At 46.4% G+C, this 235177-nt stretch overlaps 2 protein-coding genes and 1 pseudogene across 2 annotated transcripts; all 3 read left to right on the forward strand.

Annotated features, from left to right (window-relative positions):
- The first annotated feature begins 38017 nt into the window (after positions 1–38017).
- krt97 (keratin 97) lies at positions 38018–44200 on the forward strand. The gene is made up of 8 exons (XM_056280774.1): positions 38018–38497; positions 39074–39156; positions 39518–39674; positions 40817–40981; positions 41202–41327; positions 42086–42306; positions 42615–42664; positions 43536–44200. Exons 1-8 carry the CDS (start codon positions 38126–38128, stop codon positions 43640–43642), a joined length of 1281 nt encoding a protein of 426 aa, XP_056136749.1. The 5' UTR covers positions 38018–38125; the 3' UTR covers positions 43643–44200.
- Positions 44201–56036: 11836 nt separating this feature from the next.
- rims1b (regulating synaptic membrane exocytosis 1b) lies at positions 56037–211243 on the forward strand. The gene is made up of 34 exons (XM_056280117.1): positions 56037–56465; positions 98093–98306; positions 104036–104047; positions 122002–122303; positions 131494–132398; positions 147358–147398; positions 147756–147866; positions 148468–148567; positions 151694–151817; positions 151917–151973; positions 161440–161486; positions 161958–162070; positions 162222–162352; positions 163132–163303; positions 180029–180182; positions 183100–183253; positions 186425–186541; positions 188026–188088; positions 188490–188567; positions 189929–190048; positions 192104–192218; positions 193245–193297; positions 193791–193855; positions 194268–194418; positions 195320–195426; positions 196513–196616; positions 196862–197022; positions 197340–197495; positions 200929–201143; positions 206251–206395; positions 206726–206838; positions 210067–210168; positions 210443–210582; positions 210773–211243. The coding sequence occupies exons 1-34, from the start codon at positions 56299–56301 to the stop codon at positions 210989–210991; spliced, it is 5028 nt and encodes a 1675-aa protein (XP_056136092.1). The 5' UTR covers positions 56037–56298; the 3' UTR covers positions 210992–211243.
- Positions 211244–218595: 7352 nt separating this feature from the next.
- The window catches only part of LOC130113054 (potassium voltage-gated channel subfamily KQT member 5-like), a 210272-nt pseudogene continuing 193690 nt past the window's right edge, over positions 218596–235177 (forward strand).

A 235177-nucleotide genomic window follows, 5' to 3' on the forward strand; every position in this document is an offset into this window, starting at 1 on the left:
TTGGCTAGTACTCGTTGCCTCCGTTGATTAGGTTGGTTAAGGTCAGGGTTAGGGTGGGGTTGGGGATAGGGTTAGCCAATCAAGAGCTAGAGTAGGGGCGGGTCTTCCCGGAATCCACGTGAACGCTCGCTTAACGAGTACTAGCCAATCAGAGGCCGAGTTCCCGGAAAACGGGTACGAAAAAAAGTCACGCATGCTGCGTACCACTGAGGTCGCCACTCGTGTACGTCATAAGCACTCGCCTGTAATTTAAAGTGACCACACCATAACTCTACAATGCTTGAGAACTAGGTGTGTGTAAATAAGGTTTAATATCCAGAACAAAGAAAACATTTGTGTTAGAAAGTAAAGAGGGTTTTGCATTTGAAACAACTGGAGTTAGGGAAAGTAGGTTTCATATTAAACATGTTGTGACTTAAGTTGATGTGAAATCTCATATGGAAATTGGTTTCAGAGGAAATAGTGATTGAGATGATGGAAAAGTAATTTCCTACAGCTGAAATAAATTGAGAAATAAGATAAAGACAGTTATTTGATGATATTTGATTTTATTGTAATTTCATTTATATTTTGAAAAGGTAAGACTTTTATGTTTACTGTATTTGATTGAGTTCCATATATTACTCATTTCATGAAGGAATATTCTTAGATCATTAAGATAACTGGGAGAAACCTACAAAAAAAACTAATCTTCAAAACATTATTATTTGTATATACATAAGTTAAAAAGAACTAGGCGCCCCTAAGGGAGAGTTTAGTTAATTTAAGGTTTCATGTCCATCACCGCAGCATGGAGGCGCTACATTAAGCTCATTTATCATCAGTAATGAACCTGAGAAAGAAGTTTATATCGTTTTTCAACTGTACTTTGCCTTAAAAAATCATTACAATTGTCTGGTAGTTTTCGCTCTCGCGAGGTGCACGTGATTCGCGGGTGGGAGGGGGGGCGCAGGCAGAACTCAGCACAACACCGTGGCTGAGACCGCCCTCCTCCATGCAGAGCACTAGTGACTGCGTTTACATGACGTAGCACGAGGGGTGATTGAAGCAGGGGACGTGTGTACAACTTAACCGGTCCACTGTGGAGTTTACAGGCACGTTACATGGTACCAGAAGTCGGATAATGGCTCAAGGGCTTCGTCGCATCGACCCCTTAACCTTCGACGACAATATTGCCGATAACTGGCGGAAATTTGACAGGGAATGGAGAATTTAATGCAACGCGGGGTTGTCGGATAAATCAAAGAAAGTGCAAGCCTTACACGCTCCTAAACCTCGTGTGTGGCATAGAACGTGACTCACCCTGGAATTAGTGATAAGTACCCGTATGCTCCATGAGCAGTTAGAAAAGAGCTCCAAGGAGTTAAAGAAAGAAGCGGATGTGTGCGCTGTTCAGAAAACTCGCTGTGGCAAACCGCAATGGACAACACGCCCCTGACCGCAGTAAATGTTATGCATTCAATAAACAATGCAATAATTATGGCAAACTCAATCATTTTGCTAAATGCTGCAGATCCACACCAGCATGGCCCATAGTTGGCGCCAAAGCTCCCAGTCAATACAGAAAAAGACAGCCAGATAGAGTGAACGAACTGGCCACACAACCAGACAGTACTTTGGATAATACTTTTCATTGTGACCCAGTTGATTCACCCACTCAGAAAGGAGAAATCTTCACAACGCTGAAACTGAAAAGAGGAAAGGGGCAACTGAAGGCAAAAGTGGACACTGGTGCCAAATGCAATGTGATGTCCAAACACATGTTGCATGCAGTTGACTGCGCAATCCCTGTGAATACAGATGAAAGAGTCAATCTTGTGGCCTATGGGGGTGAGACAATTAACACAGAGGGCACAGCAATATTACACTGTCTGCAGGGGCATTTCAAATTTCATGTGGTCAATAGGAATGTGAGACCATTGCTAGGACTACAAGACCGTGTTGCCATGGGACTCATACACCTTGGACCTGACATCCACACCCTACAACAAGAAGCACCAGAGGTATGGGAATACAAAGACCTGTTTGATAGCAACACTATAGGTACATTGCCAGTCATATATCACATGAGGGTAGACGACACTATTGCTTCTACAGTGTGTGCGCCTCGCAAGGTTCCAATAGCCATGAAAGAAACGTTTAAGGCAGAGCTTGATCAAATGACTGCACTTGGTGTCATAGTGCCAGAAAATGAAGCCACAGAAGGGGTGTCCGCCATGGTTGCAGCCAAGAAAAAAGATGGAACTGTGAGAATTTGCATCGGCCCAGTGCACCTGAACAAGGCCCTTCTCAGACCACGTCATCCCCTGAAATCTATTGAACAAATCATTGTAGACATGCCTGGTGCTAAAGTTTTCAGTATTCTGGATGCCAAATGCTGCGGTTTTTGGCAGATCCCTCTTGAAGCTTCCTCAAGGCTTACAACTTTCATGTCACCCTATGGCCGCTATAGGTTCCTGAGAATGCCATATGGCATCTGCACAGGCAGCGAGGTGTTCCAAAATGTGATGGAGCAACTGTTCGCTGGACAACCCTGTGAGATTGTAGTAGATGATATTTTAGTCCGGGGATGTACAATGCAAGAACATGATGATCATCTGAGACAGGTATTGAACAGAATTCGGGCCGTCAACTTGAAGCTCAATCCCGACAAATGCAAATTCAGAGTCCGCTGTGTTCACTATGTTGGCCACCTGCTAACTGCTGATGGTGTCAAGCAGGACAAAAAAGCCCTTCAGCAGTTCTTAGGTATGACAAATTATCTGTCAAAGTTTATCCCTCAATACAGTGAGGTTACTGGTCCCCTGAGACAACTGATACTCAAAGATGTGGAGTGGACTTGGCATGAAACCCATGATGCGGCATTCAACAAGCTGAAACAAGCAGTGACAAACCCACCAGTTCTACAGTTCTTTGACATATTGAAGCCAGTGGTCATATCAGTTGATGCATCGCAGCATGGTCTGGGTGTGGTGTGTCTCCAGCAAGGGAGGCCTGTGGCATTCGCATCACGTGCCCTCACACCCACTGAGTCAAGGTATGCACAGATTGAAAAAGAAATGTTGGCTCTCGTCTTTGCAACCAAGAAGTTCCATGACTTCATCTATGGACATCCTGTCACAGTTGAAACTGACCACCAGCCTTTAATAACAATTCTGAGGAAACCACTTCACACTGCGTCACCTCGCCTGCAGGGCACGATGTTGAAATTACATTGCTACAACCTGGATGTGATTTATAAATGCGGTAAAGAACTTTTTGTTGCTGATGCTTTATCACATGCACACCTACCGATAACTGAGCCTGCACTTACTGATGACCTGTTGGATGCCATGACAGTCCAAGTGCTCTCCTCACGTCGCAAAGATGAACTGAGAAATGCTGTGGAGAGGGATGTACTGTGTCAACAGCTCTCTGACATTATCCTGCACGGCTGGCCTAACACCTCAAGAGAATTACCCCACGCTCTGCATCCCTTCTTTTCAATGAAGGAAGAGTTGACTGTTGAAGATGGACTTCTGCTCTGTGGACAAAGACTAATAATACCCCCTGCACTGCAAAAGTTCTATGATGGACAGCTGCACCAAGGCCATCCCGGTATTGACGTCACCAAACACAGAGCTCGGGAGACCATGTACTGGCCCTCAATGTACACGGACATTGAGAGGGAGGTGTCTCGCTGTGCGGCCTGCAATGCTCTCACACCTCACCACACAAAGGAACCATTGCACCTTCATGAAATCCCAGACCTTCTATGGTCATTCACTGCAGCAGATATATTCGAATGGCGTGCCAAAATGCATTTAGTGGTTGTGGACTCTTACTCGGGGTGGTTGGAGCTGGACTACCTCCCTGATATGAAAAGCACCACAGTCATCACAAAGCTGAAGCAACACTTCGCAACACATCATGTTCCTCAAACCCTCATGACTGGAAATGGGATCCAATTCACTCGTAAGGACCTCTCAGACTTTGCACAGACATGGGACTTCAGACACGTGGAGTAGTCCTCATTTCCTGCAATCAAATGGCCTTGCTGAGCGTGCTGTACGATCCACTAAGCACCTCCTGGAAAAATGCTACCGTGATGGCACGGACATCCGAGCTGCTCTCCTCCACGCTTGCAACATTCCCCGTGATGGACTCCCCTCTCCTGCACAGCGCCTTCTGTCCAGGCGGACCAGAACTTTCATACCAGTGACCAAAGCCATGCTGCAGCCGGCTATCCACACTAATGTGAAAGCCGCTATCACAAAAAAAGAGGATGAGGGGGAAAGCATATCATGACCACAATGCCCGGCGCCTCCCTGCATTAAGTCCAGGTCAAATCGTCAGGGTGCAGACTGCAAGTGGTTTTGACAGGTTAGCAAAGAGTAGAGGGCCCAGCCCCTCAGCTTAACCGCTACTTAATAACATCTCAAGGAACCAACTACATCAGGAATCGGCGACACCTTCTCCAAGTTGATGAATCCGCACCGGCCATCTCTGAGGATGACCTGCCACAAATTCCCGCTTCAGCAGCACCTGATAGAGAAGCTGGCCGTGCTGACACTGCACCACTCATACTGTCCATTGCCACACCAGAAATCACCTCAAGTGATTCAGGTGGTAGACAACCTGTGGTGACTCGCTCAGAAATCACCTCAAGTGATTCAGGTGGTAGATCACCTGTGATGACTCACTCAGGAAGAGTCAGCCACCCCAACCAGCGTTATCGGGATTACATCACCACTTAGCCCCAGTGACTGATAAAACTAATGTGTGCACTGAGAAATATTGTTCTTCCAGTGATTGATTACTGAGTTTCCTTGTTAGTTATTCTGTACCTTATTAGTTACAAATGCCATCTCATCTTTTTCTAGCAGGTGAGTTTGGCAGGTTCCTGTTATGTGCTGTACCCCACTCATGCTGTTGTGTTCAGGGATCTGTGCCACTCAAGTTATGCAACATAGCGGTTGTTTGTGTTGCTGTAATGTATCTTGTGTTACATCTAGAAGAGTGGGAATGTAGAGTTATGGTGTGGTCACTTTAAAATACAGGCGAGTACTTATGACGTACACAAGTGGCGACCTCAGTGGTACGTAGCACGAGGGGTAATTGAGGCACTGGACGTGTGTACAACTTCACCGGTCCGCTGTGGAGTTTATAGGCACGTCACAAGCAACACTACATCACAATACGTACGTGTCAGAGGACACGTTTTTACGAGAGCGAACTACGTGTATATGGACACGTATTAGTTGCCACTGGGGCTGCAAGAAAAAGGGCGGACAGCGTCATGGCGGCAGCAGTCCTGCAACCAACAAAGTAGATGAATGCGGGAGGTGCGGCAAGACGCAGCACACCGATGAGTGGAAGTGTCCTGCAATGAACAGTAAGTGCAACAAGTGTCATAAAAAGGGACATTGGGAGCGTGTATGTCACTCTAAAGCGGTGAGAGAAGTCACTGAAGAGGTTAAACAGCTGTACTTTCTGGGAGAAGTTGGCAAAGACAGCAGTCAGGAACATCCGCTTCGCTTCGCATCGCTCCGCCATCTTTGTTCAATATTGCGTCATGGCCATGGTCATGACAGACCTAGTAGGCTACAGGGCGCCCCTAGCGGCACCTGTGAGATACGTGTCAATGAACACGTATAAGTGACTTGCAGAAGCGTGTCCATAGACACTAAAGAGGAGGCGACCGGTCTGTTACAAGCATACACTAATTCACAGAAAATACCCAATGGCAAATGCCAAACACACAGTCAATGTTCAACACATGTTACAAATGTCCTTAGCATGATATGAGTCCAAATTCAACTCTCTTTGGTCCCAGGAATTCTGATCGATCACTCAACACAAAAATGTATATACGCAAAAGTAAGTCGGCCCCTTTGGTCGAGCGGTTAGCGAGGTCGCCTCGTAGTGCAGTACACAATCCTGGTCGAATCCCGCAGCGGGCGGAAATATGCTCGGTTACAAATGTATCTGTGCCGGCAATAAACCCCTAATTAATGTGTTGCAGGCCTGTCACGCCGCTGGGGTGTGTTGCGGCCACAAACCCAACGAGCAGTTATCTCGTTGCAGCGAGACGGCCGCAGTTCCGTCACCTCGTTCAGTGCTACGGCGCTGGAAACCAGCGGACGCGTTGCTCCTCGTAAACGTCTGGTCTGTCCGTCGAGTTTCTTCCTTTCGCTTCAGCCAGAGGAACAGCGAACTCTCCGGTGTCCTAACTAATAATATATTTTGCAACGTCTAAGCGCGTACACGGTGGAAACCCGTTTAGCGTGCAACTATGACTACGCAACTCACGTAGATTAGCTATTGTAAACTACTAATGAGACACGTTAGTCCCTAGCTAACGGGTCTGCCCCTTTAGCCGAGCGGTTAGTGACGTCGCCTTGTGGTGCAGTACATCTCAGATCGAATCCCGCACCGGGCAAGAAAATAACCGGTTACATTGGTGGCAGCGGTGGGATCCGGAAGTGTGCAGATCCTCAGAAGTCTCTTCGGAGCGCGGGAATAACAAAGCGCGAGGGCGCGCTTCCGGGGAGGGCGACGACTAATAAAACACGTTAGTCCCTAGCAAACGGTTCTGCCCCATTAGCCGAGCGGTTAGTGATGTCGCTTTGTGGTGCAGTACACCTCGTGTCGAATCCCGCACCGGGCAAAAAAAATAAAATAACCGGTTACATTATTAGCTAGATTAGCTTTCTTCACCAGTAGACAGATAACTACTTCCCCCCCCTATTAATTCTTGGTTATACACTGTAATATCTCGGATAGTCACCTGTCTGATAACTAAAGAGAAGCTCTGCTGGGCTAAGTCCACTGGAAAGGGGAGTTGACCTGTATGCCAAGAGGGCTAGGTAGGGGTCTGGTGATTTCTGCAGGAGCCGCTTCGCTGTTTGAACTGCTCTCTCAGCTGCTCCGTTGCTTAGTCGATACCCAAACTAGAGTTATATTACAATTTAGATTTATCCTGCACAGCGAGATTGGGCTAGCCGGTCCGCGCATCTCCTTCCGTTGCAACAGGTTCTGTGTCATCTCATCTCATTGGTCAACGTAAACGTATCACCCCAATATGTTATGTTACAAGAGAGACACTCTGACACCGTGACTTTGGGTACACAAGACTGCCTTTATTAACTCCTTCGCGCCCCCTTTATCTGGGGGATGAGACCACTCCTACATCTCCCTTTCTGGAGGAACAACAACAAACTCTGTAGAGTAAACAAATAATTAAGATTCTAAAATGTCAAAAAACACACAATAATGCTGAGCTCAGTATCATGCAAATAGTACCCTGAATGAACATTCAACATGAGAACAGCACATCTTCTGTCTTTCCCCCCCTTTCTTTTTCTTTTTCTTTTCTTTTTTTTTTTTTAAACTGGGGAACAGTGTTTTAAACATGGAACAATGACACAACTTTTTTCCCCCCTTAAGAGTACAGGGTAGACTACCTGTAACTCTCTCCACATACCTGGGGAATTATTCTGGCCCCGTTCAATGTGTGTGGGTTTACTATGTACTAGTAAAGTCTTTGAGGTACGCCGGGGGGCACCTGGTTCTCTCAGGGTACCGTCGAGGGGGTGGTTGTTGGGGAGGCGCTGCATTATCAGTCTCAGCCAGTGGGGGATCCCCATGACTGGGGTCAGTGGACGGAGGGCCGGTGTTGGAGGTCAGTTGGGAGGACCAGTGTCTTGGTAGGCTTGAGTGAGGTGACGACGGTTTCTTCTGATTGTTTGGCCCTGGACACTGACATGGAAGGACCGTGGTGTGTCTGCATGCTGTTGTACCACACACCTTTCATGAGAGTCCTGTACCCAGATTGGGTCTCCTGGGTGCAAAGGACTGAGGGTCTCTGCATGGTGTCGGCGGTCAAAGTGTGCCTTTTGGTTGAGCTTGGACTGTCTGTCCTTTTGTACAAACTCAGACAGGACTGGCCACCTGGGGACCAACAGTGAGGGCAAAGTAGGGAGGGTTGTGCGCAGCTTTCTGCCTTGCAGAAGCTCTGCTGGGCTGAGTCCACTGGAAAGGGGAGTTGACCTGTATGCCAAGAGGGCTAGGTAGGGGTCTGGTGATTTCTGCAGGAGCTGCTTCGCTGTTTGAACTGCTCTCTCAGCTGCTCCGTTGCTTTGGGGGAACAGTAGGCTTGAGGTTGTGTGTGTGAAGCCCCAGGTGTCAGCAAACTGGGGCCCATTATCACCGATTACCTGGAGGGGAACTCCCAGACAAGAGAACCATGACTTCATTCGTTCTATCACTGAGCTTGATGTGGTTGAGGTCAGCTTAGCAATTTCTATGAACCTTGAAAAGTAGTCAAAGACCAACAGGTAGGTCGAGTTGCTGAGATGAAAGAGGTTAGCACCTAGTTTTCTCCATGGACCCTCTGGTGTTGGACCTGGGAGTAGAGGTTCTGGGGCCTGTCTTCTGAACCTGGCACAGGTGTCACCTTTCTCTACTTTCGCTCGTAACTGTTTGCTGAGACCAGGCCACCAGATAGATGACCTGGCTCTCTCTTTGGTTTTTGTTATGCCATGGTGGCCTTTGTGTAGCCTGTCCAGGATGCCCTCACGCATTGAAGAGGGGATGACTAGTCTGGTCCCCTTAAGCAGTAGTCCATGAGCCACATTGATGTCACTCGATGCTGCCCAGTATGGTTTCAGCGCATAGTCGTATCTGACCTCCCTTTAGCCAGCCAATTTGACAGTATTGCTTTACCTGGCATAGAAGCATGTCTGCCTCCTTTTCCTGTTGAAGCTGTTGAAGACGTTTCTCTGTTATGGGGAGAGTGGAGAGAACAGCACGCCTCGATGACCTGACCTGCTCCTCTGCCTGATCGGACAGGGGAGGAGTCTGAGGCACTGGCACCCTTGACAGTATGTCTGCGGTGGCTAGGTCCTTGCCTGGTACGTGGGCAATGGAGAACTTGAAGTGCGTCAGTCTCGTACGAAAGCGTTGGATTCTGGGTGAAAGTTCATCAAGCCGCTTTGAGCCAAGCAGTGCTAGCAATGGCTTGTGGTCTGTGTCCCCTTGAAATGTGAGCCCTATGAGGAAATCCCTAAAGCGTTCACAAGCCCAAGTAGTGGCGAGGGCCTCCTTTTCAACCTGTGCATAACGTCGTTCAGTATTGGAGAGGGATCTAGATGCATAAGCAATGGGATGCCAGTCCGCATTGTCCTTCTTCTGCAGCAAAACAGCCCCTAGGCCGTAGGATGAGGCATCCGCTGAGACTTTGGTGTCTGCTGTAGGGTCATAGAGGGCTAGTCTAGGGGGAGTTGGGAGTTCCCTTTTGATGTCACTGAATGCCTGACTTTGCTGGGGTCCCCAGCTCCATGCACTGTTTTTGTTCAGTAGCTCCCTGATGGGCCTGGATTCGTCAGCGAGGTGAGGGATGTATTTACCCAGGTGATTAACTAAGCCCATGAATCTCCTCACTTCACTTACGTTTGTGGGGGCAGGCAATTGTGTGACTGCTGTGACTTTTTCTGGGTCTGCCCGAACGCCATTTCCGTCGATGAGTTAGGAATTTCACCTGTTGTCTGGCAAACTCGCATTTCTGTGCGTTCAAGGTCAGCCCTGCTCGTGCAAGGCGTTCAAGGACAGAATACAGGCGTTGGTCATGTTCATCCCGAGTTGCTGCGTAGATCAGTATGTCGTCCATTTGGCAGATGACACCTTCCAGGCCATCAAGGAGCTGCGACTGGAAGTGTTTGGGAGCAGATGAGATGCCAAATGGTAGCCTCTTGAAGCAGTAGCGCCCGAAGGGTGTGATGAATGTGGTCAGTTTTTGTGAGGCTTCAGAAAACTCAACTGGCCAAAATCCTGCCTGGGCATCCAGTTTGGTGAAGACCTTGGCATCTCTGAACTGTCCCAATGTGTGTTCCACACAGGGTAGCACATGAAGATCCCGCCACACACTCTCATTTAAAGGACTCAAGTCCACACAGATCTGGACTGTGTCATGTGGCTTGGGCACCACTACCATCCCTGCACACCATTCTGTTGGTTCCTCAACACGGGCTATGATGCCAAGGTCAAGCATGCGCCCAAGTTCTGTTTTGACCTTCCCCAGCAGGGGGAGTGCTACTCGTCTGGGTGTAGTCAGTGCAAAGGGCTGGGCATCAGGCTTCAACTGGATGTGGTACTCACCCCTGCAGTTTCCCAATACCTTGAAAAAGGTTGGGAAAAGTCACCTTGACCCCCTGCTTTAGGTCAGAAGACACTGCGTGCACCCCAAGCTGTGTTGGTCTAATCACCAGTCCAAGTGCTGTGAGAGCTGGGCGACCTAGCAAAGGCGTTCAGAGGCCACGAACCACGTAGGTGTCCTGTTGAGTCGACTGTTCACCATGGAGCAGCATAGTCTGGACCTTCCCTCCCACATTGAGGGGTGTTTGGCTGGGGCCTTGAAGGACTTTATCTGTGTGCAACAGCGGGTTTGTTGAGAGCTGGTGGTATAGACTCTCCGGTATAACTGTGACGTCTGCCCCGGTGTCTATTTTGGACTGGACGTTTTGGTCGAACAGGCTGAACGTAGCTGTCCATGGTCTCACTGAGTCTGCTCCAACAGAGCCAAAAAATGCAATCTGAGTCTTATCTTCATCTAGGAGCTCTAACACTGTAGATTGTGATCTGCAGACTGTCGCGTAGTGACCCTTTCCTGACATTTCTTGCAGGATACATCTCTGGCTGGGCACATCCGTCTATTTTGGGGAGCCTTTCCACACCATGAACATGGTTTTGTCTCTTGGTTTGAGTTGCACCACATGTTTTCACTCTTTTGTGCGGGCCTGCTTGGTTCACTCTGATTATTTGGAAATGTTTTTTGTCATGTAAAACGCTGTGGTGGAGCCCTTGAGTATGCTATAGCCTCTACCATTTGTCCTGGATCATTGTCATCATCTAGCAGGGTTTGCTGTTTCTTTATTGTTTCTTTTTGAATGGCCAACATTTTTGCTTTGTCTAAAGTGAGCCCTGCATCCATCTGCGTTTTCTCTGACAAAGACCTGTCGCGGAGTCCGACAATTCTGCCCCTTATTAGCTGCTCACGTAGTTGTCCATGGTCACAGTGTGCACTGAGTTCATGTAATGCTATGATAAACTTGTCAACTGATTCTCCACTTTCTTGGATTCTTTTGTTGAATCTGGCTCTTTCAAAGATCACATTACCTTATGGAACAAAATGATCATTGAGCTGCCCTGTGACTGTGTCATAAACTTTCAGCTGGTCAGCCGTCAGATTTCTAGAAAGCACGATAGCCTCCGCCTCGGCGCCCATAAAGTACAGCAACGTATTCACTTGCCTGTCCTAAGGTTGCTTGTCTAAGCCTGATGCTTGTCTGAAGCGCTCAAAGCGGGTGAACCATTGCGACCATTCTTCTGGGTGAGTGAAATCAAATTGGGGAGGGGGATTTATTTGAAGCAGTGCTTGCGGTATTGGCTCTGCCATCGTCTTGCTTGTGTAAACTACTAATAAGACACGTTAGTCCCTAGCTAGTGAGTCTGACCCATTAGCCGAGCGGTTAGTGATGGCGCCTTGTGGTGCAGTACATCCTGTATCGAATCCCGCACCGGGCAACCAATGTAATCGGTTATTTTCTTGCCCGGTGCGGGATTCGATCTGAGGTGTACTGCACCACAAGGCGACATCACTAACCGCTCGGCTAAAGGGTCAGACTCGCTAGCTAGGGACTAACGTGTCTTATTAGTAGTTTACACTTGCTTGCTTCTCCGACGTGGGTTTTAATGCGAACGTTACGTTAGCTAGCCGTGACCTAGCTACTACGTTAGCTAGCCGTGACCTAGCTACTGCGTTAGCTTAGCTACCAACGTTACTTGGTTTAAACTAACAAAGTGGAGTTTTTTGCCGGCGAAACATTACCGAAGCCTGACCACTTCTTCCGGTTGCATCGAGACGTTTTGTTGTCGTCCACTTCTGACAACATGTTATGTTATAAAAGAGATACTGACACCGTGACTCTGGGTACACAAGACTGCCTTTTTAACTCCTTCGCGCCCCCTTTATCCGGGGGATGAGACCACTCCCGCACAATAAACGTACAGAAGGGGCGTCCGGGTAGCGTAGCGGTCTATTCCGTTGCCTACCAACACGGGGGTCGCCGGTTCGAATCCCCGTGTTACCTCCGGCTTGGTCGGGCATCCCTACAGACACAATCGGCCATGTCTGCGGGTGGGAGGCTGGATGTGGGTGTGCGTCCTGGTCGCTGCACTAGCGCCTCCTCTGGTCGGTCGGGTTGCCTGTTCGGGGGGAAAATAGCGTGATCCTCCCACGCGCTACGTCCCCCTGTCGAAACCCCTCACTGTCAGGTGAAAAGAAGCGGCTGGCGACTCCACTTGTATAGGAGGAGGCATGTGGTAGTCTGCAGCCCTCCCCAGATCGGCAGAGTGGGGTAATTGGCCGGGTACAGCTGGGGAGAAAAAGGGGAGGGGGGACGTATAGAAATCAAGATTCAACATTTCAAATGTCAACTCAAATACAGACTTTAGAAAACAAATTTATTTTGGCATGGTACATTTTTACAATACATTAGTATGCATTCTTAAGCAAGACGGAATACCTACACGTGAATGAGAGGGAGGGCAGTGGAATGGCGAGGATGCAAGGAGTAGAGGGGACGAAGGCCTAGGAGTGGCAAAGTGGACGGGTGTTTTGCTAATTTATTGTGTTTTAAGCCATGCAAGGTTTGCCGTCAAGCTAAGGAGGAATATAGCCCATTATGAAAAGAGAAAAGCTGAGGTGTGGAATATTTTTAGGAGTAGGATGGAAAGAAGTGTTAATATGTTGTATGGTTGTTAGAGAAGAAGAATTTGCTGATGGATTTGTAGAGGGGAGAACTTTTGTTGTGATTGGGGAACGAGGGAGGGTAATGTTGGATTTTGGTTAAACAGTGTGGTATATGTGTCAAAGCAAGAGAGGCAAGATTGAGATGGTTTGGACATGTGTGGAGGAGAGATGCTGGGTATATTGGGAGAAGGATGCTGAATATGGAGCTGCCAGGGAAGAGGAGAAGGGGAAGGCCAAAGAGGAGGTTTATGGATGTGGTGAGGGAAGACATGCAGGTGGCTGGTGTGACAGAGGAAGACGCAGAAGACAGGAAGAAACGGAAACGGATGATCCGCTGTGGTGACCTCTAACGGGAGCAGCCGAAAGTAGTAGTAGTAGTAGTAGTAGTAGTAGTGTGGTATATGTGTATTTTTTGTTTGATTTGGTGGTGGTGGTGGGGTGTCTGTAGGCTGGAAGCCATGCCAAGGCCTACAGGTTATCTCACTATTTCCTGTTTTGTCGACCTGTGTTGTAATCTTTGATTCTGTAGAGTTCAACGGGTTTGTGAAGTTTTACTTCCCTATTTGTTTGGTACATGTGTGTTGTATTTTGAATGTTTTTTTCTACAGAATAAAAGAGAGGAAAAAAACTGCATTTGGCCAGCAGCCACAACGAGTCAGTGATAATCCCTGTTATTACAGGGTTTGAGACTATCTCTCTTGATACTTTGACTAAGCTCGTGTTAGCTTCTAAACCAACTACTTGCCTACTTGACCCTTTACCAGCAAAACTTTTTAAAGACCTCTGCCCTTTCCTGGGACCTACAGTGCTAGACATTGTGAATTTATCACTTACTACTGGCACTGTTCCCAGCAGTTTTAAGACAGCTGTGGTTAAAACTACTTAAAAAACAACAACTGCACATCGATAAAGGGTCTCTTAATAACGATCGACCAGGCTCTAATCTTCCATTCTTTTTGAAAGTACTACAGAGAGTTGTGTATTTCGACCCATATAGAAGAAAAGCATCTATATGAACCTTTTCAATTGGCTTTCAGGCCCTGTCACTCCACTGAAACTGCTCTGACCAGAGTGGTTAAGGATCTTCTACTAGCTATGGACCCTGACTCCACTTCTGTGCTTCTACTACTGGACCTCAGTGCAGCCTTTGGCACCGTTGATCACTGTATACTATTAGACATGTTCCCAGATCCAGGCTTAAGTATAGGGGCGACAGAGACTTTGCAGTAGCTGCCCCGATCTCTGGAACAACTTACCAGTACACTTAAGATATGCTCAGACCCTAGAGACTTTTAAATCTTTGTTAAAGACCTACCTCTTCTCGCTGGCACTCAATTCCAGTTGAGCTTGACACCATGATTTTATCGTGCAAATATACTTTGACTCATGTTTTATTGTTTACATTTATATTGTAAACAAATTTTGTTTACATTTTTAAACAAATGTAAACAAAAATTTACATTTTACAATATAAAATGTAAATAATTTTGTTTACATTTCATATTGTAAGCAATTTTTTATATATATCAGAGAGTCCAAAACAATAAGCACATGTCTCCTGAGTGACTGAACACGTTTCAGCTTCAGATCTTTACAGTTCTGAAAACACTGGCGAATTTACCAAACCTCTGCAGTTAATTTTCCAACAGTTCATTGGAGGTAAACAGCGCAACACACGACACTTTGATTCTTGTAGAGGGAACCGATAATGAGGAGACAGCACTATAGATATCCCTGGTAACTACACCACTCCCAATCGTCTCACTGACATGACACTCCCTTAAAAACACTACCACAGCCTTGTTCATCCTGGAAGCAAACAGTAGACTGCCACGTCCAACTTGCTTTCCCGAAGGCCACAAAACCTTCCCCATAGTCATGCTGGGCTCCGGCGGGACTATCCAAATCCCAAGACGGATGGATGGAGGTGGCGTCTTGGAGAACGCCATTCCTCCTGAAAACCACCTGACAAAAACACTGAACATTCGGTAAAAAGTATTAAGAAATCTTACCTGATCATGCACATAGGACAGATGTTCTTCCCGTGTCTGCGGCGGGTTTTCTCCAGGTGCTCCGGTTTCCTCCACCATCAAAAACAAACACCCATGTTGGGGTTTATACTCCTGTCTGTGCCCCTGACCAATGCAATGGGAAAAGAAGTGGAGTTGGTCCCCAGGTGCAGCATGAAGGCAGCGGCCAACTGCTCCTAACTACACAGATCACAGCTAGGATGGGTTAATTTGCAGTAACTGAATTTCCCCAAGGGGATTAATAAAGGAAACTTAATTATTGATCAATACCAGTCAAACAGATTGCCATGCCAGTTTTTAAGCGGCATCTGTTGGTGAGAAGTGCGGGAGAAAGTCACGTACCTGAACCAAAAAGTAGTGCCATGCCAAAAGTCACTAGTCAATCTCGCTGTCACGCCAACCTTCATCCTGTTACCAGACAATAAACAAAAGAGTAGAAAGGAACTTCAGATGGCAGGCTAACTTCCTCATGTGGTTGGGGTTGGGGTTCTCGGCCATGTCAAAGCAAAAGAAAAAAGGTAAAAATAGAGGTGGGTTGAGAGAACAAAATGGGGGGTGGGGTGGGGTGGGGGGAGAGAGAGAGAGAGGCCGAGTAACACAGAAGTGGGAGAGGACAGGATTACAAAGTGGCAAGACAACGGAAGAGCTTGTCATACTAGCTGTGTGAACGTGAAAGCACAAAGCATGCCATGGTCCAACAGGACTTCCACAGCACTTGCCATCACGGTACGCCACCCATGCCAATTTAGAGCAATACCCTCGGGTGTTGCTGATGATTGCAGCAGCGACTAATAACAAATTCCAAAGAAAACAATCCCTGCCTGGGCGTTGAAGGAGGCCCTGGTGAGTAAGTGGAACTGATGATTTCTTCTGACCGTTTAAGGGGAATGTAGCCTAGCCTGTTCATAGCTGTCGTGCCACTTTCTCAAGCACCGCTGGCGTTGCACGACATATGTAGGAGTATTCAAACAGGGAATTAACAGTGGGGTACAAGTAAAGGCAAGCAGTGACTTGCTGGCCACAAGCCTGGGTTAGAGAGGTGGACACTTCAGTTAGCCCCCCACACCACCACCACCACCACGTTTAAAGTAAGACTACCCATAGATTATTTACCCTGGTTGTCCTGAATGTGATTACTGCCCTTGTATTTCAAACCGAAACATATCTCCAGAAACTTTGAAATAGATGCTGAAGCAAAGCAAGTCAACAAGGGCATGTAGGGCTCTCCTGTATGACCTCTTGTACCTGACATCAGTGATTTTGCATCTGGTCTTTGTAAGGGTGGGTGCTAAGGCGCTCTGATCGTTACTCACGTCAGCCTTCATAAATCTTTTTCCTCAGGCTGTTTCTTCCACCCCCCCCCTCTGTGGGCAAACAGCTGTTCAAAAACCACAACATAGCTTAGAACATTTTACAGCATGAGATCTTGCTTTTTTTATACGATATAATATATGACATCATTATGCGAACCCCTCGAGCTGTGGTTTGTTAAACATTATAATAAAATCCAAAAGATGCAAAAGGATTCCAGTAAGGGTCCGCACACGATCATATTGCCAGATACAGGCTAGGCTTACTAAGCTATAATTAAAATATAACTACAATATAATGACTTCTAAACTAGTAAACACATTTGAACATATAAACGTTTTGTAAAATTTTTGTAATTTGTACAATTTTATACACATATATAATTATATATTTGAAAAATGTATGAATATAAATATAATTTCATAAATATATATAATTTTATAAAATTGTATATATAATATAATTTTATATGTTTTTATAAGTGCTTAGTAAAGTGTATGGCAGAAAAGCAAATTCACAGTATGAATGTCTTTGTGTTGCTGTAAAGCCCACCGAGGCAAATTTGTAATTTGTTTTACTGGGCTACACGAATAAAATGGACTTGACTCGACTTGACTTTATTAGCTTAGATCTCATTCACACACGTCGACTACCCCGTAAACCTTCCCTCGAGCTGTGTGTCGGGCTCACGTGCGAATACGAGCTCGAGTAGATGTTCTATAAAAGCTGCGTCACAATAACAGCTACGGAAACGTCGCGTGAACGGAGGTTGCCAGATTGCCGTATTACTTTTACTGGAGTAAGTGCACCAACCACAAAGAATGAATCTGCAACTTTTACACCGCAGATGAAGCGTAAGATTTATTTATTTTTGACCCCCCCCACCCCACCCCCCGTCGCTGCTCCACCCCCTCTGCCCATCCGGGGAGGGCTGCGGGCTACCACATGTCTCCTCCGACACACGTGGAGTCGCCAGCCGCTTCTTTTCACCTGGCAGTGAGGAGTTTCCCCAGGGAGACGTACGTAGGACGTAGCGCGTGGGAGGATCACGCTATCCCCCCCCCCCCCCAGCAACAGGCGTCCCGACCGACCGGGGGAGGCGCTAGTGCAGCGACCAGGACACACACCCACATCCAGCTTCCCACGCGCCCGCAGGCACGCAGGGCCAAGCCGAGGGCAACATGGGAGTTTTAAACCAGCAAGAAAGAGCGTATTTAAAGATGTCCAAGAAATGAGAGCGCCCCCCCCCCTCAGTTCGTGCAGAGGATGACGTCGAGAGTCAGCTGTGTGGTAGAGTTATAATGGAAAGCCGAGAATGCCGAAATAATACCGAACGACTATCAAATAAATAAATAAATAAATAAATAAATAAATAATGTCCGTAGTGCACGATATAAAGACTTCCTGGGACGGCGAGAGTGTCGTGTGTGAGTAAACACACTATCTGGGACTCTTACAGAAAGTGTTGGTGTTAACAGCGAAAACCACCGCCGGTGGAGGAAAAATCATTCCGACGGTGTTGCAGAATGTCTTCGAATAGCTGCGGTTGCTCTGACAGAAAAGTATACCAGCGACAAGTATCAACAACCCTATAATCATCCACCCAACCCAAATCCGGCTAATTGCTGTGCCTCCTATAACAATGGTTAGGTGAACTGGTTCCGATAGTTGATGACGAATTGATGGATGGATGGATGGATGGGTGGATGGCTAATCAAATGGAAAACTTCACCCGCTTCCATGATAGACGCCGAGAGCTGGGAAGATCCTCGCTCCCGTCGAACTGCTGCGGAGAACACGTAAAGGGCAAATTCACCAATCTTCCCCCTTTCCGCTCTGTTTCGCTGGGGCAGGGAAAGCACACGTGGCCAACACCTGCGGTTGCTCCTCGGCCTGTCTGCGTCTCCGGGGCGACGGTGAAACCGGGGTTTTTGTCTGGCGCCGAGTGATTATGGTGACGTCATTTTACTATAATCCTCCCATGACACGCCGTTCGACCAACGTCCTCATTTTCTAAACTGAGTTTGCAAGGGGCGTCCGGGTAGCGTGGTGGGCTGCTCCGTTGCCTACCAACACGGGGATCGCCGGTTCGAATCCCCGCGTCCCTACAGACACAATTGGCCGTGTCTGTGGGTAAGAGTGGGATAGTTGGCGATGTACAATTGGGGGAGGGAAAAAAAATTAAGCTGAGTTTCCAATGGTGGAAATGACGTCACACAACATTAGCGCAGAGGGGTTTTATGAATGGCGGTATGCCGCAATGCATTCTGGTACGTGTAGGCGCTGTGGGAAACACCCGGGACGACACCGAATTAATCATCTATATAGCAGCACACAGTGAGGACTTTGCTGCGTCAGTCCACTACATTACACATCAGCACTAATTGCACAAAGCCATGGGAGAAATATGGCTTCAATTAAACGTACACGTGCGAGCCCGTGGCTTCGTCAAGGTGTTGGAGACAACAGTTACGTAGGCACAACAATCAGTCACCCTAAAAAGGGATTTAGCAGAATATCTCCACATGATGGAGCCGAGAAAACGCACATGGTCATGTGGTCATGTGACTTGTAAACCAACCAAATGAAGGAAGCGCCGCAGGAGGTCAGGCTAACTGCAGATAGACCCACGCAGACCGGCAGCTCCGATAACACCGAGGCCGGTCTGGCTGGGAGAGCTGGCGCTGGATCGGCTGAGGGAGCCTGGTCTACTCTGCTGCATGCATCCTGTGGGCCCAGGGACCACGGCCCCGACCGGAGCTGGGCGCGAGGAGGAAACACCGAGGGCGCGGGACGCGGAAGCGGGGCAGGCTAAGCTAACTGCTAGCCCATGCAGACCGGCGGTTCCGACAGTCATCCTGGCTGGCTTTCGTTCTCCTGGACAGTGATAAATATATATATATATATATATATATATATATATATATATATATGTGTGTGTGTGTGTGTGTGTGTGTTAGTTTGGATATACTATGTGTTCTTGTAGTTTTTGTATATGTGTTTTTGTCTTTGTGTTGCACGAAAAAAATAATTCTCCTTCATTTTTTCTTAAAAGGTCAACTTTGCCACCTCGTTGAGTAGTGTTTCCCACTCGTACCAGTAAACGCACATAAAGCCCCACTAATAAACACGGTTATGGCCAAACCTGTTCATCGTACTGCCATCGTACCGTCAACAAAACTGTTTGGGTCAGGTTTGATTTTTCACTTCACCATCTTATTGTGTTGTTAATGTTGCAAGTGTCAAAAATCCACATTGACTTAAACTAAGCAAATTGTGAAAAGATTAAAAAAAATGCTTAAAAAGAAATGTATACTTTCTGGAAGTGCTGGAAATGTGAACTACAGCCCGAAGGAAAGTAATGATACACACATCAGGTAAGTTCAAGGCTATCAGAACATCTATTCCTACTACTATTACTACAACTACTACTAGTACTACTACTACTTTCGGCTGCTCCCGTTAGGGGTCGCCACTGCGGATCATCCATTTCCATCTCTTCCTGTCCTCCGCATCTTCCTCTGTCACACCAGCCACCTGCATGTCCTCCCTCACCACATCCATAAACCTCCTCTTTGGCCTTCGTCTTTCCCTCTCCCCTATCAGAACTAGGCTCAGGCTGCCGTATCAGAGCTCAGGCTGTCAGAACATCATCAGTTAAAAAGGGGGGATAGCACCTACACACTTACTGTAGGTCACAAAAGTTTAATAGGACGACGTTTTGACCCCACATAGGTCTTTGACCCAATGAAGATCCGTGTGGGATCGACATGTCCTATTAAACCTTTGTGACTTACAGTAGGTGTGCTGGCTTTACCCCCCCCCCCATTTTTTTCATCAGTTTGAACTAAGCTGACAAAAACATCATTCAATTCTGAATAATAATTAATAATTAACAGATACAACGGTGTGTATCCTCCACGTCATAGAGAACCTGCAAACTATTATCCAAGGTCATAGTCTGCTTTGACACGGTGTTTTGTGAAGGACCTCGGGGCATACCTGTTTTTCACAGAAAACAATTACACTAGGAGTGCCACACTTGGCTGTCATTCACTGCTGTGCAGAATAAGGATGGGCACATACTTCAAGCACTCAGACGAGTCAGGGCAACTCAGATCACTGACAAGGCTGCTGGAGGGGCTGCTACAAAGGTAGCTGATAGGGGACAAATAGAGTTACTTACTTAACTCATGCACTTTGCCTCTGGTGAGACATAAAGGCTGATGCACCCTTTTGTGCCAGTACATGAAAGTGTTCTGGCAAAGGGATACAGACAAGGGGCTTCAGAGGGACTGTGGCTTGGCTTGCAGAGGGGCACACCTCACCAGCGCTAGAAACACACCTATGCACACATCAATATTAATGTAATGCACACTCTCCAACATTTGTAGGTGTGTAAGGATAAGAGGCCCTTTTCACAAACGCCCATAAAAAGTCGGTGCTCGCACTGTAGCTCAACCTAAACATCACCCACCCACTACAAAATAGTCCAATCATCTTTAAACTTGAATTTCTTCTGGTGCAAGAGTCTCACTATCTGCCCTTGAGGTGCCCTGCCCTTTGGTTGTGTCCGTGAAGGATCATGAGATCTTAGCATGTCCCGTTTGTCATTACATAGTTCAAAAGGTTGCTCACCAAAGCCCCAAATGGACTTTTGATATGCCCTTCAGCAAAACCCGCATCGAAGCAGACCCAAAAACTCTTAACTCCTACACCCCCCCCCCCAGCAATTTCAGATAAAACAGATTTATGTACAGTTCCTTATCTGTTAAAGTGAGGATTTAGGTTGTAGGCATGCCACTGGAGAAGGCTTTTCAAGCAGCTTGCCTCCACAGCATTGAACAACTACAATACTATTGTAACCGGTTATTTTCTTGCCCGGTGCGGGATTCGATACGGGGTGTACTGCACCACCAGGCGACATCACTAACCGCTCGGCTAACGTGTCTTATTAGTAGTTTACAGTCGTCACCCTCCCCGCAAGCGCGCCCTCGCGCTTTGTTATTCCCGCGCTCCGAAGAGACTTCTGAGGATCTGCACACTTCCGGATCCCACCGCTGCCACCAATGTAACCGGTTATTTTCTTGCCCGGGGCGGGATTCGATACGAGGTGTACTGCACCACAAGGCGACGTCACTAACCGCTCGGCTAAAGGGTCAGACCGTTAGCTAGGGACTAACGTGTCTTATTAGTAGTTTACACTATCTTTAAACAATTTAAACTTCAGAGTGACATGGTCGAACTTGAACAGCAGAACTGAAAAAGTGAAAATATGACTTGAAAAACAAAAAGGAAAACACTTATTGCTACTCTAACAAACGTAACAAGGCCTAACGTGAAACTTAAAAAAAGAACTGAAAATAACAATTTAAACAGTGGCAAACATCGACCGGGACTTTAAAAAACTAGTAGGACGACCATGGCGGTCATTTTGACCGTTTTGATTTTAAACGGATAATGACTGTGGAGAAAAAAAAAAGATACAGACCTGCCACACCCTGAATGCTCATAAAACTGCATGTATATGCATTAAAATTAGTTTTAGATCAATTGCACAAAAAAGTTACGATAAGATCTACCTACAACGATCCTGAGCGGTGAAAATTAACGCGCGTAATTTATGCGTCATTGTGTGCGTCATGTCACGTGTGTTGTTCGTGTCATTTCCTTCGCAATTTTCAGATCTTTTTTGAACATTTCACATTTTGTTACGTTTTTTTTTTATAAATATATTTCTAGTTTTTCCCCTTATCCCACCTGATTAACCCAATGGCATATGGCCGGAACTCTTGTCGAATAACTCCCCTGGCTCACGTTTCCACAGGAAGGAGATAGTCGTAACACCAGCTTCCTTCAAACTCGTGTCAGCTGCTCTCGCTAGTTTACACGCTGAAGCCTCGCATGGATTGCATCACCTTCAGGTCGCGAAGGAGGCGTAGGGAGAATACTTTCAGTTGTTTGGCTGCAGGCGCCCGGATGGGCCAGAGGGGTCGCTGGAGAACGACGAGTCCCCCAACACTACACCGATCTACACCCACTATCCCTCGGGTAAGGGTGGCCTAATGAACGCCTTACCCCGTGGACGCTCTGGCCGTGACCGGTTACGGCGAGTCTGGGATACGAACCTCCCAGCCACGTGACGAGCGGTCGCTCGGCCACCGGAGCGGCTTGTTACATTTCTTAGATTAGCGATATGTGTTTTCCGTTTTGTTTTTTGGGTAATATTTTCACTTTTTCAATTTTGCTATTCAAGTTCAACTATACGTAATTGTCTAAAATAGTATTATAGGGGTCCGCGGTGGTGGTGTAGCGGTCTAAGCATCGGCTTGGTGTCGATGCAGTTGCCCACTGGGAACCGGGGTTCGCGCCCCGGTCTCGTCAGATCCGACTATGGCCGGACTCGATGAAGCAGCGATAATTGGCAGCGCTGTGTCTTCGGGAGGGGGCGGAGTCGGCTTGTGTTCGTCATATGAATGCGTCTCTGGGTGTGTCGGAAAAAGCAGTGGTTCGGCCTGGAGTCGCCTTGTCACGAAAGTGGCCGGCCGGAGAGATGCAGTTGGCGAACGCATAGGGATCGATTGGGAGGAAAAAGGGAAAATTCAGAAATAAATGTAAGAAAAAAATAGTGTTATAGTTGTTATAATGTTAATTTTGGTGTCAGCCGTTTCCTAACAGACATACCAACATATGCAATGCATTAATATCTCAATTGGGTATTGATTTTGACAGAATATAGAGTTTAAAAAACCTGGCGGTCATTTTGACCGCCCATGGTCGTTTTAGGTAGGAGTGAAATCCGGGCTGTTCTAGTGTTAAGACCTCCAGGCAGGCAACACTCTTCTGACCCATGACATGATGCTATACAGACAGTATGGACCCCGGCCCTGCAACAGGCAGTACAAAGTCCTCCAGTGTAGCAGACGTGGTAAGATGAAGAACCCGTTCATCCCCGTCAATCATACCACTCAGTCCAAACAGCAGACCAAGAGGGCCCACGTGAGCAGGGACTCAGGTGCATAGTATATAAGCATTTTTGGTACGGTAAATGAGTACAGTATATATGGGTCTAATGTAAAGGGGGCTGATGACAAAATGATGTCATTTGTTAAAAGTTGCAATGTGCTGAGACATGTATTCAGTTATGTATATCAAAGCATTTGTGTAGTGTTTGAAATGGAAACAAAGCAAACTTCAGAGGAATCTGAAAATAACCTTCTATCATATCATATGTTAGGCTTTAAGCAAAAACCAAGCCATATTTTCTTATCAAAGACTTTATATATATACAAAATTGCAACTGAAACATATATGTTTAATTTGCAAATTCAAAACAAAAAACCAAACGGATGTTCAAGTTTTTGAAGATAAATTCTGAGTATCGCAAAAGTTGTTATACTTTCTTGAGGTGGAAAGGTTAGAATGGCAAGACATGCGATAAAGAGTGAAGGAAAGGTGATTAACAGATAAACGACGACAAGGCACACGATCAAAGGCTTTTCTTTAGACGTTATAATCCCTCTGCCCCTTTCATCTCCTCATCTTCATCTTTGAACGGCGTGGAACGCGACCAAGCTAAACCTGGCATACATTTACAATGACAAGTCCTCCAACGGCACGTAACGTTAAGCACTGAAGAGTCTCTATTTTACTCCCTGCTAGCTGCTGCTGACCAGTGATGAAGTCTCATCCCACTCCCTGTGCAGGGAGACTGGTTATTCATACGACACTTAATGGCAAGACTCACTGATAAACATTTTCCCCCATCAACTTTTCAGAGTTTTTTCTGAAAATTTGCACAGTATTAGGATGGAGATGGAGGAACCGAATCACTACCACTGTTCTGCGGCGCTCCCTGTGTTCCTGCCTCGCTGTGGGGATTAATATCCCGTCATTAATAATCTGACCTGGGATTTTATGACAATAAAATGACATAATAAAACCTAAAATACAATTCCGGGTGGCCAGTCGTTAACAAAGACTCCGTATCTAATAGCGCTGAATCAAAAGCTACTCCTGGTCAGCTACAGTGTGTGAAGGAGGGGAAGGCGCTCCTATGATTTATTCTGATGGTGTCTGGGGGCATTTGGGTTAATGTGACAGCCCATCTGTCAATCTGACATCATCCCTTCTAGCCATGTGATCATTACAAAGCTTTACAGAGCATTAAGCGGCTTTTTGTAGTACATCTTGCCTTTGAAGTCGAGTTTGTTTGAAGAGTAAGTAGTACTATTTATTTAGCCTGTCTCACAGTTGACATAGAGGTGGTGTCTATGTATAAAGGATATAAAGGGGTGTAGATGTACAGGACAGTGATGGATGTGTCCATGTATAAAGGATATAAAGGGGTTTACATGGACATGCCTTCCCCCTCTCCTTCTCCTTCACTGTTGGGTGAAGGAGAAGGAGAGGGGAAGGCATGTCCAGAGGCAGTGGGAGAGGAGGAAGGGTAGGAGTGTGGAGGTGAGAGCTGGAACCTTGAATGTTGGCACTATGACTGGTAAAGGGAGAGAGCTGAGTGATATGGTGGAAAGAAGAAAGGTAAGTATAAGAGACCGGGTGGAAGGGGAGTAAGGCCAGGTGCACCGGAGGTGGGTTCAAGCTCTTCTACCACGGTGCGGGTGGGAGGAGAAATGGGGTAGGGGTAATTCTGAAGGAAGAGCAGGTCAAGAGTGTGCTGGAGGCGAAGAGAGTGTCGGAAAGAGTGATGAGTATGAAGCTGGAAATCGAAGGTGTAGTGATAAATGCTATCAGCGCATATGCCCCACAAGTTGGGTGTGAGATGGAAGAGAAAGAAGAATTCTGGAGTGAGTTGGATGAAGTGGTGGAGAGGGCACCCAAGGAGGAGAGAGTGGTGATTGGAGCGGACTTCAATGGGCATGTTGGTGAAGGAAACAGGTGATGAGGAGGTAATGGGTAGGTTTGGTGTCTAGGAGAGCAATGTGGAAGGACAGATGGTGGTGGATTTTGTGAAAAGGATGGAAATGGCTGTGGTGAATACATATTTCAAGAAGCGGGAGGAACACAGGGTGACGTACAAGAGTGGATGAAAGTGCACACAGGTGGACTATATCTTATGTAGAAGGCGTGATCTGAAAGGGATTGGAGACTGCAAGGTGGTGACAGGGGAGAACATAGCTAGGCAGCATCGGATGGTGGTCTGTAGGATGACTTTGGAGACCAAGAAGAGCAGTGATTCGGCCTGGATTTGCCTTGTCACGAAAGTGGCGAGTAGGAGCAAGATGGAATACATATGTGTGAATGAGAGGGAGGACAGTGGAATGGTGATGATGCAAGTAGAGGCGATGAAGGTGTATGAGTTTAAATACTTACGGTCAACTGTACAAAGTAACGGGGAGCGCAGAAGAGAGGTGAAGAAGAGAGTGCAGGCAGGGTGGAGTGGGTGGAGAAGCGTGTCAGGAGTGGTTTGAGACAGAAAGGTACCAGCAAGAGTTAAAGGGAAGGTTTACAAGATGGTAGTGAGACCAGCTATGTTGTATGGTTTGGAGACAGTGGCCCTGACGAAAAGACAGGAGGTGGAGCTGGAGGTGGCAGAGTTGAAGATGCTAAGATTTTCATTGGGATTGGCGAAGAAGGACAGGATTAGGAACGAGTATATTAGAGGGACAGCTCAGGTTGGACGGTTTGGAGACAAAGCTAGAGAGACAAGATTGAGATGGTTTGGACATGTGTGGAGGAGAGATGCTGGGTATATTGGGAGAAGGATACTGAATATGGAGCTGCCGGGGCACAGAAAAAGAGGAAGGCCAAAGAGGAGGTTTATGGATGTGGTGAGGGAGGACATGCAGGTGGCTGGTGTGACAGAGGAAGATGCAGAGGACAGGAAGAGATGGAGACGGATGATCCACTGTGGCGACCCCTAACGGGAGCAGCCGAAAGTAGTAGTAGTAGTAGTAGATGTAGAGGACAGTGATGGAGGTGTCCATGTATAAAGGATATAAAGGGGTGTAGATGTAGAGGACAGTGATGGAGCTGTCCATGTACAAACCCCAAATTCCAATGAAGTTGGGATGTTGTGTAAAACGTGAATAAAAACAGAATAGAATGATTTGCAAATCCTTTTCGACCTATATTCAATTGAATACACTACAAAGACAAGATATTTAATGTTCAAACTGATAAACTTTATTATTTTTTGCAAATATTCCCTCATTTTGAATTTGATGCCTGCAACACGTTCCAAGGAAGCTGGGACAGGGGCTACAAAAGACTGGGAAAGTTGAGGAATGCTCAAAAAGCCCCTGTTTGTAACATTCCACAGGTGAACAGGTTAATTGGAAACAGGCGAGTGTCATGATTGGGTATAAAAGGAGCATCCACGAAAGGCTCAGTCGTTCACAAGCAAGGATGGGGCAAGGTTCACCACTTTGTGAACAACTGCGTGAGCAAATAGTCCAACAGTTTAAGAACAACGTTTCTCAACGTACAATTGCAAGGAATTTGGGGATTTCATCATCTACAGTCCATAATATCATCACAAGATTCAGAGAATCCGGAGAAATCTCTGCACGTAAGCGGCAAGGCCGAAAACCAACAATGAATGCCCGTGACCTTCGACCCCTCAGGCGGCACTGCATTAAAAACCGACATCATCCTGTAAAGGATATTACCATGTGGGCTCAGGAACACTTGGGAAAACCATCGTCAGTTAACACAGTTCGTCGCTACATCTACAAGTGCAAGTTAAAACTCTACCATGCAAAGCCAAAGCCAGATATCAACACCACCCAGAAACGCCGCCGGCTTCTCTGGGCCCGAGCTCATCTGAGATGGACTGATGCAAAGTGGAAAAGTGTGCTGTGGTCTGACGAGTCCACATTTCAAATTGGTTATGGAAATCATGGACGTCGTGTCCTCTGGGCTGAAGAGGAAAAGGGCCATCCAGATTGTTATCAGCGCAAAGTTCAAAAGCCAGCATCTGTGATGGCATGGGGGGGGGCGTTAGTGCCCCATGGCATCATGGGTAACTTGCAGATCTGTGAAGGCACCATTAATGCTGAAAGGTACATGCAGGTTTCGGGGCAACATGTGCTGCCATCCAAGCGACGTCTTTTTCAGGGACGTCCCTGCTTATTTCAGCAAGACAATGCCAAGCCACATTCTGCACATGTTACACCAGCGTGGCTTCGCAGTAAAAGAGTGCGGGTACTAGACTGGCCTGCCTGCAGTCCAGACCTGTCTCCCATTGAAAATGTGTGGCGCATCATGAAGCGCAAAATACAACAACGGAGACCCCGGACTGCTGAGCGACTGAAGTCGTACATCAAGCAAGAATGGGAAAGAATTCCACCTACAAGCTTCAACAATTAGTGTCCTCAGTTCCCAAACGCTTATTGAGTGTTGTTAAAAGGAAAGGTGGTGTAACACAGTGGTGAACATGCCCCTGTCCCAGCTTTTTTGGAACGTGTTGCAGGCATCAAATTCAAAATGAGTGAATATTTGCAAAAAAACAACAAAGTTTATCGGTTTGAACATTAAATATCTTGTCTTTGTGGTGTATTCAATTGAATATAGGTCGAAAAGGATTTGCAAATCATTGTATTCTGTTTTTATTTACGTTTTACACAACGTCCCAACTTCATTGGAATTGGGGTTTGTATAAAGGATATAAAGAGGTGTAGATGTGGAGGACAGTGAAGGAGGTGTGGGTTAGACTGAAGGTGACTCAGTGATGAAGGAATACATCTTGTTCCAGCCGCTTGTTGGGCTACCCAGAGCTTAGATGGCTGCGGCGAGTCAAGACAACGCCACAAACAAAAGAACCCAGTTATTAGGATTAAAAAAAAGCATCCATGGGAATTGGATTCTATTAATCTATGACGATAACAATACGTAATTAAAACAGCCTTGGCCAAGAACCAGGTATGAATAATAAATCACTTCTTCCTTTCTTTTTGGTGTCCTTGATCATGCCAGATTGTATTATATTGCACCAGTTGCTGCCAATAGTCAGGTATAATTACATCAAAATAAATTTCTCTGAATTAATCAGCAAAACCATAGGACAGGTCTCAGCTCGGCACCTCTTATATAGTTTTAAGATGTGATAATCAAGCCTCCTAATTAGACACAGCTCAAGTTGTCCTATATATATTTTTTATGGCTAAATCACCGACACCCTCAATACACAAATAGATAGTTTCATTTGTACCAAGAAAGCTTGTAAATTGCATGGATTCAAACCCTGTCATGCCGTCTCTCCTCGTCCTCTGACATGGATGGTGTTGAGGGGGATGCATCTCCCTGCTGTGACAGAATCTGCTGCGTCCACTGGGCCCACGGCCCCTGCCCGGATCTGCGCCCGAGGAGGAAACACCGAGGGCGGTCTGACAGGACATGGAAGCGGGGCAGGCTAAGCTAACTGCTAGCCCATGCAGACCGGCGGGTCCGACAGTCATCCTGGCTGGCGTTGGTTCTCCTGGACAGTGACAAAAAAATGAAATGTTGGATATACGTATGTGTTTTTGCAGTTTTTGTAGATGTTTGTAGTTTGGATATGTGTTTTTGTGTTTGTGTTGTACTGTTGTGGGCTGGGGGAAATGACAAATAAATGTTCCTGATTGCTGATGATCTGAACAGGCCTTTTGTAAAAAAAAACCAAACTGAATTTGTCCGCGTAAAGACGTTTAAAGTCTTAAAAAGGATTAAATAACTGCAGAGGAAGTGCTAAGTGTTCTAAGGATTAAACTTTCATTTGAACGTAACAGCGCTTGTATTGGTTAGAAAACACACATTGGGCTGAATGGGCCAGCTGCTCCACTTACAACAGTGTTGTTTGTTGGTGGGTGTATTCATCTCTTCTGCACGAGTAACCGTTATACAGCCTTTCTCAAAAATCTGATCCGTCAAACATATATCAAGCTTGTATGTCTATCGCTGGAGAAAGCACATGGGCGGCACGGTGGCGCAGTGGTTAGCGCCGTCGCCTCACAGCAAGAACGTTCGAACCCCAGGGTTGTCCAACCTTGGGGGGGGGGTCATCCCAGGTCGTCCTCTGTGTGGAGTTTGCATGTTCCCCCCGTGTCTGCGTTGGGTTTTCTCCGGGTGCTCCGGTTTCCCTCACCATCAGAAAGACATGCATGTTAGGGTTAATACTCCTGTCGGTGTCCCTGACCGAGGCATGGCAAGACCAACTGGAGTTGGTCCTCGGGTGCTGCACGGTGGCTGCCAACTGCTCCTAGCTACACAGCTAGGATGGGTTAAATACATAGCATAATTTCCCTACGGGGATCAATAGAGTATATCAAAATCAAAACATCAAAAAGGCAGCAAGCCTGTTTGTGTCAGTGGAACATGGCAGAACCTCCAGGCTGCTGCTGTCATGAAGATGTGATCTACAAATGCATACAAACGGCTGCCAACATAAAAAAACTCAACAGCGTTCAGAATGCATTTCGTTCACTTCTTTACATTCACTGCAATGCTGTAAGCAGTAATTATCGTTAGAAAGCAAACCAGTCCAACAGAAGAACTGAAACAATGAAGATCAAACATGAAATGCGCTGTTCAGATGAGGAAAACAAGTTATAGGACCAGTTAGGTGAATGATTTACAGGTGGCAAAGCCTTCACTTGCTGTGGGAGACATCAGAACTCATATGCACACACAGCCAGAGGTTCTGAAGTCTTGACAGTATGTCCTGTCCTGATGAACAGGGCCGAACCATCAGAGAAGCACCATTAGGCCAGTACCTGAAAGCTTCATGGAACAGCAGTTCTGGGGTAGGAATAACTGAGCTGAGAGAACATCAGTGTTGTCTGGGCGATGTGAGGGACTCTTACCTGGTGTTGAGAGACGGTCACTTCTGGGATCCTTTTAAACCAAAGGCATGCTAACTGATAGGTGGTTGTGCCTCGCCCTGAATACGGTCCTCCCCTTGAGGAACGTGTCTTCTAGGTGGGCCCATGATGAAACTGATTACTTTCTACTGGTCTGGACAGACCACATATAGTAGGTCTTAAAAAGGTATGTGTTAGGGTTTGTGGAAGACCCCAAGCGCACGACACCAGACAGAGATGGGGTTAGCCGAAAACTGGCGTACTTTATTCCTTACGCGTACAAATAGTCAAACACAGGAAGGCAATGAGCGACAAGAAAAACGGAAAGTCCAAGGGGAAAAACTCGCGGGTAATCCAAAACGGGAACACGGCAGGATACTTCCACGGGGAAACTTTGCAAGGGAAAACATAAACCAAGGGCTGGGGTGAGTTCGGAGAGAAAAGGACCATGAGGGGAGAGTAGCCGCTACTGCGAGGAGGTTACAACACGAACTGACAACGGGCGCATGGGAGGCCACCAAACTTAAGCCCAGCCCTGACGGCTAAGCCCGGCCCTGATGAGCTGATTGGCTTCCGGCGTGAGTTGGGCGGGCCATGGCACGGGGTGGGCGAGCCGTAACAGTACCCCCCCCCCACGAGAGCCACCAGGCGACTTGCCCGGCTTGTCGGGATGGGAATGATGGAACTCAGTGAGCACCCCAGGGTCCAGGATGAGCTGGCGGGAGACCCAGCTACGTTCCTCCGGACTGTAGCCCTCCCAGTCCACCAAATACTTGAAGCCCCGTCCTCGGCGCCGGACGTCCAGCAGCCGGCGGACCTTCCACTGGGGGTGCCCATCCATGATCTCAGGGGGAGGCGGAGCCGGGACCGGAGGCATCAGAGGACGGTGGGAGACAGGCTTAACTCGAGACACATGAAACACGGGATGGGTCTTCAAGGAAGCCGGAAGTTTCAGACTCACCGCCGCGGGGCTGAGGACCTTCCTCATCTCAACTGACATACCGGGGGGTTCAGCTTCTTCGCGGTGGACTGAAGCGGGAGATCCTTCGAGGACAGCCACACCCTTTGGCCTGGTTGGTACGTAGGGCGCTGGGGACCGGCGTCGGTTGGCTCCCCGACTGGCGCGCTCAGCTGCCTGGAGCAGAGCAGCCCTGGTCACCTCCCAGACGTGACGACACCGGTTCAGATGGGCTTGCACGGAGGGAACTGCCACTTCCGACTCCTGCGCAGCAAAGAGAGGCGGCTGGTAGCCCAGGGACACCTCAAAAGGTGAGAGGCCGGTGGCAGAGCTGACCAGGGAGTTGATGGCATACTCGACCCAGGGGAGGAACCGGCTCCAGGAGCTGGGCTTCTTGGTGGCCACGCACCGGAGGGCAGACTCCACGCTCTGGTTCATCCTCTCCGTCTGTCCATTAGTCTGTGGGTGATAGCCAGAGCAGAGACTAACAGAGGCACCCAACCCCTTACAAAAGGCCCGCCATATTTGGGAGACGAACTGGGGCCCTCGGTCCGAGACAACGTTCAGGGGAAGGCCGTGGAGACGGAACACGTGGCTCGTCAGGAGGTCCGCCGTCTCAGAAGCCGATGGGAGTCTGGGGAGGGCCACCAGGTGCACTCCCTTACTGAAGCGGTCCACCACTGTCAGGATCACAGTGTTACCCTGGGAGGGAGGCAGTCCGGAGACAAAATCCAACGCCACATGGGACCAGGGCCGGCTTGGAGTTGGGAGGGGCTGCAGCAGTGCCTGGTGAGAGGCCTTGCTGCGAGCACAGACGGAGCAGGCCCATACGAAGTCGCTGACGTCGATCCTCATGGTGGGCCACCAGAAACGCCGAGCCAGAAAGGTGAGGGTGCGGTGGACACCTGGGTGGCAAGCAAACTGACTGGCATGGCCCTACTGGGGAACCTGGGGCCGGACTGTGTCCGGACGAATAGGCGGTGTGGAGGGACGTGGGAGCGCAACGCCTGCCTGACCACGGTCTCGATGCCCCAGGTAACCACGCCAACCACCCTGGCCTCAGGAAGGATGGGAGTCGGCTCCTCTGTAGCTGGCTCCCTCCTCGGGTGTTGTCGGGACAGGGAGTCTGCCGTCGTGTTGCGGGACCCGGGGCGATAAGTCAGCGTGAAGTCAAACCGACTGAGGAAGCTGGCCCACCGTGCCTGCCGACCATTGAGGCGCTTGGTTGCCCGGATGAACGTCAAGTTCTTATGATCCGTCGAGATGGTGAACGGCTGTTCCGCCCCCTCCAGCCAATGGCGCCACTCCTCCAGAGCAGCCACCACTGCCAGCAGCTCCCGGTTCCCGACATCGTAGTTCTCCTCGGCGGGGAGGAACCGGCGAGAGAAGAAGGCGCATGGGTGGACCTTCTGGTCAGACGCTGACCGCTGGGAGAGGACAGCCCCCAACCCGGTGTCTGAAGCGTCCACCTCTACGATGAACTGCCTCTTGGGGTCGGGGTGGAGCAGGACCGGGGCGCTGGTGAACCTCTCCTTGAGGGACTGGAACGCAGAGCGGGCAGCCGGGGACCAGATGAACGGCTGGGAGGGGGAGGTCAGCCTGGTGAGAGGTTCTGCCACGCGGCTGTAGTTCCGGATGAACCTCCGATAGAAGTTCGCAAACCCGAGGAAGCTCTGTAATTCCTTCTGTGATGTGGGATCGGGCCAGTCCACCACAGCCTGGATCTTGCGGGGGTCGGCCCGGGTCTGTCCCCTCTCAACGACGAAACCCAGGTAGTCAACGGAAGGGGAATGGAACCGGCACTTCTCTGCCTTGACGAAGAGCCGGTTCCGGAGGAGACGTTCGAGTGCCCGGCGGACATGCTGGACATGTTCCTCGAGGATCTTGGAGAAGATGAGGATGTCATCGAGGTAGACCACCACAAACTCATCGAGCATGTCGTGGAGAATGTCATTCATGAGAGCCTGAAATACCGCCGGGGTGTTGGTGAGGCCGAACGGCATGACCAGGTACTCATAATGACCCCGGGGCGTCTTAAAGGCTGTCTTCCACTCGTCCCCCTTCCGGATCCGGACCAGATGATAGGCACACCGGAGGTCCAGCTTAGTGAAGATTGTAGCCTGGGTGAGGGGCTCAAGGGTGGAACTCATGAGAGGAAGGGGGTACTTGTTTTTGACGGTTATCTCATTGAGTTGGCAATAGTCAATGCAGGGTCGGAGGCCCCCGTCCTTCTTCTTCACGAAAAAGAATCCAGCTGCCACCTGGGAGGACGAGGGCCGAATGAGCCCCGCTGCCAAGGACTTGGAGATGTACTCGTCCATCGCAGCCTTCTTGGGGATGGTCAGACTGTACAGATGACTGCTGGGGAGGGGTGCCCCAGAGTGGAGGTCGATAGCACAGTCATAAGGCCGATGAGGAGGAAGAGATTGGGCCCGGGTCTTGCTGAAAACCTCACCTAACTCATGGTACTCAGGGGGAACAGAGGTGAGGTCGGGAGGCGGGGCACTAGGGGCACGTCGGGGGGATGGGGCGGGAGCCGCCTGGAGACATTGGGCATGACAGGGTTAGGTGGTACCGGAGGCCCAGGCGATGTGTGGCTCATGCTGCACGAACCAGGGGCGCCCTAGGATCACAGGGACTAACGGGGACTGGATGATGTAGAACCCAAGTCTCTCCACTTGGTTACCTGCTATGGTGAGAGAGACAGGGTGGGTGCGTTGGGTGACGCTGGCCAGGCAGCGCTCGTCCAGCGCGAAGGCCTCCATGGGCTTCTCCAGCGTGTCTAGCGGGATGTTAGCCTGGGCAGCAAACTCTGAGTCCAGGAAACACTCATCAGCCCCCGAGTCGAGGAGTGCACCCACCGTGAGCCGCTGGTCAGCCCAGGCCAGGGTAACGCTAACTAGATGGTTCTGTGGGGCAGGACGGCGGGAACAGGAAAGGCGGCTCACTAGGATCTCCCGCGGCCCCAGTGAGCCTAGTCTTTTGGCCGAGTGAGGCAGCCGCTGATCAGATGTCCCTTCTGGCCACAGTAGAGGCATTGACCCGCCTTGAACCGGGCCTCCCGTTCGGCCGGACTAAGGCGCATATGCGCCCCAGCTGCATAGGTTCCTCCCCCGTCGTGGTCTGGGGCGCGGGGGGAGAAATGGCCACAGGGAAAGTGGGGCGAGCAGGAGTAGGGGTCCTGTTAGAAGTGCTGGACAACTGGGGAATGGACGGGGATCCACGCAGGGCTCGCTCGCGCCTCCTCTCCCGGAGGCGTCCGTCGATGCAGATGGCGAGCTTGATCAGGTCCTCGAGGGAGGTGGGCTCCTCCCGGGTGGCTAGCTGGTCCTTGACAGCCTCGCTGAGACCTCTCTGAAAGGTGACCCGAAGTGACTGGTCGTTCCAGCCGCTCTCAGCTGTGGCCAGCCTGAACTCCACCAAGTAGTCTGTGACACTGCCACTGCCCTGCTGGATACTGCTCAGCCGAGCACCAGGGTACTGGCCACCGACTGGATGGTGGAAAACCTTCCGTAGTTCCGCCTCAAAGGCCTCGTAGGTGAGGCAGAAACTGGCCTTCATGGACCAGGAAGCAGTGGCCCACTGAGCTGCTCGGCCTGTGAGCAGGTTGGTCACGTAAGTGACCCGGGCAGCATCAGACGTGAACATGCTGGGTTGGTGCAGGAAGACCAGCTCACACTGCATAATGAACATGGCACAGATCTCAAAGTCGCCATCAAACGGTCGTGGGCTGGAGAGGCAGGGCTCCCGGGGAACTGGGTTGAGCCCCACAGGGTTAACCAGGGGCAGCGGGCCCAGGGGGCGGGTTACCCACGACTCCAGGGGCAGGCTGGCCAGGCGGCTGGATGGTGAGAGCCGCCGTGATGGTTTGCAACTGCCACAGGATCTCTGCTTGTTGGCTCGCCAACGCCGCCTCCTGCCTCGTTAGATTACCCACACAGGCCTGGAGGGGCTGGACCCGAGTCTGAAGATCTCTCACAGCGGCGGAGGCCGCCTCTAGCTGCTGGGTGTGGGAGTTAGTCAGTTGGATCTGTCCGATGAGAGCCGCTTGAAGCGGGCTGGCCGGTACGCTCTCTGTGTCGGCTGGGGTCGTCATGGTCAGTTCGTACTGTTAGGGTTTGTGGAAGACCCCAAGCGCACGACACCAGGATACTTCCACGGGGAAACTTTGCAAGGAAAAACATAAACCAAGGGCTGGGGTGAGTTTGGAGAGAAAAGGACCGTGAGGGGAGAGTAGCCACTACTGCGGGGAGGTTACAACACGAACTGACAACGGGCGCGTGGGAGGCCAGTTGGACAATAAGGGAAGTATTTTTACTCTGAATCAATAGCTGAACCACCATAGAAATAACTTTATCTGAGTATTCTAACCCGAACACATTCCATCACTTGTAACCCAGGGTACAGATCTCTTCTTGTTACTTTCTATTAAGTGCAAAAAATACCTGCAAAAATGTCTGTTAACGTGTAACAGCTACTTACAAAGACGTGTAATGCTTGGGGTATCTTCATGCGTCATTCAGCTTCATGTTCATCAAAGTGTCCTCTGTGGTATGAGTAGGCTTTACCATGATAATGATCTGACACTTCTCTTTTTTCCCAAACTAGTGTAAGAAGTCAAGTCAAGTCGAGTCAAGACCGAGTTCATTTAAAGTGCGTTATCACACACGTTGAAAATCTTTTGCTCCAACGGTGGTTTTAACGTCTGACAGCTCCACGTTACGCGTCAGGTGGATCTGTGGAGTCAGTGGTACACCAGCCATGTGTCCATCAGGATGGCCTTCACCCTTCTATTGACTACGGGGCAACACTGACCCCTAACAGTGTTTAACAGCAGAGAAAACCCTCCAAATTATCTTTTTTCACCCTGAAATTTTATGACTTTTTCCTAGAGTGCCCCCGACATTAGAAAAAGTTAATCGTTGTTTTTGTTTATATTTCCACGAGAGCTGTACACCACTAGGGTACTAAGATTGTCTTAGGGTCATGTTTGACCCGGAACCCAGGTAGTCACAGCTGCCGGAGGACGACTGCCCGCGGGCCCCGGATCATCTTCCATAACATCACTGACGTGTCCTCATACCATGCCTTGGTGATATGGAACAAGATCCACCCTACCTGGATGTGGGATCAGCGGAAAAAGAGGAGGGTGTTCCCGGAGCAGCTGGGAAAGGCACCTGTAACCCCACCCCACACATCGAAAGAAGGGAGCACCTCCCCTCCGCACAGCAGCCTCTGCATGGTGAAAGCTGTTCAGGGGGCTGAATCTTGCCCTGATCCACCAGCTGCTGCCCCAACTGGGGCAGGTAAGAGGAAGAGATGTCAGTTCTGCCCCCCCCCCCAAAAAGGACTGTAAAACCAATAGTATATGCAGCAAATGTGCAAAATATATCTGCAAAGTCCATGAACACACAATTGTGTACTGTCCTACATGTGATAATTAGAGTTGATTTATTTATGCTCTATTTACTTTCTTCACATTTTTGGTTCACATCTATTTTATTTTGTTCTTATCTATTGTTGTTGTTTATAAACCTGTTCCCAAAAAAGTTCCAATGTTGTTACTGTTTCCGTTCAATAAAATGCATTCAAAACTACTTTCTGCACATCTCTGCTACTTTCTTAGACTATACAAGTGCTATCCCTTACTAAAAAGTTAAACTTTACACCTATGCAGTACCTTAAGCAATAATAATAATAATATAATTCATAATAGTAATAGTAATATAATAACAATTAATAATAATAGTCGTAGTAATAATAATATAAATGATAATAGTAATAGTAGTAGTAATAATAGTAATAATAAGAATTAATAAGAATAGTAATATACTAACAACATAATAGTAGTAGTAATAATAATATAAATAATAATAATAATAATAGTAATATAATAACAATAATGATAGTAGTAGTAGTAATAATATAAATAATAATAGTAATAGTAGTGGTAGTAGTAATAATAATAGTAATATAATAATAAATAATAGTAGTAGTAATAATAATATAAATAATAATAATAGTAATATAATAACAATAATGATAGTAGTAGTAATAATATAAATAATAATAGTAATAGTAGTAGTAATAATAGTAATAATAAGAATTAATAAGAATAGTAATATAATAACAACATAATAGTAGTAGTAATAATAATATAAATAATAATAATAGTAATATAATAACAATAATGATGGTAGTAGTAATAATATAAATAATAATAGTAATAGTAGTGGTAGTAGTAATAATAATAGTAATATAATAATAAATAATAGTAGTAGTAATAATAATATAAATAATAATAATAATAATAATAGTAATATAATAATAATGATAGTAGTAGTAATAATATAAATAATAATTGTAATAGTAGTAGTAATAATAATAGTAATATAATAATAGTAATATAATAGTAATAATATGAATAATAATAACAATAAACCTCTACGTTAGTAAAGAAAACAAGTATGACAGGGGTGTTGTAATAGAAACGAGAGGTGTCCACTGACTAAGTGCAGTCCTTCTGCACTGTGAAGAGGGGAAACCCAGAGGGTCACTAAGTGTGCGATGAACGATCGTTGTATGGTTTGTTTGTTCGTGCAAAACAGATTTGGGCTTCCAAATCAAATCAGGTTGCTTTAATGTAGAGGTTTAATGAGGGCGGCTCACAAATGACCTTTCAGACAAGGGCGGCGCACAGAATGTTTGGGCAACACAAGGGTTTTGACATAACAGCAGGTTCGTTTGTTGTGTTTCAACACAAAGTTGAAAAGAAAGGCAAGTTGTCCCCAAGACCTCTGACAGGTGAACTCTTCACGTTGAATTGGCCAACCACAACCTGGTCACGCGCTTCTTGGGAAGTGCCCGATGGAGCGAAGAGGAGGCTGACAAGACGTCCCCCGACGTGACTAACCGCGCTGGAGATATGCCGTGCCATCACACACACGCAGCAAAACTCATTAAACGCTGGAATGTCAACCGGCGCTCGATCACACGCACCACACCCCGCGAGGACACACCTGTGGGGGGGTGGGGGGTGGGGTGGGGTGGGTGGAGGAGGGATGCGATGTGTCTCTCCAGGTAACCGTGAACGACCGCTCCCACTCCCAGGCGCTATAAAAGATGCTCCTCGGCTCTGGTTCGGCACCGACGCGCACGCCTCCCACCTACCGCTGGTTGCTTCGACAGCTCGAACGCTCGTGAAGTCTCCTCGACACCCAAGACCACTCGATTCGCCATGAGCATCAACATGCGCTCCACCGGTGCGTCGCTGTCCTCCATGTCTCTGTCCTCCGGAGGCTACTCCAGGATGGGCGCGAAGCGCACCTCCAGCGTGTACGGCGGCGCCGGGGGGCAGAGGGTCCGGGTGTCCTACGCGTCGTCGGGCGCCGGCTTCGAGATGGACAACGGCTTTGGGGCGTCTCTCAACGACAAGGCCACCATGCAGAACCTCAACGACCGTCTGGCCTCCTACCTGGAGAAGGTGCGCTGCCTGGAGAGCGCCAACAGCAAGCTGGAGTTCCAGATCCGGGAGTGGTACGACAGGCAGAAGCCGACCGTCAGGGACTACAGCAAGTACGAGGCCGTCATCGCCGACCTGCGTAAAAAGGTGAGCCGTGCTCCAGCGTAGCTGGACTGCCTCCTAGAAAACCGTAGTACGTCTTGAAACTAAGTCCACGTTTCCGTGCAGCGCGAGCGGTTGACATGTGTCCGTTGCGCCTTTGGATGAACTTCCTGCGCGCCCGCGGAGCCTGGCAGTCCACCGCCGCGCTCTGCCGTCTGGAGACAAAGGTGCCTCCGGGATGTGAATTTGTAAAAAAAGAAAAACCTTTCGGAATGCGATGCGTGTAAACCTTCTGCATCGCGACACAAACACACGATGGCACGTTTCCTGCGTTTAGAGAAGAGACATATTTCAGAATTTAAACTTGACTCACTAAAAACCCGATTCCAGCTGCGGTCACAGTTTCTGCTTGCGTCGTATGACACCCAGCCCCCCTCTCTGCCGAACGAGCTGCCAGCAAGACACCTTTCTCCCGACGCGTTAAACACGAACGCTGTTTGTGGAACGCGAGTCCTCGTGACGTCATCGTGCATATTAGCCCATTTTCTCCGTAATGACTACTCACGATGTGCGACGCGGTGATGGAGAGCGGGCAGTGACGTGCGTTGTGTTGTGTTGCAGATCCACGCTGCCACGCTGGACAACGCCAGGATCATTCTGCAGATCGACAACGCCAAGCTGGCGGCGGAGGACTTCAAGGTCAAGTAAGTGGAGAGGTCACATTAAGTCACTGAGGAGCTGTATTGACCAAAACACCCATGAAAAAAAACCCCAACTCTCATTGTGAGTGGTGGTGGTGTTGGTGGGGGGGGGGGGGGCTAAAATGAATGTAGTTTATTGAGACAGACTCCCTACTCTCTAGCCAGACTAACTTGACTGACACAACAGAGGAGATTACGTCTAATGTTCACTTAGTAATGTGGACACTCTGCCAGAGATGTTTAATGATCGAGCGAGAGAGACAAGACCGGGGAAACTGGTTCAGGCCGTCTCTATGTATCCTTGCTCTTGTCTCGCCTGCAGTAAGCACGGTAACGTGAAGCGTGTCCTTGTCTTGCATGACAGATCCGAGAACGAGATGGCACTGCGCATGTCTGTGGAGGCAGACATTAACGGACTGCGGAAGGTTCTGGATGAGCAGACCATGAGCCGAGCTGACGCAGAAATGCAGATTGAGGGCCTGAAAGAGGAGCTGGTCTACCTCAAGAAGAACCACGAGGAGGTTAATGTTACCCCGAGCTGACTGTGCCCAACCGGCACCGCACCAACACGAACAATTTCACAAAATTACGTCCCCCCCCCCGGCCCATAGCAGAGCGATACCAAAGACAAACGCACGCATCCCAAATCTCCCCAAAACGACACCACCAAAAACATGTAAAAACAGAGAGAAGCCAAACAAACAAACAAACAAACAAAACACACAAACAGTTAACAACACAATCCACTCAGTGCAACACAGTCCAAAAAAATCCCTCTGTCCAGGAGAGCCAACACCAGCCCGGATGACTGTCGGACCCACCGGTCTGCATGGGCTAGCAGTTAGCTTAGCCTGCCCCTCTTCCGCGTCCTGTCAGACCGCCCTCGGTGTTCCCTCCTCGAGCTGAGCTCCAGGCAGGGCAAATCTGTAACCCCCCCCCCCCAAAAAAACCGATGTCCACCCTCTGAAACCCTCTGGTTAGCTTCTGGTTAGCTTCCAGGCCCAGACAGATTCTACCCTGGAAACACAACTTCCATCGGGATGACGCAGTCAGCATGTGTATTCCAGACAATGACGCAACGGCATTGAGCCGGTACATGTTTGTTTTTTCTTCCAGAGGGCAATGGCAGTTTTTACAAGATTACTTGATAGAGAATGTATTTGAGTCGTTTTCCAAGAGGTGTGTGCTAATTGTTTTCTTTCTTGCACCGAAAGCATGCCTTACCTAAATAAGAGAGCCCGCAGAACTTGTTTGGATTGTTTGCTGTGCCCAGGGGATGTAAACCTCCAAGGCTGCTTTGGCATAAACTCGAAGGCATTTGGTGTTGATACTAGATTCCCATAACACACCAGGAAGCACGAGAGCGAGGCCTAGTTGATAATAAGCAGTTCTTAGTTTTAGGATATAATTACTCACGGTGATGTTGATCAGGATCCCCGCAAAGGTCCGGTGCAATGAACAGGGTTGCAGCTGAACGACACCTCAGCGCGAGACAATGACACATCCAGGGCCTTCTTATTTACACACTTCAAACGCATCTGGAGATATCTGACACGCGTCCCGTATTTGGCTCCTCACCCGGTCGGTATGAGGTCGTCTTGACTGACTCCCAACTACCTTCGACTTCAGGTGACCTTTGACTCTGTCGGCTCCCCGTTTGCAGGATCTGGCGGCCTTGCGTGCTCAAGTGAACCAGGGCTCTGTGAATGTGGAGGTGGATGCAGCGCCCCAACAAGACCTGGCCGCCATCATGGTGGAGATCAGGTCCCAGTACGAGGGTATTACCGAGAAAAACCGCCGCGACACGGAGGCCTGGTACAAGGGCAAGGTGAGGACAGCGACATAACTGTTCTTTATTCTGACCAAGCTGATTACTTGACAGATGTTGGTTTGTGGTCAGTGGTCTTTTCTGAGTAACTCATTGTTCGAGAAATAGCTCAGCTCATGATTTGATGATAGTTATTTTTCTTAGTTAGCATTTGTTTTCATGGCTTACATTAATATACCCCATCCCCCCCCCACACACACACACACCATGACCCTTACAGTTTGATGAGCTGAACAAGGTGGTGGCAGTCAACACAGAGAGCCTTCAGAGCTCCCGCAGTGAGGTCACTGAGCTCAGTAGGACCTTCCAGGCCCTGCAGATCGAGCTGCAGTCCCAGCTCAGCCTGGTAAGTGATGATCCAACACACACACAGATGTACACACACATGAAGACACACTGACAAGCGCTACATAAGCTACGTTCGTGTAACACTTCCAATGAACAGTCCAGTTCCATACGCTCGCACCATGTATACTGCCGCCACTGCGGCGCGGTGGCCCAGTGGCTGGCACTGCTCCTCACAGCAAGAAGGTCCTGGGTTTGAACCCCAGGCCGTCCCAGGCCCTTTCTGTGTGGAGTTTGCATGTTCTCCCCCGTGTCTGCGTGGGTTTCCTGCGGGTGCTCCGGTTTCCTCCCGCAGTCAAAAGACATGCATGTAATACTCCTGCCTGTGCCCCTGAGCAAGGCAGTGGAAAGAAGAACCGGGGCTGCCCACTGCTCCTATGCAATAGGATGGCTCAAAAGCAGAGAACACACTCACTGTAACTGCACAATGGCTTTCATTTTTACTGCTCTTTCCTTTTTTTCGTGTATAAGACTTAACTTTGGCGAGCTTCAGCGATGATGTAATTCACCCGTAAGTTTGAGATCCACTTTGAAATCCACACTAGGCATTCACAACTTATTGTCTTCAGTGAACTGACAGGTAAAACACCAGCACAAAAAAACGTCGCCTTGAATACACCCTAATTACCTCTCAGCAAGCCTGTCAGTCATGACTACATCCTACCCCGGAGGCCACGTTTTACTCCTCCAGATTAGCGCCGGGAGGAGGACGGTCCGATAGAGAGGGCGCCATTAATTTCAGGCCTCCGCCGTTTGCAGAAAGACGCTCTGGAGGGGCAGCTGGGGGAGACGGAGAACCGCTACAGCCTCCAGCTGAACCAGCTGCAGGTCATGGTCAACAGCCTGGAGGCGGAGCTCTGCCAGGTGAAGGGGGACATCGGCAGGCAGGCCAGCGAGTACCAGGTGCTGCTGGACATCAAGGTCAGGCTGGAGATGGAGATCGCCGAGTACAGGAGACTGCTGGACGGAGAGGATGTGAGGTAATCCATACCGTGTGAGGGAACGCCAGTCGTTGAATCGGCTCGTGTCTCGCCCTCTTCGGAGCTCAAGTTTTTTTTTCCCTTTTAATCATTATTTCATTATTGTTATTAGGTTTCATGTCCTCTTTTCCTTTGGGTTATTGTAAGTTTCGATCCCTTGCTGAAACAAGCAGGGTCCGGACACCCCGAATCATGGAAGGACTCTAGATTCGTGTATTTTGTGATGTTTTGTTTTAACTTGTATTTATTTTGTCGCCGGGTTGGGGATTGAAATTAACTCTTAACTGTTTTTGCCCCCCCCCCCATAGCCGAACTGTTGTCATGGAAGCAAAAGCTGTCAAGGTGGTCGAGGTCAAACGTAAGTTTCCTGAATGCACTTTAATACACGCTGCCATATTTGGCTGAGAGCTGCTGCAGTACTCCTCCTGCACAAAACGACAAGACCAAGACTGTTTGCTCACGCCACGTGTGCACTGTGCAAGACAAACACCAGCGTCAGCCGAATGCTGTGTCCTGGGTCTCCTGGCTCCATATATGACGTTGTAGTCTGGAGGACCACATGTTCATAAGCATGCCAAGACACCCTGGTTACAGTTCAGACAAAAAAGACAAAAAAAGCAGGACTGAGAATTGAATAAATATGTTCTAGAAACTTGAAGTCTTGATTGGCGGTATTACATCATAGCGAATACTACTACTACTACTACTACTACTACTACTACTACTATTACTACTGCTACTACTACTACTGCTTTCAGCTGCTCCCGTTAGGGGTCACCACAGCGGATCATTTGTTTCCATCTCTTCCTGTCCTCTGTCACACCAGCCACCTGCATGTCTTCCCTCACCACATCCATAAACCTCCTCTTTGGCCTTCCTCTTCTCCTCTTCCCTGGCAGCTCCATATTCAGCATCCTTCTCCCAATATACCCAGCATCTCTCCTCCACACATGTCCAAACCATCTCCATCTTGCCTCTCTTGCTTTGTCTCCAAACCGTCCAACCTGAGCTGTCCCTCTAATATACTTGTCCCCAATCCTGTCCTTCTTCGTCACTCCCAGTGAAAATCTTAGCATCTTCAACTCTGCCACCGCCACCTCCGCCTCCTGTCTTTTGCTCAGTGCCACTGTCTCCAAACCATATAACACAGCTGGTCTCACAAGCCTAAATGAATCAAATATGAAATTAAAAAAAGAAAGTTCAGCTATTCATGTGTCTGTCGTCCACAGACGAGCCTGTTGTGACCAAGGTGGTGAGGACGGTAATCGAGGAGGTGGTTGATGGAAAAGTGGTTTCCCGCACAGAGGATGTGGACACGGAGGTCATCAACAGCTAAAGAGGCCGCTCCCTGCCAGACCTGGGTCCAATATAATCCCTAGATTGTTTTAAGCTCCTTTAAGTATCAGATGGAAGAGACTTACAAGATCCCCGCTCAGGTGGCGTGAGGGAGACATGTCAACATTGGATAAGCTGTCAAACACTTGGCTGTATTTGCCAAACTGTCGCAGCACTAATTTCCCATTGTTCTATGTGGCCAGTCCCACCCACGTGGCTCTAACATGTAGCAAAACTCAGAGGGGGTGAATAGACGTCCCATATGACCCAGGTGGAGCCACCCAATAGTTTATCCAAAAATCCTACGACCCCCCCAACTGACCAAGTCTGTCTCCAGCCAAACTAGGCGTGTTTGAGCTGTGTATTGCTTTATGCAAATACACGGCTTTCCCATGAAAATTAAGCCTTGAAAGAGTCAGAAGACATGAATGTTTGTCATCTTTGATCATTTATGGAGTTTTGCTTTTTAGTAGAACTATTCCAAATATTGTACAACGTTGACACTCCATCATAATTGGTTGTTTTGCTCGAAAATAAAAATAAAAGATTGAAGTACAAAGCTTTACTTTTTTCTTTTTATTATAGAACACAAAAAAGAAAACTTGTTTTTGTCCCATGTGAGATAAAAGAAAAAAAAGGGAAGAAAAATTACAGAAAACATACTTACATAAGCAAATTTAAACAAAAGAAGGACGTTTTGGGGACATATACAATTTCAGCTTCTCCCAAATTTCCTCAAATTTAGTTTCCTGAAGCCTCGTGGAGAAGGTGATTCTTCCCATCACAAAAATTTCATAAATTATGTCATAGCAGTCCTCTACAGATGGGGTGTCTGGGTCAAGCCATTTCTTTGTCATTGCTTTTCTAGCAGCTACACCCAATATTCCAAATAAGCAACTTGTATTAATGTTTGTGGGTGTTGCATGTAATACACCAAAGAGGCGTTCACCACAATTAAAAGTAATTTAGTCAATAATTATATATATATATATATGTATGTGTATAGTGTATATATATATATCCCTTCCTGCCACCCAGTGACTGCTGGGATAGGCTCCAGCCTCCCCGTGACCCTGACAGCAGGATAAGCAGTTTGGATAATATATATATATATATACAGTGGCTTGCAAAAGTATCCATACCCCTTGAACTTTTCCACATTTTGTCACGTTACGACCCCAAACATAAATATATTTTATTGGAATTTTATGTGAAAGACCAACACAAAGTGGCACACAATTGTGAAGTACAAAGAAAATTATACATGATTTTAAATTTTTTTTCAAATAAAAAACTGAAAAGTGCGGTGTGCAAAAGTATTCAGCCCTCTTTTCTCTGAGTGCAACCAATTGCCTTCAAAAGTTGCCTGATGATTGCTGAATGATCGAATGTTGACCTAATGACTAAATAGAGTCAACCTGTGTGTAATCTAATCTCAGTACAAATACAGCTGTTCTGTGACGGCCTCAGAGGTTTGTTAAGAGAATCTACTACTACTACTTTCTGCTGCTCCCGTTAGGGGTCGCCACAGCGGATCATCCGTTTCCATTTCTTCCTGTCTTCTGCGTCTTCCTCTGTCACACCAGCCACCTGCATGTCTTCCCTCACCACATCCATAAACCTCCTCTTTGGCCTTCCTCTTCTCCTCTTCCCTGGCAGCTCCATATTCAGCATCAGGTTTGTTAAGAGAATATTGGGGAGCAAACAGCATCATGAAGTCCAAGGAACACACCAGACAGGTCAGGGATAAAGTTTTGGAGAAGTTTAAAGCAGGGTTAGGCTATAAAAAGATTTCCCAAGCCTTTGAACATCTCACGGAGCACTGTTCAATCCATCATCCGGAAATGGAAAGAGTATGGCACAACTGCAAACCTACCAAGACACGGCCGTCCACCTAAACTTACAGGCCGAACAAGGAGAGCGCTGATCAGAGATGCAGCCAAGAGGCCCATGGTGACTCTGGAGGAACTGCAGAGATCCACAGCTCAGGTGGGGGAATCTGTCCACAGGACAACTATTGGTCGTGCACTGCACAAATCTGGCCTTTATGGAAGAGTGGCAAGAAGAAAGCCATTGTTAAAAGAAAACCATAAGACGTCCCGTTTGCAGTTTGCCAGAAGCCATGTGGGGGACACAGCAAACATGTGGAAGAAGGTGCTCTGGTCAGATGAGACCAAAATTGAACTTTTTGGCCTAAATGCAAAACGCTATGTGTGGTGGAAAACTAACACTGCACATCACTCTGAACACACCATCATCCCCACTGTCAGACATGGTGGTGGCAGCATCATGCTCTGGGGGTGCTTCTCTTCAGCAGGGACAGGGAAGATGGTCAGAGCTGATGGGAAGATGGATGGAGCCAAATACAGGGCAATCTTGGAAGAAAACCTGTTGGAGTCCGCAAAAGACTTGAGACTGAGGTGGAGGTTCACCTTCCAGCAGGACAACGACCCTAAACATAAAGCCAGGGCTACAATGGACTGGTTTAAAACAAAACATATTCATGTGTTAGAATGGCCCAGTCAAAGTCCAGACCTAAATCCAATTGAGAATCTGTGGCAAGATCTGAACACTGCCGTTCACAAACGCTCTCCATCTAATCTGACTGAGCTTGAGCTGTTTTGCAAAGAAGAATGGGCAAACATTTCAGTCTCTAGATGTGCAAAGCTGGTAGAGACATACCCCAAAAGACTTGCAGCTGTAGTTGCAGGAAAAGGCGGTTCCACAAAGTATTGACTCAGGGGGGCTGAATACTTTTGCACACCGCACTTTTCAGTTTTTTATTTGTAAAATTTTTTTTAAATCATGTATAATTTTCTTTGTACTTCACAATTGTGTGCCACTTTGTGTTGGTCTTTTACATAAAATTCCACCAAAATATATTTATGTTTGTGGTCGAAATGTGACAAAATGTGGAAAAGTTCAAGGGGTATGGATACTTTTGCAAGCCACTGTATATATATATATATATATATATATATATATATATATATATATATATATATATATATATATATATATATATATATATATATATATATATATGTAATTTTTGTTTGTTTGTTGATAGAACATAATTTTCCATTCCATTATCCTAACCCCTGGTTGCGGGGATGCTGGAGCCTATCCCAGCAATCATTGGGCAGCAGGCGGGGAGACACCCTGGACAGGTCACCAGGCCATCACACAGGGCCCACACACACATTCATACTACCTAGGGACAATTTAGTATGGCCGATTCACCTGACCTCCATGTCTTTGGACTGTGGGAGGAAACCGGAGCCCCCTGAGGAAACCCACACAGACACGGGGAGAACATGCAAACTCCACACAGAGGACGGCCCGGGACGACTCCCAAGGTTGGACTACCCTGGGACTCAAACCCAGGACCTTCTTGCTGTGAGGTGACCACGCTAACCACTGCGCCACCGTGCCGCCCAGAGCATAATGTATTATATTGTTGCGAATTCGGGGCCAGCTCGGGAGACCGTCACCACAGCTGGGACGCGAACCCGTGTCTCCCACTCCGCAAGCGACAACGTTAACCAGTCGACTATAGGGTCCGACCTGTTAGCCTAAGACCAACGTGTCTACTTATCCATGCACGTTACACTATGTAAATTACATTCTGTCTCCTTTACTATAAATATTTTTTCATATTCCTTAATTCAATATATTATGGGGGACAAGTAAATATTAACGTGTTGTCCAAGCTGTTTTTGCAAGAATTGGCCCAACAACCATACATACATACAGCATGTTTTACTTATGAGAGCAGTGCAGTGCATGCAGTGCAGAAAGTTGCAGACGTCACTGAACTGACCGAGTTGAATTCAATACCATTATTCCATCCTCAGTGTGTGTGTCTGTACACACATCGACAGATAGCTAGCAGGCTTCAAGAGCAAGTCGGAGGCTGGAGTAAAGTTGAATGCTCTTTACTGTGGTCGTCATTCTCATGAAAGGGTCATTTTGTAAAAAAGCAGTGCTTTCCAAGGCACAAACAGAGGAGTGAAAGGATAAGGTAGCTGGAGCTGCAGGCTGACCACATGTGATGAACAACTAAAGCATTTCCTGATCTGAATCTCTGAACTATGACCTGGCTGAGTCACATGACTAAAATAACCAGTGAAAACAATAACAGGGAGCTACTACGACGGCGACTACTACTACTACTACTACTACTATTACTACTTTCGAATGGTCCCATTAGGGGTCGCCACAGCAGATCATCCGTTTCCATCTCTTCCTGTCCTCTGCATCTTCCTCTGTCACACCAACCACCTGCATGTCTTCCCTCACCACATCCATAAACCTCCTCTTTGGCCTTCCTCCTTTCCTCTTCCCTGGCAGCTCCATATTCAGCATCCTTCTCCCAATATACCCAGCATCTCTCCTCCACACAAATCCAAGCCATCTCCATCTAACCTCTCTTGCTTTGTCGCCAAACCGTCCAACCTGAGCAGTCCCTCTAATATACTCATTCCTAATCCAGTTCTTCTTCATCACTCCCAATGAAAATCTTAGCATCTTCAACTCTGCCACCTCCAGCTCCGCTTCCTGTCTTTTCGTCAGTGCCACTGTCTCCAAACCATATAACATAGCTGGTCTCACAACCATCTTCCCTTATCTCTTGCTGGTACCCTTCTGTCGCAAATCAGTTTTGATACTCTTCTCCACCCACTCCATCCTGCTTGCCCTCTCTGCTTCACCTCTCCTGCACTCCCTGTTACTTTGAACAGTTGACCCCAAGTATTTAAACTCATACGCCTTCATCACATCTACTCCTTGCATCATCATCATTCCACTGCCCTCCCTCTCATTCACGCATGGGTATTCCATCTTGCTCCTACTGGCTTATCATCCCTCTTCTCTCCAGTGAACACCTCCACCTCTTCAGGCTCTCCTCAGCCTGCACCCTAATCTCGCTACAGATCAGTCGGTACCAGTAGACTTCTCCTCCACTTCTCAGACATCCTCTCACTTTCCAAGATTGTGTTAAACAATCTAACTCCACTGCCATCTCTCCTAAACATCTCCGTGCCTCCACAGGTATGTCATCAGGACCAACTGCCTTTCCACTCTTCATCCTCTCCATAGCTGCCCTCACTTCCTCCTTGCTAATCCACCGCACTTCCTGATTCACTATCCTCACATCATCCAACGTTTTCTCTCTTCATTTTCTTCATTCATCAGCCTCTCAAAGTATTCCTTCCACCTTCTCAACACACTCTCCTCACTTGTCAGCACATTCCCATCTCTATCCTTGATCGCCCTAACTTGCTGCACATCCTTCCCAGCTCGGTCCCTCTGTCTAGCCAATCTGTACAAGTCCTTTTCTCCTTCCTTAGTGTCTACCAGGGGTGGGAAATCTTATCCAGAAAGGGCCAGTGTGGGTGCAGGTCTTTGCTCCAACCAAGCAGTTACACACCTGTGTCTCCTAATCAAGTTCCTCAGCAAAGACTCTACTGGTTGATTAGTGGGATCAGGTGTGTAACTGCTTGGTTGGAACAAAAACCTGCACCCACACCGGCCCTTTCTGGATAAGATTGCCCACCTCTCATACAACTCACCATACGCCGTTTCCTTTGCCTTTGCCACCTCTCTCTCTTCACTTTATGCTGCATCTCCTTGTACTCCTGTCTACTTTCTCCATCTCTCTGACTATCCCACTTCTTCTTTGCCAACCTCTTCCTCTGTATACTTTGCTGTACTTCCTCATTCCACCACCAAGTCTCCTTGTCTTCCTTCCTCTGTCCTGATGACACACCATGTACCTTCCTAGCTGTCTCCCTCACTATTTCTGCAGTGGTTGCTCTTCAATACCAACAGTGCCTGTCTTAACTCCTCCCTGAAACCCACACAACAGCCTCCCCTCTTCAACTTCCACCATTTGATCCTTGGCTCTGCCTCCACCCTCTTCTTCTTCTTGGTCTCCAAAGACCACCATCTGATGCTGCCTAGCTACGTTCTCCCCTGTCATCACCTTGCAGTCTCCAATCCCTTTCAGACTGTACCTTCTGCATAAGACATAGTCCACCTGTGTGCACTTTCCTCCACTCTTACGTCAGACCCTGTGTTCCTCCCTCTTCTTGAAACATGTATTCACCACAACCATTTCCATCTTTTTTGCAAAATCCACCACCTGTCCTTCCACATTTCTCTCACTGACACCATATCTACCCATCACCTCTGGTCCCTTCACCAACATGCCCACTGAAGTCTGGTCCACTCACCACTCTCTCCTCCTTGGGTACACTCTCCACCACTTCATCCAACTCACTCCAGAATTCTTCTTTCTCGTCCATCTCACACCCTCTGAAAACCTCTACACTTTTTTAGAGGGTGGGGTTTTTGGTAGATAGGGCATTGTTTGTCAATGTATACCTACTTGCTACTTGAACTGTCTGACAGAGAAGCTGATTGATGTGATGCGACTTCAGTCTTGTGAGCAGAGATATGACTTTTGACATATTCTGATCTCCGTTCCACTCGTTCAGGCTTCGATGGACCCATAGAGAACCTGTAGGATCTGTGCGATGGAGCTGTAGGGGATGTCGACAGAGTGAAGCTCGGGTCGTTTCTTCGGCGTGATTCATCACATATGAAGTTTGTGAAGAATGCAAATGGAGGAAAAGAGACTTTGTGTTGCTCCTTGTACTACGAGCCTTGAACTAACAACTAACCACCTCTCTTGCAGACCCAGCGGCAACTTCTCAACAATAGGGTTGACACCCCTGGCAGTGTCCAGGTATGAGAGCCCAGGCAAGTAGCCCTCAGATTTAGCAGACTCTAACTCCCTCAGTAGGTCTCCCAGCTCCCTGAGTTTTAAGGGGTTCTTGTGATTGATTTTAGGAAAGTTCTCGATCCAAAGAGCACTGTCTCGATGACTCCAGGGGAGCCATAGCAGTCCTCTAGGCGTTCCCAGGCCATTGTCATGTCAGCAAACTGGCGTTTATTTCTCAGTTTGTTTTGTCCCGCTTGGAACACCAGGTGGGCGGAGCTTATTAACATAATGTCAGGTAAACAGCCAATCACCAAACAGAACACAAAGTTGACCCCAATGCTGTTGATACAAAGGCTAAATATTTGACTTCAGGGTCAATTTGTCTCCCACACACACACAGCCTATGTCAGGGCTGGCAACATGCATGGAACGGATCATTGTGACGTGCTCCGAGGACTGATTTCCTAACCACTGTGATAAGAGGTCAAGTTAAGTTTAGCCCTACAGTGGCATTGAGGAAAGAGGACTTCCATGCCCAATAATCTTCTGAGCTATCATTGAACTCGACGAGGCCAGAATTCACAAGCTCTCGACGTACCAAGTATCTTGCGATGTCACTCACACCAGTCCTGTCATCAGTATGGGGCTGCGATGACGCTCTGTTGAAGGAGGAAGAGCACGGCTCAGCAGAGGGGGCGTACGCCATCTCACGAGCACGCACTTGCAGCGTAAAGGAGCCGCAAGAAGAGTCCCTGCCACCCAGACGGCATCTCAGCGACTCACCCTGCCACATCCTGCTGTGCATGGGATGAGTTACCTGCCCTACGTGGCCTGGCATTTGAATTTTTATGTTTTTCGACCCTCGTCAGAAACTGGGGTGTGTTTTTATTTTTCTAATTGAACTGTGAACTGTGAATTCGAGGGAAGACCACCATCACAACTAAGACTGATTTATATTAGTGAGCGGAGACCTGGTGAGAAGATCCTGATGAACTGTGTGTAAAAAAAATTAAATAAATAAATTTCAGTTTTGTTCATTTTAGTGAAAGAGGGTTATTTTGTAAACCAGCTTTGTGTTGCCGAAAAACCGTCAAACTGTTTTGTTTTACTAAAACGGGTTTCACCTGTGGTAGGTTTATGGCTTATTGACTCTGTGTATACCTTTTGTGGAGTTGCTACTGCCCTGGAGTGGGGGCACCCCACCTGTCTAGCTAGGCACTGGGAGGGGGAGGGATGGTGCTAAGCTAAGGTTTATGTCAGGATCTCACTACACTTCAGGTAGTCACCATGCTGATAAGATAAACATCCTGAAGCCCACCTTGCCATACCTGTGTTGGCTCATATAGGATTAAAGGGCCAAGCAAAATAGGTAATACACACTTACTGTCGGTAGGTATTGGGGCTACTTGTACTAGGGGGCGCATACCTAGATCTGGCGTTCACGTCCGGGGCAGGCCTATACTAAACCCCTGCCTAGCGGGGCTCTTTCCCCACTACATAAAGCACACCGCCATTGGACTCTGGAGCAGTGGAAACCTGTACTCTGGAGTGATGAATGATGCTTCACTATCTGGAAGTCTCGTGGACCAATCTGGGTTGGCGGATGCCAGAAGAACGCTACCTGTCCGGGTGCATAGTGGCAACCGTAAAGTCTGGTGTAGGAGGAATAATGGTCTGGGGCTGTTTTCATGGTCTGGGCTAGGCCCATTAGTTCCAGTGAAGGGAAATCGCAATGCTATAGCATACAATGATATTCAAGAGAATTCTGTGCTTCCAATTTGTGGCAACAGTTTGGGGAAGGCCCTTTCCTACTTCAGCATGACAGTGCCCCTGTGCACAAAGCGAGGTCCATAAAGACGTGGTTGGCTGAGTTTGGTGTGGAAGAACTTGACTGGCCTACACAGAGCCCTGACCTCCACCCCATCCAACACCTTTGGGATGAACTGGAACGCCGACTGTGAGCCAGGCCCTCTCTCCATCATCAGTGCCCAACCTCACTAATGCTCTTGTGGCTGAATGGGAGTGAATCCCTGCAGCCATGGGTCAAAATCTAGTGGAAAGCCTCCCCAGAAGAGTGGAGACTGTTAGAGAAGTGGAGGATGGACCAACTCCATATTTATATACCCATGGATTTGGAATGAAGTGTTCAACGAGTACATATGGGTGTGATGACCAGGTGTCTACATACTGTCTATATAGTATCTATCTATCCATCTATCCATCCATCCATCTATCTATCTATCTATCTATCTATCTATCTATCTATCTATCTATCTATCTATCTATCTATCTATCTATCTATCTATCTATCTATCTATCTATCTATCTATCTATCTATCTATCTATCTATCTATCTATCTATCTATCTGACAGCTGGAGAAGCAGTTTTGTGACTTAAAGGTTTAGTATTTTAATAAGAGAGCTAGAAAATTAGAAAATCTCCATTTACTACCACTAATGACTCGTTCAGGAGAACGCTGAACCTCCAAGTATACCAGGGACAAGAAACGAGTGTGGACGTGTATCCCTTCTTCTCTGTTGTGTTTATACACCCAACAGGTCGGTATTTTAAAAAAAAAATAAAATCCCTCATAGCAAAGGCTGTCTGCCATCTGTGCTTGGCTTTTCGTCCGGTTCGTTTTCATTTTCAGGATAGCTTGCATTTTAGAGAACGTCAAATAATCTTAGTGTACTTATTTCTGCCCCTTCCTATTTCCGAGGGAGTGCGTTTCTCTGCTCGACTGTCACACAACCCGTGCCGTGTTGTCCTGCGGCCTCTAGATGGCGGTACATCCACAGTGACCAGAGTGGGCCCGCCCACACGGCGTGCACCTGCTAAGTCGTGACAACACAGCCACACTGGGAGCGGGACTCCTCTTCAGCAGCGGGGCCGCAAACTGGGCTGCGCGGACACATGAGACAAAACCACTGCGGTCCGGTTTACAGCGACGCGGAGCGGGTCTGTGACGTCATCACACCCCGGGCGTTGAAACGGGCGTTATTCTGATGGTGGAAAACCACGTGGTCGACAGATGTAAAGTGCAGGGCGTTTCAGAGCCACTTCTGAACCCTGCTGACATTATCCGACGGGTTTTCTTTTTGGTTTTTAGAAACTCTGTCAGAGACTCTGTATTTACACGCAGGCGAAACGTTGTTCCCGGCAAAACCTGAAATCCCCACACGTGGGAGTTTACTTGACGCGCAATAAAACTTGACTTGACATGATCTTTAACCATCTACTGAAACAAAAGCAACGTTTAAAAGGGAGGGTTCCGCTGTTTGTATGTAGGCTATAACAAAGTGTGTGTAGCGTTAAAATGTCGTCTTTTCTAAAGTGCACTTGTCGTCTTTCGGCACCAAAAACAATAAGTAGAATGGCTCTTGTGTCAAGCATTGATCCATATCATTATTATTATTTGTAAATATTGTATTAAGACCGCACTTAATGCTGTACACTGATTATGGGCGTTCCTAGAAGTCCTCCAACCCATACGACCACATAGGTCGTATACCCTCTAATACGACCCCCAGGAGCCCTCATGATGATGATGATGATGATGATGATGATTATTATTATGTAATGATTATGAAAACATGCATAAAATGCCCCATGAATTATGATATAAACTTCTTATTTTTCCTCTGTTGAACTGGCAAAAGCAACTTCCAAGTTTGGGATAAATATTCCAGACACGGACGTTGCAGTGCCGTCAGGGTCTGGGAGAGAGCGGAATACTTAACACGTAAACGCACACAAAGTAAAGTGAAATATGGCTGCCTCGCAGCAAGCGGGCATCATGCTGTGTATGCACAAATCGTTTGTTCACGACAGCCGGCGCTGCTGCTTCTCAGTCACGACCTAAGGGATGACAAAATTCTGCACCACGGGAAGGTGACGTCAGCGCAGCGCAGCCACCTCCTCCGTGACGTCACTGGACGGACGTGGCAGCCTTGGCGGTCTATTGCCATCTGCTGGATGGACTCGGCCCTCGCCGAACATTACGTCATCGGGAAGATGGGCCGGCCCGTGGGTCGGGCTCTGCATATATACACCGCTACCGAGAGCGAGGCAGAGCTGCTGACTGGCCGCCGGTGATGGACGGAAGGGTTTCGATCACACTGTAAAAGTCAGCCCACTCAGGTTTTGGCGACTTACAGCGAAGATTCGCTGACATTTTGTCACGTGTCAGATATCCTGGCGTGGTATCAAGTGGGGTACCATCATGTCCCAGCCCCCAGCCCAACAGCCCGCTCACCCACGTTCTCGGGTTGTCCAGCATTACAAACCCCAACTAACGGATCGTGGGTCGACGAGTAAGCGGCAGAGCTGTATTTGACAACCGCTTTTACAACAGCAAGCTCAAACAGCACCCCGGGCATTGTGGTGGAGGAACTAACAGCAGAAGGAAGACGAAGAAGGAGAAGAAGAAAAGAAAAACCCTGCTGTTCCGCTGTCCACGGTGCTGGACCCCTTTCTGTCACGATGTAGTCGTGATCACAGCAAGTCGAACCAGGACGCACCGTTTGCTGAGAGAAGCGTTTCATCCTCATGTGAGTGACCTCTCCAGTCTCACCTGACTGCAGGTGTCCCCGCCCTTATAAACAATACCGTGGCATAACGACCCAAACCAACGACCAGTTTCATGTGCAACCTGCCTTGATCATCAACCAGAGTTGCGGTGGCCATGCGTACTGTTCCCAGAGGGTCAGGAATATAGCTGTGATCACAGCATTGTAAGATGGCGACGGTGGATGCTGTATTGATTACGAGGGTGGGGATATACCTGCAGTCAGGTGAGACTGAAGAGGCCACGAGTGATGAGACGCTTCTCTCTCAGTAAAGATTCAACTTTCTGATTGCCTCTCCGCTTGGATTACTGAGCATGCGCCAAGACGTAATCGTGAGTCCACAAGTGTGGATGACACGAACCTGTGCAATAAAACATGCAGTACAATTTATGTCCCCGCTGAGACGTGAGGTTGTAGCTGTATCTGTGACCGTTTACTCTCACAAATCCAAGAGAAACCCTAACACACACGCGCGTTGTGTGTGTGTGAGAGAGAGAGACAGAGAGAGAGGGTGGGACAGAGAGAGAGAGCGAGAGCGAGAGAGACAGAGAGGGTGGGAGATAGAGAGAGCGAGGGAGAGAGCGGGTGAGACAGAGAGAGGGGGGAGAGGGAGAGAGAGAGACAGAGACAGAGGGTGGGAGAGAGTGAGAGAGAGAGTGAGGGAGAGAGAGAGAGGGAGAGAGAAAGAGAGAGGGTGGGAGAGAGAGATAGAGAGAGAGCGAGGGCGAGGGAGGGTGGGAGAGCGAGAGCGAGAGAGAGAGAGAGAGAGAGAGAGAGAGAGAGAGAGAGAGAGAGAGAGAGAGAGAGAGAGATAGAGAGAGAGAGGGTGGGAGCGCGAGAGAGAGTGAGCGAGAGAGAGAGAGAGAGAGAGAGAGAGAGAGAGAGAGAGAGAGAGAGAGAGAGAGAGAGAGAGAGAGAGAGAGAGAGAGAGAGAGAGAGAGAGAGAGGACCAAGGCGAACTCCGCCTATACCGCCCAAAATCGAGCTCGACTTCGGCGGCGGCGGCATCGCAGATCAGCCCCGCTGATCCCGGATCGGTCCAGCAGCTTGAGTGAACTCGTCGCGCGGGCATGGGCTCCCCGTAAAGCCGGTGGTGGAGGGGAGACGTGGGCAGGCGGGGGGTGGGGGGAGCGACACGAGTGGCGGAGAAGAGCCGAGGACAAACAAAAGCACAGCCGTGGGTGCCGAGAGCCATGAGCGGCTGGCGCTGCTCTGTAGAGCCGAGGCCGCTGCCGCTGCTGCCGCTGCCGCTGCCGCTGCTGCTCGCCCCGCCGGCGACGTGCTGAGGTGTGGCCCCAAACGCCCGCAGTTCTGTCCGCCGCAGCGACGCGCGCAGGAGGGCCGGCCTGCTAGGGGAAAACATGTCCGCCTCGGTGGGGCCCCAAGGCGGCCCTCGCCCACCCACCGTGCCGCCATCCATGCCGGATCTGCCGGACCTCAGCCACCTCACCGAAGAGGAAAGGAAAATCATCATGGCAGTGATGGTTCGGCAAAAGGAGGAAGAGGAGAAGGAAGAAGCGATGCTAAAGTAAGGGCAATCTTTCGTTTCCGCGGACCCATACATGCACATGCCACACTCCCCGATCCACGGGGAAAGACCGCCTGCACCACCGGCCACATTATCCAGCACCTTACCCAACACGCCTGTCTCTTGGCACCGTGGTTGTCCACATAATCACATCACGAACCAAACAACGACTCTTGGCACTGCCAGTCTCCCACCATTTTCCTAACCCCACTACACACGCCGGCGGCGCCCTCGCAGCCTGCACACTATATCTTAGAGTGTGTTCTACTCCGAGAACCTCGGCTGTCTTCCCCGCGCTATCCCCCCCAAAAAATACCCCCTCTCCACTGGTGCCGCCTGGTTTAGCAGCCGCGTTAAGGCGCGTTTCACGCGTTTCCAAGCGCGTTCGCTTCGCGAAGACGACGGGTTTTAGGGTCACGCTTCGCAATCCGTCCGTTTAAGACGGTCGTCCGGGGGGCGGGAAGAGGAGGGGGGGGTAAATCAGTAGAAGACCGAACAGTGACAGTCGTGCGTGATGAAGACTGGCACTGTGTGTGTGTGTGTGTGTGTGTGATGAAGACTGGCACTGTGCGTGTGTGATGAAGACTGGCACTGTGTAGCAAAACCAGCCGAGACCGCGTCAGAGGGGTTACAGGTGCAGCGCGGCTCGCGGCCGCGGAGACGGGGTGTGACGGTGGGGGGGGGGGATGCTGGGGCTGCTGGGGATGAATCATAGCGCGGATATAAGCATGCCGCCTCTCCAGCTCGCGCGCAGCACGGCACGGCACGGCACACCCGGAAACCAGGCTGCCCCTTCCCCCGGTTCCCAGCGCCGCCTTGTAACGTCAACACACCTGGCCACGGCGTCGCTCGTCGTTTACGTCGCGGGGTTGATAGCGGGGTTGGCCTGCGGCTCAACACGACGGACGTTACACACACAGTGGAACTGCGTGTGCGTGCGTGTGCGTGTGCGTGCGTGAGAGAGAGAGGCTGTGTGACGAGGGGATAATAATGACATTATAGCTCTAATGATGCTTGGCGGATAAAGTGGCAGGAGATGTTGGCGTGCGCGCCCGGTAGGATGGTGAGAGAGCGCTCTCGTTCCTCCGACCTCCGGCCACCGGGATGGGTGTGGTTGGAAATCTCACCGAATGATGTAGGCCAAGCGTTATAACTGGGCATTCGAAAGACACGTGTTATAACCACATGAAAAACAAAAACTATCAAAGAATCGATTTATTTCTGCCCCTTTCGAAGACAGCTAGCTGAGTGACTATTTCTTGCCCGAGAGCCAGTCTACTTCCGGTTGGCTCAGCGTGTAGTTGCCCCTGCTGCTTCTTTGCTTTTTCCATAAACTGTCGCCATTTCTTACGGAACATAAGTGGCTCCGTCGTAGTCTGGTTTCTCGAGGGGCTCAGCCGGATGACAGGAAGTAATGTATTTAATGTTCCACGAGGCCCCAGCAGCTCAAACTCTTCTCAGTAACGGCCTCATCATTTGGCCAGGCAGGGATGACATCTGCTGCCAGAGGCCCAGGAAACCGGGAGACCAGCTCCACGCTTGTTTCTAGTGGCCCTGCACGCCACAAATTGAGAAAGGGATATGCTGTTTCCCCAATTTCAGAAAACGAAATCAACCGCCTGCTCACGGTGTGAAAATCGCTTATGATTTCTATTTTGTGTTTGATGCTCTAAGAGAGAGAGAGAGAGAGAGAGAGAGAGAGAGAGAGAGAGAGAGAGAGAGAGAGAGAGAGAGTAGAATGTGTTTGTTTAAACGAAAATGAGTTCTGAATGGATTCTACTGACGCTTCCTTTTCATCCTCTGCGCTTTGCTTGCTAAACAGTGTAACGATCATGAATGCGTAGACTCGCTAGCCCTTGGCTAGCGGGTCGGACCCTTTAGTCGACTGGTTAACGTAGTCGCCGGTGGTCCAAGAGGTGAGCTAATTAGTTAAATCAGGTGGTGTAGTGCATGGTTGGAACAAATACCCGCAGACACTGCGGCCCTCGAGGCCTGGAGTTGGGCACCCCTGGGGTAGTGTAACGATCATGAATGTGCAGACTCGCTAGCCCTTAGCTGGCGGGTCGGATCCTTTACTTGACTGGTTAGCGCAGTCTCCCGTGGTGCGGGCAACTCGGGTTCGCGTCCCGGCTACGGCGGTTCCCGGTTGCACACCGAATTCGCTACAACAGAGAAGAAGAGTGGGTAAAACAGCAGTTTTACACTAACAGCCCATGTCCTTGTTCCTATTATCGCACTCCCCCCTCTCACTCCCCCCCTCTCTCCATATGTGTATACATATTAGAATAAGGATCATAGTTGAGGGCCTCTGATTTTTTTGTGTGTGCATTGTTTCTTTTAGGCATTTATCTGAAACTTTATCTGGATCGACCATTATTACCATTGAATACGCGTCTTCATGTAATTCTACTCGAATGCTGGCCTCTATTGTCAGCAATGTGAATGCGAACAACAAAATAAAAATAGCCCCATGGCTTGGCCCCTCCTCAAGACAGCAAGACGGGGAAATGTGAAATTGGAAAGCAGGAGCAGGTTTATCTGACCTGTTCACACCCCACCCTCAGTCTGCAGGGGTCTGCAATCTGCTGAGGGTGTGAGGAGCCAGGGGCTGTGACAGAACAACAAAGACTCTCCGCCAGCCAACCTGCCATGTTTCTGATGCAGGGAGCAATCACTGGCATTAACCCAAAGCGGTCATTTTGACCGTTTTGGATTTTCAGAGTTTAATAACTTTGTGAAAACTTTACATGTGCCCCCTCTTAGTCCATAGGGCCAGTGGCGCCCCCAGAAATGTTTCATAGGGGTGGCCAAATGGGGCCACTGAAAATCTTGGGGTGGCACACCAAAGCCAAAAGCCATGACGGAATTTCAGGAATTCTATGATGCTGTTGTAGTATACCGTATAGGCTAGCTGAAAACTGCCAATATGAGAGTCAAGGACTCGATGCTGAAATACTTTGGTTTCTTATTTTTTTACAGTTCACGTTACTAAATACCTGATGTGCATAGACTAATACCGGTACGTTCACAATGCTATCAGGGTTATCAAACAAAAGCTATTTTCAAATATCAGATGGGGAGTCCCTTTTTACCTGATTACAGCTGGATGTATGTATAGCCTACTTTGCGGTATGCGTTGTGTAGTATACTTGCCAAATAATGCACGTGGGCTCTTTAGGTATGACAGTAGGTTGTACATTTAGGCATCGTTCCTTGTGTTTTGGTGCGCTTGGGTAAACGCAGCTGTAGGATGAAGCAGCATTTAGCTTTAAGATATCAATAAGTTAATGAATTGGGGTAAGGTACATATTTATTGTTCTTACCATGTTGTTTTTCGATTTCTTAAAGATCACCTCCATGCTAGTAAGCTACCATACTGCAACTGGTTATTTTCTTGCCCGGTGCGGGATTCGATACGGTGTGTACTGCAACACAAGGCGACGTCACTAACCGCTCGGCTAAAGAGTCCGACTCGTAAGCTAGGGGCTAACGTATCTTATTAGTAGTTTACAATACCATAGATGAGGTAAATATCGATTGTCATATCTAAGCCGTTTTGAATGGTTTACTGAGCACTATTTGGGGGCAAATGTACACACCTTATTGAACATAGATCATTTTAGTACTTAAAATACGGGTGGACGGGATAATTGATTGGATAAGCTTTATTGCCTCACGGGAACATTGCGGGGTATATGCGAGCCACGGCGCATGTAGCGGACCCAAAGAGCACTTCCTATATGACGTAATGTATGGAGTCGATTCCATCGATTCTCATATTTTAAACCAGAGTCGGAGCCGATTCCAAAAACTTGAGAGTCGTGCACCCCTATAGCTAGCTAGGAACAGATGCTGCTCAGCTGCTGTCGGAGGCAGACTGAGCACGAGGGAGGGGGTTTGACGCGGTGACGGACGGTCGAAAGCGGCTGGCAGGCTGTGCATTTGCTATTTTCTTTGACATGAATTATTATGAAAAATATACATTATTGATTTAAATGAACAGCACCTATCGTAACATATCAGAAGCACGTTCTGCATAATCAGAAGCACATTTTGCATTTGTGGCTGGGGGGGGCAGTGGGGGGACCAGGGATAGTATCAGGGGCCACACCTTGGGGGCGCCACTGCATAGGGCTAGTGGTTGTGTCAGGAAGGGCATCCCACGTAAAATTTTGCCAAATCGTTATGCGGATTGGCAAGACCGCCGTCGGTGCTGTGCCCGCACAGGATACCGATGGAAACTATCAAATCCGCTATGGCGACCCCCTGGGAAACAGGAAAAAAGCTGAAAAAAAGAAGAAGAAGAAGAAGAAGAAGAAGAAGAAAAGAAGAAGCAGCAGCAGCAGCGGAAGAAGAAGAAGAAGAAGAAGGTTGCGGGGGGGGGGGGCAAACATACAAACCTGCCGCTCCACGAATGCTCCTAAAATTGCATATATTTGCATTAAAACGAGTTTTAGATCAATTGCACAAAAAAGTTATGATAAGATCTACCTAAAACGACCACGAGCGGTCAAAAAGACGGCTCGTAATTTGCCTGTCATCGCGTGCGTCATGCCACTATTTATGACGTGTGTTGGTCGCGTCATTTCCTTCGCGAAGTTCGTTGCTCTGTCCTAGAAACACACTAGCGTCCCCCAGCGGAGAGGAATAGTCTAAACTTGATTTCTGATTATTTCCAACATGTCTGGTTACAGACGCACCATGACTACCACCGAGGCACTGCAGTATTTACAGGCGTTGGACAGCGGCCATTTTGAATTGTTTGAAAAATAGTATTAAAGTTGTTAAAACATGTAATGCATTAATATCTCAACTGGGTATTTATCTTGACTGAATATAGGGTTTAAAAACTGTGGCGGTCATTTTGACGGCCCACGGTCGTTCCGGTAGTTTTTAAGTTCCAGTCGTTGTTTGGGACTGTTTCAATATTTATTTTCAGTTCTTTTGTTTACATTTCACGTTTTATAGGCCGTGTGACGTTTGTTAGATTAGCAATATGTGTTTTCCGTTTTGTTTTTCAGGTAGTATTTTCACTTTTTCAATTTTGCTGTTCAAGTTTAACCATATCTCTCTGGAGTTTAAATTGTTTGAAAAACAGGATTATAGCTGTTAAAATGTTAATTTTGGTGTCAGTTGTTTCCTAACAGACGTGCTAAGATGTGTATCGTATTAATATCTCAACTGGGTATTTACCTTGACAGACTATAGAGTTTAAAAACCGACGGTTATTTTGACCGCCCATGGTCGTTTTAGGTAGGAGTGAAATCCCGACAGGTGCCTCAGAAATGATGACATAGTCCACAATGCACCTTTGTAAATCCGTCATTAAGTTTGTAATCCAAACCAAGTTGCAACAAATAGTTTTAAACTAGGGCTTTACCAGTCAAATATGAGACATTATTTGCTTGTATAACCCAATCTAAAAATAAATAGATAAATAAATAAAAAGCACATGTGTGTGCTCCATAAGCATCAGCGTGCCACAGGTGCGTTGAGAAAATCCTTTAAATTCCCAAATCCTCAGGATTGTGTGAACATTTTGGATCTGTTTGCTTCACGGAGAATGAACACAGGGACGTTGTTGGATGGTGATGTCTGCAATGGATCAACTTTAGGGGTATTCACATTACAGCGCAAAGATGGCTTTACGCACTCCTCAACCATTGTACTCAGTGGAGAGACGTCTTTGGCTTTCCAGAATAAATTTAACCACATCTTTTACAGCCAGCTGCAGTATAGTGAGTACCTATATAGTAGTACTCACAACGGAACAGAAGCTGTGTCTGTGAGTGATTTATAGATAAACTATGAGATTGGATGGGTTGATGTGGGTTCAACCTGGGTCATATTAAAGTACTTAATATTCAGTTCCTCTGTGAGTTTTACTGTACGTCAGTGCCATGTGGGTGGAACTGACCACGTAGGGCATACCGGGGCGCTGGCTTCCACACTCCTCTCCTTGACACCATCACCTCCTCATCACCACTGTTCCCTTCACCAACGTGCCCATTGAAGTCCGCTCCAATCACCACTCTCTCCTCCTTGGGTACCCTCTCCACCACTTCGCCCAACTCACTCCAGAATCCTTCTTTCTCTTTCATCTCACACCCAACTTGCGGGGCATATGCGCTGATAACATTCATCAACACACCTTCGATTTCTGGCTTCACCTCCAACACACTCTTGACATACTCTTCCTTCAGAATGACCCCTACCCCATTTCTCCTCCCACCCGCACCATGGTGGAAGAGTTTGAACCCACTTCCGATGCTCTTGGCCTTACTCCCCTTCCACCTGGTCTCTTGCACACACACTATATCTACCTTCCCTCTCTCCATCATGTCAGCCAGCTCTCTCCCTTTACCAGTCATAGTGCCAACATTCAAAGTTCCGACTCTCGCCTCCACACTCCTACCCTTCCTCCTCTCTCGCTACCCCTGGACATGCCTTCCACCTCTCCCCCTCCTTCGCCCAACAGTAGCATGGTATCCACCGGCACCCTGCTGGCCAGCACCATTTATTCCTTCCACCATTACAACAACAACAAAAAACCCGCGCAGCGGAAGTGTGTCACTGTAAACCCGAACCTAGGAAACAGCTGCTGTAAACTAACGTTCCTACTAGCTCAATAAGGGGAATTATGTAGCCCCATAACCACTACAGTGTACTCCCGCTAGGTATGAGTGATCATTCCCCAATTAGTTTGATTAATCTTATTAGTATTATGAATCATTAGTATTATAATTTGTTTTATATATATCCACTCGCTCAAATCCAAGTCTTATATAGCTGTAAAAAGTAATTTTAGAAATGTTAATCCTGATCCTTCACTCTCAGAAATTGAGGGACACTTCTGTGCTCAAAGGTACATTACAGCAACAGAGGTACAACATTGTACTTTGAAGGATCAGATATGTATCTTCCCATCAGCCGAAAGGTACTTCAAAGACAACGAAGTGTCTCTACATGGGTGCATTATTGCACTTCAGTAAGGTACTGCTCCCAGCGACAACCATTTGTACCCACTTAGGTACACACTGGTACGTGTTTTTTACTTGACCTTCAAACGCAGTAACCTCTCTTATGCAGCATGGCTCAGGAGCGGGTCATCTAGTAATCGGAAGGTCGCTGGTTCGACTCCCTGCTCCTGCGCAGAGCATGGCAAAGTATCCTTGAGCAAGACACTGAACCCTTAGCTGCTCCTGATGAGCAGGTTGGCGCCTTGCATGGCAGTCTCCACCATCAGTGTATGAACGTGCGTGTGAATGGGTGAATGTGAGGCATCCACTGTAAAGCACTTTGAGTGGTCGGTAGACTAGAAAAGTGCTATGCAAATACAGTCCATTTACTGTTTACCATTTTACACAGTTGAAATACAAGATGCTTAAGCTGCCTTAAATCATTTTATGAGTACTTTTAATTTTGCAGTTAATAAACACGAACCTTTTAAAAAGTTAAAAATAAAGGATAGAGCCAGCCCCTTCTGAACTATCTAACCTACGTCACTTAAGGAACAAAGCCTGAGCCCAAGCTTGACATACTGGCTGGCATTTAGACAGCTGAAGAATCAATACACTTCCTAGATAAGAAAAGTCAAATCAATTTACTATCTGGATCTGATCTCTAACACAAGATCTGATCCAGGCAAATTTTGGAAATTAGTAAATTCTACTAAGAACAAGAATACAACTTCATTATTACTTACAGAGGCACCATCCTATCTGGGCAAAAGGAAAAATGTTCAGCTTCTAATGAGCATTTTGCTGCTGCTAGCCACCTCTTCGAAGAAGTATGCTCAGGGTCTACTAAGCAGGGCCTTCAAACCTTACTTCTTTCCCTCAGTTTGTTTTACATCGTTTTACCTCTTCTACAGTAGCTGAAGCTCTTAAAACGATCGGTGCCAAGAAAGCAACAGAAGATCTTTTAGACCTGTTTTTCTTCTTTCTTTTAATCTCTGCTCCTGATTGCTTAACTTGTGGTGGACACGTATTGGGGACAGAATTCAACCCAGGAACTAAGGGTTAAGTCATGGTTGCCCTGGCAGGTTAACGCAGGGTTAAGTTATGGTTGTCCAGCCAGTTTTCTGGTTATTCTTGCCACCTCCGCTCAGTCGAGCTGGGGTTTTGTTTGTCTCGCTGATTTACCGTGGATTAAAGAAAGTTGCCTACACGGCTAAAGTGTGAACCTACGGTCTTCTCCGTTACTTCGGCTCTACACTGGTGATCCCGACGTGATTTTCGGATAAGTTTTCTGAAACCACACACATTATGGCTACGAACGCCGTTGCAATTAAACTGCCGGAGTTTTGGGAGTCTTCCGCGGCTACATGGTTCGCGCAGGCTGAGGCACAGTTCGCGCTCAGAGACATAACAGCAGACGAGACCAGGTACTACTACGTATTGGCAGCGCTGGGGTGCGATACGGCTTCCAGGATAAGCGGTTTCATAACCAACCCACCGGCCGATGGTAAATACGCCGCACTTAAACATCTCCTCCTTGACACTTTTGAACTGTCTGCAACGGAGAGAGCACGTCGCCTCTTCGCAATTCAGGGCTTGGGAGATGGCAAACCATCGGAGCTAATGAGCAGGATGTTAAACCTACTGGGTCAAGAAAAGCCATGTTTCCTGTTTATGGAGCTGTTTCTGCGCAACATGCCGCCCCACGTCCAGACTGCGCTCGCTAACTCCACCATCACTGATCCCCGTGAGCTGGCAAAGGAGGCTGACCGATTCTTCGTCGCTACACAACGTTCCTCCCATGCCGGGGTGCTGGCTCCTACCTTCACTGGCCCCCCGCCGACATCGCGGGCGTGGCCCGACGGTGGCGCCACAGCATCAGACCGCTACAAGCCCTCTGGACTCTGTATGTACCACGCTCGATTTGGTGCGAAAGCTAAACGGTGCCGTTCCCCCTGCAACTACAGGCCGACGGGAAACGAGAGGGCCAACACTCAGTAGTGGCCATGAGTGTTGGCGATACGAGCAGGCTACTCTTCATCCTCGACACCATCTCCGGTCGGCGATTTCTTTGTGACACGGGCGCACAGAGAAGCGTGCTCCCTGCTACTGACGTCGACATCATGGGCGGGGAGCGGGGCCCCCAGTTGGCGACGGCTGACGGCAGCCCTATCCACACCTACGGCGTGCGGTCTGTAGAACTGTGTTTTGGTGGACAACGTTTCACGTGGGAGTTCGTCATGGCCAATGTAACGCTTCCCCTCCTCGGAGCTGATTTTTTGTGCGCTTACGGTTTACTAGTGGACATTCAGAACAGCCGTCTGGTCGATGCCTTAACCTTCTCCTCCTTCGCATGTACGCAGAGGGAAGCGGCCTATGCAGGTCTAGCCAACTCTCTCTCAGAGGCAGACAAGTTCACCCGCCTCCTCGCTGAGTTCCCTGACCTCACCCAGCCTACCTTCTCTGCACCCACCGCTAAGCATGGGGTGGAGCATCACATTGCTACGAAGGGGCCCCCGGTCTACGCCAGAGCCAGGCGTCTCGACCCCGCCAAACTCGCCATTGCCAAGTCTGAGTTCGAGCACCTGGAACGCATGGGGATCATCCGCCGCTCTGACAGCCCGTGGGCGTCCCCACTCCACATCGTCGCTAAGCCTGATGGAGGTTGGCGCCCATGCGGGGACTACCGCCGACTAAATGACGCCACCACGCCTGACCGCTATCCTGTCCCGCATATCCAGGACTTTTCTGCAAACCTGTCTGGCAAATGCGTCTTCTCAAAAGTCGACCTGGTCCGTGGTTATCATCAAGTTCCCGTGCACCCCTCAGACATCCCCAAGACAGCGGTGACAACCCCATTCGGCCTATTTGAATTCCTACGAATGCCATTTGGACTCAAAAACGCGGCCCAGTCCTTTCAGCGGCTGATGGATTCAGTGCTCCGTGGCCTTCCTTTCATCTTCGTCTATTTGGACGACATACTCATCGCCAGCGCCTCCGAGGAAGAACACCTGTCCCATCTTCATGCCCTCTTCACACGCCTCAGCCAGCATGGGCTGATTGTCAACCCGGCGAAGTGCCGGTTCGGGCTGACAGCCATGGATTTCCTCGGGCACCGCATCACTGGGGACGGGGCAGTCCCCCTGCCCTCAAAGGTGGAAGCGGTGGCGGCCTTTCCGCGCCCCCAAACAGCTCGTGCGCTCAGGGAGTTCATCGGGATGGTGACATTCTACCACCGCTTCATTCCTCGAGCCGCCTTTATCATCCGGCCACTGTACGAGGCGCTGAAAGGCATGTCCCCCAACCAGGCGGTCGACTGGACAGCAGAGCGGGACCGTGCGTTCACCGAGACTAAAGCTGCGCTCTCCCAGGCTACCCTGCTAGCGCATCCTTCACCTACAGCGCCTATTTCCATAACCACGGATGCATCGGACTATGCTGTTGGTGCGGTTCACGAACAGTGGGTGGGGGGGGCTTGGCAGCCTTTGGCCTTTTTCAGTCGCCAGCTTACACCCCGAGAGCGCAAGTATAGTACTTTTGACAGGGAACTCCTCGGTCTCTGGCTCGCCGTCCGGCATTTCCGTTTCCTGCTAGAGGGCCGCGAGTTTACTGCGTACGTGGACCACAAGCCCCTCACGTTTGCCATGTCCAAGACGGCCGAGCCATGGTCCGCTCGCCAGCAGCGACAACTCTCCTACATTTCGGAATTCACTACCGACATCCAGCACGTCGCTGGTAAGTCTAACCAGGTAGCTGACTGCCTGTCTAGGGCAGTGATTGGAGCGGTCCACCTAGGCCTTGACTATGCACAGATGGCTGCTGACCAGGCCACGGACCCGAGCATCCTCCGTCTCCGGGCCTCCGACACGGGGCTCCGCCTGCAGGACGTTCCTTTCAGCGACACAGGTGTCACCCTCCTGTGTGACGTCTCCACAGGACAGCCCAGGCCCATCGTCCCGCACAGCTGGAGACGCCCCGTATTTGAAGCTGTGCACGGCCTCTCTCATCCAGGCGGTAAGCCATCCGTGCGCCTGACCTCTGCTAAGTTTGTGTGGGAGGGACTTAAGAGAGACGTGAAAGCGTGGGCCGACTCGTGTGTTGCCTGTCAGCGGGCTAAGATACACCGCCACATTAAGGCGCCCCTGGAACGCTTCGCAGTGCCGGAGAGACGATTTGACCATGTCCACGTCGACCTGGTTGGTCCCCTACCCCCCTCCCATGGGTTCACCTACCTCTTCACTGTGGTGGACAGGACTACGCGCTGGCCTGAAGCTGTTCCCCTGGCATCCACGACGTCTGCTGATGTGGCCCGGGCTTTTATTGGGTCGTGGGTCTCACGTTTCGGTACGCCTTCCGACCTTTCATCTGACCGCGGGCCACAGTTTACCTCAGAGCTATGGAATGCTGTGGGTGAGGCTCTGGGCGTCAAGCTTCATCGCACTACCGCCTACCACCCTCAGGCGAACGGCCTATGTGAGCGCTTCCACCGGTCCATGAAGGCTGCGCTTCGGGCTACTCTCAAGGACTGCAACTGGGTTGACAAGCTCCCATGGGTCATGCTGGGCCTGCGGACCGCCCCGAAGGAAGACCTACAAGCCTCCTCTGCGGAGCTGGTGTACGGCACGCCGCTGCGAGTCCCAGGCGATTTCATGCCCAATGCAACGCGTCCCTGGTCAGCTGTGGACCAACGAGCCTCCTTGCTGGACGGGGTCAGAGCTTTCACACCCGTCCCTACCGCCCAACACGGCGCTCCGGTGTCCCAGGTGCCCCCAGGTCTGCAGTCAGCGGACTACGTGTTCATCCGTCACGACGCACACCGCCCCCCTCTGCAACCCCCTTATGACGGCCCCTTCCGCGTCCTGGAACGGGGAACTAAGCACCTGGTGGTGGATTTTGGGGGCACGGCCGAGCATGTTTCAGTGGACCGAGTTAAACCCGCACACCTGGACTTGACGCAGCCGTTGGAGTTAGCCCAACCTCCTCGTCGCGGTCGTCCCCCGGCTCCGCCTCCTCCCCCCGTGGAGGCCCGAGCTGCCTCGTCTGCTCCTCAGGCCGACCTCCACAGGCCCGCGTCAATGCCTCCCAGAGACACTCCGGCCCCTGTTATCCGGAGCCGCCGCGGACGGCCTGTCGTCCACCCGCGCCTGCCTGACTTCGATTACTAGGGCGAATTCTGGGGGGGCTCATGTGGTGGACACGTATTGGGGACAGAATTCAACCCAGGAACTAAGGGTTAAGTCATGGTTGCCCTGGCAGGTTAACGCAGGGTTAAGTTATGGTTGTCCAGCCAGTTTTCTGGTTATTCTTGCCACCTCCGCTCAGTCGAGCTGGGGTTTTGTTTGTCTCGCTGATTTACCGTGGATTAAAGAAAGTTGCCTACACGGCTAAAGTGTGAACCTACGGTCTTCTCCGTTACTTCGGCTCTACAAACTCATATTTTCAACCTAAGTATTTATACTAGACTCATCCCGCCCCATTCAAACATAAGATTTACCGTTAAAAATCTTGGTATCATCGTTGACCAGAATATGTCTTTTGATTACCATCAGAATCAGAAACAGAATCAGAAACACTTTATTTGTCGTTTCATTTCATGCACTTGCGCACATGAAATGAAACGAAACATCGTTTTCCCCAGCCCACAGCGGTGCAACACAAAGACAAAAACACATCCAAGAACTACAAGAACTACAAGAACACATATACCCAAACTAACATATATATAAGTCACTGTCGAGGAGAACGAACGTCAGCCAGGATGATTATCGGAACAGCTGGTCTGCATGGGCTAGCAGTTAGCTTAGCCTACCTGTCAGACCCCCTTCGGTGTTTCCTCTTCGGTTGCAGCTCCGGTCAGGGCCGTGGTCCCTGGGCCCACAGGACGCAGCATCAGCCGATCCAACGCCAGCTCTCCCAGCCAGACGCCTTCGAAAAACCTCCCCGCACTCCACACGATGGCACTAAAAACACAGTCAAGGCTAGGCGAGGTCGTCGCCAGATCGCTTTGGTGTTACCGGAACTGCCGGTCTGCATGGGCTAGCAGTTAGCTTAGCCTGCCCCGCTTCAGCGTCCTGTCAGACCGCCCTCTGTGTTTCCTCTTCGGGCACAGCTCCAGGCAGAGCCGTGGTCCCTGGGCCCATACGCAGAAGACCAAGCTCTCCCAGCCGATCCAGCGCCAGCTCTCCCGGCCATCAAACGAAGACAAACTTAGATGCGGACGTGGACAAAGACACTGCATGGACGGTACTGGGTGAGGCCACCGCAAACTTGAATTCGCGCCGCGATCTTCCCACACCAGTAATACTGGGTGAGGCCACTGCAAACGTGAATTTGCGCCGCCATCGTCCCTTCATGTTACTAAGCTTGTCTAATCCTGTTTTCTTCAGCTAAGAAATATTGCAAAAATCAGAAAAATTTGTCTTTTAAGGATATTGAAATATTAATTCACACATTCATTTTCTCCCGTCTAGATTACTGTAACTCTCCCTACTCTGGCCTCAACCAAGCTACTTTAAATCGTCTACAGTTGGTTCAGAATGCAGCTGCTAGACTACTAACTGGAACTAGCCGTCGGTCCTATATTACCCCTATTCTTGCATCCCTCCATTGGCTTCTCGTAAAATTCAGAATACAGGTAGTCCCCGGGTTACGAACGAGTACCGTTTTTGAGTCTGTTCTTATGTCGAATGTGTATGTAGTAGTAGTAGTAGTAGTAGTAGTAGTAGTGGTAGTCGTAGTAGTAGTCGTAGATGTGGTGGTGGTAGATGTGGTGGTGGTAGTAGTAATAATTTAGGGATGGGATTCTCAAAGCCTGTGTTGAGGGTCACATAAGAAAAAAATGCACTCTTGAAATAAAATAAGCCCAAAACCAACCATTTAATTATGGCACAAACTGACAAAATTAAGTGGCTGTTCATTCACTAATCAGTGAGAGACGTGAGAGCGATGGGATCAGGCAATCCTTCTCATGTGGGACCTGTATTCTGTTGTGGCAAGCCTGAGGCACTGGCCAAGGCGTGCACTGGGGAGTTTGTTTCTTTCCTGGTTCTTGATCGAGTTCATTGAAGAAAATAACGACTCACATTATGTACGTGGAGGGGGGAAATCGTGAGCAGGAGCATTGCAATAGCGCTCATGTTTTTGAATCGAGCTTGGGGAACCACGCTAATCTAAAAGTCTCTCAGCCCAGCGTCCTTGTGTTGTGCTTTGAGCAAATCAGATGTCCCCATCTCCAAGACCCCCATCCGAAGAGCTGCCTAATCTATGGAAGGCACCAGCCTTTTGGCCTCTGCAGTCCACTGGCCGATAGCTGAAACACAGAACGTCTGTGTCAGGAAGAGGAGGATGTCATCTGAGAGTTTAGTGGAGCTTTCAAATCGTTCCTTGAAGTTTTCTACCAGGCTCGTCGCGAAATCCTTCATCATTTCGTTCTTCTCGCAGTGCTCCCGCAGACATGGAAGCTGCAACTCTCTCCTGTGAAAGTCTCTCTCCAAAAGGTTCAGCTTTGACCGGAAAGCTTCAACCGCCTCACATGTCTGCAACAGTGTGGTTCTTGCCTTGTAATTGTGGATTAAGGTGATTTAGATGAGACATGATGTCACACAAAAAATAACATATGCCATCACCTTATTGTCACCTAAAAACCTCTGATATTCTTGGGCTTTTTTGCTCCGCAGTCCAGATAAAAATGACACAAGCTCATCGGGCAGGTCGCACGCCCTCTCCAACAGCCAGCGAACAGCATTATGCAGCAAAAGATCCTTGGGTTCCGCTGACATTTCCTCCAGCAATGCTCTGAAAAGGCGATGTTCCAGACTAGAACTCTCGCGAACGAAATTCACCAGTCCCGTCACAGGATCCATCGCCTCTTTCATTTCCCCACACTGATTTGTGAATAATGCACTGAAATGCTAAGAGCATAACAGCGGCAAGCCTGCTTACCAAACCCTTTTGTTGTCCCACCATTGATGGAGCCCCATCGGTGACAACGGACAAATGTTGCTCACATCCAAGCCATTCTTCTCAAAGAACTGTGTTAATTCATTAAAGATGATTTCCCCAGTTATGCGCCCAGGCAGAGGCAGCAAACAAAGTAGCTTTTCCCGAAAGGTCTTCCCATCAAACAATCTTGCAAACACAGACAGCTTTTCCATACGGGTTCAGTCACAGGACGAGTCTATGGCTAGTAATAATGGCTTCTGCTTTCTTCAAATCGGTGAGTAGACTGGGGGGGGGGGGGATCCTCCACTAAAAAGTTTCCTCTTCTTGTTGCCGTGTTAGCCGTCAATGGCACCTGCTTTAATAGCGCCACAACCGTTTTCCTGTTTTCCTCATCATGACTTAAAACTTCAACCAAATCAGTCGCCTACGTTTTGATCAGCCCCGCATCAGCGAATGGCTTCTTAGCTTTAGCAAGGGCCCATGAAACGTGCAGTGATGCAGCTGTTGCACTCTCGATGTACAGGGAGTAGAAATGGAGTTAGTCCCGTGGGCCAGATATTTGGCCCTCGCGGGCTGGACCTGGCTCGCGGGCCGCTTATTAGGTATCAGGTTTCAGGCCCTACAGCGTGCCCTTGTTAAGCTTAAACTTGTTTTAAATGCAGATAAAGTTTATGATTTTCTCGGGCTAAGGAGATTAACAGTGGTCTTCAGATCTGCACTTTAAATGGCGGACATGCTGAAAACGTTCCTCATTATAAATATTTAGGCATCTTGACTGATGACAAATTTACTTTTCAAACCCATATAGTCGCAAATTAAGGATGGAACTTGGTTTTTGTTTTTGTATAGGAACGGGTCCTGGTTCCCTTTGTATTGTAGGAAAAGGATTGTTGAAGTGACCTTTCTCTCTGTGTTGGATTATGGCGATGTTATTTATAGACATGCTCCTATCGCTAACCTTAAACATGTACGTCCAGGATATTTTAGAATGCGTTTATTTATAAACTGTCATGGTGTTGTCTATATGAATGTCCTTGCTATTTTACTATAATTGTATTATTATATTGCAAAGTAATTACATTATCATTATTTATTTTCTCATTTATTTTATGGGGAGGGGGGGGATTCCCCTCCATTTTCTCCCACAATTGTATCCGGTATTTTATTTTACATTATTTTATTTTCATTATTTTATTTTGTAATTAGGTCTCACTTGCAAACGAGGTTTTGATCTCAATGTGTCGTCCTGATTAAATAAAGTATTGTAGCGAATTCGGGGGACAACGCAGCCACAGGAACTGCCGCGGCCGGGAAGCGAACCCGTATTGCCCGCACCGCAGGAGACATCGCTAACCGCTCGACTAAAGGGTCAGACCCACCAGCCGGCGGCCAGCGTGTCTACTAATCCATGCACGTTACACTATTTATTTATATAAATGTATAGCTAGCTAGTGAGCAGGTAGCCTACTTGACCCTTTGGTGCTGCTTTGACCCCTGTGCGTTCGCCTCCTGCGTGCTATAACGCGTCATGGGAAGATGGAACAGCGCACAGGTTTCACAAAAGAGGCGTCATGCTAATCGAGGTGAGAAGTGTTTTAAACAACACACTCGCACTGTTGACCTTACCCACTCAGAAAGTGTGTTCAACAAACCCAGTTAGCGGACTGAATATTTGGTCTCAGCTTGGAGCATAATGTTGGCCAGACGTAAACCCTACTGTAGGTTAAGTACTGTGGGAAAAGACAGTAAATAAAAGATAACAGCATTTATCCGTTCATGTGCAAAGCACCCCGTGTCCAACAAGTCTGCTGCTCAAACACAGCGCGGTCAAATCTAGTTTACCTATGACCAGAGCAGCTGGTCCCGATAAGGTGATGCAGATAAAGGGTTTTAATTCCCTCTGCCGTGCTCGTGTGTGACAGTGTCCTCGTCTGTTGACCTGTCAGCAGTCCCGTTCTTCTAATCAGTCGCCCTGACTTCGCCTATGGGAAGACAGCACCTGTCTCCTCTTCTTGTTCCACCGATGCGCTTTTGGTACATGACTAATATGCAATGGACATAGTCCTCAGGGACCTTCCAAAGGGACTGCAGGTACTCACTAAACCGTCTTATCTAGATTTTAGTTTGAACAAACTGTTATTTGGTGTGAGGTGACCAGCTGCTGTAGACAACCTGATGCTCTTCTAAAACTCTGTGTGTGTGTGTGGGTGTGTGTGTGTGTGGGGGGGGGGGGTATGCGTGCATGCATGTGTGTGAGTGTGTTTGTTCTTGTGTTTCTATTCTGTGAGGACCAATCAGAGTGAGGACATTTTTTTGCAAAGTGAAGATATTTTGTCCGGTTTTCACTCCTTTAAGGGTCTATTTTAGGGTTAGCACTTGAGTTAAGGGTTAAGGTTAGAATTAGGATTATGTTAAAGTTAGGGTAAGGGTTAAGGTCAGGTCCTAGAATTACAAGAATATGTGTGTATGTGTGTGTGTGCGTGTGTGTGTGTAACTCACCCGTGTCACTTTGAAAGCTTCCCAAACCATACATAATTGGATATATTAGTCATAAAACCTCCCAAAATTTATCAGGAACTTGCAATCACTTGTACCATTGTTTTCCCTTAGACCTGTCCATCGTGTCAGACCACCAGTACATCTGCCCAGTCCTGTTTAATCAGTGTTAAGGTATAAGGTGTAAGGTATAAGGTGTAAGGTGTAATGTAAAAGGTGTAAGGTGTAAGGTAAAAGGTGTAAGGTATAAAGTATAAGGTATGAGGTGTAAGGTATAAGGTATAAGCTATAAAGTGTAAGGTATAAGGTGTAAGGTATAAGGTGGAAGGTGGAAGGTATAAGGAGTAAGGTGTAATGTAAAAGGTGTAAGGTGCAAGGTGTAAGGTCTAAGGTAAAAGGTGTAAGGTATAACGTATAAGGTGTAAGGTATAAGGTGTAAGGTATAAGGTATAAGCTATAAGGTGTAAGGTATAAGGTGTAAGGTTTAAGGTATAAAGTGTAAGATATAAGGTATAAGGTGTAAGTTAGAAGGTGTAGGGTAGAAGGTAGAAGCTATAAGGTGTAAGGTGTAAGGTATAAGGTATAATGTGTAAGGTATAAGGTATAAGGTGTAACTTATAAGCTATAAGGTATAAGGTATAAGGTGTAAGGTGTAAGGTATAAGGTTTAAGGTATAAGGTGTAAGATATAAGGTAGAAGCTATAAGGTATAAGGTATAAGGTGTAAGGTATACAGTTTAAGGTATAAGGTGTAAGGTATAAGGTGTAAGGTGTAAAATATAAGGTATAAGGTATATAGGGTATAAGGTTTAAGGTGTAAGGTAGAAGCTATAAGGTATAAGGTTTAAGGTGTAAAGTATAAGGTCTTACGTATAAGGTATAAGGTGTAACGTATAAGGTATAAGGTGTAAGGTCTAAGGTTTAAGGTATAAGGTGTAAGGTGTAAGGTATAAGGTAGAAGCTATAAGGTATAAGGTGTAAGGTATAAGGTGTAAGGTGTAAGGTATAAGGTGTAAGGTGTAATGTATAAGGTGTGAGGTAGAAGGTATACGGTATAAGCTATAAGATGTAAGGTGTAAGATGTAAGGTATAAGATATAAGGTGTAAGGTATGAGGTGTAAGGTAGAAGGTTTAAGGTATAAGGTGTGAGGTAGAAGGTAGAAGGTATAAGCTATAAGGTGTAAGGTGTAAGATGTAAGGCATAAGGCATAAGGTGTAAGGTGTAAGGTATAAGGTTTAAGGTATAAGGTGTAAGGTGTAAGGTAGAAGCTATAAGGTATAAGGTGTAAGGTTTAAGGTATAAGGTGTAAGGTTTAAGGTATAAGGTGTAAGGTATAAGGTAGAAGCTATAAGGTATAAGGTGTAAGGTATAAGGTGTAAGGTATAAGGTTTAAGGTATAAGGTGTAAGGTAGAAGGTAGAAGCTATAAGGTGTAAGGTAGAAGCTATAAGGTATAAGGTGTAAGGTGTAAAGTATAAGGTGTAAGGTAGAAGCTATAAGGTATAAGGTATAAGGTGTAAGGTATAAGGTGTAATGTATAAGGTAGAAGCTATAAGGTATAAGGTGTAAGGTATAAGGTGTAAGGTATAAGGTAGAAGCTATAAGGTGTAAGGTGTAAGGTTTAAGGTATAAGGTGTAAGTTATAAGGTGTAAGGTATAAGGTGTAAGGTATAAGGTAGAAGCTATAAGGTATAAGGTGTAAGGTATAAGGTTTAAGGTATAAGGTGTAAGGTATAAGGTAGAAGCTATAAGGTGTAAGGTAGAAGCTATAAGGTATAAGGTGTAAGGTGTAAGGTATAATGTATAAGGTGTAAGGTGTAAGGTATAAGGTTTAAGGTGTAAGGTGTAAGGTATAAGGTAGAAGCTATAAGGTATAAGGTGTAAGGTATAAGGTTTAAGGTATAAGGTGTAAGGTATAAGGGAGAAGCTATAAGGTATAAGGTGTAAGGTTTAAGGTAGAAGCTATAAGGTATAAGGTATAAGGTCTAAGGTATAAGGTATAAGGTGTAAGGTTTAAGGTATAAGGTGTAAGGTAGAAGGTGTAGGGTAGAAGGTAGAAGCTATAAGGTTTAAGGTATAAGGTGTAAGGTGTAAGGTATAAGGTGTAAGGTCTAAGGTTTAAGGTATAAGGTGTAAGGTGTAAGGTATAAGGTATAAGGTATAAGGTGTAAGGTATAAGGTGTAAGGTGTAAGGTATGAGGTATAAGGTGTAAGGTATGAGGTATAAGGTGTAAGGTAGAAGGTTTAAGGTATAAGGTGTGAGGTAGAAGGTATAAGGTATAAGCTATAAGGTGTAAGGTGTAAGATGTAAGGCATAAGGTATAAGGTGTAAGGTATGAGGTATAAGGTGTAAGGTATAAGGTATAAGGTGTAAGGTAAAATGTATAAGGTGTAAGGTGTAAGGTATAAGGTTTAATGTGTGAGGTGTAAGGTATAAGGAAGAAGGTGTAAGGTATAAGGTATAAGGTATAAAGTGTAAGGTATAAGGTATACAGAATAAGGTGGAAGGTGGAAGGCTGGCGTGGGCCCGGGCTTGTGCCTGTATAAAGTAAAACAACCCTCCGTGTGCTGGACAAAGCAGAGAAGAGAAAAGAAGGACCCAGAGCAAAGGATGAGGGCCAGAGAAAGGAGGATTTACGGGTTTTAAGGATTAGGGTATTGGAAACAGGGCTAGAAAAGGAGAGAAAGAACGAGTAGCGCCTCTGTGAGGGGCCCCCAGGAAGATACAAGTGCAAACACACACACACACACACACACACACACACACACACACACACACACACACACACACACACACACATACAAGCAGCTAATCTCTGTTTCACAGGGCTCCCTGAGGCCACGGGCTGCAAGGGGCATCTGCAGGCCAGCAATGCATCACCCTGCAGTGACGTGTCACATGTGGCCGTCACTGTACGGTCCATGTTCACATTTCTAAATCTGACTGTGAATCGTTTCAGCATTTGATAACCATGTCTTCACACGTCCGTTCTCGTATTCACAGCGTTTTGGTTGTTTACCGCCCACATTCAACTTGTGTTAGCTGTGTGTTGGTGCAATGACTCAGTTTCCCCACAGAAGATCATTGAACTTTCCTCGGATTCCAACTGGTGTGGTGGGCGAGAGCGAGCACCCCAAAAGCCTGCAGTCATTCTGTTGAGGAAATAGCCCTGGATGCTGTTTGTGACGCAGCAAAACCGCGGCAACAAGGCCTGCAAGTGTGCCTACAAACCCTGTAGTCACAGATACGAGAAAGACCCTTCGTTCTCTTCCGCTCCTCGCTCCCCACGAGGTTGCGCGGGGTCAGGGTGGGCTTGTTCTGGGCGCTCATACAGACAGGTGACCCGCAGGTGGACGTGGATGGTGCTGGAGGTCGACGGGTGACCCCTGGAAGAAGAGCAGCATGGGCAGTTAGAGCTTTCCTTGGCCGCTGTCACACAACTGTGGCATATGGGGCATCGGGACCGTTGGAACATTTTATGAGTTGAAAGTTAAGCAGGGGAACCCTGGTTAGGTGGCCTCTCACCGCTGACACATCAGAACGGATTGCAGAGAGGACCAGTGTGAAGAAGAAGAAGAAGAAGCATGGAAGCAAAGGTCCTGGGCGAGCATTGAAAGACAAGATTTAATAAACCAACCTGCTATTGAAGGCTAGCTAGCACTGTAATTTTTTTTGTCTTTTATTTCTCCCCCATTGTATCCGGCCAGTTACCCCACTCTTCCGAACCATCCTGGTCTCTGCTCCACCCCCTCTGCCAACCCGGGGAAGGCTGCAGACTACCACGTGCGAGGATCACGCTATCCCCCACCACACCGATCACAGGAGGAACTAGTGCAGCGACCAGGACACATACCCACATCCGGCTTCCCACCCACAGAGACGGTGTCTGTAGGGATGCTCGACCAAGCCGGAGGTAACACGGGGATTCGAACCCGCGATCTCCGTGTTGGCAAGCAACGGAATAGACCGCCACACCACCCGGACGCCGCTCTAGCACTGTAATTTTTATAGAGTAGGATCTTCTCAGCTACACCAGCTCCGTCTGGTCCAGAGAAAACAACCCATTCAAAACGTAAACAGTACAAAATATGTTTACAGTGTATTACAAGTATGCTCACAGTTCTTTATAAACTTGGACTTCGTAGACAGTGTTACATTAATTCATATTTTTTGAACAATGGGCCAGTAAAGTTGTTCCTTGAAAAGTGTCTTGATGCATGCGCAGTAATCCAGGTAGGAACATCAAAGAAGGTGGAATCAGTTTATGTTTATGTAAACATTGTATCCAGATGAACTGATTCCACCTTCTCCGATGTTCCCTGGAAAGTTATTCCATACATGACATTGTTTTGGGAAGTTATTTCCACATTTATGCAACTTTAGCTTTAGCTGATTAAAGCAAGTTGCGCACAGTTGCCAATTAAATCGCATAAAGTCCCTGAATCGTCTCTGAATGGAGTGGAGATAAACAGAACAGTGCAAGCTAAGAATTTCAAGGTTTCTGGGAGAAAAAATGCTAATGTTGAATTATGGATCAGGTCTGAAAATAGAACACACTTGGAAGCGGTTCCTGAAATATTTAAATATTCAGTTTGCTGGCTGCTGTTGATGTTCTGTTTCTTTTTTTAACCTGTCCCATGTTCTGCTCACTGTTGAATTCTGCTAATTATAAATATATTACAGTTTGACTGTGTGTGTGTGTTCGGGGAGGTGAATATGTATGTGTGCTGTATATGATCATGCATTACACAGAGGTTGCCACTGCAACATGCGGGTGATGGTGTTTCTGATACACACGGACATTCATTCACACACATATGCTTACACACACAGGGAAATGTGCTCCTTGTCAAAGTGACCTCCATTTTGCCTTTTCTAAGTTTACCGGCGAAATTATAAGCAACGCAGTATATTTCGGCCCCCCGCGGGATTCGAACCAGGATCGTGCTGCATCACGAGGCAACATCGCTAACCGCTCGACCAAAGGGGCCGACACCCTAATTGATTGGCCAGTGAGTCTTTTAGTAGTTTACATGTATAAAAGGCATACATTTATACGTAAATAAAGTAGCGACTTTATGTTAAAATACTGCATGGTGGGGCATAGCGTGGTGGTCTATTCCGTTGCCTACTTACACGGGAATCGCCGGTTCGAATCCCCGCGTTACCTCTGGCTTGGTCGGGCGTCCCTACAGACACAAATGGCCGTGTCTGCGGGTGGGAAGCCGGATGTGGGTACGTGTCCTGGTCGCTGCACTAGCGCCTCCTCTGGTCAGTCGGGGGTAACTGGGGGGAATAACGTGATCCTCCCACGCGCTACGTCCCCCTGGTGAAACTCCTCACCGTCAGGTGAAAAGAAGCGGCTGGCGACTCCACCTGTATCGGGAAAAGGCATGTGGTAGTCTGCAGCCCTCCCTGGATCGGCAAAGGGGGTGGAGCAGCTACCGGGACGGCTCGGAAAAGTGGGGTAATTGGCCAAGTACAACTGGGGAGAAAAGGCCCCCCCCCCCAAAAAGAAATACTGCAGAGTTTGTCTTCCGTTCCCGCAGAAAGCCTCTTTTATCTCCCAGAAATCTTGGAGTTGTTTTGTGAATCTCCGGGTGCCAATACACCAGACTCCACCTGTCTATATTAAGAGAGTGTTGAGCTGCAGCGTCACACTCTGCTCATCATTAAAACCACTCTGAGCCAGTCGAGTGTGTCTGCAGCACCTGGAAAAATGGATGGGAGCGCATACATTGGGGGGGGGGGTTGTGTGTTTATGAAAGTCTGCATAAGCTTGGATAGTGTGTACGTGTGTGTGTATATGTGTGTGTGTGTGTACACATCCATCATTTCAGTAGCACACCATTGTTCTTTGCCTTGCCTCGGGAAGAACTCGGCTGCTTGTCAATAAAAGCTGCATCTTCTGGTCTGCAGTTTCCTCCCTCAGTATTTATTCTGTTGTGACGGTGTGTTTCGGAAAACTTCCCTCACTATCTTTTATGTCACACTCTCGGTCCTACGCTGTTGTGTATGTGTTTGTGTGTACAGACGTGTCTGCTGTAAACTGTTTTTGCTTGCTGAAAAAGGCCTTGTGCCTTGTGCAGTCCCAGATAGCATCCGGATGTGGGCCACTTCAGGCAGTGATGCAGCACTGACGGCCTTCTTCTGGCCCTGACAAAATGGATGTGAGCCTGAAGTGGCCCACATGTACAATAGCAAATATGGTCCAAATATGCTAAATCAAATGTGGGCCTTTTTTTGGCAAGGATGCGGTGATCTCGGCAACATGTAATCTGGATGTGACCCTGCAGTGGCCCGTGTGGTAAATGGTGAATATGGCCCAAATGTCACGAAAAAAAAATTATGGGCCATCTTTGGCAAATATGTGGCACATGTGGCATTGCTATGGCTTGGTTCTGGCCCAGATCTGGCAAACAGGAGCAGACCGCCCATGTTGTTGTGTAGTTGGTTCAGTATCAGACATCAACACACGAAGCAGAGGAACAGGGGAGCATGTACTTTTCTTAGCAGCTTTTCATCAACACGTTTTCTTCTTCTACTCTTTCTACACATGCGTAACTCACAGTACCTGGAACATATAAACCATAGTAGTGCCACCTAGCGGTCTCCAACGTAAATAGCATTAACAGAACACAATGCATCACTATGTATGTATATGGACACAACATCTTCCCCTTTTGAACAAAGAATACTTCTAGTACCTTAGATTAGAACTGACAGTATTACACTCTGAATAATGTATGTAACCCAATAACATCATTCACTTTTTTACATTTTCTTTTTCCTCCCCACATTAGTCAGCAGTATTTTTTTTCCACTTTCCCATGACAAAGTCTTTGGTCCAGCTAGGTGGATTTCTAATCCCGGTAAACCTGAGCTGGTTATCAGAGTTAGAGTCAGGTGGTTTATCAGTCTCTGGTTTAGTACAGTCCATTGCTCTGTCAGAGTCAGTATCAGGGATCAACTCTGGCAGTGCAGATAAGCGTGAGGCATTCCAGATCCTTCCATCATCCAGCAAGTAAGTGTTTGGTCCTTTCTTTGTCACAACAGTCCTTGGTTTTGTGAACTCCAGTTCTCCTTTCTTTACTTTCCATGGCTTCCTAATCCGCACTTTGTCACCGGACTGGAAGTCAGTTGATTTAGCGTGTCTGTGAGCATCTGTGTATTCTTTTGTCTTCACTTGTTTTTGCTTCACTCTTTCACGCACAGTGTGTCCATCTTTTGGAGGTACAGGCATCTCCATCACCTGTAGCTTTGTTCTCATTCGTCGACTATGGAGCAGTTCTGAAGGGGATACTCCAGTCGTAGAATGAGGCGTTGCTCTGTAATCCATCAGGTAAATTCTCAGGAATGATTTCCAGGGTTCTCTTTAGATTGATGCGGTCTGTAGGCAGTCTCTAAGGCTTCTGTTGAATCTCTCAACTTCTCTATTGGCTCTTGGATAATAAACTGAAGATCTCAGGTGTCTGATTTCCCTCTTTTTGAGAAAGTCAGAGAACTCAAAGGAGAGGAATTGAGGTCCATTATCACTGACCAGTTCTTTTGGATTCCCTTTTCGATAGAAAACAGTGGTCAGGAACTTGATGACAGTAGCTGTGTCAGCACGGGGAGCAAAGGCTACTTCAAGCCATTTACTATAGTAGTCTACCAGTGTTATGGCATATCTGCAATCAGCAGGTGCTATCTCAAATGGACCTACGATGTCCACGGAAACCTTTTCCCAGGCAGCAGCTGGTAGGGGAACGGTTTGCAGTGGAGCATCATGGGTTACAGTCGACTTATCATTCTGTCTGCAGGTTGTACAGTTCTTAATCAATGTCTCTATCTGGGAGTCCATTTTGGGCCACCAATACAGTTCTCTGAGGCGTTGTTTAGTGCGCACAATGCCTTGGTGGGTTTCATGAGCGATATTAATGAGTCTTTTCTGCCATGTCTCAGGCACCAGCAACCGATGAGTACCTCTGACACTACAGTCATCCATGACTGCAAGCTCATGGCGGATCAGGACGAATGTCTGTAAGTCAGGCTCAGTTGGTTTTCGTGAGGGCCAGCCCTTCCGTATCTGTGCACGGAGCTTTGCGAGCACTGGGCAGGCACAGCACTCAGACTGGAAGTCATCCGCAGACACAGCACTCAGATCAGTGAGAATGGTTGCAACGGATTCCACATTCTCTGCACATGCAGTGTCTGTCTCGGGAAGTGGGAGTCTAGATAGACAGTCAGCGACATAGTTCAAAGATCCAGTTCTGTATTCAACATCATAATCAAATTCCATCAGGTGAGCAGACCATCTGGCTATCCGGAGACCAGCGCAGTTATTGCCTTTGGTAGTCAGGAGTGTTTTAAGTGCTTGATGATTGGTGCTTAACAGGAATTTCCTTCCCCAGAGCCATGTACGCCATTTCTCAGCAGACCAGATGCAGGCCAGCGCTTCCTTCTCGACAATGGAATATTTTCTCTCAGTGTCCGACAGACTGCGAGATGCAAAAGCAACAGTCTGTTCCTCACCAGTACTGTCCAGTTGAGTCAAGACGGCACCTAGCCCATAGTCTGAAGCGTCTGTAGAGACTATGGTAGGCTTGTTGGGGTCAAACAGCACTAGAGCAGGGCTATTCACGATCATCTTCTTGACTCGGTCAAATGCTGCTTGAGCTGCATCATTCCACTGGAATGAACTGTCCTTTCGCAGCAGAGCTCGCATAGGTTCAACAACAGTTGCGTAGTTGGGCACAAAATTGCTGTACCATGCACTCAGACCAAGAAATGAGCGCAGGGTTGCAGGATCAGTAGGGGGCGGGGCATTCAGGATAGCAGTGACATGAGAGTCATCTGGCTGCAGACCTTCTGTACTGATCTTTTGGTCAAGAAAGCTCAGAGTAGTTTGACGGAGCTGACATTTGTCAATATTAAGTTTCAGTCCCGCTTCATTGATTTTGCGCAGCACAGCACGGAGATTGGCTTCATGTTCCGCTTCTGAGGATCCGTAGATGATTACATCATCGAGGTAACATTGCACCCGTTTGAGGCCACTTAGGATCATTGTCATCATCTTCTGAAATGTAGCAGGGGCAGAACTCTGTCCATAAGGAACTCTGCAGTATTGGTACAGGCCTTCACGCGTAATGAAAGCGGTGAGCCCCCTGCTCTCTTCATGCAGCTTCAGTTGATGGTATGCAGATTTGAGATCCAGCGTAGAGAACATGACAGATCCACGCAGCTCAGACAGTATGTCCTCAATCAGTGGTAAGGGATGGCTGTCAACGACTACTGCTTTGTTAGGCTCCCTCAAATCGACGCGCATGCGTATGCCACCTGTCTTCTTCTTAGTGACTACAATTGGGGATAACCATTCAGATGCATCAACTTTCTCAATAATCCCATTTTCCTCCAGATTCTTGAGTTCATCGGAAACGGCATCACGGACTGAAAGTGGTAACCGTCGAAGCTTTTGTTGTACCAGCTTCACTTCTGGTCGTACCTTCACTTTGTGTACAAAGTCCTTTGCACAGCCAAACGCAGCTGGAGTCTCACTTTTCTGTTTGCTGGTAGTGGGCGGAGCTTCGGTTTGGTGGAGTGTCGCACAGACATTGGCAGTCTCAGGTATTAACTGTCCTCCTTTGATCTGTAGCTGGAGAGCAGTCATCAGGTCCATACCTAGTATAGGTGTCCCAGTTTTCACTATGTAAAAGTCTGTGGAGGCACTCTTGTCATTGTAAGTAATGTCAGCTTTAAGACATCCTAGCACATTCAACTTCTCTCTGGAATATGTAACAAGCTGCATTCTAGGTTCACGTAGCTTACTTGAACCAAAATATTCACTGTAAACATTCTCAGGCAGTATAGAAACACCAGACCCTGTATCAGCAAGTAACTCAACAGTGCATGCCTGTGCAGTAGTAGGTACAGTAATAGTAGCAGTACAAATTAGCTTAGCAGCTGTTTCAGTAGTAGAACTAACAGTTAAGACAGTTATATCAGGCACAGTCACTTCATTAACAGAGGATTTGCACACTCTAGAAAAATGTCCCATCTTACCACATGTTTTACATTTGCAGTCCTTCGCAGGGCAGGATTTATCGTTGGCTAGGTGGTCAGCTGAACCACAACGATAGCATGTGTGGGTTGCATCCGTTTTCTGAACGGTCTTGTACTTTGGCTTGCGCGCCTTCTTTTGCACTTGAACGGCGGCGACGTACTTTGTGTCACCATCAGCGATGACGTTTGCATCAGCTATAGCAGCTTCAGTACGCCTAGCTACTTCCAAAGCTCTGTCAAGTGTCAGGTCCTCCTCCATTAACAATCTCTCGCTTATACGAGGATTGTTTGTCTTCTTTACGATCTGATCACGCAGCATTTCACTTTCCATACTGCCAAATTTACATTTCTTCACGAGCTCGCGCAGCGCTGCCACATAGTGATCCGTTGACTCACCCACAGCTTGAGCTCGTTGCCTAAAGCGGTACCTCTCGGCGACAACGTTCAGTTTCGGGGTGAAATACGCCTCCAAAGCCTGCACAGATCCATCGTAGGTATCAGTCGTGAGCGGCAAGGTGCTGTAGATTCTTTGTCCCTCTGTTCCTAAGCAGTGAACTAGCAAGGCTCTCTTCCCCCAATAGCAAGCAGGTAGTTGTCGAAAAACTTTTTCCACGCAGCAAATGCGGTTTTCGGTTCACCTGGGCACTCCATGAATACGGCAGGAGGTTGCAGGGAGAGCAAAGCCATTTCTTCGCCACTACTACTCTCGTCGCCACTATGTTGTGTAGTTGGTTCAGTATCAGACATCAACACACGAAGCAGAGGAACAGGGGAGCATGTACTTTTCTTAGCAGTTTTTCCATCAACACGTTTTCTCTTCTACTCCTTCTACACATGCGTAGTTCACAGTACCTGGAACATATAAACCATAGTAGTGCCACCTAGCGGTCTCCAACGTAAATAGCATTAACGGAACACCGCATCACTATGTATGTATATGGACACAACACATGTGCCATCATTCCACACGGTATGTGGGTGTTGGGTGTGGGACGGGTCCGGGCCACAGCAATTTTGCTATCTGGGTTTGGTACGTCTGCATTCCCAGCAGATGTTGTGTGAAGCTCATCATCCACCAGAGTGACTGAGAATGACTTTTCACACAAGGAGGCAGGGGTCAGAAGTAGTGGTTAGCGGTCTAAGGCCAGGTGAACTCTGAGTGAATTGAGCGATAGAGCAGAGAGGAGAAACAGAAAGGAGGAGAGAGACAGGAAGCGTGGCTGTTCAGTGCTCCCGGTACTCACAAGCATGCAACTTTAATGAGGATGCATCCTGCTTGGACTGGCCAGGACCCTCTCCCTCCGTCCTGCTCTCTCCCATTTCATCTCTCCACCCTCCTCTCTCCTCCTCTGCCTCTGTCTTACTTTCATTCTATTTAGCCGCCTCGTCTGTGTGTCTATCGGTTGGTCATGAGTTAAAGTGAAGAACAGAACAGAGCAGATGAGGTTATTGGGAGAACACCAGCAGAACACTTAAATAACTGAAGAGGCCCTCAGAAGGTGCCATGGTGTCTTTGGCCGAGTGTACAAACAGGAAGTCCATTGTTCTGCCTTTGGTGTGTGTTTCTGTTATGGTAGGCTGGGATGTAATGATGTGTAGTCCATGCGATTGGGCTTAACCGTCCTCGTGTGTGTTTGTACTGTATGTGTGCATGTGTGTGTGCAGGAAGGACAGGAAATGAAGACTAGAAAAAGGGAGGAAGAGGAGGAGGAGGAGGAGGAGGAGGGGCAGTGGGGGAGGGCTACAGGCTAAAGCTGCTGGTTTGCCATGGAGGGGATTAGGGGTCGCCCATGATTACAGACCACCGGCTTATAGGTCACCCAGCAGGTTGTGTGAGGCTTGAGGTTTGTTGCTTCGTTATGTTTGCTTTCTTTTTGTTTGTGTCACTTCTGAGACAACAAAGTAGAAGATGTGAAGAGAAGTGAGGGGTGTGTGTTATTGCATGTGTGTGTGTATGTGCACGCCTTTGTTAGAGGTCTGGATTAGATCTTGCTGCTTCACTTTAGCTGTGGCAGATAGGGATAGGACCATTTTTATCAATTATCAGGTTTTGACAGAGAGGAATCCAATATACAGTATGAAAGATACTGGGGTGGGTGGGGAAGAGGAGACTAAAGGAAGAGGGAGAGACAGGGAGAGAGAGAGAGACAGACAGACAGACAGACGGACAGTCAGAGAGAGATGCACACAGAGACAGACAGACAGACAGAGAGATGCACAGAGAGAGAAAGACAGACAGACAGTCAGAGAGAGATGCACACAGAGACAGAGAGACAGACAGATACAGAGCGAGACAGACAGAGAGAGAGAGAGAGAGAGAGAGAGAGATGCAGAGAGACAGACAGACAGACAGACAGACAGACAGACAGACAGACAGACAGATACAGAGCGAGACAGACAGACAGACAGACAGACAGAAAAAGAGAGAGAGACGCACACAGACAGAGACTCAGAGAGAGACAGAGATAGACAGAGACAGACAGACAGACAGACAGACGGACAGTCAGATACAGAGCGAGACAGACAGACAGAGAGAGACAGACAGACAGACAGATACAGAGCAAGACAGACAGACAGTCAGACATGCATACATATATAGACACAAATACATACATACACACATACACACACACATACATACATACATACATACACAAACATACACACAAATACATACATACATACACACACATACATATATACATACACACACAAATACATACATACACACATACATACACACACACACACACACACACACACACACACACACACACACACACACACACACACACACACACCCCGAGGAGTCTAGGCCAAAAAAGCACCCTCTTTAGGAAATATGGGTGGAACTCAATAACGGTACTGCTAACGTGAGTGTGCAGAGTCTGTGGTCAGATGGGTCTGGAGAGAGTCACTGCTGGCTATGTGGCTGTCTCGTGACATCATGACAGGCTTACAAAAGTACAAAATAGTTGCTTAGATACACCAATCTGTTCTGCTCCTGGGGTACTCTCAAGGGTGGAATCCTTGAATTTCTCAGTCTCATTTTCTCGTTTCGCTTTCTTTGGCCCTTTATCTTTCCTGCCAGCCTGCCACCTCCAGTGATGTCTTTTTGATTATGATTATGATGTGAATATGCTTTATTTCAGTAGTTTTTTTTACATGCAACTAACGACAATGTCACAGATACAAATCACTACTGTTTTTGAATCCAAACTAGTTAGGACTTGCTTAATTTGCCTTAAGTTGACTCAGGCTGTGTATCCACCAGAGAGCTATAAAAAGCATCACCTGTATTTTTGTATTGTTTTTTATAGAAAGGCGGTGCTTTCAGGGCTCCCAACTCAATGCAGGGATCTGACCTCTTTTTGGGACATAGTGCTGTTAGCCCTGTACCTCCGTCTAGAGTTGAAACATGTTCAAATTTTGCTGAGGCACACAGCTCATAAGTGTTACTTCTACTTCCACCAATAATAATAATAATAATAATAATCTTTATTTATATCACACTTTTCTTTACAACGTTACAAAGTGCTTTACAAAAGAAATAAAACCAGACAAGGCAAAAATGAGAATATGACCAAAGGACATGAGCATAGACGAGGTAAAGACAATAAATGAACAAGACCAAATAAATAGGAATAAAAATAAAATTAGTATACATAAATAAAAACAAATATTGGACATTTCCAAAAGCTTTCACAAAGAGAAAAGTTTCAAGAAGTGGTTTAAAAGAAGCTAGAGATTTAGTGTGTCTGAGTTCAGTAGGAAGAGAATTCCATTGTGTGGGGGCTCTAACAGCAAAAGCCCGATACCCTTTGTGACAAACCAAGACCTGGGAATAACCAGCAGGGCTCCATCTGCGGATCTTAATGGCCGAGAGGGTGTATACCATGTCAATAAATCAGAGATGTATTTAGGAGCGAGACGATTTAAGGCCTTAAACGTGAGCAAAACATTTTTGTTTTAAAATCATTTCAAAATCTAACAGGGAGCCAGTGTAGAGAGGCAAACACAGCGGTGATGCGATCATGCCTCTTTGTCTTGGTTGAGCAACAGCACTTTGTATCAGCTGGAGACAGTGGAGGGAGCTGTGGCTGATACCCGAGTCAAGTGCATTGCAATAATCAAGCCAAGAATAGATAAAAGCATGTACAAATTTTTGTAGATCAGCAACTGATAAAAATGACCTAATTTTAGAGATTATCTTGAGCGTGGAAAAAACATGACTGAACAAAATTGTTGACCTGATTATCAAAACAGAGGTTAGCATCAAATATTACCCATAGATTCCTAGTAGCCTGCTTAATACCATTTGACAGACCACCAAGATTAGTACAAAAAGGCTGATGGAATTTGGGGGACTGAACAGAATTACCGCAGACTTATCATCATTAAATTTAAGAAAAATTTGGGACATCCAGGATTTAATGTCAGAGAGGCAAGTTGTGAGATTTGCTAGGGTGCTAGGATCTGTGGGTTTTAGTGGCATGTATAACTGTGTCATCAGCATAAAAATAGTAAAACACATCATGATTTTGAATGACCTGGCCAAGAGGCAGCATGTATATAGAAAACAGAAGGGGGCCAAGAACTGAGCCTTGAGGGACACCACAACTAAACTGAGCCATCAAGGAAGTAGAGTTACTCAGAACAAAAGAAAAGGTTCTGTTGGAGAGGTAAGAGCATAATAAACTAAGAGCCAAGCCCTTGATGCCTATGAAAGTCTCCAAGCGATGTAAGAGGATGCTGTGATCGACTGTGTCACAGGCATCTCTTCAGTCTAAAAGAACTAAAATAGAGCACTCACCCCTGTCTGCAGTCAGTTGTAGATCCTTAGTAATCTTAACAAGAGCTGTCTCAAATGAGGGGTGGGACCAGAGAGAAAAACCAAAGCAAGATTTACTTTGTCAAAGCAGGGTGGAAAAACCAAACCAAAACAAGTGAACGAAAATAAATTGGCAAATAGTACTGACAACAGAAAACTGCAATTAATTTGACATCTAATATTTACATTACCACAACATCAATAAAGAGAAAACAGGAAGAATATTTCTTTTGTTGTTAAACTGATTGAGTAGCAACTATAGAGCATCTTCCTCCAGCACTCAGTGCCATATTTACACCTTTTTTAACCAAAACTCGGGAGTGTGGGTCAGTTGTTCTGCTCACAGTCTGGACCACGTTCCTTTTAGTGAGACTGACCTGTATGAATGCTGTGGGGCTGGAGAAGGAGACTGATGGCAGACCTGACTCTCATTAACACAGGTGGGAATGTGATATGTTACATAATACTAAATTAATTTGTCGCTATATGTACTGGTGTCAACAGAGATATTCTCCGAAGATAATAAAGAGTGGGTAGTTTGGTTGCAAGTATCTTTTCAGGAATTACAGATGAGGTCTGATAAGTCATTAAATAAGTCATTAAATCTAGTGACAAAGCCACAAAGCTGGCAACAGTAGTCAGAAGCAGCTCATAGCTGGATAATGAATGGTGTGATCCATCTGAGGGGGACTTGCAGAGAACTGAGCAAGGCTTCAAATACAAAATGTTTACATTGTATTCAAAATTGTTAAATGTTTTCCACCATGTTTTATTTTTCATTTTTAATCCTCACAAACCTCACTGACCATGGTGCATCTTTAAAGGCCTGCTATCAGTTTTTTCCCTCTTTTTACCCTTCCTCTGTAGAGATGGACTACTTAACAGTGAATATGTGCACGAGTGAGAGAGCGAGTGAGTTACTTTCCAGCTCCATAAGTTGCTTTGCTTCTAAAAATGGAAAGAGACAGGAAATGTAAGGTAGCGAGAGTGCGGGAGAGAGGTGGTAATGCTCATGACTCACTCCCCTCCCCTCCCTCTCTCCATCATCCATTCCCTTCTCCATCATCCAGTCCTCTCTCCATTGTCCATTCCTCTCTCCATCATTCATTCCTCTCCTCATAGGGTATTCACAGAGTAGCTGCAGAAAGATCCTCTCCTCCTCCCTGCTGCTCTTTCGCTGGCAATCGTTTTCATCTTGGCTCTTCCTCTCCTTTTGTTCATCCTTTTATATTTCTACTTGTTCTCCCTGGCGTCCTCCTCCTCCTCCTCCCCATTAGTTGGACAGTTGTCACTCTATCTGGCATCTTCTTTTAAAATGGGGGACAGCTTTTGAGAGTGCATGTGCCCAGGCCTCGTCTGGCCCTTCGGTTTTACCCTCCTCTCTCGTCCCCGTGCACATATGCTCTTTTTCATTTTCACATTTCCCGTCAATTCGTCTTTTCTCCTCCTGACAACCCCCCCCCCCCACACACACACACACACTTCCTATGTCTCAGCATGTCTGCCATCCTCTCCAGTGTCTGCCTTCATCACAAGCATTTCCTGTAGAGCTTCACAACTCCACTTTATAGAATGCTGGGACTGCTGATCTGCCATGCTTGGCTTGTTCTGGGAACTGCTAAACCAACAAACGCATTGACCCCCCCCCCCAACACCCCACCTGCATATACACACACATGCACATACACATATACACAGGCCCACAAAAACACAGTCATTCAACCTCTTGTCCAGCACCAGTTACTGTAGCACAGAAGTAAGCAAGGTCACCTATGTTGTCTTTATTTGGCAAATATCTTTGTCCATACATTGCTCAAAAAGCACAATGTTGTGTGTTAACTTGTCTCTGTCTGGGTTTGTTTGCATTTTGCAATTAGTGTGTCTATGTATCTGTGATCACACACATGCGTATTAGCATGGATGCATACATTTGTCTGAAGGTCTGTAAATATGAGCGTGTTTGTTTGTCTCTATGCAGTACAGTGGGTATATGTAAGTCTGTGCGCTTGCATTTGAATAGGCAATTCTTACTTTTGGTGTGACACTTGGCAGTCCTGTATCTGGGTAGTTGGGTGTCTCTACCGGGCTGGTGGTTTCAAGTTGCATGGCACTGAACTAGAGAGAAGAAACAACCAGGTCACACCTCTTAAAAGCCTCTAGTCATTGTATGCCATAGTTAATATACATGCTTACCTGCTTGCATATGCATATTTAAACATTATATACAAATATAGCAGGTGTTTTCCCCCCAGAAACCATCAATGGTGTAGCTAAAAGTGCTCAACAAATGAGGAGTGAAATATTAATATTTCCTACATCTATCTTTATATATATATACACACACACACACACACACACACACACACACACACACATATATATATATATAAATATATATATATATATACATACAGGAAGAAAGAGCACGAGAAGCTAGGGAAATACCAAGGGCTGGGGGAAGAATTAGATCGGATGTGGAAGGTGAAGTCCACAATAGTCCCAGTGGTGGTCATAGGAGCACTAGTGGTTGTGACCCCCAAACTGGGAGAGTGGCTCCAGCAGATTCCAGGAACAACATCTGAGGTTTCTGTTCAAAAGAGTGCAGTCCTAGGAACAGCTAAAATACTGCGCAGAACCCTCAAACTCCCAGGCCTCGAGAGGGGGAGAACCCGGTAGGAATTTTGAAAGTGTATAAATCTCATCCCAGGAATATCACCGTTCCTTACTTCATTTTTCACTTTTAGAGAAATCCCACAGAAATAACTCTATGACAAAATAGAGTGTGATTGCTTCCAACAGTGATAAAATGCCACAGGGCGGATCTACAAACTGAGATATTTGTAGAAGTCAATGCTCTTATCAAACAAAAACATTAAGCAAATGTTTTCCAATCCTGAAGGAACTGAAACAACAGTCATTCGAACAACAGAACAGTTGTGTTTTAGGGACTATTTTTGGAAATGAACTGGGAACTGGAAAATGGAATTTTGTGTTTGGACCCGAGTGTCTGCACATCTTCTCTCAGCCGTTTCACTTGTCATACCCTCTGAACTGGTTTTGATAGGGTTAGTTATTTCTCCCTCACCACTGTGTGAGGCCTGCGTTAAAAGGGTGGAGCAATGGAGCGGAGATTGGCAGAAGATGGCTGCAGAGTGGAGGACTTACCAGTCTAAATATCTGACTTGTTCTATAAACTACTAGTCTCTGTGTCAATTTTAGGTACTCCTGGATACTCTCGATGTGCCCTGAATGCAGCTCTCTGGTTCAGTCCAAGACACTCTTTGACACTTGGCACTGATTAGAAGGTGTTCAGGCAATGGTGTCACGACACGCTTTGTATTGAAAAATCCTGTACTCTCTGTAACCTTAATTTGGCAAAGTGTTCATATCGCTCTGCAGCTACAAATCACCACATGCAGCAAGACGCTGGCTATGCATACACCAACATTAAATGTGCACTCCCAGACAGCATCCGGATGTAGGCCACTTCAGGCAATGATGTGGTACTGATGGCTTTCTGGCCCTGACAAAATGGATGTGAGCCTGAAGTGGCAATAATAGCAAATATGGCCCAAATATGCCAAATGAAATGTGGACCTTTTTTGGCAAAGATGCGGTGCTCTCGGCAACATGTAATCTGGATGTGACCCTGAAGTGGCCCGTGTGGTAAACGGTGAATGTGGCCCAAATATCACGAAACAAATATGGGCCACCTTTGGCAATTATGTGGCATATGCGGTATTGCTATGGCTTGGTTCTGGCCCAGATCTGGCAAACAGGAGCGGACCGCCCAAGTGCCATCATTCCACACGGTATGTGGGCCAGACAAAGTGTCAGGTGTGGGATGGGTCCGGGCCACAGCAATTTTGCTATCTGGGCTCCCTACCTACCAACACGGGGATCGCCGGTTCGAATCACCGTGTTACCTTCAGCTTGGTTGGGCATCCCTACAGGCACAATTGGCCATGTCTGTGGGTGGGAAGTTGGATGTGGGTAGTCTCCTGGTCGCTGCACTAGCGCCTCCTCTGGTCTGTTGGGGTGCCTGTTCGGGGGGTAGGGGGAACTGGGGTGGGGGGTTAGCGTGATCCTCCCACGTGCTACGCCCCCCTGGTGAAACTCCTCACTGTCAGGTGAAAAGAAGCGGCTGGCGACTCCACATGTATCGGAGTGGGCATGTGGGAGTCTGCAGCCCTCCCCCGGATCGAGAGAGGGGGTGGCGCAACGGCCAGGATGGCTCAGAAAATAGGGTAATTGGCCAAGTAAAATTGGGGAGAAAAAGGGGGGAAACTATTAAAAAAAAAGTGGAGTCCTGTGTGATTTTAACCGAACAATAGTTTTTATCCCTATTGTTTACTTTTCAAGTCCTGGTATGAATCAAAGTCCTTTCCCACATGCCATGCCAGCAGAGCAGCCCTGTTCATGGATGTGCTGTGGCATGGGAGAAGCAACATCAGGCCTGTGGGTTTTCAAACCCGCTCCGCGGGAGCCGTAGCGTGACAGGCAGCGTAGCGGCCAACACGGGTCGGTGAAGTGGAGATGCTGCACCGGTTTGCTGGTCACAGTCCACACCCTCCCTGCGAGAACTGAATGTAGAATGGCTGCCGTGCAGTGGTGCCATGTTCTCAGTGTGCTCGCAGTTGCACAGACGGACACGGGCGTGCAGCCATGCATGCATGCAGCCGTGCATGCATGAAGCCGTGCATGCAGCCAGAGGTGTGAGGTGACTCACAACAGCTACAGTATGTAGATTCTTGTGGTTTCTTATCAAGAGTTTTGGAGAGCCACTGCAACAGAAAACACACGAGTAGGCAACCCAATTAAGGTGGAGAATGAATTTAATTAGAGAGAGAATGATAAGGGACGGAGGGAGAGAGAGAGATGCTTTGAACAGTGTAGCATAAGAGTCTGGATTTGCGTCATCCAGGGACGTGATCAGGGGTGGGTATTTAGGAAAAAGGAAACAGCAGCGAGCAAGGTCACATAGCAATAGCTCTGACCTGTGTTGTATTAATGACTAATATGGACACCGTGTGTTTTAGGGTGAGGGTTCAACTAACTGCCGAGTCGGAAGCATCCCCAACAGCACGGGAACATGACAGAATCTGGTCTGTGATGCGTCAGCTGTAGTGCTCCACATGTACACACGGCTCCATAAAGTGCATGGTTACACACATTTTAGCTGCTTATGTGAGGAATAACTAATGTATGCTATAGATTAATCATAATAATAAGGTGTCACCTTTATCCCTCCAAGTATTTCAGTGATGTTTGTCTCTTTGAGAAACAACGTTATGTGGTGCTGATCTTTTTCACTTTAACCCTGACATGACTCCCAGTTTAAAAAGGACTAATTCACCCACACCATGATTCATGCCACGATAGACAGACAGACAGACAGACAGACAGACAGACAGACAGACAGACAGACAGACAGACAGACAGACAGACAGACAGACAGACAGACAGACAGATAGATAGATAGATAGATAGATAGATAGATAGATAGATAGATAGATAGATAGATGGACGAACAGATAGATAGACAGACAGACAGACAGACATATATATAGATAGATAGATAGATAGATATAGATAGATAGATAGATAGATATATCTATAGACAGACAGACAGACAGACAGACAGACAGATAGATAGATAGATAGATAGATAGATAGATAGATAGATAGATAGATAGATAGATAGATAGATAGATAGATAGATAGATAGATAGATAGATGGACGAACAGACAGACAGACAGACAGACAGACAGACAGATAGATAGATAGATAGATAGATAGATAGATAGATAGATAGATAGATAGATAGATAGATAGATAGATAGATAGATAGATAGATAGATAGATCTATAGACAGACAGACAGACAGACAGATAGATAGATAGATAGATAGATAGATAGATAGATAGATAGATAGATAGATAGATAGATAGATAGACGGACAGACAGACAGACAGACAGACAGACAGACAGACAGACAGACAGACAGACAGACAGATAGATAGATAGATAGATAGATAGATAGATAGATAGATAGACAGACAGATGCATGGACGGACGGACAAATAGATCGATTGATCGATAGACAGACAGACAGACAGACAGACAGACAGACAGATAGATAGATAGATAGACGAACAGACAGACAGACAGACAGACAGACAGACAGACAGACAGACAGACAGATAGATAGATAGATAGATAGATAGATAGATAGATAGATAGATAGATAGATAGATAGATAGATAGATAGATAGATAGATAGACGGTGGTGTCTTGTCTGTGTGGGCGCTCCAGTGTTGCCAACAGATACGCTGTAACTCCACAACACTAAGAGCGAGTGCACTGCCTGGTCACGGCGCTTGACGCCACTATATCACCATGACGACCAGCTGCGCACCCATCTGCTTCTGACAGCTGTTCCCATGGTGCCAGGGCCCGGCTAGCACTCCATACTCCCATTGGTCAGTCAGATTTCCTGTCAGAGGTCATGGGGTCGCCCCGTGTCAAGGCCACCACCAGATTTATAACACTGGTAGCAAGGTTGTGTCATGTCAGTTTTCCCGGCATTGCTGCTGGGTTTTAGGGAAGCTGTGTGGCGTGTTTTAAACTCCGGCATCCATCTGCTATCAACGGGTCTGACCCAAGTCAAAACCGTTGACCTTCTTGCAACTCATCCTTGCTTTGAATATCAGTCACACAAGTCTATTAAAAATGCAATCAACCATAAATATTTAATCGTTAAGTGCACAGAAATGATACACAGAAATAAATTGGGATGGACAAACTCTCCCCCTCGCCCGCATCATCAAGCACACATCCACAGACACACCGTGTATTGGTCGGGGCAACAGGGATCACACTCTGTCTCTGGGAAGTCATTCATTTTAAAAACAATCTCTGAATGGCTGCCAAACCCTTTATGTGTCCCTATATAGACCCGTAAGTGGAACACTGAAGCTTTTAAAGCTCAGCCCATCAGAAAATCTATCTTATCTATTCAAATTTGAGGCCTGTGTGAATCAGCCAAGTCGCTCCGAGTCAAGCACTGCCAAGTACATAATGGACGCCCACATCAGACGGCCAGCATTATGATATGAAGAAATGTTCTCATAGTGTAATTATTACATAATCATGGTTATAATCATTATGCTGTTTATTGGAGTGAAGCTGAGTGCGTCTTGATGTTCACCCCTAAGGTGATGGTAGAAAGTCACCAACCGTCTTCTAAGATGCCCCCGTTACTGCCTCGGCGTTTCAACTTTGCAAAATCACATGCCACACATCGGAATCAACTACACATCAGCCCCGAGAGGATGCAACGTCCTCGGAGAATTAAAAAAAAAAAAACTAAAATGCCCCTGCAATAGGTTTCCTTCGGCAATCTTGAAGGGGTAGAAATCTGTGGCAGACATGTTCCTTCCCTGCATCTATGCACCTCATATTGGGTTGTGGCACAAAGACATTGTTCCCGTTCCAGCTTTGTCTCGCTGTGTGATAACATCAGCTGATTGGCCAATATTCCTCCCAGTCCACCAGTCGCCTCCCTCTCCAGCTCTGCAGTGTGTGCACCGAGCTGGAGAGATAAAAAGTGGGGAGTGATAGAAACGTGGCGCCTCAAGAGGGATTCAGAGGGTGCCTGATGAAAGAATCTCATTAATGACTTCCCGTTGCTTGTTTTTTTTTGTTTTTTTTGTTTTTTTGGGTGAAGGCAGACATATTGAAATCTCTTTGAGAATAATTAATAGATCAATAAATCGCGGAATTTCCTGGAGCTCACATGGGTCGTGGTTGAGGAGCGTTATCTGATAGTTTCAACGAACCGATGAAAGGCTGCTGATGTCAGATCAGGAGTTGCGTCCCCTGTCTTTCTCCAACTCTTCTGAGGAGTACTGTAGAGGGAAGGACATGGCGGTGTTCAACAGACCCAGGTGAGGTGGCGTCATGAATCCAATTAACTTGTTCATATCCAGGGTGACTTAGCATGCCAGAGCAGGTAGTGGTATCCCGCATCCTTGCGCAAGGACACAACAGCAACACATGGCTTACGTTTTACTTCGCTAGCCAAAAACCAACCCTTTGCATGCTACACTTTTCCCCATGGAAGGAAACAGACAGATTTAATACTCATGCACAAATATTTCTGTATACATGCAAACATATGTAAGCACCACTGCACAACAGTGTCTTAGTGGACTCCACAGTCTGCTGATCAATTCCTTCCCGTTTAAGGAAGCTATTGTTTTCACTCAAAGGCCGAACATGACTTTACCGGAGTTTCTTCACTTCCATAAATAGCAGAAAAGCTGTGAATGAAGAACATCAGCCCCTTCTCTCACTTTCTCTCTCGCTCACCTCCTCTCCACATCGCTCTCTGTCCTCCCATCCCTCTCGGCGAGGTAATTAAAGCATCTGTCTGGATCACCTATATGAGAGACATGCTATATGCTAATGCTTCATTCGTTCCTCTGACAATGCTTTTGGGAGGGCACGGTGGGAATTTTCACACATTAGCAATTCGCATCCGGGTTATTTTCATCACAGGCATCCTGGGAAAGAGCGAGGAGAGTGAGCGCAGGGGCTGTGCGACAGAGGGTGAAGCCAAGCTGATGTTTCACTGAAGTTTGTGAAGGTTTTGCTGAAAGACACCTTTCAAGTGGCGTTATAATTGCAGTCTGTTTTGCCACAACTAAAATGTCCCCAACGCCTCAATGTCATTACACGGATTCTCGTTTCACAAGGATCGGGTGTGTGTGTGTCTGTGTAAGTAGGAGGAATCCTTGAATCCTTTTTTTTGAGTCTGAAAAAATTAATTCATAACACTAGACAGTAGCCACTAGAGTAGAGTTTATCGGAACACCACAACTGCCGTCCATGCAGTGTCTTTGTCCACGTCTAAGTTTTGTCTTCGTTTGATGGCTGGGAGAGTGGGCGCGGGATCGGCTGGGAGGGCTTTGTCTGCTTCGTCCGGGGACCACAGCCACAGCCTGGAGCTGTGCCCGAGGAGGAAACACCGAGGGCGGTCTGACAGGACGCGGAAGCGGGGCAGGCTAAGCTAACTGCTAGCCCATGCAGACTGGCGGTTCCGACAGTCATCCTGGCTGGCGTTTGTTCTCTTGCACAGTGATTATTTGTTTAGTTTGGATATGTGTGTTCTTGGATATGTGTTTTTGTCTTTGTGTTGCACTGCTGTGGGCTGGGGGAAACAGCATTTCGTTTCCCCCATTTTGACAAATAAAGTGTTCCTAATTCCTGATTAACGGTGTTCCTCTAACATTACCTTATCCACTCGTACTCGCCTCTCCTTTACGCTCATCTCTTCTCCTCTCTTCTCCTCCAGAACACTGCACCAGCAGTTTGAAAGCTACAAACAGGAGGTGCGTCGCATCGGGGCAGAGACACGGCGCCAGCAGGCCCAGCAGAAAGACGACGCACCCACCTGCGGGATCTGTCGCAAGACCAAGTTTGCTGACGGCTGTGGCCACCTCTGCTCCTACTGCCAGACCAAATTCTGCGCCCGCTGTGGGGGCCGCGTCTCCCTGCGCTCCAACAATGTGAGAAACCTGAGCTGGTCCTCCTCCTCTATTTATTCCTGGTCTCCCTGCTTCTGTCTGTGCATTTACGTCTGCTCCTTCATGCTTCCCGGTCACACTTTGGGGAGACCAAAGTGTATTGGAAGAAAGGCTTGGCACCACCATAGGCCTCCGAGGCTCATCTGATGCCCAGGGCTATAGTGTTGTGTCAATGGCCCAGACATTCCAGCTCATTTGATGGTTGAAGCACCCCAGTTATGGCATCATCTGTTGTCCTTGTATTTTGTCACTGCACCGCAGCCATCGAACCAAGCATGTCAAATCAGAAAAGCAACATGTCTAGACAGAGACAGGGAAAGTAATGATGCTTTTTCTTAAACAATGGGGGTAAGAAGAAAAGCAAGGCAGAGGGACAAGTTAATAAATAGATATGTTTGTCCTCTGGACAACCATCTTTCAAAATCTGGTTGCCACAGTGCACTCCTTGGTTGCCCAGATTTTGTGCTTTGCAGCTAGCTCTTACAAAGGGGTTACTATTACAGAATCTAATAGAATAGAAATATGATGTCAATTACTTACTTGAAACAATTATTTCTGAAGTGTTTTTTCTCATCATGGCACTGAACATAGTTAGGGTGCACTGCATCTTTCACCAAAGATTTGCTACTGTTTGGCAAATGCTTTCATTTTCTTTTCACTAACAAAGACCATGCCACTGAGAACCCAAGATTGATTGGTTTATTGAGCATGCAAGATTGAGGATGAGGGATTGATAAAGGGATGGCAAAGGAGTGGGATTAAGGGGGGGGGTCGAAGGGCGGGTGGTTTGAGGGGTGCAAAGGGCAGTCTGGTCAAGAAACCCAGGGAGCCGAGACTCTGGACGGGGGTGCTGGGTCTCGTGTAGAGGAGCCTTTGTACTCCATTATTTCCCCCTGTGGTTCCTGTGCTAAGGGAGAGAGCGAGAGAAAGGATGGCAAAAGAGAGACAAACTAGAGCATGGGGTTTTGGGTGGAGGTGTGTGAAAACTGAGACAAATGGGGAGAGGAAGGGGTTAGTTGCAGTAAGTAGGCACAGGTCTAAGCAGATGGTTAGATGGTTTGAAGTGTGGTCTTTGTTCACGTTTATCAAAACTCCATTTATATCCATGATGCGGCAGTGTATTCATCTTGACTTTGATCCTCACATGACCTTACTTAACACTGACAGGAGAACACAAGAATTTAGCTTGTACCCCAGACTTTACTCACACATATTCGGGAGAACAGGTTGGTTATCTTTGACAGCATTTGCTAAGTCAGAGAACTCCGGATGGCTCAAAATTGGCCGCTAACGCTAATTCCTGCACAGATTCATTTGTTTGTCACCTTGACAACTAATTTAGCTTAATCTGCTGCAGCACTGCGAGATTATGTTTGAAACACGAAAAGAGGGAATTACGGTCCATATCCTGGACTTGGTTTATGACTCCTGGTTTATAGTTGGATTGCATCACATACTAGCTGGCTTGACTTTGGAAGGAATATGTCTATCAAAACACAATGGAGACTGAAGGAGGCTAAAATTATTTCCACCTTTTCAAGGTAGAGCCAAACACAGTTCCCATATTGGTTTGCGACGAATAGTCTTTTGGTTTTTGTCCGCCATCATTCATTTTCAACTAGCAACAGTGCCTAAATCAAGGGAAAAATGTCTTGTTGTCCTTATTTCAAAAATTGGTTGTCCCATCCCTCCGGACAACCAATATTTCTAGTTCTGACACAGTTGGAAAGTGTTAACTAGTTTTACCAGACAACTGTGTGTGAGAGCGAGAGAGAGCGAGAGAGAGAGAGCGCAAGAGAGAGCAATGCGCCCTAGTCTGCAAAACCATGAGATCACCTATTCTGCTGCTGATAGTACATAAAATGAACAACTTATTGCAGCCTAATTCCCTTACCACCACACAATACATCAAAATGGGATCCATCCTTTAGTCCATAACGTGAATTCTATTTTAAGCTCAAACCCCCATTCCATCCAACACTTCTCTGGGCTCCATTCCAACCCAAGAAAGAGGCCCTCCTCCTGCTTATGTTACCTGACTATAGGCTCTCCACCCTTGGCCTGCTGGTGTCCAATCTGTTCCAGATCCGCCCAGCCCAGCTGGGTCTGAGCCCATGCTGAGTCTAGACGTAAAACAAATTAAAAGCTAGTGAGATTTTGAGATAGTCATAGCATCCCTATTGGTAAATCCATTAATGCGAATAATTCACTTTGCCAATCTGCTTTATCGAGACGGAAAATGCACCAAAACAGGTTTGAGTAATACGTGCTCAGAAAATGCAAGCCTGATGTCACTAAATATTAATTGTGGGTATGACGTTGGATGACTACATGTGAGAACTTGACAGACGGGGTCAAAGCTCATACACGAGTTAGTCCAATTACTGTATGGACCCTGCATGTCTGTGTGCATACCTTTGTGTTATAGTTGTGCGTCTGTGTAAATCTGTGTTTGTGTGTGCATGACTCTGTGTCTACGCATGTGTGTGTGTGTGTTTGTGACATTGTGTGTGCAGTGGAGTATTTGTCAGTATTTGTCTGTATGCATGTCTGTGACGGAGTTTGTGTGCAGCCTGTAGGAGAGATGTGTTTTGATTGCTCTTCCCAGAACAGCTCCCTTGGTCTCGAAGCTGCTCGTCTCTATTCTAGACCTCCAGCCAACCAAGCAGAATAACAGGGTTAGGAGAGTGTGAGTCTTGTGTCACCGCATAAAAAGCCTCTCCCACTTACTTCTGTCTGCCATTCCACCACAGCGATTCCCCGTACTTCACAACAGCAGAACACTGTTTGTCTTGGTCAGCAGTTTGGCTCTCAGTCATGCAGTAACATGATGATAACAACAATCTATGCCTGCCTGCCCCATTAAAACCCATGGCCAAGATCTTGTTCCTTCACAATATTCTGACAATGGATCTGACTATTATTCTGAAATAGCAGCAGATAGTGTAATTAGGGTGTACTTGTACTACATACTGTTACGCTCATCATACCACCAGGTTAACTTTGATGGAGATCCAACAAAATCTTGACACTTATGCACAATGTGAAACACACTTCTCTTCTAAGATTACTTAATGTGTGTGTGGAGAGATGGCTAGAAAGACCAAGGCTGCCATTTTGATGGTTTTGGATTTTCAAAGCTTAATAACTTTGCAAAAAAAAAAAAGAGATACAGACCTGCTGCTCCCCGAATGCTCCTAAAATTGCACATATTTGTATTAAAACAAGTTTTAGATCAATTGCACAAAAAAAAGTTACGGTAAGATCTATCTAAAACGACCACTGGCGGTCAAAAAGACGGGTCGTAATTTGTGCGTCATTTTGATTATTTCCAACATGTCTAGTTACAGACGCACCATGACGACCACCGAGGCGTTGCAGCATTTACAGGCGTTGGACGGCGGCCATTTTAAATTGTTTGAAAAATAGTATTAAAGTTGTTAAAATGTTAATTTTGGTGTCAGTTAGTTTCATACTAACATATGTAATGCATTAATATCTCAATGGGTGTTCATCTTGACAGAATATAGAGTTTAAAAACCGGCAGTCATTTTGACGGCCCATGGTCGTTTTAGGTAGGAGTGAAATCCCCATCATTCTAGTGTTAAGGGTTTCCTATAATACTAGCACAGATAATACTAACTGTGGCAACTCTGCTCAAATGTAAAAAAAAAGACAAGTCTTTTAATCCCCATAGGAATATTGTAGTTGTAAAGCAGCACCAATCCCACTGAAAATGCTACAAGAGTACAAGAAACAAAAGCAGTTTGACTAAACTATATATATATATATATATATATATATATATATATATATATATATATATATATATATATATATATATATATATATAGTGTAACGTGTATGAATAAGTAGACACGTTGGCCGCTGGCTGACGGGTCTAACCCTTTAGTCGAGCGGTTAGCGATGTCTCCCGCGGTGCGGGCGATACGGGTTCGCGTCCCGGCCGCGGCAGTTCCTGTGGTTGCCTCCCGAATTCGCTACAATAAACACACAACACTATACACTGCACAGCTGTAAAACTAGGTCTGCAGAAGCTCTGCATGCATAGGGTAAAGTGTGGTGCCCCTCAGTAATGATGCTGCTCTGTTTCCATGTAGCCAGTTTCTCTTAGTGTACTTCCTCATCTTAAAATAGACTCTTCCTTGACTTCCATTAGCACCCGTTTCTTTTCATCCAAAATAGTTGCTGGATCATAAAGCAGAATGGCGCTTTGATACCCACTCTTAAAGTTACAGTCCTGGATGGAGACCGTCCCTTTCGTTTGGCTCGATGACGCGCATGGTGACAGAAAGTCACTGTAGTGGTGTCTTATCCCTGCACATCCCATTTGCAACGAGACACAGTTGCCAGCGCTACTCGGCAGACATCTTCCCCACCGCCAACAGAGGAGCATGGCTGAACCTGGGTTTTACATGGTGATATTGTTCTTCACATAAATTGGCTTGGAGCCACAATATCTTTATGCCCCCCACCCCAATCCATTCTTCTTCACTGTTTGGCTGCTATGGTAAAAATGTAAAACACTTGATGCCGTGTCATTTCTCACATGAAGGTCCCCCCCTCCCCCCCGCCGAGTAACTATTTCAAATGAGCAACAACAAAATAAGCAAATAAGAGCTAAGAAGAATGTTTTGCATATTCTTTCATTAGCTATCTTCTGCAATCCTCTGAGGAACACGCTGGAAACACAAGCGCTCGTATAAGGGCTGCGGGTGGAAAGGCTCCAACAAATATATATATATGGTCACCCACAAACCCTCATTCTCTTCAAAATTACCTCTTTCAATAATTCATATCCTCAAAATATTGACTGAGGTGTGTAATATTGTCCTGCGCCCTGCAGAAGGCATCACAGCATCAGACACACGTCCATCAGGCTGCAGAGCGCCTCCTTTGCCATTTTAATGGGCGTGTTGTCATGATGTTGTTAGAGGGTTTTACACGACAGATTTATGGAAGACACGTTTCTGTGTAAGACACACGTGTGTCCCTTTTCTCCACAAATCCATCGCGGTACCATTCCCCCCTTTAGTACACTGTTCCTTTTCTTAAAGAACAGTTTTCAGTGGTAAAAGAGGAACATCAGATGTGAACTCGCTGGATGACAAACTAGACTCCTGCTATTCGACTTGATTGTAACTCTTTAGGGAAAGAAAACACTCCATACACAGACACTGATTAATAACACATATTAAAAATAAGTGTATCGTGGCCATATCGCCTGGCTCTCTCACGGCTCTCTCTCTCGTCCCAAACAAATATGTGCTCCTGTCATCCCACAGAAGAGCTTTAGCCTCGTCATGGTTTGACGCCACTTCTAGCATCCTAATGCCCCATCTGACGTCACAGGTCATATCTGAGCCAGGCTGTGCATGATGTTGGTACGTGAATGTGCTCACATGTGTCCTCATGCTGTTGTCGCCCCCCCCCCCCCCCCCGATTGTGCCATTGAATGTCTTTCTGTAAATTCTTCTGGAATGAGATTAATCAATGTCCCCAACACACCCTCATCCCCCCCCCCCTTCACCTCTTATCTTCCCATGTGGCAAATTCTCTCTCTCTCTGCCTCCCTTTGTCGTTCCCTCAACTTTCCTCTCCTCTCTCTCTCTCTCCGTCCCCTCACCACATCTCTCACTCCACTCCCTTTCTTACCTTTCTCACTGCTACCTGGACTGCATGCCACACAGGAGGACAAAGTGGTTAGCATCTTTTCTGTGTTTTCTCTGTGCTGTGAATGTGATGTGTGCGCTCCCTAAACCTTGACCACGGTCTCTGTTTAAATCTCGACCCCAGATCCATCTCCTCTGCCCATGTTGACCTCTGCCCTTAAGGCCAAGCAGTCACGTCGTTGATCATGTTCCATCAGGACAAGAAACCACAGAGTTTTATCCCAACCAAACATCACACCAGCTCAACTGGCACACGCCCCAGACCAGAGCGGAGGCCAGCCATTAAATCAAGTGAAAAATCAGTCGGTCGTTCAGCTGAAACCAGCTGGTTAAGTGTTTGGTTGGAATGGAAACCTGCATTCTCTGAGCTTTTGAAGGAACATGGTGGGACACCACCACTTTGAGAAGACTCGGTTGGTGATGGAAGCTACACCTTACTTGTTTGTAAGAGCATTTGGATTTCTTTTTTCGGTTGATTGGCCGAAGCTATACATTTCCAAGGCTGAAGAATGGGATAGAAAAGGACAATGGCAGATGGGAGTGAGTAAGCCATTGGATTGGAACAGAGCCAGTGTGAACAAATCCACATATGGATTACTGACTTTGCTGAACACAGTGGTTGCGATAGTTCACGTTTGCCTTACATTATTTTTCTTTCATAGCTCAAAGCTTTTGGTTGTCACATAAACCAAGCGGGACCGTTGGGTCATTAGGAGATTTTTTTTCCAAAGGTATAACGCTTGACTAACTCTGTGTCCATTGTCTGTCTCCTCCCCCGCAAAGTGTGTCATAGTGAAGGACAGGGTAAGGTCTGCTGGGTAATGGAGTTTCTGCATGGTTCACTACTGCAGTCCCCCTCTGTACACGTATTCATCAGCAGCTTCAGGGTAGGAATTCAGACCCGGGATTAGTTTTGTCTAACAGATCATCTTGGATGAACCGTCCAATGAGACATGGCTGCTGATCCTGGATCAGCACATCAACTCAGAGAGCGTTGCTGAATACAAATCCTGAACATCAACTGGGGGTCGGCATGAGCATGAGCCGTGTCTTAGCCAATCTGACGGGACACGCCGTGACCTCATTAAGTTCCCTTCAGCCCTCTTCCTGTGGACAAGGGCATGGCTGTGCTGGGGGTAAAGGTTAATGCACTAAATTGTCATTAAAAATGGTGAGCGGGGGATTGGCGTTTCAGCTGAAACAACAAATGAAAGCACTCAGCCATAAAGAGTCTTGATCTGAATGCAGAGCAACACTCATGTCCATGCATGCTCCCCCTGCCTGTGTGCTGCAGATCACGCCAGCCCTGCCACGGGGACGTCAGGAATCAGGGACATTTATTTGTCATTTCATTCCATGCACCTGCGCACATGAAATGAAACGAAATATAGTTTCCCCCAGCCCACAGCGGTGCAGCACAAAGACAAAAACAAAATACATCCGAGCTACAGCAACACATATATCCAAACGACAAACAACTACAAAAACACATATATCCAACATATTGTAGTGAATTCAGGGGGCAGCTGGGAATCCGCTGCAGCCGGGACGCAAACCCGAGTCTCCCACACGATGGGTGACTACGTTGACCAAAGGTCTGACCCTTAGTTGACTGGTTAGCGCAGTCACCCGTGGTGCGGGCGACCCAGGTTTGCTTCCCGGCTGCGGCGGATTCCCGGTTGCCCCTGAATTCGTTACATTATAAGTGGGATGGTGAGACCCTGAGGCCATCGGAAGCACGTGCGCCGAGAGGCGTGAGGGAGCTGATATGCTGAAACACGGGGACGCTGCGCTTCCCAAAGGAGGTGGGTAGTGTAACGACCACAAACGACTAGCCCTTGGCCAACGGGTCGGACCCTTTAGACGACTGGTTAAATCGGTCGCCCATGGTGCAGAAGACCCAGGTTCGCGTCCCGGCTGCAGCAGTTCCCGGCTGCCCCCCGGATTTGCAACAATATAGAAAAAAATCATTGTCCAAGACAGCAAATGCCAGGATGACTGTCGGAACTGCCGGTCTGCATGGGCTAGCAGTTAGCTTAGCCTGCCTCGCTTCCGCGTCCTGTCAGACCACCCTCGGTGTTACCTCCTCGGGCACAGCTCCAGGCAGGACCGTGGTCCTTGGGCCCACAGGACGCAGCAGACCAAGCTCTCCCAGCCATCAAACGAAAACACAAACAGACGCAGAAGTGGACAAAGACACTGCATGGATGGTACCGGGTGAGGCCGCTGCAAACCTAAGTTCGCACCGCCATCTTCCCACACCGGTACTGGGCGAGGCCGCTGCAAACGTGAATCCACGCAGCCATCTTCCCACACCGGAAGCAGTGAGATTAAAGGATTAATATGTCTCCTATGAGACATAGGATGGGCACAGATAGATCTTGTTTATTCGCTGACCACCTTCCCTCCGTGCTTCTTCACCTCAGACGGTTGTCTTCGTTGCAAAACGGTGTGGCGTTGAGCCCCCCTCAAAGCCACAAATGGTAAAGAGGAGGGGTAGTTAGGTTTAGTCACGTTCACTGAATCAGGATATGGTTTTAATTTCAACAACCTAGCTTGACTAGTGGTAATATCAACATCAAGCCAAGGTTCTGGACAGGGTAAGTGAAATTCAAGAAGATACAGCTATACCTTCACTTTTTATGGTTCTGAGATTTCAGATCACGCCTATATGAAAATCCATGCCAAAAACAAATCATGCTTCTGACAGACATGCTGTGTTACCACTAATAACATGCGTATGTCTCAAAACACATGCGCACACAGACACAAGAGTATTTTCTTGTCAATCTGCTGTCTTGCATATAAGCAGATGTTATAATAAGCACCACTGAAGATGCTGCTTAGCCTCACAGAAAAACACAAAATGCGCAGAATAAACACATCTTTTCCTCAAGCATGGGCTTCCTGTAGCTTTATGTATGTCAGCACATGTGGGGTGTGTGTGTGTGTGTGTGTGTGTGTGTGTGTGTGAGACATGTGACACATCTGGCATATGCGTTTATGTGAATGTGTACTCTCACACTAGCTCTGTGTGTACATCTATTATGAACACGTCAATGCGCTTGTATGTATGACTCATATCAAGGCACACAATACACTCTCCAAATATTAGAACATAAACAAAGGTTATTGTAATAGCCATTATTTCACATATAAAATCTATTTCTGAATATCATGGAAAAGCAATGCTTTTTAAAATACTTTTTTTTTTTGGTGCTAAGATAAGGTGTATTATTACCAATACACAGGACTAGCTGGAGCCAGAGCAAAACAAATGGGATAAGCAGCACAGGCACAACTGTATTATACGTCATTCCAATGCTAATGGTTTCAAGCTTAAATCTCTTTAAGGGGGAGAGGCAATGTTCTGATGCATGTGGATAAGCCAGTCTGCAGCAGTCCATCGTCCATGGTCCTTTGAGTCAAGCAGGCCTTTCTACAGCAGCAGGGATACCCCTGATCCTATAGCATGTTAATGACTGCGTGTGTATTGATGTGTGTTTAATGTAAGCTCCAGATGGCTCATACAGACTAAACTGTTACCTGCCATTCTGTAAAGGAGTGCTCCCTCCCAGTGGACGACATGCACAGGCTGGGCTCAAACGCACATGTTTGTGCACATATATTTATATGTATTTGCTCAAACAAAGACACATGCCGCTTACGCCAATTCAGATGCACACGCACGCGCGCGCACACACACACAAACACACACACACACACACACACACTATATATATATATACACACACACACACACACACACACACTATAATTTTGTTAAAAGAAACACTCAATGGTAGAGAAAGTGCTCAACAAATAAGAAGCAAAATAATCCAGCGAGTCAAGTAAATCCTCTATGAGACAGTACAAGCCTGCTTTTTTATTGACAGCTGATGATTGCTTATGGCATGAAACAGGCTTGTATTGTCTCATAAAGAAGTTACTTGACTCACTGGATTATATATACACTATATATACAAAAGTATTGGGACACACCTCTTAATCATTGAATTCAGGTGTTTCATTCAGACCCATTGCCACGGGTGTATAAAATCCAGCAGCTAGCCATGCAGTCTGCATTGACAAACATTTGTGAAAGAGTGGGTCGTTCTGAAGAGCTCAGTGAATTCAAGCGTGGTACTGTCATAGGATGCCACCTTTGCAGTAAGTAAGTTCGTGAAATTTCTTCCCTGCTAGATATTCCACGGTCAACTGTAAGTGGTATTATTGAAAAGTGGAAGCGTTTAGGAACAACAGCAACTCAGTCACGAAGTGGCAGACCACGTGAAGTCACACAAGGGAGTCAATGAGTGCTGAGGCGCATGGTGCGTAAAGTCGCCAACGCTCTGTTGACTCAATAACTGCAGAGTTCCAAACTTGCTCTGGCATTAACATCAGCACAAAAACTGTGCACCGGAAGCTTCATGGAATGGGTTTCCATGGCCGAGCAGCTGCATGCAAGCCTTACATCACCAAGCACAATGCCAAGCATCGGATGGAGTGGTGTAAAGCACACTGCCGCTGGACTCTGGAGCTCATGACCATAGATGAGGGTTGGAAGGACTGAAGATTGACTGCTAAATTGAGAGCTTTGCCTTTTGGCTCAGCTCCCTCTTCACCATAATGGTCCAGTGCAACGTCCACATTACTGCTGATGCTGCACCAATCCGCCTGTCAATCTCTTGCTTCATCCTACCCTCACTTATGAACAAGACCTCGAGATACTTGAACCCCTTCACTTGAGGCAACAACTCATCCCCAACCTGGAGGGAGCAATCCACCATTTTCCGGCAGAAAATCGTGGCCTCTGACTTGATGGGCCATTTCACACTCAGCTGCAAACCTCCCCAGTGCATGCTGGAGGATACATTCTGATGAAGCCAACAAAACCACATCATCTGCAAAGAGCAGAGATGCAATTCCGAGGTTCCCAAAATGAACACACTCCTCACCTTGGCAGCGCCTTGAGATGCTTTCCATGAATATTACAAGCAGAATTGGAGACAAGGGACAACCTTGGCAGAGTCCGACACCCGCTGAAAACGTGTTTGACTTTATGCCGAGAATACGGTCACAGCTCTCATTTTAGTTATACAAGGACTGGATGGCTTGTAGCAACTGCCTTGGTACCCCATACTCCTGCAGTACCCCCCACAGAGTGCCACAGTGTATACGGTCGTAAGCCTTCTCCATGTCCACAAAACATGTAGACCATAGTCGAACTCCTATGCCTCCCACAGCACTTCCGCAAGGGTAAAGATTTGGTCTGTTGTTCCACGGCCAGGATGGAATCCGCTTTGTTCCTCCTGGATCCGAGGTTTGACAATTGGCTGGAGCCTTCTTTCCTGCACCCTAGAGTAGACTTTCCCAGGGAGGCTGAGCAGCTTGATGCCCTGATAATTGGAGCACACCCTCTGGATGGGGATAGTGGATGGGGGGCAGAGTAGGTATATTTCGGTTGGGTGGGTGTTGGTAGAGGATATGGGTCTTTGTCATATTAATGGCCAGGCCAAGCTGCTTGTATGTCTTTGCAAAAGCATCCAGTATGTTCTGTAGTTCCTCTTCTATGAGGGACACTAAGGCGTTGTTATCAGCGTACTGCAGCTCAATGATGGATTTGGTGGTGGTTTTACATTTAGCTCTGAATTTGTTAATATTCAGAAGATCCCCCATCAGTTCTTTACCTGATGTTGACTCCCTGAGGCAGATTGGGATCCGTGAGGTGGAGGATGGTGGCAATAAAGACAGAAAACAGGGTTGGGGCAATGACACAGCCTTGTTTAATTCCTGTGTGGACCTTGAAGGACTCTAATCTCCACAACTACTGAGTACTGTAGCTGACATATTGTCATGTTGTAGTCGTAGTACTCTTGATATATTTGTCAGGGCAGCCTATTTTTGACAGAAAGAGGGCCTGGTGGTTTACAGAATCCAAAGCTTTGGTTAAGTCAATGAAGTCCATGTACAATGGTTGATTCTGTTCCTGGGCTTTTTCTTCACACACACACACACACACACACACACACAATTATGCTCACGGCATCTAGCAGTAGACACTAGACTTTTTTTTACATGAAAGGTTGATATACTGCATTATCGCCATCATATTTTTCAGCACAGAGTAACTAACCCTTCCATTGTCTTCCCCTCTCACTGCTCTCTTCTCTCCTCCTGCTTCAGTCTCTCTGTAGAAACCTCCATGATGTTCTTTTGTCCTGCTCTTTTCTTCTCCCTCCCTTCCCCTCTTTCTCTGCCTCACTTTCTCTCCCTATTGATCCATCATTTTCTCTTCCATCATCCTGCTTTTTATTCTTTTCCTCCCCAAATACAGTTGAAATCATAACCTTTGCTAGAGAGCAGTCAGTTTGTGAGCAAGCCACTGGACTTCACAGAAAACCTCCTTTAGAGCTGTGACTCTGCAGTCTAAAGGAGTGGTCTTCTAGTAAGGCCTACATGGGTGAATTTGATTTCCGCTTGGAAATTATAACTACAGTAACAACAAAAATGTTAGCACAAGCCTTGGAGAATGTAAATGCATATTTTTTAGTGTAGTTTCCTCTTCTTTGAAAAAAGTTATTTTTCTTCTTCTTCTTGTCATTCTCATTTTCAATCTTACTCTTACTTGAAGATACAGAGGGCAATTTGTAAATATCAAAGATGTGCTGAGTGGATGATCTACTTTAATGGACACGATATTGCCCGTTTATTACTGCTGTACATTTTTTTTCCAATGAGAATAAGCCCAGTCAATGATGGCATCAGAAATGTAAGTCCATAATGGAACTAAAGTCCAACAAAGGCCCTCCTCAGTTTTAACTTCTAGTGTACAGAACATAACAGATTTGGCTTGCTTGCAGACTCAATCCACTACCTTATTACGAGAAATGGACTATTATTGTTATGTTCCTCATGGTTGTAGTTCCTCTCCATTCTGAATTCCCTGGAAAGATGTCTGCTTTTACCTGCCGCTGTCTTGGTAATGTCACACTGTCAGGGAGGATGTCTACCAAGACCCCTGGTCGCTGAATACTTTCTCACACCTCCTCTCCTTGCCACCTCTGAGCCCACTCCATCTTTTCTGCCCATTTAAGAAAAACCTGACATCTACACAAGTCCTGGCTTTGCGCGACAAGCTATTGCTACCATGTATCGCTCTTGACTGCTGTCGGCAGGCTGGAGGCCCCGTCTTCTCTGTGTTTGTCAACAGATGGATGGATGGATGTGTGAGTGGTTGTAGAAGAAGGGAGGGGGATACAGGGTGAAGAAAGAGGCACAGCCCTTGTTGAATGCCAGTTGTGTACAGGTCTTAATTTGTCCAGTCAGCTGAGCCAGTGGCGAGGAGATGGGAGAAGACACAGATTTTATATTCTAATCATTCAGGACATTCTTATTCAGAACAGCCTAGGCTGATCATACACTGAATCATATTTGATTAACTGTTTCTGCCACGCAAAAATGTTCCATATTGAAGTAAAATAATCATAGTTTTGAGAGAGATACTTTATTGATCCCCGTAGGGAAATTACAGTCTGCATTTAATCCATCCTAGCTGTGTAGCTAGGAGCAGTGGGTAGCCGCCATGCAGCACCCGGGGACCAACTCCAGTTCATCTTGCCATGCCTTGCTCAGTGGCACAGACAGGAGTATTAACCCTAACATGCATATCTGTTTGATGGTGGGGGAAACTGGAGCACCCGGAGAAAACCCACTACAGACACGGGGAGAACATGCAAACTCCACACAGGATGACCTGGGATGACCCCCACGGTTGGACAACCCCAGGGTTCAAACCCAGGACCTTCTTGCTGTGAGGCGACAGTGCTAACCACTGCCCTGCTCATTTTGGCTTGGTAATTATGCGTTGCCTTTCACCAGTGATTATCTCTTGTGTGATAGTTACACAATGCTGTCATACAAGCTTGTCTTGGAAGTTCCTTCAACATCAGATATGTTTTAGATTACAAGAAGGCATTGTTGTTCGGTTGCTTGTAATGTTCAAGACATGATTTGGAATCCGATCAATAATCTTTTCTCTCTTGGTAATTTTTAGTAGCCGAGGGTAAAAGTGAATTGTACCTTGTTCTCTGTAACAGGTAGAGCAGCCAGGAGCTCACTATGGTGATGAGGAATCATCTCTCAAAGTTTCATGATCATGTCATGTATGATGCTACAAAACTTTATGTTTATAAAGAGGCGATGTTGGCCGCCATGAGAAAAGGAGAGAAAGGACTCGAGTGGAGAGGTAAATTAAGAATGAAGAGAAGATGGGAGGAGACGAATGAAAGAAGGGGTGATAAGAGAAAAGAGATAATATGAAAGCAGGGGGTCAGAATAGGCAGGCCAACGTAGGCTGAACTTGTTGGATGTAGCATCTCTGACAACGAAGTCAGTGAACTGTCTATTTACTGAGGAGTACTGGTATCTCAGAACGTTTTGGCCAGTTTTTTAGGACAACCCTGGAAGTTGGGTTCTTCAGAATCAGAAACACTTTGTCATTTCATTTCATGCACTTGCGCACATGAAATGAAACGAAACATAATTTCCCCCAGCCCACAGCAGTGCAACACAAAGACAAAAACACATATCCAAAAACTACAAGAACACATATATCCAAACTAACACGTGTATCTAAACTTAAAAAAACAAAAACAAAACACTGTCCAGGAGAACGAATGCCAACCGGGATGACTGCCAAAACTGTCAGTCTGCATGGGCTAGCAGTTAGCTTAGCCTGCCCCGCTTCCACATCCTGTCAGACTGCCCTCGGTGTTTCCTCTTCTGGCGCAGCTCCGGTCAGGGCCATGTTCCTTGGTCCCACAGGATGCAGCAGACTCCCTCAACTGATCCAACGCTAACTCTCCCAGCCAGACACTTTCGAAACCCCTCCCCGCACACCACATGACGACACTAACACAGTCAAGGCTAGGCAACGCCGTCACCAGACCACCCTTGGTGTTATCAGAACTGCCGGTCTGCATGGGCTAGCAGTTACCTTAGCTCGCCCCGCCCCCACGTCTTGTCAGACCGCCCTCGGTCTTACCTCTTCAGGTACAGCCCCAGGCAGGGCCGTGGTCCCTGGGCCCACAAGATGCAGCAGACCAAGCTCACCCAGCCCATCCAGCGCCAACTCTCCCAGCCATCAAACGAAGACAAACTTAGACGCAGACGTGGACAAAGATCCTGTATTGATGGTACTGGGTGAGGCCGCTTTAAATGTGAATTTGCGCTGCCAACTTCCCACACTGGAAGCGGGTGATTGTGGGTTTTTTGTTGGTTTTGATTTTGTGATCTTGTTGATTTTGGTGGACAAATTGCTTCCTAAGTTAAATTGAGAGCTGGTGATCATAGCCGTTCCCAGTCGTTTCAGTCATAAAGTCTTCGCACATAATTTTTCTCCACTAATATTGACCTTTGGTGCGCTCTCTCTCTCTCTCGCTCTCTCTCTCTCTCACACACACACACACACACACACACACACACACACACACACACACACAAGATGAAGTGGAGGTGACACTAGAGTGGCTCCTTTCGGAGGAGGAGGTTGACTGGTGTTAGCTGAAACTCTGATGTCACGCTCTCAACTCCAGCAGAAAGCAGCACTGCTAACACACACCATACAGTGTGCCTTATACACATGATGTCCGTGAACACTCTGATACAAAAACACAACAAAAAAAGCACAAATACATACCTACAAAAAGCACCTGAGGTAACACACAGAGATCCATGTGTACACACACACACACACACACACGTACATATACAGTAACAGAGAAGAGTTGCCCCAGCTCAGAATTACATGTGATATATGTGTGTGTGTGTGTGTTATGTGATTTGTGTTGTTGTTAATGTCCCCACCACCAACACAGCAGGCTTTAAATCACGTAACATGTGTAGGCGTGTCAGGAGGAAATGTGCTTTTTATGCCTCTGTTTTGTTTGAACAAGAATTGGGCCCCCGGATGGCCAGTGCTGCACGATGTGCGTGATTCTGTTGGAGCTCATTCAGGGATTAACTTCCAGGATTAGATTCCGACTCCTCTTCACAACTGGTAATGACTCCAGCAGGAAGGCCTTGTTTACAGTCGGCATTTTATGCAACTTTTATGCAGTTTGTATCAGGGTGTGAATTTACCGACATCGCATTTATGTCTTTCATTAAAATGTCACTCTATTAGCCAGATAGAAATCCAACTGCACTCCCCTGGTGCTTTCCTGTCCAATATTTTAATTATCTTTTCAGTCCATTGTAAACCTTGTATCAGCGGCGCCTTGAGAATTCTGCCGTATGATATTGCAGCGAATTCGGGGGGCAGCTCGGGACGCCGCATCCGGGACGCGAACCCCTGGCTCCCACACCGCAAGCGACAACGTTAACCAGTTAGCGATGTCTCCTGCGGTGCGGGATATCCGGGTTCGCATCCCGGCTGCGGCGGTTCCTGTGGCGGCCCCTGAATTCGCTACATTGGTGTCAGAAGTGGGATGGTGAGACCGTAAGGCCATCGGAAGCGTATGCGCCCAGAGGCGTGAAGGAGCTGATATGCTGGGACGTATCCACATCCAGCCAACTCCACCTGTCACCGTGATCGTTACATTATCCCACTTCTGACACCAGTGTGGCGGTCCCCTCCATCGGATGCGCTTCCGGAAGAGGGGAGGGGGGGGGTAATGTAACGATCACGGATGAATAGGCTCGGTAGCCCTTGGCTAACGGGTCGGATCCTTTAGTCGAGCGGTTAGCGACATCTCCCGGGAGATATGGGTTTGCGTCCCGGCTGCGGTGGTTCCTGTGTTTGCCCCCCGAATTCGCTACAATATGCGCAACAGTGATGCAACCAAACACCTTTCACTTTAGAATGACCAAGGTCGTCATTTTGACGGTTTTGGATTTTCAAAGTTTAATAATTTTATGGGGGGGGGGGGGTACAGACCTGCCGCTCCCTGGATGCCCCTAAAATTGCATATATTTGCATTACACGAGTTTTAGATCGATTGCACAAAAAAAGTAATGATAAGATCTTCCTAAAACGACCATGAGTCAAAGAGACGGCTCGTAATTTGCGCGTGATCGTGCGCGTCATGTGACTATTTATGACGTGTGTTGGTCGCATCATTTCTTTCTCGAACTTCATTGCTCTGTCCTAGAAACACACCAGCGTTCTCCGGTGCAGAGAAATAGTCTAAACTTGACTTTTGATTATTTCCGACATGTCTGGTTACAGACACCGTTACAGACGCTCCATGACTACCACCGACGTATTGCAGTATTAACAGGTGGTGGACAGCGGCCATTTTAAATTGTTTGAAAAATAGTATTAAAGTTGTCAAAATGTTAATTTTGTCAGTTAGTTTCATAACAGACATACTAACATATGTAATGCACTAATATCAATTGGGTATTTATCTTGACAGGATATAGAGTTTAAAAAACGTGCCGGTCATTTTGACCGCCCACGGTGGTTCTAGTAGTTTTTAAGTTCTGGTCGTTGTTTGGGACTGTTTCAATATTCATTTTCAGTCTTTTTTTTACATTTCACGTATTATAGGCCTTGTTACGTTTGTTAGATTAGCAATATGTGTTTTCCGTTGTGTTTTTCAGGTAATATTTTCACTTTTTCTACTTTGCTATTCAAGTTTGACCATGTCTCCTCTGAAGTTTAAATTGTTTAAAAATAGTATTATAGTCGTTAAAATGTTAATTTTGGTGTCAGTCATTTCGTAACAGACATACTAACATATGTGATGCATTAATATCTCAATTGGGTATTTATCTTGACAGAATATAGAGTTTAAAAACCGGCAGTCATGTTGACCACCCATGGCGGTTTTAGGTAGGTATGAAATCCTGGTTGTTCTGGTTTAAGTCTACAGCTTCAGGAACCTGTACTTTGTGTAGAGATGGCAGACCCTCCCAAAAATGGTCTTCACATTTGTGTCTTCTGCAAGCTGGTTGGAGGACCTGTCTCTGGTGCCTGTCGCGGTACAGAGGCAACAGTGGAAAAAGCTGTTTCATCTAGAAGTGCGTGTTCCACACTGAATGAAACAAGTACCGGAAAAACAACTTGGGCGTGGGAGCGACTGGTAGGGGAGGATAGCATTTGGCACTTTTAGTTACAGTGACTGGGTAACTAATCTCCAGATGTGTCGTATTTGAGTTGCAGTCAAACTCCAGCCATGGCCGGTTTGACCTGATGGAGCCCAGAGAAACATATGGACTATAGGCCTGTGGCTGCAATAGAGTTATCAACTCAGTCTCATAAATTTATCAACCATTAATTTTAGTGTTTAATATTATATAATTAAACTACTAAAATTGATGGAATAATCGAATTGCTGTCATTAACTCAGTCTCATGAATCAGTCTCATAACATTATTAACTATTAATTTTGATGTTCAATAGTTATAACTGAACCATTCAAGTTGATGAAATTATCAGTGTTGCTCCAATTAGTCTACTTTAATTGGCAGAGGATGGCTCTATTAAGTACTGTCATAAAACAGGCAGGACAATGACTTACTTCAAGGAAAATTAAACATCGTCTAATACTTATCAGTTATAATCAATAATTGCGCAGCAATGTAATGATCAAGGCACAAAGGGTAACAATATGATGGAGAGGAAACAGCAAATAGTTTGTGTGTGTGTGTGTTTGCACGCGCGCATGCATTTCTGAGGGTGATGTGATGCGTCTAGTGCAGCAGCGCAGTAGTTAGAGGGAGTTAGAGGGAAGCTGCATGCTTGTGTCCTGCCTGCTTTTCAGTCCTCTCGCTTACAGCTTGCGGCCACTGGCTAGCCCTTGAAAGAGGAAGCAGCCCAGTGCGTAAGCCTTCCCCTGCCAGTACATAGCCTATCCTTCACCAACACATCGGCCAAGCCTCATCGTGGCCACATATGGTAACTGGGCGCCTCGCAGCCACAGGCTTATTTGGTAGGGGATCCCAGAGCTGCAGTGGTCCCCAGAGGCTGTTCATGGCCAACCACTGCCCTGCTGCCTTGTGGGAACGCTATTGAGACAAAGGCTAGGTGAGAACACCCCAAGAGAAAAGCAACGTGTTTGGCGGTTCTTCGATAGTCTGGAGTTTCCAACAGCTTCCTGAAGTTATGATAGGTGACTGGCCGTCCTCGGTATAAGCCCTTGCCACCAGGAACAATCTGTCATGGTCAAGACAGTGCTACTGAGGACTGCACACCCCCTGTGGCACTCTAAAAACCTCCTTGCATAGGTCTCCACCTCTTGGCATGGTGTACAATATCTGGCCTTACATCCAGTTGAACTCTGGTGGCGTTGGGGTGTCTGGCAATGGGAGCAGGCGAGAATGGCCTAGGCACTCCTAGCCAGAGCCCTCCACATCAGCAGCATGGGGTATATGGTCACTAGCAGCTGGGATTGAGTGCCAGCTGCTTTCAGCAGACCCCTGTGTGACTAAATAGCCCTATTTAGGGACCACACTTTTCACCCCAATTGGGGAGGGGCCTAGAAAAGGTGGCCTAAAAATTGTCCACTCAACCAACCACCTCTTGGGTAGGTTACCGTGCCTACCGGGCATTCCAGCCTGCGGTAAAAACAATAAAATGATCCCATTCAAATTGGCAACATGGAATGTTAGGATTCTCCTTGATAATGATGGCAACAGACCACATTGAAGGACCACGCTGATTGCTGAGGAACTAATACGTTACAACGTAGACATCACTGCTCTCAGTGAAACCAGATTCCTGGGTGAAGTTTCCCTGAGAGAGGAATGAGGGGGGTACACTTTTTACTGTAGAGGCTATCCCCTCGGCAGACAACATCAGCATGGTGTTGGACTGGCAATCAAGAACAGCATTCTACCCAGCCTCACTGAAACACCTACCAGACTAAGTGAGAGGCTAATGACCCTCCATATCCCCGTAGCAAAGGCATGCTATGCCACTCTGTTAAATGCATATGCTCCAACACTACCATCTGACAATGGTGTGAAGGACAGCTTCTACCAGCAACTAGAATGAAAAGGGAACTGGTCACCTTCTCTTTCTGTAAAACTGCGTGGCTTGCAGGAAAGGTTACCAGTCATCACAGCTGGTTAGCAGATGAACAAGACTAGGCTGTCTTCCAATAAAACCGTGGCCGGCGGTAATGTGAAGACATGTGGTCCCTTGTTCTCATTGTTCTGCAGGACAGGGTATCCCTGAATGTGTGGTGTGCATGGTTCTACACAGGAGAGAGCAAATTTTGATTCCACCATGGTTTTAAGGGCGAAATCATGTCTCTGGATACAGTACATGTCCAATAATGTTACAGTGATGGGTGAAATAGTGGGTGGAGATCACCAGTGAGGTTGAGCAGGGAGTCATCAGTACTGTAGTTCACAGGCAGCCCTGGTCCCTTCAGGCCGCTATCCACCCAAATTATTGGCCTCTATCGGTACATTGTCTATGTACGCACTCCTTTCTCTTGGAATACACACCATGTGCAATGCACACAGCTGACAACACAGGGTAGAGAAAGACTGCCAAACAGACATGAGAGAAAATAGCAACACTGGTCATACGCATTTGTAGGATTTTGTAGAAGTGAGTGAATAAGTCAGTAATTCAGATAAGATTTGAGTAAATGCAGATAATTAAAATAATGTGTGGGAAAACCGTGAGAGGAGAGCAATAATTTCTTTCTTGCTAACGGAGATGTATTTTAATCTTCTTTTGGCTTGTTCCGTTTCTCAGGGGTCATCACAGAGGATTTTATAGTTTCCAATTGGTACCCTGTGAGGGCACAGGGCACAGCAACAGTGGCAGCTGTTGTTAACCTGGGCCTTGACCAATCCGGTATGGAGCCTCAAGCAATCCGGTATGGTCTTGTCAATCCGCATAATGATTTGGCAAACTTTTATGTTGGATGCCCTTCTTGACACAACTACTAACACTATGGACAGGGGAACATGTAAAGCACTGGATGCCATCCCAGTATTCATGGACGTGCGCCCATGCCTGTCGCTTTGCATTTTAATGAAAAGGTATAAATGCAATGTGGATAAACTTGGGGTAGCCTATCAATAAATATATGAAAGAAGCAGGACCTAGAACACCAACCCAGCATGCGCCAGAATGTCACTAACTAGGCAGCTCAAATATTGTTTAGTTAAATAGGTATATGAATTATATTTTTGACACAAACATTCGTTAATCAATGAATTCAAGAACAAAAACCAAAAATAAAAACAGCAGCAGGCACACTTTCAGGAGTAATAGCAAGTTGGCGTAAACAGGGCACATTATGTGCTAAATTGGTGCATATTCCCAAACAAATTTGTATTTAATCAAATTACCCCTAAACAAGTGGCAAACCAAGAGTTGTTGATGCACAGGGGCAGTTGCTCAGTTTTCCCAGTCTTTAATCCAGCCTTGATAATGAAGCTATGTGCCCCACCATTTTGGGGGACAGCTACATCATGTAACGTTGCACTTCTGGAAGAGTCTAGATTGTCGGGGAGATGGATTACATTACATTACATTACGCAGTCATATTTGTATAACATATGGCTAGAATGCAATCTCAGACCACCTCCCGAGGTGGTTTAAACTGTAATATCTCAATGGGTGCTTGTGTTTTTAAGCGAAAAAATCCTTATACAGATATAATCTAGATCAGAGATCTTCAACAGGGGGTCCGCGACCCCTGGGGGGGTCCTCAGAGTTACTGCAAGGGGTCTGCCAATTACTTGATCCCAAACTTTTTTTCTTCCAAATATATGTCCGAAAGAAACATTAATGTAAATACAACCTATAATAGGCAAAGATAAATCTTATTTGTTAAAAAAAAAAAATGAAAAAAATAATTCCAAAAACCATGTTCTATAAATATATATGAATCTGTCAATAATTGTTATTTTAATGGCTTAGCATTGTATACACCTTTAGAAAGTGCTTTTATACATGGCACTATAGGCCACCCTATAGTGCCATGTATGATTGTTGCCCAACATTATTGTTGGCACGGTTTAATAAGCAACACAATTTTATACGATCTGTAATAGGGGGCCCCTCCACCGTGTCTCTAACAGAAAAGGGGTCCTTGGCATGAAAAACGTTGAAGACCTCTGATCTAGATACTCGAGATGCATTAAACAAGTAGGTGCAAATGGGCTATTGAGGTAGAAAAGGGCTGTTCCAGCATTTTCTAACTATGGCCAGCTACGAGACTTATAAGTGCCTTTTGCAGTTTCAAGTTGCTGAGAGATCCAGTAAATGCAATACATGATTAAAATAATCCAATCATTTACATTCAGATATAATATGAAGACAGCAATTGTTGCCATTGTCATTATAGTAAATCATATAATGAGCATCTTATATCCCTGTGGCCTTAAATGCATTGGAGGAGTAATCGCAAGCCTTTTTAATTCTGTCCGGGGGATAAGGGTGGGCGGTGGAGGAGGGGGGCTGCAGGTTAGAGGTGATGTATTGGAAGCTGCTGTTATGGGCTGATGATGAGTTGAATAATGGTGAGGAGCTGAAAGGATTGCCAACCACTGCTATTCTGTGGCCCTTCGGATGAGGAAAAGAGGGGGAGAGAAATGGAGAGAGAGAGAGAGAGAGAGAGAGAGAGAGAGAGAGAGAGAGAGAGAGAGAGAGTGAGAGAGAGAGAGAGAGAGAGAGAGAGCGCGTCACAGTGGCTGTGCTCCTACTCGACAGCTGTGAGCCGTGCAGCTGATTTACTTTAGATTAGTCTGGACATGCGCCAACTAGGATTCAATCAGGCCACAATAAATGTGTTTTGGTGTGCTAAAAGCTAACTGCTGACTGACTGCTACAAGTCCAGCTCACTAGCTATCATGGAGGAACATTTTGGGGTTTCAAAGGTCCAGGATAGCTTTTGATTGTGACTAGAACCAAGATTCTGGACGGGAATACGAGGCATAATGTGTTTTTTCACTGCTTTGGATTTAAACTAAACCACTGGGATTATAAACACAGAAGGAAATCCTGTTTTTGCATTGTGAAAGGACGTGATTTTCAGTAGTCATGGCAACATGTGAGTATCGGATCTTTACAAAACGTACAGGATGATGCTGCCTACACATATGGGGCACATTTATACGACAAAGATTTAACCCTCTCACCGCTGGCGTAGGCGTCGTATCGTGCATCGTCTCACTGAATCTATGCCAGGAAGTTCAGCAGCACAATGTTTTCTTTTCTCACCTATAGGAGCAATTAATGAGAGTGGCGATGGGATGTTAGGGCATGGGTGTCTCTCCATAAATTGCCCCGACACGACTGCTTTCCACCCCTACTAAACGATGCTAAACAAAGTGATTTCTTTAGTGGATATTTTTCCAGTCTACGTGATGTTCATGAGAATGCTAATGCTGAAGATTTGCCCCCTGTGATTACAGTTTACATTAAAGTAATGGCTCCAATTGTATGTAGCCTTCTATCGCAGATAGGGAAAATCTCTCTAGTAAGAATGCACACTAGGATTCATTCTCTACTGGATCATCATTCTCAGGACTTTGGGTCAAGCGCACACAAATACTTTTTTTTATCCCCTGGATAGGAGATAAAAAAAAGTCATAAAAAGGAGCATGACAGCCATGAAAGATGAAACGAGACCTCTTGAGGTTTTACAGGTGTTTATAATAGCAGTGCAGGAAGCCATCTTTAGTGAATGCCTTTCTTTGCCGTGTTCACAGATAGTGGATCTGTGGAAGTGGTGTGCCATGTCTGTGAATGCTCAGTATTTAGTTTGCTGGAACTTGGAAGGGAATGGGGATGTGCATGAGCGAGAGAGAGAGAGAGAGAGAGAGAGAGAGAGAGAGAGAGAGAGATGCCTTGGCATTTTTGGAATTTCTGTCATTTTTCTTAAAGAGCCAAGGCCGGTGCACCATCAGAGGTGTACCTGTTATTCTGCTTTTTTATTGAATTTGTTGATTTCCAAAGTCATGCTGCTGCACTTAGTTTGCATAACATCTCCTCCTCTCGATCCTTGTAGGTAATGTGGGTATGCAACCTGTGTCGTAAGCAGCAGGAGATACTCACCAAATCAGGAGAATGGTTTTCAGGACCGGGGGCGCAGCCTGCGAGCTTAGGCGCCGCCCTGAAAGACCCGGCCGCGGGGGGTGAGGCCCCACGAGACAAGAAGCTTCTCCGCTCCAGGTCCCAGGCCCCTCGCTCCAGCACTAACGCCAACGTCGGGCAGCCAGACGGACCACAGCCCCCAACTGGGGCCCCTGCAGCCAAGGGTGCTGACAACATGCCAGCTTCACGCTCTCACAGTGAACCGCCTCGAGAAAAGTAAGATGAAAGATTTGCACATCGTTTGCTGATTCTGTAATGCACTGCTTTCATATGCATCAGTAGTTTACGGATGCCATTTTCTACTTGACATGACAATTTCTTTTTTTCTTTTTTTCATAATCACGATGCGATTGAATCTTAAGGTTGACCCTAGTGCTTAACATTTAAGGTTGACTTTTCAAATAACATTTGCTGACAACAGATCTAAGCAGGCCAACCCCAAAAGACCTTAATGTTTTCATTGGTTCTGAACAACCTTTTGTTCAATATTCATGGTTTTAGATGCATAGGAAAACTCAGATGTGGAGAGCAATTTGCATGTTGTATTGGTTGTTAATCCCTATGCTAAAAAAATAAAAATAAAAACAGTGACGCTCTGTCTGTCCTAGTCTGGCCAGTACAGAAGCTACGGCACAAGTTAAGTCATGCGAGGTTTTTGATTCAATACCATTGTTTTTATTTTTTCTAGTCAGCTAGGTAGATATCATGTTTTATCGTGTGTGTGTATATATGTATATATATATATATATATATATATATATATATATATATATATATAACTTTGTTAAAAGAAACACTCAACGGTAGGGAAAGTGCTCAACAAATAAGCAAAATAATCCAGTGAGTCAAGTAAATTCTTTATAAGACAGTACAAGCCTGTTTCATGCCATAAGCAATCATCAGCTGTCAATAAAGCTACTCAAGGAAAGGACATACCATCTACTGCCTCGTCATGCACATCACGTGCACAATGTCCAATGGGGAAGGGAGAGGTGCGACATTCAAAAATACGTGATCGCTAACGGTCCAATGGGGGGGTGGTATTTTTCTATTGGCATGATTTATTTATAATTACAAAACAAGTGCGTGTATCTATGTCTGCAACTGCTGTCTAGTTCATTCCTGTTGCTCAATGTGGACATTTCTGGTTTGCAAATGATAAAATATTTCTCAGTTAGACATAGACTGCATATTTTACTACTGGTTGAATATGTTTTGTTCTTTGAGAGGATTCTCCAGGTGGTTGAATAATTAATGTTTCTGTCCACCAATGACCAAATATAACGGCTTAAAGATGTTACATTCTTTGAACAGTTGTTTCTGAAGCTACACGTGTGTGCATTAAACCTCTTTTTGAATGTTCCCTCTGTTAGACCGACGTATGTCTCTATTTTGCTGTTGTCGTTTCTCATCACCGTAGCTTGGTAGATACCGTTTGTCTGGCATTTTCCTTCGACGGGGCATGAGTCATTCACACGGCAGTTGCAGTTGGGGGAGGCCGATTGTGATGTTGTGATATTATGTATTGTAGCGAATTCGGGGGGCAGCTCGGCCGGACGGTCACAGCTGGGATGTGAACTCAGATTTCCCACACCGCGGGCGACAACGTTAACCAGTGGACTAAAGGGTCTGACCCGTTAGCAAAGAGCTAACATGCCTACTTATCCGAGCACGTTACAGTATTAAAAGTTTTTTTTTCTTACATACATACATACAAACATATATATGTATATATATATATATATATATATATATATATATATATATATGTATATATATATATATATATATATATATATGTATATATATATGTATATATGTATATATATATGTATATATACACACACATACACAGGTACTGACTGGTACCCGTGGAAACAGAATATAATCTCTGTTTTAAATAGATAAAAGTGGAGCGACAGGAGACGTCAGTGTTTGTATCAATCAGGCTGTTCTCATGTTTATCATCCAGCGAAGCCATCTTTAACGAAGCAGACCCCCATACCAGGAAGCCTTACAAACATGTGGATATGATTTCAGACTTAAGTACAATCCACCACCAATTAGCGACAGCCAGCAACAACAACAAAAAAAAGCGCAGCAGAAGGCGGAACAACATCTGGTACAATCCTCCCTACAGTGACACCGTGGCCTCCAATATTGGAAAGCAAATTTTCAAGCTTTTGGATGAGTGCTTTACCCCAGACCACCAATTGAGGAAAATATTCAACAGAAACACTGTCAAAATGAGCTACAGCTGCATGCCAAATGTTCAGCAGGTTATTTCATCCCACAACACAAGCATCATGGTCAAGGCACAGACCCCCTCGTTGCAACCAAGCACCTCCAACTGCAAATGCCGTGTTACGACATTGTGTCCTCTAGAAGGAAAATGCCAGTCATCGACAAGAGAAGCGACAAGCGACAAGAGAAGATAACTACAATGTGGACACTTATGTGGGATTAACAGAGGGCCCTTTTAAAATGAGGTTTAACGCCCATATGAGTCGCTTCAGAAATGAGCTGCAAAAAATGCAATAGCCTTAAGCCGCCACATTTGGTCATTGGTGGACAAGAATATCAGTAATTCTGTCTCATGGAAAATCCTTGCAAAGAGTAGTGCATATTCAGTTAGGGGTAAAATATGTAACCTGTGCTTGGCAGAAAAGTATTTTATTATTTGCAGACCTGATATGTCCACCTTGAATAATAGAAACGAATTGGCCACCAGTTGTAGACACCGAAAAAAAAATCTCCTTTGTAACTATAAGTAAAACGTCTTTATTATTCTCCCCCCATTAGATGATACACATATGACATTTATTAGTTTTTTTTTTAAATATTTTGTAAAAACTGTTTTTTAAATATTTTAACTGCCTGTCCTTCCAACTGTGCTCTAACACCACTCCAATATATAATTCACATAAAGTACTACTACTACTTTCGGCTGCTCCCGTTAGGGGTCGCCACAGCGGATCATCCCTTTCCATTTCTTCCTGTCTTCTGCGTCTTCCTCTGTCACACCAGCCACCTGCATGTCTTCCCTCACTACATCCATAAACCTCCTCTTTGGCCTTCCTCTTCTCCTCTTCCCTGGCAGCTCCATATTCAGCATCCTTCTCCCAATATACTCAGCATCTCTCCTCCACACATGTCCAAGCCATCTCAATCTTGCCTCTCTTGCTTTGTCTCCAAACCGTCCAACCTGAGCGATCCCTCTAATATAATCGTTCCTAATCCTGTCCTTCTTCGTTACTCCCAGTGAAAATCTTAGCATCTTCAACTCTGCCACCTCCAGCTCCGCCTTCTGTCTTTTCGTCAGTGCCACTGTCTCCAAACCATATAACATAGCTGGTCTCACAACCATCTTGTAAACTTTCCCTTTAACTCTTGCTGATACCCTTCTGTCGCAAATCACTCCTGACACTCTTCTCCACCCACTCCAACCTGCCTGCACTCTCTTTTTCACCTCTCTTCTGCACTCCCCGTTACTTTGGACAGTTGACCCCAAGTATTTAAACTCAAATGCCTTTGTCACCTCCACTCCTTGCATCCTGACCATTCCACTGTCCTCCTTCTCATTCACGCATAGGTATTCCGTCTTGCTCCTTCTGACTTTCATTCCTCTTCTCTCCAGTGCATACCTCCACCTCTCCAGGCTCTCCTCGACCTGCACCCTACTCTCGCTACAGATCACAATGTCATCCGCGAACATCATCGTCCATAGAGACTCCTGCCTGATCTTGTCCGTCAACCTGTCCATCACCATTGCAAACAAGAAAGGGCTAAGAGCCGATCCTTGATGTAATCCCACCTCCACCTTGAACCCATCTGTCATTCCAACCGCACACCTCACCATTGTCACACTTCCCTCATACGTATCCTGCACCACTCCTACATACTTCTCTGCAACTCCTGACTTCCTCATACAATACCACACCTCCTTTCTCGGCACTCTGTCATAAGCTTTCTCTAAATCTACAAAGACACAATGCAACTCTTTCTGGCCTTCTCTATACTTCTCAATCAACATTCTCAAAGCAAACATCGCATCTGTGGTGCTCTTTCGTGGCATGAAACCATACTGCTGCTCGCTGATCGTCACCTCTCCTCTTAACCTAGCTTCTATTACTCTTTCCCAAATCTTCATGCTGTGGCTGATCAACTTTATACCTCTGTAGTTGTTACAGTTCTGCACATTGCCCTTGTTCTTGAAAATCGGTACCAGTATGCTTCTTCTCCACTCCTCAGGCATCCTCTCACTTTCCAGGATTGTGTTAAACAATCTAGTTAAAAACTCCACTGCCATCTCTCCTAAACATCTCCATGCCTCCACAGGTATGTCATCAGGACCAACTGCCTTTCCACTCTTCATCCTCTTCATAGCTGCCCTCACTTCCTCCTTGCTAATCCGCTGAACTTCCTGATTCACTATCCCTACATCATCCAACCTTCTCTCTCTCTCATTTTCTTCATTCATCAGCCCCTCAAAGTACTCCTTCCACCTTCTTAGCACACTCTCCTCGCTTGTCAGCACATTTCCATCTCTATCCTTGATCGCCCTAACTTGCTGCACATCCTTTGCAGCTTGGTCCCTCTGTCTAGCCAATCGGTACAAGTCCTTTTCTCCTTCCTTAGTGTCTAATCTGTCATACAACTCACCATACGCCTTTTCCTTTGCCTTTGCCACCTCTCTCTTTGCTTTACGCTGCATCTCCTTGTACTCCTGTCTACTTTCTTCATCTCTCTTACTATCCCACTTCTTCTTTGCCAACCTTTTCCTCTGTATAATTTGCTGTACTTCCTCATTCCACCACCAAGTCTCCTTGTCTTCCTTCCTCTGTCCTGATGACATACCAAGTACCTTCCTAGCTGTCTCCCTCACTATTTCTGCAGTGGTTTTCCAGCCATCTGGCAACTCTTCACTACCACCCAGTGCCTGTCTTAACTCCTGCCTGAACTCCACACAACAGTCTTCCTTCTTCAACTTCCACCATTTGATCTTCGGCTGTGTCTTCACTCGCTTCCTCTTCTTGGTCTCTAAAGTCATCCTACAGACCACCATCCGATGCTGCCTAGCTACGTTCTCCCCTGTCACCACCTTGCAGTCTCCAATCCCTTTTAGATGGCGCCTTCTACATAAGATATAGTCCACCTGTGTGCACTTTCCTCCACTCTTGTATGTCACCCTGTGTTCCTCCCTCTTCTTGAAATATGTATTCACCACAGCCATTTCCATCCTTTTCGCAAAATCCACCACCATCTGTCCTTCCACATTTCTCTTCTTGACTCCATACCTTCCCATCACCTCCTCATCACCTCTGTTCCCTTCACCAACATGTCCATTGAAGTCGGCTCCAATCACCACTCTCTCCTCCTTGGGTACCCTCTCCACCATGTCGTCCAACTCATTCCAGAATTCTTCTTTTTCATCCATCTCACACCCAACTTGCGGGGCATATGCGCTGATAACATTCAGCAATAAACCTTCAATTTCCAGCTTCATACTCATCACTCTGTCTGACACTCTCTTCACCTCCAGCACGCTCTTGACATACTCTTCCTTCAGAATTACCCCTACCCCTTTACTCCTCCCATTCACACCATGGTAGAAGAGTTTGAAGCCACCTCCGATACTCCTGGCCTTACTCCCCTTCCACCTGGTCTCTTGCACACACAGTATGCCTACCTTTCATAATTCACATAAAGTATCTTGTTATATTTCTAATGTACGCCATTTCAACAGTGCCTTAGCCCCTAAATGCTTTTCAAATCAAACCCCAGTCCCATTGGTTGTAATGTTTTCTACCCCTCCATTGGTTGCTGGGCATCATAAGTGCCTACCCCATTGGTTGTTATAATTTGAATGTTTCCCCATCTGATTGGTCGCTGTCTAACCGAAATTAGGGGCGTGATGCTGGACAACGTAAACTCTATGATTCTTTGTGAAAAAATCATTAGCAGCTGATGAGTGCGAGATGCACAAAACAGGCCTGTACTGCAATGTATTAAAATCTTTTTTCCTGTATCCGTGTTGATATATATTATATATATATATATATATATATATATATATATATATGCAGAAGCTTACCGTGGGGTTTCAGTCAGGGCCTTCAGTAACAACTGCACCCCCCCCCCACACACACACACACACATTTTTCTCATATGGGTGCCAATACAGCCACATACAAAATACACGATCACGCACTATATGCACTACTGGATAAAAAACAATAAGACAGCTGATCTGCAACAACCATCATCATCGGCGGACACTCGAAGCAAGTATGACTGTCTTCTATGTTGGGTTGTCTACTTGTGGGTCTTCAGATGTCTGTAGAGGCTGATCCATGATCCACATACTTTGGTCCAGTGTGGACAGGGGAAAGTGGTGGTGGTTGGTGGTGGTGCTTGAGCCTTTTTCTATCTCTTCTGGCAGTGCTGACATTTTCTCTCTGTGGCACAGTGATGTTCCATTTCATGACGTGTAGCCTCTTCCTGCATGGATTTCTTCCAGGAGCTCCTTTCCAGTGCAACGTGTTCCCAGTTTCTCGATGTGATGTTGAATTTCTTCAGACTGGTCTCGATATTTTCCTTGAACCATTTTTTCTTCCCCTGCTGGGAGCTCGCTATCTTCCTTCAGCTGGGAGTACAGGATCTGTTTGGGGAGATGTGTGTTTGACATGCAGATGACATGGCCTGTTCATTGGAGTTGGTGCTGCATTATTGTGGTGGTGACGCTAGTCATTTTGGCTTCTTCCACAATGCCAATGTTGGTGCATCTGTCCTTCAAGCTGTCTGCTGATCCTCAGGATCTTTTGTAAGGATCTTTGTTGGTACTGTTCCAGGGCTCTTAGGTGCCTGCTATAGGTGGTCCATGACTTTGCTCCATACAGCAGGGAGGGGAGAACTACAGCTCTATATACCAGGAGTTTATTTGGGCCTTTAGGTCTCGGTCTTCAAGAGACCCTTTTCCTGAGTCTGGCATAAGCACCATTGGCACAACTGAGGCGACTGTTGACCTCAAGAGTCGATGTAAGCTTTTGAACAGAGGAGGCTGCCGAGGTATGGGAAGTGATCAACGTTTTCAAGAATTTTGTTGTCCACTTTTAAGGTTGGTTGGGTAGATGGCTGGTGGGGTGGAGGTTGATATAGGACCTGGGTTTTCTTGATGTTTAATGCTAGACCTAGGGCTCTGTATACCTTAGCAAAGGCATTCAGAATGTCCTGGGGGTCTTCTGCAGCGTGTACTGTGATGGCATTGTCATCTGCATACTGAAGCTCCATGATGGTGGTGATGCAAACTTTGCTCTTGGCCTTGAATCTATTCAGTTTGAACAGCCTGCCATCAGTTCTGTATAGGATTGGGATCTCCCATGGCAATGAGGTGGAGTATGGCAGCAATAACGATAGAAAACAGTGTGGGTGCGATGATGCATCCCTCTTTGACCCCTGTTTCCATAGTGAAGAGCTCTGACTTAGAGCTGCTGTTGTTGAGCACTGTGACTGACATGCTGTCATGTAGAAGCCTCAATATTCTGATGTATTTGTCAGGGCAGCCATATCTTGATAGTATGCTCCACAGAACCTGGTGGTCTACTGAGTCAAAGGCCTTTGTCAGGTCTATGAAAGCCATTACAAAGGCTGCCTTTGTTCACGGCATTTTTCCTGGAGTTGGCGTGCTGTAAATATCATGTCTGCTGTACCTCTGGATGGGTGGAAGCCACACTGAGATTCTGGGAATACTTCCTCAGCCAGTGGTAGCAGTCGGTTTGTGAGGATGTGAGCGAGGGTTTTGCCTGTTGTTGACAGGAGTGAGATGCCCCTGTAGTTTCCACATTCCGCCTTGTCCCCTTTCTTGAATATGGCCGCCATTAGAGCATCCCTGAGCTCTGAGGGAAGTTCTGTTTTTTCCCAGACTTTGAAGAGGGCATGATTGTGGTACAGGAGCTCTGGTCAACCTTCCTTTAAGATCTCAGCTGGCATCCCATATGGACCGGTGGCATTGTTCTTAAGGCTCCTGATGGCACCTTGAACCTCTGTCATAGTGGGAGGTTCCCCAGTGTCTCCTCTGATGGGACCCTGGGAATGTGGCTGGCAATGTCTGGTTCAGCTATGCTGTTGCAATTGAGGAGTTCCTAAAGTACTCCTTCCATCAGGCATTAATGGACTTGTTGTCCTTCAGCAGCTCCTGCCCATTGTTTGAGCGCAGGGGGCGTAATCCGTGGTTGCTTGGATCATAGACAGCCTTAGTAGCGCTGAAAAAGCCTCTGGTGTCACCCAAGTCTGCCAGTCACTGGATTTCCAGAACCTTTTCTGTATACCAAGAGTTCCTATGCTCCCTCACCCATCTCTGGATGTCCACCTTGGCTCTGGAGTGAGCCACTCTTTTAGCCTTGCAGGTTACATCATTTTGCCAGGCATGAAAGGCTTTCCTTTTCTTGGAGATGAGCTGTTCTATCTCTGTGTCATTCTCATCAAACCATTCCTGTTTTTTTCATCACTGCGGTCCCTGGTTCATACAATGACTGTTTGGAGCTGGGGTGTCTCCAAGATGCCTTACATTTGTTTTTCTGGTGAAACAGTGTGTTAGTGATGGTAAGGTTGTACTGAGCACATTTGCTAAGAATCAGAAATCCATTGGAGTTGATGTTCCCGATGTTTTCCTTTCCTATAATGCCCTTCCAGAGGTGTTGATCACAGCCGACCCTGGTGTTGAAGACAATAATCTTATCCTCCTTGGGGATTCTTGACAGTGTCTTGTCTAAGCAGGTGTAGAAGGTCAGCATTTGTTTCCCTGTCTGTTTTATCAGATATATATGTCATAACTTTTCATTTCTAAATTTCCTTGTTACACTTGTGGTGACTGTCATCCTCTTGGAGAGGCAATGCTGACTGGTTGTTTAGCTGACCAAACATGCAGAAGAAGAGACCAGTGGCAGCTATAAATGTATAAAAAAAAGTCCTGTGCTCTTGTCATCCCACAGATCATCCAAAGGACAGAGTTATTATAAGCTGGTCCTGATAATTAATAAAAATTGCCTTTGCAGGTGGAGAATCTGAACTCCACTTGCAGATTAACTCTGTCTGGGACACAACTGGCATGCAAATTCTCTGTGTTGTATGCCAAGCCTGCTAACAGCACAGGTTAAAAAAAGTTGGTATCATATTTGTTTAACTAAGATAACTTTACATAACAAAGGTAGGGACTCTGTATAGGACATCCCCAGTCATTATCCATACCATTTTATATGTCATTTGTTTCATAATGTCTGCTGTTTGCTGATTTTCCATCACCATGGTCTTATGGAAATGACACACACAAGGCATACATTTGTGCTTGTAATAACTGTAATAAAAGTCTGGTGGTTAGTTATCCTGATCCAGTTCTTGTCTTTTCCAGGAGAAGACCTGTGTCTCTGCATGAGCAAAATGGTAAAGCAAGCATGGGACGCGGAAGTGGCCGGAGGCCGCCGGGGAAGGTGCCATCTCAGTCTTCCCTGGATGGCACTGGGGAAAGAGGAGGAGAGAGAAGAGGAGGTGACAGCCGAAGGCTGGAGAAGATCCGTTCCCAGGACTACGAGGATGGGGATGAAGACATGATACGGTCAGAAAAGCACCGGAGACGACCAGAGGAGGAGGAACGCGAACGGGAGCAGAGGGAGCGCCAGCGCCGTGAAGAAGAATTTCAGACGCGTTACCGTAGTGACCCCAACCTGGCGCGCTACCCAGTCAAGCCACAGAAAGAGGAGCAAGAAATGCGCATGCATGCTAAGGTGTCCAAGGTCCGCCACGAACGACGCCATAGTGACCTGGCAATCAACGAGGTTGGGCTGGGGCCCAATGAAGGTGGAGGAAGCAATGCAGGGGAAGTGCCTGAAAACCGTCTAGGCAGGAGGGGGGGCAGTGGGGAGGTAGATCGTAAGACTGTCTTGGATAATCACCGAACTTACTCTGTAGACAGGACAGTGGGAGGTGGCGGGGGAACTCCATCAGTCGGAAGTGGACCAAGATTAGGGTCTCGCCCTGGAGGTCCAGATCCTCCAGACTGGGGTCCGAATAAGGGCCGGCTAGAGACCAGCATGACCGGGACAGCGAGAGATAAAGGAAGGGAGGGCCTGCTGAGAAAGGATTCACAGAGCTCGGACCAGTCGGAGTCTTTGCGGCCGCCCCCTCCACGGCCCTACAAGAGCAAGCGTGCTGTAAACAAGAGGCAGATGTCCATCAGCAGCTCAGAGGAGGAGGGTGGCTCCACGCCGGAGTACACCAGCTGTGAGGACGTTGACATGGAGAGTGTCAGCGAGAAAGGTCAGTCAGGCAGCTGTGCTTACTCCAATTTGTTCTACCTTCATTACCTTGCACTGTTTTTGCTTTTATCAATTCCATTGCATATGACAATTTTTACTTGTCATGTTTTGCTGTTATTTGTCAGCTAGCCTTTTGGCCTCAGCTCTGTTTTCTTACTCACTGGTTCTTGTTTAGCTGCTGTAGCCCTCATTTGGTTCACATGTCTGTCCTTGTTGTCCATACCTTTCCATGGTCAGCTTCATTTTCAGTTACAACACTCCGTGATGTTGTTTCAAATACTGCTGCGAATACACTGATTGACAGTAAAAAAAAAAAGGGGTTAATCGGTTGACTATTTCAATGATATATCAATATTAACATCTGTATTAATAATGACTGACTTCTTTTAAAAATAGTTGTTGAAAATTATCCTGCTGCTCTCTGGAAAGTAACGAGGAATGATTTAAACTTTATCAAAATTTATCAAAACAATGATCAGAACTCATGGGCCAAATTAATTTACATAGTGATGTTTTGAATTTTCAAATAAACCTTAAAAATTGACTCCTCATTGCAGATTTTATTAATTATTGCTCCTGTTACCTGCATTTCAAGTATTCTTGGTGCTTGAACCAAAAGGATGTACAAAGCCTTTTTGGGCATTTAGGGTATTCAACCACAAATTTTGCTATTCTAATAAGTGATAAAATGAACGTAGCAACTAGCATGCACTGCAGTACTTTCTGCTGTGATATCTATGTGTCATCTACACCTCTGTACTGTGGCTAGGACAACCCTGACTTATTTGGAAAAGTCCTTTTGATTTAGGCCAGCAGATTTGTGGAATTAGGTCAGTGGCTCGCTCGCTGCATAACGTTGTCGAAACAGCCAGCTGTATCAGTCAACCAGCCGTGGATCATCAGCTAAGATAGAATCTGGTGTAGGATGTATGCTGCACGTTCATTTTTCTCTCCCTTTGTTGCACTTGCTAAATCCTTCACACCTGTGGCTTAGCGGCTCCCCATGGTGCTACCTAAAACAAGCTAGGCTACGCTAAGATAAAGTCTCAGATTTGAACAGGAGGCGCTAGGTAGAGATAGCCAGTCTCTATCAGCTTATCTCTTTCACTGGTAACAGAGGGGGCCTGTTCCAGATGTTTTAATCCAGATTATTATTACTGAGCGACTGGTAATGGGTAGATGGGTAGATTGGGGGTGATTAGCTGTTTTAAACAACTAGCTGGGTTATAATTTATTTTTAGCTACACTGCCACAATCATTGTTCAAAACTTATATTTTGAACAATAATTGATAGTATCCAAACATGACGATAGGTGAGATATAAGACAGTAAATGGCAAGTTTAATTATGTCTAGTTGTTGTGCCTACAAGAAGACATGGCAGAATAAGCCTGAAAAATACCTTTACCAAAAGTTAAAGCAACTATAGTCAATACTTGAAGTCAACCATGAACATGGAGGATTCTTGCGAAGATCTCTCAGATTTAGAGAACTCAAACACCACTTTAATTACCATGTATCACCACATTTAGTCCCATGAAAATACAATTTTAGGATTTCAACTTTAGGCTGAATGAGTTTACAGGGGTGGCCAGTTTCTCCAGTTGGAGCTCTCGTCGCCCAGGGGCTTTTACTTGACATGGAGGAGGTAAAGTAAAGCGAGGTGATGATAATGCTGAAGGAATGGAAGAGAAATGTGTTGAGGCATAGAGTGCTTCCACACATTGTGTGCAATGTTTGGTGTGTGTGTGTGTGTGTGTGTGTGTGTGTGTGTGTTCAGGAATGTTCCATGACGTTCTTCTCTTGGTGAAACGCAGCTGAGCAGTTCACAACTTCAGAATCAACAGGCAACACACAAAAACCACGCAGTCCGATATTTGTCCATGCTCACAAAGTAGATATTGTAGTACCACTGTAGACTACGTCCTTTTTCAACACTCACTAATGCAGGCTATATGGCACAGAGTTTTTAGCTTCAGCTTTGCAGATTTCCGAGCTTCAAACAGCGGTTCATACGAAAATAATGCACCCAACAAGTTTCTGTATGACCACTCCGATAAACTGGTTCAAAATGCTTTTACCAATGCCGCTATTGTAAACCATTTTAGTTTCCAAAACCAAATTAGTCTGAAACAAATCTCTCACTTACAGATCACCACTCTTTCATGCATGTCAACAAATCAGATTGCCAGCCCACTTAAATTACTAAAGATATATTACAACTAAAACATTAGAATTGCATGTTGTGATTTCAAAAGAAACAAAGCTACAAAAAAAATCTCATCCCACCAATCGGCACCATGCAAATCAAAACAGAGCTGAATTCTGCAACTTTTATCCATTAATTAGTTGTCTTATCCATCTTACTGATGTTGCATGATACGAATGGGCATATTTACCGGGGTTGGAGACATTAGTCTTCATGTTGTGTAGCCCTGTATGTGACCCCATCTCCTCGTAATGGTTCTGTTACTCTTAGATGGGGTCACATAAGCTTACGGACATGAGGAATAAATCAAAAGGTAACTTTTCACCTGTTTTCAATTAGCTATTGCATCTTTGAATGCAATGTGGGCTGTAGGGTGGCGCAGTGGTTAGCGCGGTCGCCTCACAGCAAGAAGGTCCTGGGTTCGAGCCCCGGGTTAGTCCAACCTTGGTGGGTTGTCCTGGGTCATCCTCTGTGTGGAGTGTGCATATGCTCCCCATGTCTGCGTGGGTTTCGTCCGGGGGCTCCGGTTTCCTCCCACAGTCCAAAGACATGTAGGTCAGGTGAATCGCCCGTACTAAATTGTCCCTAGTTATGAATGTGTGTGTGTATGTCGGCCCTGTGATGGCCTGGCGGCCTGTCCAGAGTGTCTCCCCGCCTGCCGCCAAGTGACTGCTGGCATAGGCTCCAGCATCCCCATGACCCTGAGAGCAGGATGAGTGGTTCAGATAATGGCGGCAACCTCTTTGCCATTGCATTGTGTGTTAAAATCCTTGAATGCACACTTTGTTGTGGATTATCACACTTTTACCGTGATCATTTATCAAAGAAATTAAATAAAAGCATTCCCTTATTTATTTATTTATTTTTGTTGTTGAACATTTTAGACACAGAATTAAAAGGTTATGAAGCAAAAACTAGCTTTTAAGCTAACTGTGAATGTTTACTATGGTTACATACAGGGTTCATGCACTCTTTCACCAATGATTTTCAATGACTTTTCGATGACTTCTCCACAACCTTTAAGTGAGTTTCCATTACCAAAAAAATTACTTCATTGTTCACTGAAAATTATTTATTGTAGCACCAAGTAAAATTAGATCTGCATTTCATACATGTGGTGCCTCTCTAAAACAAATCTTTGGAGTGTATTTCCTTGTATTCACTTTTAACAAAATAACTACATAATACTTATATCTGAAATGAAATAAAACAATTCTCCCTAAAACTAGAGATGGAATATGTGTCACTCAATAGTGTGAAATAAATTGTAAACAGTTTCACAGCAAATATAAACACAAGTAATAAAACTCACACTAAATAAATCTCTCTTGCGATGCTGTTGGAGATCATCACTTTTGTGATGAACAGAGGATCCTTGGAACTGTTCTTCACGGCCTCAAAAGACTTAACCTTAGGATCTGGTAGATCACCCTTCCGCACCATCTCCACATAGGTTGTCATGTGGGGCCAAAGCTTCAAAGCTCGGTCAGACACACCAACATTTTCAAGCCAATGGTGTCTGTAGAACTTGAGCATCATGGTGCTGCATCCAGTGACGGTGACAAAGTCCTCATGATGAGCGGGACAATCACGGAAAAGCCAGTATAGGCTCAAGAGTGTATGTTCAATGTCCCAGCCAGTAGCTTTGCATCCCTCTCTGAAAGCGCTGCACACGATATGCAAACCACAAGATCCAATGCTGAGAAGCGATTTATCCACCTGCTTCTGCATCTCTTTCTGTATTAGTTCTGACACTTTCCAGTTCACGTTTGGCCCGTCCATAGACAGCTGGATGAGGTTATGAACTCCTGTCTCAGACAGCGCTTTGCTTATATTTTTGACAATATCAACTGCAGTGGAATGTCCCAAATATTCTGAGCCAGTGTATTTAGTCTTAACCTGTGCTCCTTCCTGGAGCCTCACATGTAAATCCATTTGTTTAGACTGCAAATGGTGGTTTAGGCTCTTGTCAAATAGCACTACATATGCCATTTGTTGGGACACTTCTGCCAGTAAGAGCCTCTTAAAATACGGAGCAAGCCCAAATGTGCAGATATATGCACACTTTCTCTCACCGCTGGCCAATCTTGCTGCAGTCTGGCTGTCCGGGAACATGGCTATGAAAAGATGGCTTGTGTCCTCGGATGACTTGAATGAGTAGTGCGAATTCATGATTTTTAATGCCTACATAATCTCGGCTTTGAGGACTTCGTTTTTTGTTGAAATGTCCAAAGTTGCCTGTTTCTTCATCGTTGAAACTGCAGTAGTGTCGCTTGAGTATTTGATACACCAGCGTTCATAAACTCACCAATGGGAATTGCGGTGCTAGCAGTCATGGCCGGATTAACCCACCAGGGGGCCCCGGGGCACGCACGTCCGTTGTTCCCCCCCCCCCCCCCCGTCCCGTCAGATAGGCTACGCAAACAATACTAAACATTGTTAAATGTAAAACTAATGCAAATAGCCAACATGGTAGTCGACGCTGTGCCAATCTGCATGGGATTCAGATGGCGACTACAAAGTACAACACAATTTTAACTTTGTAGCTTGGAGCCCTGCATCAGAAGAGATTGTAGCTTGGGGCCCCCGTATCAATAGAGACTAGCTTGGTCCCTGCATCGGGACGCAAGGTTGGAACAAACGTCCCTTGTAGGGTATGATTGGGGAGCGCTACTATACGCGAACACAATACCCCTGACCTTTTGGGCCCCCTCGTGGTCCGGGGCCCCGAGGCACTCGCCTGGCACGCCCGGTCCATAATCCAGCCTTGATAGCCGTAGCGGCAACTGTCTCGTGCTTTTCCCCCCTTCATGTGGCTAACAAGCGCAGCCTCGCCCATATTCGAAATATCGAACATTTTACAGCACATTTAGCACGTTTTAGGTCAATGTCTTTTGCCAGCCACAATTGGTACTTATCCTTATAAAGCCATGTATTATTGAACCTGCTTCCGTTTTGTTTTCAGGTCATATTTTCACTTTTTCAATTTTGCTATTCAATTACGACCATGCCTTTCTGAAGTTCAAATTGTTTAAAAATAGTATTATAGTTGTTAAAATGTTAATTTTGGTGTCAAGTCATTTCCTGACAGGCATACTAACATATGCAACGCATTAATATCTCAATTGGGTATTTATCTTGACAGAAAATAGAGTTTAAAAACCGGTGGTCATGTTGATCCCCCATAGTCGTTTTAGGTGGGAGTGAAATCCCTGTCGTTCTAGTGTTAAAAATGAGTCAAAAACACTAAAACCTGTATAGTTGTATAAATACTTTATATATATACTTGCATATATAGAGTATATATACACCCTCTATTAGTTTGGTTTTGTTGCTGAATCTTGAAATCTGCTTTCGTGCGTGAGTAACTGCCTGTCACAGAAGTAGCCTATCTTAGTTCTGTTTGCTATATTTTCTGCGCTATAGTTTGGCGGTTGCCAGTGCTTAGTTCGATAGCCTTGTTGGCTGTAGTGTTTTTTTGTTTTGCCAAGTGAATAAATCTCCTGAAATGTTGGTTCAGTGTTCCATCATCGGTCCATTTTGTACAGTCTGTACATTTTTGTTCATGCTACAAAATGCAGCTGCACAAGATACCAATTATTATTATTATTATTCTATCTAAAAAATACATGAACTTTTATTGAAACATTTATTAAACAGTAATGTATATTTAGTTTTATTTTGCAATTGTGAGACTGGTAATCTTTACATACACAAATCATGAGCCATACTACATGAGTAGCTGTATACTTACCACAAACTTCCAGTGCACATTTTCTTATATTGACGAATGCAGTGGCTCCATCATAGTCATCAAATGGAACCTGACAAAATGCATGAAAATGGAAGAAGAAATTTGTTTTTTTCTGTAATATTCAGAAGCAAAACAAAGATTCCATATACACAGTATACATTATGTATTTTCCTCCACAGCACCAACCAAAAAGGGGAAGCTGCTATTCCAAATGTATTGGTTAAAAAATTTTTCCAGTATCACATCATGAGTTATAATAGCACTAGGTGTGTACACACAATTCAAACCATTCAATCTCCTATCTGAAGGCTAATGACACCCCTACAAATTACAATACTAAAGTCTTAGAAATTTTAATAAATGATTGCAGTTGTACGCTACGCACCTTTTTTAACCCTTGCATGGCCATCTGGTCTCTTGTGCCATTTAAAATTCCACCCATGGTGTAGTGATTCATGTAGTATAGTCAGCCAGCAATATCCTTAGAATCGAGGACGGCAGTTCCTGTTTCTGTGTTATTCAACTTTATATGTTCTGGGACACATCTGGGACCTCACAAATTAAATGTCAGGGTTCCTATGCAAAGCTGCAGCATCTGGAGACGTATAGAAAAAGAATTTGGAAAACCGAATCCTAAAGCTTAGAAATTGCAGAAAAGTTAGGAAAATGATGGAAATATATTGTTAGGCAGTATCGATACACTATATGTTCACATCACATTTTTGCATGGTTTCAGATCTTAAGTCATCTCAAATATTGCAATGTTTCTTATCATGAAGAATAATTATCTCTAGAGTAACACAACATATTTACTGTGGGCTATGTGACTATCAACATACATAATACTGAACACCAACCAAAACCCTCAAATCTAGTGAGGAGATTGACGATCTGGGCGAGGTATTGAATTTTGAAATACAGAGTATATCCGAGCTGCTGAAATAGGGCCCTGTTGATGGCTTGGCAGCCTGTCCAGGGTGTCGCCACACCTGTTGCCCAATGACTGCTGGGATAGGCTCCAGCATCCCCATGACCCCGATTGGGATAAGCAGCTTGGATAATGAATGAATGAATGAATTAACCAATGACCTTCAGATTGAAGTTGTTTTAATGCTTCAGAGTAGTTTTGAAATCTCACATTGTCATTATGCTGTTGTTTTGTGTCCTGGAAGAGACAAGCTGTAGTGGAATTGTAAAGGCCACCGCACACTGTCACCTGCTGAAGCGAGTCAAGAAGGATGCTCCTATTCATTTCAATATTTAACTTCCACACATGGGGGCGTCTACCCAGGAGCGGATGTGTGTCTACTTGACAGGCAGTGCAATCAATATTATTATGAGTAGAGATGATCCCCCCACCCCCATATCCCTGCCAATATACCCACTCCCCTCAGGTTCAATCAGCTATATTATTACAATTTAGATACAACATGCAGAAATTGAGGCACTTGGTTGAATATGAATTTGCAAATATCATGTCAAGAATTGTTATTGTTTTTTTTCTATGGAAGAAAAGGGTTTTGCTGGTTTTGCAGAGCAGTGCGGAACACAGTGACTTCAGCTGACACGTTGGGTGTGCACTGCAGGCAGCACCTGGCTCAGCTCGCTTGACTTGTCGCTGTGTTTCTGTGGCGGTGTGTGCTAGCTTTACGTGTGAGGCTTCAAGGCTGTCATGTCTGATGTTGGGACTGTTAGTTCCTCCACTCCACTGGGCCGTCTGTCAGGGTTACTGAGGGTTTGAATAAACTGACAGGCAGTTACGTCTCCACCCCTGTCCAAGCTTCTCTCAACATGGTTGCATTAGTTGGAGCACCTTGATTATTAATGATGTTTTGTCTTGTTCTCTGTTTCTCCCCCTCTGTTTTCTCATTCTGTTTCTTTGACGTCTCCCCTTCAAATCTCTTTCTCCTTATATGCTTTCCTACTATTTCACATTTACATTTCCTTCACATTCTCCTTCTATTTCACATATCTGTGTGTGGCGTATTAGTGTGTTTGCTCACGCATGGCAAATTTGATCCTGGCCCTCCTGTGTTATCTTTTTCATGTTTGAGTTTTTGCATAGAACACCAAAAAAACGTATTGGGTGATCTAGAGAGTCTAAGTCTGGATGAAATTGAGTCTAAAGGATTGTTTTGTTCATGCCCTGCAGTGGATTGGACTGGTGACCTTTACGGGAGGTTGCATTGCATCTTCCCAAACTGTGCTTGGATAGGATAACAGCAGGGTGATGGTTGTGTTGGAAGCTTAAATGAATCTGGACAGGTGCACCTACTCACTGTGCTGGATTTTCTTTTGTCTCGATTGGGAAACCAATACCTTCCTCCCTGCTGTCTAGCAATGTCATGAATGAATTTATGTTGATCCATCCATCCATTATCCAAACCACTTATCCTGCTCTCAGGGTCACGGGGATGCTGGAGCCTATCCCAGCACTCATTGAGCGGCAGGCGGGGAGACACCCTGGACAGGCCACCACATTTATGTTGATGTATATTTTGATATTATCATATTGTGATTGATATTATGATGTATAGTTTATGTTGATGACTCTGATTAAATTTTATTTCTAGTCTGACTTTAACTGTTTTAGATAAAATGTCCTGGCAGCCTGTGCCTATGTTTGTTATGAAAAGCAAAAGCTGCTATTAGATATTCCAGTCCAACAGTCCTGTGATGGCCTGGTGGCCTGTCCAGGGCGTCTCCCCGCCTGCCACCCATTGACTGCTGGGATAGGCTCCAGCACCCCCGCGACCCTGAGAGCAGGATAAGCGGTTTGGATAATTTATGGATGGACAGTCTCACTCCCAACTCGTCATATATGAACGGTTGGTCAGAATTAGAATCATAATAATTATGTAACCGGTTATTTTTTTGCCCGGTGCGGGATTCGATACGGGGTGTACCGCACCACAAGGCGACATCGCTAACCGCTCGTCTAAAGGGTCAGACCCGTTAGATAGGGGCTAACGTGTCTTATTAGTAGTTTACAGTCGTCACCCTCCCCGGAAGCGCGCCCTCGCCTTTGTTCTTCCCGCGCTCCGAAGAGACTTCTGAGGATCTGCACACTTCCGGATCCCACCGCTGCCACCAATGTAACCGGTTATCTTCTTGCCCGGTGCGGGATTCGATCCGGGGTGTACTGCGCCACAAGGCGACGTCGCTAACCGCTCGGCTAAAGGGTCAGCCCCTTTTGCTAGGGGCTAACGTGTCTTATTACTAGTTTACACTTAATTCATCCTCGAGGGGAAAATGGGTCAGAACCCCTCTTCGTCACTTTGCAACGCTCTGGGTACCCATTTAGCGTCAGCTTTCAACGTGGAGGACTGGTTTATTTGTTATAGAAGTACAGAATCTCTTTCTCTATCTGTGCGCATTCATCGCTAATGTGGTTAACGCGCTAAGCTAACAGCTACAACCGTTAACTCACCGGAACGTCAAATGTTCAAACTCCTACGTACGAAGTAGCAGCTCCTCGGCCAACTCTCGCGGTTCGGGGTTGTACCTCAGCTCACGAACGTTAACCGTGGCTCCAAAAACTCGGGCGGACTGAACCGAACCACGCCGACGACGGAGCAAGAACAAGAGGCGCGACGAGAGGACGCCGCCTGTTGCGCGCGCTCCCTGCGTGCGGAGGCGGAGCGTATCGAAGCGTCTAGAAAGCCGGGTCGGTTACCATGGTTTTTATGACGCCGTACTGAACGTAGTTTTATTAGGAGGGGGGTCCGTTACGTCAGGAGTGTAACCCCGAACCGCAGGAGTTGGCCGAGGAGCTGCTACTTCGCGCTTAGGGATGCGAACATTCGATACTCCGGTGAGTGAACGGTAGTAGCTGTTAGCTTAGCGTGTTCGCCATATTAGCGACGAATGCGCACAGATTAAAAAGAGAAAAGATTCAGACTCTGTACTTCGATAAAGAAACAGTCGGAATAATCTCGAAGAGGATAAAATTAGTTCATGAATATGTGATTGTTTCGTGTCCTCGTGAATGACGCAGGGTTAGTACTCATAACCTGGTTTATTAACCAAGACGACGAGGATGCAATGAGACGACATACGTGCGGCCGGCATCCAGCACTACCGCTTCGCGGGCCCTCGCCCGGTAACCTGTATAACTGAGTGTTCCTCAGTACGGTGTCTGCAGTGGCTCAATAAACATCAGCAATGACATAGTCACAGATCTACAGTGATAATTGTGTGTGTGTGTGTGTGGGGGGGGGGGGGGGGGTTGGGTGTGCCTATGAGCCGTATTCAGCTGCTAATCAAGTAAAGTGCTGTGTGTGATCACAGTCCCTTGTCTGCTGACGGATATAGGGCGAGACCAAATAACACAACTACCCTCCACGTTGAAAGGTGCAGGGGGCATCCACAGCGTTGCAAAGTGACGAAGAGGGGTCCTGACCAGGCGTCCATATACGACGTGACGAGTTGGGAGTGAGGCTGTGTTGTTCAGTCACATGCTGAACTTGCTGAATGCTGAAGATTCGCGTGTTCTACTTACCTGCCATGTTGAAACAACACACCGAATGACGATTTCCACTCGGTGGTATGCTGATAAGCTTCTCGTCCATTTTGTTTTTCACCATTACAATCTGTGGCTTCCCAGCTTTATACAGTGTTAAGCTACAGGACTATCACAGACAGCAAAAAATACATGACTGATAGGAGGAAGCCCAGACAGAATCCGGATGTGACCCACTCAGGCAATGACGTGGTACTGATGGCCTTCTGGCCCTGACAAAATGGATGTGAGCCTGAAGTGGCCCACATGTATAATAGCAAATATGGCCCAAGTATGCCAAATCAAATGTGGGCCTTTTTTTTGGCAAAGATGTGGTGCTCTCGGCAACATGTAATCTGGATGTGACCTTGAAGTGGCCCGTGGTAAATGGTGAATAGGGCCCAAATATCCCAAAACAAATACAGGCCACCTTTGGCAAATATGTGGCACATAGGGCATTGCTATGGCTTGGTTCTGGCCCAGATCTGGCAAACAGGAGCGGACCGCCCAATTGCCATCATTACACACGGTATGTGGGCCGGATGAAGTGTCGGGTGTGGGACGGGTCCGGGCCACAGCAGATTTGCTACCTGGGAGTGAAGAACACTGGGGGAAACACCCACAAGCTGTCTACATCAGCAACTTCAGCGATGCGCCACCTCGTATCTCAACAAAGCTTAGGGGGCATCTGGGTAGCATAGTGGTCTGTTCCGTTGCCTACCAACACGAGGATCACCGGTGCGAATCCCCATGTTGCCTCTGGCTTGGTCGCACGTCCCTACAGTCACAATTGGCCGTATCTGCAGGTGGGAATCCAGATGTAGGCATGTGTCCTGGTCATTGTGCTAGTGCCTCTGGTCAGTCGGGGCGCCTGTTCGGGGGAAGGGGGACTGAGGGGGAATAGCGTGATTCCCCCCACGCGCTGCGTCCCCCTGGCAAAACTCCTCACTGTCAGGTGAAAAGAAGCAGCTGGCGGCTCCACATGTATCAGAGGAGGCATGTTGTAGTCTGCAGCCCTCCCTGGATCGGCAGAAGAGGTGGAGCAGCGACCGGGACGGCTCGGAAGAGTGGGGTAATTGGCCAAGTACAACTGGGGAGAAAAAGGGGGACAAATCCAAAAAAATTTAAAATAAAATAAAATAAACACACTTTAAAGTGGCAGTCTAAAATATTCTCAGTTAAATAAATGTCTGTTAAATTACTATCTTTCACAGGACAAGGAGACACAATAATGATTCAGCCTAGAGGCCACTGATTAAAGTCTCTGTAGTAAAATGACGGAACACAAATGTGTCTGTGGCAACATCTCTGCCATAAATGCCAAGCATCACACAGGTGTTGCTGTGGTTTAAGTCACCCAGCTGCGGTTGGTCCGCCACAGAGAGGCTGAACAAACGCTCTGTGTTCCGGTGGCACAGCAGACAAACGAGTTAGAGGTTTTGACATTACTCCTGGGAAATGTATGCCAAAAAAGAACACAGCCAGAATCTCCAGGATTGATGGTTAAACCTGCCGCTTTGTTACCCCAGTGCCCTACCAGACCTGGGACGACAACCAGTTTTCAAATCCAGAGCAACCAAAGCTCTCCAACATGAAGCCCCAGTGGAAAACTAGAAATTGTTGCCTTGATTCGTTTCTAGTGTGGAACTTGGCTGATTGAAAATGAATGATGGTGGACATGAACTGAAATATTATTTGTCATAAACCAATTTTGGGAATTTGTCTCGTTTTAAGAGATGGGAATTATTTTGGCCTTCAATTTTTATCATCCTCTGTCTGATACACACATTCCCTCCGGTGTCAAGCCAGCTAGTGTGTAATACAATCCAACAATAGACCAGGAGTCAGCAAACGTAGTCCAGGATATGGACCATAATCTCCTCTTTTCATGTCGCAAACACCTTTTAGCAGTGCTGCAGCAGATTAAGCTAAATTGGTTAACACGGTGCCAAACATAATGAACCTGTGCAGGGATTAGTGTTAATGACTAATTCAGAGTTTGCTCACCAGCAAAAGTTCTCTAAGATAGCCAACCTACCTGTGAATGTATAGGTCCAACTACAAGCTGTATTCCTCTATTAATTTATAAACTCCTGTTCTCTTCTCAGTGTGAGAGAAAAGCAATTGTCAGTGAGGTTAAGCAGATGGAGCCTCAAATGTGACGTCATGTGCAGATGAACGCACTGCTGTGTTGAGGTCAGCACACACTGCTGCAGAAACACAGCGGCAAAGTGCTTGCTGTAGCACACAGTAAGTGGCTGCAGACGCCTGTCAAATATAAAAGGTGCTGTATTAAGCACTGCTCTGCTAAACCAGCAAACCTATTTTTCCCCATAGGAAGTATGAGTTTTTTAGGTTATCAACGCATGGAAATAAAAACAGAGTCATGAGATGTAAAGTACATGCAAAGTTGGATGCTGCCAGTGTGGAGGTTTTATATGGAAACGAACAGGAGCATTCTTCATATGTTGTGTCAGCTGGCGCCGGTGTCAGTGACCGGTGGCCTTTACACTGGATGGCACGGTGTCCCAGTGGTTAGCGCTGTTGCTTCGCAGCAAGAAGTTCCTGGGTTCGAACCCCGGGCCGTCCCGGGTCCTCTCTGTGTGGAGTTTGCGTGTTCTCCCCGTGTCTGCATGGGTTTCCTCCGGGTGCTCCGGTTTCCTTCCACCATTAAAAATGCATGCGTGTTAGGGTTACTACGCCTGTCTGTGCCCCTGAGCAAGGCAATGGAAAGAAGAACTGGAGTTGGTCCCCAGGCGCTGCAGCTGCGCACTGCTCCTATACAATAGAATGGATTAAATGCAGAGAACACATTATGTAACTGTACATTGACAAAATAAAGGGGCTTTCTTCTTCTTTTCTTCTTTTGTCCTAGGGGTTCAAAACAAAAGGGCAATAGTTTCTTTGGTAAAAGATGTGGTGCACTTTTATTATACCTACAAATGCAAACTTTAGGGGGAAAAAACAAAACGGAAGCACGCTTCAAAAGTAATTGTTCTAAGTTTTTCATTAACACTACGGTCTTTAACCTTGCTTATACCAGTAACCTCTATGTAAGAACAAAGTAGCAAATCTGGGCAATTAAAGAGTGCAGCTGGACAGCCAGGATTTGGAAGCCAGATGCCCAGAAGACCACCACCTAGTCATCTGGGCATCCATAGGCATGTATATTTTAATCATCTACCCCTGACTAAGTTGATATCCTAATATGTAAATACTTGTGGATTAATCGAAATAGATTTAATGGCTATAAATAAAAAAAAATGTCTGGCTATAAATGGCAATAAAAAGTAAATCACAGTACCTCCTTACCTATTGTGGAAGCATAGTCAAAGAGTGTTCCTTTGATTCTTAAGAGAAAAGCAAAATATATTTTTGAGTAAAAAAAATGATATATAAGACTTGATCACGATGAAATAAAACAGTGCTGGAAGAAAGCTCAACCTTTCTGGGCAAGAATGAGAATACTGGCATTTCCTGAAATAAATCTGCCAACAATTCACCCCTGCTAACTCTAGCACAGGCCCATTGTCCCCAATATTGATGTTTTCAAGTATTTTTCTGCACAGACATGGCACACATGCAAAAAGTCTGAATGGTACTGTCTCCACAGTCTGGTCCCAGCCTCACCCACTTTCTCGGCTTTTCTTTGTGCTGATACGATGGCTACAAGGCATCATAGACTTTTGGCTTTTACGTGTGGTTTGTCAGTTATCTTAGTCCCTGATTTTTTTTTTTGTTCATTTGTTTCCTTCCTTTTTCTCCCCAATTGTATCCGGCCAATTACCCCACTCTTCCGAGCCGTCCTGGTCGCTGCTCCTCCGATCCTGCAGACTACCACATGCCTCCTCCAATACATGTGGAGTCGCCAGCCGCTTCTTTTCACCTGACAGTGAGGAGTTTCAAAAGGGGGATGTAGCGCATGGGAGGAGCACGCTACTCCCCCCAGTTCCCCCTCCCCCCGAATAGGCGCCCCGACCAACCAGAGGAGGCGCTAGTGCAGCGACCAGGACACATACCCACATCCAGCTTCCCACCCGCAGACACGGCCAATGAACTATATGCACACAGTGGTGCTGCCCGACCAAGCTGGAGGTAACATGGGGATTCAAACCGCCGATCCCCGTGTTGGTAGGCAACGGAATAGACTGCTATGCTACCCAGATACTGTCCCTGATTTACCAAATAAATGAACTTAGATACCTCTAGTTTTTGATTCATGCTGCTGTGTAATGTATGGGTTCTCATCTCTCTCTCTTTACGCCCGTTTGTGTCAATGGCACTTCACATTTTTGTTGTGCGATATCAGTTACCGGAGCTGAGCTTGCTTGGATTTTGTGACACTGAAGGATGTGCTGCATGTATTTAATTATTCGCAGAACAAGTATTGATTGTTGTAGCTTCTCTCCACACCATGTAGACTTATGTGCATGATTCGTCGTAAAGCTGGACGTGCCAGCCTCTCTCCTGTTTCTCTCTCTCTCTCTCACTCTCCAGGTGACTGGGACTGCTATCCTCTAGATCCTGCTGTATGGCATGTAAGTTTCAAGAAAAATGTACAGATCTGGGTTGTTGATATGCTGTCTCTGCACTAACCATCATTTGTGCACGTGCAAATACCGACACCCACACAAACACAAAGACAAAGCTGCAGTAGTGTCTGAATTCTTTGCCTGTAGTATAGTCGGTGTAAAGAGTACAATAGTATAATGATTAAGATATGTTTTACATCCATTCTTCCTCCATTCTCACACTCGGTGCCTCGCTTTATCTCTGTCTATGCTTTTCCAATCCCCCTTCCTGCCTTGTTCATTATTCCCTCCTTCTCTCGCCTCCTCCTTTTCAAACCCCTTGCTGCTCGTCTTTCTATTCCTCTCACCCTCCTCTCCCGGCAGCACCCAGTCACATGGCAGCCCTCCAAAGAGGGTGATCACCTAATAGGACGCATCACCCTGAGCAAGAGGTCGGCCATGCCCAGAGAGGCTGGCTCCCTGCTGGGGCTGAAGGTAAGCACACCTGACTCAAACAGCATTTGTCAAAAAGCTTTTCTTAGTTCTTTGTGGATCACTAGGTTGAAGGGTTTACAGGATCATAATTATAATGATATTCAGTTTGACAAAACATTGCTCATTAAGAATTAAGCAGTAAAGTAGTTCTTTTTTCAAATTCTTTAATTGTCACTGCATGTTTTTGTGTGGCCATATGGTGTTGTTGAATGTGTCAGATCAGACCCACCTAAAGTCTGGGTAGGCTGAGAGGAACCATAGATCAGTTCTGCACACTGTTTGTCATGGGTCTGCATCATTTTGACGCCAGCAGACTTTTTGAATTGACCTTAATAATGAATGCTGGGGCTTGAAGAGTAAAGAAACTAGGGTGAGGAGTGCCGTATGGAAGGTGGTGGGAGTGTTGTGTATTGTAATGGTTCTGGTCAAACCATAGTTTTATTCGAGTTTTCCTTTATTTAGAAAAGCAGATAAATATTGACAAAATGATCTGTTGAGAAATTAACTGTATTAGTCCTACAAAATAAGGGGCAATTATATTACTGCTAAGGAACCAGCTAAAAGGCTTTTTTTTTCATTTGTGCTGCCTGTCTTTATACAGGTTGTTGGAGGGAAAATAACAGAGACGGGCAGACTAGGGGCTTTCATTACTAAAGTCAAGAAGGGAAGCCTGGCAGATGTTGTGGGACATCTAAGAGCAGGTATGCTGCAATAAATTGAGGATGAATGAATGAATGAATAAATTGTTATACTGAATTATTCTAAAGCAAATTAAACTACAGCTACTGTATTGAGCTGTGATACAGTATGACAAATTGCTTGTTTCATAAACCTTTTGCCACAACAAGTTGTTCTCAAAGTCTTACAATAGGCCTCGATCATCTACAGTGGTGCTTGAAACGTTGTGAACCCTTTAGAATTTTCTATGTTTCTGCATAAATATGACCTAAAACATCATCAGATTTTCACACAGGTCCTAAAAGTAGATAAAGAGAACCCAATTAAACAAATGAGACAAACATATTATACTTGGTCATTTATTTATTGAGGAAAATGATCCAATATTACATGTCTGTGAGTGGCAAAAGTATGGAATCAGATGTCCTGACATTTTCCTTAAGAATTTGCTGGTATAATTCAAAATTCATTGTTCCATCAATGATGGCAAGCTGTCCTGGCCCAAATGCAGCAAAACAGGCCCAAACCATGATACTGCCACCACCATGTTTCACAGATGGGATAAGGTTCTTATGCTGGAATGCAGTGTTTTCCTTTCTCCAGACATAACAGTTCTCATTTAAAGAGAGACTGACACACCCTTTCTGAACACACTTTTTAACATTGGGAGTTTGAATCATAACCGAAAATAAGTGTAGTTTTATGAATTCAAAACTATTGGCTACTGTCTTCCTGTGGGTGATGCTTTGCCTGAATTGGGGACTAAATCGCTTGTTGTAGAAAAAAAGTCTATATAAAGCTGAAAACATCTCACGCGAGGACATAACTAAATAACTACCATGTCGTCCACTGGATCTAGTGAACCCAAGTGTGTTTGGATATGTCGTAGCAAAATCGATAATAAAGTCTCAGTAAAATAGCACAAACTCAAGCCAAGTAGCTAGCAGGAGGGGGTGAAAGAACGGCTTCTCCGTGGTTTTATAGCATCTTGCTATGGACACACCCTATATGCAAACTGACTGGTGTCTACGTATCCACTGGCACAGTTTGTCATTGGACACCATCTACAGTCAATCACAGATCTCTCTCGAGTGGCTGCAGACACGCTAATTTGGCCACTGAATTTCTCCGTGGTCACATTCCAACTCGGAACATAGCCTATCAATAGGAATTTTCAGATTTTGATGTCAGTATCACTTTAACCAGAAAGTTCTGTTTAGGTCTCATTCGTCCACAAAACATTTTTCCAATAGCCTCCTGGCTTGTCCACATGATCTTTAGCAAACTGCAGACGGGCAGCAATGTTCTTTTTGGAGAGCAGTGGCTTTCTCCTTGCAACCCTGCCATGCACACCATTGTAGTTCAGCGTTCTCCTGATGGTGGACTCATGAAAATTAATATCAGCCAATGTGAGAGAGGCCTTTAGTTGCTTAGAAGTTACCCTGGGTTCTTTGTGACCTGGCCGACTATTACACGCCTTGCTCTTGGAGTGATCTTTGATGGTCAACCACTCCTGGGGAGGGTAACAATGGTCTTGAATTTCCTCCATTTGTACACAATCTATCTGACTGTGGATTGGTGGAGTCCAAACTCTTTAGAGATGGTTTTGTAACCTTTTCCAGCCCGATGAGCATCAACAACACCTTGTCTGAGGTCCTCAGAAATCTCCTTTGTTCTTGCCATGATGATAATAATAATAATAATAACAATACACTTTATTTGTACAGCATCTTTCATACATAAAATGCAGCTCAAAGTGCTTTACATTACAAACAAGGCAAACAATAAAACTCAACAACAATACAGATAAAATAAGTTAAAAGTAATACAACACAGACCTAGGCAAAAACATAAAACAAGGCAAGAAATAAAACCACAGTACAAGATTAAAAAAAAAAGAGTAAAAGAAATATGAAGTGGAATTAATTAAAAGCAAGAGCATAAAAATGGGTCTTGAGCTGATTCTTAAAACTATCTATGGACGTTGCTTCTCTTATTTGTTGGGGGAGTCTATTCCAAGCTGTCAGTGCATAAAAACAAAATGCTGCTTCACCATACTTTTTGTAGTTCATTCTAGGGACATTGAGCAGGCTAGCACCAGAGGATCTAAGAGAGCGGCTCGGAACCTAATCAGATAAGCAGTCAGATAGGTATGAGGTTGCTAAACCATGTAGAGCTTTAAACACAAGTAAAATAATTTTAAAATCAATCCTCAATGCTACAGGAAGCCAGTGTAAAGATGCTAAAACTGGGGATATGTGATCTCTCATCCTGGTTTTTGTTATGGCCCTTGCTGCTGTGTTGTGTACTAGTTGCAGCCTATCGATACTTTTTTTGGGTAAACCAGTAAGAAATGCATTGCAATAGTGTAGATGCAAAGAGATAAAGGCTTGCGTCACCTTTTTGGCGTCTTCCAGGGAGAGGTAGGGTCTAATTTTAGCTATTTTTTTAGGTGAAAAAAGGCACCCTTTGTAACATTGTTGATATGTGATTTAAAATCCAACTCGGAGTCAATGATGACACCCAGGTTTTTTACTACAGTTTTATTCTGTACAGCCAGACTTCCCATTCTACTTGATATCATTTCTCTTTGTGCATTAGTGCCTATAATGAGAATTTCTGTCTTGTCTTCGTTCAATTTCAGTCTTGTCTTCGTTCAATCAATTTCAACGATACACTTTCACAGACATGTGTTGTGAAGATCAGACTTTGATAGATCCCTGTTCTTTAAATAAAACAGGGTACTACTCACACCTGATTGTCACCCCATTGGTTGAAAACACCTGACTCTCATTTCACCTTCAAATTAACTGCTAAACCTAGAGGTTCACATACTTTTGCCACTCACAGATATGTAATAGTGGATCATTTTCCTCAATAAATAAATGACCAAGTATAATATTGTTGTCTCATTTTTTTTAATTAGGTTCTCTTTATCTATTTTTAGGACTTGTGTGAAAATCTGATGATGTTTTAGGTCACATTTATGGAGAAATATAGAAAATTCTAAAGGGTTCACAAACTTTCAAGCACCACTGTACTGTTTTTTTGGCCTTTGGCACAATGCCAGCTATAATATGATCTGAGGTTGCACAGCAAACCTCAAGTAGCGCCACCATTCAGCTGTGTATGAACCATCTTGGTTCAAGGTGATGAGGTGCTGCAGTGGAACGGGAAGTCATTGCCAGGAGCGACCAAGAAAGAGGTGTACAACATCATCCTGGAATCCAAGGCTGAGCCTCAAGTGGAAATTGTGGTTTCTAGACCTATAGGGTAAGATTGATGCTAGTATGACATATTATTTTTGATAGTACCTGTGAATTTATAATTTCACTTACATCAATTTTGATGTCTCCTTCCTCTATCTAAAAGCTCTATCCATCGAATTATATCCAAAAACTTCTTGAGAAAAGTGTATAGAGCATATCAGTAAGTAGTGTTGATTTCATGGGTGGAGTCCTTTCCCCTTATGCTTTACATGTAATCCAAGCCTTGTGAACCTCATACACCTTTTAATCTTTCCTCCAGCTCATCATTATCCCCTCAGTTACCCGTTATGTTTTACAATTGTACTGTATGTGTATGCATTGACCTGCTAGGCTTGTCACGGTGGGTGGTCTCCATGCTGGCACGTTAGGGCAACATCCATGATGGAAAAAAAATCTATTATTTTGTTAATCAGACATGAAAGTGTATATCTGAAACTCACTAGAAAAGGACCTGAAATGCCTAATGTGATTCCACTGGGGGACTTTAAGAAACTCATTAGCTTACTGGTGATGGACTCCGCCAGCAGTCGCATGTGCACAATTTAGCCATTAATATTGTTTTAATTGCATTCGCTTGTTTATTTATTTATGTTTATTTGTGTTCCTTGCATTTTGTGCAACCTTAACTAGAATGACCAAGGCCTTCTTTTTGACCATTTTGGATTTTCAAAGTTTAATAACTGAAAAAAAAGACAGATATTCTGCTCCCTGAATGCTCCTAAAATTGCATATATTTTCATTAAAATTAGTTTTAGATCAATTGCACAAAAAAAGGTTATGATAAGATCTATCTAAAACGACCATGAGTGGTCAAAATGACGGCGCGTAATTTGCACGTGATCGTGCGCGTCATGTGACTATTTATGCCATGTGTTGGTCGCATCATTTCCTTCATGACGTTCATTGCTCTGTCCTAGAAACACACTAGCGTTCTCCAGTGCAGACAAATAGTCTAAACTTAATGTTTGATTATTGCCAACATGTCTGGGTACAGCCCCCGTTACAGACACACCATGACTACCACTGAGGCATTGCAGTATTTACAGGTGTTGGACAGTGGCCATTTTAAATTGTTTGAAAAATAGTATTAAAGTTGTTAAAATGTTAATTTTTAGTTTCATAACAGACATACTAACATATGTAATGCATTAATATCTCAATTGGGCATTTATCTTGGCAGAATATAGAGTTTAAAAACCGGCCGCCCATGGTCGTTCTAGTAGTTTTTAAGTTCCCGGTCGTTGTTTGGGACTGTTTCAATGGTTATTTTCACTTCTTTTTTTTTTTTACATTTCACATTATAAAGGCCTTGTTACATTTGTTAGATTAAAAATATGTCTTTTCCGTTTTGTTTTTCAGGTTATATTTTCACTTTTTCAATTTTGTTATTCAAGTTCGACTATGTCTCTCTGAAGTTTAAATTGTTTAAAAATTGTTAAAATGTTAATTTTGCTGTCAGTCATTTCCCAACTGACATACTGACATACGCAATGCATTAATATCTCAATTGGGTATTCATCTTGACAGAATATAGAGTTTAAGAACCGGCGGTCATATTGACCACCCATGGTCGTTTTAGGTAGGAGTGAAATCCAAGTCGTTCTAGTGTATGTCTGTGTGCTGCTGCTGTCTTGGTCAGGACTCTCTTGAAAATGAGACTCCTTTTCTCTATGAGACCTTCCTGATTTAATAAAGATTAAATTAGAAAATAATATCCGTGCTCCAGCAGTAACGCTACTGGGTTAAATAAGGTAACATGAATATGATTGATCCAAAATCAACAGTCGTGTAAGAGTCTCTGTCCAGCTGTTTCTTGTTGGGATTACACGAGTGCTTGATTTGCAAAAAAATGTCGAGGGGGATGGAGTGGTCTTGTGGGGACAACCATCCTGGTGATGGGCAGAAAGGAGGGGGGGGGGGTTAAAAACATCGCCTTTTGAATTGAAGTCGTTGGCCCACATAATCCGAAACATGAAAGAGAAGCCCTAATGAAGGCTGCTGGTGTGCAAATAATAAGGGTTGAATTTTAATATTGCTGATAGATTTCTTTATACGAGCTAACGTTCTTTGATGAAGATAGTATATCACATAGCGCCGTTGACCCAAAGGGGATTAAAAGAGGGCTTGGCTTTTTTTCAGTGGGTTGGATCTTGTCAATTTGTTTAACGGGAGGGATTAGGGCTGAATTCGAACCGACGTCTTAATGCGATAAAAAACATGTCAAATCGCAAAGGCTGCGATTAAAAAAAACAGGTGTATTTTTTTTATGTTCCACAATCTAACCAATCAGAGGGTTGGAAATATGTGGCCGTGCAGGGTTCATGTACACACGCTACTCTACGCGAGTGAGAGCAGTAAATGCAGAAAACAACTCCGCCCGCTACACTTTGATTCTAGCAGTGACGTCTTGTGAAAATGGCCTCAGCAGAACCGAACACTGAAGAGGTGACTTTAGTGTCAAAGGGGCGCAGTACGCCGGTTGTCTGAGCCTATTTTGGATGTAGGAAAGAAGATGCTGTACAGAGTCGGGTATTGTGTAGAACGCGTCTTGCTACTGTAGCTACAACATGGAGCAACACTACAAACCTGTTTCAGCATTTATGTAAGCCTCACAAGGCCACGTATGACAATTACGAGGCTAAAAACCTGACCACCAGTGTGTCAAGTAGGCCGAATAACACCCGGCAGGGATCGCTGACCGAAATGTTCGAGAGTATATCTCCATATGAATGAGATTCAAAACGTTTGTCCTCAAAACCAGCAAAAAATGATATGCAGGTTTCCCTGGCAAAAAAACCTGTGAGTTACTGAGAACCGTACACAGTAGGATGACATAGTGACTGGCAGAGCCATACTCCTTGTGCACTTTGGTCTGTTTGGTTTGTTACTGTTACTGACTGGAGATCAGTAAGTTTAATATTCATATCAATGTTCACACAGTGTTTCTTTTTCTTTTTAGGTTTTATTAAAACGACTTTGAATTTTCTTGATATTTTCAGAGTGGTAGAGCCACAGTTTGTTCTTTTTTTTTTTACATTTCTGCACAATAGTTTGTGTGATTTGTTACTGTTACAGACTGTAGATCAGTAAGATTTACATTTATTTTCATATCAATGCTCACACCAGGCCTGTTGTTCTGCATTGCTTTGTTGTTCCTTTTTCAGATTTGATTAAAAAGTTAGGTCATGATAACTATATTACTATCTTCTTCTTTCAGCTTTTCCCCCTGTTTCTCAGGGGTCTAATTATTATCAATAATTATTATTTTATTAATATTGGTAATTATGATGATTAATTCTTATTAATTATAAACACATTAATTAATTAATTAATTACTAATTATATTGCATAATAATTGTGTTTACAAGTCTTGAATTTAAATCAATCAGTCAATATTCTACTGTGATTGAAGGTTTGTTTTTTTTCTCAATTCAGTAGTTCAATAAAGATATGTTATTCATATCAATTCATGCATCAGTGCATCTCATGTCATCATAACATTTAGGCCTGGCTTACAGGAAAGAGCAGTTTATATTTTGACTGTTGTGTCGGTCACACTACAGAATGATTTATTGCTGTGTTTAGTGAATTAAACAAACGATAATAAACTATAGAAAAAATTGCATACTAAATCGCAATTGCAATATTGGTAAAAAAAAAATCCTAATCAAATTATTTCCCGCAAATCGTTTAGCCCAAGGGGGATGGTATCCCCTTAAATCCCCCCGCAAATTGATATAATGAACAGTGCATCACACTTCTTATCTAACTTGTGAAAATCCTTGAATTTCTAACTGTACCAATGGCAGATAACACAATATGACAGCAAAAACCATCTGCATGGCAGACTATAAAATTACCCGCCAGCCAGCTGTTAAGTATCCCATTAACTTCAACCTCTCATGTTGTTGAAAGACTTTTGTTAAAACACACGTCATTGAGTAGAAGACATGAGAAAGACACTGAAGGTAAATATAAAGATAAAATGTATTGGTAACAAGATAGCAATGTACATCCCGTCCTTAATATACATACAACACAATATTTTTGTGTGATGTGCAGTCAGTGGCGGATCTAGAGATTTTTTCCTGGGGTGGCAAAGGGGTGGTATGAGGTTCAAGGAGGGGGGCAATGGACATTATTCTAAACGTATTATTATTCAAAACTGGGATTTCATCGAATGTATTTTGTTCTCTACTGTTTGAGATGAGTTTGGTGCGAGTCTCATTGACTTTCACCATGCATGTACATAAATATACTTTAAAAACATATTATCTGATTTATAAATGGGGTGGCAACAGGGATGGCAAGACTGTGTCCCAGAGGTGGCAGCTGCCACCCCTTGCCACCCCGTAGATCCGCGCCTGTGTGCAATTAAGGATAAAACATGTCATAATACTACTTTCGGCTGCTCCCGTTAGGGGTCGCCACAGCGGATCATCCTATTCCATCTCTTCCTGTCCTCTGCATCTTCTTCTGTAATGCCAGCAACCTGCATGTCCTCCCTCACCACATCCATAAACCTCCGTTTTGGTCTTCCTCTTTTCCTCTTGCCTGGTAGCTCCATATTCAGCATCCTTCTCCCAATATACCCAGCATCTCTCCTCCACACATGTCCAACCCGTCGCTATCTTGCTTCTCTTGCTTTCAATCGATCAATCAAGTTGCATTTTATATGGCACTTTTCTAGCTGCAACAGCGACTCAAAGTGCTTTACAATTAATTAATTCACAGTAAGACAGGTTTTAGGTAGAGACCATGCCACCTTAGGTTATCTGAACACCAGCTTTGCTTTGACTCCAAATCGTCCAACCTGAGCTGTCCCTCTAATATACTTGTTCCTAATCCTGTCCTTCTTCGTCACTCCCAATGAAAATCTTAGCATCTTCAACTCTGCCACCTCCAGCTCTGCCTTCTGTCTTTTCATTAGTGCCACTGTCTCCAAACCCCACGACATAGATGGTCTCACTAGTATCTTGCAAACCTTCCCTTTAACTCTTGCTGGTATCCTTCTGTACACTCTTCTCCGCCCACTCCACCCTGCCTGCACTCTCTTCTTCACCTCTCTTCCGCACTCCCCATTACTTTGGACAGTTGACCCCAAATATTTAAACTCATCCACCTTCATCACCTCTACTCCTTGCATCCTCACCATTCCACTGTCCTCCTTCTCATTCACACATATGTATTCCATCTCGCTCCTACTGACTTTCATTCAGCTTCTCTCCAGTGCATACCTCCACCTCTCCAGGCTCTCCTTAACCTGCACTCTATGGTTGCTTCAGATCACAATGTCATGCGCGAACGTCATAGTCCACGGAAACTCCTGCCTGATGTTGTCCATCAACCTTTCTATCAATATTGCAAACAAGACAGCGCTCGGGAACCGATCCTTGATGTAATCCCACCTCCACCTTGAACCCATCTGTCATTCATACTACAGACTTTACCACTGTCACACTGCCCTCATACATATCCTGCACCACTCTTACATACTTCTCTACCACTGCCGACTTCCTCATACAATACCACACCTCCTTTCTCGTCACCCTGTCATATGCTTTCTCTAAAGACACAAAGACACAGTGTAATTCCTTCTGGCCTTCTCTGTACTTCAATTCAATTCAATTCAATTTTATTGTCATTAAAAACAATGTGCAGGCACACGTTAAAAATGAAATGAGGGCTGTGGCTTCACCAAACAGTGCAAGACAGACACAGACAAACACAGCAAACACAATGTAAGATATATATACACATGAAGACCAAAAGCTAAAAATAAGTTAAAAAAGAGCTGGAGTACAAAATATCTACAGACATTCAGTGGGTAGCCAGGTTCAGGTGGGCAACAGCTTGGGGAAAGAAGCTGTTTTTGAGCCTGGTAGTGTGGGCTCTGAGGCTCCTGTAGCGCCTCCCAGAGTGCAGGGGGGAGAACAGTCCATGGTTGAGGTGGGTGGGATCTCTGCTGATGCTCAGACCCCTTCGAAGGCAGCGTTTGTGATAAATGTCTTTTATGGCTGGGAGCTGGGTACCGGTGATATGCTGGGCCACCTTGATGACCCGCTGCAGAGCTTTGTGGTCTACTAAGGTGCAGTTGCTGTACCACACTGACATGCAGATGGTCAGGATGCTCTCTATGGTGCAGTGGTAGAAGTTGGTGAGAATTTTGGGGGGTAGACGGGCGCTCCTCAGCCTCCTCAGGAAATGCAGGTGTTGTTGGGCCTTTTTCACAAGGGCCTGGGTGTTTAAACTTAAACTACTTCTCCATCAACATTCTCAAAGCAAACATTACATCGGTAGTGCTGTTTCATGGCATGAAACCATACTGCCGCTCACTAATCGTCTCCTCTTAACCTAGCTTCCACTACTCTTTTCCATATCCTTATGCTATCGCTAATCAACTTTATACTTTTGTAGTTACTACACTCTTTTTCTTGAAAATCAGTACCAATACACTTCTTCTCCACTCCTCGGGAATCTACTCCCTTTCCAAGATTGTGTTAAACAATCTAGTTAAAAGCCCCACTGCCATTTCTCCTAAACATCTCCATGCCTCCACAGGTATATCATCTGGCCCAACTGCCTTTCTACTTTTCATCCTCTTCATAGCTGCCCTCACTTCCTCCTTACTAATCCACCGCACTTCCTGATTCATTATCCCCACATCATCCAGCCTTCTCTCTCTCATTTTATTCATTCATCAGCCCCTCAAAGTACTCCTTTCACCTTGTCAACACACTCGCCTTTCTTGTCAATACATTTCCATCTCTATCCTTCATCACCCTAACCTGCTGTACATTGTTCCCAGCTCAGTTCCTCTGTCTAGCCAATCAGTGCAAGCCCTTTTCTCCTCCCTTAGTGTCCAACCTCTCATAGAGCTCACCATACGTCTTTTCCTTTGCCTTCACCACCTCGCTCTTCGCTTTATGCTGCATCTCCATGTACTCCTGTCTACTTTCTTCATCTCTCTGACTATCCCACTTCTTCTTTGCCAACCTCTTCCTCTGTATACTTTGCTGTACTTCCTCATTCCACCACCAAGTCTCCTTGTCTTCCTTTCTCTGTCCAGATGACACACCAAGTACCTTCCAAGCTGTCTCCCTCACTATTTCTGCAGTGGTTGCTCAGACATCTAACAACTCTACTACCAAGTGCATGTCTTAACTCTTCCCTGAACTCCACAACAGTCTTTCTTCTTCAACTTCCACCATTTGATCCTTGCCTCTGCTTTCATTCTCTTCCTCTTCTTGAGCTCCAGTCATCCTACGGAACACCATCTGATGCTGCCTAGCTATGTTTTCTCCTGTCACCACCTTGCAGTCTCCAATTCCTTTCAGATCACACCTCCTACATAAGATACAGTCCACCAGTGTGCACTTTCCTCCACTCTTATACATCACCTTGTGTTCCTCCCTCTTCTTGAAATATGTATTCACCACAGCCATTTCCATCCTTTTCACAAAATCCATCACTATCTGTCCTTCCACGTTCTTCTCCTTGACACCATTCCTGCCCATCACCTCATCATCACATCTGTTCCATTCACCAACATGCCCATTGAAGTCTGCTCCAATTACCACTCCAAGTATCTCCTTGGGTACACTCCACCACTTCATCCAACTCACTCCAGAATTCTTCTTTTTGTTCCATCTCACACCAAACTTGCGGGGCATATGCACCGTTAACATTCATCATCATCCATTTGATTTCCAGCTTCATACTCATCACTTTGTCCAACACTCTTCACCTCCAACACACTCTTGACATACTCTTCCTTCAGAATTACTCCTACCCCATTTCTCCTGCCATTCACACCATGGCAGAAGAGTTTGAATCCACCTCCAATGCTTCTGGTCTTACTCCCCTTCCACCTGGTCTCCTGCCCTCACAGTATATGTATCTATTTTCCTTCTCTCCATCATTTCAGCCAGCTCTCTCCCCTTACCAGTCATAGTGCCAACATTCAAAGTTACAACTCTCACCTCCACACTCCTACCCTTCCTCCTCTCCCACTGCCTCTGGACATACCTTCCCCCTCACCTTCTCCTTCGCCCAATAGTAGCATAGTTTTGACCAGGACCCTGCTGGCTAACAGTACCAGTGGCGGTCATTGGTAACCCGGGCATTGACCGATCTGGTATAGAAATCTGATTTATGATCCACATATTTGATTTGGCAAAGGTGTTACGCCAGATGCCCCTCCTGATGCAACTCTCTCCATTTATCCGGGCTTGGGACTGGTACTAGGAATGAACTGGCTTGTGCATCCTCAGTGGCTGGGTCAACATGTGAACAATACTATAACCGATAAAGTCATGCATGGTGGAAGTGCAGTAATGCAGAATTAACAGATATCGATAATGAGATGCAATGGAAATCAATATTTCACATTATTTTGTTGTGTGTTTTAAAGCTTGTGGTCATGAACTGTCTGTGAGTCTGGTGGTTTGAGCTCTGATGCTCTAGAACTGTTTTCCAGATAACAGTGTAAACAGTCTGTTAATGGGCTTCATGAGGTCACCAGTAATTTCACTGGCTTTCTCCAGGCACTGTTTGGAGTGAATGTCTGTGACAGGTGGAAGAATGAACCTAGTGATGGATTTGTGTTGTTTACCACATGCTGTAGTGCCTTGCGATCCTGGGCCAATCAACTGCCATATCAAGCTGTGATACGGTCTGTCAGCATACTCTTGATTGTACACTGGTAGAAGTTAGAGGGAATATGGAAGGAATGCTGAAATTTATAAGCCTTCTCGGGAAGTATAAATGCTGGTGTGCTTTACTGATGATGGCAGAGGCCTTGTAGGACTAGATAAGGCTCTAGGTGATGTGCACACAGTAGCACCCGAAGTTGCTCTCTCTCCCCGCAGTAGTCCAATCAATGGGAACTAGGATGTGCACTTTTCACTATCTTTTCACAATCATCTCTTTTGTTTTGCTGATTTTGAGAGACAAGATATTATTGGCAGATTGTTATTGGCCAAGTTGCACAGGCTTTTTCATTGTTGTCACTATTCACACTTGGCGACTTTGGTGTCATCGGTGAATTTTACAATGGACTTGATAACATCCTACTTGGCCACGCCTATGTGTGTGAAAAAAAGAGTCGCGCAATGGGCTAAGCATGCACCCCTTTATTAATTATGATTGTGTAGGCGAAACGGGTGTAATCTCTCTGTATTGAAAGTCCGTTTGTCCCCCACAGAGGACAGAGTTTAAACCCAGGGCCCGCACATTTATAAACAGTTTGAAGGGGATGACAGTGTTGAATGCCGAGTTGGACTCAGTAAAAAAGCATTGTAGCCTAGGAGTTGTTGTTTATCTGGGGATACCTTGGCAATACTGGTTATCAGTGGTATTAAAACATTACTAACATTACTGGTATTAAAAGTGTACCACCGTGACAAGTCTATTACCTGCTTGCTCTTCCTATATCATGCAGCTATTGGCTGTCATGAGTCCTGTACCAAGTCATCTGTCAATAGATGAAGAATCTATACCACATTCTCATTTGTGTTTCTACAATGCAAGTACTTTATGTTCACACACACACACACAAATATATATTTACTCAGTTCAGTCTTTGCTTCATGATCAGTTGAATTATTCTCTCTTTCAATTCACAGAGATACCCCAAGAATCCCAGAATCCTCCCACCCTCCTCTAGAATCTAGTAAGTGTCCATTATTGTTTTTTTTTTCATTCAAATGTTCAGTGAATAAAAAAAAAATGATGCAAAAATCAAAATGCATCTTTTTTATCATTTGCATGAGTTGGGTTTAGGGTGATGTGTTTCAGGAACAGAACTTTGTCAATGGAATAAAAAATTATCTCAGGAAACATAAAAATTGTTATGTGATACTGAGGTAATATCTGCATTTGCTGTTTCCATTCAAACCCTATAATTTAACACATCACAATTGTCAAAAAAAAAAAAAGATTTGATAGAAAAGCAGCTACTTGTAGTCTTTATTGTCTTGGGCAGGTAACTTCAGAAGCAAAATCAGAAACTCTGTTCAGTTTGTCCATCTCTTGAGTTGGTGATGATGTTTTCTGATCAACACAATGCCGTTAGTGGTTGCTTTTCCCAGACAGAGACCATTCAGAGACACTAGCTATCACTACGGTGCTTTCCTTCCCTCAGCGGGCTCCAGTTCATTCGAGTCTCAGAAAATGGACCGTCCCTCTATATCTGTGATGTCTCCTACCAGCCCCGGAACCCTTCCCATCCCTGTTGTACTGCCTGGACAGCTCTCTGTAAGTAGCCGAAGGAGGAGGAGCAGGAATGAAAGATGATGAAGTGGATGGGTTGCCTGGATGTTTGAATGGGTGGATGGATCAGTTGAAGGATGGGCATAAGAGATGATTTTCTTTGCAAGCCTCATATAGACACCTTCCCTTTGCATAGGTGAAGCTGTGGTACGACAAAGTGGGCCATCAGCTGATCGTCAATGTCCTTCAAGCCATAGACCTGCCCCCCCGTCCAGACGGACGACCTCGAAACCCCTATGTCAAGATGTACTTTCTACCTGACCGGAGGTAAGGGTTTTGCCACATTTGATTGTATATTTCTTTTCTTTTTTTTAAATCAGTTTGGCTTTCCCTTGTTTCTTTTACAGGGATATTAAGACACTAATTATAATTTAATGATATGACACACCATATCTTTAGACTGGAGCATCTATTTAACAATCACAAATGATCAAGATACTCCCCAACTGTTAAATTCAGTGTTATTGTGATTCCTGTGGAATTTCAAAGTCTGTTATGCATTAAAGACACAAACCTGAAAATTTACATTGAATTTTATATATATTTTTTTATGCCTGGCTCAATTGAGACAATAACTATGAATATCCAAATCATGAATGTCATTGTAGTTGTTAATTTTCATTTTCATTAAACGACATTGCACTTGAGGTTTTGCGTCTTCACCATAGCAGCTGAATGTGCAGGAAATAGGAAGGAAGTAGCGTGTTTGAAGAAACAAAGTTGTTGTAATCAATAACCAGAACAAGCTTGTGGAAGAACTTTACCAATAGTATTACAACATCAACAGCTAAAACCCGGGTTCAGCCATGTTGTTTTGTTCCCAGAGCAGAGGGTACAGGCACCAGAGCAGTATGGATTCTGTCTCAGTTTGAATAGAGCTGTAGGATCTTTGGCTGTTTAAACACCATAACAATTACCACATATCACACACCTACTGACACCATTCATCAAAAAATGATGATGTTCAAGACTAGCTTTGTTTTCTTAAAAACAAAAAGGTTCCTCCTTGTGTTTTTAATCTCTGAACGTTAACCTCTCTGTTTTAGTGATAAGAGTAAGCGACGGACCAAGACGGTTAAAAAGAGTGCCGAACCCAAGTGGAACCAGACATTCCTTTATTCTCACGTCCACCGGCGGGACTTTCGAGAGCGCATGTTGGAAATCACGGTGTGGGACCAGCCCAGAGCACAGGAGGAGGAGAGCGACTTCCTGGGAGAGGTGGGAGCCAGACCATGGGCAATCAGTGGTTGCAAATAGATTTGTGGTTTGTGGTTGTTAAAAGCCATTAATGATCTCAGGTGGTGCAGCAGATTATTATGCTAGCGTCCCAACAATAAGGTTTACAATTCAAATCCGGATGTTACCTCAAACTCGGCCGGGCATCAAAGGCAACCAACCACCCATCTTTCAATTCAATTTAATTCAATTCAATTCGATTTATTGTCATTAAAAACAATGTGCAGGCACATGTTAAAAATGAAATGAGGGCTGTGGCTTCACCAAACAGTGCAAGACGGACACAGACAAACACAGCAAACACAGTATAAGATAAAATATATAAAAATATCTATAGACATTCAGTGGGTAGTCAGGTTCAGGTGGGCAACAGCTTGTGGAAAGAAGCTGTTTTTGAGCCTGGTAGTGTGGGCTCTGAGGCTCCTGTAACGCCTCCCAGAGTGCAGGGGGGAGAACAGTCCATGGTTGGGGTGGGTGGGACCTCTGCTGATGCTGAGACCCCTTCGAAGGCAGCGTTTGTGATAAATGTCTTTTATGGCTGGGAGCTGGGTACCGGTCATATGCTGGGCCGCCTTGACGACCCACTGCAGAGCTTTGTGGTCTACTAAGGTGCAGTTGCCGTACCACACTGAGATGCAGCTGGTCAGGATGCTCTCTATGGTGCAGTGGTAGAAGTTGGTGAGAATTTTGAGGGATAAATGGGCAGTCGGTCATTTCATGGAAACATCAGTAGGATTCTGATGAAAGAAAGGCTAATATGAGGCATCTGGGTGGCGTGGCAGTCTATTCCATTGCCTACCAACACGGGGATCACTGGTTTGAATCCCCATGTTATCTCCGGCTTGGTCGGGCGTCCCTACAGACACAATTGGCGGTGTCTGCGGGTGGGAAGCCGGATGTTGGTATGTGTCCTGGTCGCTGCATTAGCGCCTCTTCTGGTCAGTCGGGGCGCCTGTTCAAGGGAGAGGGGGAACTGGCGGGAATACCATGATCCTCCCACGCGCTTCGTCCCCCTGGCGAAACTCCTCACTGTCCGGTGAAAAGAAGTGGCTGGCGACTCCACATGTATCGGAGGAGGCATGTGGTAGTCTGCAGCCCTCCTCGGCTCGGCAGAGGGGGTCGCAAGAGTTTGGCTCGGAAGAGTGGGGTAATTGTCCAAAAATTCGATTGGGGAGAAAAGTGTGTGTGCGTGGTGGTGGTGGTGGTGGGGGGGATGCTAACATGGGAGTAAAAATGGGTGTACAAGCAGATCAAGGTTTTATTTCAGTCTTAATGGCAGAGCCATACTGAGTCATACTGCCTAGCATGTTAAAAGTCCCCAATTGCTGTAACGCGAGTTCCTCAAGCAATCAGATCACCAATGTTTTTGTTTCGTACACCACTGATAAACAATGACTCAAACAAAGATTTTTTTTACTCATTTTCTGTTCAACTTGTTTGAGCAGCAGATGAGGTTAGTTCAACACTAGATGCTAACGATGCTAAGGCTATCACAAATCAGTTGCTAGTGAAGCAGGTTAATGGCATATTGAGTTTGTCACCTAGCTAACATAAACTGCGCCGTATTTTTGTTGTTGTTTTGTTTGAAAATGATAGTATTTGAATCCATTTACTGTGCAATGAAAGGCTGTAGCCTCATGGCCTTACAGTTAATCCACACCAGTTAGCTATATATAAACTGAGTTTAACTGTTTAACTGGCATTTTTTTATATGATTCAGCAGTTGATAAGTCCAATCAGGAATTCCAAGGGTATATCAGGAATCAGGTATATCCAAGGGTATATTTGGAAATCCAATGAGGATTTCCAAAGATACTGAAGTGTAAATTATTGTACAGTGTGTGATTTTATACACTGGTTGTTTTCTATTCTTGTGTTTTTCTATTTGTCATGGAACCGGTAGCTTGTTCAGAGGGGGCTGGAGTTCCTGAATGGAAGGTGTGCTCCGATGTAGGCTTTGGTTTTTCAAAAATTATGTCCAGACATCTAAGGTGGCTGGGTTGAGAACCCCCAGATTTTGTTCCACTTGTGTCCACCCCACCCCTGAATTGCGTACTCTCATCTCAGTGTTGGCCAATCAGATTAGTCAAGTCTATTGCAGTCCAGCTATTGGGTGACAAAAGTGACAGTGAGTCTGTGTCATCAGAGGTCCATAAGCCAGAGCAGAGACCTTCTGAGTTTAACTTTTCTGCGGTAAAATGTGTCATGCAGTCAGATATTAAGGAGTCACCAATTTTCAAAGGTGACAGCAGTGATAAATGTTCTGTCCATGAATGGATAGAAATAATGGGGACTTATTTTGTTAAAAGAAACACACCAACACACCAACCGTCAGAAGAGATATTAGCTAGGCTACTGGGAAAGGCACAGGATGTAATGAAGGTTACACTATGCCACAAGCCCTCAACTTGACCACATCTAGACTCCTGAACTGATCTTTGACATCCTGAAACAGCACTGCAGTGAGCTGACTTACTCTTCCATGCCGATGGCCAATTTCTAGAACACCAAGCCACTGCAACATGAAGGAGTAATGGGGTACTGGGTTAGACTAAACAATGCTATTGACATAGTGGATTAGTGCTTATGGGGACAGGGACGTAGTGTTTTGGATCCAGGACGTGAAGTGGAACAAATTGTTTGTTGGCTGTTGAGGAAAGCAGACCCACCCAAAATGTATGTATGACATGACACTGAGCATATACGGAGCGGAATGCATTGTCCCTGTTTTAGTAGTACTAGGCCAGCGCGATGAGCTACCCGTTAGCGCTAGCATCCTCAAACACCTAATGTGCATCATGGAAGGCAATGGTGACTACTGGAGGCTCATATCTGCAGGGTGCAAGCATTCGTTTCGTGACTATGAACATTTCTTGGGCATGGTGTCATGCATCACCAGATGAAGGGGAAACAAGGTTCCCAACAAGGTCAGCACTGTGAAGCTGCCCCATGCTGTTGCGTTACTCCCTCAGCATGAACACCTAGTGTGGGGCAGGCTGCCTTGCAACGTACCAGTGTCTCCAGTCAGCACAGTCATTGCGGAGCTTTGCACCGCTAAGACCAGACCAAGAGACATCCATGTTGGACAGGTCATCACACCGATGTGGGGAGATAGGTGAGTGCACATGAAGGTGACTAATCTCTCATCGAAACCAGTCACTCTGACGCACAAATTCCAAGGTCGCTGATGTATCACTTGTCTTGCAGTGGAAGATCTTGACATCCAGCAGGAGATGGAGAACAGGGAGCAAGAACAGGTCATCAGGCCACCTGCCACAGATGCTGACTTCAAAGACAGACTCTCCAATCTGGAGCGACCTTGACATTGACTCATTCCATGCCAGCCTCCGCTCTAAAAGAGAGCTTGTTGAGGAGTATGAGGACATTTTTTCTCTCTCTTTTTTTTCTCTCTTGACTGTGGCAAAGCAGAAGAGTTTCTACACCACATTCACTTGACAGATGACTGCCCATTCCACATGCTGTACAGGAGAGTACCCCCTCCCCACTATCAACAGCTCTGGCAAGTACTCACAGACATGGAAGAGAAGGAGATCATCCGTAAATCCATCACTGAGTATGTATCTCCTCTTGTCATGATCTTGAAGAAAGATGGTGGACTGTGGATTTGTACAGACTTCATATGGCTGAATGCAAAGACTCTCAAGGATGCTCATTTGCTCCCTCACCAAGCAGACTGTCTTGCAGCACTCGGAGGCAATGTCTTTTTCAGCACAATGGACCTAACATCTGGATTTTACAACATCCCCATGTGCGAGGAAGACAAAAAGTGCACTGCCTTCACAACACCTATTGGCCTATACAAGTACAATAAACTGCCTCAAGGACTTTGAAACAGTCGAAAATCCTGTCGAAATCTGAAATTGCTAACTCGAGTTTTGTTTTGGAAAAGATGGGCTACTGTCAGCATGTTGAGTTCGTCACCTACCTAACATAAACTCCGCCGTATTTTTTAATACTTTTTTAATATGGTAGTGTTTGAATCCATTTACTGTGCAATGAAGGCTGTAGCCTCATAGCCTTAATCCACGACAGTTAGCTATATATAAGTAGAGTTTAACTGTTGTGATTGCTATGATAACACTGCAGCATTGCCCGTTAATGTAATTTTAGTTCAATTTTGGTGACGTGTTAATGTGAATTTGGTACTGCGATTTTCTATTTCCTTTTATATTGGTTAAAGTAGTGAAATATGGGTTTTCTGGTTACCTAATTGGATCTCGTTGCTCATTTTTTAATTTAATTTTTTTTTTTAAATATTTTTCTATTCTATATTTCTGATGCTTGAGTTATGTGATTCATATTGTATTGTCTATGCAATTGAATAGTATTGTGTCAAATTAGCTAGTAGATTATATCATATTGTCATTTAAAGTTCCAAAAAAAGCTTTTTTTCCCCAACTGAACGAGGGGAGCCAAGTCTGTCAGGTGCACACAGCTGACGCTTTTGTGCATGTAGTTGTACCTGTAGTTGTACCAATACAGACACTTATTAAAGCACCAAAGACCCAGTACTGCCTCTTCATCACAACAAAACCAGAACACAATGCAGAATTACCATCAATAGGTGTAACACACCAATTACACTGGCGATTTGATTACAAAGTGCTGCACTGTCAATTTCAAGCCACCAGCGCCACTTCACTGTTTACAAAATGCTGATCAATGATGTAAACCAACGTTTTAAGAGAATAAACGGACATGGACATGCAGAGCAACTCAAAAAAAGTTTTCAATATTTTTTTTCGGATAAAAATATTTTGAATATAAGATAAATGAAAAAATCGATTTAAATAATTAATACTGAATTAATTAGTCTCAAAATACACCGTTGTTTTTTTTTTTACAGCAAAATAGCACACACAATTGACGTGGTCTATCATACCCCTCCTCCTCTGATCTGCCTTAGGAGATCACAGCATTACAGTGGTAGTGAAAACAGCTAGTTAATTTTCATTTTTGCTGTATGTCAAGAACAATTGACAATGGCAAAACCAAAAAAAAAGCAGGTTGTCTTACATTTGCTTCTTTCGGCTGTCTTGGACAAATGAATTTTTATTCAAATTAAACAACCTGGTATTTATAAAAAAAAAATCTATCACCCCTCTGTGTTTCATACATCCTATATCCATTTTTTCCTAATATCCCTTCTAAATCTCATCCTTGTCCGGCCTCTCTCACCCTTTGTTGCAACCTTACCCTTTCTTCATCATATTTGTCACAGTGTATTATGTGTTCTGCATTTTCAGTTATATGTGTGCGTATACTTGTGAATTTATTTTTTCCAATAGAAATAGTCTTAACCAGTGTGATCAAACCTTAATCTGGATAGAACTACCTCCTCTCTTCTACTTCTCCCTTGAACACTCTATGCTGTCTCTTTTGCATTCCATAGTATGTCCTGCCCTCACTGTCCTCATCCCACTATTTCTGCCAGAGTTCTGATATTTTCTTTTTGATTAGTGCTTTACCTTCCCCTTTTCCAAATGATATGTCAATTATATGCCTCATACTTAGTGAACGTTTAGCCATCCTGTCTGCAAATTCATTACCCTTTAATCCCACATGAGCAGGTATCCAACAAAATTCTGCATCTATTCCCAATCATTGCATTCTAAATAAACATTGAACATTTTCAAACATAAGAGCTTCCCTGGTTGACTTCATAGTCTGTAAAGTTAAAAGTACTGCTGAAGTCAGTACACAACACCACTGTTTGGCCTCAGTTCTTCCACCCACTGAAGACCCAATGATCACTGCCATCATCTCAGTTCATTGATAATTTATCTTTAATTCTATTGCCTAAATGAATTTGAAATTGTGGGATGTATACTCCTGTCCCTACATGATCATTTTGATCTTTTCAGCCATCAATAAATATCTGTAAGTAGTTATGAAAGTAATTCCTTATATATTGGTTTACACAGTGTCCTATTTTGCTTTCCACCCAATCCTTCCTTAGTTCCATGATACTAAAATCAACTTTAGCCCTAAGAAACAGCCATGGGGAAATATTACCTATTGGATTTGGGGAACTAAACCTTGTTTCTTTAACATCAAATTCTTCTCCTTTATCTTTTATCTTCCATCCAAAACCATTTCCCTTAAATCTGTTATACTTCTAGCAGTCTTTTAGGACACTTTTAGTGGTATTTTCATCCCCACATCCTATTAAGACGTGGTCTGTTCTGAGCCCTAGTGGGATTTCTCCCAATTCTACCAGCACAGCATTACTTGACGTTGATCTCATTGCACCAACGCCAAGTCTCAAAAGTTTTATTTTGCATTCTATCAATGCATTCTATCAATGTTCTATAATTGCTACCCCATAAACAAAACACCCATAATCAATTGCTGATCTCATCAAAGCCCCATATATATATATATATATATATATATATATATATATATGGCTGCTTATCTGCTCCCCAGTTATAGCTCTCATTAGATTAATTACTTTTTAACATTTTGTTTCTAGCTTTTCAACATGTATCTTCCATGCACATCTTTCATCAAGCCAAATTACCAGGTATTTAAATTTCTTAACTTTTTCCATCAGTTGTCCGTATAAATGGAGACTCTATTCATATATTTTTCTCTTCCTAGTGAGTTACATATAACAATACTTACTGTTTGAAAGTTTAAATCCCCATTTGTATGACCATTCTTCTACCTTTAGAAAAGCCTCCTTAATCTTTCTCAGCACAATTTTATCATCTCTCCCCCTAATCCATATAGCACCATCATCTGCATATAGTGATGACTATATCCTTCTGTCTAGATTCATAGAAAGATCGTTGATCATAATGTACAGTGCATCCGGAAAGTATTCACACCCCTTCACTTTCCCCTCATTTGTTTTGTTACAGCCTTATTCCAAAATGGATTAAATTCCTTTTTTTCTCATCAATCTACACATAATACCCCATAATGACAAAGAGAAAAAGGTTTTGTAGAACTTTTTGCAAATTTATTAAAAATAAGAAACTGAAATATTGCATGTACATAAGTATTCACACCCTTTGCTATGACACTCAAAATTGAGCTCAGGTTCATCCTGTTTCCACTGATCATCCTTGAGATGTTTCTACATCTTGATTCGAGTCCACCTGTAGTAAATTCAATTGATTGGACATGAGTTGGAAAGGCACACACCTGTCTATATAAGGTCCCACTGTTGACAGTGCATGTCAGAGCAGAAACCAAGCCATGAAGTCAAAGGAATTGTCTGTGGACCTCCGACACAGGATTGTATCGAGGCACAGATCTGGGGAAGGGTACAAAAAATGTCTACAGCTTTGAAGGTCCCGAAGAGCACAGTGGTCTCCATCATTTGTAAATGGAAGAAGTTTGGATCCACCAGGACTCTTCCTAGAGCTGGCTGCCTAGCCAAACTGAGCAATGGGGGGAGAAGGGCCTTGGTCAGGGAGGTGACCAAGAACCCGATGGTCACTCTGACAGAGCTCCAGCGTTCCTCTGTGCAGATGGGAGAGCCTTCCAGAAGGACAACCATCTCTGCAGCACTCCACCAATCAGGCCTTTATGGTAGAGTGGCCAGACGGAAGCCTCTGCTCAGTAAAAGGCACATGACAGCCCACTTGGAGTTTGCCAGAAAGCACCTAAAGGACTCTCAGACCATGAGAAACAAGACTCTCTGGTCTGATGAAACCAAGATTGAACTCTTTCGCCTGAATGCCAAACATCACGTCTGGAGGAAACCAGGCACATCTCATCACCTTGCTAATACCATCCCTACAGTGAAGCATGGTGGTGGCAGCATCATGCTGTGGGGATGTTTTTCAGCAGCAGGAACTGGGAGACTAGTCAGGATCGAGGGAAAGATGAATTGAGCAAAGTACAGAGAGATCCTTGATGAAAACCTGCTCCAGAGCACTCAGGACCTCAGACTGGAGTGAAGGTTTACCTTTCAACACGACAACGACCCTAACCACACAGCCAAGACAACGAAGGAGTGGCTTCGGGACAAGTCTGTGAATGTCCTCGAGTTGCCCAGACTTGAACCCCATTGAACATCTTGGGAAAGACCTGAAAATAGCTGTGCAGCGACGCTCCCCATCTAACCTTACAGAGCTCGAGAGGATCTGCAGAGAAGAATGGGAGCAATGCCCCAAATATAGGTGTGCCAAGCTTGTAGCTTCATACACAAGAAGACTTGAGGCTGTGATCGCTGCCAAGGGTGCCTCAACCAAGTACTGAGTAAAGGGCGTGAATACTTATGTACATGCAATATTTTAGTTTTTTATTTTTAATAAATTTTCAAAAATTTCTACAAAACCTTTTTTGCTTTGTCATGATGGGGTATTGTGTGTAGATTGATGAGAAAAAAAGGAATTTAATCCATTTTGGAATAAGGCTGTAACATAACAAAATGTAGGGAAAGTGGAGGGGTGTGAATACTTTCTGGGTGCACTGTAAATAACACTGGACAAATGACACTTTCTTGGGGGATTCTGTTAACTACATTGCACTCATCAGATAACGCCAGCCCCACTTTAACTCTAAACTTTTGCTCAGATAGAAAATCTAGTACCCAGTTGAATAACCTTCCACCAGTGCCGATTTTATTAATTTGAATTATCAGTCCTTCCCTCCACATAGTCATATGCTTTTTCAATATCAAAGAAAACAATTGCCATCAAATCTTTACTTTAACAACAGCATCCATAGTAGATCTTCCTTTCCTGAATCCATTCTGATATGATGCTATTAGCCCTCTCTGTTCTAGAATACAGTTAAGTCTTCAGACCAAAATCTTATCCATCCATTTGCATAGATGTGAAGTTAAGGCGATGGGCCTATAATTTCCCGCATGTTTTAGGTCTTTACTAGGTTTACTAAAAGGTAAAATAAGTGCACTCTTCCAATTTTTGGCATCAGTCCTTCTCTCCATATCTTATTAAATAGTTCGAGGATGATACTCAGTACTTGATCAAGTAATTTACAGAACATAGCATAACTTAATTGGTCCTGACCTGTTGATGTGTATCCAGTGCTGTGTATTGCTGTTTTTAATACACTCATGGTCAGATCAGCTTCAGAGTCGAGTCCTCATTATATTTTTTCTTAATTATATCACAGTTTTCTCTTAGCACTTCTTCTTTTTATGCAGATCATCCAAGTGATTTCCACTGTGTATATGGGCAAAGCTCTTACCCAATATATTAGTCTTTTCTTTATCTGTTACAGCAATTATTTCTCCATCCTCTAGCACTGGAATTTGTCATACATCAACTAATTTCACTTCTCTACGTATAGTAGAACAGTATTTCCTTTATGCATTCTTTTTACTGGATTTGATAACTCTACGAGTTAGGTCCCCCCCCCCTGCTTTGGTAGTCTATTAGGGTTTCTTGATTCAAATTACTCCTTAATACTCCCAATTCTTTATTTTGTTCTCTACCAGCTTTATCACAGTCTTCATTCCACCATTGCACCACTTTCCTCTTCCTAGTCTACTCATGGGTATGCTCTTCAAAGCAGCATTCAAAATTACATTAGTCACTATAGAAGCACATTCTTCTATATTACCATTCATTAAAACCTAATTAGCTTTCTCTATGCAGTATTTTTGAAAAATCCCTATGCTAGAACTAACATTAAGGTTCCAGTCACATGAGCATGCTATATTTCTAAAAACTAACGCTAGAGCTAGACATGATAGAGCATTTCTGTATACACCTAATCTTGTTCCTTTGCCATCATAAAGACAGAGTACTGATCTTTCTTCCGACAGTTCGTCAACCACATTGCCATTATTATCTGTGTTTACTACCCCATAAGCTATTATATGCGTTAAAATCACTGCATACGATTTCTCTTCTATTACCATGTTTAATCGCATTAAAAATTTCAACACTCAACTCGATGCATGGATTGTAAAAGTTGATAATTTTGCGCTTGATATCTGCATTACACACTTCAGACATTCCATGTCTGCTGGTGATGATAGTCTTTGAAAGACTATGCTATCTTTTTTATAAATGTAACACAACCACCACCTTGCTTGTCTACCGTGTCTACCATGCTGAGGTATACCCTGATATAATAAGGTCAAGATGGGGTCTTAGCCAAGTTTCTTGTACACATAAAACATCTGGGGCCAAATGTATAAAACTGTATATTTAGGTGTAGAATCTGTTCATACCTAACAGGAAACATGCATATGCAGTCTTTGCGTCAGATTTATAAAACTCCACATACGTCTGTTCCCACATGTTTTCCTCATACATCAATAATCCTGAAATTTTGTGCACGTGCACGAATCTTCTGTTCACACCCACAATTTACTATAAATGTCTTCCAACAACCCCCCCCCCCAATTGCCTGGTTTGCATATAAAGGACCAGCATTTAGTTTAGTTTTGAGGAGGAATGGCGGCATTTAAGCATTTAAGAAGCAATTGAAGATGCCCAATTGCACTGACTGTGAACTTGAACTCAGTTGATGTAATTGACAGAAGAAAACTCATATTATTTGGAAGCCTACACATTACCAACAAAATTAAACAAGTTGAATGGCAGAAAGTAACAGAAGCAATGAATTCCATTAGTTCTGAGCCACGGACCCTGGAGGAGATTAATTAGAACGACCAAGGCGGTAATTTTTGACCGTTTTGGATTTTCAAAGTTTAATAACTTTGTGGAAAAAAAAGATACAGACCTGCCATTCCATGAATGCTCCTAAAATTGCATATATTTGCATTAAAATTAGTTTTAGATCAATTGCACAAAAAAAGTTACGATAAGAACTACTACCTAAAATGACCATGAGCGGTGATTTGCTCTAAGTAAGGGATTACTCCCTTAGTCCCTGTTCTCAAGTCCGATTTAAGTGTGTGTCCTTGCATTGAGTACCGAAAGGTAAATAATGTAACTAAAACAGATGCATAACCTATACCCAGGCTGGAGGACTGTATTGATAAGGTCGGCAATACACAGTATATGTCAAAATTTGACTTGTTAAAGGGCTACTGGCAAGTCCCGTTGACAGAAAGGGTACTCTCCTGCATTTGTGACACAGGAGAAAAACGCACCGGCAACCTTTCAGAGGTTAATGAATTTGGTAACCTCCAGACTGCAGAACACTGTCACATACCGGGATGATGTGGTTTGCTATAGCACTTCGTGGTCTGATCACATGGAACATATGAGACAGCTGTTTGACCATCTTAAACAGGCGGGGTTGGTAATCAACTTGCCCAAATGTGAGATTGGAAAGGGGCAGGTCACATATTTGGGGCACCAGGTGGGTCAAGGTTCAGTGAGACCAAGGACTGCCAAGGTGCAAGCCATTTTAGATCTGTCTGTTCTGAAAACAAAACACCAGTTAATGCACCTTTTGGGCATGTGTGGTATTTATAGGCAGTAGGGCGTAAGGGCCTAATCCTCCTTGTAAAGCCTTGACGACCAGTCCCATTGGCCATTCATTTCTGTGAGCCTGGCTGTCTGTCAGTAAGACAACGTCTCCTTCTTTGGCATTTGGCTTGTCTTTTGTCCACTTCCTGCAATAGGATGTTACTCAAGCTGGAACGAATTTAAGGCTAGACAAAAAATGGTTGTAACCAGTCACACATCACTATGTAATCATAGTGAAGGTATATATAATGTAGAGAAAGAAAAAAAATCTAAATAAAGTGTCACCCAAATTCTCACTTTTCTTATCCTTTTTTTGCCAACTTGAAACATCACACTAATCAGACTCAAGGACTGGATATATACGGTACGCATGGTGTGAAAGATGTGTAGGCTACCGGTACACACATTCTCACCACCTGTGGATTTTTATAGATTCAGAAATCTGCATGGAAAGTGGTATACGTACAGTTTTTTGTTTGTACGCATGGTTTATCCATTTGGCCCCTGGTTGTGGTTCTAATTCTGATACATATCTTTTAAATTCTTGGTCATTAACAATGAGGCCTCTTGCTTTCCATTGTAATAAGTGATCACCAAAAAAAAAAAAAAATGTCGATCCTCCATCGGTGTTTACTTTCAACATTTCATGAATATATTTTGCTTTCAGTTCTTTAATACCCAAAAATTCTTTTGCTGCATTGACCGCTGTCGTAATTCTATCACTTTTTTCCCCCTTGCTTGATAGCCACATTATTTCACAAATGAAGGCTATGAACCTTGTCTGATTTACCGCCAACATGTCCTCTCTTACCTTACATTTATGGGAACATTGCGTCTATTGAATTATTGGAGCTCTACCTGTTCTGTCTTCTTGCTGTATTGCTAGGCCTACTTGTTCTCTGGGGTAAAGCCTGGCTGCCATGATTTCCTTCACCACCCACCACCTCTTCATATGTTACTGTACTTTGCATTTCATCATTTACTTTCTTCAAAGCTTCTGCATAGGATGTTATTGAATACTTTGTATTTCTGTACCTCTTTTGCTTTAATCTGTACTGCACACCCCCCATACGCAGCACTATGTTCTCCTCCACAGTTGCAACACCTCAGTTTTGTGTCCTTCACACATTTACCATAGTCATATTCACTTCCAATCAATCCAGTCAATCTTCATTCAGTTGACCTCCAGTCAATCTTTGTTCCAACCCTCACCTATGGTCATGAGCTTTTGGTAGTGACCGAAAGGGTGAGATCACGGATACAAGCGACTGAAATGAGTTTCCTCCATAGGGTGTCTGGGCTCAGCCTTAGAGATAGGGTGAGGAGCTAGGACATCCGGAGGGAGCTTGGAGTAGAGCCGCTGCTCCTTCGTATCAAAAAAAGCCAGTTGAGGTGGTTCGGGCATCTGATTAGGATGCCTCCTTGGCGCCTTCCTTTGGAGGTTTACCGTGCATGGGCAACTGGAAGGAGACCCCGGGGTAGACCCAGAACTTGCTGGAGGGACTACATGTCCAATCTGGTCTGGGAACGCCTTGGGATCCCCCAGGAGGAGCTGGAGGGCGTTGCTGGGGAGAGGGACGTCTGGAGTGCCCTACTTAGCTTGCTACCACTGCGACCCATCCCCGCAGAAGTGGCTGAAGATGAATGGAAAAAAAAGAAGAATGAATCTTCACCTGCACATTTTGCATATCTTTGTTCACCACAGTGCTGTTAGGCTGTGTCCCATTCTTTGGCATTTAAAGCATCCTATTGGGTTTGTGATATATTCTCTTACCCTATAATTCAGCCACCCCATTTTAATCGCTTTAGGATGTGTGCTTTTGAATTGCACCAACATTGACAGACTGTCCTTCTTTACACCATCGTTGTTTGTCCTAAGTCTCTTAACCTCTATCACCCCACCATCACCACCACCACCACCACCTTATGTCTTTTTTGACTTCCTCCTTGGTTATTTCTAGTGGAACATCTCACATGACTCCTCTCAGTTTAGCCACTATACCAGGGATGTGTTGTGGTCCTTACACCGCTAAATGCATCTAATTTGAGGATTTTGTCTCGATGCTTTTTATCGATGGCTGAGATAAGGACTCTTCGCTGGTTAAGGACTTTGGCAGATCCGATCTTTCCGAATTTTTAAAATACTTTGGTCATTTGCACTGGGTGAAAATGCTCGGTCTCCCTCCCAAACGTAATTATGACTTTCCACTCCTCCTCTGTCTCCCGCTGTGCCGTATCTTCCAGATTAGCTTTTTTTTTTTTTTTAGCACCCCCTTCTCCTCGGTACGGTTGATTGCAATCCAACACGTTTTCCTGGTCTCAAAAAGGTTTATTTGCACAATTCGATGTCCTCATTCTTCTCCGTCCCAGCACTGAACAACCTTTTCCCTGCAGTAGGGCTACCGTTGCCCCCTCTTCCTCTTTTTCATCTTCTTCTGCTGCTGCTGAAGTGCATAGAAACTGCTCAGTGACTGCTCTTGGAATTATACTGCACTGGTGTTTGTTGGCTATTTGAGTCCGCTACTACTACTACTACTTTCGGCTGTTCCCGTTAGGGGTCGCCACAGCGGATCATCCGTTGCCTTTTCTTCCTGTCTTCTGCATCTTCCTCTGTCACACCAGCCACCTGCATGTCTTCCCTCACCACATCCATATACCTCCTCTTTGGCCTTCCTCTTTTCCTCTTTCCTGGCAGCTCCATATTCAGTATCCTTCTCCCAATATACCCAGCATCTCTCCTCCACACATGTCCAAACCATCTCAATCTTGCCTCTCTTGCTTTGTCTCCAAACCGTCCAACCTGAGCAGTCCCTCTAATATGATCGTTCCTAATCCTGTCCTTCTTCATTACTCCCAGTGAAAATCTTAGCATCTTCAACTCTGCCGCCTCCTGTCTTTTCATCAGTGCCACTGTCTCCAAACCATATAACATAGCTGGTCTCACAACCATCTTGTAAACCTTCCCTTTAACTCTTGCTGGTACCCTTTTATCGCAAAGCACTCCTGATGCTCTTCTCCACCCACTCCACCCTGCCTGCACTCTCTTCTTCACCTCTCTACTGCACTCGCTGTTACTTTGGACAGTTTTGACCCCAAGTATTTAAACTCATATGCCTTCGTCACCTCCACTCCTTGCATCTTGACCATTCCACTGTCCTCCTTCTCATTCACGCATAGGTATTCCATCTTGCTCCTACTCACTTTCATTCCTCTTCTCTCCAGTGCATACCTCCACCTCTCCAGGCTCTCCTCAACCTGCACCCTACAGATCACAATGTCATCCGCGAACATCATCGTCCATGGAGAGTCCTGCCTGATCTTGTCCGTCAACCTGTCCATCACCATTGCAAACAAGAAAGAGCTCAGAGCCGATCCTTGATGTAATCCCACCGCCACCTTGAACCCATCTGTCATTCCAACCGCACACCTCACCACTGTCAAACTTTCCTCATACATATCCTGCACCACTCCTACATACTTCTCTGAAATTCCCGACTTCCTCATACAATACCACACCTCCTCTCTTGGCACTCTATCGTATGCTTTATCTAAATCTACAAAGACACGATGCAACTCTTTCTGGCCTTCTCTATACTTCTCAATCAACATTCTCAAAGCAAACATCGCATCTGTGGTGCTCTTTGGTGGCATGAAACCATACTGCTGCTCGCTAATCGTCACTGCCCCTCTTAACCTAGCTTCTATTACTCTTTCCCAAATCTTCATGCTGTGGCTGATCAACGTTATACCTCTGCAGTTGCTACAGTTCTGCACATCGCCCTTGTTCTTGAAAATCGGTACCAGTGTGCTTCTTCTCCACTCCTCAGGCATCCTCTCACTTTCCAAGATTGTGTTAAACAATCTAGTTAAAAAGCCCACTGCCATCTCTCCTAAACATCTCCATGCCTCCACACGTATGTCATCAGGACCAACTGCCTTTCCACTCTTCATCCTCTTCATAGCTGCTCTCACTTCCTCCTTGCTAATCCACTGAACTTCCTGATTCACTATCCCTACATCATCCAACCTTCTCTCTCTCTCATTTTCTTCATTCATCAGCCCCTCAAAGTATTCCTTCCACCTTCTTAGCACACTCTCCTCGCTTGTCAGCACATTTCCATCTCTATCCTTGATCGCCCTAACTTGCTGCACATCCTTTGCAGCTCGGTCCCTCTGTCTAGCGAATTGGTACAAGTCCTTTTCTCCTTCCTTCGTGTCTAACCTGTCATACAACTCACCATATGCCTTTTCCTTTGCCTTTGCCACCTCTCTCTTTGCTTTTGACTCCATACATTCCCATCACCTCCTCATCACCTTTGTTGCCTTCACCAACATGTCCATTGAAGTCCGCTCCAATCACCACTCTTTCCTCCTTGGGTACCCTCTCCACCACTTCATCCAACTCACTCCAGAATTCTTCTTTCTCACCCCCATCTTGTAGGGCATATGTGCTGATAACATTCAGCAATACACCTTCGATTTCCAGCTTCATACTCATCACTCTGTCTGACACTCTCTTCACCTTCAGCACACTCTTGGCATACTCTTCCTTCAGAATTACCCCTACCCCATTTCTTCTCCCATTCGCACCATGGTAGAAGAGTTTGAACCCACCTCCGATACTCCTGATCTTACTCCCCTTCCACCTGTTCTCTTGCACACACAGTATGCCTACCTTTCTTCTTTCCATCGTATCAGCCAGCTCTCTTCCTTTACCAGTCATAGTGCCAACATTAAAAGTTCCGACTCTCACCTCCACACGCCTACCTTTTCTCCTCTCTAGCTGCCTCTGGACATGCCTTCCCCCTCTCCTTCCCCTTCGCCCAACAGTAGCATAGTTTCCACTGGCACCCTGCTGGTTAACAGTACTGGTGGCGGTCGTTGGTAACCCGGACCTCGACCGATCCAGTATGGAAATCTTATTTATGATCCGCATATCTGATTTGGCAAAGATTTTATGCCGGATGCCCTTCCTGACTCAACCCTCCCCATTTGTCCGGGCTTGGGACCGGCACTAAGAATGTGCTGGCTTGTGCATCCTCAGTGGCTGGGTTGTTGGCTATTTGAGTAAGAACAATAAATCATATCAATTGCAGCATCAGGCTGTTTGATCGGCAAATCATAGTGCCTTTTCCTCCTGACTTTTGAAATGATAATGGATTATTTTTAATATTATTGCATTTGTTTGTTGACACATGCACAAAAACTGAACCAAGGCAACACTAAGCAACAACTGACCCTTCAAATGCTAATTAAATCTGTGTCATCTCTGTTTCTATTGTCAAGCTCCTTCTGTATCTATCTCTCTCCCCAGATCCTTATAGAGCTGGAGACAGCTCTGCTGGATGACAAACCTCACTGGTATAAGCTCCAAACCCACGACGTGTCCTCTCTACCTCTGCCCCAACCATCGCCCTACCTCCCGCGGAGACACGTCCATGGAGACAGCCCTGGCAAGAAACTGCAGAGTACGTCTGTGTACATGTCTGCAGGGTTGTGTTTGTGTTTGTGGCAGAGGGAGTGCGGAAGCATGAAATGTTGTATGTGTGTGTGTGTGTGTGTGTGTGTGTGTGTGTGTGTGTAGTATGTGCAAATCTGTATTTGTGTGGTTGTTGTGTCCGAGTATGTGTGCGCTTTTGGGTTGCCTGTTATGCTAGATCACAACATTGACGGTTTTGCTCCAGTATATACTCCTAAATGTTCAGTTAACTTTGTGTGGAAATTTGATCACAACTGCCAGCAGCTCTCATCCTTACTGTGTACTATACTGCATGTTGTGTATTATGTGTAGTATATGCGTGTGTTTTGTACATTTGTACTTGCGTGAATGCATGTTTGTGTGTGTCTGTGTGCGTGTGCAGGTGTGTGTGTGTGTGTTCGACAACATTCTGGGTCGCATCATTCATACAGAGTTTGATGATGATTTAACAGTCGTGAATTAAGGGCGGCACGGTGGTCCAGTGGTTAGCGCTGTCGCTTCACAACAAGAAGGTCCTTGGTTCGAACCCTGGGGTTGTTCAACATGGGGGTCATCCCAGGTCGTCCTCTGTGTGGGGTTTGCATGTTTTCCCCGTGTCTGCGGTGGGTTTTCTCCTGGTGCTCCGGTCTCCCCCACCATCAACAAGACATGCATGTTAGGGTCTGTGGGCACAGTAGGGGTCTGTGGCCCTGAGCAAGGCATGGCAAGATGAACTGGAGTTGGTTCCCGGGTGCTGCACGGCAGCTGCCCACTGCTCCTCGCTACACAACTAGGATGGGTTAAATGCAGAGCGTAATTTCTCCACGGGGATCAATAAAAGTATCTCAAAGTAAAAATAAATAAATAAATAAATAAAGCTGGGTGGAGGACATGTTTTCTGAGCATTGCCCTGTTGTACTGCTTGTGTCCAGCACTTGGTGAGAGACGGAAGAACATTTCAAGCATTTCCTGTTCTTACCCTGTCTGTCTGCAAGTCTCTCCCTGTGCCAGCCTTCCAACATCTTTCTTGCCCCAGCGCCAAGTGGTGTGCTGTAATCTAACTGCATAAAAAGAGAAGAAAAAAAAGCCTAATCTTTGCTTTCTCAAACTAGCAAAGACAGTGTCATTTCAAAGACTTTCATTATTGTGAATGGGTTGGAGGTATGAAATTGTATACTGTTGTAGTGGACCATACTTACACTTCTAAAACCTTGTACTCTTCCTCGCTGAGGTTGACATCCCTCCTCTTCCTTTGCTGGGCCATGGAGAAAGTAGATAAGAGTCACTGGAATCACAGACTGCATGGTGGGCTCAGACAATTCACTGTTCTACTAACTCTTCTGCTGCTCTCCTGCATGCTTCTGGTCTGGCCCACACATGACTTACTTCAATGGAAGAACACTACAGACCAAAGTTTAAAAAACAGCTGTCTTGGTGCTATCCTATTTCTGCTTTGGTTGTTCTCATTAGAACAGAGATCAGAGCTGGACCTATAGCATCTGCAAACACTTTTTATAGATATCGGTTTTAGTTTATGTAGGGGCCAGGTGAGAATGGTATTTTTTTCTTGCAAAAGACAATGTCCATCCATCCATCCATCCATTATCAGAACCACTTATCCTGCCTCTCAAGGTCGCGGGGATGCTGGAGCCTATCCCAGCAGTCATTGGGTGGCAGGCAGGGAGACACCCTGGACAGGCTGCGAAGACATCACATAGCCCCCCCCCCCCCCCCACACACACACACATATTCATACCTAGGGACAATTTGGTACGGCTGATTCACCTGACCTACATGTCCTTGGACTGTGGGAGGAAACCAGAGCCCCCAGAGGAAACCCACGCAGACACAGGGAGAGCATGCAAACTCCACACAGAGGATGAACTGGGACGACCCCCAAGGTTGGACTACCCCGGGGCTCAAACCCAGGACCTTCTTGCTGTGAGGTGACTGCACTAACCACTGCTCCAACATACAGTAATTAATTCCCAAAAAAGTTAGTCACAAGAGGAGCTTAAAAAGTATAAGTATGCTTTCCACTGATTGTTGTACAAAATACTACCCAAAATATTCTGAAGCTGTGAACTCCAGCCCCCTGGTACTCCATGCTGAACACTGAATACGTTATTAATGATAAATTATGAACATTTGCAAGCACTATTTGACCCTATTAAGATAGAGACATTGCAGACATAGTCAGCTGACAGGACGCGGAAGCGGGGCAGGCTAAGCTAACTGCTAGCCCATGCAGACCAGCAGTTCTGACAGTCATCCTGGCTGGCGTTCGTTCCCTTGGACAGTGATTTTTTTTATTTATTTTTTTTAAGTTTGGATATATGTGTTAGTTTAGATATATGTGTTAGATAGTATGTGTGTTGAAGTTCTTGTAGTTTTGGATATGTTTTTTTGTCCTTGTGTTGCACTGATGTGAGCTGGGGAAGTGTTCCTGATTCCTGAGCTTTCCGGGCTAGCTCACCTAGCTAGCTAATCTGCCAGCTGGTTGCCTCTGTAAAACATCCTATTGTGATGTTCTACAGCTTGAAAGATAATGCGGACTTGCCCTGGCTTGAATAGACTAGGGTTGTCAACACCACTTTTCCAGCATGACCTGTTGTGAAGGCTCAACTGGACTAGGCCCTCACTCACTGCTCTGACATGAAAACTGTGGATACATAACAGGTGTGTGTGTGTGTGTGTGTGTGTGTGTGTGTGTGTGTGTGTGTGTGTGTGTGTGTGTGTGTGTGTGTGTGTGTGTGTGTGTGTGTGTGTGTGGAGGGCAGGTGCATTTGTGAAATACGTGAATGTACATGTGAGTGTGTTTGTGCATACAGGCTGTGTATCTATAAATGAGTCTGTGCAGATCTACGATGTGGCTGAATTCTGTCTCCCCCCCCCTTCATGTGTTTGTGTGTGCATTTGGAGTGTAGGTACCGAGCGTAACTCCAGGGAGAGAGAGAGAGGCAGCACCTTGGCCGTCCCAGAGCAGCAGAGGCCAGTACAGCACCGCTCTCGTTCAGTATCTCCTCACCGAGAGGACTCATGTAGGGCACGTTCACGACCCGCCCATGTGCCCATGCAGAGGTCAGCATCAGCTTATCTCACAAACATGCCCAGAAGTGCATTCACTGTGCTACAGTGCCATTTTCTCATGTTCTCCCTAAAATGGAGATTCAAGTGGGGATGAGTATATTTCCTATCCCTGTTCCAGCTCCAGTCCTTACGACCTCCCGGTACTGCTAGTTCCTTTTCTGTCCGGTATCCAACCAACTTGTCAGTGATTTTTCAACCTGGCAAAACATAACTGAGATTAACTACCAAACAGATTAGAAATCCAGCAGAACTAGGCTGTCCCAAGGACCAGACTGGACAACAACTGGCCTTGAGTATGCAGACACAAATTGTTTATCATAACCAGGAATTCCAAGCTGACATGTTGTTGTGGAGAATGTTATTCCCAAGTTTGCTTGAGGAGAATGAACATCATAAAAACAGAACCGTGGGGGTCCGCAATGGTGTAGCGGTCTAAGCATCGGCTTTGTGTCGATGCAGTTGCCCACTGGGGACCAGGGTTCGCGCCCCGGTCTCGTCAGATCCAACTATGGCCGGACTCGATAAAGCAGCAATCATTGGCAACGCTGTCTTCGGGAGGGGGCGGAGTCGGCTTGTGTTCGTCACATGAATGCGTCTGTGTGTGGGTCGGAAAAAGCAGTGCTTCGGCCTGGATTCACCTTGTCACGGAAGTGGCGAGGCGTCTCCTTCGAGACTGCCGGCCGGAGAGATGCAGTTGGAGAACGCAAACAGTATGAGGGTGGGTGTTTGAATTAAAATAGGGATCGATTGGCCACTAAATTTGGAGAAAAAGGGAAAAATCAGAAATAATTTATGTATAAAAAAAAAACAGAACCGTAACCCAAATGCCATTGAAGCTTACAGACACTTGTGGTCAGACAATCTCTTCTGCTCTCTAGCTACACAACATGGCCAAAAGTATGCGGACACGCGAACATCACACACATATGTGCTTGTTGAACACTTCATTCTAAATCCATGGGCAAAAATATGGAGTTGGTCAATCCTTTGCTGCTATGACAGCCTCCACTCCTCTGCAAACGCTTCCCACTAGATTTTGGAACTGGCTGCAGGGATTCGATCCCATTCAGCCACAAGAGCATTAGTGAGGTTGGGCACTGATGATGGAGAGAGGGCCTGGCTCACAGTCGGCGTTCTAATTTATTCCAAAGGTGTTGGATGGGGTTGAGGTCAGGGCTCTGTGTAGGCCAGTCAAGTTCTTCCACACCAAACTCAGCCAACCATGTCTTTATGGACCTCGCTTTGTGCACAGGGGCACTGTCATGCTGAAGTAGGAAAGGGCCTTCCCCAAATTGTTGCCACAAAGTTGGAAGCACAAAATTCTCTTGAATATCATTGTATGCTATAGCATTACGATTTCCCTTCACTGGAACTAATGGGCCTAGCCCAGACCATGAAAACAGCCCCAGGCCATTATTCCTCCTCCACCAGACTTTAGAGTTGGCACTATGCATTCGGGCAGGTAGTGTTCTCCTGGCATCCGCCAAATCCAGATTGGTCTGTGAGGCTGCCAGATAGTGAAGCGTGATTCATAAATCCAGAGAACGTGTTTACACTACTCCAGAGTCCAATGGCGGGTCGCTTTATACCACTCCAGCCAATGCTTGGCATTGCGCATGGTTGCTCTTAGGCTTAGGTGCGGCTGCTTGGACATGGAAACCCAGTTCATGAATCTCCTGCCATACAGTTCTTGTGCTGATGTTGCTTCCAGGGGTAGTTTAGGACTCGGTTGTGAGTGTTGCAACTGAGGACAGATTATTTTTATGCGCTATGATTCATCACTTGGCAGTCCCGTTCTATGGTCTTGTGTGTCCTACCACTTCACGGCTGAGCTATTGTTGTTCCAAGACGTTCCCACTTCACAAAAACAGACTTACAGTTGACTGGGGCAGATCTAGCAGGGCAGAAATTTGACGAATTACTTGTTGGAAAGGTGTCATCCTATGACAGAGACACGCTAAAAGTCTCTGAGCTCTAGAGTATGACCCGTTCCACTGCCAGTGTTTGTCTATGGAGATTACATGGCTTTGTGCTTGATTTTATGCACCTATTAGCAGTGGATGTGGCTGAAATAGCTAAATCCACTAATTAGAAGGGGTGTCCACATACTTTTGGCCATATAATTTCTTTGCATTCTTTTTTGATTCGGAGTCATACCTATGCTCTTTGATAATATGTTCAAAGAGCCATGAGATGGGACAATAAGAGACAACACAACCAATTGTTTACTGTAGCTGTTTGTCAGGGGTTTGCGTCAGTGCATTGATGCCTCCTTTAAGGCGGTGGACTTTGAAAAGGTCTTCCAGCCGTCATTGCTGCTTCACTACTTTAAATACACTGAACCCATTAAAGCATAGCTCACTTAACTACTAGCCAATGCGTACTCATGCCATGACTTCATATAGTGCTGCTATTGACAGTGCATCAATATGTGATGTGCATGGTACCCTTTAAAACCTGTGTAGAAATGTGGTGGGTGTTTCACAAATTCCATTGTGAAACTTCTACCATGATTTATTAATGACATACAGGTTAGGTAGTGGTTCAGATTAGGGTTAAAGTGTTTTAAACTGCATCTCTTTTTTTTCTTGGATTTTTCCTTTTTCTCCCCAATTGTACTTGGCCAATTACCCTATTTTCCGACTCATCCCGGTCACTGCTCCACCCCCTCTGCGAATCCGGGGAGGGCTGCAGACTACCACATGCCTACTCCGATACATGTGGAGTCACCAGCCGCTTCTTTTCATTTGACAGTGAGGAGTTTCGCCAGGGGGACGTAGCGCATGGGAGGATCACGCTATTCCCCCCAGTCCCCCCCCCCCGTCCCCCGAACAGGCGCCCCGATCGACCAGAGGAGGCGCTAAGTGCAGCGACCAGGACACATACCCACATCCGGTTTCCCACCCGCAGACACGGCCAATTGTGTTAGAAGTTATCTTTATGTTGCAATTATCAATTCAGTAGATTAATTCTCATCATCATACAGTTTATTGACCATGGATGTCTTCAACATCCAGGCCAAATGTAGTGGGACAGTAGAAGAACACAGGTCGTGGCTGATAACACAGTACAAGGTTGCCTTCAAGTGTATACAGTATGTGCATGAGACTATTACTATGTATTCTATTATACATTAATGGGATTGAGTTTTTGTTTCATCAGGAGTTTGGATGAGATCCACCAAAATCGCCATCACTCCCACTCCCCCTCCCGTTACCATGACTCCCACCTGGAATACCAGCGCTCCGGCGACTCGGACTACGAGTACTCCGAGGACAGGTACAGCTTTCCTGGGGCTTCCGGGGGAATGGTGGTGGTAGTCATGGCAGGGCATTGGGGTGAGTGGGTGTCAGGGATAAGGGGGCTGTGGGATTTAGGGTTTGGCTAGTTTAGATTGGATATGGTAGTTACAACGATCAGCACACAATAAGTAGAAATGCAGAGACCAACACACTAGATGAATCCTCCCTTAGTGGTTTATTCAGCGGGGACTGGACTGAAACTGGTTTTCTACACTTTTGCATAGCAAAGATCAAAAAAGACTGATTTAGCCATGAAGAAGGGACATTTCTGGAACTTTACTGTTATAACATCTAAGAAATATTTAGGTTACACTTTATTTTAGGGGGTCGGAGGGGGTCATAAATTACCTGCTAATTTCCTAGTAATAAGGTGGTAATTATCATCTAATTTCTTAGAAATAAGGTTGAAATTACCTTGTAATTTGGGTTAGGATTAGGGTTAGCTGTAAAATTAGCTGTAAAAACTACCACCTTATTAGTAGGAAAATTCAAGGTAATTTCAATCTTATTTCTAAGAAATTACATGGTAATTACCACCTTATTACTAGGTAATTTCTGACCCCCTAAAATTACGTGTTACAAATATTTAGTGTTCTTTTTAGGCGCCCCTATTGTTGACTGTGATATTGCAGTACTAATTTCTACTAATATCAAATTTTCTCCAGTTGTTCCAAAAGCTGGTTAAGAGTATATCTGCTGGTGGGCGTCCGGATAGCGTAGCAGTCTATTCCATTGCCTACCAACCTGGGGCTCGCCGGTTCGAATCCCTGTGTTACCTCCGGCTTGGTCGGGCATCCCTACGGACACAATTGACTGTGTCTGCGGGCGGGAAGCCGGATGTGGGTATGTGTCCTGGTCGCTGCACAAGCATCTCTTCTGGTCGGTCGGGGCACCTGTTCAGGGGGAGACTGGGGGGGAATAGCGTGATCCTCCCACGTGCTACGTCCCCCTGGCGAAACTCCTCACTGTCAGGTGAAAAGAAGCAGCTGGCGACTCCACATGTATCAGAGGAGGCATGTGGTAGTCTGCAGCCCTCCCTGGATCGGGGAGCAGTGACCAGGACATCTCAGATTGGCCAGATAATTGGCCGGATACAGTTGGGGAGAAACAGGGGGAAAATTACAACAAAAAAAAAAAAGGGGGGGGGGGTCTCTGCCGGTACCTCCATCTCCAGCCCATGTCCTCTCTGCTCGCATGGTTGCCTGAGATGGTGGAAGCGTAGTCGATTTCTACTAAAACCACTAACGGTCCAAAAGAACAGTCATTGCAAATAACGAAACTTGTTCTGTGATTCTGGATCGCTGAGTATGGACTATTGAACGAATTATATTTTCAGAGTTGTGTTCTGGTTTTTTCTCATTCATAAACCCACTTGCTAAGTGGGTCTAAGTTGCCGTCCTCCTTTTGTTGTGTTTTTCGGATTGTTTTTGATCGGTTCACCCATCACCGTGGCATCGACAGTGAGGTCCTGGAGATGCACAGGTCTATCCGGGGCGGGAGTGCCGAGTGCCTGCACACCAACAGGTAAAAAAAAAAAAAAAAAAACAGAAAAAAAATAGTTTATATATATTTTCTCGACTTACCACATGGAACTTTTCTGTTTTGGCACCTAGAAAAACGGTCACATTTCTAACACTGTTTGATAGCTGTAACTTAAACCATAATTTTGTGCCAAACACAAAGGATGTCATTCTCTGTTGTCAGCCACTAAACACAGTCTGGGGGAAAAACATAAAAAATAAAACAGTAATCAAATTGTGAGAGGATTAGGGAACCAATCAGAGGCTGACCTCAAAGAAGGCAAATCTCCCTTGATGATTTTACATGGATGGGTTTACTCACAGTATTCGTATACGCCCTCCCCTTCTTTCTTTTTTTGTGTCCTTTCTTCCTCTATGTTGCATGTTCTACACTCACACCACCAGGGGCATAGGTAGACACAGCAACACACTCCCCCCTAAAATGCCCCTGTTAGTAAACGGTATCCATAAAGACATTTACAGGTAAGCCGGTGGCACCGGAAGGCGTCCTCGCCTCCCCCTCTTCTGCTCCTCCCCAGTTTCCCCCCGGGCTCCTCTGTGCACTTCGTGCAGCCATTACATTGCAGCGGCGTTTTCTCAATGCAAGAAAAAATGCCCACGTGGGTTATTTTTTGCAGACTGCAATGCTCCTTATGCTCTCACTACTGTATGGTGTGACCGTGTGCCAAGCTGCATGACCACCTGACATGTGCCCCCCCCCCACCCCTTCCCTGCATCATGTGCTCCTTTGACATGGCTAATCTCCGAACTTGCACCATATCGATGTACTGATATTCTCTCTCTCTCTATTCACAAGCGTTATGAGGGAAATGTGTATGAGTACTTCTAAGCAGGCGTCTCAGAGACGTCCTCGCCAACACACCGGCCGGAAACCCCTGTTCCTTGCGGCGCTCGCAGCATTGCATTTTACCAGGTTGTGCCGAGTGGTGCGCTTAATCCATTGTTTGGAGCCATGATAGATCCGTGCTTATTTCCCCAGAGCGAGCACGGTTTCCTCGCCACGTGCCATCTCAGAGGCTTTAGATCTTTAGATTGTGTTACATAATCGGCATTACGTGTAATCTCCCTATACGTCCAGCTGTAGTGTGCAGACTCCATCCACACAGAGGGGGTTTAAAGAGGAACCGTGGCCACACCGTTACGTAAGCAGCTCGGTCCTCTGAGGTCCTCGACAGAACGCCACCGCACCGCATCTGCTATGTTCATTTAATGAACTGCCCTCTGTGGTTATTAGGAGGCATTTTGAAGGCATAATCACAAACATGAAGCGCGGCGCAGTAAGAGTGGCAGGTTCTTTAATGTGAGGTAGTGTTTGGTCCCGGCCTCGCTCCGTTTTAATTTGTGTGTTAAGTGTGGAGAATGTGCGATCTTCACCGTCTGTGTGGACATGTTCTTCCCCTTATCTTTTTACCAGCTTAATGAAAATCTCTTCTGCTTGTCATGCTATAAATGGGAGATTAAGACTGTCTATGAAATGATGAATCTCCTGTGTGGGTGTGTGTGTGTGTGTGTGTGTGTGTGTCAGAGAAGCCCATGCTGTACTGCTGCTGTTGCTGCTTCATTGTTGTTCACAAACCTCCTTGCATTCCATATTGCTTTGACATATAAATGTTGTTTCTTTCTTGATTATTATTGTTTTCATTTTTTATCTCCCAATATTTGCAGTCTTTGCACCTGGTTTCACCCCCCCACACACACACACACACAGTATCATGTGTATTTGTTTGTCTTTCTCTTCATTGTCGTCCTGTTTTTATCGGCGTGTCACGTCTCTTGCATGCATGTCCTCGCGGCCTGGCACGGTGGTGGTTTCTGGCCTGCAGCTCCACCCTCCCTGCATGCCTAAAGACCAAGCCACCCTGTAAGCGGGAGGGGGGCGGCACCATGCCCCGTAGTGTCCTTACACACCGCGTGCTCAGGTTCACTGACGAAGTCACGGTTAGGTAAGGCACACCCCAGACAACAACCATCCCCCCCCCCCGTACATCACCTCCTCATCCACCAGCTCACCCTTTAACAGCCGCCGCCAGAGAATCTACGTCCACCACCATGAGGAATCCCTGGCCTGCTTGCTCCACAGCCTATTTCCTCCTTTGAGGGTGGCGATGCATAGCAGAGACTTCAAACGTGTGCTTGCGACTGTACAGTACAGCGGTAGATAAACACTAAAACTTCTAAATCCTTGTTGCCGCTCATGTGAAGCCTGCATTTAGGCCGCATCCGTGATGCACGGCATCATGTGATTGCAGGGAGCCAGCGGCCAGTGTCCTGCTCCACTGGGAGTAAGTAGCGTGACATTGAGACATATTGTAGCGAAACCGGGGGGCAGCCGGGAATCCGCCTCCGCCGGGCTGTGAAACCGGGTCTACCGCACCACGGGCGACTACGCTAACAAGTCAACTAAAGGGGTCGGACCCTTTAATGGACTGGTTAACGTAGTCCCCCGTGGTGCGGAAGACCCGGGTTCGCGTCCCGGCTGCCCCCTAAATTCCCTACATTGGTGGGAAGTGGGATGGTGAGACCGTGAGGCCATCGGAAGCGCGTACGCCCAGAGGCATGAGGGAGCTGGTATGCTGAAGCGAGGGGACGCGCTTCTCGAAGGAAGGGAGTAGTGTAACAATCACGGATGACTAGACTCGCTAGCTCTTGGCTAACGGGTCGGACCCTTTAGTCGACTGGTTAACGTAGTCGCCCAAGGTGTGGGAGACCTGGGTTCGCGTGCTGGCTGCGGCAGATTCCCGGCTGCCCCCCGGAATTCGCTACAACATTAAGACAACTAACTGACTAACTAATCTATATCATAATAATATCTAATATATATATATATATATATAAGATAACCAATATCAATATACCTGCCAATATCACCCTTGTGAATCCCAAGCCCACCATGGGCATACACTTGTGCACAGGCAAACCACCAAAAGCAAATTCTAGACAAGAGTACACAACTTCAGTAACATTTAATATTTATTCACTTCATGTTTAGCAGTAGAGTTCAAATGACATTGTCAGGAAATCAATGTCAAATTTTAAAATGTATCAATATCCACCATCCATCTCACATGACAAATGCTTTATCTGATTTCACCCACATCAGTGTAGTCTAGTGTAAACATTACTCACATTGTCTTAATTAAAACAGTGAGACATATATATATATGGGGTGGTTTGGGGGTTAATTTAAGCAGGACTTGACTCCTGCTTCCCTCTGTCCCTCCAGTCTCTGAGACTGAAGGGACAGGACAGCTATATACACATCATGCAGTCGTGCAAGGCACAACATATTGTGATCAGGGATTGTATACCAGCACTGTATGCAAATGAGACTGGACAGTCAACGTGATTACTTACGAAGAGACTCTTGGAAGTTTTGGTGACTCGGTTGGGCTTCAGGAAAATGGGCAGATTTAAAGGGAGACTCTTCTCTATTTGTAACGATATAGACTTACACACACACACACAATCCCCTCATCCACTTGGACCTGGTTGCCATGGTGACCCACCAAACTTCACTCGGAGTGGACTGCCTGTATGGCCGGAGGACCGGCTGGCTGTGATAAATGGAGATATTCGCTCACACGGTGTTACTGTGCCGTTCGGTGGCCTCCCTCCATCTCCCTTTCCTTTCTCCCTCTTTGTGCCGCAAAGTCTCCTCTCGCCATTTTCTTCTTCTGTTCCCCCTAGAATTATTCTCTTCTTCCTGTCTTTTCTCTGTTTTATATTCTATTTCTTCTTTGTAATTTGTTTTCTTTACTCCTCCATAGTTATATACCTTTCTAACGCTCTCTCTCCCTCTCCCTCTCTCTCTCTCTCTCTCTCTCTCTCTCTCTCTCTCTCTCTCTCTCTCTCTCTCTCTCTCTCTCTCTCTCTCTCTCTCTCTCTCTATCTCTCTCCCTCTCTCTCTCTCTCTCTCTCTCTCTCTCTCTCTCTCTCTCTCTCTCTCTCTCTCTCTCTCTCTCGCGCCTCCTCTCTGCTGCCATGCTGTGGCTGTGCAGCGACCTGCAGCCGTCGTTGGACAGAGTGAGGAGTGCCAGCACCACCTGTCTGAGACCAGACTCCAACTTCCACTCCCCCGATAGAGACAGGTACATTTCATATGCACATATACGAATACTCATGCACACAAATACCCCCCCTCCCCCAACCACACATATGTACGTAAATCTGCATTCTCTCACTGAATTATAATTCCTACTTCATGCAAACACGACAGTTTCAAAATGCTTAAAGGGTACTTCAGGGTACCAAAAATGCAAAAGCGAGGCCACGCACACACAAACTTCAATTAAATTTGTTGTAAATTGCAGCCTTTTCTTCCGTTGCCTACCAACACGGGGATCGCCGGTTCGAATCCCTGTGTTACCTCCGGTTTAGCTGGGCGTCCCTGCAGACACAATTGGCCGTGTCTGCGGGTGGGGAGCCGGATGTGGGTATGTGTGCTGGTCGCTGCACTAGCGTCTCCTCTGGTCGGTCGGGGCGCCTGTTCGGGGGGGTGGGGGTGGCGTGATCCTCCCACGCGCTACGTCCCCCCTGGCGAAACTCCTCACTGTCAGGTGATAAGAAGCAACTGGTGACTCCACATGTGTCAGGCATGCGGTAGTCTGCAGCCCTCCCTGGATTGGCAGAGGGGGTGGAGCAGCGACCGGGACGGCTCGGAAGAGTGGGGTGATTGGGTGGATACAATTGGGGAGAAAAAGGAAAAAAAAAAGGAGTTTCAGGATTATACTTGTTCATGCAAAGGAGAAGACGGTGTCATTTTTGCCATGGTTGACTCTAATAAACTTCAGTGGTGCCACAGGAAAAAAAAAAGGCAGCCTTTTCTGGTTGTGCACTTCAACCGCTTCAATGAACCGGCCTACGTTTCGGATATAAGACGCACGCCTCGACTCAGATAAAGATTATGGGATACTGTATGGAAATGTTTATTTTGGATAGCGAAACACGAGCCCGCTGTTTCGGGATTGTGATGACGCGGACAGTTTTCCAGTCTGATGAGTGAAAGGGAGCCGAATAGATGCTGTTCAGCACAGCACTGCTTTTATTTTTATCAGCCAGGGTTCACTAGTCAGCATCATATCAGACCATGACACGGCTGACTGTCTACCTTCCCCTGGTTTTCCCATCTTTGGGTGCTACCCCCCTCCCCCCCGCAGGATCGTAGTAGAACTTGCCTCCCCTATGGAAGACAGGTGTCAGGCTTGCCCCTCCCCTGTTGCCACCAGCCCCTGGAGCCTGCTGCCGTCTTCTAGATCAGACCTCTTTGCTTAACATCGTCGCCCCAAAGCTTCTCCAGTAGATAAAGGCCGACAGAATGTTCTGATCTTGTGGTCGGTGCCGTCTGTTTTCCTCTCCCTGCATCTGTACTGGCAGTTTAGGGTCGTGCCATGCTTTTTTTCCCTCTGCAACGTGGTCTCGCTGCTGTTCTCCCTCCGTCACGAAGAGCCTTTTCTTATCCGGCTTTGTGTTTCACAGCCGGTTGGTTTTGTCATTAGAAGGTTGACGGCGAGCAAGCTTGATTTTTATTTTAATACAATATACAGTGTGTAGCTAATTAGCCAAGTTTCACTCATTTGTATTCATGCCAGACACGTGTTCACTCTTCTGTTCGCCGTCATCCATTTTTGTGTCTTTGTTCATTTCTTCCGCCGCTTCCTCATTTCCGGTTCCTGTATGCCATAGCAGGCAGTCAGGCAGCGCGGCCAGGCCCAGCTGTCCAGCAGGCAGCAAGAGAGGCCTGGAGGCCGACAGGTAAGACTGCCACTCCCATCAGTCGTTCAGCCGCTGCTGCTCAAGTCTCACATCCGGTCACCTCTCTCACATTATCCCCTCTCACCTCACCTCCCGGCATGTCACAGCACATTTTCCATACTTCCCAGTCTCTGAGGGGAAGTGATCTGTCCTGATCAACACATCACCAACGGGGACTTGTCTTCTCGGGACTAGCTTTGTTTTTAGCTGAAAACCACAAAAGCCCCCTATGCAAAAAGCCACCTTTTATTAATCTAAAAGCAGTCACAATATTTCATCAATAAATCCTGCTCTTCTCATTCCCTCTAGTTTGCTTGCACGTGTCGTATGACTGAACTCACCCATAAACTGGTTTGTTATTTCAGTTGGTCTTTGTTTTGCTGTTTTCACATGTCCGTGCTGTTCTGTCGTGTTTTCTTCATCCTCTGTGTCTGCCTGCTGACGGCAGCTGCATCCAGCCCACCTCTATCCTGAGGGGCAGTAGGGGGAGAGAGGGTCCGCTCAGGCCCTTTGGTCAGACGGCCCTAGCTGGGTCCTGCCCCAGCTCGCCACGGTCAGACAGGTGCACAAAGCCCCCAATACCCCTCCCCCCCCCCGCTTTCTTTCCACCACCCTGCACACAAACACTCCGGTTAAGGCTGCAACTAACCATGAAAATTATTGATTTTTTTTTATCAATCAACGAACCGTTTAGTCTATGAAATGTCAAAACTGTTGACAAACGCCCACCCCTTCCATGAACTGATGTGTTTAAAGTTACGCTGTTACCCTGAGCAGCAGCCAGAAAACCCCTATGAGACGACCTGGAGACAGGCCCCACAGATCTGAGCATGTGTGAAGCTGTAACCAGCAAATACTTGGTATTTTCCACGATGACTAAAACAATCAATCGATAACCAAACTTAGAATCAGTTCACTTCCTGTCGATCGACAAAATAAATTGATCGATTGTTCCTGCGCTAATTTTGATTTCGTTTACCAAACGCCGCATTTTAACACAGCATCTTACGTGGATGAGCCAAAGGAAGCGCCACGTTTCAGCCGCGGGAGCTGCTGAGTGAACACGGTAGCTGGGTCATTAGCTGGGATGATGAAGAAGTGTGGGTTTTTGTGATGCGTCGTTTTTGTTCAGCGGCGATCTGTTTTTCCTGCCCACAGAAATATTTAGCACCTGGTACCACTCACCAGATTTAAATGCAAACCACTTATCCTGCATAATACATGAATCTGGATGTGAGCTGTTTGCTGGAGGAGCTCTGCATGTCTCCGGGTTGTCCCTCGCCTGATACTGTATAACGCGGCCCTGTCCTACATGTACCGTCCACACTGCCAGTGTGGCCCCTGCTGCTTTGGTTGAATTAAGGAGTTCCTTTCACTTCTAAAGAATACATTCAAATTGATGTTTTGTTTTTCTTTCTCATCTTTTTATGGCTCTTGTCTCTTTTTGGGCCTTCCTCTGTCAGAACACACCCCCATGGTAGCCCTTCCCCGCCGATGGGAACGCACTCGTCAGGCCGCAGGGGCCGGCAGCTGCCACAGCTACCTGCAGAGAGCAGCAGCATAGAACAAGGTAGTGTGTGTGTGTGTGTGTGTGTGTGTGTGTGTGTGTGTGTGAGTGTGCTTGTGCGTGTGCAGTTGTTAAAGGTGTCCTGAGAGGGCGTCCGGGTGGCATGGCGGTCTATTCCATTGTCTACCAACACGGGGATCGCCGGTTTGAATCCCCGTGTTACCTCCAGCTTGGTCGGGCGTCCCTACAGACACAATTGGCTGTGTCTGCGGGTGGGAAGCCGGATGTGAGTATGTGTCCTGGTCGTTGCCCTAGCGCCTCCTCTGGTCGGCTGGGGCACCTGTTCGGGGGTGGGGAACTGAGGGGGTACTACGTCCCCCTGGTGAAACTCTTCACTGTCAGGTGGAAAGAGGCTGGCGACTCCACATGTATGGGAGGAGGCATGTGGTAGTCTGCAGCACCTCCCCGGATCGGCAGAGGGGGTGGAGCAGAGACCAGGACAGCTTGGAAGAGCGGGGTAATTGGCCAAGTACAATTGGGGAGAAAAAGGGGGAAATCCAAAAGAAAAGAAAAGGTGTCCTGAGAACATAACTTAACAGACGACAATATTCATTTCTCTTTCGGTTGATAAAGAATTTTTGCTGTTCTCTCTCCCTCACATCATGGCCTTCATTATGTTCATTAATCCCATGCCAGTGAAGCTCATGAACATAATAGAGAGGGTGGAAAAGATTACTCTATAAGCACACAAGTGTCTCACTGAACTCCACCCGCGTGTTTGATACAACAAAATTTGTACGTGACAAACTCTGCAAGTTATCTTCCTGATCCCTATCATTACCAGAAAGCCTTGGTGAAACGCTAATTTGTGGTGCTTTTTGGTATTTTTTTTAGTTTCCCATGTACATACTGTGCTGTACAATGGCGCACAAGCATGGTCCCCCTAGTGTTAGGAGCCAGCTACTGCATCCTTGGTCCCTCACTGTAGCCTTGCATTGACATTGTTGTTTCATGTTCTTGTTTATGAATTGTTCTGACCATTTTCTAACATTTTCCCTATGCACTATTCATCCCTGTCTCGTTGTCTGTCTGTCTGTCTGTCTGTATTTATGTCTGTCGGTCTACCGGACCTATCAATCTATCTATCAGCCCTTGCGGTCGAGGAACGAGCCCGACAGCTGCAGATGAAAGTACATTCCAACAGGCCTTCTGCTTCCCATGACCCAGAGACGGACCTCAAGACCAAACGGGAGGTCAGCGTCTCTATGTTCAGCCGTCTTAAGACCTTTCCCTGCACTGTCAACCAAACTCAACCACATCTTTATGAACTGTACTGAAAATGCCTCGTGAAGGATCTCCAGTTCCTCCTATTGATGATGATAACCAGTACAGAAATCAGAATCAGGATGTTTTCTGTTCTCCCAAGTTTTTGCACAAGAGGAATTTGACTCGGCGTAATTTGCCCGTCCTCTCTGTCCCTCTCCACCTTTCTCCTCAGATGTATGCTGAACAGAGGCGTAGCAGCGACAACATGTCAGCCAGGTCGTCAGACAGCGACATGAGTGACGTGTCAGCCCTCTCCCATGCCAGCAGTGCCTCTCGCCTCAGTAGCACAAGCTACATGTCCATCCAATCAGAACGACCCAGGGGCCGGCTCAGGTTAGTCCCTATTGGCTATTGAACTAGCGACAATGCAGTTAGTTTCCCTTTAAAAAAAAAGAAAATCGTATGAAATCTAAAATAGGAACATGAAATAAGGGAGTCGGTCTTATATGCATGCTAATCACATTGTTTGCTTATCTTTCTTTTCTTAAACGCTGTCCCGCTGCATGTTTTCTGTTGATCTGCATGTTCCTGTCTCTTATCATGCACACACACACACACACACACACACACACACACACACACACACACACACACACACAAACACACACCTGCAATGGGGCAAACTGAAACACAAACACATGCGGACCCAGGTCCAAATCATTAGAGGAGGAGAAGAAGGACAGAAGGATCTCATGGGGGGTAAATGGGACAGAGGAGGAGAGGAGGAGGGCAGCAGGGAAGAGGCGTTTCTCTGAAGAGTTGAGGCGCAGGAGGCACACGGTGACCGGAGACACGAGGGAGTCCAGGTAAAGCTCACCCTATTTCAGACAGGTACACCCAACAGGAGTAGAGGCCGATTCAGTATTGCTTCAGGAGTTGCTGGATAACCCCCAGGAGGTGTACAGCCGCAACTGTTAACAGTGATGCTTTTGTAATGATGATGACGACAATGCAAGACTTTATTAATACACATACGCAGATTTGTTGAACGTGTGACTGCGGGCATCCAGGTACCATGGCAGTCTATTCCGTTGCCTACCAACACGGGGTTCTCTGGTTTGAATCCCCGTGTTGCCTCCAGCTTGGTCGGGCGTCCCTACAGACACAATTTGGCCATGTCTGCGGGTGGGAAGCCAGATGTGGGTATGTGTCCTGGTCGCTGCACTAGTGCCGCCTCTGGTCAGTCGGGGAGCCTGTTCGGGGGGGGAGGGGGAACTGGGGGGAATAGCGTGATCCTCCCATGCGCTACGTCCCCCTGGTGAAACTCCTCACTGTCAGGTGAAAAGAAGCGGCTTGTGACTCCACATGTATCGGAGGAGGCATGTGGTAGTCTGCAGCCCTCCCCGGATCGGCAGAGGGGGTGGAGCAGAGACTGGGACGGCTCGGAAAATAGGGTAATTGGCTGGATACAACTGGGGGGGAAAGGGGGAAACCCCCCCCCCCCAAAAAAAGAGTGTGATCGTACCGGAGGGGAGGTCAGATGTCGGGGTGAAACTATAGGAGAGCTCTCTCCTGACCAGTTCACTCCAAATGATACCACTTTACCATAACAGTATCTGTAACGATCACTTAGATGCAAATATACAGACAAAGCACATCATCAAACACACACACACACACACACAGATACCCCACCCTTCCACCGGCTCCCGTTGCTGAGCAGTTCTGACATGGACAGATGACTCCATCCCAGCGCTCCTCAGTGGGCCAGGTGGTGATGTAGTGCAGCTTATTAGCTAGCTAATGTATTGAGGTCTGGGAGGAGGAGAGAAAGGGCCGCTGCTCTTTATGGCCTCAGATCAATCTAAACAGAGGCTTATGAGAGCCCAGCCGCACAGACTCTGACATACTTTTGAGAGTCTGATCTGAGAGAGGAAAGGAGATGGAGGATGGAGGATGGAGACAGAGAGAGCGAGCAATGGAGAAAGTACAAGAGAACATGAAGAAACAGAGAGAGGGTGTGAAGGAGATACAGCTAGTGCACAGTGTGTGCCATGTTTATGTGCATGTGTTTTATTGTGTGCCCGTGTGTGTGTGTGTATATGTCTTAATACGTATGTGTGTGTATGGCAGCCGAGGAGTAAAGGGGGTCAAGTGTCTCAGGTTCTTGTTCATGAGTGAGGGTAGGATGGAGCGGGAGATTGACAGGTGGCTTGGTGCAGCATCAACAGTAATGCGGACGTTGTACCGGACCATTGTGGTGAAGAGGGAGCTGAGCCGGAAGGCAAAGCTCTCAATTTACCAGTCAATCTTGGTTCCAACCCTCACCTATGGTCATGAGCTTTGGGTAGTGACAGAAAGGGTGAGATCGCGGATACAAGCAGCTGAAATGAGTTTCCTCCGTAGGGTGTCTGGGCTCAGCCTTAGAGATAGGGTGAGGAGCTCGGAGATCCGTAGGGAGCTCGGAGTAGAGCTGCCGCTCCTTCACGTCAAAAGGAGCCAGTTGAGGTGGTTCGGGCATCTGATTAGGATGCCTCCTGGGCATCTTCCTTTGGAGGTTTACCAGGTACATCCAACTGGGAGGAGACTCCGGGGTAGACCCAGAACTCGCTGGAGGGACTACATGTCCAATCTGGCCCGGGAACATCTTGGGATCCTCCAGGAGGAGCTGGAGGGCGTTGCTGGGGAGAGGGACGTCTGGAGTTCCCTACTTAGCTTGCTGCCACCGCGACCCGACCCCAGAGAAGCGGCTGATGTTGAGATGAGATGGCAGCCGAGGTTAGGTGTTTTCTTTGTGGCGGTGTGGAGGCTGGCCTCAGAGGAGACTTTTTCAGTATTCTGTGCCTGTGATGAGCCTCACCATGACAGAGAGCTGGATCTTAAAACGCAGACCATAGAGGCATTGACCATCTGTGATAACAGCATGTTCCTTCAGTCTGTTCTAGAGGGCTCATCACGCGCCTCATACATAATGCAAAGGTTCTGACTGGCCAAGGGTCATGTATGTATTAGCATTCCATCCCTGTACAGAAACCGGTTTGGGGTGACTGTTTAGCCCAAGTGGGATAATTTATGTGTTGTGTCGCTGCTGTCAAACTTGCTTCAGGTCATTTTGAAGATACAGTACTTTATTGAAGTCAATATGCACAGAATTGTGGATTATGGAAGCCTGAGGCTGCTCAGACACACAGAAGCACCATACTCCCAGGCAGGTTTTCTATTGGTTAGGCACACTGCTCCCTGATAATTGTTGTTTCCAATTAATTCCAGCTAATTCATCAGATTTCATACTTACACACACAAACACATTTTGTTTCAAATGTTGTTCTTCTCATTTTGCCTTTAGATGTTTGTGACACTACTGAGCTGCTCCCCTCAATCCCCAGTGATGTTTGACCGTGTGTGTGTGTGTGTGTGTGTTTGTGTGTGTGTGTGTGTCTGTGCCTTCACATCTGTGCTCTGTTGTGGTTCTCAGTGCTTGTCTCAGATCTCTCCTTGCATGCATCCTGTGCCGTGACTGCTTGGACCCCCTTCATCCTCCAGAGCTGGATTTTCCCTTACCATCCCACTCCCACCCCACCACCCCACAGGCGCCAGCGGACAGGCCTCAGACCATCTCGCACCTCTCTGCTCAGTCCCTGGCTGCTCCTGCTGGCTGGTCTGAGGCCGCGGTGGGCCTGGCGGAACTGGAGGTTATAAGGGACGGAGGCAGTGTAGCCGGGCTCTCATGCAGCTCATTCAGCCCTTCTGAGGGGATGGACAAACGGCAACTCCTCCGAACCCCTAGGAGGCACCATAGTACTCTGAATCGCATCTGCCCCTGTATAGAGCTTACCAGAGAAGGATCTTAAACACATGAGTGGGATCCTCAATAACTCTTAACAGACTGTCCATACAAATAGTTACCACTAACAATAATGTAATGGTTTGAATTATTACATATGATGTGCCAGTTACTCTTCATCACCATCACCTTGTGACGTAATCTCAACTGTGCATTAGCCATTTCCTTTTCTGGAAGTCTCAACATTTATTTCATTGAGTAAACTTGACGTGAACTTCATGTTGTATCATTAAAGCATAAGTCAGTCGCCACCCACCACGCATTTGTAATGTTTTGATGACCGTTGCACCGGCCTACACCCATTTTCTCAACAACTAACTCTCCCATAGAACTAAAACAAAGGTACTGCATTAGAGAACATTGATGGAATGAGTAATGTTTCCAGGCCTTCATGCCAGTTCAAAGCTCACTCCTCTCCTAATCTCTTCTTCCTCACTTTCTCCTTCTGGCCCCAGTCGGCAGATGCGCGCGGCGGGTCGGAGCATGCTCAAGAGCTCCAGCGTCAGCGGCGAGATCTACACGCAGGAGCGCACCGATGGCAGCCAGTCAGACACGGCGTTGGGCACCGTGGGCAGCGGTAACAAGAAGAGGCGCTCCAGCCTCAGCGCCCGGGTGGTGGCCATCGTCGGAAACCGCCGCAGCCGCAGCACCTCCCAGATCAGCTGCCCCGGTGAGTCGCTGTGGCATCACTAAAACACAAGCGAGGAGGTCACGCTCATACGAAAGCATCTCTCACAAACAACGTCGTCCTCATCAGAGTTCCGTCGAATATGACATTGTCAAAATGTTGGTATGTTCAGGTGTCCGGGTTGCGTGGCGGTCTATTCCGTTGACTACCAACACGGGGATCCCAGTTCGAATCCCCGTGTTACCTCCGGCTTGGTCAGGCGTCCCTACAGACACAACTGGCCGTGTCTGCAGGTATGTGTCCTGGTTGCTGCACTAGCGCCTCCTCTGGTTGGTCGGGGTGCCTGTTCGAGGGGGAACTGGGGGGAAGAGCGTGATCATCCCACATGCTATGTCCCCCTGGAGAAACTCAATCAATCAAGTTGCATTTTATACAGCACTTTTCTAGCTGCAACAGCCACTCAAAGCGCTCTACAATTAATTAATTCACACACACACCGATGGCATGTCAACTGTGCAAAGTATGCAAGGTATCAACTGCTCTTTGGGAGCAGTGAGGAGTTCAGGGTATTGCTCAGGGACACTGTCATTTTTGTCAGGAGGAGCCGAGGGATCTCGTTGATTAATAAAGTAATTATTAAGGGTAGTTCTTTAAACTACTGCAGTGTAGAAAGTTTTTTTTTTATTTTTTACTTTGGGCTCTGGGGAACTGCTCAGGAGAACTAAAGCTGCAGTACCAACTTTAACCACCAGTGTGAATTAACTGAAGGCAGCGGCCTCCATCAGATAATGGCCTTCAAACCTGATCCTCTAGCTGAAACAGCTCTGGCTCATCACTGTCAGGCTGAAAAGAAGCAGCTGGTGACTCCACATGTATCGGAGGAGGTAGTCCGCTGCCCTCCCCGGATCTGCTGAGGGGGTGGAGCAGCGACCGGGACGACTCGGAAGAGTGGGGGTAATTGGCCGGAAACAACTGGGGTGAAAAGGGGGGGGGGTGTTGATATGTTACAACCTTTGTATTGTATTGTGTACTATGAATGAGCGGTGACCTTCTTATTAGGATTCTGCTCAAATCGACAACGCCTCATTAGAACCGGGCTTAAGGGGTGTACACGCTTTCAAAGATCAGGTCACTGATACCTTTTGTTTCTGATGCATCTGTACAGATGTTCTCTCCCTTTCCACACACTCGCGGTGATACAATCAAAACCAATTAAGCTTGACTTCACAAACAGAGGAGGAGCAGAATAATCATGATTATGATCGAGCCTTCAAAACAGGAAACGGTTAAGAGGGTACGATGCTCTGGCCATCTGCCCTGGCTCAGCAGTGCTCGTCCTAAAAAAAAAAATCATATGAACAAATAAGATGTGCAACCTTCAAAAACAGCATGTTTCAGATGAGAGCCCTCTTCCAGTTCTTCTTCCAGTTAAAGAGAACATCTCAGTGAAGGACGGAGTCTTCCTCTTAGTGAGACTAGACATACCATAGGGGGGAGCGAAACTCAGGATCAAAAACCAGCACTGTACTCCTCTTTGACATAAAAAGCCATTAGAGAAGATTGGGCCTAGGGGATTGCCTCTCCCCCTTTCTCCCTGATGGAGGAGAGAGAGCAAAATAAGAGAACGAGGAGGACTAGGGCCGAGACCAGTCCGATTCCTCACCGAACGATTCATTCCCTGAAACACTTTTCACCTCTTGTGATGAATGAGAGCAAAGGGAGGTAAGAGAAAACGTATTCTGAGTTAAGATCTGGAATAGTCGTCACTATTATCACTAGATGACAGAATGTGACATCCATCCTGCTTTTGCGATATGTTTTGGTAGGCGGCATATCACTGAATACAGGCTTCTTCCGAGCTTTTCTTCCGTGTGTTATGGAGTGTTTTATAGGATGGAGTACCAAGGCAAGAAAAAAAAAAGTGTTCTGGGAAAATTTTGAATATCTTGACAAGATGGTTGGAATAACAATGACATTTGAAAATTGTCTAGAACGTTTTCAAAATGTTGGTATACCTTTGTGTCGGGTATTTGAAGCTATAGTGGTATACTGGGTGGTGGTTTGCAGGTCACTGAAAATGTGTGACTTCATAGAATGACCCCAAAAAATAGCTTTTAATCTGTTTCTCAAAATGTTGTCTTAATTCTCATAATATCATTTCAACATGAACTTCAGATTTCTGACTTTATTCATGAAATACTGTCCATATTTATTTAAAAGCAAAAAAACAAGAGAACATGTATTTCATTATATTGGTCTAGTAGTCCTTTGTGGTTTTGGATTGTAGATCTTTTACAGTCGACATGGTGGCTCAGTGGTTAGCGCGGTCACCTCACAGCAAGAAAGTCCTAGGTTCGAGCCCCGGGGTAGTCCAACCTTGGGGGCCTCCTGGGTCGTCCTCTGTGTGGAATTTGCATCTTTTCCCTGTGTCTACACGCAGGTCAGGTGAATCGGCCATACTAAATTGTCCCTAGGTGTGAATGTGTGTGTGTCGGCCCTGCGATGGCCTGGCACCCTGTCCAGGGTGTCTTCCCGCCTGCCGCCCAATAACTGCTGGGATAGACTCCAGCATCCCCACGACACTGAGAGCAGGATAAGCGGTTTGGATAATGGATGGTCTCATATAGTTGTTGTGGACCCCGCTCCTCAATTGGGTTCATCTTGAGCCTATAGTGTGTGCACGGGAGTGTGCACGGGAGCATGCACGGGAGACACAGACCCCACATTCAGCACAACATCTTGTTCCTCTCACCACCACTGTGTGCTCCATAATCAGAAAACTCCTGGAACAACATGATTACTCTGAAACCTCCAGTGTCAGGATGCATCCAGTCTTTCCTCCTCATCTCTTCTCGCTGGCCATATGTGCCAAGGAATAATATGAGCCAGAAGGTGGATGTACCCTAAAGATGTCTAAGATGTCTTGAGATCTCTCACTGCTGGCTGTTTTTTTTCTTCTACCCAACAATTTCCTGTTTACTGCTGTTTACTTGAGGGGGAGAGTCTGAGGGACATGGGCGCAGCGTTGGCCATACTTCAGACAAGGCCGTCACAAGAGTCCTCGCTGTATCTGTGGGCTGGCCCCTGATTTCCTACTTCCTCTTTCCACTGGAGATGGAAAAGGCACTGGACCACCGATGGATGTGTTTTTAAAATCACTTCATCTCTCAGTCACGTTTGTCATGAACCCCTAACCCTGCAAAAGGTTTGAAAGATGTTGAACCCTTGAACCTTTTTCCACTGTTAAGATTTTGTGTTTTTCCATTCAGTTTTACTTTAAACTAGAACAAAATCAAGAAGATAAAGGGTCATGGGTGCAACGCTCAACGGTTGTGTGACTTTGTGAACATAATGACACAGGAGCATTGTTTTAAGTTTGTAATTATAAGAAGGCTTAGTATGGATTACACACTGAGCAGCTAACGTCACATTTTACTTACATCATATCCTGACTGAGTATGCACAGTCCTTAATTTACATGTAAACAAAAGCATAACCCCACTACCAAAATGCTAAACCCAGCACTGGAAGCTGCTCTCGTTGATTGACGGGTCTCTTGATAAAAGGACTAACACGAAACAACGACCAAATCTGAATTTCTCGTGTTTTCTAACGCTGTAAAAGGTTTGTTTACACCGGTAATGGTTGCAAAAATTGAAGCAAAACAGACCCGTATTTCAAATTACCAACGGGTCAGAGAGACAAACTCTTCGCTTGTGCTTGTAAACATACATGAGTTTTGTGTAGTCAAACAAAATCACAAGTTGGGTCTCGTAAAATACTGGAGTGGACATTGTAAAAAACCTACCAGAAGACTGAATGGTTCGAGCACGTTCAGAGTGATGGAGAAGGAAGCGAAAGAAGCGGGATTTCGGCAGGTCAAGCCCGGTTGAGAGCTCTAATGAGTGTACCTATTTGCCTCTCACTTGGTGTTTTCCTCTTGGGGGTGGGATTGAGTGGGAAGAATTATGGGGCTAATGGGTATAAAGAATTAGTTGGGATAGGGACCGATTACTTATACTTGTTGCTGCTTTTTTTCTACTGCTTGTATACCCCACTCTATTAGAGTGATAAGAGTGATAGAAAAGCATCTACATAGCGTGGCGGTCTATTCCGTTGCCTACCAACATGGGGATCCCCGGTTCGAATCCCTGTGTTACCGCCGGCTTGGTCAGGCGTCCCTACAGACACAATTGGCCGTGTCTGCGGGTTGGAAGCCGGATGTGGGTATGTGTCCTGATCGCCGCACTAGTGCCTCCTCTGGTCGGTGGGGGAGGAGGGGGAACTGGGGGGATCAGCTCTGTGCGTAACTGTAGTCCACTGACTTCCGGTTTCTACTGCAGCGGTCATACCTAGGGGACGTAACTTGATATGTACAACTTGAACCTTTTCACCTATGCCATTGTCAATAGCACACACCAGCAAACAGGAAACTGGTATGATCGCTGCAGTAGAAACCGGAAGTCAGTGGACACGCTACGTCCCCCTGGCGAAACTCCTCACTGTCAGGTGAAAAGAAGCGGCCGGCGACTCCACATGCATCGGAGGAGGCATGTGGTAGTCTGCAGCCCTCCCCGGATCAGCAGAGGGGGGGTGGAGCAGTGACGGGGAGAGTGGGGTAATTGGCCGAATACAACTGGGGAGAAAATGGGGGCAAACCCCCCCCCCCCCAAAAAAAAGAGTGATAGAGAACATCTTACTGTATCTCTGTTGATGGCAGTTTGGTGAATTTCAACAGCAAACGAAGCCACATGGGCAACACCAAGTGGTAGAATACAAAGGAGAAGCTAGGAGGGAATAGTGGACGGGGTGCAGAAAAAACTGTATTTTGTCAATTTTCTTACCAGTGTCGATAATTCTTATTAATAGAACACAAATTGAGTGAGTTAGAAGCCAGATTTGTGAGGTCCTTTGCGCCAGAAAAGTCAGTTGCATCAGCAGCCTACAGGTTAGATGGGTGAACTGGAACCACAAGGCTGTCAAGTTCACATACCTGGACTGGCCTGGCTTAGAAGCTGTTGAACAAGGTGATCAGCAGATGTGGGATTTAGTTGTGAATTTGTAAAACCTGCACTCGAGAAACCAACAAAAGTGGCTCTTATGACGCTGTTTGCATGTTTTATTCTGCATTGCACCCCCTTTGCTTCAGAGGGGAAGAGTAAGAAGGAGAAGGGTGCACCCATCCAGAGAAGCACGGAGACAGGCATGGCGGTAGAGCTGACTCGGAATATGAGCCGCCAGCCCAGCAGAGAGTCCAACAATGGCAGCATGAACAGTTACAACTCTGAGGGAAAGTCAGTAAACCACAGTCTTCCTGTTTTCATCTCCTGCCACCTCCTCTCTGTCTCTCTCTCTCTCTCTCTGGCTACGTAAATCTCTGCTTTATTTCTCCTTTATGGCGTTGCTCTCAACCCCCTTTCTCCCTACATTAGGAATTATTTCATTCACTTCAACAACTGCAGTGTTTGTTTCACTCTCATTTTCTTCTCACCATTGGTTATTTCCATTCCTGAATGTTCCTGTCATTCATCAATGCTGTCTGATTTTCTACGTCATCTCACTCCTTAAGGGGTGAGATGACACAGCAGCGCTTGAAAATCTAATGAAATGTGTTGTTTGTTCAGTTTAATCTTCTCTGGAGTGAATCTGGGGGCCAACAGTCAGTTCAGTGACTTCCTGGATGGCTTGGGACCGGCACAGTTAGTGGGCAGGCAAACCCTGGCAACACCTGCTATAGGTAAGCTGAGAAAATACTTCTACTAAATAAAACATTAATCAGTCCTTCCAAGTAAAACAGTTGTTAAAGCCTGTTTAAAACCAGTATAGCAGTGAAGAGGGGATCCTACTATTCTATTACAGCTGAGAGAAATGGGGGCATCCGGGTAGCGTGTAGCATGGCGGTCTATTCCGTTGCCTACCAACATGGGGATCCTGATTCAAATCTCCGTGTTGCCTCTGGCTTGGTCGGGCGTCCCTACAGACACAATCGGCCGTGTCTGCAGGTGGGAAGCCGGATGTGGGTATGTGTCCTGGTCGCCGCACTAGCGCCTCCTCTGGTCGGTCGGGGCGCCTGTTCGAGGGGGAGGGGGAACTAGGGGGAATAGCGTGATCCTCCCACGCGCTACGTCCCCCTGGTGAAACTCCTCACTGTCAGGTGAAAAGAAGCGGCTGGCGACTCCACATGTATCGGAGGAGGCATGTGGTGGTCTGCAGCCCTCCCCGGATCAGCAGAGGTGGTGGAGCGGCAACCGGGACAGGTTGGACAATAGGGCAATTGGCCAAGTACAATTGGGGAGAAAAAAAAGGGGGGGGGTCTTCACTTGGACCAGAAAACCGAAAAATTACATAAATTGAAGTTTTATCGACAGCAAACATGCCTTTATCGTATACTGTACTGTTAGCAGCTATGTTAACACAAAACACTGGTCATTGTAATTGCAAGTTACCTAGGTGAGGACAACAAATAACGTAATGGTGACAATACAATAGGCAGCTTTTTTTGGCCAATATGATAGGGCAGTGTGCTTACCAACAGGAAATTTGGTGAGACGTGGGAAAATATACGATAGAATTTATCTGGGTAACAGGAGGTTGCCATGCAAACAGTACAAACGTGGTGAGAAAACCACTTGTCCAACATTGCCGTGTATCGCCACACTAGCCTATAGCTATTACTTTGTTGGCCAAAACATAGCGTACTTACTCAGTAGTCATCTGCCGGCCCTGCTGGTCTTGGTTGTCCTGTCCAGTTTATCTTCGGGATCCTGAAGAAAGTATCAGAGTTGCCGTCGGCGACAACACCCAACAAAAACTGCTCACGCTGAAATTCATTTTAGCGGAATAATTCGGTTTCTGTTGGCACGGCGGTGCAGTGGTTAGTGTGGTCGCTTCACAGCAAGAAGGTCCTGGGTTCGAGCCCCGGGGTAGTTCAACCTTGGGGGTCGTCCCAGGTCATCCTCTTTCCTCCGGGTGCTCTGGTTTCCTCCCAGTCCAAATACATGTAGGTCAGGTGAATTGGCCATACTAAATTGTCCCTAGGTGTGAATGTGTGTGTGTGTCGGCCCTGTGATGGCCTGGCGGCCTGTCCAGGGTGTCTCTCCACCTGCCGCCCGATGACTGCTGGGATAGGCTCCAGCGTCCCCGCGACCCTGAGAGCAGGATAAGTGGTTCGGATAATGGATGGATGGATTCCGGTTCTGTTGGCATCAGAGGGCAATTTGAGCAAAGGCCCCACCAGTCGCTGTTTTCTCTCGGCAGCAGAGGTTGGAAATGTACTACCCAGAACCGAACTGGACCAATCTATTATTTGAAAGCTGGGGCCCGGACCCATGCAGAACAGAGAAATGTCAGACCCGAACCCGGTCGGGAGACACAGACCCAGTCGGTACTGATTTCACAGCTGATTGCTATTACCAAGTTAACGTTGATTTACAAGTTGTCAAATCAAACCTTTGTGTCTTACCTAATGTAATAATGTTAGTAGCCTTCTTTCTCCCCTGTGCCTGGCTGTGTCCCATATATTCCACCCTCCTTGACAAGAGAGTTGGTAAAATACATCCAGGTGTTCTTTTGTTCCTCTCTTGCTGATTAAAACAGCATGGCTAATCCACTCGTTATTTCAGTTTAGAAGTCCACTTGCTGTCACGGTCACGGATGACAAATGCGACTCGTTTAGAATCAGATTTGCAGTTTTGTTGCATCTAGCACAATATAAATAACGTCGACTGTTTGCCCTTTTGAACTATAGTAACGACTGCTCATTTGGTGCCGTGGCTGCTAACATTAGCATTGCTAATTTTTTGTCATTTGTGCTGTCTGGGACGAGTCTGACCTCTGCTCTCTCAGCACAGCCAGGTCTTCTCTGATTCACTCGGGTATTACACATGATATTAAACAGACCCGGGACCCGCGGTAATAGAAAGGGTCCTGACCCGGACCTGATTGTATAAAATGTGGATCCAGATCCCTACAGGTCCATTGGGTCTCGTGTCCTAGGGTTTGGGTGGACCCGAGAATACCTCTACTCGACGGGTCAAGTTCTGAATCGTCCCCGCCGGCTGTATCCTCTTGCTTGGTTAATGCAGCAGCAGCCTTGGCCTCTCTGTACTGCATTTCTGCGGTTGTATACTCTGGCTCGAATAAATACAGTTGAATATCCAAGTCAGCCATAACACAGTAAAATGCATCCTCGTCCATAAGGTCCTCTGCAATCACAATTTGGGGTGCCATTTTCACTGTTGGAAATGTAGCTAGTTTGCAACACAAGGCAAAGAGAGCGAGGAGGTTTCAGTTCATTGCATAATTGCTTTTTCAAGCGAGAAACAGCTGTTTCACACCACGATGCCAGACCAAAAGAATCAGTCAACTCAGTGGAGCGGTTGCATTGCCTGGTCTAGAACCAGGCGATCCTACACTAATCGCTAGTAGAGTAGCTAACAATGTGCTAGCTTCTTTTCTGCTCAACTGGGCCTACAAACTGACAAGTTTCCCAGTTCTAAAACAATTTTTCCCATGTGTGCCATAAATGTGGCTTCTTGCAGTGTCCTTCCCCCTCTTTACTGCCATCCCTGGCCTATTTATCACTTCACACAGGAAATGGCCCAGAGACTGACAGGTGAAGCTGAGTGGGGCTCAGACGTGATATATATTACATAGACATCCCTCATACAAATAACTACATAAAACACAGGAGGGAACCTTTTGACCCGGGCAAGCTAGGGGTTACACAAGTTCCACATATTTGTTCCACATGAATGTTGTAATTTAGCACATGTTCTGTTCCGTTCTATACTATATTTCCTGTCTTTTATTTTCTTGTCTCATCTTGTCATCTTTTTTGCTAGCCCCTGTATACTTGTCTCCTCCTAAGGTGTAATTTTCTGGCTTAAACCTTCCTCATCATATGGATCTTTTCCCACCTCCCAGTATATTCGGCTGAACGTCTTTTGGCTTTTCCATTTGCCAGGTGATATCCAGATCGGCATGATGGACAAAAAGGGCCAGCTGGAGGTTGAGGTTATTAGAGCACGGGGACTCGTACAAAAGCCAGGATCGAAATCTCTCCCCGGTAAAGTCCACATCCTTCTTGAAATAGTGAAGCATCTTATCATATTAGGCTAATTCCAATCCTTTTCCTACATCCATCTTATCCCATCCATACATTAATATATAACATCCCCTCCATACCTCACTGAAGTGCTACAGACAGGCTGTACTAAAGCTTGCTTTTTTATGGTTGCTTCCCATGAATACATAACCGATCTAGGATCCGATCTAGACTATATTGGTGATTGTCTTTGCTCCCACTAATGGCTTTTTTATTGTTTTGTCTCTGCCTCCAGCACCGTATGTCAAGGTCTACCTGCTGAATAATGGGGCGTACGTCGCCAAAAAGAAAACCAAGATTGCACGGAAAACACTTGACCCGCTGTACCAGCAAGCACTGCTTTTTGAGGAGAGCCCACAGGGTAAAGTCTTACAGGTAATAAAAGAAAATAAATTTTCTCTCACCATCCAAAACTGACGTGTTTATTCAGGTCTGGACCGGCCCAACCTCTGGACCACTTTAATAACTTTGAGAGAGAAATATTACTCTTCCCTTTTACAATATTTGTATTGATTTTGTTGGGCTACACTTTATTGGTTTCTCTGCGCTATGTCTGTGCCTTCAGGTGATTGTCTGGGGGGACTATGGGCGCATGGACCACAAAAGCTTCATGGGAGTTGCACAAATCCTATTGGAGGAACTGGACTTAACAAGCACAGTAATCGGTTGGTACAAGTTGTTCCCGCCTTCCTCCTTGGTGGATCCTACACTAGCCTCCCTAACTCGACGAGCTTCCCAGTCGTCCCTCGACAGCTCCTCCGGGCCCGCCGGGGTCAGATCCTAGTGGACCAATAGCACTGAGTCATTTAGTGAATAACAAACTTAATGAAACGTACTGTAGAGAAAACAAAAAAAAAATGGCAGAAATGTAGAACAACAATAATCGGAATCAGAGTCACACTGAGAAAGCTTTGTTGAGATCTGACAATCACTCCTGTCTTGTTTAATTTTGGCCGTTTCGAAGAGCGCTGCGTTTCGATAATTCATTTCCATTGTTTTTTCTGTGTCTACTGAAAAACTAGGGCTGTTAGGTAACACGCGGTGGCCAACACTGCTTTCGGAACGAAAAGACAAATGGCACGCGTTAGACACACAGGATCCGAGGAAGCGGGGCGGCTCTCAACCGAATCAACAAACAACAAAAGAAATGTATGTAAGCATTGGAATGTATGGACTGGGAGACAGCGGTCATCCACTTCCACACCTACAGGTGGAGGAATCACATTTTCTCCGCAGTGGCCTCCTCCAGAACCCAAGCAGACTGCCAGGAACTTGTGCGCCCGGGGCAGGGTGCTTCCTTGGGGGTCGGTAAGTGTGGGAAGCACAGGGCCTTCTTCTGGTGCCTCGACCTTGGAGCCACACCGCCGGTCCTTCCGTCTGTCGCAAGATCCCATTTTGAATATGTTTACCATGGCTGGTTTGAAGCCACGCTATTTTTTTTTGTGTTTTACGCCTTGTTGTTGTTCTTTGTTCTTTCTGGCACAAGATGTTTTTACTACGTGTACAAGGTCCATGTTATGTTGTCAGTCTGATGTGTGCATGGAGGGAAACAAAAAAACAAAAAAAACCAAGTGAAAAACAAAATAAGTTAAATGTCAGCAAATGTAATGCAAGGGGACTATATGATGATGATGATGATGATGATGATGCAGCTTAGATTTTTACACTTGACAATGAGATTAGCGTGCATCTTTGTTTTCTTCGTTCCACCGCTGGCAGGGAGTCCAGTTCGGTCGTCTTTGTATAGATGTATATTAGGCCTCGCAGGAGGCTGACCATTAAAAGATAGTTTACGTCACTTTGAACTATCACGAGGGTATCACGTCACTGTAAAGAAAATAGAGAAAAAAAATAAATCTTTGTTCACCCACACGAGAACAAGGTTGGTTGATATATCTTTGGTTTTTGCAGCGTTTGGGGGAGTACGTTTCCCCGGCCCTAGCACACGGTTTAAGACGTTTATCCAAACTTCCGTTGAAATTATTTTGAGATTTAAAACACAAGCACAAGAGCTTGATTTTTTTACAAAAAAAAAAGAAGAAAAAAGTTTAACTTTTTGCAAAAAAAAAAGAAACAAAACCAGAAAAAAGGCATTTATCCCATCTTGGGTTCATTTTTAATTTTTTTTATTATTATTTTGGTCCGGATTTTGAAAAACGAATAAGGGTCGCGCGCGCAGTTTCCCCTCGCGCGTCTCTGCGAATGTTAAAATAACCGACCTCGAGCGGATCGGTCAGGACCCAAACGCCACACAGCTCATCCTCGGTTTGGCCCGTAGACTCCTCCCCCCACCCGGAAGAGGAAGAGGAGGAGGAGGAGGAGGGGCAGCATGACTCTGGAACCTGTTCCAAGCTGCATGCACATTTTTTTTTCAGTTTACTTTTTGTGTTTTGTGTGAAGTGAAACAGCTACAGACAAAAGATATCGAACTACATACGTGAGTTAGCTCCACATACCGTAGGCCCGCTTGTATGTTGCATGCAGTTGTACAGTTTGCTCGTACTTGAATATCAAAAGACATGAAAAACCCGAGAAACCGAAGCCATCCCCATCATGCAAAAGACTCCTGAAATCAGCCACAGTCTGGTCCACGTCTCTCATTCCGGTGCTGAATGTCTCTTAAACGGCCGTTTCCCGAGATTACATTGATGTCTTTTCTTAACGCTGTGGAAGATGTACTGTACTGTACAGTAGCACTGAGCAGACCTCACAGCCCACCCCCCCCTTTACTTCTGGCCCACGTCACAGTTTACCTCTAAGGGGCTGAGATCATGTACAAATAAGTGTGTATAAATCAGATCCACCTCTATGGGAGAAGCGAATTGTGTTTTAACGACGATTTCCAACACGTGGAAGCTATTATAGACAGAGAGGGCGCGCAGAGTCGTGCCACTGTTACTATTTCGACAACCAGTCCCGGATTTGAGCGGCCTTCGCGAAGGCGCCAAAGTTGCGCGCTGTTCGAGTAACGGACTCGAGCGGAACTCGTCAGTCGCCGAGCGTCACTTCCGGGGCGGAGTAACGCAACCCGCGCCCGGAAGTGGCCGAAACCCGTGTTACGTAGCGGTGTACCGCCCACTAAAGCCGTCGTGTAAAACACTGCGTTGCGCTTCAGATCCGATGCCGAGCCCTCGCCATGCTAAGCCCTACTTACTAAGAAGTCGACTTTTCGTTTCTTCGTCCGGTGAGGCTCGTTTTCTTTTCCTTTGTCAGTATTATCTGGAGAAAAAAAAAGAAAAAAGAAAAGAAGCTGATTGTTTACAATTTACGTGTTCCACTGGAGAGAAAAAAAAGGAAATTGGGGGAAAAAAAAGAATTCACTGCAACATTTCTTGTTTGTATAACAGATGTGGCTCAAATGATGTGTATGTTTTCTATTTAAAAAAGAAAAAAAGAGAAAAAGTTCATTTTTATTATTTCCAAATAAAAAGAAGAATGTGTGGAAGACAACTTGTCTTTTAGTTGTCCTCTTTGCCCCCGGTGGTCCACCCCGGTACCTCCGTACTGAAATACATGTCCAGTTTGTGTTTTTCTAACTTTCACTCTGCCCGCAGTTACCTTGAACATAATGTCAGCGGGTCAGCCAGGAAAAGTTGGACCTGCTGCCAGCGAGATGTGGTCCTGCTTGTGGGAAAGATAATATTGCTGCTGGTCCCATAAACTCAACCCACCCTGCCCTCACTACCAGCTCACATCTGTCTCTTACAAGTATGGACACAGACGACCCCGACTTGAAGGACAAGACACACACAGAGACACACAGAGACACACAGAGACACACAGAGACACACAGAGAGAAAGACAGACACACAGACACAGAGAGAAAGACAGACACAGAAAGACAGACACAGAGAGAAAGACACACACACACACACACACACACACACACACACACACACACACACACACACACACACACACACAACTCCGAAATGAAGGGAAAGACAGACAGACACAGAGACACAGACACAGAGAGAAAGACAGACACAGAGAGAAAGACAGACACAGAAAGACAGACACAGAGAGAAAGACACACACACACACACACACACACACACAACTCCGAAATGAAGGGAAAGACAGACAGACACAGAGACACAGACACAGAGAGAAAGACAGACACAGAAAGACAGACACAGAGAGAAAGACACACACACACACACACACACACACACACACAACTCCGAAATGAAGGGAAAGACAGACAGACACAGAGACACAGACACAGAGAGAAAGACAGACACAGAAAGACAGACACAGAGAGAAAGACACACACACACACACACACACACACACACACACACAACTCCGAAATGAAGGGAAAGACAGACAGACACAGAGACACAGACACAGAGAGAAAGACAGACACAGAGAGAAAGACAGACACACACACACACACAACTCCGAAATGAAGGGAAAGACAGACAGACACAGACAGACGCACAGAGACACACACACACACACAAAACTCTGACATGAAGGGAAAGACACACAGACAGACAGACAGACACACAGAGAGATACAGAGAGAAAGACAGACACACAGGCAGACAGACAGACACAGAGAGGCACAGACAGAGAGAAAGACAGACACACACACACAGCTCCGAAATGAAGGGAAAGACAGACAGACACAGACAGACGCCCAGAGAGAGAGAGACACACACACACACACACACACACACACACACACACACACACACACACACACACACACACACACACACAAAACTCCGACATGAAGGGAAAGACAGACAGACAGACACACAGCGAGAAGGACAGACACAGAGAGAAAGACACACACACACACAAAACTCTGACATGAAGGGAAAGACAGACAGACAGACACACAGAGAGACACACAGCGAGAAGGACAGACACAGAGAGAAAGACACACACACACACAAAACTCTGACATGAAGGGAAAGACAGACAGACAGACACACAGAGAGACACAGCGAGAAGGACAGACACAGAGAGAAAGACACACACACACACAAAACTCTGACATGAAGGGGAAGACACACAGACAGACAGACAGAGACACACAGACAGACAGACAGACAGACAGACAGACAGACAGACAGAGAGAAAGGCAGATAGACACACAGACAGACACACTCAGAAAGACACAGACAGACGGACAGAGAGAAAGGCAGACAGACACACCGACAGGCACACTCAGACACACAGACAGACAGATACACTCAGACACAGACACAGATCAATCAAGTTGCATTTTCCTAGCGCTTTTCTAGCTGCAACAGCCACTCAAACCGCTTACAGACAGACACACACACACACAGACAGGCAGGCAGACAGACAGACACACAGACAGGTAGGCAGACAGACAGAGAGACAGACAGTTACACAGACACACCAATAGGCAGACAGACAGAAAAACAGACACACACACAGACAAAGATAGACAGACAGACACACACACAGACAGGTAGAGAGACAGACAGATACACAGACAGTTACACAGAAACACAGACAGACAGACAAAGACAGACACACAAATGCATACAGGCAGACAGACAGACAGAGAGAGAGACAGAGTAATTTGATCTCACCAGTGTAGGCTGTAATAGAAAACAAACTAGGACCTAATATGGAAGTGTCATACTGAGCTGAAAACCTCAGTTTTCAAATGGCCAAATGAAACAAACCGCTTTACTGCCGTTAGAGTTGCAGTGACGTGTCCCTACAGCAGCTCACGACGTGACGACTTCACCGCTGCAAAAGACTCGCACGCCAGGAGGAGGCCAGCGTTCAGTACTATCTGGCTGTTTCTGAATGTGGGTTGTGATGGTTATCTGTCAGCTGCAACACAGTTGGCCTTTCTCCTCTGTCCTCTGCTGTCTCAGTTTCCAGTGATAAATTCATTTGACTTTTTTATCGGATCGTTGTACCAATGTAAAAAAAGAAAGAGCCCTGAAAGGAAATGTGGGCTGTAAAATAGGTCACAGGTTAGAGGTCCCTGCTTCTGTCTGCTAGTCTCATTTGTGTTCAGCGGTCCCTGAAGGATCCGTAACGGTGTAGGGAAGGGTGTCCCCTGTCGGTGCTGGTGTCCTGGTAGGACTGAGTCTGTCACATATGGTTACTGGGCGGCAGTGTCTCGCCCTCCACACTGGCCTGACAACCCAACAGGAAGTTTAGATAACCATTATATATAGAAAACGTAAGCGGTTGAGAATAGTTTTCGGTGGAGGGGAAGGGGGTTGCGGGTGTCACCACAGAAGAAGAACGCCGTTGTGGTGCGTGACACAAAGCATCTACCAGTCTCCAGCTTCCCCTGCAACACGTCTCACGCAAGGGGAAGCTGCACCAGCGTGGCCTCATGTGCAGCCTCATATATGACACGCTGCCTTGGGAGATTTATGCTCCACATCCTCTTGTTAAGTAAGCAGAGGGCCCCCCCCGAAATCACATCTGTAGGCAATCTGAGGTGCCCTCCATCAGCCTAGCTGGTGAGCAGCTCCTGGCCCCTGGGCCCCGTCGGGACTCCCTCCGGGAGCTGGCTTGGGAGCAGGAATACGGACAACGGTGGGGGGAGAGAGCCACAGATCATACGAGACCACGACACCGGCCACCATATAAATCCCCACGCAGCTCCCAGCAAGTGGAGTAATCCATCAAAGGAGGCCATAAGTCACACCGATCATTACAGCACATCTGTAGGAAGAAAGACGCGGCTGAAGACCCGAAAGGGCCCCAAAACGAGACTGGTTTTTATTTAAGAGTGTGATCCAAAAAAAAGAAAAGAGGTGAGCCGTGTCGGCTGTATGATGGTCGCTGACATTTTCCAGTATTCGAGTCTCTGAAACGTGACTTCGTCATACGTCATATGAGATCTTTTTCTGTTTATTTGTTTCCAACACGCGTGATGAGATTCACGAGCCGGACACCGGAAGCCGTCACAACACGTCACAGCACAGGGCATTTGAGTAGCGTGGCCTTGGCAGCGCACGTCACGGGCCATCAAAAACGCAAACCGCCTCACGCCGTGGTGTCGTAACAACCGGCAACCGGCAGATGGCGTAGTTCTGTCAAAAGACGGGCCGTGGGGAGACGGGACATCACTGAAACGTTGTGGGGCTTATTTTTTGGCATTTTACTCGACGTGCAAATGTTGAATATGAACGCGATGTGTCAATCGTTTCTTTTTTATTATTTTTATGGAGTGACGACAGGGCGTGCGTGCGCGAGATAACGCAACACAGGCGCACGCGGCGTCGCGCAGGTTTCCGCGTGGGTTGCGGGCTGGCCGTGAGTAGAGGACGGTGTCACCGACCTTTACCACACTTCAGCCCCGCGAGCTGCTCGTTATTCATAACCGCAGGGCGGCTGATCGGTGACACGAGCCCTCCTCTCTCACACATGACCGCGGTGTTGTGGCATCAACGGCATATGATGCAACGCAGGTGACATGATGATGAGGAGGAGGAGGAGGATGATGAGGATGATGACGAGTTATGTCACCCATCACGTCGGCTTTTCGACTCTTGCAAGCTGACTTCGAGTCTTGACTTCGTGTCAAGTTGTGTGTGTTACTGGCCGGCGACTGGTCCATGGTGCAGAGGTGAGATGGGCGGAAGGCTGCGCTTTTTTGACCGGAAGCCACGTTTTTAAGCGAGGTCCCCGGACTTTGCGCTGTGGGGGACACCACCCACACCTCCGCAGCCCGGAGGAGGGGGAAATGACCGTAAAGACCCACTCCGGGGTGCTATATCAGCCCACCGCCCCAGCATCCCGACACGGACGCTGTGAGGATGTCACGCTTTATGTCACGTCTTCATTCAAACTGAGCGAACAAATCAGATTGTTTTCAACCCCCCCCCTCCTCCCCCCCATTCTCTGTCCCCGTGCACGTAACGAGAGGCTCGGGGCGAGAAGTCAGCCGGACGCGTCCGCGGCGCGACGCGCATCTGCCGTTCGGCCGAAGCAACAGGCGGTGCTGCCGCGGAGGAGCGAAAGCAGAGGGGGGACTCGAGAACCGCGGACTCGAGTCCGCTCCTGTGCGCGCACGGCACCCGGGTGGTGCGGCTCGCCTCCCCCCCCCCCCGGGATCACGGCGCGGCGGTTAGAATTACGCGCGGCCGTGGCCGTGGCGGAGGTCGCGGGTGAAGCGTGCGTGAGGTTGATGCAAGAAGGGGAAGAGGGCGGTCAAACTGTGACGGGGGGGGGGAGGAGGGGAGGTGTGGGGGGGGAGAGAGAGAGAAACAGTTCGCCTCGTCTTGGCAATGCTTCCCGTTCTAACACTGGTGACCGCGAAGTGAGCCTGGCGAGTTTAATTCCCTCGTTTATAGGGCGCACTTTTTAACAAGCCTCGGTCACGCATGCTCGCAAGGACCCGGGCGCTCATACCGTCCGCCTCGGTGATGCCATGCCCCGCAACCACAGCGGAGATGAAGGCGGCGGCGGCGGCGGCGGCGGCGGCGCCGGCGCCGGGCTCTGGATGAGAACATCGCCGGGGCACCGAACCGAAGGTTACGGCTTGAAGGATGTGGAGTCCGGGCGAAGGATGACGAACAACGTGGCGGACGGCTTGCTGTCCGCCTCCTGCGCCACGGTCGCGGGCGGCTCGGAGAGCCTGCGGGGGAAGCAGGGAGCCCGCCTCAGCCTGCTCGGCAAGCCGCTCGTGTACAGCGCGCAGAGCGGCCGGAGGAACGTGCGCTACCGGAGGCTGCAGAACTACCTGTACAACGTGCTGGAGAGACCGCGAGCCTGGGCGTTCATCTACCATGCCTTCGTGTGAGTACATTTACCCCCCCCCCCCGTTCCGCGCGGAGGCTATAGTCCGCCCGCTGTTGTCAGAAACTCCGGTGGCACCTGTTGATCTGACAGGCCGCTGCCAAGTCGTAACTCACCCGTTGTGATTGGAGTCGGGTCCGTGTCCTAGACGCGGTTTCCCGAGACTAGACGATCTCTTTTGGCCGTCGTTCCGCTGCACATCCGCGAGCCCGGGGTGGGAGGCGAGAGAGCACGCGCGGTTTGCAACGCAAATGCGCCGCCGGAACCCGAGTGACGGCTCGGTGCGTTGCAGGGCCCCGGCAGAACCAGGTGACCCACCGTAACGCGGTCCTACGTGGTGTGGTGACAGAGGATGTGACTGTGCAAGAGGCCTCGTGTTGGTGCTCCTGCAAGGATGCATTCGAAGACACACACACACACACACACACACACACACACACACACACACACACACACACACACACACACACACACACACACACGCCGAGCTTCACTGCTGCAATGCTGTTCCACCTTGGGGCTTGTAGGTAAAGCGAAAAGCAAACAGTGCATCAACATGACGTGCACGACGCCCACGCGGACCTGCCTGGGTCTCCTTTGTCTGTGAGGCCTTTGGGGTTCAACTTACACACCTCTCGGCGCAGCTTCACATAAGTGCAAAGAGCACATTTGTCTGGAGGTGACGGAAAAGAGAAAATGACTAACAAGAATCCGGGTGTCCTTTGGCAGTCAGGTATGGGGAAAACCTCTCCCCCCCCCCCACCTACTGCATTGTGTCTTTCTCCGCTCGCTGTGGTGTTGTGCTTGCCGAGCAGCTGTGCGTGATTTCCCGCGCAGGGCCTGTTGCTGTGGCGTTATCAGTCGCCGTGCAGAGGGGAAGGAAGTGGAAGCCACGCGCTGACTGCAGAGCGCCGTACTTACTAAGGGGGGTTGCTCGTGCTCATGCGTTCTTGTGATTTGGGAGGAGGAGGAGGAGGAGGAGGAGGAGGGGGGGGGGACTTGTCAGGAGGATGCAGGGTGGCGTTGTGCTCAAGCAGCTCGTGTCACTGATCGTTTTCCACTTCCAAGGGCTCAACTGCTGTGCCGCTAAACCGTCGCTGCTATCAACCCATGCGGGAGAGCTGCTGCTTGCTGTTCCCCTCAGATAAATACCACCTCGCAGTGCAACGCAGACTCCGCGCTGCGTCTGTGCACAGGAAAGCCATCATCTCAGGGTCTCTGGTCAAACAGGAACACGACCCCTATCATGCTGTGCAGGAGACCTGCAGCCCCCATGCTGAAACCCTGCACACATCCTGCTGCTGCTGCTGCTGCAAAGCGGTGGCGAGTCTGTGTTTATTGAACCTATCCTGGATGTCTGGATGTTGTCTATTTCTGGGGTCAAAAAGGTGAAATAATTATGTGTGGGACCAGTGTGGGGTTCATTCTGCTTAGATATGACCCCCCCCCACACACACACACACACCTTTGTTTTTCTATATAGGACCCTCATTGACTACATTCATCCCCTAGTCCTTAACCCTTAACCCTTAACCTAATGCTCATTCTAACCCTAACCTTAAACCCAACTCCTAACCCTAAAAATAGACCCTTGCAGAAGGAGCGCGAGCCAAAATGTCCTCGCTTTGTAAAAGTGTGCGGACTCTGGAATCGGGAACCATTTATTGTCATTTCTTACATGCGCTTGCATACGCAAAGAAACGGAATTTCGTTGCCCACAGCAGTGAGAAATAAAATAAAATAAAAAAGCATCAAAATTTTCCCAAAAACGACGCCACCAAAAATATACAAAAACAGAGAGAACAAAGGAGGAAAAAAAAACACAAACAGTTAACAACACAGTCCACCCAGTGCAACACAGTCCAAAACTCCCTCCTTCCAGAGAACGAAGGCCAACCAGGAAGACTGCCGGAACTTCCGGTCAGCATGGGCTAGCAGTTAGCTTAGCCTGCCCCGCTTCCGCGTCCTGTCAGACCGCCCTCGGTGTTTCCTCCTCGGGCGCAGCTCCGGGCAGGGGCCGTACCGCTCCGCAAAGGGCCGTGCGCTCTCCTAGCCGTTAAACGAAAAGAATCGACGAACAAAATAATAATAATAATAATAATAATTTTTTTAAAAATCACACGAAGATACAAACTCACACAGACGTGGACAAAGGCGCTGCATAGTCGCCACTGGTGCAGGCCGCAGCCAGCGCGAGTTGGCGCCGCCATCTTCCCAGTAAGTCAAACCTTCCCCCTTCCCGCGCCGCCGCCATCTTCCCACTGATGAGCTGATGGTTAAAAACTCCAGTTTGTCCATAGAAATGCTGCTGAACAAGAAGGAGGACACACACACACGTTCTCCATTTATTGGGGTGATGAGAGTGGGAGGGACATAATCGATGTGGGTCACGTTGTTTTGACGCTGTCCAGAAATGCTAATTTTGCTGAAGCGCTGACTAACTCGCAGCCAGCAGGGTTGTGGGAGGCTGAGTCTTATCTGCTTACATGAATGCTCATGAACTCTCACAGTGCACAGCTGGTGATTGGGAACTTAATGAATGTTTTTCTTTCAGTCCTATTGCATTAAACTATAGCATTAAACTATAACATTAAACTATAGTATTAAACTGTAACAAACTATAGCATGAAACTATAACATTAAACTAGCATAAAACTATAACAAACTATAGATGGAAACTAACATGAAACTACAACATGAAACTAGCATAAAACTATAGCATACAACTATAACAAACTATAGCATGAAACTATAACATTAAACTATAGCATTAAACTATAGCATTAAACTGCAACATGAAATTATAACATTAAACTATAGCATAAAACTATAACATTAAACTATAGCATAGAACTATAGAATTAAACTATAGCATGAAAATATAACATTAAACTATAGCATAAAACTATAACAAACTATAGCGTGAAACTGTAGCATGAAACTATAACATAAAACTATAGCATAAAACTATAACAAACTATAGCATAAAAATATAGAATTAAACTATAGCATGAAAATATAACATTAAACTATAGCATAAAAGTATAACAAACTATAGCGTGAAACTATAGCATGAAACTATAACATAAAACTATAGCATAAAACTATAACAAACTATAACATTAAACTATAGCATAGAATTAAACTATAGCATGAAAATATAACATTAAACTATAGCATAAAACTATAACAAACTATAGCGTGAAACTATACCATAAAACTATAGCATGAAACTATAACATAAAACTATAGCATTAAACTATAACAAACTATAGCATTAAACTATAGCATAAAACTATAACAAACTATAGCATTAAACTATAGCATGAAACTATAACAAACTATGGCATGAAACTATAGCATGAAACTATAACAAACTATAGCATGAAACTATAGCATGAAACTATAACAAACTATAGCATGAAACTATAGCATAAAACTATAACAAACTATAGCATGAAACTATAGCATGAAACTATGACATAAAACTATAGCATAAAACTGTAACTAACTATAGCATGAAACTATAACATTAAACTATAGCATAAAACTATAGCATAAAACTATAACAAACTATAGCATGAAACTATAGCATAAAACTATAACAAACTATAGCATGAAACTATAGCATAAAACTATAGCATGAAACTATGACATTAAACTATAGCATAAAACTATAACAAACTATAGCATGAAACTATAACATGAAACTATAGCATAAAACTATAGCATAAAACTATAACAAACTATAGCATGAAACTATAGCATTAAACTATCATTATCATATCAATATCATATCAGCGCTTTGGGTGTCTAGAAAAGCACTATATAAATGTAATTATTATTATATTTATTATATCATTATCATTTGGTCACTCGACAATAAAATTAAAGCAGCAAAACAAAAGTAAATATGAGTTGTTTTAAGGTTTTAAATGTGATTTTACAGTAGACTTTTTCAGAAAAGGAACAGGATGGGTCATCCTCAGACCAAACAGGCGGTGGATTGTTGTTAGTGTTTAAACGGCCCAGCAGGGCTGGTTAAGGTGGGGCGTGTTTGGATAGGCACTTAGTTAGCAGTGGTGAAATGACAGAACCTTCATTTTAGTTTAGTTTACTTAATTTGGAGCACACATTTCTGATGCATCTGTTTAAAAATACTGTGTCTTGTGGTAACATTGATTAGATTGGACACATGCCTGTATGATCTATGGTGTGAACCAGCACAGTGCTGCTGGATGTGTGTTGTGCCTGTCAGCAGGCCAGTCTTGACTGCCTGGCACAGCACCATGCCAGTCTGAATGCCCAGCACAGTGCCATGCCGGTCTGACTGCCTGGCACAGTACCATGCCGGTCTGACCGCCTGGTATAGCACAATGCCAGTCTGAATGCCCAGCACAGTACCATGTCGGTCTGGCTGCCTGGCACAGCACCATGCCAGTCTGAATGCCTGGCACAGTACCATGCCAGTCTGACCGCCCGGCACAATACCATGCCAGTCTGGCCACCTGGTATAGCACAATGCCGGTCTGGCCACCCGGCACAGCATCATGCCAGTCTGAATGCCCAGCACAGTACCATGCTGGTCTGACTGCCTGGCACAGCACCATGCCAGTCTGAATGCCCAGCACAGTACCATGCTGGTCTGACTGCCTGGCATAGCATCATGCCAGTCTGACTGCCTGGCACAGTACCATGCCAGTCTGGCCACCTGGTATAGCACAATGCCGGTCTGGCCGCCTGGCACAGCACTATGCCAGTCTCATCGCTTGGCACACTATGCCAGTTTGGCTGTCTGGCACAGCACCATGCCAGTCTAACTGCCCGGCACAGCACCATGCCAGTCTAACTGCCTGGCGCAGCACCATTTTAGGCTGAACGCCTGGCACAGCCAGCGCCATGCCAGTCTGACCCCCCGGCAGAGCACCATGCCAGTGTGACCCCCCGGCAGAGCACCATGCCGGTCTGAACGCCTGCACAGCACCATGCCAAGGCAGCCAGACAGGTAAAGTCAGAAGCAGAGAGTCCTGCATGACTGTTAAAAACAGAGATTTATGCCAAGACAGAGTCACGTTGCATCTGAAAGCCCTCTTTCCACTTGGTAATCCACTTCTGGTATGACATATAAAATATAATTTTCTATTGTCATGGTAACAGTGTACTGAGAGTCCATTTTGGCTACGGCGCACCATAAATTCTTGACGTTATCGCAAAATTCAACTCGGAGCGGCCGGTTCCCGCCAGCGTGCCCGGCCATCCCGGCGCGGCCTCGTAGCCCGTGATGCTCCGGCTGATCCTCCGGCTCGTCTAGAAGGTTCTCTCCTCCCAGCACACATTCTTCCAGGCACGCACGAGTGCGTCTCGGAAAATGTGACTCACCGGCAGAAAGGCGGCGGCGGTCCCGTCTCTCAAGCCCTACGCATTAAAGGTGAGGCCTTCAAAATCAGCGCGGCAGGGCCGCGTCGCCGCAGGCACGGGAAGCGGCTCCTGACCCCCCCCCCACCCCCCCCCCCAAGCCTCCGCGGGGGATGCATATAAACAAACGGACACCCTTTCGCCGACGTGAGACATCTCTCTTAACTCCGCCCGGCTCAACTTTATTTACATAGCACCTCTCACACAAACACGCGGCGGCCTTCCGAGGCCTTCGCCGAGCACGGCTGAAGGAACGCAGAGCGGAAAAAAGAAAGATGTTCTGCAAGGGCTCACAACAACCAACGTCCGGAGTTGTGCGTCCAACGGGGGGGGGTACACGCACAACAGTAGAGCCCCCCCCCCCAAAAAAAATTAATGACTTCTTCGTCGGTGTCGCAGCGTGACACACTTCTCCTTGTACAGTAGGGCCACAAGTGTGTTTTTGTCGGAGTACCACGTGTGAGCGCGGACACACTGAGCACAGTATTTGTGCTGCGTTGCCTTGCCTCTGGGGTCCCGGTCCCCGCCCCACCCCCACCTTCCAGCGCACACAGTGCCGCCATTCATCTCACCTCCGGATTAACAAGCTCTTATCCTCGCAAGTATGCCCGGGGCAGGGAAGCGTGGGGGAAATGGATACGGCGCTCCCGGGCGTCGGGTTCCCGAGCTGGCACGCAGGGGACCCCGACGCCGCGCTTGTCACTCATCCCACGCCGCTCCGCTCGCTGTCAGGGCGAGGCCTCCCACATGGCGGCGAAGGCCGGTAGCCGACGTGAAGGGAATTCCTTGTCTGGTGGGCCGTCTCGGGCTGCGGAGGAAGCCGCTCGTTAGCGGTCGCCGGGTAACGTCCTGCGGCAAGTGCGGCCGGCCGTCACGGCCTGTCCCGTGTGCCGGTCTTGCTCTGTGTGTGTCTGTGTGGGGGGTTGGGGGTTTGAAACCCAGGGCAATAACCGGGTATTGGCTTAAGAGAAAGGGTGCTCATCCATAATCGGTGATATGCGCTCTCAGACGTGCGTCTATAGTGTTTCCGCCGGTCCGAGTCCCACGTCGCTGTGCAGGCCGCATGCCCGGCAGGCCCGGCGCTCCCCGGGTGTCGCTTGGAGGCCCGTGTGACTCTGACTCAATGGAAAAAAGGAGCGGGAGCGAAGCCGGGCTCTCTGCGGCGGAGGTGGTGTTTCTCATCAGCGGCAACGGCACCGTGCTGTAAACCAAGTGTCGGCCTTGTTTGATTCACCGCCCGGGGTTAATGTTCGGAGGGGACGGTTGTTTTGATAGGCAGGCTGCAGGGACATGAAGCAGAAGTCGGATGACCTGACTAGCGGGATGGTGACGGCGGGAGGCTAGCGCCAGACGTGTAGAGGAGACGCACACATCTGGGCTGGTTAGCTTCGACAGCTTGCCTCAGAAAGAGGGAGACCGTGTCTCGTGCATGGGGGAGGTGTGCTTGTGAGTGTGGCGGGAATGTGGGGTCGGGCTGAATATATGCATTCATATGGGGTGTACGGTAGTGTACACTACGGTTGGGTGTTAGTGCAAAAGGGCGTAAATGGAACGATATAGTCTGAACACATGCCGCTAAGCCAGGAGGCCAAACTTATAAGTACAATATATATACATTCATACATTCATACATAAATACATACATACATACATACATACATACATACATACATACATACATACATACATACACACACACACACATATACATACATACACACACACATACATACATACATACATACATACATACATACATACATGCACACTCGTACATACATACACACATACATACACACACACACATACATACATACATACATACATACATACATACATACATACATGCACACACACATGCACATACATACATACATACATACACTCATACATACACACAGACATACATACATACATGCACACTCGTACATACATACACACATACATACACACACACACACATACATACATACATACATACATACATACATACATACATACATACATACATGCACACTCGTACATACATACATACATACACACATACACACATACATACATACATACATACATACATACATACACACACACACACACACACACATACATACATACATACATACATACATACATACATACACACACACACACACACACACACACACACACACACACACACACACACACACACATATACATATAAAAATAAATAAAACACTGGTTGCTCTTAAACCTGGCGGCAAGGTGGTGCAGTGGTTAGCATGGTCACCTCACAGCAAGAGGTCCTGGGTTCGAGCCCCCGGGGCAGTCCAACCTTGGGGGTCGTCCCGGGTCATCCTCTGGCGGCCTGTCCAGGGTGTCTCCCCTCCTGCTGCCCAATGACTGCCGGGATAGGCCGCAGCGTCCCTGAGAGCGGGGTCGGCGGTTTGGATAGGGGATGGATGGATGGATGCTCTTGAACCATTTAAGGCGGCCGTGTCATTTTGTTTTCGGTTTTGGCGTCGGTGAAACACCGCGTGGTGTAGCGTCTCAAAGGACGGGCGAAGTTTGATGTCACACACTCACTTTTGTTTCCGGCGTGTGTGCGTGTCGTCTCAGGGAGTCCCCTACTAGTACTGTTTTCAGAGATGACTTTCTTCACACATGCAGACAGGGATTAGCGGAAAAGCATGGCCACAACGAGGAGGTGAGAAACCTCTACTACCCAGCCAGCACTTGTTGTCGCCTCTGAATGCTGCCTTGCTGCGGTGACTCCCCCCCCCCCTCCCTCCCCCCCGTCAGCGGGCAGCCCAGACTACCCGGATCCTCTTCTGCTGTGTAGGCACTCGCTCCCTGATGACGACTGCTGTGTGGCAGGAAAGTCATTTCACAGGTCGCACTTAGCATGACGGACCTGTACGTGAGTCCCCTTCGGTCCGGGGGGCAAGAACTGTGCTCTGCACCCTCTTCCTCATTGCGCCCCCACCCCCCCATCTCTTTCCTCATGCAAACTCTTGTGATTTAACTTCTTTCTTTTTTTTTTGCAATCATCTCTTCCATTGTTCTCTCTGCTGCTGCAGAAACCTCATGTTACACAAGTGTGTGGGCATTACTCAAGACCGGCCTACTCTCAACTATGCCTCCGGTGGTTATGTTGTCTTCCCCTCGTCTCAGCTCCCTCTCTCTCTCTCTCTCTCTCTCTCTCTCTCTTGGACACCCTGCTTTTGCCACAGGATCTCCTCCTTCTCCTTCTCCTCTTCTCCTTCCCTACATCTCTCTCCCCCCGTGGCTGGTGGAGGCCCGAGCTGTTTGTTTGCATTGCCGTCATGCAACGCACCCGCTGTTTGCTTTGTGGCTGCGTGCGGATGAACCCGGACCGGTCAGCCGGACAAAGGGGTATAATGGAGTGTCTGTGTGTTCTTCTGGACGTTGGCCGTCTCCGCCTGTTGTTTTAGATGTTTGTAATCGCCAGCCCTTCATCGCAGATGGGAGCACAATGAGCCAGCAGATGCCTGCCTTCGGGGGAGTGACACGGAGGGAGGGCGCCTCCTGAATAAGTTCGAGGTCTCGGTGTTTAAGTCCATCTCAGAGAGCGAGAGAGAGAGAGAGCGAGAGCGTTGTGTTGCAGCGGATATGGCCCGCATAACTCACCGGCTATCTGCAGAGGAAGTTCGGCAGACACCTCTTTTAAACGTGAGAGCCGCCGCGTATGCGGACAGACTTCTTCTGCGGTCTACATTTTCCGCGCTCGAGAAATCCCGACGTAGAGAGAGGCAGTTTTAAATTCAGTGCGTTGCCATAGCAACCGATGCTGCTGTCGTGAGCTTGTCCGTCCCAGATAGCATCCGGATGTGAGCCACTTCAGGCAATGCCGTGGCACTGATGGCCTCCTTCTGGCCCTGACAGAACGGATGTGAGCCTGAAGTGGCCCACATGTGTAATAGCAAATATGGCCCAAATGTGCCAAATCAAACGTGGGCCTTTTTTTGGAAAAGATGCGGCGCTCTCGGCAACATGTCATCTGGATGTGGCCCTGAAGTGGCCCGTGTGGTAAATGGCGAATATGGCCCAAATATCACAAAACACATATGGGCCACCATTGGCAAGTATGTGGCATTGCTATGGCTCGGTTCTGGCCCAGATCGGGCAAACAGGAGCGGACCGCCCCAGTGCCGTCATTCCTCGCGGTATGCGGGCCGGATGAAAGTGTCGGGACGGGTCCGGGCCGCAGCGATTTCGCCATCTGGGATGGCTGGGGAAAGACACCTCGGGTGGGTCTCGCTGAGCATACAAACAAATGATTAGACCATACGGACTGTTTCTGTTTGCGTCCATGTCTCCGTGTGTCCAAGTCGTCTGGCGAAGCCTGTCCCTCCCTCCCATTGGCTCTGCCACAATGGCGTACGTAGCTAACAGTTTACCCCCTGGTGATACCAGCCAGGCCCGGCCGCTATATTTAGACATGCGGGGGCCACCATTGTAGTGTCAGGTTGTCTTTCCTGTGCAAGTAGCACAACTAAACGCCAGCATGGCCTCTCCTAAGAAGGACACATTTTTAAGATGGATGGATAGATGCTGTTTTTTTTGTTTTTGTTTGATTTTATAACCTCAATTCTAAAGCAAAAAAGAAAGTGATTTCTATTAAACTTAGAGTCATGCGGTCCCCCCGTGACGTCCGCTGTCTGCTTCTCGTGTTGTGTCTGTTCCTTGTCCGTTTCCTGTTCCGCTTCCGCTGCCGGCACGTCAGTGCGTGCATGCTGAGATGACCCGCGCTTCCACGCACCAGCTGCGGCTGCAGCAGGGGGGGGGGGGTCAACGTTGCAGCGGGCATTTCAACCTGCAGGGGGCGACAACAGTGGTGCCAAAAGAGGCCCTTTTTTTTCTCCATAGCCCGCCATTATAATCTAAGGCCGTGAAACTTCGTAATTACAAAGCTTCCGGTGTCTGTTCGGTTTCTGAAATTAAGATAAATAATAGATTCTGGCTTAAAAAGCAAACAGCCCTCGGTTGTTTACAAATGCCCTAAATTATTTTTCCAAAAAAATCCCATTGTTTATTTTTTTTTTAAATCCATATGAACCGTAATACCTCACGTGGAGGAACAACGTCAAGAGTGAATTTCACGATAAAAGTCACTCAGATCTCCAAATATACATAGGCTTTATCTAACCTTACTGTGACGTAGTTGTGTCCGGCTGTCTATATTTGATTTATTTGATTTGTTGGGATCTCTTTTAGCTCGCTGGCTAATCTTCCAAGAGTCCACATTAAGAACATGTAAACATACAATAATTCATAAATAATTCAACACATAATTGTTAACACATATCTCACATACATACATACATACATACATACATACATACATACATACATACATACATACATACATACATACATACATACATACATACATAGGGACATTAGACCTAATCTACATACATTGGCACATATTGTACCTACATATATACACATATTCATCATAATGTGTCCACATGTAACATCAACACTCTGCAAACCTACTAACAATAAAATACAGTAATTTGATAACTACATTTAAATCTTAAATTGTTGCAATCAACAATCCAGCTGCCATGCTGTTCTGAATTGAGTTACTGAGATGAATTCCATAATGCAATAGTCCGTCTTCCCATGTCAGCTTTTATCTTTGCTAGTACATAATGATTTTTATCTCTTATTTTAACTTTGTGTTTATCTCATACCAATAACAGTTTGTCTTTAGTACTAGCTGGCTTTTTAAACTTTTGAATTTTTGAAATTAGTGCAACAGAAGGTTGTCTCACATGCTCTACTACTACTACTACTACTACTACTACTACCGTGGGCCACGCCACTGTGATGTGTAGCTCACACTCGGTTCTGAGTGTCCTTGTTCAGTGTGATCCGCAGGTTCCTCGCAGTATCCCTGAGTTGCAGCGGCCCACACTGCAGCACAGTCCACAGTGTGACTGGGCATTAGACCACGAGACATTACCTCAAGAATGTCTTTCGAGAAAGGCTTTGCAATTCTTCCAACTATTCCTGCCATTGTCATGACTCTCACAAATATGTGTAACACGAGCCTCCGTGAGGGATTATTTTGTATTTTAACACGCATTTTACTTTACACGTCCCTGCTCTTAAGAGGTTTACGTCACTGGCCAGCATCTTGGAAACACCGCAGGTTGCTTGACTTGGACAGTGCAGCGCTTTCTGATCAAGACTCAAGCATCTGGTTGACAGCGGTTTGTGCTAGCGTTAGCATTAGCGATGTTAGCATCTAGTTACTAACCTCCGCCACTGCAGCGGTGTCCAACCCTGCTCCTGGAGCGCTACCACCCTGCCGTTTTTTCACCCCAACCCTAATTTAACACACCCGAGTCTACTAACTACTACCTCCTGACCAAGACCTTGCTTCATTGAATCAGCTGTGTTTAAATCAGGGTTGGCGGGAAACCCGGTCGCTCTCCGGGAGCAGGGTCGGACACCACTGATCCGCTGCTGAAAACAGGGTGTACAGAGGAAGAGGGTGGCAAGGAAGAAGTGGGGTCGTCAGGGAGATGAGGAAAGTGGACAGGAGTGCAGGGAGACGCGGTGCGAGAGGTGGCGAAGGCAAAGGCATATGGCGAGTCCAGGGGTGGGCAAGCTTATCCAGACTGCTGCCCCCACCCCGAATTGCAACGTTAAAGCACAATCAACACACGTTGCGTGGAGGTTTGACGTCTTTATTTCTACATCTCTGATTGTTTGAACGTTTACTTAGGGGAGCAGCCTCGTGTTTCAAGTTTTTTGGGGCACTTATTGGGCTTTAAAGTAAATGCATTTTGTTGTACATTTTCTTTGGACTGTTGCAGTTGTCGTATTTTTTCGTGGGTAAGAGGATTGATTCTTGAAGAAAAAAACTGTAATATGGAGTCACAATATTTATAATATCATCACATTTGAAGATTTGCATATATGTGTTGAATTGCCACTAAGACATCGTTGCAATGTTGAATCGGGTGGCACGTGCTGGTTACAAGCCCTGGCATCTACTGGTCAACTGGTCTCGTCTTGATGCCTACCTTTAACCTATCAGGGGTGGAGTGGAGTGGGTGATGATGCCTACCTTTAACCTATGAGGGGTGGGGTTGAGTGAATGATGAGGCCTACCTTTAACCTATCAGAGGTGGAGTGGAGTAGGTGATGAGGCCTACCTTTAACCTATCAGGGGTGTAGCGGAGTGGGTATGACGCCTACCTTTATCCTATGAGGGGTGGAGTTGAGTGGGTGATGAGGCCTACCTTTAACCTATCAGGGGTGGAGTAAAGTGGGTGATGAGGCCTACCTTTAACCTATCAGGGGTGGAGTTGAGTGAATGATGAGGCCTACCTTTAACCTATCAGGGGTGGAGTGGAGTGGGTGATGAGGCCTACCTTTAACCTATCAGGGGTGGAGTGGAGAAGGTGCCTACCTTTAACCTATCAGGGGTGGAGTGGAGTGGGTGATGAGGCCTACCTTTAACCTATGAGGGGTGGAGTTGAGTGAATGATGAGGCCTACCTTTAACCTATCAGGGGTGGAGTGGAGTGGGTGATGAGGCCTACCTTTAACCTATCAGGGGTGGAGTGGAGTAGGTGATGATGCCTACCTTTATCCTATCAGGGGTGGAGTGGAGTGGGTGATGAGGCCTACCTTTAACCTATCAGGGGTGGAGTGGAGTAGGTGATGAGGCCTACCTTTAACCTATCAGGGGTGTAGCGGAGTGGGTATGATGCCTACCTTTAACCTATCAGGGGTGTAGTGGAGTGGGTATGATGCCTACCTTTAACCTATCGGGTGGAGTGGAGTGGATGATTATGCCTACCTTTAACCTACCAGGGGTGTAGAGGAGTGGATGATGATGCCTACCTTTAACCCATCCGTGGTGTAGTGGAGTGGGTGATGAGGCCTACCTTTAACCTATCAGGGGTGGAGTGGAGTGGATGATGATGCCTACCTTTAATCTACCAGGGGTGTAGCGGAGTGGGTTATGAGGCCTACCTTTAACCTACCAGGGGTGGAGTGGAGTGGGTGATGAGGCCTACCTTTAACCTATCAGGGGTGTAGCGGAGTGGGTTATGAGGCCTACCTTTAACCTACCAGGGGTGTAGCGGAGTGGGTTATGAGGCCTACCTTTAACCTATCAGGGGTGTAGCGGAGTGGGTTATGAGGCCTACCTTTAACCTACCAGGGGTGGAGCGGAGTGGGTGATGAGGCCTACCTTTAACCTACCAGGGGTGTAGCGGAGCGGGTGATGAGGCCTACCTTTAACCTATCAGGGGTGTAGCGGAGTGGGTTATGAGGCCTACCTTTAACCTATCAGGGGTGGAGCGGAGCGGGTGATGAGGCCTACCTTTAACCTATCAGGGGTGGAGTGGAGTGGGTTATGAGGCCTACCTTTAACCTATCAAGGGTGTAGCGGAGTGGGTTATGAGGCCTACCTTTAACCTATCAGGGGTGTAGCGGAGTGGGTTATGAGGCCTACCTTTAACCTATCAGGGGTGTAGAGGAGTGGGTATGAGGCCTACCTTTAACCTATCAGCGGTGGAGTGGAGTGGGTGATACCTTTAACCTACCAGGGGTGGAGTGGAGTGGGTGATGAGGCCTACCTTTAACCTATCAGGGGTGTAGCGGAGTGGGTTATGAGGCCTACCTTTACCTACCAGGGGTGGAGCGGAGTGGGTTATGAGGCCTACCTTTAACCTATCAGGGGTGTAGCGGAGTGGGTGATGAGGCCTACCTTTATCCTATCAGGGGTGGAGTGGAGTGGGTGATGAGGCCTACCTTTAACCTATCAGCGGTGGAGTGGAGTGGGTTATGAGGCCTACCTTTATCCTATCAGGGGTGGAGTGGAGTGGGTTATGAGGCCTACCTTTAACCTATCAGGGGTGGAGTGGAGTGGGTGATGAGGCCTACCTTTAACCTATCAGCGGTGGAGCGGAGTGGGTTATGAGGCCTACCTTTATCCTATCAGGGGTGGAGTGGAGTGGGTGATGAGGCCTACCTTTAACCTATCAGCGGTGGAGCGGAGTGGGTTATGAGGCCTACCTTTATCCTATCAGGGGTGGAGTGGAGTGGGTTATGAGGCCTACCTTTAACCTATCAAGGGTGTAGCGGAGTGGGTGATGAGGCCTACCTTTAACCTACCAGGGGTGGAGTGGAGTGGGTGATGAGGCCTACCTTTAACCTATCAGGGGTGGAGTGGAGTGGGTGATGAGGCCTACCTTTAACCTATCAGGGGTGTAGCGGAGTGGGTTATGAGGCCTACCTTTAACCTACCAGGGGTGTAGCGGAGTGGGTGTGAGGCCTACCTTTAACCTATCAGGGTGTAGAGGAGTGGGTTATGAGGCCTACCTTTAACCTACCAGGGGTGTAGCGGAGTGGGTTATGAGGCCTACCTTTAACCTATCAGGGGTGGAGCGGAGTGGGTTATGAGGCCTACCTTTAACCTACCAGGGGTGGAGCGGAGTGGGTTATGAGGCCTACCTTTAACCTACCAGGGGTGGAGCGGAGTGGGTTATGAGGCCTACCTTTAACCTACCAGGGGTGTAGCGGAGTGGGTGATGAGGCCTACCTTTAACCTATCAAGGGTGTAGAGGAGTGGGTGATGAGGCCTACCTTTAACCTACCAGGGGTGGAGCGGAGCGGGTGATGAAGGAGCAGCAAGCGAGAGGAGGAACAGCTTCGATAATCTTGCGTTCTTCTCTCGAGCCGGAGTTCCGCTCAGCATCCCGCCGACAACAGCGTCACGGCAACCCTGAGTTGTCGAGCGTTACACAACTCTAACTGGGTCAGAATGACACAGTTATACTTCGAAAAACTCCGAGCTCCGAAAAAAGCCGCAGGAAAGGCACTCTAGGTTTTAAAAATAGCACCGGCATGCTTAGTTCAAGTGTGACGTAGGCTTTAGACTAAAGCGGTGATGGGGTGTGTGTGTGGTGGGGGGTGGTGGGGGGGGGGTGGGGGTGGGTCCGCGCAAAGGACAAAGGATTTATTTCTACGTTCACGGCCGGGGCGAGCGCGCATGCGGAAGGCGGGTGCAGAGGAGGACGGCTCCGGCGCCGGGTAGAGGACGGGGCCGAGCCCTCGGCGCCGGGGAGAGGACGGGGCCGAGCCCTCGGCGCCGGGGAGAGGACGAGCCCGCGATGCCCCGGCGAAGTGGGTGACGGTCTGGAGGCGCCTCTGACCTCTCGCTGTCTTACCCAGAGGGACGGCGCTGCAGCTGGACGGCCGGCCTGCCCCCTCTGCCCCGCGCAGGCCGTCATGTAGCTACACCCCGAGAGGGTGGAGGGAAGCGGCACACAATGGAAGTGTGGGGAGGTGTTGTGTGTGTATTGTGTGTGTGTGTGTGTGTGTATTGTGTGTGTGTGTGTGTGTGTGTGTGTGTGTGTGTGTGTGTGTGTGTGTGTGTGTGTGTGTGTGAGAGAGAGAAGAGCTGCCTGTTTCAAATAGCACGACCATAACAGCTGTGGCTGAAGCCTGAGCAGCCAAACGGCCCGATGGAGGAATGGAGAGCTCGGCTGCAGCCTGTAGGACGGCGGGCGGCAGGTTTGGGCGGTAAAGACGCCAGAGTAGGCTGTCGTTAAGCGGTAGGACACACGGCACAACACCCCACAACCCTCTGCTTGTGTGTGTGTGTGTGTGTGTGTGTGTGTGTGTGTGTGTGTGTGTGTGTGTGAGGGTTCTCATGCTCGCACACCTGTGCATGATGTGTGAGACCGGAAGTAGCTTCTCTGCACAGTACCGTGAACTGAAACCACTCCTGAAACCTCTCTCGCCCTCTCTCTCTCTCTCTCTCTC

Source organism: Lampris incognitus, chromosome 5 (assembly GCF_029633865.1).
Source record: "Lampris incognitus isolate fLamInc1 chromosome 5, fLamInc1.hap2, whole genome shotgun sequence".
Lineage (NCBI taxonomy): Eukaryota > Metazoa > Chordata > Actinopteri > Lampriformes > Lampridae > Lampris > Lampris incognitus.

Excerpts from the sequence above, each read along its gene's own strand:
- krt97 (XM_056280774.1), top strand. The coding sequence starts at position 38,126 with ATGAGCATCAACATGCGCTCCACCGGTGCGTCGCTGTCCTCCATGTCT. Across the intron at positions 38,498-39,073 it reads TCGCCGACCTGCGTAAAAAG|ATCCACGCTGCCACGCTGGA; the intron begins GTGAGCCGTGCT and ends GTTGTGTTGCAG. Across the intron at positions 39,157-39,517 it reads GCGGAGGACTTCAAGGTCAA|ATCCGAGAACGAGATGGCAC; the intron begins GTAAGTGGAGAG and ends CTTGCATGACAG.
- rims1b (XM_056280117.1), top strand. The coding sequence starts at position 56,299 with ATGTCCGCCTCGGTGGGGCCCCAAGGCGGCCCTCGCCCACCCACCGTG. Across the intron at positions 196,617-196,861 it reads ACCTCAAGACCAAACGGGAG|ATGTATGCTGAACAGAGGCG; the intron begins GTCAGCGTCTCT and ends CTTTCTCCTCAG. Across the intron at positions 201,144-206,250 it reads CTCCCAGATCAGCTGCCCCG|AGGGGAAGAGTAAGAAGGAG; the intron begins GTGAGTCGCTGT and ends CCTTTGCTTCAG.